Genomic DNA, 288,358 nt, shown 5'->3' on the forward strand with positions numbered 1-288,358 from the left:
CGGGATGAGCAGCTGAGCAATAAATCAGGGCAACAATAAGCACACTCTGCACACAATGACCCACCAGGCGTTGCTTCTTTAAAGCGAATATATTTGTGAGCAATTCTGTGCACTTAAGGCATGTTAAATAGGAGTCTATGAAGGAATCCAGAAGAAAAAATTAAAACAAAGAAAGAAAAAAGAAAGTTCCCTACTTACGACCATTCGACCTACGTAAAGCGGTTGAGACGAACATTTTTTCGGGATGTAAGAAAATATCCGGACATTGCTGTTAGTTAGATTTTGTATTGTGTGCACGTTTTTCCGAGTAGAGGACAGTACTGTAGTGCTTCTTCCCGCCGCGTGTCGCTGTGAGAAGTCAACCGGCATCCACCTGAAGGAGAAATACGGCTTTTACGTCCTGGTTTGTGTGTGATCATATTTTGTACTGTATCACCAGCGCGCTAAGAACTTTGACTCTTTTACTGTTTCATATCTCGGGCATTCGTCCGATATGGTTGGTGTAAAGTGTGAAGAACAGGCGAGCCGTTTCTTATGAAACGAAAGTGGAATAAAAGAAGCTTGATGCGGTTGAGAGAATGGTCGGAACGCTTTTTTTCGGCCACTTTTTACCACGGAGGAGGATCTCTTGAAGCCCATCTTCCAAAAGTAAGTTAAACTTTATTTATCTTTATAGAGCATATTATTTTGTTAAATGTTTATTTCTTAGTTTAAAACAATACAGGTTACTTATACAAGCCTTAAACATACTTATACAAACCTTAAACATACAAAACATAGCACTGAAGCAACTTACGAACAAATTCAACTTATGAACGATTGTCCGTAACTCATTCGTTAGTAAGGCAGCCTTTGTACATACATTCAGAAAAAGCACAAAAATGGCCCACTTTTCCAGGCAAACATTTACCTTTTTTTCTATCGATCTTTTATGTTTTAAAATGGTAATTTGATGTTTAACTTGTAATCATCGTCCTTTTTAGAAAAAACAAAAATGTTTGAACCTCAATTCATATTTTTGGATTCCAAAAAAAACCCGGTACCGTATTTTCCGCACTATAGGGCGCACTGAGTTATAGGGCGCACCCCCAAAAAATAGTTTTTAGTCCTATATCTTCCATACATAAGGCGCAGCGGATTATAAGGTTCTACAATGGGAACATCGACAAAACAGTCAGATAGTTCAGTCTAACTTATTACCCCCTTAATATTCCGAAAGCTTGAAAAGAAGCAAATACGTGTCGTAGACACGTGCGGATGCGGTGTCCGTACGATGTCACTCAAATGCATCGTTCCAAATATTATTCGGAAGGTTAAAGTCTTGGGATTCAAGAAATGCCAACCATTCCTTAGTTTCTATTTTCTTTTTCGCTCGCAACTTTACTGTGCATATGACAATAAACACTTGGAATTGAGTTTAATTTAAAAAAAGACCCATCACAGAAACATTGATATCACTCTGAAACAAGATACTGGGAAAATATATAGCCGGAGTAGCTCACCGAAGTCGTTGTGTTCAATAATAATGTGCAACCATGGTCCTCTTATATCCGTGAGTGTAGTAAATCCAGGAGAGTAAAATATTTACAAATACAGTACAGAATAGTAAAATACTGTTTACTCTATGCCGTAGTTCTACCCAACATGCTATTCACATTCATCTTTTTCGGCCAATTGCGGGCTTTGTTTTGTCCCTTTAGCCTATGCAAGCCTGTATATGATAAAAAGGATCCGCCCCCTTTACCTCTGAAAAACTTTAGCCAATAGTGATCAATTCCACTGATGATTGACACATCTTTTTCGGCCAATTGCAGGGTTTGTTTTTCCCCTTTGGCCTATGCGAGCCTGTAAATGATAAAAAGGATCCGCCCCCTTTACCTCCGAATAACTTATAGTGATCGATTCAAATGATGATTGACACATTGGTTAGCCAATCAAACGCCGGTATATAAATCCCAGCATACACCGCGGACTACTTCGCGTTCGGGGGGAAATCTATTCGGCGGCTGCTTGCATTAGTTGCAAGACTTTGCGACTTAATATTGATCCATATATAAGGCGCACTGTATTATAAGGCGCATGGTCAGCTTTTGAAAAAAATTAAGACTTTTAGGTGCGCCTTATAGTGCGAAATATACGGTACTTCCTTTAGGCGTAGGCTTATTTTTTTGTCCTTTTTCTGTTTTCTTTTTTCAGCCTTTATCTGTGATTGTTTAAATTGTGATTTCATGTTCAAACTTGTGATCTTTGATCGTTCTTTTATAGAAAAAAGTCTCTAACACTTCATCTGAATTTTTGCAGTTAATGAAACATATGTTCTTTATGTGTAGGCTAGTATTTTTTGAATTGTTTTTTTCGGATTTTTTTAACGTTATTATGTAATTGTTTGAATTGGAATGTATTGTTTTAAAAAATTCAATTAAAAAATGTTGTTTTTTTTTCAGTAGAAATTTTCTAATCCTTTGTTCGATTATTGGTGTTTTAAGAAAATAGTACGTTCTTCAAGTGCTTGCATTGTTTTCTTTTATTTTGTTTTCCAGGTTTTTTTCTGTTGACATCATAATTTTGTCTTTTGATCATCGATTGTTCTATTTTAGCTTAAACTTTTGATCCTACACCGATTTTTGTGTTTTTTAGGGAAACAAATCATATGTCCTTTAGGTGAAGGTATTTAAAAGTAAAAATGTTTTGTTTTTCGTTTTCTCTCTTTGTCAGGACCAGAACGGAAACAGGACCCAATTGCGTAACGTTAATCACAAGTTTTATTAAAAGAAAGAGGAAGGGCTGGCCCACGATCTGGTGTTCGCTGGCCGCGGGAAGCAAGTCGCTCTCGCACTCGGATTGTGATCTGAACACGGAAGTGGATCTTCCGTAGTGAGCGATGGCGATGTCAGGGACGGAAAAACTGGTCGATAGCCAGGACTGGGAGAGCAAAGCGTGGTCAGGGTCATAAACGAGTCGTAAGCCAGGACAGGAAAGTAGACGTAGTCGGGATCAAATATGGGTCATAAGCCGGGACGGGAGAGCAGACGTGGTCGGGGACAAACGGGTGCAAAAACGGGACAGGTGGGAGCCACGGTCGAAAAAGGCTTCCCTTGTATAAACAGAGGTTCGCAGACGGACTGGCCACAGGGGATTGACAGGACTGGGATTAAATGGGGACAAGGAGCCAATCATAATCCGCAGCGGTTGGCGCCAAATGAGCGGGCACAGGCAATTCACATCGGTAATCATGACATGCTTGCGGTTATCTTTTTTGAATAAAATTTCAAAAATTAAAAAGGGCAATCATAAATCGTTTTTTTAGCAAAAAAGTCTGATTTTTGGAGCTTTTGAAAAAATGGTACAATCCTCAAGTATAAGCTAGCGTTGCGTTATTTTTTACAAGACAAACGATGGATTTAAAAAGAATCTCATCTCATCTCATTAGCCGTACCGCTTATCCTCAGTAGGGTCGCGGGGGGCTGGAGCCCATCCCAGCAATCATCGGGCAGTGGGCAGGGGACACCCTGAACTGGTTGCCAGCCAATCGCAGGGCACACAGGGACAGACAACTCATTCGCTCATTCACACCTAGGGACAATTTGGACCGGCCAATTCACCTGAAATGCATGTCTTTGGAATGTGGGAGGAAACCGGAGTGCCCGGAGGAAACCCACGCAAGCACGGGGAGAACATACAAACTCCGCACAGAAAGTCTGGAGCTGGATTTGAACCCACGACAGAATGTTTTTTTTAAAATTCATCTTCAATTCTTGAATCTTAATTTTAGGTTCAACCAAAAGGTTTGAATCCTACATCCGTTTTTTGGGTGTTTAAAAAAATTGTACTTTCTTCAAGTGTTGGGTGTTATAATTCTATCATTGGTTGGTTGGTCGGCTGATCCCTTAACCAATAGGGCCGTGGGGGCACCATTTTCTGTGGTGTGTCTGGGGCAAGTACAGCCTGGTAGCACCCATCCCTCTCCAGGCCAACATATGTTTTGACCCGGTCTAGAGATTGATGTATTTTTCGGTTGTTTTCAAGATAAAATGAGCACAGCGGAGATAAAAGATTCTATCATATGAAGTTTTATTTCTGCAAAAAATATGTTAAATGCCCGTCGTTGTTAATTTTGTCTGCATTTACTGCCGTTTTCCTAAGCATAACGGCCCTCGAAACTCTTTTAAAACAGCGTAAAAGAATGTCTCGGCGTGACGCGTGCTTACAAAAGCTGCAGATGGAAAACATTGACAGCCATTGTTGTAGTCCTCAGAAGGGGGTTGAAGCTTCTATCCTTCTATCTGAAGACTTTGGCACACTTTTCAAAGGGATGGGGGTCTTAACTTATGCATGGTCGTCCCAGTGGCTTTTTGCAGGCCCATCCCCCATCCCCTTGTAGACACCCACCCAGCTTCTTTTCTTTGAAGGGTCAGCGTGTGAGTTCTCTGGAACTTCCTGCGTATTAAAAAAAAAAAAACTCTCCACTCACCACTTCTTTCCATCATTACTCCCGACTGAACGATGATGACTGTCGGACACAATTGCACTTGAACAATAAATGATTTAATTATGCTGCTATTGAAGTCTTTATGGTACTATGGCTGCACTTTTACTTATAATGTGTAAATTGGGTTATCTATGGGTTAGGGTTTTTAGCTATATTTATTCTGAATATGTATGGATCTTTGCATTTTCTTTTTACTGAGACTGGATGAATCGATGGACGGCACGGTGGAGCAGTGGTTAGCACGTGTGCGGCACAGTTCTTAGGTCATGAGATCAAACCTTCCTGTGTGGAGTTTGCATGTTCTCCCTGTGCTTGCGTGGGTTTCAACAAACCAGCTGGATTTCTTCCGGTAAAAAAGATACAAAAACTGCTTGAATCACCATAAAGTACATGCAACACAGGAGGTAAATGAGATGAAACAGGAAGTACTCGGTTTAAACCTTAATAAAATTGGTAGTTGCCCTTCTGAATAGCAAACATTTTTAAGGATGTGAAAATATTTTCTTTTTCTAAAGAAAAGTGTTGAGACGACTCTACTTTCCTTTGGCACGAGAGGCATTCAAGGATACGTACAACGATACACACAGATGATTTTATATCTTACACATTTATGTATATATATATATATATATATATATATATATATATATATATATATATATATATATATATATATATATATATATATATATATATATATATATATATATATATATACACACTCATGTATACTATTTAAGATTATCACAATGGAAATCTTTTGTCTAAATGTCAATAATTGTTGTTTTTGTTTTGATTAGGAATTTATTTTGCCTGTTTTACTTAGTTGACATTTGATCTGAATAATTTTACTTTTTTGCCACAACTGTTTGGCTGTTCTTTATTTATTTTTATCCTGAAAGACATTGTGGGAACAAATCATCTCAGACCTCCACTGCTAACTACTGATAATTGTTATTTGATTTTTATTTTTTTTTACTTTTCTTGTTTATAAATCAAGTGTAATTGTTACAATTTTTGAAAAATAAAAGTGAATGTTGGATGTCAAGACACATGGTTTTCAAAAAGCATCAATTTGATGGGAATAATTTCTATTATGATTATCGTTTGATAATCAAATTTTGATTGTACGTAAAAGCCATAGCTACAAGCAAATACGTTTGATGGAGTGGAAAAGTTTTCAGATAGCATTGTTTTAGGGAAATTCCCTGTTATTTAGGCCAGCGAAAAAATACTCAAAACTTTCCACATGACACTCTTTTTTAAGAGAGGAGTTATCCCTCTTAAAAAAGACATTGTCCTTAAAACACCCAAGATTATATATGTCAGGAACGCTAATGAGACACTTGTAACTGTCAATCATCTGGATGTGCTTGGCTGCCCTCCCACGGGTGAGGGTCGGGTTTTTCCTTGTTTGGCTTCATAATTAAGGCCCTTAAGCTCATCAAATGTGAGAAAAGGCCCCCACTAGCCATTAGGAGCAGCACAATTAGCATAACTTTACGTACACAAGTTTCGGGAGTGGGACACCTGTGTTGACTTTGGCGGAACTCCTTTGCCTGATTTGGGGAGCCAAATGGGAAGAAAAGCAAAGGTGCCAATAAGGGGGATTGTAAATAGGAAAGAAGGGGCGGCTATGTTTGCGTGTGGAGAAAAAGCAGCGTTGGAACTAATGCGTTTGTAGAAACAGGGAAAAAAACGGAGGCGCCAGAATGTTTTCTTCTGCTGCAGACCGTCAAGAGTGTAAATGGGTTGAGTCACACGCTATTGCAACACGGCTTATGTCACGCTGACGAAAGTCCAAGCTTACCAGCACAACTCGATGAAATCGATGACTGAAGAACTTCTGTGCAAAAAAAAAACCCCCAAAACTACTTTTTAGGTGGATTGTCGATGTGCAGCAGTGGAAATGTGCTTTTGATTGCATTATTGAACCGTAAAAATGTATCTAAAAAAAATCTATATATATGTAATATATGTAATAATAAATCACTAATAGTTATAATTGTAATAATAATATTCTATTATATATTATAATTACTATGATTGACAAAAACATGACTTGACTATTATAATATTTTTTCAATTAATATATAAATAACAACTTATACAGTACAAGAAAATAAAAATATATATTTATAATTATTATATAATAAATTATTTAATAAGAACAATCTAAAAAACGATGGAAATGTGCTTCTGATAGTAATATTATCAGTAAGAGTGCAGTTTATAAAAACATAAAACTAATAAATATATAAATATCTATCTTAAAATAGGAATTAATTTTCAGTAAATGATTAATAATATTTGTAGACTTAATGAGTACTAATAATGTACTATTGATAGCAATAAAATCGATAACAATGTATTTCAAAAAATATAATAACATTCAAACACAATATATTTAAAATGTATTATGAATAATGTTTTTAAAATGAGTCATACTCATAATGTGATTTTGATAGCAATGGTAGCTTTAAAATGTACTCAGTAAAAATGAAAAATAAGTACAGTATGAACAAACATTAAGAATAAAAATGCATTCAATCATCAATGAATTAATACTAATAATGTGCTTTTGATAGCAATAATAGCTTTACAATGTAGAAAAAAACAACAAAAATATTAACATTTACATAAAAAAAAGAATATATTTAAATATTAGGTATTACTAATCATCAGTAATTATAGCCCTTATTATAGCCATAAGGGCTATAAAACTTATTTAAAAAAGGAAAAAACTATTATAAAAAATATAATATAAAAATAAATAAGAATGTATTTAGTAAATAATTAATATTTTTGAGTATTAAATAACATATTATACTTATATTCAAAATACAATACAACTTAGAAAACATATACAGCATATCTCTGTATTTTTTACTTAAAAATTATGAATAAATAATATAATAAAATAGAAATAAAATGTTAAAAACAACTATAATTTGAAATACGTCAAAATATATATTAATACATTTGTGTTAGCAGCACGGCGGCGCAGTGGTTAGCGCTTGTGCGGCACAGTTCATCAGACATGGGACCAAGTCACACATGTGCAAGTCTCAAGTAAGTCTCAAGTCTTCACCTTCAAGTCCCAAGTAAGTCCCAAGTATTTTTTTCTTGGGCAAGTCATGTCACAAGTCAAGTCCCGAGTCTTAGATTGCCAAGTCCAAGTCAAGTCACAAGTCATAAAAACAGCGACTCGAGTCGACTCGAGTCCAAGTCACTAAGTCTCAAGTCCCCATGTCTGCAGTTCATGTCATGGGAACCTGTCGTGGGTTCAAATCCAGCTCCAGACTTTCTGTGCGGAGTTTGTATGTTCTCCCCGTGCTTGCGTGGGTTTCCTCCGGGCACTCCGGTTTCCTCCCACACTCCAAAGACATGCATTTCAGGTGAATTGGCCGGTCCAAATTGTCCCTAGGTGTGAATGAGCGAATGAGTTGTCTGTCCCTGTGTGCCCTGCGATTGGCTGGCAACCAGTTCAGGGTGTCCCCTGCCCACTGCCCGATGATTGCTGGGATGGGCTCCAGCCCCCCGCGACCCTACTGAGGATAAGCGGTATGGCTAATGAGATGAGATGAGATTTGTGTTATAGATATAATGAAACAAACATTTAAAAATGTAGTTTTTCAAAAGTGGAGGCTAGTATTTTTTATTAAAAAAATAAAAGATAAAAGTTACAAGAGCACAATAGTGGTAAATGCACAAAAAATGTTTTTTATGGGAAAAAAATGCCATAGTATACCAAAGTTTAGTTAATACAGAGTATTTGGCTTCATTCTAGAGAATTTTTTTTTAGTCAAATTGAGTTGTATTTGTTACCACAATAAAAGGTAGATTTGCGTCACAAAAGATGACAATATTGAGAAAATAAACTCCTCAAAAACAGCTCCACAAATTGGGTTATTTTTTTCAACCCATATATGTCTGACGTCATCACGACAATCCCCCCCCCACCAAAAAAATATCACTTTTGTGAAAAAATAGCACTCCCCCGTTACTCGCGATTTATTACTAATGATGTCCACCACCGCTGCGTGTAATCCAGTCAAACAGGGCGCGGAAGAGGCGGAGGCAGGAAGCAGCGTGGGCCGCCTCCTCTGCTCTGTGTCACGGCTTGCGTCACAAACACACGCCGGGAGGGACTTTTCCACTGACGAGACTGAGAAACACAGAGGGAGGGAGAGAGAGAGAGAGAGAGCGTGAAAAAAGCTCAAGCTCTTCGCCGCTTCGCTCCAGACAAGAGGACGAGCTCAAGCCGCACGGACATAAAAACAGCTTGGTGTGGAAAAAGATCCACGCTCCGCTTTTGTGATTTCCTCACACGGATTAATCCGCCGTCATTAATCGGCGCTCATGCCTATCGGACACTCGGACACTTGCTGGTGAGTCCTTTATAGTACTGTACTGTAACCTGCCTGGATGTGTCACGCGTGGATTTATTTCTTAGGTTTAGTCTCAATCCAAATCTACTAAAACACGCGAGTTTTTTTTTCTTTAAGAGTCACAGGTGAACTCTGTCAATCAATCAGGGATCAGGTCTATTGACAGGAGTTGTGCGTGATTCGTGCCCACGCGCAAGATACTGCCGCTGTCACCTGCACACGACCCACGGACGCTTCCATTTAAAAATTAAAAAACATTAACATAAAATTTTAAATCAATCATCTCTATTTTGTAACTCGTTTGTTTAACATGAATTCCACGCGTGTTTTTTTTTAAATTGTGAATTCAGTTTTAGTTCATTGTGTGCGCGCGCCGGTGAACACTTATTTTGAAAAGCAGCTCTAGTGCGACCTCATCCGGTTGTTTTTTGGATGTCAGGGCCGCGCACGCGCGCGCACGGGAGGAGAATGATCCTTTGTTTACTGACACTGCTTCCAGTCCTTGTGCTTTTTACTGGGGAACACGTGCGCACGCGCACAAACACGCGCTACATTTTCTTACGTTCAGATGTGTTGCATTGTTGGTGTTCAGACTGTGGTGTGCAACTTGTTACGGGGTTCAAGGGTGTTGCGAAGTGGTCAGAATTTTGACAATTATTTAAGGTGTTTCATAATTTAAGGGACAGTGTGTAATATTAATTGCCTCCAAGTGGTATGAAAAACTATCATCCAGTGAACAAAAAAATTGGAGTATTAGGCAAAAATACACAAACTCTTATACCAATGTTAATTTAAAGGTTGAGAAATTTGTATTCCTTTTACACAGTGGAATCTCCACTTAGATTGGTGCCATGTTTGTCTGGCATCCTGCAGCCACACAGTGCCATGACTCACTGACAACACAGTGCCATCTAGAGGTCAAATTTAACACATTTATGCTTTAAAGAATCTTGAATTGAATAGTCTTTATTGTCATAGATGTCATTGTTGTGAAACATTGTATGCATATGGGTTCAGTAGTCTTTCTTTTTTTTAATGCTAACTGATTGACATGAGTGAATCTATTCAAATAATCTTCGATATTTTGAATGGGTTTTAGAGCTGCTTTTTAATTGGCTGAAGAATTATTGTTAAAAAACATGTGTTAATTTATTTTAAAAATGTTAGATTTTGTTTTTGTATGGGTTGTTACTCTTAAATTGCTTTCTAAACAATAATAATAATAATAATAATAAAAGACCATCATGAATTATAATGAATTTAATAATCACTTTTTTTATATATATATATATATATATATATATATGAGAGAGAGATTAAAAACTGACATGATTTAATGTATTTAAAGAAATCAAATTATTTGGAATAAATATTATTTTTTTAAAAAACGTCACGACTTAATATAAATCAGTTTCGTCTCGTCAAGTCATGTTTATTTGTATAGCCCTTTATCACGAGAAATCTCAAAGAGCTGCACACATCAAAGAAACTACAGACAATTATAACACTATCCCCTGATCTAAAACCTACATGAGAGCAAGGAAAAACTCAAAACCTCAACATGAGGCAAATGAAGATAACCTTGAGCTGCAGCTGTGTTAGAAATATGTTTTGTTGTTATCTTTTAATTGGTTGCAAAATATTTATGAAAATAAATTAAAACAAGTTTTAAATTATTTAAATCTTTTTTAGGTTATTTTATTCACTAATATATTGCGGAGAAAATAACTGAAATGAGTGAATTTAAATAATTTGGTGTTTGGGGGGGGGGGTGGGGGTCCTGAGTCAGTTTTATCTATTTGCATAATTATTAAAAAAAAACAAGAGTGTTATTTTATTTAAGTAATTATTTTTTCGATATATATTTTCATGGTTCTTTATATTCCTAAATTGGTTGCAAAACCGACATGAGTGTTATTTATCAAAATGAATTTACCTAACTGTATTAAAGAACAAATTTTAATTTATGGAATAAAATTCCCCTGTAAAATGTTTTTTAAATATTTTGTAATTGCAATTAGACTGGAATATAGTTGGTTTGCATTCTCATAATTCACCACTAGATGGTACTACTTTGTACACACTGCCCCTTTTTAATGTGATTAAGAAACTGTCAGTCTAAGGTAATTTGGGTACAGGGATTAAATCATTATTTCAAGGGGAATTTAGTTTGTTGTATTCTCATATCACCTCTAAATGGCTCAAAATTGTACACACTGCCCCTTTATGGTGATTGAGAAACTGTCGATTAGGCTCATTTGTGTGGGCCGATTAAACTACTTACAAAAGGTGAATTTAGGTTGTTGCATTCTCCTAATTCACCACTAGATTGCATTCAATTTTACATAGTGCATCATTGAGGTGATCGGGAAACTGTCGATTTAGGGTAATTTGGATAGGCTGATTTTATTATTCACTCAAGGGAATCGCATCGGATCATCCCAGGTTCGATTACGGAGAAATGTAATGTACTACTCTTCGATTTTTGCTTAACACTGGAATACTGTCTGGATTTCCGGACAAAAGATCAATTCTTCCCGGTGGTGCAAACTCGCCGATTTGGGTGAGCGCGATTTTGTGTGAAGTGTTTGCAGAAGCAGAGTCGGGTTCAAGCGAGGTTGCCTGGCTTCATTTTGCTCACGCAGGATGCCCCCCTTCTCTCTTTTGTGCAGTGGCGACATGGGGGGGGGTGACTGGAAAACTGCAGCCCCCCTCTAAACAAATTGATTCACCCCATCAGGCCCAGTTAAGACTCTCATGTACTTCAACACATTTTATAAAATATTAATAATTAAACAATATATAATAATTCCCATCTTTCCCTCTGCTTATTCTCATGAGAGATTAAAAATACTGTACGGCATTTCTTTAGTCTTAAATTTGGTTTAGTTTTTAAATTTAATATAAAGATAAATATTTTTAAATTAGGTTGGATTAGAGTAATAAAAACAGTTTGAATTAGTAGTTTTGTCATGTTTAAAGATTAGTTTAAAAATATAATATTGCTTTAATTATGTAAAAACAATTCTGAAATAAATGTTAACCCAGCAGAGACATTTTCTTCAGTTAAACGAAAAAAAAACTCATTTTAAATAAAGTATTAATTTTTGAAATTTCACTTTAGTTTTATTCTCTTTATTATTGTGGATTCCTGAAAAAAATATAAGTATATGATGGTTGGTTGGTTACGTCTCTTAACCACTCCTGTCGTGGGGGCACCATTTCCTGTAGTGTGTCTCGGGCAAGTATAGCCTGGTGGCGCCCATCCCTCTCCAAGCCAACATATGTTTCCACCTGAACTGGGGACCTTTCTCATGTTAGGCGAATGTGCTACAGATGAAACATTAATTTAAAAAAGCTATTTTTATACTTTTTAAATCTTTGTAATGATTTTAATTTAAAAATGATTTTACAATTAAATAAATAAACATACATAATGAATAATTACATTCATCAACTCATTTTGCAGCCGGTTGTCCTCACGAGGATCACAGGGATGATTCAAAAATATTAACTAAAATGAGTGGGTCTTCCGTAGTGGGCGATGGAGGTGTCAGGGAAGGAAAAACAGGTCGATAGCGGGACAGGAGAGCAAAAACGTGGTCGGGGTCAGAAACGGGTCGTAAGCCAGGACGGGAGAGCAGACATGGTTGGGATCAAAACGGATCGTAGCCGGAGACACAAGGGGAGATCAGAACGGACAGGTGGGAAAACGGGAGCAAAAACAGGACAGGCGGGAGTCAGGGTCAAAAAGGCTTGCCTTGTATCAACAGAGATTCGCAGACGGACTGACAAAAGGAGAGTGACAGGACTAGGCTTAAAAAAGGACAGGGAGGCAATCAGATAGCCTGCATAAATTAAATATATTAAAACATGTACTGTATATAACTAAAAATACAAAATGTACATAACAAAATGTACTTAGGAATTATATATATATATATATATATATATATATATAAAATTAGGAAATGTGTAAAAATATATATTACATAAATATTATCATTCAGGCTGACTTTATCTGATTTGTGCTTGTGCCAGTCTTATTTATAAGTTATAAGATTGCACGTGCAATTCAAGATTATTGTATATCTAAAATCAATATGCAGCATTAAGCATTATCAAAGATTAAGTTAAAACCTATGTAGTGGCCGACAAAAAAATAACAACTAAAACTCAACATTAAAACTACATCTGGTTTCTTTGCAGCTTAAAAGCCGCATGTGAGTTGCACGTGTGCCTAATTCCCTCATCAGGTGTGTCTTGCATGCGCCCCTGCCCATTGCCGTGCAAGCTTCCTAGAACAAGAAGAAGAAAAAGAATTAGAAAGCCACATCTGTGTTCGATTGAGCTCCTTTACAGCGAAAACTGCCAGAGATGGAATTCCTGCGGTTTCTGAGACATGACATTATTTATTTGCTTTGCGCTGTTCTCCCTCCCTCCCTTTTCTTAGTACCTCTCCTTTTTGGAAAGCTGTACCATGGGTCAGGTCAGGAGAACAGAATGTTTCTGGCGGAGGAAAAGCAAAATAGAAAAAATAGAAAAATGCCAAGACAAGAGAGGCATTTATGCTTTTTGGGGTTCTGCTTCGTGGTGTACAGTGATACCTCGATACTTGACAATAATCAGTGATCCTACACTTACACTTTACAAAATATATAAAATATTACTAAACCATGTACCTAAAGAACCACAAATACCGTAAATGTTGATAAAGCATTGACCTAAAGTACGATTTTTAATTGTGTACATGATCAAGATTGAACATAATAAAGATCAAAGTCTTAAACCATTTACAGTAACTTTTGAACAGTGGTTCGATTGCAGACACTGGTACACTTTTCTCGTATTTTCCAAAAAATAAGTAGTTCTTCGACTGGATCATTTCTTTGTTTTCCTCTTTTTCCATCACTTTCTTGGAATATAATATTGTCTGCAATAAAGGCAATAAAACACACTAATTCACAATAAATTATAAACCATGTTGTCTGATTATATCTCTTGAAATGATGCTTACCCACCAGGCTAGAGTATGGCTGCCCAACTCATTCAGTTGTGTTCAACTGGTGTGTTTAAGTTTCGAATTTTCCTTTGCATATCAAGGCAAAAATGCCTCTATTTTTTTCTTCCGAATACTGATTTGTTCGAATACAGTTGTTCGAGTGCAGAGGTGTCACTGTAATATCATTGGTATGAATGTCATAATGAATCGAAATAAAAATGACATCATGGTGCCATCAATACCTTACACCTTGCGTTCCCTCATCTCCAAGAATTCCGCTTTCCGTCTTTTCCTGGTGATAAAGCAAAAAGATTGGTGCCCCATGCGACTCCCGACCTGCCTTGACATGTTAATACACACTTTTCCACGGCTTCATCATTATCACATTTTATGAGCACTCACTCACTTAGACAGTAAGACTGACAGAGGCCGTGCCGGGTTGTCAGTCTGCCATGTAAATGCTCTCTGCTGGCTAAGATTAGCACCCGCCTTCCTGCCCCCGTCCCCCTCCCACTGAACACTTTAGCGTTATCAGGCAGCACAAAGGGAGCAAGGTCGACCGTCTCGTTGGCATGACGGATCGATCAAGTTCGACTCTGTTCTCTTGAAGTGTTTCCGTCGGCATCCGAAAATCTTGCTAATAGTGATTAATTTGAAGTGGGGGATTTGACAAATTATAGATTGGTTAAGGGTATGTTGGTGGATTGTGCATCCGAAAATTCAACGATTCATTATGGTTCAGTGCCATGTATAGTGGAACTTTGGTGCTCAAATGACTCCGTATCAAATAAATCGACACAAAAAACGATCATTTTTTATTTGGTCTTTGAATGAAAAGTCCGACCAACTTGCCTTCTAATACCTGGCTGGCTAGTCTAATTATCGAGATTTGGTCGCTACCAAAATGCAGAGTAAGTAATACCACGCTATCACACCAAAAATAAGGCAGGGTTGACACAATTGGATCTGCGTTGTACCTTTTTTTTGTGACAAATTTTCCTGCACCAGGTGATGTTCGTCATTTTTACCGTCAAGTAACTGCCAAAAACTGCAGTAATGTAAAGGTGCCAGTACCAAAATATGTGTTAACATCGCTAATGCCACACTAACACGCTGACAATCGGGCTGACAGTGATTAGATCTGCACTGTATATTTTTAGTAACAAGTGTTCCAGTGCTGGGTGATTAACGTCATTTTCCCACAAAGTGACAGCCGAAAACCCTAAGACCCTGATGTTGTTCCGTTACGTAAAAGTTTGTGTATCAAAAGGCAAAGTAAGTGTGGCTTACGCCACACTATCTCACCGATAATAACCGCACCGCTGACAAGATTAGATCTGTATTGGAAAGATTTTGTGATAAATCTTCCCCATCCAGGTTGTTATTTTCCTATGAAGTGACAGCCAAAAAGCCCAAAACCCTGATGTTCAGTTACGTCAAAGTTTATGTATAAAAGGTGAGGTAATTGTCACTAACTCCATAGTAGCGCATCGGTATTGAGCAGGGCTGACACGATGAGATTTGTGTTGTACATTTTTTTGATAAATCTTCCCTGCCAAGAAATTTGTCATTTTTCCGCAACGTGAAAGCCAAAAAATCTAAACTTTTACGTTGTTATGTAAAGGTGTCTCTTCCAAAAGGCGGCTTAAGGGTCGCTCATACCACAATAGTGCGCTGATAATCGGGCAAGGCTGAAACGATTGGATCTGCGATGTGACAAATCTTCCCATGCCTTGTAATTTGTCATTTTCCCGTCAAGTGACATTTCAAAAACCTAAAACTCCTACAATGTTCCGTTATGTCAAAGTTTATGACTCAAAAGACTAAGTGTTTCTAAAGCCACACCAGTGCACCGATAATGGGCAGGGCTGAGACAATTGGATCTGTGCTGTACTTTTTAGTGATGATTCTTCCCTGCCAGGTGGTTCACTTCGTTTTTCCACAAAATGCCAGCTGAACAACCCAAAACTCTTCCATTGTTCTATTGCGTAAAGGTGTCTCTTCCAAAAAGGCGGCGTAAGCGTCTCTAATACCACGCTAGAATGCCGATAATCAGGCAGGGCTGATGAGATTGGATCTGCATTGTACCTTTTAGTGACAAATCTTCTCGCGCAGAGTGATTTATCTTCCTCGGGTGTGTCTGTGGCTTTTTATCCCGCCGCTGATGGAATGACAGCAATGCATAATTTAGCGTCGGGCGCCGCCTATCCGGGCATTTCATCTGGATTTTTAGTCAATCTGATTGTTATTATTATTGTGATAATGACAAGAAGTAATTTCCAACCTTGTTGCTTGTCTTTTTGCACAAGGATTAACCCCTCGTTATTGTTTCTGCCCATTGAACAGGATTAGCAAATTAATGTGTCAGGTAGGCTACAGTCAAGAGACAATGACCCACTTCTGACACCGCCGCCACTCCTCTTTCTCCTCCTTTTCTTCCTCATCCTCCTCTTTCTCCTCCCGTCTCCCTTCTGGCTCGCTGCAGCTTTTAATTAAAAAGACTTTGCTTAGCCGGCACAATGTGTTCCCCGGAGGACGCCTTGCAGTTTTGGTTTTGTTTTTGCGATTTTATTTTGTTTCTACCCATTCCGCACCAGGTTGCATCATGTGGTTTTTAAATGGAGGTAGTCACCCACCCTTTTTTTTTGTTTGTCGCAAAGTGATTCATTTATCAAATGAAGGGCGTTAAAACCTGACCTTGACTCTCTTCTTCATTCTTGTCGAAGGGTTGATTGTCCTTTTTGTTCTTGCATAATTTGTGGCTTGTCAGCTGAACAGTGTCCAATTGTTTGGAAATAAGACTCTTTAAAGGAAAATTGTTTTCTTGACAAATATAATTTAGCCAATTTTAAGTGTTATTTTACTTTATTTTACAAAATTTTAAAAAGCACATTTTACAGTCCACATAAACATACAGTAAAATAAGATTATTATTTTTTTCAATGTTGTCATTTATAAGATGTTTTAATTTCATATTTTTCACTCAATTATTTTCATTCTTGCTATTTTTCCGTCATGTTACAGAACAATTTTTTTCTTGACCAGAAAAAAATATATAAATATACATTTCTTTTTGCATTTTTTCCACTAGCCTGAACATAAAAAAACATTTTAAATTATGACAGCAAAAAGTCCACTAAAAAAGGAAAAAAATAAATTTGTGCAATAGTATTTATTTTTAGAAATAGTTTGAAAAAAGAACGTATTTGAATGCAATACGATTATATAATTTTCTCATTTTACTATATATATATATATATATATATATATATATATATATATATATATATAAAATTAATTTAAAAAAATTCTACCATTTTTACTACATTAAAATACATTGAAAAATAACAATAATATAATATGTTAACAAGAGTATTATTAAGTATTTGGTAACTAACTAAAAAAGTAAAATTTAAAAAAATATTTATTTGATAGATAGTAGTATAATTATGTTTATTTATATATTTTTCCTTTTTTTTTTTTTTTTTTTTTTTTTTTGCAGTGTGCAATTATACATAGCACCATGTTCAATAAAATGTTTTAATTAAAAATATATATATCTTCAAAAAAATACACTTGTTTGAAAAAATATTTTTCAGATATTTCATTCACAATATTTTTGTAATGAGCATACACAGAAAAACAAAATGTCACAAATGTTTAAATGTTTTGAATACAATAAAATAAGATGTATTACTCAAACTTACAAACTTGCATACTTGGGGGCGGCAATAGCTCCAGGAGGTAGAGTGGTTGTCTTGGGACCAGAGGTTGCAGGTTGGATTCCCGGCTCCTCCGACTTAAATGTCAAAGTGTCCTTGCACAAGAAACTGAGCCCCTATTGCCTCCGATATGCAGGTAGTAGCCTTGCATGGCTGGCTCTGCCATTGGTGTGTGGGTGTGTGCGTGAATGGGCAAAGTGTAATGTAAAGCGCTTTAGAGGTCCTCAGTGACTGGTAAAGTGCTACATAAATGCAGTCCATTTACCATACTTGTCTACTACAAAAACAAGACAATTTAATCAGGAAAGAGCATTTTCTTTTACTATTTTTATTCTTAATTTTCTGACTGGAATTTTTGAGCATCTCATCGGCAGGCGTGAACGTGAATACGACTGCTTGTTTAACCTTAAAGAAAACGACACTCTCCCCCCCTAACAGAGCGGAATGCTGACACTTGCATAACACGCCCTGATAAGACGCAGGCGGCATGCAGGTCACACTCTTCTTGGAACTCACGAAGAGAGAATCTGCTTTAGCCATTCTTCCCCCTCGCTCGCTCCAAGGTCGCCGGGAATGCGTCGGCGCCCCAGCAGGCCTCGCTCGACATTCTCTTTGTCTTAATTGTTCAGGAACCGGCATTTAGCTCGCCATTCGAAGGCTAACCCAGTAATTATCCCCCAGAAATCACTTAGCTTTTAAACAATAAGCAAAATGGAAGGTAAGCGTTGCCCATGCCACCTCCTGACCTTCTAAAAATCCTTCAAAATCAATGTCCAGACATCTAATGATTCTGCCCCCTCCCCATAGAAGAATCAAGTAGCTTGAATATTGTACATAATTTGAGTTTATACTAGCAGAGGTTTGGCCGTAGGTGTGGTCCCTGTGGGTGTAGGTGTCTTTCCTAGAATGGTGTCTTTGCAAAACCAAAGCATAAAGCACATTGGAGAAATTATATCAAAAGTGAGTGGAAGTACATTTTCTTTGTTTCTTTTCTGATTTTTATTTGTATTTTGTTTGCATTGTAGAGCTGCAAGCTCAATCCAAAATGTCGCGATCCATATGAAAAAATATTGGGTAAAATATTGTTTATTTATTTATTTTGAAATTATTTTATTTTTCTAAAAAGTCAACCTTTTCTTTGTATTATTCTATATTAGTGTTTTGTTTTACTTTTATTTTATTTTTTGTATTTTTTTGTACTTATTGATTTTATTTTTGATTTTTTTAATTTAAAGTTATTTACTTATTTTTCATTTCATTTTTCAGTTGATGGCAGACATCTTCCTATTTAAAATATATACTTTTTCTTTTATTAGTTATGCATTTTGGAGTCACAAGTCTTGTTAAATAATTTAGAAAAATAAAACAGTCATATCAAATAATAGTACAGAATAAAACTACTGGTATATTTTCAGATGTATTTTCCTCATTTGTGGTGTATTGCCTTGTAGCAAGACAAGAAAGACATTTTAAAAGATATTGAAAAAATAAAAGTTTTTGTGGTGTGGTGCTGCAAATGCACTGCAAATATTTCAGTTAAAAAAATAAGAAAAAAAATGAAAAAGGGCATTTTGGTCGAATTAGGCGTGATTCTCAGTTATCATAGTTTCATTTAATCAGCTCAAATCTAACGTGAATACTTACACGTTTTGTGAGAATAAACGACATCCCCTCGCCTCTCAGAGGATTGATTGTTTTTATGGCTGAGGCAGCAAGTCCTCTCTCTCTGAGGCGACATCTTCTGTGTCTTTGCCTGCCTGAGGGGGAAAAGGTTTCGTTGATTGGGCTGGGTAGCGATCGGGGTAACGTTCCGCCTAATCGATGACTTTGGATTGGATTGCCAAGGAAAAGGGTGAAGGGGTTCGCTCACTGTTGACTTATGCAAATTACGGCTGATTGATTACTTCCTGTCGCTGGCTAGCTAGCTGCAGGCGGCAACTTGAGCATTCATGTGGGAAAAGCATGAGGGAAGCCTGCTAGGAATGACTTAACTCTGGATTTATCTTTTAATGTCAATAGTTGGTGACATCAAATCCAAATTTTGCTTGTCCTGCCTGTAGCATCAACCTGGGCATTGGTTTTGATTGTTTTCTCTAACCAAAAACATGTAATTTAAGCACCAAAGACTTGCATTGTCTTCTTGTTAGCCACAAGCTAGCTTTGTTCCTTTTTTGGAATGCTAGCATTGTCGTGTAGCATCGCCATCTTCTTGTTAGCTACAAGATAGCATTGCTTCCTTTTACTAGAATACTAGCGTCGTCCTCCAGCATAGTCTTCTTGTTAGTTGCTTGCTTGTATAGTTTATTTTGCCAGAATGCTAGCATTTTCATATTTCGTTACATGAAATCATAAAATCTAAACATGAATGATATCACTAATTAGCATTGTAGTGTACACCTGGACATCTGTTTTTCTCGTATAGATTATATGTACTTCGAGAACCGAAAACAACCAAAGTTTTTTTTGTCAGCTGCTAGCTAGCATTGATTCTTTTGCTTGAATGCTAGCATTAGTGGCTTGATTCTTCATCTTTTTACTGACCGCTAGATAGCGTTGTTTCATATATCCAGAATTCCAGCATTGTCGTTGATAATTAGCATGTTCATTTGATGCACAGAAGTGTTTCTCAAATGGCATACTTGAGATTTTTTAACAGATTTGACAGTCACTAAAATAATATAAAAGTACCTAATGAACTTATTATTTCAATAAATGATACATAAAATACGTCTTTGATTCACAAGGATACATAAAGAAAAAACTTGTGTTGGAAAAAAATAAATAATTTGGAACTATTTACCATCTGGGTTCATTTGTAAATTTAATAGTTTTGATATCAATCAACCCCCTAAAAACTAATTTTATTTAAAAAAAAAAATCATAGGTCTACAAATGTGTATTTCTTTTGCATAGCGGAATTCATACTTAGCAGTTGCTACCATGTTTTTTCTGGCATTTTGGTTTTCATACTAGACAATTCAGTATCATTTAGTAGTCAACTATTACACAGTCTACCTTTAAGGGTACTTGTCTGAAAAACATTTTGCAAAAGGGTACATCACCATAAAGGTTGAAATATTGCTTTAGAGAAGCTAACAAATGAAGTAATTATTTGGCTATCGTTTTATAGTATTTTACCACAAAAGGTAATTTGCTGTTTTTGAAATTGTATCTTACTGACCCCATTTTTCTGTTATTCCCCTTGCAGATCGTCCACGCTAGCGCCATGAGCGGGCTCCTGAAGAGAAAGTTTGAGGATGTGGGCGAGGACCCGTGCTACTCGTCGCCCTCACCCTCCTCGCTCTCGTCGGCCTGCTCCGCCTGGGACTCTGAGGGCGAGAGCATCTATTCGGACACCCTGGATTCTAACCCTAGCAACCCCGGCTCTCCGGCCACGCATTTCAACAGTGAGTCAAGGCGCGGACGGGAAACATTTTGCCTTGTAAAAAAGAAAAGCAGCTGAAATGGAGAGCGGGGTGAAGGAATGTTTTCCGCTGGCAGGCCATGAAACGAGTAAACGGTGCTTTGATTTGAAAGCCAAAGGGCTGAATCCCTTCACTCGCTGACGCCTCACTTTGGTGTGACGGTTTGGGGGCTTGAGGGGGGGCCTTTTGAGGACAGCTTTCTGTCTGGGTGAGGCCCATTTGGTCCTGGGTCGCTCGAAGCTGCTGAGAAAAAAAAAAGTCATTTTATTGCTCGTTTGAGACCGAGGTTGATTTAGTTTGAAAATCTGCTGAAGCAGCCAGGTATTAGGTTGTTTAATGGTACAATTAACATGGAAGTAATGTTAAAAAGTTGAAGAAAAAAGATGCAAATCTGCAAAATAATTATTCTAGTATATGAACCAAGCAATCTGTATAGTAGAATAAGTGAATTATTTTTATTTTATTTTAAAAGTCTAAAATTAAGAAGGAAAAAAAACACCAAATATGTACAAAAACTGAAATAAATTGGAAAAACGATTCCCATTTTATTATACAACGTATCAAATACAAACAATCTAGTAAAATAAAGGGATCATGTTTCTATTTTCTTCGAATAATATTGGCCCTTCAGCCTTTGTGAGGACAACAGTTTCAAAATGAAATAATTAATAATACGTGTCATATTTTATCATACTTTCATGTTAAGGAAATGGCCGCAAGAGTGGCAAGCACACTGCAAAAAATTGAACTAAAGCAATTTTCTATAATAAAGTACAAAACGAATAATAAATGCCTTATTATATAGTCTCAAAATACAACAAAATATATCAAACATAATTAAAATAGATAATTGATACACATATATTTACTTATAAAATCTATTTTATCATATTCTTAAAATTATGTACTGTAGTTTAAATTATTTTAAGTATAGGGCAAGATAAATCTTTTTTTTTTTTGTAATTGTCCTCAGATTTATTTAAGTAATACCTCAATTAGAAAAAGGTTTATTTTTATATAAATAGTTACCCTTATGCATTTGCACTTAAAAATGCCAAAATGATGAAGTTTCTGTTTAAAAGATATAGTAAAATGAGAAAAAAAATTCTCTTAACGGACTTCACTTAAATGTTTCTTATTTTGCTACTGCCCCCCCTCAGATTTTTGGGACCCAAATGCTTTTATTTATTTGCTTTATTACTTATATTTTAGGTTTACCAGTGCACAATTTTATAGAAGAAACATAATTCAATAAGCACTTCCCTAAACTAAAATAAAACTTGCCTTTGTTTTTGTTCTGACCTTCCTAATTTGGAAAAGTTGAGGAGAAGCAGAGTTCTAGGAATTTGGTAACAGCTGCTAAAAAAGCTCAGTACTTATTCTCCTCAAAAATTAATGGAGAGCACATGGGAAGTGTAGTTATGTATTTCCATAGTCAGGGAAGAGGGGAGCTTGGGAGAGAGGGTGTTCATTTCCTAGGAAGCTTCTCATTGTTGTATCAGCTCTGTTGAAATCTACTGAAGGAGAGATGCTGACATCTAGTGGCACACATAGGTAGTGCTCGCACAAAAACGAAAAAATGAATTTGTATACGGTTGTTTTTCCCCCTACATGTTTCTCTGTGCCTATTAAATCCATTGCAAGAATAATAATTACATAAATACATTATCTACATATACAACCACTTAAAAGTTTGGGGTCACCTTGGCAATTTTGTGTTTTCCATTAAAAGTCACTTTTTTAATCAAATGGGCTGCAAAGTGTATCGAAAGAATAACTGTGATTTTAAGAAGGTTAGAAATAATTATTTTTGTTTGAAAAAAAATATAGTTTTACCCATCAAACTTTCAAGCTTTCGTCAAATAATAACATTTTGCAAGTGACCCCAAACGTTTGAATGGTAGTGTAGATAAAATAAGGAATTGTTAAATAATTAAGATATATATAGAAATTAGTATAAAATAAATAAAAGTGTAATAAATATAATTACGTCAAATAAAATGATTTACATAAATTAGATTTAAAAAGGGTTTTGAATGAATAATTTTACATTAATAAACAAAATTTAATTCGATTGAATTAAAACACAAAAAATGAATAAAATTAGATACATGAATTGAAATTAAATTATATAAATTGACATTAAATCAGATTGGATACATGCAATTACATAAAGTAATCTAATTGAACAAAAATAAAATAAATGAATGAAATAAACTAAGTAATTCATTAAATTACTTATTCCCTGTACTTTTTCTAAACACATTTTTCCTCAGTTCTTGTTCAAAATTGAGAGTGAAAAATTAGTAAGATAAGAAATATTAAAATGAGCAAAAATATTTGTCAACAAAAAAGATTTTTAATTTTTCAATTCATTTTTGGCCGTTTAATTCTCATGTCTTCCTAGGTTTGTCTGTGTGCTGTGGTCCAACAAATAAACCGTTTTCTTTTTCTTTATTGCAGCCACATCCATCCTCAAGAAATCCAAGCGAGCGCGACGAAGCAACGTCACCTTTGACCAAGTGACGGTTTTCTTCTTCCCACGGTGCCAAGGCTTCACCAGCGTGCCCAGCCGAGGAGGATGCACCCTGGGCATGACGCCCCGGCACAGCGCACGCCGCACGTACACCCTCAACGAATTTGCTGCTGAGCAGAGGCTTTTGCGGCGCGAAAAATTGCTAAACCGACTCCGGGAAGAGAAGCTGGAAGCTCTGAAATTAAAGGTAAGTCAGAAAACTGGTGTTTCAGTCTGAGGGGGTTTGGCTTAAAAGAAATCACAAATTCCTAAACATGCAAAATGTAAGGAAATGATGCATGGTTTTTGCATGCGATCTCAACATATTTCATTATTTTCCGAGATGACGCATGTTGAAAGCAGCATGTCCTGTTTTTCTGGTCCTTTGCTTGACGTAATTGGAGGGACACCAGCACCATAGCAAGCCAGTTGCCATATTGGTTTGCAGGTTAATTAGTTGAAAAGGTTACTAGTCTTCATACCTCCTAAAAACGAGCTTCTTGTTTGCTGTGCATTTTTGTCCACGCATGTGAATGCCATGTCTTAGGAGGTTAATTGAAGCTTCGGTAGTTTTGGGGGGAGGATGCCTGTGTGTTGTCGCAAAGCGGATGCAGTAATGTTGCAATGAAGGTCGAGCAGCCAAAATGGGTTTAACTGTCAAAAATAACATACAGAGAAGTGCCAACGAGGGGATAACTGGGACCTGTCAATGAAAGGCTGCTGCAACTTCGGTGGAAACGCAAGAGGCTTGCCGGCCCAAAAACATGCAGTTAGCAGCCAGGCTAACTAAGAACCAACAGCAAAAAACGCCTACGGCGCCAAATGTGAAACCAGCCATGAATAAAAAAGGGACATTAACGACAGGCTAGCCGACCAAAAACCTACAGTGGGCAGCTACTGAGCACCAACCTGGGAGCAAACAAAATGGGAAATCCCTCAGCAGCCCCGATGCTGACGAGGAGCTAGCCTGACAAAATGTTACCGACCGTGACACGTACGACAAAAAACTATAAGTTTCAACTGCATACCTAAAAGGGAGGTAGGGCAAACAAGGAACGCACACTGTATCAGCTGCAGGTAAACTTATCTCACGCAGCTTTAGGAGGTAGAAGCATGCAACTCTGATAAAAGTCACGAGGCCCCCAGTGACAGGGTAAGCAATGTTCTAATTCCTCCAAACAGATATGAGCTGTATGCAATCGCTGTTCACCTCTGTTTTGATACTGGCCTCTCTAGTTTTGATAACAGGATTCACCATTTCAAAAACTCTGTATTCCTTCAATAACGTCACAGCCCCAGAAGAAACAAGGCAGATGCGTCAACTTTAAGACTAAATTTCTTGAGTCCCCCGGCGCAGAGAATATTTTGCAACATATTTGCATATTTGTGGGCAGAATTACTACACGTTCCGTTCTTATCGAAATAATTCTGTTTGGGAATATATTTAACCATTGACCGACCCTCTTCTCTGCAGTTGACCAAGAACGGGACCCAGGACAGCGAAGAAGCAGAGCGTCTAACGGTGGATGACATCCCGGTACGGGATGTGGACGTAAGCGGCGCCAACCTGGAGGAAGGTTCTTTCCTCCAACCGTACCCGTCTAAGAGGCGCTACGCGCTGCTCCGAGCTGCTGGCGTCAAAAAGGTGGACAAGGAGGAGAAGAGGCAATTGCACGAGCTGAGGATCTCCAGGGAGCGTTGCGGCTGTGACTGTCAAGGATTCTGCGAACCTGAAACGTGCGGCTGTAGCTTGGCCGGTATTAAATGTCAGGTAAGGAGAAATATTACCAGTTTTAAATAATCGAATTCTGTTTGATGAGAGATGAGAGATGAGATGAGACATTTAGAAAATATTTTGAAAACATAATATGTAGTAGATGACTGTACATCTCTTGAACCCAATTCACAACAAGAAAAATTGAGAAACAAATACAGATAAATGAAAATAAAATGAGAACATAATGTGTCTAGTATTTTTTATTCAATTTTAATTAGACGATAATTTTGAATTTCTGCAACTAAAGTGAAAAAGAGAACTATGATAAATTTAATAGTAACATTTTAAAATAAAATGTTTAAAACAAATTTTCCCTTTTGACATGAACTTAAAACAGCCTTGATAAAAAATATAGATTAAAAATATTATAAAGTATAGTATTCTTAAATATTTTCTAAATTTTCATTAATAAATTAACATTTTTAAGTGGTCTTAAAATATTCGGTGTGTGTGTGTGTGTATATTGTTACAATTTCCGCAAAATACATAAATCTGAAAAATACTTAAAATGAGCATCCTTATCTTATTTTACATATAGACCATTATTTTTCTTCTTATTTTTTTTATTTTCTCAAAGGATTGATTTCTTTAAAGCTAGTAAACAAAACAAACATTAGAAATTTACCAAAATAATTTAAAAGAAAATAAAATTAAAACCGAAAGATAATACTTACATTAATAAGGACAGTTACAGTATCTACAAACAGACCAACAAAAATGTGTATTAAAAATATATTTTTTTCCTCTTACTTTGTTTCTATTCTAACTGGATGGTTTAATTATATATATGTATATACAATCTGAATATATTTTGAAATTTTAACAATAAAAAAACGTTTGTGACTTCATAATTTTTGCTGCAGGTTTTTGTTAGTGTAGCATGAAAATTGTGGAAGCCCAAAAAGCCTTTTTCGAGTACAGTCCAAATGACAAACCAAACCCCCAAAAAGATGAAAAATATTTTTTATCCGTGCGCATCTAAGGAATGCGCGTACTTGCATGAGAATCATAAACAAGCGCACTATGGCTGCAATCATGACTTAAGGCAAGGAGATGGCGGCGGAGAATAACATTGATCCAAATTCCGCACGGATCCTTTAAGCTAGATAGAATACAGTTCACTAATTGTGTCTTTCACCGGCAGATGGACCATTCTTCGTTTCCGTGTGGCTGCACAAAGGACGGCTGCGGAAACACGGAAGGCCGCATCGAGTTCAACTCCACGCGTGTGCAGACACATTACATCCACACTATCATGAAGCTGGAGCTGGAAAAGCGATTAGAGGAACAGTCAGAGGCCCCGCCTCCTCGACCCTCGTCTTTTACTTCGGACTTAGCATCCACCGGGGACAGCAGCTGCAGCAGCGACATGACTGACTCGTCAGACCGCAGCGACGATTCCGTAGATGAGAAAGGCCTGAACCGGATCCTCAGCTTAAACGAATCTGGGATGGGCGACGCCCACCAAGAAGAAGAAGCGTGTCCTCGGCGGACAACCGAAACATTCGGCAGCTTCAGCATGGCGGATTTTACCGAGGACAATGCGGCAACGCCGGAAAACCGAACCGTTTCGGAACTTTTCGACGAAAACGCCAACCAAGTCAACGGACTCATCCCCGTCCCACTCACGCCCTCGCCCACTGTGGACCGATCGGCCAGCTACAACATGGACCTCAGCCTCTCCTCCGAATCGGATCTGGAGTTTTTTGACGGTTTCCCCTGCTTGGGCCCTAGTTCGCTCTACAACTCGCTCAAAGAGTACGAGCACATGGACAATTTTTTCCACTTTCAGCTGCCGAGCTACCCGAGCGTTCCGGCGTCCGCAGACACGGGAACGTGCCTCCTGGAGTCCCTCATAGGACTCTCTGAGTCGGTCCCAGAACCGCCCGCAGCCTTTACGGACAATCAGATGTTGGAGGAAGCCATCAAGCTCTCCGTGATGGAATCTGTGAAGGTTTGACTGTAGACGGACAAGGGAGAAGTCTGGTGTGTTGGGTTTTCTGGTTTACAGATTGTAAAAAAAAAAAAAAAAAGAAATAAGTCCTGAAACAGGACAAAAGGACGTGTCCCTTGAGAAGTTTGGAGAATGTCCATTAAAGTTCACTTATGAAGGTTTTAGCGCATTTCAGCGGAAAAGCCAAAACTAGGACTTTGGGAAGGGTGCTCGGTGGTATACTGCAAAACAAAACAAAAAAATCTAACCCCATTGACTGAAAATGTGTTTTTTCTTGTTTTAAGATATATGTAGTTTAAAACAAAAAAAAAATCTTGAAATAATAAACAATCATAACTGTCATCCAGCAGAGTATTGTTTTAAGATATTTTTTCTTTTGATGGTTGGTTGGTTGATCCCTTAAATAGTAGGGTCGTAGGGGCACCATTTCCTTTGGGGTGTCTTGCGCAAGTACAGCCTGCTGGCGCCTTATTACTAGAAGTTTTTTTTTTTTTAAATCTTGTCTTGAGAAGTTGTTTTGCTTATTTAAAACTTTTTTTTTTTCTAACCATGGGAGACAATATTTCTTCAGATGAGCAAAATATTTGCTGGATAAGCTAACTATTGGAATTTAATTATGAATTTTCTTATTTAACTCAAGGAACTATAAAAACTATAATGAAATAAGATTTTTTTTAATGTGCTTACTGTTCTATTCCATTTTGTTTTTTTGCTAAAAAAAAAACCCACTCCTAATAGGAGTTACATCTAAAAGACATGTTTTTCTGTTTTTATTATTTCAAGGATTTTTTTAAAACTTTGGTAGAAAATATTTCTTCAAATTAGCCAAATATATACTGAATAAGATCATTTTTTCGAATTGTGAATGTTCTTGTTTCATTCAAGAAACAAATCAAAATATCTTAAGAAAATACATCAAATAAGCAAGATTTTTCACCAATGGGGTCCATTTTTTAATTTGTTTTTGCACTTTACACTTAAGAATTTGCAGCATCATGAGGAAAGGCCGCCGAGAATATCCCCCTCAACTAAACCCCTAAAACGGGGACTAGCCGTAACACAGCTGAATGTGCACCTCAGGGATTTTCCTTCTCGTTTTTCTGAAGCCGCTCGACTCCTGGGGGCGGAGTCTCATTTTTAAAGGGGGAGGGACTGGCAGACTCCCTAGAGTCTCGCATGGTACTAAGAATGGACAAATCCCGTTCCATCAGCACTTTATCCGTACTCAAAGGCATCATCTTTTGGGGTTGAACGATAAATTATGGAGTTCCTCGGCTGATTATTGCAACGCTCTACTTTTTTTTTTTTTTCTGCCAAACTCTTAAGTTATTTCCTTCAAGGATTTTTATTTATTCTCCACTCGAGAAGCACTGTGCTTTCATTTATCTCACAACCGTCAAGTGCAATCGTCGTCATTCCTATTTTTTTCCCTATTTTTTATTTTATTTTTTGATAACCTTATCGGAAAAAGGCCATCAGAAAAGTATTTATGTATTTGCTGACTAACTTATTATCTCATCAGTTATTTAATTCATTTGGCAATAAAATGGAGCCTGGCAAGAAAACTGTGGAATCTCCCTTTTGGAAAAGAAAACACCCACAATCACTCCATTTTGGCGTTTATAATATTTCTGCAGATGCAATTTAATAATAGAAAATTACTAATATTTTCAAACTAATTTATGTAGTTTGACAAAGAATTCTAACAAAACTGAAAAATTTACTATTTTATGAGTACATTTTCAATCAGAGGGACAACAATGTTAAGTATATATAAAGTATATTATTGCCGCATAAAAACTGCATATATTATGCAATTTTTATCGCCCAATATGAACAAGTTGCCTCATTTTGAAGGAGGAAAAATATGCAAATAATTCCCATTTACGGCATAAATTTTTTGGAGGAAGAAAGTGCGCTACATTTTTGGTTGTGGCCATATTTTCAGCTGTAATGGAGGATTTATGAGCGAGTCGCTGTACATATCACACGTGTATTATTTTAGTTTTTTCAATGCTTCGCCAATTCTAACGCATGCAGGTCCCTGCTTTGTTAATTATTTATGATTGTGTACTTTTCAAAGTGCAGCAAAATTGGACTTTTATTTAATTTTTACATTTTCTTTTTGGTGTCAATTTCTAACAATCTATCCGATGATGCCATGTGCAGCTCTTGTAAAAGAAAAGAAAAAACAACGAAGAAATGGCAATAGTGTTTATCATGTAATAATTATCAGAACTGCTTGTTTCTTATTCCTCTCCACTTCTATAAATGTGTCTTATTCTTTTTTGTTAAATGAACTATTGGGGCCTCTGTTTTTCATGTACATATTTGTGCTTTGGCGCTCCCGCAAACGCTGCTTTATTTTGTACACGCTCACTTCAACCTGCTGTTTGATGGACTTTTCATCATCAAGTCATTTTGACAGCCTGTCCCTACTATAATAAAAAGTTTCCTAAATGGATGACTCCTGTTTTGTGTTGGATTGTTTGTGGAAATGTATCTTGATTAAATGGTAAAAATGATTTTTTTCCCCCCATTTATAACGGACAATAATAAAGTTAAGGACCCATAATACTAATAATGATTATGATAAGAATAATATCAATGAGGGAAGGTAAGTGCCATATTTTTCAGACTCTTGGCTATAAACAGACAGCCATCTCTGTACTAACATCATATGTCTCACCTATGCATTAAATATCCCCTTCTGTCCCCCAAAAACGTTTTTAAAAATCAATACCCATAAAAACGACACTTCATACAATTGAATGAAATGCATATCAATAAAAAAATCCTCTTACTTGGAATTCCAAATTACTGATCTTAGCCACAAGAGGGCAACTGATAATGTTAGGGCCCACTATTTCCAGTACAGATAACTTGGGAAGGCGTAAATAAAACTTTGATAAAAAGCAAAAATACTTGAACTATCATATAAACATACTTGTACAAAAATATTTACTGTACAAATACTCGTAGGCTGATTCTCATCTCATCTCATTAGGTGCACCGCTTATCCTCAGTAGGGTCGCGGGGATGCTGGAGCCCATCCCAGCAATCATCGGGCAGGGGACACCCTGAACTGGTTGCCAGCCAATCCTAGGGCACACAGGGACAGACAACTTGCTCGCTCATTCACACCTAGGGACAATTTGGACCGGCCAATCCACCTGAAATGCATTGTTTCCATTTATTTGACCTAACATGAGCCTCACCTAGACTGAGCTGACATCAAAATAAAAAATAAAATGCGAAAGGCCTGGTAAAACAATTTGCATAAAAATTGTGCCGTTTGATCACTGAGTCTCCGTCACTAGTATTCTTGTGCTTTTTAAACACTTATTTCTGGTTGTATTACACAATACAGCAACATCTAGTGGTCAAATAATTCACAATGTCCCTTTAAAAGGGGTTGTTACTGGCTAAGATACAAATATATAATATTAGTAATCACTCCATTCAAAATTGTATTGGTACAATTACATTTGTTACACAAAAAGTTAGATTTTGCGCTTTACATATTTTTATTTACTTGTCCTGTCATTCTTATTTTTTTAAGTCTTTAGTAAATGTTTATCCATGAGTGCCTCGTTTTATCTATTTTATATCAATACGTTGCTATCAATGACAAGAGAGTAATAATTCTAAAATGGTTTAGGAAGTTGGGTAAAATTCCTGGGCTGCACGGCTGTTGGGTGATTAGTGTGCAGCCCCACGGTGCAGAGACTCCGTTTTCAAGTCTGGCTACCACAGTATCCCCGTTTGGAGTTTGCATGTTCTCACCCATGTCCGCATGGGTTTCTTCCCCCATTCCCAAAACATGCATTTTAGGTTAATTTTCCCTTGGTGTGAATTAAAATAGAATTTAATCATCGTTTGTTTAAAACAACCAATAGGAGGACGCAATAACGATCCACAGATGACCTGGTGGTGATCAACATCTCTTTGCGCTCTTCTGACTTTTGTCAGTGTCGGATTTCAATGATGAATTTCTTTTCATTGAAACGAGTTGTTAAAATACTAGCTGTTGCTGTTCGTTGCAGTTTGTTTTGGGTGGACAATTTCACTTGTGAGCCTGGCTGGCTGTTTGACGGACTGGATACACCAGCTTATCACAGTGACGCACACACATTCACACCCAACACACACGCAAACACAGCCCTCTGCGGCCTGCCCCCGTGATAACATTTTCTGTGTGTTGTCTGCTGCAAAACACGATGTACGATGAAAACCCGCAAAGTATCGAAACAGCGAAAAGTAAACCGCGATACAGCAAGGGATTACTGTATCAGAGAATTCCCTTCAGGTTCCCGCAGATTTCAGAGCGTTCTTCATTCGGGCTCTGGTGCTGGGGATTGCTCTGCACTACCTATATTGCATGTTGATGATGTCTGTGTATTATCTGTTGATGCCCTTGGGACATCCATTGCAGCCTGGTCATTATGGAAGGGGGATTTCCTCAGGTGTGGAGGGGATGGTGTCATAGTAGTCTTTTGTCTGTACAGCCCTTTGAGACTGTGTGATAAAGGGCTATACAAATAAACATGACTTGACTTTTACTTCCCGTTAAAAGACTTTAAGTGGCTAAAAAACTCTGGGTCATAATTGGTCATTAGCATTGCCGTCATCATCAGGCGTCACAGACTCTCGCAAAGGTCATACTTTAAGATTGATAAACATGTGGACATTTCCTCTTTACACTTATTTCACGAACAAAATTACTTGCTCAGACGAATAAGTTGCCCCATGAAAAATAATATTGTCAGGTTGGCATTTATTTAAAAAGATGTTGACCTTATACTTACAGCATCAACATCGACTAACCGCTATGATTGCATTGCAGTGGTGAATATTGATTTTTTTTTTGTCAAACCCGTGATATTTACACTTCAATGTCATATTTTTCCCCATGTTTGAAGTGTTTCCTTTGAGAATAGAGAAACGTTTGAAGACAGGCTGTGGCTCTCGATGACCAAACATCCTTTACCCTATGTTGAGGACAGGTGCTTTGGTAGCAGGACTTGCGAGGCTTAAGCTAATTCTGATCGTGTGAACTATACAACACTGTCTGAGAAAATAAGAATATTGTATCCGTAATTCAATTTTATTTTTAAAGGTGTCATGATTACTCATTACACTCACCTGTGCCCGCTCGTTTGGCGCCAGCTCCTGCTGGTCACCTGATTGGTTCCCCATCCTACTTAAGCTCAGTCCTTTCACTCTCCTGTTATCAGTCCACAAGCGAACCTCTGTTTTCACAAGGCAAGCATTTTTGACTCTGACTCCCGTCGGTCCTGTTTTGTCGACCGTTTTCCACTCGTCCGTTCCTGATTTCCCTGTTTGTCTCCGGCTACGACCCGTTTTTTGACCCCGACCTCGTCTTGATCTCCCGTCCCGGCTAACGACCTGTTTTTTGACCTCGACCAAGTTCTGATCTCCCGTCCCTTCTAATGACCTGTTTTTTCCGTCTACTACGCTACGATCTTCCGCTCCGGAAGATCCAATTCCTCATTTGCAAAACATTCCGATCCTGTGAGCGGCTTGCTTCCCGCGCCCAGTGAGCACCAGATCGCTGGCGCTGCCTTTCCTCTAAATCTCAATAAACTTGTGAGTAACGTTACGCATCTGGGTCCTACTTCTGTTCTGGTCGTGACAAAAGGAATACATTCCGGAGTCATAACAAATCTGAAATATTTCAAGTCTTGTACTGTTTTAATACTGTATTGCTAAAACCCTAATATCCCATCTCAAAATATTAGAATATCATGAAAAAGTATACTAGTAGGCAGTATTCCATTATCAGCAATGTTGAAATAATCAAGGCTTGCAATATTTCAGTTACAGAAAATAAAGAAGTCTTTCAAAAGATTCTAATTTTCTGATAAGGTCCTGTGAGGCAAGTGGTTTTAATCTGATGATATTTGTGTAAAAAAGAAGGAAAAAGGTTAAACATTCATTTACATAACGAATATAAAACTAATATACATTCTCCATAAGAAAAACAAAAAATATTTATTTATTTCACACAAAATAAACAGTTGTTATATATATTTGCAAGTAATAACAATAAAAAAAATCTATACTGTACATTTTTTCAGGATTATAAGGCGCATCTCAAAAACAAAAATTTGCCCAAAATTGTGGCTTGTCATCGATTGCTTCTATGTACGGTAACCATTTTAGAATGAATAATTTCCATATACTGTATTTATATTGTATTAAATACGTTTTTTTAATGATACCGTATTTTCACGCCAATAAGGTGTTAAAAGGCGCACTCTCGATAATTGGTTCTGTTTCTGTATTCATCAACTTGCACCATGGTGCGAGTTCCGCGCGACCACCTTACAACCGCACAGACAAACATACAAGTGTGCTTACTAAAAAAAGGAGCAGCGGGAGAGTTTGGTTGTGTTTTTTTTAAGTGTTGATAACAAAGTAAAACACACAAATAAAAACTTGCCGGAGTTCGTTTTTCAGCATCCTCCAACTTGCCAACCTTCAGTTCATTAATCTTCAATTCTTTTGTGACTGTTCGGTTTCCATGTTCTTCCGCGTAGCGTAGAAATTAACACACCACAGCGACAAAAACATAAAAAGCATTCAATGGAAGGAAAGTGAGCTTTTGGATTGAAATCATATTTGGGGGGACAACTCTCTTCAGCCTCCGGTAGCACAATGACTTTCAAATTGCTAGATACGCTACTACGTTAGCATCCATGAGCACTTCCACTAACAATGCATTGCCTGCGACGTCAGGCAAGTGGGATATGATGGCAGTCAAACAAGAGACGCTTGAAAGTCACAGGAGACGCATAGAAGTCGAATTTAGTTGGAAATGTGAAAAATCTCTCAAAACCATGGGATTTCACCCAAAAACATTGTAATTCTTGACCCAGCCAAGGGTCGAACCTGTGACCTCCTTTTCTTGAAAGTGGGCACCCAACAATAAGTGCATCAAGCTAGTCTCCGGCCACCGCTCCACATGAGAGACAGGGTGTATTGCCCAATAGGGCGCGGCCTTCAATTTGAACAAAATCTGAGACATATGTGCGACTTATGGGCGTGAAAATATGGTATTTTTTTCAATGCAAACCTTAAAACCTTATCTGTGAAAAAAATATCTGTTCAATGACTATTTTGATGATGGACTTTAATCAGGTGCACCTTATAGTCTGTAAAATACGGTAATTAAATTTAATAAGTCAACTCACCATCCCCAAGATTCTTTATCCATCCTCCAACGGTCTATTGAAATGGGTTCAGAAGCACACGAACAGGTCCAGGATGGAAATCCGAATGAGGAAATGCCACTGGGGCGCCAACAAAGGTATGGAATCACATTTTCTAGTTTTGATGCTCAGTCACAAATATTTTGTATCCTGGACTAGAGATTCTATTTTAAGACACTAGATGTCAGCAAAACGTATTACTCCCTTTCAATACATCTTGCAAGCCATACTAGATTTTCGATGGATGGACACCAGGGGTCAGCATCGTGGTACCGAGCAGCCCCCAAAGACCACCCGAGTAGCCGGTTCTGAAAATAGCTCACCAGTGATGGGTCATTGTGACTTCTTGGGAAATTTGATTTTGAACTATCATGAGAAATCATTGACCTGATCAGTGTTTTGGTATACATCATCAATTTTTACAATTCTTATAAATTTGACTATTTTCATTCGTCAAGTCAAGTCATGTTTATTTGTATAGCCCTTAATCACAAAGAATCTCAAAGGGCGACACTGACCACAGATTAGTGCAAACCACACCTTGAGAAGGGAATGCACATAAGGTAATCCCCCTTCCAGGATGACCAGGCTGCAATGGATGTTGCAATAACAAATAATACACAGATATTGTCAACATAAAATATAGGTTGTTCATATGCAGTAGAATGGAAGTGTGTTTTAAGCCTCGATTTAACAGTTCCACTGAGGTTGCAGATCAAATCTCAAGTAGAAGAGCATTCCACAAGACTGGGGCCCGAATGGAGAACGATTCGTGCAATTTGATGGCAATTTCCTTTATTCTATGTCCTGCCTCATTCTTGTTTTCTTGTAGTCAAGCAGTTTTTAATAAAATACACACATTTTAGGTGTTTTTAGTACACCAAAGTTTGGATTATTAATGACAGTCAAAAATTTAGTGTTTTTGATCTGCACGGATCTCTCTCTATTATTTTTATAACTTCTCGATTTGTTATTTCGATCCATAAATGGTTTAATAATCCAAGTAAAATTATAAATCTGTCCTGGCTAAACCAGGAGTCTCCAAAATGCTGCTGTGGGCACTAGGTAGACCCTTAAAAACACCTGAGTACCCCGCAAACCGATTCTGAAAGTAGCTCATGGATCCTTGGGAAATGTTATTTCTAACTGGCATGATAAATGATACTTGACATAATCAGTGTCTTGAAATATACATAATCAGTGTCTTGAAATATACAATTTAATTATCCAAAATATATTCTAAATGTAGTAATAATTTATATATGTAAATCTATTAATGCCCTATAGCCTTCAGGGCAGCCATTTTAGTGGTTGACCAGGCCTATTTTAACCCTAATTTTATTAATTACAACATAGTAATAATATAATAATAACATAGTAATAACTATTTTAGAAATACGTTGACCTGTAACAAAAAGTATCTCTGTGCTTCAAAAAGGTTGGTGACTCAAGTCTGATTAGTTTATGACAAAAAATAAAAAATCCACAGTAAATTATTGTATTAAACTTGCATTGGTATGTGATTTCCTCCGCCCATCCCCGAGATGTCAACAAAATCTTCTGAAGAGAAGCAGCAAAGGGTTAAATTCAGCATCAGGGAGCGAGTATGTCTCAGTTTTTTAGCTGACAACTCCTCCTTGGAAAGGTTTGTGGAGGTTTTGGATGCACGTGGGAATGAAACATGAGACGGATTAGTTGTAATCCACGAAGGGAGCAGGAGCTTCTCATTGTTCGCTTTAAGTGTAGCCGTGTAGTTGCCTGCTATGTTAACAAATTATGCAAATTACCTCCATTATCTTTATTTGGGGTATTGTTATAAGTTCGTGTACCAACTGTTAGCATGTCTTGCATCTTAGTATGTTTAACATTTAGCAGTTTATTATCTCGTTTGCCCTCTTGTTGCCCTTTTAGCTTTGTTAGCCCGAGGCTAGTGAAGAAACCCGACTGCACAGCTTTGCCGTTATTGCTGCTCCCTCTCTCTCTTTCTTTTTCTCTTTCTTTCTCTCTCTCTCCTTCTCTCTCCCTCTCTCTCTCTCTTTCTCTCTCTTTCTTTTATTATGATGTCGCAAGTGTTTCTAAGGAAGCGATGACGCATCTACACTCGCTTGTCATCTCGGCTTTATTTCAGGTTCGCTGGCACCAGCATCGTGTTCAGCGCCACTGCCTCCCGCCCGTCACTGCGGCGTGACAAATTGTGGATTAGATAAAGGTTGGAAAAATAACAGGGCATGTGAAAAGACTCATCGTTTTTGCAAGTATGGCAAAACGTACAACGCATATGCACCCACGGACCATGGATTGGACACCAGGATTTCGTTACAAAATGTTAAGGTAGATTTTTTTTCAACAGAAAAAAAAGAAAATGCTGCAAGGCATATCAGTCATAAGGAAAACAAACCACTGCCAAGGAAGGCGAGCCCATATGTGCTTTCCAAGGCAATAATTGCATTTTATTTCAAGGCCTAAATTCATTAAGAGGGCGAATTTTCTAGCCTTTTTGGAGTTCGTGGCACCAAAGGAAATCCTAACGCTCATGAATGGGAGAGGGGGGTGGTGGAATCTAGCCAGTGCCAAGAAGTATATTGTGAGTAGTGTTGTCTTGTATTAGGTGTGCCTAATGAATTGGCTTGTGGTGAATGCCAAGGGATTTCGTCCCAGCCCGCCTTTCACAACTGAAGGCCACTGTCAAGACTGTCAGTGCGTACGCCTCAGCGGACCCCTTGCAAAACTAAATCCCAACCATCCTTTAAGCAATTTTTCCTGCTGAGCATGTGCCGTATTTGCCCTCTACTGGTCCTGGCCCAGTTTTTCCTTCGTTGGGCTGCAGGGGGGCTGCCTCTCAGATTTAGCATCGATTCTCTTTTGAGTTTTTTCCACCCTGCAGGAAGAGAGCATGCCTGACACAGTCATATATATTGTGCAAGGGATGCATACATCACATATAGTAAATCATGCATCTTCATTATACAATGACATTTGTGGGTGTGCGGAGCGCAATCATGGCTTGGCCTTAGCTGCAAGATGCTATCAGTTGTCTGCCAGAATGGTATCAGCAAGCGGCGCCATGAGTTCTTACAACACAACAAAATACCTACAATTTATTCACAATACCTTTCCTCTTTCCTTTTTTATGAAAGTGCACACAAGAGCAGGGCAACCCAGGGCCCCGTCATCCTCAAAAAGTGACTAGACTCCCCAGCAGAGTCATAAAGATTTGAACCCCCAAAGTCTGTTTGTTTGTTATCAGAAGATTAATCATTTTCATATGTGTTTCATGTTTCATTCCAGAGATTTATTTCATTGCGCGTCTGAATGAAATTTAGCCTATCCTTAATCTTTTATTGGAGAACTATATTTGAAAAAGCATCAACAAGGACTCCAACCAGTCATAAGACACACCTCTGGTGATGGATGACACCAGAATCATTTAAAAGAAGCAAAAACGCCTCACCCCAATTTTTTCACGCTCCTCTTTAATTTGGAGGTCCGCTCGAAATGGGGGCCTTTCGTCCTTTGCCTGGGTTAATGGGGACCAAGAAGGCTGGGATCTCCTTGGCAAAAAACAGCGAAACCCAGCCAAGTCTTCCCGTTTCCCTCTCCATCGGCTGGAAAAGTATGATGCATTCTACGAAATTAACAGAGGGTCTTTTCAGCAGAGAGAGGGTGGCCTATTTGTCAAATTTAAGCAATTATTGGCAATATCAGATAATAATGCTCATTTAAATATAAATTTATTTATGTAACATATGTATTTATATATACTGTACATACATAATATATTGAAACTGATATCTAGTATTTTTTTTATAATTAAGCAATTATCAGCAATATCAAATGATAATGCGCATCTAAATATACATTTATTTATATAACATATGTAATTATATATACTGTACATACATCTCATCTCATCTCATATCATTAGCCGTACCGCTTATCCTCAGTAGGGTCGCGGGGGGGCTGGAGCCCATCCCAGCCATCTTCGGGCAGTGGGCAGGGGACACCCTGAACTGGTTGCCAGCCAATTGCAGGGCACACGGGGACAGACAACTCATTCGCTCATTCACACCTAGGGACAATTTGGACCGGCCAATTCACCTGAAATGCATGTTTTTGGAATGTGGGAGGAAACCGGAGTGCCCGGAGGAAACCCACGCAAGCACGGGGAGAACATACAAACTCCGCACAGAAAGTCTGGAGCTGGATTTGAACCCACGACAGGTTCCCATGACATGAACTGTGCCGCACAAGCGCTAACCACTGCTCCGCCGTGCTGCCCCTGTACATACATAATATATTAAATAATATCCAATATTATTTCAATAGAAATTTGAAAGAAAATGTTCACCATTGGAATAGGAACATTTTTTGATCGTGAATCTTTTTCACTACGTTTTTCTAACTGAACTTCTTTTACTGTGCAGTTTGTTGTAATATTTCTTGGCTTTTTTAAAAGCATGATTGCTTTTGCAAATTTCTGTCTACCAGTAGCGACTGACCTTGACTGGATGTTTGTTTAGAGCATTTGTTTGGACTACGAGACCAGCTGAACAAGTTTTTGCTACCCAGAATCAAATCTCTATTTCATTTTGGTAGATATGATGTGTGTGTGAATCAGAAAATGTAAAACCAAATGATGGTCCGTCAATAAATGACACAAAGGAAACTAATAATATGCTTCAGCTTGGATATTATTTACATACCCCAACTCACGTCATATTGTTATTTTTGTCATCCCCTTGTGCAGCAGTTTGGCTTGACAACATGAGTCATCCCAGAAACTCCTGTATCGATGGAGTAAAAATGCTTGTGTGTTATCAGGTTGGACCAGACAGCAAACCGTGATCCCCAACCCCCTTCACTCAGGAGACCGCATGCGCCACTTATGCACCATCACAACAGCAGCCATCCTTTGGTTTTAATGCAAAACATTAAGTGGTTATTAGCGTGCCCCCTAGCAGATGCGGCGCTGTGACGTTAGGCCGTAATGACTGTGATTGCATGGAGGACAATCCTCCGGGGAGAAAAAGAGACTTTGTTTACCAGGCGAGAGATGCAAACAAAAAGGGCAGGTTTGTATGTGTGTAATATGTCTGAGAACATGTGTGCAAGACTTTCCGATGCAGTCTAATGACCAGTGTTGAGCTGAGCCTATTTTAGACCCACTGAAAAAACACCTAGTAATAACATGATGATAACTGAGTAACAACACAGTACTGTATTTTCTGGACTATAGGCTCTCCTAAAGCCCCCAAACTGGCCAAAAATGTGAAGGTGCGCCTTATTATCCCCTGCGGGTTTAAAATAGACACTTTTAAAAAATACTTGATCAAAGGACTAATAGAAGGTCGTCGTTGCTGCTTTTCGGGTCTTAAAAAACTTTAATGTTGTATGATTGGGTGCCAGAATGGGAGGGTACAGGCTAACAGTTAGCCGAAACTAAGAAAATAACCAGATATTTTGCCGATATAATAAGTAATATCGACTCAATAGCAACAATTAGAAATATTACATTTCTCTTACCTGATATGAAGTGTGTGTGTGCTGAAAACTGGAGCTTTTTTGATGAGTCCCTTGGTCGAATCTTTTTTTTTTTCTGTACCACATTTAATCACATCTCTCTTCTTTTTCTTTGATGAGGAGTGTCCGCTGGGATCCTGTAAAACTTCAATTTATGATCATTGAGGTTTTTTTCTCAGATTCTGGCACCCAAACACACACCATGGCAACATATAAACACCCAAATAGCAGCAACAAAAGATTTTGTTTCCGCAGTTTTTTGACCAGCGCAAGTCTTTTTTCCTTCGGCTGTGAGTCACGCATGACATAAAAAATGACAACCAACGTCAAAGCCATCCATTTTTTTGATACAAGGCTAAACATTTATCGCGTACGCTCGTCGACATATCGTCTTGTTCTAGTGTTTTGCCTTCAGGCTAAGCCTTGTCCACCTGATACGTCACAATGCTAACAAATGAAAGGGTCTACACGTTGGATGTTATTAGAAATGTATAGTTACAATTTTAAGGATACTGCATATATTTACTCGAGGAGAGACGCAAACAAAAGGGCAGGTTTGTATGTGGGTGTAATGTGTATGTGAACATATGTACAAGAGTTTCCGATGGAGTTTAATGAGTAGTGATGCTCCACTGAAGCAATTATAGCCCTACTTAGAAAGCAACAGAGTAATAACATGATAATAACTTAACAACATAGTTCTGTATTCTGCAGAATATAAGGCCCAAATTGGCCCGAAATTTGCAAGGGCGTCTTACTATCCGGCGCCCCTGAAAATAGGGTGGATAAAATATTAATTGCAATTATACAGCATACAGTAACTGTCAGAACCCGAACAGACGGTAGACCCAAACATGTAACGTTTTCAAACCAAGCTTTTTTTTATGGAAGCGCAGCACTCATGCGCGGAAACACAAACACCAGCGATTCGGCGATCGCTGGGCAGAAGAAGCGGGGCAGAGAAGTCAGGCGCAGTAAAACAGCAGGATACCGGATAGGACGGGTCAGACGGGATCGATACCGGATACAGGATACAGGATAACGGGTCTTGGATCAGGGATCGATACAGGATTCAGGATACGGGACAGACGGGATCGATAACGAGCAGGATACCGGACAGGACGGGACGGACGGAATCAATACCAGATACAAGATACAGGATACAGGATGACGGAGCTTGGATCAGGGATCGATACATGATGCAGGATATGGGACAGACGAGATCGATACTGGATAGAGGATACAAGATGTTTCGGGAGCAGAACGGGAGCCAGAGTCAAAACGCTTGCCTTGCAAGTGCCGAGGTTCGTTGACGGACTGACCAGGAGTGAATGAGAGCACTGAGTTTAAATAGGAGGGGAACCAATCAGGCAACGAGCAGCAGCTGGCGCCAGGCGAGGGCAATCATGACAGTAACTGTTTTGCCTTTGAGAAACATGGAGTGATTTGGAAGTTTCCTCATGTACAAACACGCTTGTTAGATTTCAACCAATGATAAAATAAGGGTTTTAAAATAACACTGTTCTGCCTGTGTGAAACATATAGAATGGTCTTGGAGCACCCTCTTTTTGTCAACATATTTAAAAAAATGCACTACTTAAATGGCAGCACAGACTTTTCGAATGTTCATTGCGAATCCCTCTTGTTCTTGCATGGCAAAAAAATGTGGAGCATGATAACCATTTATTTATAAATTCATTTTCTTGGTGAAACCGGATGTTATAATGTTAATTTATGTTCAATGAAAGAAATTATATAATTTACTATTTTATTTTTATTTTTTATCAACCTTAGCTCCTACCTTAATCATTAACAAATAGGAAGCTCTCAACTTCAAAAAGGTTAGTGACCTCAAGTTATAGGGATTGCATGTGAATTAATCGATGCTAATGTCACCCATCGCCATGGCAACCACCAATCCACCCTCATGCAAGCAATTACACGGCCCTGGAAAAAAAATCGCTAAATTAAAGGCCGAGAATGTCAAGTAAGATGTTGTTTCGAACTGCCCAACGATGTGATTAGCGATAGCTTCTTTATTTTCTGAAGTGGGCGTGTCGTTTTGTAGCTTTACCGGAGGGCTAGCGAGCTGCCAGATGCTCCCACGGCCTTGTCACGACTCTTCATGCAACATGCAACTTGACTTAGACATGCAAGGACACGCAACCTTTTGATAGTGGCTGTTTCCTCTGATGTGAAAATAAACCTTGATATTGTAATATTGCACTTTTTCGTTTGATATGACATTTTGGGTCATATGCATCACATAATTTAGCTCTGAGTTGAGAAACCTTTTTGAATATGAGAGCTACTTTTTTGTTACTGATTACAGCAAAAGGATAGAATAGAAAATAATAGAATAAAATAGAATGGAATAATAGAAAATAATAGAATAGAATTTATTGTCAATGCATTATTTAAAAGTGACAACCTGATGGTGCAAGAACATTTACAAAATGAAATACCACAGTTTAAAATAATTGGTTTAGTGTAGTTGTACAAAATAAGTATTTTTTTAAAGATTTGAATCCCTTGTTATTATTGCACATTTCCGTCTAAGTATGGTCACCAGTGTTTCATTTTACAGTGTTGAGGGTGATTAACATGTAAGATTTGGATCAAATATGTCTGAAATAACTCATTTTGTTACTATTATCTTATTACTATGTTGTAACAATGTTATAACCTGATTGTAACTATTGTCATTAGGGTTCAAATATGGCCAGTCAACCTCTAAAACATTTGCACGAGGGCACTGAGTGATTTCTATACATAAATTACAGGATAAATGAAAAAAAGAAAAATATTATTATTTGTTGTTGCACAATTCTTCTCTCGTGTGTTTGTTAGGTTCTGGACGAAGGGAAAAGATTTAATAAATAAATGCTGAGAAAGGATTAGTAGTTCCTTCATGGGTTTATTTACAGAATGTTCCGGGTAAAAACAAATCACAGTCAATGGCTGTAGACAGTTAAATATAACTTATTATGGTATTACTATGTTGTTTCTATGTTATTTCCAGGTTGTATTTTTAAGAAGTGAGGTTCAGTCAACCACAGAGTAATTTACTTACAAGAATTAACGGCTAATTTTTTAGAAAATCTGGGGAAAACTGATAATTGAAAATCACCTTTTTTCCACATATTTGTTTGATTCTGGGCAGCAAAAGAGGTAGGTTATCGAAAGAAAGTTTGAAAAAGGATCAACAGTTCCTTGAAAGTTTTATTTACAGAATATTCTGGGCACAAATGAGTCAAAGACAATGGCTGTAGACAGTTCACAAGTGCCATCATTCTTATACTAAAAGGGTGTCCATAAGCTGATTATAAATCTATTATGCATTGGTTAGCAAGTTAAACATTAAATATTAAAGGGATCCCACAGTTGATTAGAGCAATGTCCTACTGAAGATGGCTTCATTTCTCTTGCTCAAACCAATCAATCTTTGCCCGGGGGGGATCCATTATATTTTGTTAAAAAGGATGAGAGTTAACATTCAGGAACGTGCATGTTTACACACGCCATTACACATAGATTGATAACACATTTACGGTTAAAAATAATAAAAAGAGGTATTGCAAAAGCAAAAGAGAGAGAGAGAGGGGGAGAGAGAGAGAGAGAGAGAGGAAGAGAGAGAGAGAGAGAGAGATTTGGACTACGTACTTGTAAAGAAGACCCAAATTTGGCACCCTGACTACCATTACAAATCCCACATTTGAAATACTACAAAACAATAACAATAAATTGATCGAGACAAATCAAGCCAAGGAACATCCATTCACTTCCAAGTCATGGCTGCTGTGAATTTACCGCTACATGGATGACAACAGTCTTCTGGCTATATGTCTTTCTTGCATGCACAATTATTGATTATTGAGGCTTAAGTGCCCTCGGTTATCGATGAAACCCTCGTTTTTCTTTTGCTGTGATGTCAAAAGGTGGCGGCAAATATCGATCCATCCCTTACGTCTGCAAAAATTTATGCCAGTTATCTGGCTGGGTAAATGCGAGTTATTCTTTATTATACATTGCAGTTCTTGCATGCTAAGCTAATACCTGCTCCTCTAAAAAAAAAGTCACAATAATCCCCCAAAAAATGTTGGGTTTGTAAGGAGAAAGTTGGGTCATTATTTAAATGACACCAATGACTAAAAAAAACATGTTTTTTTTCACAGAAAAAAAATATTTTTTCTTTCTCCAAATATTTAGGATTAACTAAAAAAAAGGAAATAATCTTATGTGAGATAGTTTAGCTGTCACGATTGCCCATTGCCCTCACCTGGGCCCGCTCGTTTGGCGCCAGCTGCTGCTCGTTGCCTGATAGGCCCCCCTCCTATTTAAACTCAGTGCTCTCATTCACTCGTTGTCAGTCTGTCAATGAACCTCTGCTCTTGCAAGACATGCATTTTGACTCTCTCCGGTATCCTGCTCGTGTATCTATCCTGTCTGTCCCGTCCTCTCTGGTATCTTGCTGGTGTATCCAGTATCCGGTATCGATCCCGTCTGTTCCGTCCTGTCCGGTATCTTGCTCTTGTATCCGGTATCGATCCCGTCTGTCCTGTCCTGTCCTGCATCCTGCTCGTGTATCCGGTATTGATCCCGTCTGTCCTATCCGGTTTCGATCTCGTCTGCCCCTGGCTTCATGTTTTCCCGTGCCTGAATTCTGTCTCACTTCTTCTGCCCAGCGATCGCCAAATCGCTGGCGTTTGTGTTCCCGCACATGACTGCCCCGTTTCCGTGAAATACATCTTGGTGTGAAAACCTTACGCGTTTGGGTCCACCGTCTGTTCGGGGTCATTAGCGTTTTATTATGTGTTTTTATTTTCTCCAAAAAAAGAATTGCAAAATAAAACATTAAATGGGAAAAATAAATTTGCTAATTAATAGAATAATTATTATTAGACATATAAGATATATTTAAAGCTTTTTTAACTTTAATACCTTAATTGATTACTTAGTTTAAAGTATTATTTTATAGAAAAAAATCATTCTCAATATAAATTGCAACATTGGAAAATATGTGAACTTGGGAAAATTATTCGTCAATTCTTATTATTACTATTCATTTTTCTCATAATAGAAACATAACTGTTCTATTGATATTTCATTTAATATTTTAAGCAATTAATTTTATGGATTTATTGTATAATACTCGGAATAATATAAAATAATAAAAATATCCAGAAATATAATTTGCTCCACATACATTAATAATTAATTATTTATTAACAATAAATAATTATTATTATTTTTAAATAAAATAATAATTGACAATAAAGGCATATTCTATTCTATTCTATTCTATTTTATTATATTCTATTCTATTATTCACTCTCACCTAATCGTCTATTGGTTTACGGAGGATGGTATCGACACCAGATGCTTACAGCACTAGTCCATAAAATTGGGATGATTTTAACAAAATAAGTATAAATCACAACATAATCACAATAAATTCCTCAATTTTGTCATTTAACGATTTTAAAACTGCCACCATAGGTTATCTTATACTGTTTTTTAGTTAGTACAGATTCCTTAAAATAAGGCTGTCTGATACAAATACATAGTGTCGTACACCATATACATTTATAAAAAAATTACCACACTTTGTTATTATCAATACTATGTTAAAATTACAATCTTCTGTTTTTAAATGTAATTCTAGGATGATTTAGTAATTCCTTAGCTCGGTAAGTAACAGGTTCTTATCTTCCTTCGCTTTATCCAACATGGAGGTCGGAGCTTTTATATTGCCTGGTGATTGGATCATAAAATGAGTGTAATGACATCAGGACAGCAAACGCACAAACGTTTATGACTGTTTTACGACACGTAAAAGATGGACTACGCAGTTTGTTATTGCGTGAGGTTTCAGTTTACGGAAAAAATCGGATGTTCATGCATCCAAATGATAGACTGTGTCAATATATATGGATCAGATTATGAGAAAAAAAACGGAGAACATAGACAACAATTACTGCTCCGGAGAGGACTGTGACATGATGAAATCTTTATTCACAGCCTGGGATTCAGTACATTAAATCTGCCGCAGTGAGTCAGCTACACATCATTTGCTTTGGAAGAAACAAAGCTGGATTTTGCACTAAATTATGGAAAATGAGGCCCAAATACAAAGTATTAGCTGTAAAATAAAAATGTTGCCCTATTTAAGACACACATTCTTTATCCTCGGTAAAAATGACTCAAACTATATTTTGGAATAATCGCTTCTTTTATACATATTGTTTTTTCTTATGTCATTATAATACGTCAGGCCAAGTCAACTCATGTTTATTTGTATAGCCCTTAATCACAAAGAGTCTCAAAGGGCTGCACAGACCACAGATTATTGCAAACTACAGACTATTATTACACCATCCCCTGATCTAAAACCTACATGAGGGCAAGTAAAACCTCAAAGAGGTTGCAGATCGAATCACAGTGGGAAGAGCATTCCACAGCACTGGGGCCCGAATGGAGAACGCTCTCGAACCTGCGGTTTTCTTCTTGGCTCTTGGGATCACTAGTAGACCAGCATTTTCAGAGCGAAGGCCCGAGACGATCGGAGACAAATTCACGACAGGGTTTTTACTCATGCCGCACCGCGGGTGCCATTCGGTCGCTCCCGCGAGCGAGCCCCTAACCCGCGGCGCGGGTACTTTCGGGCGCGATACGCACGACACCGCGACAAGCCGGGCCGCGATGGCTCTACATGGCGCTACACGGCCCTCGATGGCTCCGGCCGACGGACAGATGGCCGCGGGGGAAAGGGGTAGCTGGGGGGACCTGTGGGGTAAGGGGGGGGGGCAGTGAAGCGGAAGCTGCACCGAAACCGCGCACCGGGAAACGAGAATGGCGCGCCGTGCTAGGGTCGTCGGCCGCAAAAAGTGAAAATCTTCAAAGTAGCGACGCCCCTTCAAAAAAAAAGAATTTTTTTTTTTTTTTTTAACCATTACAGACCGCGAAGCTCTGAAGCCACGAACGTCGGACCGCGAAGTGGCGAGGTCCCATTGTATAATCTCCTCATCCGACTAAAACAACATAGGGCGAATTTTAGCAATGTTGCGAAAATGGATAAAAGCCGTTCTAGTAATAGTCTTAATGTGTGTTTGAAAGGACAGATTGGGGTCAAATATGACACCTGAAATTTTGACAGAGTCACTCTGGGTGATATTACATTCATCAATGTTCAGAGCAGTTTTTGAGAACAAGTCACAGTATTTAGATGGACCAATCATAAACATTTCGGCCTTTTCAGACTTAAGGCGCAAGAATTTGAGTGACATCCATTCTTTTATTTTAGTGAGGCAGACCTCCAAATTGAACACTTGTGATAAGAAAAAATATCATACGTATTCGAAATTAATTCCATAAGTTTTTATTCTGCTTGTTTACAATCCTTTGTAAAGCAAAGAAGATTTCTTAAGATGCAAGGGTTGGATTATTTTGACTATCATTACGTGCTGTTGCTCTTCATTCGGTCTATTATTGGGCACCTGAGCATTTCCACATTGTTTGCATTATTGTCACTATTTCCAAACCATGTTGCTGTTCTTTAATTTCAACACTCTTTGGGGTTAATCTCCTTTTATAACCTAGGAGATCTTAGTTTAAAAACGAGTGCTTAAGCGATGACCTTTAGAACGGGCTAAATATTGTACATCTCTGGAATTTTGTACGGTCCTTTCTTGTTCTCCCTGTAAGTTAAAAATGTATAGACGTATTGTCTCCTTATTTTGAACTTGCAAAAAGAAAAGGGGAGTACCGTATAAACCTTAATGTTGCATGGATTTCCAGAATGTCTTAAAGGTCTCCTTGGTTACATGGAGTAGACCTACACTAAATGGTGGGGGTGGAACATTACCATGGTTGGCTTCTCTGCAAAATCATGGTTGGAGACTAATACAATTATAGAAACAATGATTACAAAGAGAACAACCTTGGCATTATAAGTACTTTCTGGGAATACAAACTACAGAATATCTTCATCACAAGCATGGAATGCTCACAGCATTGCATTTCTCCATTGCAACCATTCAATGATCGACAACAAGTGTAACACTGATTTTGACAAATGTATGATTTAGTATTCTGATTGGCAGTGCAGTTTCTCCACTTCCTATCTAGCTGTGCGTCAACAACGTTGTGGTTTAAAATGTATATGAAACAGATTGGCTTATTCGTGTACGTACAAATTCTCATTCAATTTCAAGTTTCTCTGGAACCCATAATGTTGACAAAACATTCCGCACCGACAAAGGTATTTAAATATGTCATTATTTTGCCTAGCACAGGTATTTTTGGAACATAGCAGCCAAGGTAAATGAGGAATCACTGTACCCTTTTCATCATCTTATATGACAAAAATACATCAAAATTTGGTCACTCTTCATTTTCCTCTCACTTTTTTTAATCACAGCACCCAAAATGTCCCTGTTGCGGGACACAAAAACAAAATGTAAAAAAGAACCCATGTGATCTGATTACTGAAAGGCACGAGGCTGCTACGTATATTCCAGATGTCGCGTTTTAGGTGAGTGCGCCGTGTTCGTGCACCATGTTCCAGGCCGCCTCTGTTGACAGCTGCTTGCCTTGTATGTAGCAAGGCCCTGGAGATGACCAATATGAGGCTAAAATAAACATTAGTGGTGCTCAGGTTGTAACAAAAATGGAAGCTGTGCCAGAAACAAGCACTTTGCTTCAATACTTCATCAGTGACTCAGTGCAATCCCCCACAATAAGGCTTGTTGAGTTGAATTGTATTCATTGTTTTCAGGAAGAAAAGAGGGAACAGTAGCATTCAGAAAAATAAAGCATTCTACCTCCTCATGGGGACAGCAGTTATGTTCTTGCAAAATTTAAAAGACCATGAAATTAAAAAAACTTAATTTTCCAGCCCCAGATATGTTTGCTTGTTTTGCATATTATTTTTTCGAATCTTAGTATATAGAGAAATCCGTTGATTATCGTGTTTAATGGGGTCCAGAACTCATTGTCTAAAAGTTGAAAATCTGTGAAGTTGTGACTTCATAAAAGCGCCTAAGGGTCAAACGTCCTGAGAGTATATGAAGACAACAAATTAACAATTTTAGATCCACAAATAAAAACTCCAAACACAGAATTGCAGTCGACTGAATGGTCTTTATTGTCATTATACAAATGTACAGTGAAATTGGGGGCCCGATAACAATCCACGGATCACCCACTGGTGATCACCATTCATTAGCGCTCTTCTGACTTTCCTCAGTGTTTGATTTAATTGATGATTTTTTTTATGTAAAGAGCTGCTAAACTACCATCTGTTGCCATGCTTTGCAGTCTTTTTTGGTGGACAAACAGAGTTATTAGCCCATCCACCCTGGATGTTTGACTGACAGCATACACCTGCCTATCACAGTCACTCACACAGACAGTAACATCCACCCAACACACAAAATCCTCTCTAACCTGCCCGCTGTTATAGCATTTGCTCTTATGCTGTCTTCTGCAGAACACAATGCATGACAAGTTGATATTAATGACAATAAAGACAATTCATTTAGAAATCGGTGAAGCAGTGAACCAGTGATAACTGAAGCACAAAGTAGTGTAGAATAAAACAAAACTCTTAATATAATCATTAAGTAATATTTACCTATTCATTTTAAATATCTCTTTCACTTTTTATGACATGTTTTATTAATGATTTTAAATAAATACATTTTGTTACTAAAAGATTTGTTTACAATGTTAAAATATTTAAATATATTGACTTTTTTTAAAGTTGTAGAGAATAAATGGAACTTTCCACTCATTTCGTCCCTTTGATCGGTGCATACTGCACGTCAATTATTCATTTTTGCTGGGATAAAAGCTACTAAGTTGGATATTGCATTTTTTAATGTATATAAAGGATTTTAAGAGCAAATGTAATTTTAATTTATGCGGCAGGATACTGAAAAATGGTTGATGAACTGCAAATGGCCCCCAACCCCAGTTCGGACAACCCTGCTAAAAATAACATTTGGGTGATTTATTTTGCATAGCACGAGAGATAAGCAGAGTACCAGACCTCAAAGTATCGTTTAAATTCACTTTACATCATTTCCAGGGTGAAAAAATACTTTTGAAAACAGTTGGACCATCGTACAGATTGCATTTAATTCGTTCGGAAATAGGAAAAATAAAAGGCTGCCATTTACCAATAATAAGTTATTTTCAAGCTGTGTTGTTTTAATGATCTGATAACACTTGAGTAAGAGAGGCTCTGATAAAAAACATTAGAAAAAATGGATTACAGATTTGATAACACTGACTAATCTGCTTTATTGTCTCTACATTGGCATCCCAATATCATCTCAAGACTTCATTTTTCAAGCAGTTTTTTGGCAGGGCGCTTCTAGGGCAGGATATAAATATCAGCATGAAAAAAAAATCTTCACAGAGGGATTGCTGGAATCCTCCTCACTTCATACATAATTAAAAGGGCTCCATTTAGATTGTGCTGACTTCTTCTTGCATGTTTGATTCATAGCAAGAAGATCATCTAGTATAGTGGTCGGCAACCACCAGGCCATGGACCCGTACCGGGCCCTGGGTCGTTGGCACAGAAAGAAAAAAAAAGTTGACATATTTTTTCTATTCCATACTAATTCATGTATACATGCATGATTTTTACCCTCAAAAAAATTCAAAGATTGGCTGCGCGATATACAGGCGGTTTTACAGTAGTACAAAAATACAGCTGAACAAGTTTGCTCAGCATTAAATGCGACGGGAAACAAACCCAGAACACAGTGGTGAGAGCGGGGGGGATGGATTTTGTAAGGTTTATTGTTCTATATTCTTTATCAATTATCCATTATCCGTTATCAGTCAAATCATAATACGCTACAAAGCCAAGGGACAGAGACACTTGCTCTCAGCCAAGTGGCTGAGTCAAGTTCCTAGCCACAGAACCAAGCAGCAATCAGTGCGAATGCACCGTTCCCGGAGGTACTGCAATACCGGGCCGATGCGTGGAGTGGACAGAGCAAGCTCTTATTCTGTCTCCCGATTGCAAAAATCGATTGGAACTAAATGTCCTTCATTGAAGCACACAGTCCAAAAATCAGCGCTGAATCCTAGGAGCAGACGACTAAGATAGTAGTTGACATAGAAAAAAAGCATTTGGTTTTATCTCATAATCACACTATGTTAGTCACGGTGCCACGTTGTACAACATTACAATGGAGCAGTATGGGGAAAAGTTCAGCCAAAGCAACGTTGTACAATGTGGTACCATCAGTAAAAAAGAATACATAAATGAATGAAGTTTAATTGGGCACAGAGCAAAGAAATGCATCAACTACTCATGAACAAAAGGGGACAACCAAATATTTGTGCAAAACCAAACAAACATAGATGAACAATGCAAAATTTTGTACATAAGCATTTGCCCAAATAGGGTAGAGAGGCTTTTAAGTACCCACTTTTTTTCCTTGCAGGTAAGACATATTCAAATTCAAAACAAGAAAACAGAACCTAATAGAGGAAAATTACAAAACAAGGGGATGATATTTCAAACTTATTATAGTGTCACTAGTAACTTGTATAGCACGTGATACCCAAAGTAAATCTTTTGAAAAAAAAAAACCTTTGTAAAATGCTTGATACTCGTTTAGCATTTGATACCCACTTTAGTATATTTATCCAAAATACGTATGGTATATAATTTTTTAATTGATAAAAATAAGGAACATTTTTTTTATTTTATTTTATTTTTTCAAATTGGAATTTTGATCACCAGGGATACAAACAGATAATTATTTCAGCTACAATAATAATACAGCATCCAAGAAGAGAATATAATATAGAAGAAACAAACAGACAAATAAACAAATCCAATACAAAGACAGCAACAACAACAAATAAAATAAAAAAGGAACTAGGAAGACAATCTGAAAAATTGTCATGATTACTGATGCGGGGCACCTGTGGCTGCCCCGTTGGTGCCAACAGCCACGGACCCTGATTGGCCGTTGGACTCTTTTTAAACTCCCGTCCTCCTGAAAGAAATCGTCAGATCGTCTGCAAACCTAAGCTCCCAGCTAGGCAAGCTTTTGTGACTCTCCGACTCTATCCTGCCCTGTTTTCTGTCTGATTCCCGTTGCCGACCTATTTTCTGGACCCGTTTATGCTTTTGCTCCTCCGCCCCGGCCATCAACCTGTTTTTCTCGCTGTCAACGACTATCTTCGCTCAACATGGAAGTGCCACTTCCGCGTTCCAGCTATCTGCTACCCGTGACCAACGTTCCTGATCTGTGACAAAAAACACTGGTACCTCATCAAATAAACCCATAGCAGTGGGTGTCTCCCTGCTCATGAGACACCTGAAGGCATTATTGTAAGAAAAAGATTATATTTAGATAAATAAAGAATCTTGTGCAGCACAATATATTGTGCATGGGGGAGTGAAATTAAGAGTCCAATGAGAGAGTTGGAACAGTCATCAGGTAATTACACCAGGCAGGGTAATCAAACTGGGATATCTGGGACTATAATTTTTCTAACAGAGTTAAAGAAACTAGACCATCTTGTGTAGAATATAATCACAGAGTCCTCAAGTGAGTATCTATTTACTTCAAAATGTAAGCATTGTAGGGTAGACGATGGACTAATTAAGTTACAAAGGCAATGATGTCTTGTAAGGTTGTGGGGTAGTGTTAAAGTAATTAAAGAAGTTCCAAATAACGTTATCATACAGTCTGGTTTGACAGGTGCATCATATATATTTATAATCGTTTGAAAAATCTCCATCCAGAAATTATACAAAGACAGACAGGACCAGAACATGTGTGTGTGCTTGGCTGGGGATTGATTGCACCATGCACAGTTTGAGTTAACATCCTCAAAATGTTTGACATTCTTTGTTAAGTCCAATGAGCCATGTGAACAATTGTAGTTTGGATAAGCCCATGCCGTGCACATATCGAGGAGGTATGTACTCTCTTAAGCACAGCCTCCCAGAGTAGGTCAAGTCAAGTCATATTTATTTGTATTGCACTTAATCACAAGGAGTCTCAAAGGGCTGCACAGACCACAGGCTATTGCAAACCACAGACTATTATTACTCCATCCCCTGATCTAATTCCCAACATGAGGGCAAGGAAAAACTCAAAAAGCTCATCTTGAGGAATATGAAGAAACCTTTGAGAAGGGACTGTACATGAGGTAATCCCTCTTCCAGGATAGGTCTAGAACTTCTACCATAGTGTTTTGATTTTTGTCAGAGAGCTATTAGGTAGTAAGGGACATTTTTAAGGTCCTCATCTAAAATCAAATGTCTTTCCCTATGTTATCCAGATCCCTAGTGGTCTTGTGATTTCACAGTAGATTTAGGTGTATTATCATTATTATTATGATGATTATTATCATTGTTGTAGTTATTATCAACAATATTATTGATTGGCCCGGCCGCGAGAATATTGTCAGACATTAAACCAGTCCTTGGTACACAAATGGTTGCAGACCACCCATTTACTATATCTGCCGTTTGCCGTAAACGTCCTTTTAAGAGTTATTGTTGGCAAAAAAAACTGAAAACTCGTGCCAACACTACCTCATACGAATATAATGGTACTCATGTCTATGTTCTTGCACATGTCGACTGCACTACGTTTACTGCTCACCTTGCACAATTTCCGACCATTTCCTTTTTCTGCATTATGATGTCTATGTTTGCACCAATGCATATGCTGACTATTTTTTTTGCACTATGATGACTTTGCACCAAATGCAATATTGCACAACCCTTACGATACCAACGGTATCACGACAACACTGTATGTCCCACATGCCGACATTTCTTGTGTAAATACCATGTAAATTATAGTTATAGCCTTATCCCCCTTGTTTTATAACCTTATCTTCTCTGTTCCTTTATCTTCTTGGCTCATACCTCACTGTGAATGTGTAAAACTGGAGTGTCATGCCCAATTTCGTTGTCACAATATGTTAACCCATTTTGTAACAATGACAATAAAGGTATATTCTATTCTATTCTATATTTTGTCAGCTGCCGCTAGATAAACTGTTAATTTCTGACAGATGTTTCCAAATGCCAAAATTGTCCTGGTATCGTCCTTTTATCTTTTTATTGCATCACAAACGGTGCTTATCAGTTGGCCGTAGGTCAAACTAATTAGCTGCGCTTGGATTTTTGATAATGGCTTTTTGATACGTCTTTTACTACTAAGTCATGAAAATCAAATATGAAGTCCTTGTGATTTTGATCCGCACAGTCAAGAACAGCAATGATATTTTAATACAATAAAGCTCCCGGTCGCATGGTCTCGGGGCGTGGGCCGCCTTATCTAATTTGCGTCTTCTCAACTCCGCCCCTGCTTACAAATTTACGATCGGCTTTTCATCGCGGGAGCAGCTGCTGCACGTCAAGCCTGTCAATAACTGTTGATAAATATCTCCCCCCTGTTTTCATGAGGATGAATCATCGACATTGTCAAATGCATTACCTTTATGTCGTTATAATTAAAGCAGCCCCTTGTGGTGGCTTGACCGCCGAAGCCAAATTTGATCCCATTAGATTACTGCTAATTTTAATTGTGTCTAATAAAAGGAGTTAAGAGAGGATTATCTCAATCATTGTGATACGTGTTGTCAGGCTCAGGATGACGTCCAGGGCTTCCATTTAGTCAGAAAAGCAAAGGCCATTTATGTAGACACAAAAATAAGATTTTAGAAAAGGACTTATTTACAGAAAATAAGTCGATATCGGTCATCAAAACCCCTCCAACACAGGCTCGACAACACATTTCTACTTTACGATTTTCTAAATACTGCTTCATTTATGAGATGAAAATGAAGCAGAGACGTAAGCATAAAGACTCATGATATGATGGAGCATGAACACTTACCAAACAAAACATCAAAGAGAGACAATGCTAAATGTGAAGGGATATAAAGTAGAATGTGTTTTCTTCCTCCGCGTGTTTGTTGCTGTCTGCTATGACAATACAAAGACACCATCAACATGAAATACAGGTAAAAAGAGATTGTTCAGATAATGTTCCGGAAAAATTTGCCTCAAATCCCAAATTTTAATGCTGTTCTTGAACCATTTGGATAATATGGATAGTTTTGGTCTCTTTTGAAACGTAAGAATCAGAAGTTTTGTCCTAAATTGAAAAAAATTACTGCAAATGCTACAAAGATTGAGTAATCTGAGTTAGAACACACAGAAATAGAAGGTCTCTATTCACGCCTGATTTGTATTTATTTTTTTGCAATTAAATACCTGCATGGGTATCTTAGCTGGAAAACAGGTGAGGCAATAGCTTGAAACCTTACCTATTACCCTTTCAACACATTACACATTTTTGTAAGGGTAGGTTGAGGCGTTTACAAAAGTGGCCATTTGGAGACGACCAGTTTTTTTACCTCTGGCCAATTCTTTAGACAGTTTGAAAGAGTTGTAAATGGTTGATTTCTCTTTCCAGAAGTCAATCAATGATTGAGCATACTTGCGCGCAAAATAAATCACTAATGGCGTAATCCACACTTATTTCAAGGTCTAATTTGAATATTATAGTCAAATCTTCAATTCATTCAGGATTCCATTGGCTAACCAGTGTGTCGATCATCATTTTAATCGGTTGGTACTGGCTTAAGTTTTATGAAGGCAAAGGAGGCGGGTCCTTGTTTTTAGCAATACAGGCCCGTAAAGGCTAATGTGGGCTGTGGACCGTAAAACAAAGCCTGCAATTGGCCGAAAAAGATGTGAAGATCAAAAGTTTGGATTCTGAGAAATTGTCATAGAAAATTATCTGACCAGTCTGTTTGTTTGTAAATGGATTGTATGGGGCATTGCTTTTGTAATCACTAGTAGACCGGAGCCCTGCAACTGGCTGGCAACCATTTCAGGGTGTCCCCTCCCCACTGCCAAAAGATACCTGGGATAGGCTCCAGCATCGCCGCAACCCTACTGAGGATAAGCGGTGCAGATAATGGATGGATGGATGGATGGATAGCGGAACCATGCTTCGAGCAAAAGCTTGGAGCAGTACACATACGGTGTATAGGAGGCCTCTCCCATACCATTAAAAGAAATACTCTGTAATCTAATAACAACGTCAAGTCCAGGTCATCAACAAGCTCCAAAAATCAAATCGGGGATAGTGAGGAAAAGGAAGGAGCACTTCCCGCCATTCAGGGCCGCCCCCATGCCCCACTCCATCCCTCATCTTCATCCTCCAGCAGGCAGACCCTCACTTTCATCCGTCTCATCTTCTTCATCCTTGGAGAGCGCCTCGTTTCGGAGGAAGAGGAGCGTCGAGAGCAACCCCCCTCCCCATCACGCCCCCCACCCCCCTCCTCCTCTCCAATCGCCTCAGATGCGCGTTGCACTCCACAGGGCTCGGAGATGGAGACATGGCCAAGGAGAGAAATTACGCCAAATTCTCTTTTATGACACAGAGGGCCGTCTAAAATATAAGGTAAGCTTTTTTCTTCCTTCCTCACCAGTCATCACGCGCGTAAAACGAGTCATTAATTGACTCCTTTCTCTGTTATTGAAAATAAAAGAGGCTTACATCTCTTTATTGTACGCTTTAATTAACACATTTTGTTGCAACCACACTAATCGTTGTCATAAAAAAGCAATTGTACTATAAACGAGGGAGTTATTAGGTCGCGACTGCCCCCTAGTGATGATAACGTTCCAAAAAGGACGGATAAAGATTAGTGATGTGTAATTGAGAAAAAAAGGTGGATGTCGACTCATTAGCTTTTCCTTCCTTTTTTTGCACAATCTATCAAGTCTTGCCATGCAGTAAGTGGTCCAGAATAGTATATGTGCGCTCTTCTTTTGTTATATAATGTCAACCCCCATCACACCGAATCAGCCTCACACTACACGCTTACGTGAGGCTGCATGCATACTGTATACAACACACAATAATATAACTGGTTGTAAAAAATGTAAATAAAAACACTTGTATAAAATTATCAATTATTGAGATATTTTTTTATTTTTTTTAACACGGTAGTGACCTAGCAACGTTTGCTCAACATTTAATGATTAGTAATAGAATGGAAGATAGCTAAAGGGGGGATTAAGCTTGGCGGAATTCAAAGGAACAGCGTGTATTATTTGAACACTAAATTTTCATAAATTAGTGATTAAAAAGTACAATGAATAATACAAACTATAGACTCAAAGTGACCAAACCACACAATGTTTCTCCTCTTTTTTTGGCTCAGCCTCTCACATGGTTTTTAGGGGTACTTGCAGCACAAGATGTCAGATATTTAGGTCAGTTCCCCTGACGTGAGGCTCCTGCTATGTCAAATAAATACTAATGTCTTGACCTATGAGTATTTGTAAATACATGTTAATATAACAATTTGGGTATTTTTGTTTATTATTTCATTTTGGACTGTGCACTTTAGCTCAGGAGGTAGAGCGCTCGTCTTGGGATCAAGGGATCCCAGTTCGAATCCCGGCTCCTCCGTGTTACATGTCGAAGTATCCTTGGGTAAGACACTGAACCCCTACTACCCCCAATAAGCAGGTTAGCGCCTTACATGGCTGCAAGGCCGCTATTGGGAAATGTGGAGCACATTGTAAAGAGCTTTGGAAAGTCATTCACTTGAAAAGCGCTATATAAAATGCAGATCATTTCATTTCATTTCATTTTCATTTTATTTCTCATTAAGTTACGTTTTGTTTCACCACTGGAAGGTGCTAAATAAACACATTGTCCCTTTTAGGTTCATTTGATTGGCCACAGAACAGTAAGGGCGTATAATATACCAAACAACCCAAAATAATGGGTCATTGCATTAAAAAGAAATGTGCTAATATTGTGTCATTGGTAATTTGTCATCCCAATTTGGACTATAATCTTTTTTTTTTTTCCTGGCAACTTTTCTTTTTCACTGTGTGTTAGTTCTTTTTTATCTGTTCTTTTTTAGTAAATGTGGAATGGGCCTAGCAAAGTTTGCTCAACATTTGATGACTATTAATGAAAAGGAAGATAGCCTGGAATGAAATTAAGCTTTGTGGAATTTAAAGGGACAGTGTGCATGATTTAGCACCTCCTATTGCTAAAAACAAACAAATCATATTTTAAAAAATAATATTGATATGAAAAATAAACAAAAATACATAAACTCCTATGCAAACGTTTGCATTTGCATTCATTTAACATGATATGAGCCTTACCTCGAGGTCTGTCAGCAACATGGCCATTTAAGGTACCCAAAAACAAAAACCTTGCGAAAGGCTGGGCAATAAACAAAAGAAAAAATGTGTGATTTAGTCATTTTTCATAGTTGTTATTCTTCTTTGTGCTTTTAAGCGCACATTTCTACTTGCACTAAACAATACAACGACATCTAGTGGTCAAATAATACACACTGTCCCTTGGAGCACCAGATTCACAGCAACAAAATGAAAGTCGGACAAATATCAGTTGATGTTAAATGAACGTCCTGATTGACCCAATTTGGGGTCTTTTTTGCAACAAAATCCTGGACAATTTCACTTTAAATTGGTAGTGTTCTCTTTTCTTGTATAACGTGGGCGGAGCTTAGAAAAGTGTGCTCAAATTTGATGATAAGTAGTCAAAAGAAAGCTAGCCGGAAATAAAATCAAGCATGACAGAATTTGAGCTCTCCCTTGATTTGCATGGGTGGGCCACAGAAAGATGACAGCGGGGCGGATCACGTTCAGTTTGACACATTCTGTTTTGCATAAATTTTTTAAGTATGTCAGTGGCTGTGCTATTTTTCTGTGCGTGGGTGAGCCATAAAAGAAGAAATATGCAAATGATGTACAGCTCTTGCTCGCTTGTTCTAATCAAGCAAAATCTTAATGGCAGAGAAGGTGATAAACACAATTAAACCTGATGCTTTAAATAGAGTAATGTCTTTACACTCTTGCCTTAAAAAGAACGCACTTAGGGTCAAAATTCCCTCAGATTCTTTTTTTTTTAAATAAAACCCTAAACTAGGGTTTTGTAAGTATCAATACCAGGTATCGATACCTGTGCAGAGACCAGCCTGTTTTTAATGTATAGGTACTCGTACCGGAAGCCACACTGTATTGTCTACCTTCCAGCACCCATTCAACAATTTTAAATTAGAGGAATAATAAATTGGCAGTAATTCAATACACTACCAAGTGTTGGGGATGGGGGAGTTATGTGGGGGCACATGGGGGTATGTTGGACAGTCATCATTTAAAAACGTAAGTTTTTTTTGCAGGGAAATGTATATAATAGTGGTATCAGTACCTGGTAGTTTCAATGACTTCCCAAAATGTGAGTATCAACAATCAATTTTGGGTCAAGATTGGACCTTACACCTCATGGTATTTTCATTATGCTTTCGCTTTTGTGAGATCAGTTTGCTCATTTTAGGCACTAGAATAATAGTATTTTTGTACAGCCATTGTAGACTCTTGTGATTTAGGGATATGCAAATACAGTGAAAAAAAATAAGTATTTCAACACCCTGCTATTTTGCTATTTCTTCCACTTATAAATCAGGGAGGGGGCTGACATTTTCATTGTAGGTGCTTGTCCACTGTGAGAGAGATAAACTAAAAAAAAAAATCAGAAATTACTATAAAAAAAAAAATTTAATGTATTTGTGTGATACAGCTGCAAATACGTTTTTGAACACCTGTGTATTGTCTAGAATTCTGACCCTGAAAGACCTGTTAGTCCGCCCATCAGAAGTCCACCTGCACTCCATGAATCTTCCTAAATCCGATGCACCTGTTTGAGGTTGTTAGCTGCATAAAGACACTTGTCCACCCCATGCAATCAGTAAGACTTTAACTTGTAACACAGTGAAGACCAAAGAGCTGTCCAAAGACAGCAGAGACAAGATACTACACCTCCAAAAGGCTGTAAAGGGCTACAGGGCAATTGCCAAGCAACTTGGCGAAAAAAAGTCAACTGTTGGAGTAATCATTAGAAAATGGAAGAAGCTAAACATGACGGTCAATCTCAATCGGAGTGGAGCCCCATGGAAGATATCACCTTGTGGGGTCTCAATGATTCGAAGAAATGTAAGGTATCCGTCCAGAACTGCACGACAGGAGTTGGTCAATGACCTGAAAAGAGCTGGAACCACCGTTTACAAGGTTACTGTAGGTAATACACTGAGACGTCATGATTTGAAATCATGCATGGGGCGAAAGGTTCCCCTGTTTGAACCAGCACATGTCAAGGCCTGTCTTAAGTTTGCATTCGACAATTTGGATAAAACAGAGGAGTCATGGGAGAATTTTTTGTGGTCAGATGAGACCAAATTAGAACTTTTTGATCATTAAGTGTGCTTGGAGGAAGAAGAATGAAGAGTACAATCCGAAAGACACCATCCCTACAGTGAAGAATGGGGGTGGTAGCATCATGCTTTGGGGGTGTTTTTCTGCACATGGGACAGGACAAGGGCAGCACGGCGGCGCAGCGGTTAGCGCGTGTGCAAAACAGTTCTGAGGTCATGAGATCAAACCTCCTGTGTGGAGTTTGCATGTTCTCCCCGTGCTTGCGTGGGTTTCCTCCGAGCACTCCGGTTTCCTCCCACATTCCAAAAACATGCATGTCAGGTTAATTGGCCGGTCCGAATTGTCCCTAGGTGTAAATGAGCGAGTGAGTTGTCTGTCTCTGTGTGCCCTGCGACTCGCTGGCAACCAGTTCAGGGTGTCCCCTGCCCACTGCCAGAAGATAGCTGGGATGGGCTCTAGCACCCCCGCGACCCTACTGAGGATAAGCGGTGCAGATAATGGATGGATGGATGGATGGAAGGGACAGGAAGAGTGCACTGCATTAAAGAGAGGATGACTGGGGCCGTGTATTGTGAGATTTTCGACAACAACCTTCTTCCCTTAGAGCATTGAAGATGGGTTGTGGCTGGGTTTTCTAACACGACAACGACCCGAAGCACACAGCCAGTAAAACAAAGAAGTGGCTGTGTAAGAAGCATATCAAGGTTCTAGCATCGCCCAGCCAGTCTCCAGACCTGAACCCAATCAAATCTTTGGAGAGAGCTCAAACTCCGTGTTTCACAGCGACAGCCCAGAAACCTGACTGATCTACAGAAGATCTGTGTGAAGTAGTGGGCCAAGATTCCTCCTGCAGTGTGTGCAAACCTGGTGAAAGACTACAGGAAACGTTTGACCTCTGTAAGAGCAAACAAAGGTTACTGTACCAAATATTAACAAATATTTTCTCAGGTGTTCAAATACCTATTTGCAGCTATATCACACATGTAAATCTTTAAATCATGCATTGTAATTTCTGGATTTTCTTTTAAAATATATCTCTCTCACAGTGGACATGCACCTACAAAGAAAATTTCAGACCCCTCCAAGATTTGAAATAACAAAATAACAGGGTGTTGAAATACTTATTTTCTTCACGGTATACAGTATATAATTGAATTGAATTGTCTTTATTGTCAATGATGTAACTTGACTTGGAAAATAAATCCCAAAAATAAACATTTTGTTGTGTTTTGTACCCGAGCTGTACACACAAGTTAAATGACAAGATTTTATTTGGGGATAAAATCAATCAACAAAAAAGTGCTATGCACATGGGAGGAGAGAAAACGAGACACAAAAGTAGACAGTCCGGAAAACCATAACAAAGTCCAATGTTGATCAACCACAGAAGTCAAGGGGTTGAGAAGCATATCATTACATGCAGGAAAATATAAATGGCATGCAACGTTCCAACGCTTTCTGCTGTTGCCTCATATCATATTAAACTACCCAAAATAATAGATCATTATGTTTGAAAAAAATAGAAAAAGAAATTCCCCAGATTCCGGGTCAGTTGTAAATTTTTGTCTTAATTTGGGCAAGAAGTTTTTTTGTTTCATCCTATTAAACCTTTTTTTGTTAATTAAAAATACATTTAACTTTAAATAATTAGGATTGTATTATTTAGAAAATAAAGATATTTATCCTAAGAAGTATTTTTTTTAAACTTGGTTAAAAATAGTTCTTAAAATGAGCAAAATTATCTGCTATATAAAAATATGTTTTGAAAAGATTTTTAGTGTTTTCTTCTCATATAGTTCAAGAAGAGATAAAATATCTTAAAACTATCAAAAATAACTAATGTAAAATAGGTGTATTTGTACTGTATATGTTTGCGTTTTGCATAATTTAGTAAACGAGTGAAGAGACTGCGACTCTACTTGGCCACGTTGGAGAGCATCAGAGTATGTTTACTGTAGTTTGTTCAAAACCTGACCTAAGTAAACGGTTTTGAAGTTACAAATATGTCCAAAATAACATGAGAAATGCCAGGTCACCCAACTGACCAGCTACCTGTCTACCATACCACCCTGCATTTCCGACTCTCCTTATCACTGGTTCCTTCTTCTCGTCCCAAGCAAACCCTCTCAGCCCTTTAAGTTAATCTACGGACAAGGACGTCACCCGCTTTAAAAACCAGTTGAATAAAAGCAAAACCGTTGTTTTTTACGAACCTACATTCACAAATAAAAAACATGTCCAAAGCAAGGAAAGCAGTCTTCATGGACTCGATAAAATCAGCTATAAAAGAGGGTATTAAAAAGAGCTAAGAACGTTTTAATAAGATGGACTGTCTGTAAGAATTGATGTCCATGGCTGTCAATGGCACTGAACACGTTAATAATTTTATACTGCATCTCTCCAGGCTTAATTTTGTGTCCTCGAAGACAAAAAAACATGGCGTCCCCGTCGCTACCCCACAGCTCCAAAAAACGGGTGAAGATCCACCCCAATGCGGTGACGGTGAAGTACGCCACCCACTTTCCCCAGCCTGGCGACGAAGGCTACGACGATGCTCCTTCCTTCGAGGACTTCGGCGCCTTTGCCGAAGCCGAAACAGGGAAAAGACTGGTGACGGAGAGCAAAGGGGGAAGGACTTTATTCGGCACCTTGGAGACCCCAGCCAAACCTGCTAGCGCTGTCCCCCGGGACAAGGGCGTGGGTGGGCAGCTGGCCAGCTTCGGCGAGGCTAACGTTCTGGCCTCCAGGATGACCTGGACAGCGCTTTTTGGGGCGGCAGTGGCCCACGGCTGCGTGGCCCTCATTACCCGTCTGGCGGCCGACCGTTCCAAGGTACCTTCGCTGGAGTTGCTCTTCATCCGCTCGGTGATACAAGTGCTCTCTGTCTTGGTGGTCTTCTACCGGCGCGAGGCGCCCTTTGGACCCAAAGGCTACCGCCTGCGTCTCTTCTTCTACGGCGCCTGCAATGTCATCTCAATCACCTGCGCCTACACCTCCTTTGCCATCGTGCCACCCAGTAATGGTACGATTATGTGGCGCGCTTCCACTACCGTCTTCAGCGCTGTGCTGGCCTTCTTGTTGCTCGACGAGCGTCTGGCGTACGCAGATGTGGTGACAGTAGTGGGCAGTGTCTTCGGCCTGTGCCTGGTGATGGTGCCCAACGTGGCAGATGAGGAGAAATCCCGGCTGGGCTTCTGGAAGGAGGCATTCGGATACACCATGACGGTGATGGCCGGTTTGACAGCTGCCCTCTCCATGATTGTCTACCGGGCCATCAAGGAACGGGTGAGCATGTGGACAGCGCTTTTCACCTTCGGCTGGACGGGCACGGTGTGGGGGGCGTCCACTATGTTCATCATGCAGGAGCCCATCATCCCCCTGGACGGTGAGACATGGGGGTACCTTATGGGGATCTGCATTTGCTCTACTGTGGCATTCCTGGGGGTCTACTATGCCCTCAACAAGTTCCACCCAGCCTTAGTTAGCACCGTTCAGCACCTGGAGATCGTGGTGGCCATGTTCCTGCAGCTCATTGTGCTGAAAATGATTCCTTCAGCCTATGACGTGATGGGGGGGTTGGTCATCATGGTCAGTGTCTTTGCCCTCACCGGTCTCAAGATGTATCGGGTGAGCAGAGCGGTCCGGCAGGATTACCAGGAAATCCTCGACTCGCCCATCAAATGAGCAATTTGGAGACTTCTTAGTCTTTCTTGTTTACAGCGGGGGTTCTCAAACTGGGGGCTCTAGAACCCCTGAGACATATGGTAGGTGTTCATCATTTGACCAGTCCCTAGAAGTTGAAAATCAAATATTTGTTCTATTCGGTATGTGCTATCAATGCCCAAAATCAAAGAGCCTTTCTACTTTATTTTTCATTGCGCCTTTCTGCTTTTATCAGAGCTGGGGTGGAATACATTAGGTCCGGGGAAAACGGTCTGGCAGGAGTGCTGAAGGGGGATGTCATGCTCATCCCCACAGTTTTTTTTTTCTTCAAGAGTCAAGAGATGGTGACTGAGATTAACACATTTTCAAATTTCATACAGATATTTTAAGAAAAATACACAATTTAAAAAAAAACACTCAAAATTAGTGTAAGATGAGTACCAATACCAGGTGTTTGTATTAGCGCCTAGCGCCCTATGTATAAGTCCTCACAATAGTAGCCAATACCAGTTTTGGGCACCTTCTATAGCATATTCACCAAAACTACTCTTTTATGTGTCTGACTATTGCTTTTCCCCCCTTAAAAACGCCTGATTGGGTGGTTAGATCTCTTAACCACTTGGATCATAGGGGCACCATTTCCTGTGGTAAGTCTTGGGCAAGTACAGCCTGGTGGTACTCATATATCTCCAGCCCATATTATATGTTTCCACCCGGTCTCAAACTAGGGACCTTTCGCGCGGTGGGTGCGCGATAGGTTGTCATGTATGGTACCAGCCATTTAAAAGCTAGAAATTAGAGCAGGGGTGGGCACATTTTTTCAAACACGGTCTGCATCAGGGTAAAACAATTGGCAGAATGAGGAAAAATATGATTTACTGATTTGTTTTTTGTATCTGCTTTATATCATATGATTATGCTAACATAATGCAACATGCTAAATAAAGCGACCAAGTATTTATATTACCGAACCTAAAAAAGTCTGTTTGTTTTTTAAAAGTGCGACCTCTTGTTTACGTTGGCGTTTAATTGGTGCCTGTTAGCTTGCAACGATGGATAAATAATTGGATTCAATGTAGTAATAATAAAAAATGATCACAGAATACAATGCGAATATCTAGTAATGTGAACAAAACTACTTAATTTGGCTTTTGTTTCTTAAAAGGTTTCTCCAAGGACCTTATGGGTTCCCCAGACCCTTGAAGTTTGAGAACCCCTTATTTTCCAGTGTTTGGTCGGTTGTGCAATTCAAAGAATGTCCGTGCCGTCATGGGATGATTTTTTTCTATCGTCGTGTCAGTCGTCGGAAGAGTGCCAGTCGTGTAACTGATGTCTTAATATTCGTATGTGAAATAAAAACAATGATGTGATCTTTTTCGAACTGTTGAAATTGTGTGTCCCCAGGCCATTATTAAATTGGCCAGGCCTCTGATGATAATAACATGTGGCCATCTGTAATTATCCAGGCTGGTGACTCATGTAGCCTGCTGAGTCAAATCGTCTGTGTGCTGTTTCCCAGAGGGACTGTGACGTCATCAACTCGAATACGCAGGTTCTTGGCTTACGTTTACACGTGAGGATAAACAAATTTATTGTGCTAAAAAAGGCCAAAGAAAAAGCTTACAGCGCGTATTACTAATCGAGATGACGTCACCACCATCGTAAAGCGGAGGTTCACTTGTGTTGTACTTCCCAATACATCCGCTAGAGAACGCCAAACATTTGCTTTTAATTAAACATCCAGTTTGAGCGGAGGTACAGATCATGTTGACAAATTATTACAAAAGCACTGAATAATGTGTATTATGTAAACATCACAGCGTTGCATCTGGTTGTCAACCGTCACAATATTTGTTTTTATTTTGACTGCTGCTGCATAAACAGATGTTGAATGTTGAGCATTTTCACACCACACATACAAAAAAGCAGCATTTACGGTCTGTTTGGAAAAGAAAAATAAATCTGTTTTAATTTTTTTACAGTCCTGATTAGAGGAACAACTTTATTTTACAACTAAAATTCTATCATGTTGCATGTTTGCTTCTCCAGTCAATGTTGATCACTTCATATTTTAAAGGTGAATAAACATGAGAAAAAATGAATTTATTACCCATTTGAATTGTTTTTGTATATCATTTGCAGATTATCTTTTATTTCTTTATCAAAAAAAATATGTTTGGTACCAAACTCAGGTATAAAGTAAGAAACCAACTAAAGGTCCAAACAAGAAAGGAGAAAAAAAATCGGCATATCAACATACCAACAACCTATAGTATAGGTCCTATACTATAAGGAGCAGTCAGGCGGCAGTAGCTCAGAAGGTAGAGTGCTCGTGCGAGAAGTCTCAGGTTCGATTCCCGGCTCCTCCGAGTTAAATGTCGAAGTTTGGCAAAACACTGAACTGATAAGCAGGCGGCCGTCTCGCATGGCTTTCGCCACTACCGGTGTGTGACTGTGTGAGTGAATGGATAAGTGTGAAACACACTGTAAAGCGCTTTGGGAGGTCTTCAGTGCCTTAAAAAGCGCTATATACATGCACTCCATCAACCATTTAATACGATGGCTAGGGCAGATAAAAGTCAGGCATAGTGAGATTTAACGTAGGTGTAGAGTTATGCCACACCCAACCTCTGAGGCAGACCTGGGCACCCCGGTCTTTGAGGGCCACGTGTCCTGCATGATTTGGAGGTTTCTCTTCTCCAACTGATACAAAACATCAGCTTGTTAGCAATCTGGCAGGAACTCGGAATCACCGGACAGGAGCAGAGAAACCTCTAAAATCAGGCAGAACATTCATCCCTCGAGGCCTGGAATGCCCAAGCCTGCTCTGAGGGATGTGGCTTGCCAGATCCTGACAGAAACATTTTTATTAAACTTTTATGTTAACCATAAGATATGAAAATATAAGCATTGTTAATTCAAATTGGGTTTTTTTTTCTTCTTAAAATGGAGTATATTTTACATGGCTGTAACAATCAAATCTTTTCGTTAAAAAAGGGACTGCTTGGCTTAAAACAAACATTTGAGCGTCGCGATAAATGAGTATATTGCATAAAAATATTAATTATGTTCGTTTTGTCATCGCGTTTTACATTTGAACGTAATCAAGTCATTACATGACATTTTTTTGTCATTTTTAATACCATACACTTAAGATGCATAAAAAGGAGGCTCCACTTGTCTGATGAACAGGGAATAAACTGAAACCCGCAAGCAGGCAGAAATTGCCAAACCCACACTGCATGATAATCTGTTTTAGATTAATTTAAAAAAAAGAACTATACTTCAAGGAAGCCTAAAATACACGGGGATTCTATGTACATGTAGGAAAAGAATACAGTAGACCACTGGGATACGGCAACCTCCTCTTTTAGACCACTCTTTACGGCATTTCGCTCACTGTACAACTTTGCACTGTTTGTGTGTATGTACAGTTACATCTCTGAGATGCCTGTTATCAATTAAGCTCATATAAATTGATAGTCTGCTATTGGTTTGAGTCACAGCAAATGCAAATATGTTTTTGGCTGGACTACCTCCTCCAATTCCTTTCTCATAATGTAGGACAGAATCCTGTGTGCTTTGTTAAGACCTAGTGAATTAGTTCATTTCTGTATTGTATTTATTAGACTTGCATTGATGCTGAAGAGGGAAGCAACAGCTTGATAACCATGGGGCTGAATTTTGTGATTATCAAGAAATACAAAGATGGCTAACCAATCAGTACCCTTGGTAAGGTAAATGGTTATAGCCAATTGTTGATCGGTACAAATAAACGATTTAATAATGAGGTGACTGAAGCAAGGTAATCTTCCAAAGGCATGACAATCCTTGAAAGTCGAAGTTTCAAAATCCATTTCCTTTTTAGTCTGCCGTCACTGTCTTCTTCCCTCTCTGCATTCGCCGGCAAACTCATCCCAGCCCATACCAGCTATCTTCGGGCAGTGGCCAGAAGACACCCTAAACTAGTTCTCAGCCAATCCCAGGGCACACAGAGACATACAACCCATTTGCTCATTTACACCTAGGGACAATTTAAACCGGTCAATTAACCTGACATGCATGTTTTTGGAATGTGGGAGGAAACCGGAGTGCCCGGAGGAAACCCACACAAGAACAGGGAGAACATGCAAACTCTACACAGAAACTGGTAGCTTGATTTGAACCCATGACCTTAGATCTGAACCATGTTCAGTTAAAAGTCTGTTACCCACAGTAACTATAAAGAAATACCCAGTAAAAAATCCTCTTAATTCACTTGTATATGGTTGTCAGCGCTAGGAGCGAGGTTGGTAGAGGGGAGGGAAACTGGAGCCACGGTGCTCAGCCCCCCTAAAGCTCTGAACTTAATTCGCCCCAGTCCCACTGTATTCGAAAATCGAATGAGTTAGTTAGTTTAGTGGGTAAACGACAGCAAGACAAACACATACACAAAAATTAATAAAAGAAAAAACGAAAAAAGTAGCAAATACACACAAAAAATGACCATGGCCAACCCAAATGCCAAGTTAAGCACTTCTGCAAACAAGTTGGTCATGCTTTCGTCCCTCCAGATGAAACGGGACACAAGACGGCCATGTCACTCGGGTCAGGGTGACACAACACACTCTTCTGTTCAACAGCCTTTGGTGGTTTACCCCTGCCGTATCATACAGGTGCCCTGCCCATCCCTGAGAACACCCCAATCATCCCGCTATCTTTTCACAACACCTCTCCACTCATTCCTATCACCAACAAGAGCTCTAGCTTCCACTACATTTAGTCCTCTTTCATGAAGTCCACGCATAACACCATCCATCTACGTCAATCGCGGCCTTCCTCTTGCTCTCCTTCCATTTACTTCTGCTCTGTAGACCCTCCTCAACATTCGCTCGTCATCCATCCTCTCCACCAACCTTAACCAAGTGCTCTCACATCCACACGCTTGCTCAGTTCCGCTACAACTCCAGTTCTGTCTCTCACAATTTAATTTCTCAATCCATCCAATCTTGTTACTCCTAACATACCCCTCAAACACTTCATTTGAAAAACATTTAACTTCCTTCTTATCTGCTCCGCTTATTCTCAGTAGAGTTGTGAGGTGATGGGGCCCATCCCAACTATCTTCGTCAGTGGGCAGAGGTCACCCTTAACTGGTTGCCAGCCTTTCACTCGCTGACATAGATGTTCTTTTGGAATATGGAAGAAACCGGAGTGCCTAGAGGAAACCCACACAAGCACGGGGAGAACATGCAAACTTCACACAGGAAGGCTGGTTTCTGGATTTGAACCCATGACCTTAGGACTGTGCCGCAGATGCGCAAACCGCTCAGCCCAACCCCTTCCAGTGCTCCCAAAGTATGTCCAAAATCCATGACGTTAGCGGACAACATCAGCAGATTTCTTTCATTTGATTTGCAACCCTATCATCCAATCACAAAAGCATTTGACACCACAACCAACCAATAGCGGCAAGGGTGGGCGGAACTTATCGCTTGAACAGTTTGCGGTGAAGATAGCTTTTTAGCTTAGCATAACGCAGCCATGCTATCCTCAACGCCGGCTAACGTAGCCCCTTCGCCGCGGAGGATTTTTTAAACTTAGCCTCTTTACGGCAACGACATTCGGCCGTTTTGGGAATCACCGAGGCGAATAAAAAAGTCGGCCGTCGGCGAGAAAGAGGTGAGGCGCGGCTGTTATCGAGTAAAGCCCCCAGGCTAGCTTTTTTTTCACTCCGCCTTACATCACCGAGGTATGGCTAACGTGGCTAACAGGAGGCTGCTTACTTCTGACTCCCATAAGCGTGTTCTACTTTCCATTTTTCTATTTTAATTTAGAATTTAAGCTGTCATGTTATTGTCCTACAATTTATGAACGGTGTATTATTTATTTGCTTAGCTGGAAAAAATTGGCTTAGAATCTCCGAATGCCAAATAATTTTCCAATGTGATACGCCCTGGTTGTATTTTATTTTAATAGCCTTTTAAACCCAATTATAGTCGGGAAAAATATTCCAGGCGTAAATTCAATAAGGATTTTTATGATTGGAGTTGAAATATCAACATTAAAGATGTATTTAAGTGTGCATAATTTAGATGTATAATGGAGAGGTTTGATATCACATTTTCTTCATACCTATACAAACGATTTGTAGGCATCTTTACTGATATTTCATACCAATACCAATATCTTCCATCTTAAAAATGACTGCCATTTAAAAAAAATGCATTAATTTAATTGCAATTTATCCTTCTCATCACCAAATATTCGGGATTAAAATAGTTAAAGTAGCACGATGTAATATTTTTAATACTAAACGTATACTCTGACGAGAGTGTTTTATGTTTCTTTCAAAAATTGCAAATTGGATGGGTAAAACCTAACATTCACCCATTGTTAATCTTTATTATTAAAATTAAAAAAAAATGATAAAACAGAATGGTTTGCAGGAAGCATATATGTTTTAATATTACATTTGTACTCAAACAAGACACTGACCTGGTGTTTTAGGGCCCACCTAAGCGGTCTTCGGGCAGTAGGCAGGGGCCAACCAGTCACAGACAATTCACTCGCTCATTCACACCTAGGGACAATTTGGACCGGCCAGTTAAACTGTCATGCATGTTTCCGGAATGTGGGAGGAAACCGGATTGCCCGGAGGAAACCCGCGCAAGCATGGGGAGAACATGCAAACTCCGCACAGGAAGCCTGGCACCTGGATTTGATCCCATGACTTCAGAACTGTTCTGCGGACACAATAACCACTGAGCTGTTACGCTGCCCCGTTTTATATTTATTTTTTAAATTATTGATGGGATTTCTAAAACCCAACCTTTCAACATTACAAATCAAGAGAATAAAATATGTTAATATATTTTGTAACTGCATATAACTTTATTATATTTTAATGATAAATGTCACACATTTATTTTTCCATACATCGCAAAAAGGGTAAGATTTTTAATTTTGTAATTTTTGGGGGGTGTAAAATATGTGTGTATTTTTTAAAAATGCAGATATTGAGAAAATTGCATTGAATATTTCCAGGAAAAACGAGGTCAAACTAGAAAATTGTAAATTAAGGAAATGCTATGGATACTTTGACACAACCAACAACACTAGCCATGAATACCACAAAAAGTGTTTTTTTATTTTATTTTATTTTTTATTTTTTACTGAGCTACATTGTGCCCTTAAATTCAGGATGTAATGTGTAGTTATAAGCTATCCTGTGTTTTTAAACCATTTTTAACAAATGCTCTATCATTTTTATGGCCCAATCCCTGGTTTATTTCCATTATGCAGCAGTTTTTTTCTCTGATTTAGTATTAGTATTATTATTATTTGTATTTTCTAGTATTATTTAAATTATTTGAATAATTTAATTAATTTAAATTATTTGAATGATTTAAATTATTGTTACCATTTGGATGAGTGAGCCATAAGTCTGATTTTCTCAATTTAAGGGTGGCACTTGCCTTCTACAAATGTATTCTTGTGTGCACTTCTTGCACTGTTGACGTAGTTCTCAGTAGTATTTATGACACAGCTGTAATTACCACATTATCTCATAATGATAAGGCATCCACCATCTGTTTGTGGTTCCGTTAAAACAATACACGTGTACACCCAAACACACAGACTGATATGGGCTTGGCGATCATATCCGTCAGATGATCACTTATGGCCATTTTGACGCCTTTACCACACTTCGGGCTTTAGAAGACCTTAACACAGAACAGTGTGGGTGTGTCTTCGCAATCGTATTTTACGTAATTATTGTCTGGCTGACTGACATGCCGCTTGACAGTCTCTCATTACGCTTTTGAGGGGGTAGCAAGGGACATTTGGTCGTCTTTACACGTTTTTAGTAGGAGGTTAGGAAGACCTCACACATAGATGTTGGAGACCAGTTTTATTTGAAACAACAAGACGCAGTTTGCAATTCTTATCCACAATGAAAAAAACAATTGGAATGTTTTGGATTTATTTAATGAGGATTGTAATATAAAGAACCGCCCAGCTCTAATTCTTTTTTTTTCTCAGGCCATTGGCTCCTGACATAACTCACTTACTCATAACTTGGAGGATTTATAACTGCATGAAGGCTTTATTCAGGTCTATGTGCTGTTGACCTTACCCCTGCGAGACATTTTTAAACCTTAAACCATATTGACACAGAGACCCTTGTTGACTCTGCGACACTTTACATAGGATATTGAGAATGTTATTTTCTTATTTTTTTACTTGTTGTATTAGCTTGTCATCATGAAGTGCAATCTCTTTTTAAAGTACCCATGTCCTCAGGAGTGTTGAGCAACTCACATGTCCCAACTGTGCTCATTTGTGACAACCTCATAAAGAAAAAAACTGCTAATGTCGCTCAAAATTTCCATGCTCAAATAACAAGCTAGAGACGTGCTTCTCTACCAAGCGGCTTAGGAAAGTTTCCTTTTCAGACGGGTGTTTTTTTTTATCTTCTTTTTTCAAATCCCAACGCAAACCATTTCCTCATTTTCACCAGATATTTTCCACAGAACTTTCATGCATAAGCCTCCCGCAATAGATGAAGAACTTTATGGCAATGAACACAATTGAATTTCCCTTGTGAGGGGTTGAAATACACATTAGAATTTGATTCGTGCGATTGCGTTTGTGTTAGATAATGCAACGGTGCATTAGAACGATGCAGTGACAATATCTGTAGTTTTGAAATTCTTATCATTGCACATTTCAGTCATGTGCACAGCATTTTTGATCTGTATATTGTACTTCTTGTCACTGTAGAATTGAAAACTTTTGTCGATGATTACAAGTCAATCTACATTTTTTACAATTTTTGACCTGGCACTCCAGAACAAACGTGTGATAAATATTTCCATCCATCTATATACCAAAACCATATCCCACCAATGGGAGGTGGGGGTATGGTTTAGGTCCATATAAATATATATTTATCTATATCATAATAAACATGTAATAACGACTAATAGTAAAAAATGGGATCAAAAATAATATTAAGATACATTAGTGAATTCATATTTACTGTTTTGTGTTTTTATATTGTGTTTGTAGATCAGAAAATAATGTTTGCTCTGCTGTGGCAGCTGTATCTTCCAGACTTGGCAGAGAGCAGCAGATGATTAACTGGGCTGTGTTCATGACTCATTGTAATATTCTCCTGCCTGCTGCCGTGCACCCAGCGTTCCATGTTGTATGCCAGTATGCCATTAGATTTCTGTATAGTGATTGCAACCCACGTGGTGAAGAAATGAGGATATGTGCACTCACATGTGGTCAATATGTGTTTTATGATGACACTGCATGTGAAAGATGTCTCGATTGACCAATAGGGATAGAAATGGAGAACTGAGCTGATATGAGGGCTGTTTGCCAACACACAACCTGGAATGTCTGCTGCTCTCGAGATACTCTTACTCAAGTTCAAACGTGTCTCTGTCAGACTTCCATTTCCCAAGTGGCTTATTTAGTTCTTGTGACAGCACCTAAGGGCTCATATTTATCATGCTGTCGGAAGCTGGTAGGTTTATTTCAACAATCCCCTGTCTGCTATTATCAATTTGGAGTTTTACATGTGATAGACTGTTTAAAGGTAACAATAGGACTTTTTAGAAGCCCAATTTTGCAGTTTTGCAAAATCGGCTCTCATGCTTGCAGTATTCAACAAGGATTTTCTCCAGTCTAACTCCACATGAGCAAATTATTATTTAATTTGTTTTTTCCATGTCAATTCAGTCGTCATGGTTGTCGATGGAGTCTTTTTATTTAATTTTTCCCTTTATTTATTTATTCTTTGTTTTATGAAGATCATCGCAAGACCAGTTTTGTGTTTGGGGCTCGGGGGCTGGCTTAGGTTGGGGAGAATTACAGGTCTATCGCTATTGAGCAGCAGGCGTTAACCCACTTGAGTTATTGGTGTGAGTTAAAAAAAGACTATTATCTGCGGAGTTTATTCACGCGTGTATGTGTATAATATATATATATATATATATATATATATATATATATATATTTCATTTTCCTTAAATTGTTTTTATTTTGTTTTTTTACTTTTTTATTATTATTATCATTGACGTCATCATCCATCCATCCCTATTCTGCGCTGCTTATCCTTACTCGGGTCAGGTGGGTGCTGGAGCCCATCCCAGTTATCTTTGAGCAGTGGCCAGGGGACACCCTCAACTGATTGCCAGCCAATCGCAGGGCACATAGACATACAACTCACTCGCTCTTTCACAGGTAGGGACAATTTGGAGCGGCCAATCAACGTGACAAATATGTCTAGAATGTGGGAGAAAACCAGAGAACCCACTAGAAACCCACAAAGGCACGGGGAGAACATGTAAACTATGTATGGGGAGGTAGTGTTAGATTGAATTTAAGCCTGGAGCTCCGCACCTCTAGGCTGTGCGCTAGACACCCAGCCGCCGTGCCTCCCACCATTTTTATCATAACCATCACTATTTGTTTTAAAATCTCCCACTCTGAAATCTGGAATTCTTTTTTTGCACCATCATTCGGGAACCACTGGTTTAGTGAGTATAGCATCATAATGTTTGCCTACAATTAAAATTAAAGCTACTTGTCTCTTGTAAGTTAGCATTAAAGAAGTTGTGTGGAATTTTGGAATTTACTTGTGGCCACCATCTCCGGGCTTTTGGCATCATTGCAGCCTCTGTATGCTTGTCCATGATGCGCATGCAAGTAAGTACATATCTAGACGTGCATGAATAAACATTTTTGTTTTTTTAAATCATTTTGTGGTTTAGGTCTGTTTTTGGACTGTGCTTGATACGGGCCTTTTCTTTCTTTCATCATTTTTATGTTTCACTAACAAAAAGTGCAGTGGCGAGCATAAGGTCACTCTCCACCCCCAACCCTTACTTTCCTATCACGGACCAAACGGCTTTGCTAAGAGTAAGGTGAAAGCATTTAGGTGCTGTGGCAAAAAGTTGTAAGTGCATGAATGCAAAACTAATCAGATCTCATGTGGTTTGGACAAGCCTGCATTCTGTCACAACGCATCTCTTTCCCATCATCTGCTGTCCACACTTCCTGTCTCACAGCTGGCCTGCTGAGTCTCTCATGACCCCTTTGCTGCAGTTTTTGTTTTGGGAGAATCCTCGACGGCCTCCATGTGACGCCGTCCAGTGGGCTTTCGTAGCCTTGTCAGAAAAAAACTCAAGCGCGCCTTCGTGAGGCCACCCGAAGGAGACTCAAAATTCTAGGATTTGCTGTAAGTGTTGCTTGTGGCAAGCATACAGAGAACATTCCAGAAGGCGAGAGAGTCCTGTGATTTTTAGCAGGCTGTCACAGGGATTAGGTTACTGTCTGCCCCCCTGTGAGCTCATGCTGTTGCTGTGTCAGTGCCCCAGCAATCTAGCCTTGCGGCATTAAGATTACCACGATCACACACCCCTCTCTACAACGCCCGAACAAAGACTGATCTATATTTGCTCCATTAGGCTTAAGGCCTACTTGTGACATCATTTTAACTAAGCCTGTTTTAGGAATTTTTTAGGGCCCTTTAATGAAATCCAACTTAGTTATAGCTTCTCTTCAGATTGACTATCCTGTATCTTAATGCTGTGCATGACTGCAAAGTAGACATGAAGCTCTTCACTAGCTTGCCTATCGTTTCATCCTGCAGACAACCAAATTGCTGCCGGATGTGGTCGCATTAGTTTTTTCAGAATGACACATTGTTACTACCACAAAGCACCTCCATAAAATGAAAACGTTGTGTCATTTACATGCATGTGAATATTCTGGTTATGTAAAGCCATATAGAAGTGCAAATATATTGGATTTTGTTCTTAATACGACTGTGGGTTGTCCAATTTGAATTTGTTGGTTAGTCCTTTTATTTCCTTAACTCATGCATCTATATCATCTGAAACTTACAGCTTCTTCAATCAACATTGTACACCTGGGTTGCAAGTACAACTTCATTTTTTTTAATATTTCAACAAGGACCCTCTTGAATCTGGATTACTCAACCCTGAGTATATATTTTTTTCATTATGTCGCTAAGAACTGTGGACGTTTAGTCAGATTAATGAATGGCCTTTATTGTCATGATACAAGTACATCGAAATTGGAGGGCTTTCTATATCAATTTGGAGTTTTAAAATTGAAAGACACTAACTCTAAGCTTCTGACAGGGTATGGGAAGTGATGCTTTAGTAGATATTGTTAGAAGAAACAAGTTAAAAATGACTCTTGCTTAAACATGGAAAACCCTCCATTTACCATCACACATGATCACCTCTCTACCATCCGATGTGGTCTGGCCGCCCATGTTGACCTTGACCACAAAACAGGCCAGACCGCCCTTTTTTGTTTTACATTCTTTGTGTTATTTTCAGAATCCCTGCCTCCAACATACCTTTATAATTACGATTTATTTTCCCCTTTTACAAAAGTCCAATGTCAGTTGACTTGGACCACTGACCTAAGTCCACTGATTACTGCTCTTTTTAACTAGAAATTCCTGTTTTCTTCTGATTACCGTTTTTTTAAACTACATCCTATTCCTTGCACTACTTTCTGTTCAGAAAAGTGCCTAAAAGATGGTGGTATTGCACTCTCAGTTGACCTAATTTAAAACTTATTACTTAGAGATTTAAAAATATTAAAGGTTCAAAGAAAAATTTGCCATTAAAAAGTATTTTCTTAGGGGAGAGAGAATACCTAAAACCTGTGGGTAGGTGGTAAGATTTCTTGTCTACAGTCTGTGTGTTTTTTGTGTCTGTGGCAAATGGACTGAGGGTGTGAGCAGCTTGACCCATCTGACCTGGTGTTTTAGGGCCCTGGCTTGGGATGCAGCCTTGGCTTGCTGTGCAACCGAGCGATTAGCTTGCAGCATCTGTCACCGTTTTTCTTTTTTTTTTTTTTGATCCTCCCATATGCAAGTCACTGCAAAGTTAATGTATAGTTAGTGTTCAGCAGTTCTATACGCCATTAACCTCAATACCTAAAGAAATGAAAATGAGGCGCTGAAACCAGAAATTTGGGTCTTAAATAATCACTTCTGACTGTTACAAATGGAACACCAATATGTGATTGAATAATAGTATGAAGGTGACAAATTGTAAGAGATTAAGCAGCACACTTGATCCAACCCTCAAACAGAACATCATAAAGTTATTTTCAAAGGCTCAACTTCAACCTTGTAATTCTTTATACAACCACGAGTGGTTAATCGCACCCCAAAACTGGATTAGCTCCCTATGGTCCTAGTGGTCGCCAGCATCATGTTATGGATCGGTTACTACACCAGCTGCAGTTGAAACTTAGACGAAACACTAGCGCCTCAAATGAGAACCAGCAAAAAAGCTCCCGATCAATGAGGTCAGTGTCTGGTCCCTTAAGTCCATCAGTAGGTTAGAGGTAACCATTGCATGACACTGAAGAAGTCAAGTAGATGCCTTGCTTTTGTTGGTGGCTACCGAACTCTTGACATTAGCGTGAGGAGTAGTACTGGTGGCGGAATTTGTCATAAGACCAGTGATTGAATGTTGCTCTTTGTTTTTAGAGTCTTGCAGTGATACACTCGTAGCATGACTGTTTGGCGTTGCTGTACTTGTGATAAGCAAATATCCCTGTGCAATGAAACAAACTGTGACTCACATAAATAAAGAAAACGACTCATGTTTGATTTAAAGGGTAATCTTTTTGTATTTATTTCTGTAGTAAGGAATTGTGAAAATAATAAGACATTCGTTCCGGTTTGGGAAATGTCAAAATATCAGAGTTGTAATTGAAGTATTTTGGCATTATCTTATGTTGGCAGTTAACAATAGTCATTGAGTGTTGCCCAGAGAGATGATGTCAGTAAAGAACAAAAATATAATGAGTAGCTGGCTTTGCTTCTTATCTTTTGGATTTTGCTGTATATGGATTACTCTTGCAGTGTTTCCCTGAGCTAAACAAAATTGGCATCAAATAAAATTGCAATTTTAATCAGTAACTCTGGACAGTAATTATTTTGATTGAATTTAAACAATAAACCCTACGGAGCATACAATAATTAAAAAGAAAATTGATTTAAAGAAAAATATTCCATCCATGATATTCAGACAAGAATAATTGATTTTAAATATGTTTTCAGAAAAAAACATTTGTACTTCTTGTTATTATGTAGCTACACACAGCTTTTGACTAACTAGTTTAAATGCCACAGTTTGCCTGTCAGTATTGGCTGATGATCAGCACCCGTTTTAAATGATTCAGAATAAAAAGTAGACTCCTGCACTCGATTTCACAATTCAGTAAATTTTGAAATTGTGCGTATAGTACTTTAAAATGACTATCCAAATAATTAAATGTATTTTTAGGCCTATAGAATGGAAATGTTACCCCATTAGAATGACAAAACTAGACGAGAATGCCGTAGAATTGCATGATGTCAAATTTTTATGTTTTTTTTTTAGTCTGTGACGATTGAGAGTGCTTGTATTTGACAGCTTTAATGCAGTACAGGTAGAGCTGCTTTATCTTCATCTGCTACTATTTCCGTCATTCCTAAATGTAGTTCCATTACATTGAAGTAATGAATTTATTAGTAGCCAAATATTATTTCTTCCACACCCGTCTATAAAACAGAATACTATATTTTCTGACTAAATCCTCGTTGACCTTTAAAAACAATGTGTTACGTAGGAGATTTCATGATTTACTTCAATCTTCTGCTTTAAGTTGACATTTGACCAATACTTCTCATCTGTTTCTGTCTCTAGTCCACGTTGTGCAAGATGACGGAAGAGGTGATTGTCATCGCCAAGTTTGATTACATGGCCCAGCAGGACCAGGAGCTGGACATTAAGAAAAACGAGCGTCTGTGGCTTCTCGACGATTCCAAGTCCTGGTGGAGAGTTCGCAACGCCACCAACAAAACGGGCTTCGTGCCGTCCAACTACGTGGAGAGGAAAAACAGTGCCAGGAAAGCTTCCATTGTCAAGAACCTCAAGGATACGCTTGGTAAGGATCTAGTGTAGTAAGTTAATTGTACACACATGCTGTCTAAAGGCCCGGTCACACAGCCTTTCACGGGCGTATCAAGGCTGAATCACGGCCAGAAATTTCTGCCCGTGAAGCAGACGAGGTGGAAAATGTGCAAAATTTGCTAAACCCGCTGTTTACCCGTGGTATGCCCGCGAAACAGACACCGGCGACTGTTCCGCGTCCTTATCGCGGGTAACCGCGGCTGCATCGCGTTTGACCGTGCTTACACGCGGTACACACGCTAATGCACGTGATAACACCGCGAAACAGGCGCAGAACAAACGTGCTATGACCGTGCTCCACCCGCGATTATCCGCTAAAATGTTGCGTCCTCCCCGCGTGTAACCACGTTTTGGCCGCGGCCGTAGCACGCCCTAGCACGTTCGTACCGCGTCTTTACCTCGTGTGTACCACGTGTGCCGCCCGCGGTTACCCGTGGTCTAAAGTTTTGAGCAGCGCAAAATTTTTTTACCCGGCCAACCGCGTGTGAATTTCTTACCGCGTGTAAAGCACTGCTGTATCTCGTCTGTATCGCGATCTCAAAGCGTCCAACAGCGTCTGCTTCACGGGCAGAAATTTCTGGCCGTGATTCAGCCTCGATACGCCAGTGAAAGGCTGTGTGACCGGGCCTTTTAACTAAAAAAAAAACACTGTTCTACATGCTTTCCCACAAACTTTCTCAAAGCTGTGTTCTGTAGTCTTCATTTGTGGTTGCAATGCAGCAAGGTATACATTACAAAGCAGGCTGAATGATAAAGCGTAGTACTGAAAAACAAAGCTACACATCAGGTGTTTACATTCTGTGGTCTGTGAAGCCCTTTGAGACTCCTTGTGATTAAGGGCTATGCAAATAAACATGACTTGACTAAGGTCTCCTTTTTGCTTCATAACGTCAGCAAAGGAGACATTTTCCTAAATAAGTTGGCCTTGAAAACTTTTTTTATTTTGAGAAATCCGATGTTTTTGCAAGATTGTTCTTATTTCAACTAGATGTTGCGTGTATGTGAATCTCCTGTGTGAATGTCACACATGTCCCGCATGCGCAGGAGAAACCATGTTACGTTACACGTTGCGCTCAGTGTTAGCGGATGTACTGCGTCTCGACAGTTCACACAGCAGTAGCATTCCAAAAGATCTGATATGTATCGGATTTAGGACACCATATTAAGGTGGACTGGGTCTGGTGTGATAAAATCAGATATGTGCTGTTCAGACAGAATTCACAGATCAGAGATGGGTCGTGTTTTTGGAAAATAATTCGATTTTCCTGCAATGTGAACCGAGCCAAATAGTTTGGGACTCTGAACGTTTGTCCAGCATCGTAGTTCCTGTGAGCAACAGGTAGCCCCAGAAGAAAAGCTGAGTAGCTTGCAGACCGTTTCTGAAAATGGCTACCCCAGTGATGGATTGTTGCGATTATCTTGGAAATATTATTTCTAACTTTAGAAATTTAAGGAACATGATTAGAAATATGATTTTAAGCTTTAGAAACAATTAAGATCAGTGTCTTTCGATTCTTTCAAAATTATTTTTTTTAGATTGGCCTGTAATTAATATATGTAAATCAATCTTTCCCTTTAAACAATGTGTTTTAGGGTAAAATCGGCTGAGTTGACCACTATCTTTTAATAATTACAACCTGGTAATAACATAGTAACAACATAGTAATAACATGATGACATGTTATTTTAGAAAGTTATCAAACTGGTAGTCCTATGTACTAATTTGTAACAAATAAGTAACTCCACTTCAGGTTTGTGAATCATTGATTAGGACAAAGCCCCTTTTTACAACTTTTCAACTGTTTTGTAGGTCACTGTTTTGTATACATCACAAATAAAAACTCAGTGTATTGTTTGCTGTATTATTTAGTTTGCAAAGCGTCTTTTGTTATGTTTTTTCTTTTTCACATCACTTGCTTTGCCAGGTCAAAAACAGTCATGTGTAAAAACTCTCAGTTGCCTTCATGAGGTGTGAAAGCAGAAGGCAGCTCATTACCAGGTCTACTATTGCAGCAATGATACCCTGCAAGCATTCTGTGGTCTCATTGGTATCTCTTGCTACACTGCATTCGAATGTTCTTATCTTTAGTCTCTGGGAACTTTGTCTTCCCAAGATAAAAAAAAACGATAGTAAAGCGATTTGAGATTGCGCATTTTGTGCTGCCCTTTTACAACGACCTTTTAATTTACAAATATGTAATTGTTTTGTTGCCACATTTCAACGCTTGGCTGTAATGCAGCTTATAACATTAGTCTCTATGACTCCACACCTGCCATGGCGTCTGTCTGCAAGCAAGGCACAGGTGAACAGCTGCACAGGCGATACACCAAACACACTCATAGACACAGTCAGGTCTCCGGTTTACATCCAATAAACGTGCACTAATGTGAAACGTGATCTGGAAAGCGTGGTGTGGCTTGTCAAATTAAAATTACAGTCATAAGGAGCTTAAATATGACACCCTGATCTACGAGTGCATAGGGATTTGGGGAGATTGTTGCTTTTTGTGGGTAAGTGGGGGAGGGGGTGTTTTTCATTTGAAGAAAAAAAGACTGTCTGGGCGTTAAGTGTTGTCATCCTCGTGAAAGAATCTGTCAGGGTATGATCTACTTTGCGTAGGAGAATATGTACATCAAATTGAATTTACAACTACACCCATGCAATAGCTGAGCAGTCAATGAATCACCAAGTTGCGAGCACCAACCCCCAGAAGAAAACATTTGAAATTTTGCCCCCAAAAATCCCTCTCCAAAAATAGCTTTTTGCCTTTAAGTCTTTGCATCTCATTTCCTTATTGACTTGAGCAAGTTCACAATAGACCCCCCCCCCCTTCCTTTATGAGGGGCCACTTGCTTTTATTGGCTCCTCTTGGTCACATGGCCCCGGAGAGTGGGCGCCCCTCCCTTCCCTCCCTACAAGCTTTAGCTCTCTGGGTGTTCACATGGAATAACTCTACAGCTGCAGTGGGAAGCTAGAGCAGCTAGGAGACGAACACAGAGAGCGGCAAGCCAAAAATGGACATGGCTAACCTATTCAAACACTTTTTTCGTAAGTTCTACACTTTATTTCTCTTACTTGGCAGTTTTAGTCTTGTTTTTATGTTCCTAATGGTATTTTTAGTTATTTGTTTTGTCTTTTCTTTGTGGGTAGAATGAAGATTTTTACTCAACCGGTTGCAAAACCGTTAAAGCTTTGTTAAGCAAATCTCATAAAATAGAGTTTTGTGATTGTGCTTTTTGTCCTGGCAGGAAAGCAGATTTTACATACTCATGTATGCACCCACACACACAAACACACACGCGCACACACAAACTGGGTGGATATTCTCTTGAAAAGCCTGCTGCCCAAGTCGAAGCCTGTAATTGCCACAGCTATCCTTCTGTCTCTCTCGCTTTTAACTACATAGCACGCCGCCATCCTTCCCCCTTTCAACCCCCTCCCTTCATTTCCTCTCCTTTTTGCAACTCGACATATGCCATTGTTGTTGAAGACCTCCACGCCACTTTTGTCTGGGGATATCTCAAGACACTACTTTTGCTTTTATGTTTAACTTAAAGGCGTTTTATTAAAGGCCCTCACAAAACGCACACACTCCCCACCGGTCATGAGCTATCGCTGCTCGTGTAGAACAGTGTAGTCATTGTGCCGGGTAGCATCAATCGAAATACACAAACTTCCCTATTCCCATGTCCTGTACCTCACAAATTTATCAGAGGAATGTTATTGGTCGAGGCTTGATGATCTTTTATAGCCTGTCATACACCCTTTTCTGTAATCTATAGTTTCTATTTGGTCAAGTTTTAGCTCCTGTCTGCTTTTCACTTTGGCGCTTTATTTGTAGAAACTATATTACATTAAGATATTTTTTGTTGATGTTGTTTTTTTCCGAAGGGCTACTAAGGGAAGTTTCTCTGTCCCCTCCCTATGCTTTCCCGTTTCTCGGCCTCCTGCAACTGAGCGGAAGCTCTAAATTTGAGCCACATTTTTTAGCTCCGCTTTATTGGACAAGAGCTGAAAAAGGAAGTGAGAAGTCAGAAGGAAGTTGAGTCATAGTGCAAGGATTCAGGTTTTCAGGCTTTTCTACTCAGGTCTACCGTTTTATTCATCATGTTTTTTTTTTTATTATCACTTTTCAAAAAAGATTTCTGGAGGAAGACAAGGAATTTAATCATTGACAACAGTGCATTTGCAACAACACACCGCCTCATGTGACACACTTTTGATGTGGCTCACGTACGCCTTAAGCAGCTGTGTGCAGTTGCTTGTCACCTTTGGTTGATGTATAAAGACCTGATAATTATCACATTTTCTTAAGGATCTGTCAAACCCTAACACGTGTAGAAGTTCTACTTCTCCAACATCCTGGATATTGCTAAATCCTGAGGGTGCCTTATATATGCAGTGGTTTTTGTGATGTTGGGCATTTTTTGACAGTTTTTTTTTAAAAATAACATCGGCACAGTGGTTTGTTAAATATGTGGTTATTGTTAGAATGTCTCCAAAACATAGGCAAAGTTTGCAGTAAGATTTTGATGTAATACAATTTTCAAAATGTACGTTTTTAAGAAAGGGCACCACTTTGAGGTATTTGAACAAAATGTTTAAAATATCATTTATTCAAATGGCAAATAGATTTTTTCCTATTCGGCCCTATGGCTACATCCACATGATTCTGACCTAATATCATTCCTCGTTATGGTTTAATTCTCTTGACAATCTGGTAGTAAGCTATTTTTTTGTATTTTTGTTTTATCAAAGAAGTAACCCTTCAGCTAGAATGCAGCAAATTACAATATATTCAAAATAATATTTCTATGCCATTAGTGTGTACAAACGATTAAAAAAAGCTTCCCAGTAGTATTTAACATTTTTGTATGCCTTGGCGAACGTCAGACCAGCTGTATAAGGAAGAGCATTAGTGTAATATTGGGTTTTGTGAGACCTGTCTGCTGAGCCCTAACTGCTACATGTGCCTCAAAAAAAGGTGCCTCTGATTTCTCCTTCTATCCTGATAGCGGTCCGCATTGATGTGTTCTAGCGGCAAGACATTTTATAAGTTTACTAGGGGTGGGACTAGGGCTGCAACTATTTTTTTTGATAACCTGAATTTCTTTTTTTTTCTCACGATTGATCAATAGGTCGGATTTAAAAAAAACAACAACATTATTTTCCTCTTCTTCAAATATTGACATTTTGTGGACAAATAAGGGAACGGTGCACACAAAAGATTATTCTACAATATTAAACAACAATAAAAGAAATCAGTGTTGAATAACAAACAAAATACATACAAATGTTTGCTACATGCCTGCAAATAAATCCTTTTTACAAAGTGAAAAAGGCACATTTGTTGTTCATGGGACATAGGCTTTTGGAACAAGAAATAAATACAAATCTTAAAACCCAGTAATTTGATTTTTAGCATTAACAAGCAAAGACTAACCACTATCACCCTTGCTCACTAACTCACTCACTCTTCCTTCTTTGAGAACTTGGCATTGCAATGCATGTCAAAGGGGATCATGTTGAGGATGCTCCCTGTGATGACAGAATGCTTGCCACACTTGAAAATGCAAATGACAAACAAATGCAAACAAATAATGCAGCGGCTTACCGTTCATCCTTGTTGGTGAGTCCATGATTTTGTTTTGATTGCTGTCTCACCATAGTCCTGCTCCCGTGCCATATCACTTTTGCAAAGCTTTCAAGTGACGCACTTTTGTTTTGTGAAGTGTGGAATGTTCCCGCACTTTTCCAGACTTCGTACTGTGTTCTTTGTGTCCGTCATGTTTAATGAGTTACATTTATATGGTACCCTTTGAATAAAGTGCCTCAGTTCGCACTCCACCTCGCTCTGTTATGCCGGCCAACTCGTGCTGTGTGTGACGTCACTGATTCCGCAACGTGCTGAGTGACGCATTAATGGCGCGACACAACAAATTGATGAACTAATTCGTTGCCAGCGCTTTTATTCATTGATTTGAATCGATTTTATTGATTCGTTGTTGCAGCTCCAGGTAGGACAAAGATGGTTTCATGTATATATCGTGATTTTATTTCGGGTGATTTTTAAAATCGCTGTATCTCCCAGGAATCTATTTTAATTTATACAGTTCCCGAGGAAGACGAAGGTAGACATGACCAAAACTGTCTGCAAACTTTGTTGCAGATCCTACTGCAGTAACGCAACAAACATGATTGATGTGCATTGTTTGAGTATCATTCATGTTTTATTGTTCCATAAGTGTATAATTAAAGTTGCTTTTTTTATTCGTAATATTTTTTTATGTATATACTTTATTAGTTTTATTACACTGGCAACTGTGTGGACAGCAAGGTGAGAATTTCATTGTTCAGGGAATCGTGGTGATTTATTGTGTATATGACAATAAACACTTTGAATTTTAATTTTGTTTTTTAGGAAAGGAAATTAAAATGCAATGATCAATACGATGCAATAATTGTCGAATCACAATTATTGAGAATCTCGACAAATCAAATCGGCTACTAAGTATCATGATACAAACGAAATGTGACAAAGCATATCATCCGACCTTTAATGTATAATGATCAGTAATCTGTGTTTGTGGCTGTCCTGACACACTGCATTATTTTTAAAAAGGCCTACTTCAGTCAAGTCACATTTATTTGTATAGCCTAGCCCTTAATCACAAAAATGTCTCAAAAGAGTGCACAGGATTAAAATCACACCATCGCCTGATCTTTAACCAACATGCGGGCAAGGAAAAACTCAAAACCTTAGCGTGAGGGGAAAAAAGAAACCTTGAGAAGGGGCCTCACAAGTGTTTATCCCCTTTCCAGGATGACCGGGGTGGAATACATTTAAATACTTCAGGACTATATTGTAAACCCATGTTGCACACTTATTTCAAGCAGCGGCAGGGAAACCTTTTGATTCTAAGAGCCATCAAAGCAAATTATTTGAAAACATTTTTTTGAAGAGACCCACTCCATATATTTTAGGACAAATTTCAGCAAAACACTCAAACGAGCTCTTTGGTAACGGCTCACAAGCAAACGCCACCATTAGCGAGCAACCAGAGACTAACGTTATGTTTCCACACTTGAAAACGCAAATTATGTTTTACTGGGTGATGTTTGATTATTTGATAAAAATTATGAAATAATAATTCCAGAGCCTTTGTCCCATATGAACATATACATGCCTCTTAAAATTTCTCACTCCCACAGATACCTATGAGTGTTGAGGTATTTTTTGTCCTAAATAATAGTTTCAAAGCCAGGTGAGAGCGAAGTGTTATTGTAAAAATAATACAAAATGTTGCAAATGAGAAGGATACCGACCCATTTACCTTTGGTGCAGACTGTGCTGGGTAAGGGGAGGGAGTGTGTGCGTGCGCCCTGAGTGCATAACACCCCGTATTTAGTGAACCGGCAAAGTATGTTCTAAAATCGGCTTAGTGTGCATAAAAATTGGAGCGATACAGAGACAAAATTGCATGAGCTGAATTTGATATCCGAGCCAGATGTACTCATCAAAAGAGACATATCTGGCTCGTGAGCCATAAGTTCCCGAGCCCTAATTTAGAGACTGCCTCGTGACTGAATTGTAACTACCGTAATTTCTGCACTATAAAGCGCACCTAAAAATCTTAATTTTTTTCAAAGGCTGACCATGCGCCTTATAATACAGTGCGTCTTATTTATGGATCAACATTAAATCACAAGGTCTCGCAACTTACGCAACAGCCGCCGACTCGATTTTCCCCCGAACGTGGAGTAGTCCGCGGTGTATGCTGGGATTTATATACCAGCGTTTCATTGGCTAACCAATGTGTCAATCATCATTTGAATCCATCACTATTAGCTAAAGTTATTTGGAGCCTCGGATAGGCTAGAGGGCCGAAACAAACCTTGCAATTGGCCGAAAAAGATGTGTCAATCATCCGTTAAATCGATCACTATTGGCTGAAGTTATTCGGAGCCTCGGATTGGCTGGAGCGCCAAAACAAACCCTGCAATAGGCCGAGTTTAGCAATGGCGTAGCAAGCTTAGCAAGCTTGCTAAAGTACACCATAAAGAAACATGTTTTATTAGTCTGTATTTGCAAATAATTTACTCTCCTGGATTTACTTCACTCACGGTTGTAAGATGACCATGATTGCGTATCATTATTGAACGTGAGAACTTAGGTGAGCTATGCGGCTTTATATTTTCCTGGTATCTTGTTTTAGAACGATCTTGATGTTGCTGTGATGAGTTGAGTGAATTAAACTCAATTCCAAGTGTTTATTGTCATATGCACAGTAAAGTTGCGAGCGAAAAAGAAAATAGAAACTAAGAAATGTTTGGCATTTCTTGAATCCCAAGACTTTAACCTTCCAAATGATATTTGAAATGATGCATTTGAGTGACATCGTACGGACACCGCATCCGCACGTGTCTACGACACGTATTTGCTTCTTTGCACGCTTTGGGAATGTTAAGGGGGTAATCAGTTGGACTGAATCATCTGACTGTTTTGTTGACGTTCCCATTGTAGCGCCTTATAATCCGGTGCGCCTTATCTATGGAAGATATAGGACCGAAAACTATTTTTTGGGGGTGCGCCCTATAACCCGGTGCGCCCTATAGTGCGGAAAATACGGTAATTATTGGAGTAACAAATCTGCTATCACATCATGATGAGGACAGTGTGAGTAATGTTTGTTACACAATCATGCAGTCGCCTTCAGCTCATGAACTATACTTAAAGTTCTCTGAGCAGTTTTAAGCCAAGACCAAGCGATTGTATCTGAAGCTGGGGGATGTCCCGGCTTTGTCAGACAATCTGACGCGGGGTGTTGTCGTCCGCAGAGGAAAAGCCCTGGAACAAGGGGAAGCCGAGGGTCAAGAGGGCCACAGTCACACAATGGACAAGAGGCGAGCAAAGGCAGACCCAGTCCAAAAACAAAACCAGTTCCTGTTGCCCAAACAAATACTCCCTCGCCAATGCGGCACGTTTCCCTCCTCGTGCCACGCGCACCCCATTTGTGAACAATTTTTTTTTTATAGCTATCAACAGGCGTCTGTTGCGCTTGACTTCTTTTCCGGCATCACTCGCTCTCAGGAAATGCACAGGAAAAAGAATACGACATAGACGAGCCGCTCTCCAGAAGTAAAGGAATTGAACCAAGTGCTTTAATTTCATCAGCCCTGAAGTGCTGAAAATGTTTTTATTTATAGAGCTCTAACCCCAAAAGCTTGTTTGGAGCTAACCCATGTGGCCCCAGCTGTGGACACATGGCCCCAAGCAACTCACACCTGATGAAATATCCCTTAAAGAAAACTCTGGTTGTACATGTGTCATCACTTTAACAGAAATCTTTTCAACCAGTGTTAAATTTGTTCAATGACATTGAGTTGGCGACGCGAAAAGAATATAAATTATTGTTATTGTAACAAGTGAAATGCAAAACTAAATTAAAAAGTGGCCTCCTGATGGTGCAAGAACATTAACAAGATAAAATACCACAATTTAAGATGATAAGTGAAGGGCAATAATATAAAATGAAACTGAAAATAAAGAACTGAATAATCCCCTGTCATTATTGGTAATTCCCGTCTAAGCATTTTGCAGCATTGAGGATGATTATTGCCTCAGCTGGTTTTCAATCGGGATGTATCCTGCGGTTAAAGAATAAAAAAATCAATGACCGGTAGTCCCTAGTTGATGACCCAGTTTGGCCTAAGCGTTCATGGCACACAACATCCGAAGGGCACCAAAGGAAGCGTGTCAGGCAGAAATGCCCGGCAGGAATACCACCAATCCTGTATTTCCAATTGATTGACTATATTTGTAAAAGGCTTACCCTTGTCAAATATTTGCGCATTGTTCCCGTGATCAGCAGCATAATTGTAATATTCTTCTATATCATTAGATGGAAGCTGATAGCTTCTCTTAAAATTATCTGCTTTAGAGGTTGTACGGTTAAATAATTACGCTAAAACTCCTCATCTAAACCCAAATCAGAAAAAAACAAGTCGGGTAATTTGGCTCATTTTAAGTATACCTAGGGGGGACAAAATACTGTAGTTGTACAAAAAAATTATGATTCGATTTTTTTTTTTTAAGTCCATACTGTACTGAACTCTCTGCCACTAATAAAGATTACTATTCAAGTTTTGTTGACATTGGCATTTACATTTTTTTAGCATGAGCTATGACTCTTCACTATCCCTGAATTAATTAAATATCAGCTATTCTTTTTTGAACATTTGAACAGGGTGTATTTTGATTTTTTTCATTATTTAACATTGTTATCGTCTCGACTGAATGACCAAATTAAGGTTTTATTTTTTACGGCCTCCAATATATCCTGATTTGACAATTAAAGAGTTAAACATACTAGCTGATTGTTTTTCAGTCTCCATTTAAACTCATAGTCTTGACATAAAAGCAATTTTGCCTCTGCACGCCCGTTAAATTTGATCATGATTTCATCTACAGCTCAGCAAATAAACGCCTTCTCCATCTAGCATTGTCCTGGAAACGCCACCCTACCATGCCGCTATAATTTCAAACAGCTGACTTTTGATTATGCAAGTCCAGCAAAAGAGTTTTTTCCAACAATACATCATCGGCCGCTGATAGCGTTGAGAGCAATGTCGTTCCCAGCCCGGTGTCACATTGCATTGCTCGTTTGCACCAATTTTTATTGGTCGGAGTCCTGGAAGTGCTTTGCGGTCTCTCGGAAAGAGAGCATGACCTGCATCATCTTTCACACTGCCAAATGCAAATTCTTGACCAGTAAGACAGACATCGAAAACGGGCCAAAGCTGTATTTGCATCACGAGAAAGAAGTCCAGAAGATCTAGTAATCCCCATCTTTTTGGATTACAGTACTGCAGACCCTCCGAATTTGAATGCAATCCCTTTCCAGGGGCCTATTCAAGATATTCCATGTATGTGTATTTCAAAATAAAATGTGGATTAAAGTTTTCTTTGATTTAACGTTAAGGAGCAGAAACAATGCAACAACTTTAATCATGAAGACTGGTCCTGGCCTGTTTGGATCTGCTTTTCAAATTTGAAATGTTCTGTTTTTCTCCTGAAACTAGTTGCTGTGTGGTCAGGTTAATGACTGATTAGTGCACCTTGATGATCAACACATTTTCCCCTCATCTACTTTTAAAGAACAATCACCCCCCAGATGCACAATATTTAATAACACCATTTCATGAACTAAATAGGGTGATTTTTGTTTTTCCCCTCATGGTTCTAATCCCTAAGAATGTACTACGTCTGTGTTAGTCCTACTTACCCACTGTTATTTTGGCATCACCCTCTAATTCTTATGGCGGCCTGGGGAGAGATTTTCTTATTTGATTTACCGGAACGGCTACTGTTCGTTGAATGTTTTTATTTACTTGTCCGTCATACATGATTTAGGGATATTTACTAAGAATGTCAAATAAAATGTATATTGCAGGTTTTCTTATTGAGGATATGCTGTCTCTACTAGTCTAAAAATGTCCTATTAAATATACTGTAGCTGTGTTTGTGGAAAATGAGTTGCAGGTAACAAAAAAATACTTTTGTGGAGCTTTTTGAATTTGTTGCTACTCTTTGAAATAAGTTAGTCACCCTTATATCGTCAATCTGAGCCATAATTGTTTTAGTGGTCATTTTTCAGTTTAGTACTGTACAATTCGAACATCATATTTAATGTATACCTGTGTATAGCGTTCACCCCTAGTTTTTTTAATCAAAATTGCATATAAAATCTTGTTTGACTTTTTCCCAGCCCAAACTAAGCATTGTTGGTGACAAACAATGAATCTGCCAACCATGATTAAAATCTTTTACTGACAACATAAACTTTAAACACAATACTAATATAAAACGTGTATTAAGTGACCTTCAAAGGTGAACAAAAAAGTCGTTTCTCTTGTTGTGCTTTTTTGTGTTTATTTCTTTCACGTCAACTTTTTCTCTGATCTTTTAACATTTCTCTGGTACCGTGAATAAAAATAGTGCGATATAAAATCGAATGCCTATTAGTATGTCATCTATATCAATGGTGGTTTAGTGGCTAAGATTTGGTGCTCTCACCACTGTGACCCCGGTTCGATTGACATTGCAGACAACATTTTGTGATTGTGGTCGGATATAGGCTGTAAAACAAACTTTTAAAGTTTTTTTCTTTTAGTTAAAGAAAAGAAATTGCATGTTGTACACGAAGCAGTAGAGTAATCAAATGACTGTTCATTATTGCATACTTTTGGTTATTCTCAATCATGCTAGTTAGTTTTTAAACTCAGATTCTTTAGCAACTGCCTACTGCTGCTACGTTAATCTCATTGGGTCAGCAAATTATTTGAATCACTAATCGGTCCCTTAATTTTGCTTCCAAGGCCACAGTTGATTACTCTGTACAGTTGTACTTTTTTGTATGAGCATAATTCGTTAGTATTGTGCTTCAATTGCTTATGTATCAAACAAATTTTACAATAAGTTCATAACATCCCAAAACATCAAAGTGAACCCAAAATAGCAACAAAACACATCTTCCCGACCAATAAAAACACATTCAAATGATCTTGAAAAAATAATTCAGCAGTATGATGAATAAGATAATTATAAGATGCAAGTTCATAATGAGCACTTACCATGAGATTGCATACCCGTCAACTTGTTGTTTTTAGTATGTTATAGGTTCTTTGATCATATGATCGTACTCACGTTTTAATAATTTTATTATTGAGTGGTCTTCATCGGTCTCTAGTGGTGGTAGCTTTTTAGACTGCTTGTGAACTGGATTTTTGTTTGTATATTGAGCAAGATTACTGTTGCAACTAAAACTTATACCAAGGTCATTAGGTAACACTGTCCCTAACACACAATTATTTATTTGAAAAATTTAATTGCAAGTACGGCCTTACCCAAAAAAGCAACTTGAGCCAATTGATTTGGAAAAAAAAACGTTTTCCCAATTTAAAACTGTATCTAAATTAAAAGTATACTTTAACAAATGTAACGTTTTATCATTGTCTGTCCTCAGGGATCGGGAAGGTGAAAAGCAGGAAGGGGGGGATGCGGGACACGGCCTCCAACGCCGACGCCGACATGTATGCCGACAACGGCGAGAGGCTCTACGACCTAAACCTGCCCGCCCTGGTCAAGTTCAGCTACGCGGCTGAGCGCGAGGACGAGCTCTCCCTGGTAAAAGGCACCCGAGTGGTGGTGATGGAAAAGTGCAGCGACGGCTGGTGGCGCGGCAGCTACAATGGACGCTCTGGCTGGTTCCCGTCCAACTATGTGACTGAAGACATGGACGGTACTGCGGGGGTGGGCGGGTCTGGTGGGCTTGGGGACCCGTCGGGATCGCTGACTGAGAAGTTGGCGGCCGTAGTGAACAGTACGGCCAACGGGAACCGGGTGCTGCACACGGTTCAGGCGCTTTATCCGTTCAGCTCAGACAATGACGAGGAGCTGAACTTTGAGAAGGGGGAAGTGATGGAGGTGGTGGAGAAGCCAGAAAACGACCCGGAGTGGTGGAAATGTCGCAAGGCCGACGGCCAGCTAGGCCTGGTGCCCAAGAACTATGTGACTGTGCTGGACTCGGCCTCCTACAGAAGCACCGCTGGACCTGCTGGGCCACCCACCCCCGATTGTGACTACATTTCACCGTCTGGTAGCGGACGCTTCGCTGGTAAGGAGTGGTACTACGGGAAAGTGACGCGCCACCAGGCAGAGGTGGCACTCAACCAGCGTGGCACAGAGGGAGACTTCCTCATTCGAGACAGTGAATCATCGGTGAGTTTGTATTTTCAACTGAATTCAAGTTTCTACTTGAAGCTATTCCTTGCATACAGTATTTACATTTCACTTCACAATTTTTTGTATTTTGTTGTTGATTATTTTTACCAAAGCCTAACCCATTTAAGATTTTTGAGGAAGATTGCAAGACAGGTTTTGGCCAGAGGAAAAAAAAATTTGAATAATCTTTTTTGATATCAACATGGTGTAATATATGCAACAATTTTGGACATGGCATGCTAGGGTAAACTTGTAACAAAGACTTTTAAATAGAAACATTATATAAAAGGCCATCAGATTTAATAGGCAAAAATATTTACTACTTGGGGCTTAGAGACTGGCCCAAGTTATAAAAGTGTAGTAAAAAATAGTGCATCGTAACAACTGTCCAATGAAAAGTAATGCAATAACATTAGCAGCAAAAAAAAAATCCCAAATAAGTCGCAAGACAATAATTTTTACAATTTTGCGCGCTTGTTTAGGGTGGTGATGCTTAATATGGTTGATCAGTGCATTTTTTTAAGTATCTTAAAATCAAAACTGATAGTTAAGTTCTTAGTTTTCAAGGTTGATTGTATTGATTATATCAGACATGAAAATCTCTCACCTCTAGGAGAAATTCACCGTTTTAAAGTCAAAATGTGAATTGTGTAGATCAGAAGAGAACATGTTTTGAGGTGGGGAGAGGGGTATCATCAGATTTCCCAGAGTGTCAGGTTTTTGACACGCTGTCTTTAAATTAAAATTTGTGCAGTCCGTGCGGGGAAGAACACTGTATTTATACACACTATTTTTGTTCGTAGTACCAGTGACGAATGTTAGCGAATGAAGGAAACAGAAAGTTGTCCTGAAAGATATAAACACGGCAAGGGAAACATTTCTTAGGTGCATCTGATGATGAATCAGACTTTGAAGGACATTAGATAATTATATCGTAAATTTGATCTTGGTATTGTGCTCATAGTTGTCAATAAATTATTTGAATCATGGTCGCATGTATTCAACAACTTTAGTTCCTTTCAATACCTATTTCGTGCTGAGAAAGTCACCCGAAATGTTGTACTGATTTTGATCAAAAGTTAAGTCCTGACCCATTTTTACGCCTGTTAGGTTTATATTTACTTGATAAAAAGTGTCAGCTAATTAACCAGTTAGGCCCTAAATTTTAGTATAAAGCAGGACAAATACCCTATGTATGTGGTACCTGTGGGCACACTTGGCTAGCAAGTCCTAAATAGTTGTACACTGATAGGTTATTGTTAATTTCTATAAAATTGAAAATTCAAGCAATTTTATAAGAAAAAATGGATCGTAGTTGTTAGGGTTGGATGATTTGGAAAAAAAACAACCTGATTTTTCAAACCTTAATGAAACTTTCAATGCGATTTTTGGTTTTAAAAGAAAAGTGCATTTAGTGCGATAAAAATCCAGGAAGCACCCGCTAGTGATCAGCTTTTCCTTGTGCTTTTCTGACTTTCCTTGGAGTCCGATTTAATGAATTTATTTTCAATATAACAAGCCACTAAAGCTATGAGCTGTGGCGTTTGACTTGGTGGCCATTCGTGCACGTGCTGCATGACTTGACTGGAAGCTTAGACCAGCCTATCAATAATAATAATAATAATAATAATTTCCTTTGTATTGTCATTCTTTGTAACAATGTACATAGAACGAAATGTCGATACACCTGACCCGTTGTAGCGAGCCGATGCAGCCGCAGCCAACAGAGGGCGCCGCCATTTTACCAATTAGGTATGACTCGGCCGAGGCGCGAACCAGCGACCTCCCAGTCTCAAAGCGGGCACACTACCATGTCGTGTACACACGTCTTACAAAATTTGCCTCACTTTTATTGGGAGGTTCCATTAAAACCTGCTTCTTATCAGCCGGCGCTGTTGAAATGTGACAATTCTTGTGGGCCAAACACTTCATCAATCAAATAATAAACTGGAATTATGAATCCTTGAAAAAAAGTCGAGTCATATTTATTTGTATCGTCGAAGTGTCCTTGGACAAGACACTGAATCCCTAATGCCCCAATAAGTAGGTTGGCGCCTTGCATGACTGCACGGCCGCTATTGGTGTGTGAGTGTGTGTGTGTGAATGGGTAAGCACATTGTAAAGCGCTTTGGGAAGTCTTCATTGACTTGAAAAGCGCTATATAAATGCAGACCATTTACTTAATCACAAGGAGTCACATAGGGCTACAAACCACAGCCTATTATTACACTATCCCCTAATCTAAAACCTACCAGAGAGCAAGGAAAAACTCGAAAACCTCAACATGAGTAAAATGAAGAAACCTTGAGAAGGGACCACACATGAGGTAATTGCCCTTCCAGGATGACCAGGCTGCAATGGATGTTGCAATAACAAATAGTACACAGATATTGTCAACATAAAATGTAGGTCATTCAAGCTCTAGAATAGAAGTGTGTTTTAAGCCTAGATTTAAACAGTTGAGGTTGCAGATCAACTCTCACAGGGCAGAGCATTCCACAACATCGGGGCCCGAATAGAGATTGATCTCGAACGTGCGGTTCTCTTTCTGGCCCTTAAGATCACTTGTAGACCAGCATTCTCAGAGCAAAAACTCCGGACCGGAACATAGGGGGAAATTAAATCTGAAAAATATGAGGGGGCAAGTCCATGCACGATTTTGTATCATACCAACAGAACCTTAAAATCACATCTTAAGATAACAGGGAGCCAATCCAGGTTAGCTAAATTACATGAATTATAATCTCCGCATCTGACTAGGACAGCATAGGGTGAATTTTAGCAATGTTGCAAAGATGGAAAAAAGCTGTTGTAGTAATATTCTTAACATGTGTTTGGAGGGATAGATTCTGCAGTGGTTGACTGTTACACTGTCGCACTACGTCACATCGTGATATCGATTCGTTTTTGGTTAATTGTGGATCCTTAGTAGTTGTAGTATTGTTTATTTTTTACTAAAATGTTTGAGATGACCAATGTTTTTAAATACGTTATCCATTTTTGATAACAATTTTAGAATGGGCATAAAACTTAAATGTCGTTGCACGGTGCCTTTTTTAATGACGACGCTCGTAACAAGATAACACGTGTATTGAACTGGTAGCCCTTCACACTGATCAGTAACAAATAAGCAGTTGTCTGGTTTAAGAAGGTTTCAATACCATATTGGTACTTTTTTAATAGAAAACTTGTTCCTCCTATGTCACCAGAGCTGAAAGAAAAGGAAAAGGGAGCACTTTACTTGGAAATTATTAGATGCTTTCCTACATACTTCATAAACACTCCTCATTACTGGATCTTGACATTGTGCTACAAGAAGAATACCCCCCTGATTTTTTTATTTTAAGGATGCAAATGAATTGCTGACTCTGGACCCGTGCTGTGTCATGTGTTTGTGGTAGTTCCTTGGTCACTCTAATGTCAAGGACACTGCACTCCTCATCACTGCGGTGCACTGCATAAACAACATTGCTGAGATTGCTTGGGATTTTGTCCTTTCCATTTAAATATTTTTTGGCTGAGGGGAATGCTATGCTTAAAGTGCATATGTGTGAAATATTAAAATGTAAATACTGCTGCTGCACTAGGAAAGTAATATGCCGTTTACATACACTACTGACCAATTGTTTGTTTTTGTATTCCAGCCGAATGACTTCTCCATCTCGCTGAAGGCACAGAGCAAAAACAAGCATTTCAAGGTGCAGCTGAAGGAGAGCCTGTATTGCATTGGACAACGCAAGTTTAACTCCATGGAGGAGCTTGTGGAACACTACAAAAAAGCGCCTATTTTTACCAGCGAGCAGGGCGATAAACTCTACCTGGTAAAAGCTCTCTCTGCCTCCTGATCCCCCAAAACAAAATGTCACGCTTGTAAATGATATGCACAGACTATACAAAGCGGAACATACACGAACATCGAGCCTGAAGACTTATGCCTGGTTGAGCATTCCAAGATGGGAGGATTGGAAAAAGACACAAAAGGAGAAGGAATTTTGGGAGTGTTGGGAGAGTACAAAAAAGAACAAAAAAAGTCCAAGGACTCTTGAGAGTGGACGATGGACCTCTTGACCACTTATTTATGATGTGATCCAGATGTGTTCACTGGCAGTCGTATATTTCCGCCTCCATAGCTTAGTTGCATTTAGTTTGTCAAAGAAATATATAATCCTTTAACACTAATGTGACTTTTTTTTTTTTCTTCCACAAAAACCAAGCCCTTCTTGTATGAAGCTTCCAACCCGCCAACAGCTCTCAACCTTTGTTGCGACCAAAATATATTTATTTTTTGACTTTAGGGGACATACCCACCTCTTTTTTTACCAATTTTTTTGTGTGAACCTTTATTGAAAAATCCTGAAATGCTTAGGCCACATCTGCCCAGAATCTGATCAACCTTACATTAATTTATTTCATATTTTAACAAACGCGTGGTTTTGTTTTGTTTACTTCTATCTTTGTATCTTTTCTTTATCTTTGACTTTTTATGTTGCTACTAGCGTTTCAAAACTTAAAGCATTAACTTTTAAAACTTTAAAGATGGTTTAATTTTGTGGTTTAAAGGGGAAGCCTGACTACTGCTTTAAGTCTTAAGTTAAAGCTGTCTAAACTCATGGGTCAAAGCTGTTTTGACTCTTTAAATCCACCTTTAACTCTTGAATTAAAACATCTTGAATTAAAGCTGCTTTAACTCTTTGGTCTTAGAGCTTCAACTATAAATGAACGCATCCTGGGTTAAGGCAGTGTTTACTCATTGGTCAAAGCTTCTTTTTTCTGAATAATTAAAGCATTTGGGTTGAATCATTTTTAACTCGTAGGCTAAAGCTGTTTTAACTCTAGCCAATGTTAATAATTAAAGCATCTTGAGTTAACATGGCTTTATTTCTTTGGTCAAAGCAGCTTTAACTCCTGGGTCAAATCTTCTTTCAACTTGAGAATTTTTGTGTAAAAGATGATCCCAGCTCAAAAATGTAAGCATCTCAAGTTAAAAGAAGTTTTAACAGTTGAATATAAGATGCTTTAACTCAAGAATAAAAATATTTTGAGTTGAAGCAGCTTTTACTCTTTAGTCGAAGATTCTTTTAACTGAAGTTAAAGTTGCTTTAACCCTCTGGTAAAAGCTATTTTCAGCTCGAGAAATTAACTGTTTTGAGTCAAAGCCGCTAGAAAACATTAAATTCAGAGTTAAAGCTTTAACTTTTGATAGCACTGAGCCTTAGAGGTAATTGTTATTCACCCCGTTCACTTAGAAGCTTCAAAGTATAAAATAGCATCTCATGTACAAGATGGGATTCATTGTGTGCATTAAGGAGGTCATTTGAATAGGAGGAAATCACGGGACACTTTCTCCGGAGGAAGTGGGCATGATGGGAAGGTCTAGGGAGGGGGTTTTAAAACTCCCCATCTCATTAGTGAGCCTAGTCCAAAAGATGATGTCACTGCTCTAAATTAGCTGAAGTTGGCAAACGTGCTAGTCGAATGTTAGATGTGGGAGATTCCATCTGGCAGAGTGATAGTGGGAGTGTGCTGTTATTTGCTGGCTTGCCTGATAGAAAGCATCTTGCCGGTAATCCAGATCGAGCATCCGCGATTCCTTGAATGATGACTCGTCCATCTGGAGGAAGAGGGCGGGGAAAGCGGAAAAAGGATCACAGAAGGACGAGATCCAAGTCCAGTGTACGAGAAAGCATCTGGAATCGCGCTTGGGCGGGGACGAAAGCGGAGCAGTCGGTCTCCAGGTGTGCGTTGACTTGAGCGATGACTCTAAACTAGAGAGTCCATTCCTAAGTTTAGATTTATGATGAGAAGCTCCCATTCCCTAGTGATGCCCTGAAGGTCTTTGTCCAGTCAACGTCTTTTTTTCTCTTTGCAAAAAGTATTATTGGTGCTCAATTTACCGTCTGAAACTTTGTCTTGTGAGACTGTGCTTCTTTCGTCTGCTTTGTGTCTAGCAATCGAGGTTGGGGGAGATTTTTTTTTTCCTAAATTATTTTTGTAATGTGCCTTCACAGATTTCTGTCAACCAAAGTTTAATTTCCTTTTTTGGGCAGTTCAGTATTTTCAGTCGTAATGCAATGTGCCATTTGTTTTCAAAGCAGGGAATATGATCTTTGATTGTATCATCTTTTAATTGATTTACCACTCTCTAAAAATAATTGGGTATAAAAATAACCCAAGTTTGGGTCAAAAATGGGAAAACCCAATACTTGAGTTTATTTGAAGAAGCAATCCCCACAAAAAAAATGGTGTAATGTTTTTGCTTTTTTTGTAGAATAGTGTTCTGAAAAATAAGTGTTTTTGTTTTAGATAACGTCCCGAACCCCAACCCTGCCCTCCAATTTGGTTTATTTTATACCAGTCCGGGTAACTTCTTTTTAGAAAACCCCAAACAATTGTGCTCCTTTGTTTCACCCAGAAACCGTATCAAATTGAGCTAAGTAATGGATTATTCCCATTTTTTACCTAACTGTTGGGAGGACTTTATTTTAGTTATTACATTTCCACCCCTGCGTTAAAACAATGCATGTTATTTTAATCAGTTTTTAGGAAGTTCACCACCAATTTATTTTTCTTTGCACCCCCTCTTTATGTGTTGTTTGCAAGTGTCCTTACATAGCAACCTTAAGTGAATGCCTACAAGTACAGTTTGGAGAAATATTACAGAGAAATGTACAAATGTGGCGTCATCATGGCACCTCTTTTTTTTTCCTTTTTCTTTTTTTAACCGTGTATGTGCAAGTAAATGTTGGTATTCAAATACAAGAATCACAGAATCTTCCTGCTTCTGCGATTTGAGCAATGGAATCTACATGAGCAGCTTTACAGGAGGAAACCTAGCAAGAAATTTAAAGAGACTTGAGACAAATGCTCTTAAGTGACCTATGGTGAAGTTGGTGCTTTGTGCTGCTTACGTTTTGTTTCCTCATCCCTGTGGATGTGGAACAGTCAAAAGGCAGTGCTGTGAAATATATTGTCATTCTCAATGCTGTTTTTATCGGAGCGGAGGTCATCTTCAGGTGTTCTAACTTAGAAGAGATTATTAGTGTTGCAAAGACGTAATAAACATCAAACAAATCTTGGTGTCTTGTTTAATTTTCTAAAATGGGATGATTTCTTTTTATTTGGTATTTGCCATTACCGAATGTACCGACAGCTCAACATAAAGTCAGTTGAAATGAGATTTAACAACCAGTGTGTTTGTACTTCTACATTTTTTCTATTAAATTGGTTAATATTGTTATGCCTTTGTTTGTAAACATACCATAACTTAAAACAATTCTTTACCAAAGATTCCATTGCAATGGTGCGTTAATATTATAAGAGAGTTCTTACAGGTGCTTGAATTTTAACGTTGGGTTTTCAAGGTTTGAAACATGCTTGAATTTTGGCTGACAGGCTTCTAAATGCTCAATTGTTGCAATAACAAGTCTGCCTAAAAATGACGCTGACACTGCTCTCTTATGGTACTGCTTTGCCATTGCAGTTTTTCTTCCCTCATAATTATTGGAAGCTGGCCTTTGTAAGGCATTGACCTATGAACCCAGCTATAGGCCTTCCTGTGCGTTTGCATATTCTCCCTATGCATGCGTGGATTTTCCCCAGGCGTTCCAGTTTTCTCCCACATTCCTAAAACATGCATGACAGGTTAATTGGCCTCCAAATTGTCCCTAGTTGTGAATGAGTGAGTTGTCTGTCTCTGTGTGCTATGAGACCGGCTGCTAACCAGTTAGGGGTGTCCCCTGCCCACTGCTCGAGGACAGCTACTGAAGATAAGCAGTGCGGATAATGGATGGATGTCCTTTGAAGCGTCATCACCACCTACAGTCGCACCCAATAGGACCGGTGCATGAAACACACTATGAAATGTGTATTGGTGCAAAGATTGCGTTTCAAGTGTGGACATTAGCTGGTAAATTGTTATGGGAAGAACTTCCTGCAACTGAAAATGTAAACTACATATTACTGTCATTTTTACCCAACACCTATATGGGGAGAGCTTACGCTAAAAATTATTTACACACCTATTGTTCAGATCTACAAATATATTCACGATTTAAAAATCACATGTCTTAATAAAAGCACATGCAAGATTAAAAGTCGCATACCTAAATTGCAAATATAAAAGTGGCTCTGCAAAATACATGCTTCACGCCAGATTTCTTTGGGTGGTACTTGAGAGATTGGAACATTGGTTTTGAAAGTCTTTCAGAAGTGCTTGAATTTGGCTATTAAAAGGGTGTACAAACTCTGTAATAAACAAACAACAAAACAATCCAAATTGCAATGAAATATATATTAAAAAAAATACATGCCAGGTGGGGAAATGATAAATTACATGAAAATACAAAATTGTTTACAAATGATTTTTAATCCATAAACTTCAGATGGTCCAAAACCCCTCTCCCCATCACCCCTGTCCTTCAGCAACTCCATTGTCTCCCAATCTACCATAGAATCAATTACAAAATTCTACTCTACACCTACATGGCCATTCATAACCTTGCCCTTCCCTACTTCTCCGACCTTCATCACACTGCCACGGCATCCCGCACCCTCAGATAATCTTCCTCCAACTCCCTATACCCGCTGCCCGCCTCAGCTCCATGTTACATGTCGAAATGTCCTTGGGTAAGACACTGTACCCCTAATACCCCCAATAAGCAGGTTAGCGCCTTACATGGCTGCAAGTCCGCTATAGGGAAATGTGGAGCACATTGTAAAGCGCTTTGGGAAGTCATTGACTTGAAAAGCGCTATATAAATGCAGATCATTTCATTTCATTTTTTCATTTCATTTCAGCCGTTCTGGCCCCCAGCTCGGGAACTCATTGCCACCTGACCTCCGAAATTCTGCAATCCTGTCCACCCTCAAATCCGGACTCAAAACTCACCTCAGACTTGCTTTTTCTTGACCATCTGCCTCACATACCACCCCATTTTAACGATACTGTGTTTTATTTGCTATTTATTACTTGCTTGTTTTACTCTTGCTTTATTGTTGTGTCGTACTATATGTACAGCGACATTGGGTGTCCTGAAAGGTGTTTCGAAGTACAATGTATTACAAATATTATTTTTAATGGTTTTCTGTTGGGTAAAAACTTTATGGACAAAATTTACTTAACATTAAAAGGCAATTTGTTTTTTGTTTTTTCTACCAGTGAGATTGCACTTGTGAATGTCAATTTTGCCTATAATGATAAACTTTTTTTATTGCTTTGATTAATATGCCTCATATAAACCAATCAGAATATCCTTGCAAAACAGTTTGTAACAAATGTCAATGTTATCAGCTATACACTATAATTACAGATTTCATACAGGAAATGTTTGCCCAAAGTGCAGTGCCGCAAATACGTTACAATTTCAGGTACCGCAGGGCAATCAGGAAACATAATTGACAACTTCCGGGTCAATCCCTGTTTTGCAAGCTGATTGGTCGAGTTGTTCACGTTTTGGCCCAGCGCGACATTTAAAACAAAATGGCGACATCAAGACGAGTGTCAGATTGACGTAAGAAAATTACACGAAATACCACCTATTTATAAAATGTTAGTGATTAAAACGACTTGTTGATATTTGAATCCTACCACTATACATACAAGAAAAAATATATACAGCCACATTTGTTCATTTTTTTTCTTAAATTGCCAAAACGCCAGTATTTGGATTCCTTAAGGTCAACTATGCAGTCATTGACCAGTTAATTTGAGCATTTAACCAATTTAAAATAAATAATTTGTGCTTTTCTTGGCTAATCAAGGAAAATTAGCCTAAAGTCTGGTGGTTAGGTTCCCCTAGCTGGCTTTGTATAAAAACATATGAAAGGGGGACCTCTAGCGGACGTTGGGTGTCTTACATTTACTCTTCCAATTTTGACGTGCTTCTAATTTATTCCACTTTTACGGTTTTGGTACTGTTTGACAGCCCCAATGACCACACAAAAACATGCAAGCAGCAAAGTCAAACTAGTTTTCTTAAACAGATTTAATCAGAACGCTAAATGGTATGGTTTAATCAACAAAGTATGACGCCCCAGATGTAAATCATTAGCAAACAAACTTTCCCGATAAAACAAGATAGTGGCTACACTAAAAATAATAATAGGAATTATATTTTATATAGGGGGCAATGAGTCACAAACATTCAGAAAATCCAGGAATAAACATTTTAAAATAAAAAGAGGCAGAGACGAGGATATAAAATATAGAAATTATCATATCCTGTATAGAGGGAGGAATTGGTCACCATAATACTTTAGTAAAATCCAGGACTTAACTTTTCTAGATATAATAGGCTAAAGGGCAGGCTCAAAATCACAAGCAGAGGAACAAGTCACCAAAATATTTCTGAAAAGCTAGGCCCAAATTGTTTTTGATAAACTAGGTTGAGGTAAGCCCCAAAATGATGGACAGTAACGACTATCTTTTAGAGGGGGGGTTGAGTAATCAAAATATTCAGAAAATCCCGTCGGTGTTGGTTATTATAGAGTAATGACGGGGCTTAGGTTAGTTGCACTTTATTTAGATGATGAGATGAAAATTCGTGTTTTTTTCCCCCTACTGTTTAATAGGGCTGCACGATTAACCAAAATCAAATTGATATCGCAATGTTACCTAGTGCGATAGTGCATTTTTAACTAATGTGCCGTAACACACTAGTGTGCCGTGAGAGATCGTCAGAGGTGCCGTGAGAAATGATCTAATGTCTCTTTTTAAAATTTTATAAAACATTTATGAATCATTTTCTGCAAATATTATGTCATTGTCAAGTGTCTGTGCTGTAAAAACTGGGGGTATTATAAATTATATTGTAATTAAACATACTGTTCATTGTTATTTTACAACATTTTTGGTAAGTGGTGTGCCGCAAATCTTTTTAATGTAAAAAACATGCCCTGCCTCAAAAAAGGTTGAAAAACACTGTTAGTGTAACCGCAAACCACTGCAGGATTCAGGCGAGGCAAACTTTGCAAGACGTGCGTGCGTGACTTTGATAGGCTGGTGTGACATGCCAGTCAATCGTGCAGCGCGTGCACAAATGGCCACCAAGTGAAACGCCACAGCTCGTAGCTTTATTGGTTCGGTACAGCATACCTGTCTACCTGTACGTTTTTGCCGTACAAAGTACTTTTATTATGCATTTTAAGACGTGTACGACGTACAAGAAAAACTGTACGGAAAAACGCAAATTTGTCAATGATGGGTACCACCCGGTATACACAGACTATGACAAAACGCCAAATCAATCAAGTCAAACGAGTTTGCCGCGGTAGCCTCTATCTCGGTATAGTTTTTTCCGTTGCAAATGTAGCGAGCGGTTTGATGCTACTGTGCGCATGCGTCTGCCGCCTGGGAATTTCCCATCATGCATCATTCCGAAAAAAATTAAAAAATAAATAAGGTGTATGATTATTTTGTAAGGGAAAATATGACAGTTTGTAAGGGCATGCAGCCATGAAGGTTGACAGGTATGGTACAGTAAAAATAATTCATCAATTAAATCGGACTCCGAGGAAAGTCTGGAAAGCGCAAAGAAAAGCTAATTACCAGCGGATGTTCCCTGGATTTTTATCGCGTCTGAGAATTGACTGACGTGGTGTTGGAAGGGAAAGCTAGCAGCTATGCTACACCTCTTAAGCCACCATTGCCGAACGTGTTAAGTCACAAACGTCAGATCCTAAACCAATAAAGCGGACGTTTTGGAGATAATACTCGTGGAAAACCGCTACATTTGTGACACTTGTATTTTTAATCATCACAATGAAATTGCAGATGTCGCGGGGACCTGACTCTGGTGTGTAGCTTGCCAGCCTCTTAATCGTTCTCTTACACTGAAATGAAAAGCTCTCCAATTTTGCTGTCTTTTTGTATAATGTCAATAAAGATCATTAATTCAACTGCAGTCTCTCTGTCTCTAAGTACATCATCTCAAGTTATGTTAGCATGGCACTGTTTATGTACATCCTGAAAATATAAACCTAGCACAGAAAATTTACTCCTCCTTTCAAATCAAAAATCACAAGGAAATTTCAATTTCGGTTTTAAAAATCGCAATTACGTTTTTTTCCAAAATGGTGCAGCCATACTGTTCAAAATCCCAACTTCTGATTGAGTTTACATTTTTCACATTTGGGGCTCTGACAAACAAGACAAGGTGCAATAATTTACGTTTTTTTTTTTTTTTAAATCGATTGAAGTTTAAGGCTGTATCAGTGCTGAAGAACAGTCAAAATCTTGTCTGTCAGAAGTACAGCAAGTCCGACAGCGCAGCCGGAAGATGGGTCATAAACCACAATCGGAACCACCAATGCGGCTCCATGCTGTTGTATCTTGTGTAAGGATGCTTGGACAAAACTGCATCCTCAACGTCCCCAAGGATGGGAATCAAGTCCCTTTGTCCTCCGCTGCACTGCGAGCGCGTTAGCGCCATGATCTGATCGAAGCGGGTTTTCCCATAATCCTCCCTGATGTCCTGTGAGGCCTCGAACCACAGTTTACTCCCGGCGCCGGCCAAGATGTCTCGGCTCGGGGCGAAGTTCCCAGACTCTATTAGAGACACCTTGACGCCCCAGGACTTCATCTCGTAGCGGAGGCAGTCTGAGAAAGCTTCCACGCCGTGCTTGGAAACGGAAACTGGCGATTGGGCGATATTGCACATTCGACCGTACAAGCCAGACATGTTTACCACACGACCTGGAAGAGAAATAAAACATTTTGGGTCACTAAGAGCCAAAGAAGTTTTTTTTCCAAGACATTTATATTTTTCCCGAAAGGAAGAAGAAGCTAGTAGAGGGTTTTTTTTTTTTGTGATCTTACTTTTTTTTCTTTTTCCATTGAGCTGATTGTGCAGGAACATTTTGTATTTGTTTGACCCACAAGGGAGTCTGTTGCTTGCATCTTCTCGTTATGTTCAGTTAGAAATACTTTGTATTTAAAAATATCCTGCAATGTCTTTTTCATGTTTTGTTCAGTGTACGCTAGTTTGTGTCCCAATATATCATTTTTCCCCCCTTAATCTTATAATTAAGTCACAGGTAGTGTTCTTGGATTATATTCCAGGGTCTCATCTTCATGGCACTCTCATTGTTCTGTCCACTAGCAGGAAAGTCTTTTTTAGGTCACCTTTCATGTTTTGTTCTGTTAGAGCTGGTTGGTGTTGGAAAATTATGCAGCAGGGATTTTACTTTGTCTTATTTTACATTGAATGATTTTACATAGCACTTTCAGTTGCATTTCCGTGTCTAAAAGTGCTATACCAATTTGATTACTTAATATTTTAAGCTGTTGTTCATATATTGTGTTATATCTTTTTTAAATGTAATTATGTAAAATCATTTTAAGCCCAAGCCAGTGGTCTGCAACCTTTTTCATTATTAAATGTTCTTTGTTTACTGTAGTCTTTTGTTTAATAACTTAGAGAATGTCAGAGTTCAGCAGTCTTAAGAGACTTACTCGGGCAAAGAATGTGGCCTGCTTCACCCCCATTGTGATCCGTACCTTTAGCTTGCCTTATGAGCGGCAGGAGCGTTTTAGTAACCCGGATGGTTCCCCACAGGTTGACCTCAGAAACTTCCTTGTAAACGTCCATGGAAGTGAACTCCACTCCTCCGAACGTGGACACTCCGGCGGCATTGACCAACGCCCACAGTCCTGGACCAAAACACGAAAAAATGTAATGCAATCTGATAACTATTACGATTCTGGTTGATTTACCTTGCTGCAAGTCCTCCAGATTTTCCTGGACCAATCTGGCAGCGCCTTTCACCTGCACATCGCTGCAGACATCCAACTGGACCACCTTCATGCGTTCAGAGCGGAGCTCTTCTAGAAGTTTGGCGTTGTGGCCACCTTTATCCTGAAAGGACACTATCCTGCATTTTGTAGCCAAAGCACAGTGTTTCCCATAAATAGGGAGATTCTGGCAGGTCGGCTGGGTTAAATTGGTCCCACGAGAGTCTTATAAACTTGTATTAATAAAAAATACATTTTTTAATGTATAAAAATACAAATTTAATCAATATAACATTTACATTTCTCATTATATTAATTACGGAAAACAATATGGTGTATGTTTGTGCTATGTTTCTCAGTCAGTCAGAAGGAATCTTGGTCAGTCAGCCCCTCCATCGGTTGCTGTGGTGTTTGTCCCGCCCCATCTACTCTGTGATTAGACGGTTGGGTAAAAATCTGACATGGACCAGTATCGCGTTTTCCCCAGGTGGAAATTTTTTCAACACGTGCAGTGGGTTCCACGCAGAAAACCAGCTCAGCGTGTTGTCGCACTGCCAGTGTTTTCAACAGAGTGTAAAAATGCAGCCCTGCCATTGGAAGTTACTAGGAAAAAATCACTCAGAGCAGTCACAAAATCAGACTTACTGATATTTGATACTGTAATTACCAAATCACCAATATTACATTTAATTAAATTTAAAACTCCTATCGGTGATTTGGTCGTTTATTCGCCAATGTGATACCTTAAAATAGTACAGCATCTGTATCTGAACAACACTAGTTATTTCCTGTGTATTTAGATTTTGAGCAGATTTTTTTTGCATTGACCCCTTAACGTTCTTGTAAAATATGCCTAAAATTCCAATCTAAGACGCACCCAAAGTAAATTGAATGCTGTTCCTGAACCATTTGGAAAATATGGATGCTTTTGGTCTCTTTTGAAAGGTAAGACTGAAGTTTTGTCCCAAATTGAAATAATCGATGCAAGTGCTACTTACATTAAGTAATCTGAGTTAGACCACACAGAAATAGTTTTTTTTTCTCGCCCCTTTTTGTTGTTTTTTTGCAATTAAATGCCCTAAGAAGAGTGTAGCATGGGCATCTTAGCTGGAAAACAGGTGAGACAATAGCTTGAAGCCTTACCTGGTACCTTGTCAAATTTGATCACAATCTGAAAAACTAAACATTGTATTTTACTCATTTTTCCAAAGGGTAGGTCTAGGCATTTCTAAAAGTGGTTATTAGGAGACAACCAGTTTAGAAGAATAAAATCTTTGCAGATGTGTAGTTTACTTTACATTTTTTAGATATTGTGAAAGTTTTAAACATTTGAATTCTCTTTCCTGAAGTAAATTAATAATTAAGCACACTGAATTAGTGGCCTTGAGCAAACGTATTCCAGGGTCTAGTTTGCATACAATAAGGACATGTTCATATTGATTTATTTAGGATTTCATTGGCTTACCAATGTGTCAATCATCTTTTAAATAGGTCACTATATTCAGAGGTAAAGAAGGTGGGATTTTTGGCAATGCAGGTCCCATATAGGCTAACGTGTGAACTGTAAAAGCCTGCAATTTGCCGAAGATAAAAGTCGCAAGTTGGGTTTCCAACAGCCTAGAGAAAATCGTTTTATTAGTCTGTTTATTTTTAAATGGGAATTATGCCCCTAAACAGAAGGTTAGAAACAAGAATTTTAGTTGATAAATAGATGCTTTTTAGCAGTTTTTTTATATATCTGTCAGAATTCATATAGAAAACATGCAAAAATTATTCACACAAAAAGAAGGAAGCTAAAACTTGAGGGGGATGTAGTTACTTTAAAATCCAACCGGCGAGAACTACCAGGAAAAGTATGTGTGTGTCTGTATGTAGAGTTATCCTGTAATTTGTTCCAAAGTTTGAGCTTAGACAATGGCCACATATTCACGTGTTCAAATCCAGATACAAAAAGAAACAATATTGGCAATGTACAAAGAGGAAGAAAATGACGTCTGAATGATTTAGCAAAAGGTAGATTTACGAAAATCAACATTGTTATTGTTACTATTATTATTATATTATTATTATTATTGTAACTGTCATTATTGGTGACTGAATGATATCGAGTGATTTTCTAGCATTATAGAGATGATATATAGGCAACACTAAATTAATCTGGTAGTATAAAAACAGTGATGGAAGAAGTGATGAGGATGATAATGAAGAGACTGTGTGTCCACAGGGCCAATGTAAATATGTATATTCAAGATTTGTTTGTTGTAGGAAAATACACATAAGAGCTAACTGTGAGACCTAATTATTAATGAAGTCAAAGGGGTAGGATTTAATAAGCAAATGCTTCTTCCTACTACCGTTTGAACATGTACGGTAACATTGTTTGTGTTTTCTTTTTTTTCCCCCTGATTTTTAAAATTTGAAAAATGCATTTTCCCTAATCTTCAGTTGGGCGCTACTCACCTTAAACTGGCATCCTGCAAATACAGTGAAGCCCAGCTTGTGCAAATGCTTAGCAAGAGCCACACCAAAGTTGCTGTCACAACCTGTAATAAACACTGCTTTGCCTGACACCTGCAAACACACATACAAAAAATAATTTTTGGTGCCGCTTCTCAAATTGTATTCCCAGGGATCACGAGGAACACTAGGGGGCTGTGGGCCATCATTTGAATGCAGTGGCACCTCTGCTTTTAAACCACCTCTGACCCACTCGCTCCTTGAGCAACTTTTTCGAAAAAAAGGGCTTCGCTTTCAATCCAATCAAAGCTGGTTTAAAAAGTCTAAGCAGAGAACTATTACCCGGAACAAAAGAATTGTTGTTCCACTTTGTTGGTGTACGGAAAAATTAAGAGGACTCATACACAAGACGATAGTGAGGAATGAGAGAGTTGTTAATAAAACGCTTAAAGTAATCAAAAGATTTCTTGTGATCATTCTGGAGTATGTCAGGGATCAGAATAAAACAAATATGTGACTGTAGGGTTTGTTCTTCAACAAATGTTTCATTGCGATGGAAGAAAATACCAGTAAATGTGTTACATGACGAAGGAGGAAACAGGTGACATCACAAATCACTCCAACTATATATAAATTGTGCAAAAAAAGTGTTGAAATTACGGTAGTAAATTTTTAAATTAAATATCAGTGCCATTTATGTCTACATGTTTAGGACCAAATTTACTAGTAATATAATATTGAAATATGTCACGGGCTATATTGTCATGAACCAGAACAGGATCGGGACCCAAATGCGTGACGTTTCTCACACAAGCCTTTTATTTTATGGGAAATGGGGAGTCATGCGAGTCTGGTGTGGAATGATAGGAAGCCAGAGGCCGACGAGATCGATACCAATTGCCCGAGCAGGTATCGGACGGATGGGGTTGATACCGGACAGGACGGGACAGACAGGTTTGATATCAAAACAGGATATCGAAAATTAAAAGGACAAACTAGACGGGAACGAAACTGGAAATAAATATTAAACAGGACAAAATAAACGGGAACAATCCCGGACAGGAAATATCAACAGGAAACAGGTCAGAGTCAAAACCCACGTCTTGTGGGGAAAAGGTTCGTTGACGGACTGACGAAAGAAGAGCGAGAGCACTGAGATTAAATAGACGGAAAGCCAATCTGTCAACGAGCCGCAGCTGGCGCCACGCGGGTGGGCCGATTGGGCGACATGGCAACCGTGACGTATAGCTATGGTTACATAATTTTTTTTCATTTACAACTTGAATATTTCAGTCATTAATAACTTTATTTATTCATAGTTGTATAAGTTCATTTATTCAGTCTTGATTATATAACATTCTCGTTATTTTGATGACTTTTAGTTTGTAGGCTAAGGTTACTTTAAACATTATTGTATCAGACTTTATAGAACTGGTTTAGAAAAAGGGTCCTTGTGCACTGAAACATTTCCATTATTGCTAAACCTTCTATTTATTTTCCTCTGAATTGGTCTTACAAATGTGATTTGTCAGCAGTCATTCATTTGGACCCAGAAAATTTTGTGAATACCATTTGAGTAAATGCTCATCATCCCAGCCATAATTTTGATGGAATAACTTTTCCATACGTGGAATCAAACGAACATGCAGATGAAAAATATCATTTGTAACAGATATACGTTTCATTGAGAGAAAAAAGCAGACTTTTCATATGTACCAGAACAGATGAGCAAGTGTACAATTATTTATTATGGGGAAAAAATATTCAGACAACGACCAGCAACCTGTGAGAGTTTAAGTTCAAAAGCCGTGGGACCACTGTATAAAATTATTTAGTATTTGCCATGCTTTCTGACAAAAATCTATGTTCTACTTTAAAAAAATTGTTAAAAAACGGACCTCAAGCAACATGATATTACTCGTGATGCGTTCGCGGACCGACTACTTTACCTTCACCGTTCCTCGGGGGATGCGAGGTGTCGCGAAGAACATGACGAAGAGCAAATAGAAGCCCACCACGAACTCACTTGCGCTCGCCTCGGAAGCTCCAAGAAGACCCGTGGCGGCGTTTAGCAGGGCCGGCAAGCCGAAGCCCAACGAAACGGTCACAAACGCTGAGAAACACACGAGAAGGCAAACTCGGAGCGCGGGCAGGGGCGCCATCTTAAACCGAATGTTGTATTACCGTTCGGTGACAGGATTTTTGGAACCACAACAGGCCATAAAATAAAATCTTGTTTTTAGTATAAATATTAAATGGAATTTTATTGTAATAAGCCGTAGCTTTTAATGTGATTATTCAGACAATGAGATAAATTGAAATTCGAGAAAATAGTAGCGACGAAACCGGAACTACGCAAGAGGTTACGTCCGTTGGTGTTGCGTTACTAGTACTCTTTGAGATATATATTATTTTACATTTAAAAATAAATATAAAAATACTTCATATCAAGGACAGACCATAAAAGTACACATTTATCTTACCTCAAACACAATCTGGGGTTCAAAATAACTCAGTTTGATAAATACCGACATACCTGTCAACCTGTGCCAAATGCCCCCCTTATTAAGCGATATTAAACCTTACAAAAACAACGCAGCACCCGTGTACTCACAGCAATACGACTATTTAGAATAAAAACAAATACAAGCTTATTTTATTTATCAAATAAACCACACAAAAGATTCTTTTAGCAGCTTTTTAATTCATTTGCAGTGGATTTAGTGGCACTTATTATAGAATAAACTTTGCTAGTAGTGTAGCCTACCAGTGGTTAGCATATTTGTTGGCCTGGGGAAGATGGGCGCCACAAGGCTGTACTTGCCCAAGGCACACCACAGAGAATGGTTCTTGTACGATCCTCAAGGTTAAGGGATCCAATAAACCAACCGTGAAAATATTAGCAATCTACGATGACGTTGACTTCTACCTTTGACTAAAACACCGGGATTAGAGCCGAAATAGGCAAGACGCGATTGGTTTTACAAGAACAAAAAAATGGAGTTTAAGAAATAAAAAGACAATTTGACACGACTAAAATATGTGTAGAATACAGATACAACGTATACTTCGACAGGTGTGTATTGCTTCAAAAAAATATTATGAACACCAAATACAAAATATGAAAATAACACTTGTTTTACCTCAAAAACAATGCAGGGTTACAAATACCCCACAGGAGACAATTAGTAGGACATACAAACACTAGAGGGCAGCACGGCTGCGCAGTGTTTAGCGCGTGTGCAGGCACAGTTCTAAGGTCTTGGGAACCTCCTGTGTGGGTTCAAATCCAGCTACCGGACTTCCTGTGGGGAGTTTGTATGTTCTCCCTGTGCTTGCGTGGGTTTCCTCCGGGCACTCCGGTTTCCTCCCACATTCCAAAAACATGCATTTCAGGTAGATTGGCCGGTCCAAATTGTCCCTAGGTGTGAATGAGCGAGCGAGTTGTCTGTCCCTGTGTGCCCTGCGATTGGCTGGTAACAAGTTCAGGGTGTCCCCTGCCCACTGCCCGAAGATTGCTCCACCACCCTCGCGACCCTACTGAGGATAAGCGGTGCAGCTAATGAGATGAGACAAACACTGGGCTACCGTTTTAGGCGTCAGACTACCTCTTTCTCTATAGTTTAAATTTAAACAACAACAAATCTTGACTCGACGCTAGTATTTTAGTCTACGGCTGCTTTATTTTGAAGCAAGATTAAGTCTTTGTGCGTGAATAAGCCGCGCCAAAGATCGTTTTGATTTGCGTTTTGGTAAAAGTGTGCTTCTTCCGGTTTCAAACACGGACATTTCAGGGTCTCCCCCCCCATCAATATTCTGCATATGGACTGTGTTTCATGCGTAAAAACAGAGGGTGTGATATTTTTTTAATGTCAAAAGGTCGACATAAACGGTGCAGTATATGCTGCTGACACATGAATTCAAAAGTCATCATCACTCCACTCCGGCAGGTGACGCCCTTTGCCTCTCTTGGAAATGCCCTGAGCTCTTGCCCCAGGACCCCCCATATAGCTATGCGACCCAAGATACTCATCCTCCTCTTCTTCATCTCTTTCGCTGTCTTCTGACTGAAAGTAGAATTACACGCACGTTGTTAACCTCTGCAAGCATACACCATTTATTTTCAAATAAACATGAAACTGATGTTAAACCCATATGTGGTGTTAGGATCTACAGGGACATGTTTTAAGGCTATAAAATTTCACAAATGTGTCTCAGGGTCAATCAAATTAGATTACAATGGGAATATATGGTTATGACTGCATGTTTGTTAGGGGGTTACGTTAAGTATATTAAGCAATACTTCTTTCTTATGGGGGGTGAGGACTGAGTTAGACCCTAGAAAGATGACCCGTTAACAATGGCTAGTGGTGCCAAATTCTAACACAACACAAGGGTTAAATGTATTTAGTTGTACCTCCTCACTGTCACCACCGAGCATGTTCCCCATTCCTGTTCCTGAAGAAAACAAAACTGCAGTTTTATTCTATGACAAAAGTAAAACCACCTGGAGCGGTTTATTACCTCCCACAATGTCTTTCAAAGGGAGTCCCGGATTAAAAGTCCCACAGTCCTCGGTGTCTCCGTCCGGGTCTTTGTCCTCCTCATCGTCATCTTGAAATACATTTAGGAACCTCTTAGGTTACCATGACAACTAAGTAAACCTAAGCCTGTTTTGTTTCAGTTTATTCTCACTTGAGCTATCAGAGTCTCCAGATTTGTTCCTCTGTTTTGCTTTTTCTTCCTACAGGCAAAGGAAAACACAATATGCAGTAAATGTTATATATTTTTTGGTTTCATATATTTGCAAAAATCTCCCCAACATTTTTGAGGTGATGAGTTTAGTTAAGGAAAAAAAAGAATTGAAAACATTTATGAATAATACTTTAAAGATCTGGCATACAATTTCTCAGAGGGCATCAATTGGGGGGAATGGCTGGAGAGCATCCACCTGTATGCACAATACTGTATTTCCAAACACAAACCTCAAGCTCTTTTTTAATATGTTGTTCTCGCTTGATCTCAAGGTAGTAAAAGTTGATAAAGTTTTCCACTTGCACGTTGTATTGCTCCTTCAACTTCTTCTCAATTTTCTCGTACTCATCCATAAATAACGGCCTGGGTGGAATGGAAAAAAAAATTGTAAATGGTACGCCCCTGAGATATGACATTAAGGTGGGGATAGCAAAATGAGTAGAGAAAATGCAGTAGAGAGGGAAAAAACATCTTATTCCACACCATAAAGTCCAAATGTCATAAAACAGAGTCGCTGATTCCCGGGGTTCTACTGTTTTTTACCTGACATTTTGCAGCGTCTGTAGCCTCCTCTGATTCATCTCCAACTGCCATTGTTTCTTTTCTTTCTTCACTTTCAAACTGGCCAAATCAGAAGTAACGTTCTTCATCATGGATTTGGTCTTTTCTGCGCTTTCCTTCAAAAAAAGTTAGTGATATTTATGATATAGAGCAGGGTTCTTTAACTTTTTTGAAGCTGAGAGCAATTTTACTTTTACTGATCAGTGCAAAAGGCTACCAGTGTAATATGTATTTGTAAAATAACAAGTTATTATTATGTTATTACTAAATTACTATCTTGTTGCCAGGTTGTAATGATTAAAAATAGGCTCAGTCAACTATTAAAACATCTGTCTTGTACAAGGGCCCTGAGTTTTTTTAAATATATAAAAGAAGGATTATATAAAAAGTAATTTTGGAAGATCATACCAATAGTTTCTGAGGCCAGTTAGAAATAAAATTCCCTAGAAAAACACAATCACCTATCACTGGTGAGCTATTTTTAGAACCTGTCTGCGTCATTTCAGCTGTTCTGCATATTATACATTCCGTAATCCCCCTTTAATTGTCGTTAATGGGACTCCCCAATATTTGAAAATCCTCAAAGAAGTCTGCCCCCATTTTTAACATAAGCTTTGCCGGCTCATGCTAACAGGAATGGTCGACTGGGGATAGTGTAGCACAGCCACACGGGTGTTGTTCATTTTAGGGAGAAAGAAGGGGAAAAAGATTCACCATGCATGAAACATATTTGCTCTCTCGGTCTCCGCTCTCAGTAATAGTCATCTGGGGATAATGGATCTCAGCCCAAACGGAGTTCATTTCAGGCTGGCAGCAACGGAATGTTAGGCAGTTTAAACTGAAAAAGCCAGAACCTATTTCTCAGCAAACTTTGACCAGGGATGGTAAATCACGGCTGCAGGAGTGCTATTCATTTTAGGTGGAAAGAACATAAAAAATGAGCTGCATGAACCCATCTTTCTCTTGCTTTATGCTCAAAGCAATACTTAACTGATGATAATGGATGTCTATCATAACAGAGCAGCTAATTTTAGGTGGTTATCAGCGGTCTGAATGCATTCCACCACCCCTTTCTCTCAGCAATAGCCGAGCAGGCATAATGTATCGCAGCCGAATGGCTGCTGTTCATATTTATAAAATTAGAGCCGCCACGGATTAAAAAAAATTCCCTTTCATTCACGCTCTTAGCAATAGTCATCTACACATAATCTCAACTAGAACAGTATAGTAAATTATAGGCTGACCAGAATATAATTTTTCCCCTACCTCTACCAGCCTCAGCTCTAAGCAATAGTCAACCAATGTTAATGTATTGCGGCTGAATGGGTGCTGTTCCGTAGGACAGAAAGAACAAAAAAATAGAGAGGCCATGCATGAAACAAATTTGCTCCCTCTGCACCCGCTTTCAGCAATAGCTGATTCGGGATAATGGATCGCGCCAAGAAATAGTTCAGTTCATTTAAAGACAAGGCAAAAAGACACGTTTTTGAGGCTTGAACTGCAAAAAAGTCGATCTGCTGGCCCCTTCTCTCAGCAATTGCGCTTGCCGACAAGGTGAGCCACCTCATCCAACAACTGCACAATATTGGTTTGACTACTCATTGCTAATGGTGTTGAATAGTATAGCTTTTGTTGTTGTTGTCTACTGTTTACCGGCCTCGTCCACTGTTTAGTACAGTTTTATACTGTCCGTCATGGCGTTGTCACGTGGTTAGGTCACGTGTCTGCAAAGGGTCAATAGTCTCCTAGAGATATCGGATCGCACCTAAATAAGTGCAGTTAATTTTAGGCAGGCCACATTGACATGCTTCAGTGACTTGACCATAAAAAACATGTTTTGTCAGCCTCTGCTCTCAACAATAGTCAACCATGGATAATGGCTCGTGGTCAAAAAAAGTGCAGTTCCCTTTTGGGTGGACAGAACAGCTGACAAAACCCACCAGGCATGACAAAAACGCACTATATCGACTAGCCCCGCTCACAATAATCAGGGATAATAGATTGCAGGATATTTTCAAACTCGCAATGTACTGAGGCTCCAAAGTATGAAACACAATATAGCGAGGAATCACAGAATTATAGTAGATTTATACTCAGTGCCGGTCTTGTTAAATTGATACATTTGACGTCTATAACAGTCATTGTCATTAAATGGATACAAACCAAGGCTTCCTTGATGGCTTTTTTTAAAGCTTTTTCTGTCGCTGCGATCTCCACAGGCCTGGAAATTGCCGCCGTTCTGAGTTTCTTAGGGAAAAGTCAAATCAAATTTTACAGATAAACTCCAAATTGTATTGGTTAATATTTTTTTTCACCCTTAGCTCCTCCTCCTTTCCTAATAAATCATACAGAGAGGCTCCCTTGGACGTGGCCTCTGACGCCAACTGCCGGGCTTCTTTCAGATCGGAAAGCTGTGAGAAAAAAAATGAACGGCCGTTAGGGACGTTTTAAAAATTCACAGCAAAAGATGAAATGTTCTCACTGGAACGCTTAAATCCAACATTTTGTTTTCACAATCGGTGCTGTCCTCCAGAGCCATCAACTTGATCTTCATTGCATTGTACAGCACCGACGTGATCTTCAGCATTTCTCTCACAGCGTAACCATCTGCCTGGTAGAGCCGCTTGGTGTTCAGTTTAATCTGAGCCTTCAGTGCCTGTGAAGAGGCCAAGAGATGCTTATTGTTTTGGAAGAAAACCGTTTTTTTAAAAAGTTGTTACCATGAACTCAGCTATGGTCTTGATGAGATACACTCGGTCACACTCTGTGTTTGTGTCCATGGAAATTTCAGCCTGGGGGTCGTAACTAAATTGGAAAAAAAAACAAATTAGAGTTTTAAAGTAGGGATTGGAATTGCAGGTAGGGATTCAAACTAGGGTTTTGAACTGCAGGTAGGGATTCGAACTGGGTTTTTAAACTAAGATATGGGTTCACATTAAAGTTTTAAAGTAGAGTTTTCGTCTAAATACTATCCTATTAAACTGTAGCTCGGGTTTCTACCACTTTACAGTTTCAAACAAGGGTTTCAAACTGGGATTTAAATGACAACTAGGGTTTTAAACCAAGCTAAGGGCTAAATGTTGTAAAGTAGGGGTTTGGTTTAAATACTATGGTACCAAAAAGTAGTTATGGTTTTAAACTAGGGTTCAAAGTGCAGCTAGGGTTTCCAACCAGGGTTTGTAAACGGCAGCTAGGGTTTCAAGTTAAGGTTTTTAATTAAGCTATGGGCTCACATAAAGGTTTTTAAGTAGGGATTTAGTCTAAAACTAGGGTTTTAAACTGAAAGTAAGGTTTAAACTAGCCGAAGGGTTCAAATTAGTGTTTGGAAATAGGATTATGGTCTCACAAAAGAGTTTTGGTTTGCATTTAGGGATTACACCTAATTTGAAACTGCAGCTTGGGTTTTAAATTCTGTTTCTAAACTGCATCTATTGTTTCAAACTGGGTTTTTAAAGGCAAGCTAGGGTTTCAAACTAGGATTTTAAACCAAACTCAACATTCAAATTTGAGTTTTATGTTGGTCTCACACCAGGGTTCTAAACTGCAGCTAGGATGTCGAAGTAGGGTGTAAAACTAAAGCTAGGGTTTCAAATTACCGATTTAAACCGCTAGGGTTCCGAACTAGGGTTATAAACTGCCATGAGGGTTTCAAACTAGGGTTTTAAACTGAACTAGGGTTTCAAAGAAACGTTTGATACGACAGTTAGTGTTACAAACTAGGGTTTAAAACTAAGTTCAGAGTTCAAATTAAGGTTTTGATGTACAGATTTGGTTGAAAGCTAGTGTATTTATCAGCAGGTAGGTTTCAAACTTGGGAATTAAACTGCAAGTATGGTTTTTATCAAAAATTTTAGGGTTCAAATTAGGATTTTAAAGTCAGGGTTTTTGTCTAAAGATAGTTAAACTACAGATAGTTTCAAAATAAGGTCTTAAACCAAGCATAGAACTCAAATAAATTTTAAAGTATAGGGTTTGGTAAAGCTAGGGTTTCAAACGAGCCGTGAGGTTTCAAAATATGCTTTTACACGAAGACTAGGGTTTAAATTAGGGGTTTATAGTAGAATTTGGTTTCAAATTAAGATTTTAAAATGTAGCTAAGCTTTCAAACTAGGGTAGTAAACTACAGTAAGGGTCTCAAACGAGGCTTTAAACGAGGTTTAGAGTCTAAGAGTATTTTTTTTTAAACTAAGTCTAGTCTTCAAATTAGCGTTTTAAAGTAGGCAAGTGGTCTCAAACTAAAATTTAAATTTGAAAAAGGTTGTAACTCGGCTTTGAAACGAGATAAAGTAACGTAGCACATTGAAAATATTCAAATCTAATTTAGATAATAAGTAAAATATGAACCATAAGAATTTGAATAAGCAACTTTATCTAAAATTGAGTCTCCCCCTATATTTAAAATAATATTTTGCAAATACAGTGCAGATTTTTCTCTAATAAAATCAGAGTATGAGATGGATTACACAGTTGAAAAAAAACGATTAAGAATAAATAACAGGAATGTTTTCTAACCTACCATTTAGCAAGCCATATTAAGATCTCTGCAACAAGCTTGAAGTTAGGCGATCTGAAGTTTTCCATCGAAATCAAACGAGGAAAGCCCAACGATCTCATCATTTCTGTGAAATCTGTCGAGAAAATAATTTCAGTGGGGATAACAAAAACACTTTATATTGTTTGCTGAATATTTTGATCAGTACTTTGCAAGTCTCTGAAAGACATCGTGAGGGACAGCAAATACAATCTTGTGCAAATTTAGAGAACAGCTCAGTATGCTAAATGACAACAAAAGACGTGTTTTGCTTTGTCTTTATGATCGTTTTATTTTTTTGTTTTTCACTTTCTCGCATATGAACATATGTTTATTATGTTGCGTGCCGATTGTGATGATTTAAATACGTTTTGGTTTCGTCCCAACAGATTCGTCGCGTCATGCAAAGCGAAATTAACTTCAAGATTAAAATGTTGCTATTTTTTTTTCGAAAATAGATTTCTATTGTTAGAAAAATGCACTTATTTCTTCGGTTGAAAGTCCCAATCCTGCCGTTATACAGTAAACGCAACTCTGTAACGACAAATCCCAAACCTTTGTTTACGTTGTGATTGGTACCGACAGATTCGTCACGCCCACGATGCGTAGCGCGTTCCTGTGTATTATATTTTGATCTCCTTTTAATTTTACAATAACAATTTTTCTTATTAAATAATATTTTCTCGAAGTATTATAGTATAAAAAACATTGCACTTTTTTAGAGCAACGTGTTATTTACATTTCATTGAAGGTTCAAATACTAAACAAAATTAAACATCACTTTTCTTCTAATATTGTGAGGTAAAATAAAATGCTTGATAATATTTTTGAATAGTAAAATATTGATTTATCCTAAATACGGTTAACATCTAAAAGTAAAAATGCACACATAATAATCAAATGATAAATAAATAAATAAATAATAAGTGTTTATTGAAGGTATGGTTGAATACATTAATCAAAACATGACACAAAAAAACTAATGCTGAGAGTGAGCATGGCCAAATATGGTCACCTTACGCCCCCTCCCCTAAGAAAATTTGACAAATCTATTTCTGCCAACCTTTGCTTAAAGGTCCACAACATTTTCTACATGCAAATTATGGCACGGGGGCTATTTGTGGCCTGCTGATCATTTTGTATTCTGTAATTTCTGTGTGGATACATATGTTGGTCTGGAGAGGGATGGGTGCCGCCAGACTGTAGTTGCCCAAGACACCACAAGAAATGGTGCCCTTATTATCCTAGGGGTTAAGTGATCAAGTCAAGTCGAGTCATTTGTATTTGTATAGCCCTTAATCACAAAGAGTCTCAAAGGGCTGCACAGTTTATTGCAACCAACTAACCTCTGGTTTATTTTTTTTCTTTTCAATAATGTTGCAACAAACATATAAGAAAAAAAGAAAAAAAAATATTTGAAAAAAGAGCGATGTCAGTAGCCTTTAGCATGCACAAAAAAATATTTTTCTTAACTAGTTTTTTTACACTATATTCTTTTTCGTAACACTCAGAAAATGCAAATTAAGTATTTGAAATTGTATTTTCATTTAATGTATAATTTTTTTAATTATCTTTCTACAAAGTAATGTTGCAAATTTTGTGCTTTTGGTGAGCTTGGTAACTTACTTTAAAAAGCCTAATGGTTCCTATTTAACACCGATCTGTCCTTTCAAACACAAGTTAAGAATATTACTAGAACAGGTTTTTTCCATCTTCGCAACATTGCTAAAATTCGCCCTATGGTGTCTCAGTCGGATCCGGAGATTATAATTCATGCGTTTGTTACCTCCGGTCTCGATTACTGTAATGCACTTCTCTCCGGTCTCCCGAAGTCCAAAATCAAGAGCCTTCATCTGGTACAAAATGCTGCAGCGATGCTTTTAACTAAGACAAAAAAGTTTGATCACATTACCCTGATTTTAGCTAACCTGCATTGGCTCCCTGCTTAAGATGTGATTTTAAGGTTCTGTCGGTATTATACAAAATCGTGCATGGACTTGCCCTTTCATATCTTTCAGATTTAGTTTACCCCTATGTTCCGGTCTGGAGCCTTCGCTCTGAAAATGCTGGTCTACTAGTGATCCCAAGAGCCAAGAAGAGATCCACAGGTTCGAGAGCGTTCTCCGTTCCAGCCCCGGTTGCAGTAGAATGCTCTTCGCCCTGAGATTCGATTTACAACCTAATTGATAATGTTTAAATCCAATCTTAAAACACACTTCTAATCTATAGCATATGGATAACCTATATTTTATATTGATAATATGTGTATTATTTGCCCTCATGTATGTTTTAGATCAGGGGAATGGCGTAACAATAGTCTGTGGTTTGCAATAATCTATTGTCTGTGCAACCCTTTGAGACTTTGTGATTAAGGGCTATACAAATAAACATGACTTGACTTATTTTCCTCGTTTGTGGTCCTCATTGGAAAATTGTGTACAAGTATGAATTTTGTAAAAGCAAATATTACAATAACATGCAGGTGTAATGAACATTTCTAAGTAGGTTACATTTCCATATACCATTGCGGTAAGCGTTATATGAATAAACACGCCTGAGTAAATGTATATTTATTTCACACATTCCGGTTGAAAAAACTCTTTAAATGTACAGCAAAAACATGCCGATGCTTTTGAGGCTTCCAGACGCGCTGTAAACATTTCGTAGAACTTAAGAAAATGTACAAAATACAACTTTTTAAACAAAAGGCACAAATGTAACTATATAGATACATCCTATAAAAGGTTTCCATTAATTTTTAGTGCGTCCAAATAGTAGTATAATCCGTCTAAATAAACATAATTTCATAATAGGTGTCGATAATAAAATCATTTTGAAGTAAATATTGCCGTAATTTCCACTATTAGGCGCACTGGATCACAAGGGGAATTTTGGATTTTAGGTGCGCCTTGTAGTTGATAAAATATGGTAAATACAGACAAAGTGGAAAAGAGAAGAGTTGATGCCATTTGATGAGATTATGTAGACTTCTTTTCCGTTTTCCAATTAATTTTTAAATTAAAAAGTAAAATTTCTTTAGTTCGCAGGCTACAAGGGTACATTTCGAATTCCTGCACATTTTGGATTTTAGTTGCACTTTGTAGCCTGGAAAATACGCTATAATATGGTGGTATTTCAGGAAAAACTATTGCAGTATATAAAATGGATTTTAAGAAAGTTCTTTTTAAATATTATTTTTTTCCTTAAGAACAGATATTCATGATCATCTCAGGACAATTATAAAAAAACCATGTTCATATGTTGGAGATGAATATTGTTTTAAGGAATTAGTTTTCTTATTTTAGAAGAAAGTATGTAGCATATAAAAATGATCAGATTTAAATATTTTAATTGGATGTATTTTACTACATTAGCCTCAATTTCATAACCAGAGTTTTTGCAGGGAATATATTTTTGGTGGTACACACTACCATTGAAAAGTTTCCATTAAATATCACATCCATCCATCAATCCATTTTATGCGCCACTTATCCACACTAGGCTCGCTGGGTGAAAAATCACACTTCATTTTTTAATTAATCAAATTAGTTAAGGAAAAATGAAATAACTTATAAATGAGACATTTTGAAGTTTAGAAATAATGATTTTTATATGAAAATTAAATCTTATCCTGAAACTCTTTCATCAAAAAACCCCAACCTTTTAAACAGTAGTGTTAATTTTTATATGTCCAAGAAGAAAACCCCAAAAAACAACAACAACCCCTGGTTAGGTAATTCTAAATTAAAAAAAAAACTTTAAAAGGGGCGCATAAAAGGTTTAAGAACCACTGCATTAACCCATGGCAGAATTTTACCTCAGGCCTATCCATTTTTTCTCACAGCAATTTTTAAATTTTTTTAGTGATCTCCCCCATTTTCTTCGGTGGTTGGCTGGTAATTACAGTCTAAATCATTTACATATATTGTAATCAGGGTTGGGTAGGGTTACTTTAAGTGGATTACTCCAATACCAAATATGCTAATAAAAAACAAAAGAAACTAAATATGAATAAAATTATTATATTTTTTGCAGGCTTGAGGAGTAACAGAATACATGGAACGGCAAAAATCATGTTGGCAAGATGTTTGGAATTATTTTCATTTTGTTTCTGTCGCATTTTATGTTAGTTTTGCCGGAGATCAAAGAGATCAAAGCCAGGAGAGAAAGCTTACCACGTGTTGTGAGTCATAATTTTATTCATATTTAGTTTCTTTTGTCTTTTATTAGCATATTTGGTATTGGAGTTATCCAAAAGTAATTGAAAGTTATTCAGTTAAAGTAACCCTATCCAACCCTGATTGTAATTATATATAAATATATGCCGCGACCCTAGTAAGTCTAAGCGTCATAAATAGATGGATGGGTTTTTTTGGTTTTATATAAAATCCACTGGTTGGAAAATCCTTTTTTCGAAAATGTTTTTTGGAGGGGTACATAAAAACCACTGCATTAACATATGGAAGCATTTAGCTAGCAAAACAAGTTATGGCAAACCATAAATAATTTAGCTCCGCTTAAATTGCAGAGTGGTGGAGTACAGCTGGTAGACAATAATGCAAGTGCATTTTGATTTTTGGTGCTTTGTTGCAATCCCACAAAACTTATTTGAGGAAAGTATCGAGCTTTTTCTTGATATTGTCAAAGGAGTCCGTTCCCATGTAGTCTGCCTGGCCTTGCTCCCATTTCTGTTTACGCTCCTCGGAGGATTGCTCCTGAAAATGTGGCGTTGGCGAAAGGTGCACCCCAGCTGCCGCCGATGCCAAACTCTCCATGGCCTGTGGGAAAAAAAACCCAATTAATGTAAACATACAACGATAATAGAAATAGTCGACCTTGAATTCCATTGTTTGCAAGTTTTCAAAGCAGATCTTGCTCATCATGGCAGTACCTCAGTGATACAAACATTAAAAAGGGACAGTGTATCATATTTAGTGCCCCCTAGTGGTACAATAAAACAACAAAAAATATCGATTTTAATAATAATAATAATAATTTCCTTTGTATTGTCATTCTTTGTAACAATGTACACAGAACGAAATGTCGATACATCTGACCCGTTGTAGCGAGTCGATGCAGCCGCAGCCAGAGGGCGCCGCCATTATACCAATTAGGCATAAATACAGGACCTATCGTAACAATGTCAATTTTATAAAGTCATAGGTAGAGAAAAGTGTATTTCTTTTAGATAGTAGCATCAACAGGAGGTAGAGCGCTCATCTTGGGATCAAGAGGTCACAGGTTTGATTCCCGGCTCCTCTGTGTTATATGTCGAAGCGTCCTTGGGAAAGACACTGAATTCCTAATGCCCCCAATAGCAGGTAGTTGCCTCGCATGGCTGATGCTACTATCGCTTAGATAGTGTGTAAAAGGGAAGATTGTAAAGCACATTGTAAAGCGCTTTCGGAGCTCCTCATTTACTTGAAAAGCGCTATATAAATGCAGACCATTTACATTAACATCCCTAATTAAGTCGTAGCCCTGTATGTCTCCAGTCTTGTTGCTTTCTGCGGCACTGATTTTCGTTCACATTGAATAACAGTGCTATCTAGGGGCCAAAAGTACACAGTCAGACAGTTCAACGAAACAGAGTCTGACTCTTCTTAGCAAGATTCAAGCAACATTCAGGTAAGCCTGTGTTATGAGACGATAACGATAATTGTAGTCATATAATAATAGAAACGTTCGATAAAAGTAAATACAGTGGAACCTCGGTTCTCGACCATAATCCGTTCCAGAACCCTGTTCGAAAACTGATTTGTTCGATCACCGAAATCATTTTTCCCATTAAAAATAATGTAAATCGTTTTAATCCGTTCCAACACCCTGAATGTTTACCCTGAATGTTTAACGTAAACATAAGGCTAACCCAGGCTAATCGTACGTTCGCGTTATCGTAATCTTCCGTACGAAACATTACGCTAACATGAACGTGTAAAAATAAAAAAATCAGGTCGTTTACAAGTCATTTAGCACCCGGGTCTCCACAACAAGTGGTGAGCGGTTCATTGGAAAGGGGGCTGCGTTCCAACACCCTGAATGTTGGGCTCCGTTCCAACACCCTGAATGTTTACCTTGAATGTTTAACGTAAACTTAAAGCTAACCCAGGCTAATCGTACGTTCGCGTTATCGTAATCTTTCGTACGGAAGATTATGATAACATGAACGTGTAAAAATGAAAAAAGGAAAAAGAAAAGAATTATGAATAAGATTTCTTACCTTTGTGGTGGTCAACAGAAGGTGCTCACACACCTTCATATTTTGCTATTATTTCTTTCTTAAATGCAGTAGTTGTACGCACTACTTTTCTTTTTTCACCTGTAGCAACTTTGCTGCTTGCACTGACTTTCTTCGGAGGCATAATTAGGGGCTAAAACACTTCGTACACCTATATCAAAAGCGAAAGCAAAACAAAGCAAGTCCGCGCACTATAACAGTTGGTCACGAAAAGAGCGATCTACACCCGTACGCCGCTCAGCATCGCATCCTAGCGTACGCACTCACGCATTACCGGCGTTCGAACTCCGATTTTTTTGACCGAACAGCGAAGCAAGAATTTCTCGACATTTTTGGTCGGACTCCAATTTGTTCAAACTGAGAGGCGTTCGAAAACAGAGGTTCCACTGTAATTTAAACTGTAACTACCACCCAACCACCAGAGAAAACGAGGGCCCTAATGCAATGAAAATGTGAGTTACATACTAACATTCAGTAGATAAAGAAGGTGACGAGGACCAGCCAATCATTTGGCAGAAATACAGTGAAACACAGTGAAAGCGGAAGGACTACAACCCCGTCAAAACGAGCGAGCAAGAGACTAAGGACACCCAGTAGACCCACTCAAAGCCGGCTGAAAGACAGGAGATGCTCCTCATCTTCACTTGTTTGGAGGTGTATTGGCTACTTAGAGTCTGATGAAAACACAGAGCGGTGATATGCACGCCGAACTTTGCCAACCAAGCCGGCAACACAGCAATCCTATTCCACCATTCAAAACACTATCGCTCGCTAGAATATGCTGAAGGAAAAACAAATCAGCCCCAAAAGAATGTTAGCAGACATTGAACAAGCACCAGGCCCCATGAAAAAAACCTTTGCACGAGTTAGCCAAGCTACCTCTGTATCTGTGCAACCAGCTTCCCCTTTAAAAGGGTATTCGTTTAATGTTCATCATACTTGTGAAATGCTGTGTAATAGTTTGTCACCATGCGTCTATGTTATGAAATTGAAGATTGGTTAAAGCAGTATTGGCTTTTGTTAACTTTCATTGAAGGGCAAAGATGAAACTTACAATGTGCAGGGGAAAAATACGTGATAATTATTGATATTGAAGAAATGTTTTATCTTGATAACAGTTTATGTCATATCGCCCAGGCATTTAGTCAAGCCCCTATAGTTTTGAGGACATGCAATTTACATTTTACACAATTTCTATTTTTGACACACACACACACACACACACACACACACACACACACACACACACACACACACACACACACACACACACACACACACACACACACACACACACACACACACACACACACACACACACACACACACACACACACACACACACACACACACACAGATCTTGAGCGTAATACAAGACTGTGCCTGACAAATGGATTTAAATTATCGCATGCAATCCGAAGAATGAACTTTAGTTGTTAAACTGCTGGATTGAAACCTATTGAGTATCATTAAGTTATTTTGATACAGACTTTGCAGTTGACCACTGAATGTACAGTATTTATTTGCATATAATGCACTTTTTTTGAACTACAAAATAATTTGAGGTTTGTTTGCACGTGTATCTTATAGTCCAGAAAATACAGTCATTGTTTTAATAGTCAGTCTAGTAGACAACTGAAATCGGGATAGGTGGCCGCCCTAGTGTAAACAAAATTGTAGACCTGCACCAGACAGCAAAGACTGAATCTGCTATAGGTAAAACGCTAGGTGTAAGGAAATCAACTGTGGGAGTATTTTTTAGAAAATGGAAGACACACAAAATAACTGAATCCCCCTCGATCTTGGGATCTACGAGAGATCTCAACCCAAGGAGTCGAAATGATAACGGTAAGCAAAAATCCCAGAACCACACTGGAGGACCTAGGAGTGAATTACTAATAGAGAGCAGGGACCACAGTACCAAAGCTGCAATTAGTAACACAATGTGCCGCCAGGGACTCAAATCCGGCATTACCAGATGTGTCCCTCTGCTGAAACCAGTAAACGTCCAGGCCTGTCTGAGGTTTGCAAGAGAGCATTTGGATTATCTGGAAGAGGACTGGGAGAATGTGTTATGGTCAGAAGAAACCAAAATCGAACTTTTTGGTAAAAAAAAAGTCTCTTTCCACCAGCTAGGGCATTGGAGATAAGACATGGCTGGGTCTTTCAGTATCACAACGATCCCAAAACACACAGCCACAAAGGAGTGGCTTCACATTTCAAGGTCCTAGAGTGGCCTAACCATTCTCCAGGTCTCAACCCCATAGAAAATGTGTGGAAAGAAGTGAATATCTGTGTTTCCCAACAACAGCCCCAAAACATCAATGCTCTAGACTCTATGTAGATTCCCTCTAGAGTCTAGAGGATATCTACATAGAGGATTGGGCCAAAATACCAGCGACAGTGTGTGAAAAGCTTGTGAAGAGTTACAGAAACACATTTGGCCTCAGTTATTGCCAACAAAGTGTACATAACATTTACTTAAAAATCAGACAATGCGATTTTATATATTTTTTCTACATTCTGTCTCTCATGGTTGACAATTACAGACTTCTCTAATATTTTCAAGAGGTTGACAAAATACTTATTTAACCCACTGTATATATTCATAAGGACTGGATTTACCTCCTCGACGCCTTCCGTAATGAAGGGCTGGTCTCCGTATTGCTCCTGCAGCATGGGCATGATGCTGCTGGTATACAAGGCCCACCAGTCCAGGAGGAAGGAAGAGTGGGCACCGCCCGATAAGGCGGAACCTTGGTTCCAAGGTTTGCTTTGACCCAGGAAATGGACTACCTTGGCGTTGGCGCCGTACCTGAAATCACACCACAGGAGTTTCGGGTTAGTGTCAACATGAGAAAGATATATATGGTGGACTCAATGTCAAAATTATTTACCGAGTGCTACAAACAGAAAAATCGAAGGATGTAGAGGTCACTTGGATAATTTTGTATAAGGAACATCATTTATTATTATCATCATCATAATTAAATATATATATATTATATATTTGTTCAATTATTTTGAGAAATAGAATAGTTTTTATTAATATAACAATGTAGTAAACATTTACAATGAGATGAGACACAGCACTCCAGGATAAACATATAAAAAAAGACTTAAAACAAAAAGACAAAAAATGAATGTTAGTATAAATTAACAAATATTTACAAGAGACTTGCCTAAGTCTTCAGTGCATCAGAACAATAGTGCAATAAAGATTGGCGCAATAACATTAGCATTGACTGATTTCCAAAATAAGTGATTGGATGGGGCAAACAATGTCATTATTCCACGACACTACCTTTCAAGATGGCCACCTCCAGAGAGGGATAAAAAGGTGGATTTTGCTTCTTAACAAATGTTTTACAGACACAATATTATTCAAATTACTCTGCTTAGACTTGGAGGGGCTCTTTTAGATTTAGATAGATTTCATGTATTCACTTCCACCGACAGTACTGGGGGAAAAGAACATACATTACAATACACACAAAAAACAGCAGACTGACAAACATACATGCCAGTGGTACAATGAGGACAGACTGATTAAATGGGTCAGCGAAGCTCCTTTAGAAAGGTAATGGCAGAGGGGATTAACGTTTTCACAAGGCAGGCCCTACAAAATTTTATTTTTCCGTATCTGCACCCTTACGGTGGTGGTATAAAGTATTGGCGTAGTGGGTGAGTAATATCCTGGACTATTGTCCGGTCGGATGATGGACCTGTTATTGAAGTCTGAAACATTGTTTGAAATGTATATTTTGACAGAATTTAGCCTGGTTAGAAAATCCTCTGACATATGCGGACAGCTAATACCCACATCGGTCATTCCCTTCAGACTGCTGCCAGGAAAAACAAAAACGAGTGATTGTCAGTTCCTTAAGAGGGGGTTGGTGGGGGTTTCTGGCGTCACAAGGACAGATGAGTGGCCGCACAATGACCTGGCCGAGTGGTAAACATTAAAAGGTCTTTAAATAAACAGCTCTATTTGCGGATTTGCTATCAGCTGTTGAGGTGGAACCCTATCTGGCGCTGCAGGAGGCCCACGACTCAACTTTTCTTGGACTTCTTGTCAGCAGGAGATTACGGAAGCTCGTGACTGACTCGTGCTTCATCACAATTTGCGAGTATTCTTGGACGTACTATGATTTTTAATTTAAATTGAAAGCCCCATCCCCTTTAACACAAACACCTACTGTTTGAAGGCCGGTAGGTATGTATACATGGCGATACTGCTGAGGTTGTAGATGAAGGGGAGATGTTTGGAAATGTCTGCAGTGGCCCAGTCGCTGAAAAAGCTGTTAAGAATTCCTTGGTCTCCTCCTGAAAAACAAAAAATAGTTTCAACTCCAACAACAGATTGAATTGGGTAAATCAGTCAAACCAGTTAACTCATTCACTACCAATGAAGACTAAAGACATCAAAATCATTTGTGAATTTAGTGACATTGATTGATTTAGACTTTAATCTTCACTTAAGAAGACCGGCTAAGTAGGGACTGTACATGAAGTTAACGCGTTAAGCTCGGTTTAGTTTCTTTGAAGGTTCACCAAATGTACTTGACTTCAACTCATTCTATACTATTGACAACTCAAGACGTCAAAAATCAGTTTTGAATTTCATGCCAATGACAGCCCTAAATATCAATCCTTAATTTTCCATTTAAATAGCTTGGGGGCGGCAGTAGCTCAGGAGGTAGAGCGCTCGTCTTGGGATCCCGGGATCCCAGTTCGAATCCCGGCTTGTCCGTGTTACATGTCGAAGTGTCCTTGGGTAAGACACTGAACCCCTAATACCCCCAATAAGCAGGTTACATGGCTGCAAAACAAGGCCGCTATTGGGAAATGTGAAGCACACTGTAAAGCACTTTGGGAAGTCATTGACTTGAAAAGCGCTATATAAATGCAGATCATTTCATTTCATTCATTAAGCCTTTAGAGGCACCATGTTTAATACATTTTTTACCTCAATAATTAAAGGAAAAAAAATGTAATGAACATATTGGATAGACAGCTGGATAGATAGTTCGATAGGGCAACAGGTAGCTTGCTAGCTAGATGTAGATAGAGAAGGGGCAAGAGATACATAGATGTTTGCTCATCATGATAACTAGTTTTCCAAAATAGCAACTAAGAATTTCATTCATTTGAATTCCAACAATCGCCAGTCCGTTTTTTTTCTCGTCTATCGGTGGCCAGTATGTCTCTCATGACACTCTACGCTCTTCCTCCTCAGCGTGGCAAATATCAAAGATCAATGTGTGGCTATAAATAAAAAGTCTTGCTTGCTTTCGGCTCGTTGTCATTTGATTTAAAGCGAGGTTTTGACAATGACGGATTGCCCGGCTTTCTGTGACAGCTTTATAGCAGACACTCGAATCACCAATGATGGCACAGTGATAGCTGGATACGTGACTATATTCCATTTGGGATCAGTGTTTGAACAGTGAATTGTTTGAGTACTGAAACTTGACCACTTGTTTGGCTGTCATTTGAGTTCCAATTTTTCATTCAAACACAGAAGCAAAAAAAACAACCAAAAAGACACGAATTTGGTAGAACACGAAATTATTTGACTACCGAAACATTTTTTCTCATATGAAGAACTGTAACCCCTCGTTTAGAACGGCTCCCAACCACAACAATAATCCACTTGGGATAATGGAACATGTCTGCATGGCCAGAGAGAATGGAAAAAAGCCACTACGCATGACATAAATTTACTCTGTTGGTCACCCACGTTCAGCAATAGTCGTCTGGGGATAATGGGTGGTGGTACAGTGGGTGACTTATTCCAGGCAGTCAGAACGGGGGAAAAAAGCAGCCACGCATGACACAAAATTTCGCTCTCTGCCCCGCTCACAGCTATAGTTGACTGGGAATAATGGAGCGTTGCTGAACAGGTGCTGCTCATTTTAGGTAAAAAGAAGGGAAAAAAAGTAGCCATGAATGACATGAATGTTTTCTCTCGGCACCTGCTCTCGGCAATAGTTGACTAGTGATATTGGATTGCGGCTGCATAATGTTGTTCATTTTAGGAGCAAAAAACGGAAAAAAGAGCTGCTACGCATGACATTCATTCGAAGAGTCTGTGAGAGATGTCTTGGCCCGCTCTCAGCGTTATTGGACTGGGATGTATGGATTGTGGCCGCACGGGTCATTTTCATTGAGGCGCACAAAACAGGAAAAAAAAGAGCCTTGCATGACAGTAATTTGCTCTTTCAGCCCCCGCTCTCTGCAATAGTCGACTGGGGACAATGGAACGTGGCTGCACGGGTGATGCTCATTTTAGGTGGAAAGAATGGTAAATAAATAAAAGATTGCAGCTAAAACAGTGCAGGTAATTTTAGGTGGGCCATAATGACATGCACCCAAAAAATAATGCGGTCTGCTGGTCCCTATCCTCAGCAATAGTCGACCGGGGATAACGGATTGCTGCAACCGCCGTGCATTTGATTTTAGGTGGGCTAAAACTACATGCCTCACAAGAAAAGGGCCTTGTGCCGCTCTCTGCTCAAATAAATTTGGTATAAGGGATAATGGATCACGGCTGCACTGGTGAAAGAATGACGATTATTGCAGTTCATTTTAGGTGAATGGCAAAAAAAAAAATACTGTCAGGCCTGCCTAAAAGTCTCCGTGGCTGGTCCTCGCTCGCAGCAATATGTCAGGGATAAGGGTTTGCGGCCACATCAGTTTAGGAGATATTTCCGAAATACAGTAATGGCAAAAAGGAGCTGCCAGATAATAGAGCCCTAAGCCGGTCCCTGCCTGCTCGAAGCAATATGTGATCGGGGCTGCACGAGTTTGAGAGATATTTCCATCCAGGAGAGCGATTAAACGCTCAACTTTTGTCGTTTCCACCCAGGCCTGGGGACAACGTTGAAAAAAAAACAATGGTAGTGGCGCACCCTGGATTTATCAAGAGTTTTTCCCATTCTTCACGGTTTAATAGACATTTCATGAGTCATTTTCCTTCATAAAAACAAAGAAAAACATTTACACTCAAAGCATCTGTTAAATGCTAATGGATTGGGGGGGGCGTCACACACTTTTAAAGATTATAACGTCTGGTTCTGTTAATTGCCCTTTACTCCATTATGGCGGCGATATACAAGATCCCGCCGTGAAATATTCTGCAAATAATGCTCGCAAGTCATCAAGCGAGGAAGGTAGTTAGCTCCGGCATCTTTAATCGACTTCAGAAAAGTTTCAAGCGCATCGTTTCATCCCTCATTTGCTTTATGGCCATGACACCTAATGCACTTTACGGCGTTGCTTTTTTTTCCCAGGGAGAAAATAAAAAACATTATCCCTCAAGTGATGCGAATAATTCAGGTGATGCCACTTTGCTGATATTCGAGTCAAGTTGAAGTTCATTAACATTCCTTCGTGAGTAAATGATGTCCCAGGGCGGAGTGTTGACTCCTTTCACAGCGGACTCAGTTTTAATGCAACCTGGGAGACTGTTTAAGATGCATGTGGTGCCCATTTTTAATTGGAATATGCCTGAATATTCTGCACAGCCTTAGTTGAAGTCCCTAATCACTGTCGAGACTGTTTTTCAAACGTTAAAATCTATTCGACTAAAGCGATTTGTGAAAGGAAATTCTGCAAAATTGATGAAAATTGCAAAATCATCTACTGAGCAAATGGTGCAGATAAATATTATTGGTATTGCAAATTTTCAGTGTTTCAGTGTTAGTTTTCTTTATTTTTATGGAAGAATATAACATTTACTTGAAAAATATAAAATCACTCATATCTAAGACTTTTTAAAGAGGCTATGTTTTATGAATATTTGTTTAATAGATTTTACAATTTTGTTGAATATTTGTTTCATTTTTTTAATGAATTTTCTTTGTTTTGTTTCTTTTATTTCTAGTTTTCTGTATATTTTTTCCTTATTCTATAAATAATTTCTTTAGTTGTCTCCTCTTTTTATTGAATATTGTTTTTCAGACTAACTTCTATGGATATCTTTCCTTTTTTTCAATGTTTTATTGTGTAATATTTTTGGTCTGTTTTTCCTGATTATTTTTTTCCGTTTTTCGGAATATTTTTCCAGTTTCTCAAAATTATTTCATGCGTTTTTCATAAAGAAATATTTTTCTATTCTTCTAAATAATTTCCTGCTTTTCCTCCCAAATTATTTCCATTTAAAAAAAATGTTTTCTGTTTTTCAGAGTAATTCTGTTTGATTTTTTTCTTAATATATCATGAAGTTATATCAAATACTTAAGACACTTTGTGATTTTTCCAAATTCTATTCTCCGTTTGTGGAATACTTAGTTTTTTAATGATAATATTTATTTTGTATTTGAAAACAATTTGTTTTTGTTTTTCAGGAACATATTTTTCAATTTGTCATAATATTCTTGTTCCTGTTTTTCAGAATAAATTATCTTCAGTTTTTTGTAATATTTTTTTCACAATAATTTATCATATACAACATATCATATAAATCAGAAACAGAAAAACATTCTAAAAAACTATAAACCGAATACTCATTTAAGTATTTCAAAAATACTTCCAATAACTATTTTTTGTGTACCTCGACATTTATTCAATGGAAACCATGTGTGCTTTGGTTTGAGTAACACTCATCTCAAATATTCTTGATAAGCATTCCGGACAAGTGATGAGCGTTTTGCCACTTTAATGAAATCCATCAACAGGAAGGCATGTGACGCTACGATGCGCCCGGATCTGAGGCTATCTTCGTGAGTTGCTTTTTTAAATATAATTTATATAATCTCATGAAAAGCTTAAGTGTCATCCTAACTGAAAGGTCAGAGCAGCTTCCAGCCATAGCTCGGCCTTCACACAAAAACAATCCTGTTGGACCACAGCTGGAACTTTTTGGTGCACTGACGCTGTGCTCGAAGTATACCCTATAAACTCACCACCGTGTCATTTATGGTGGGCCTGTGTTTGATTGAAATTGAGTGTCCCCGTAGCAAATAACACTGATGTCTTTTAGTGGTGAAATACAAAATATAACATGCGCTTCTGAACTTCTGACTGTCTGAAACTCATGACAAAAAGTTACCGGACACCAAGGCAGACAACTCTGAAAAGTTGCCTGCCCAGCCATAAAGTTGCCTGCCCCATTTTTCACAAATTGAAACACAATAACCTCATCTCATCTGATCATGAGAGATGAGATGAGATGAAACACAATAAGACGACTAAAGGCAAAAAAAAAAACCCATCAGAAAATATAACAGAACAACACTTTAAAATTAAGTTTATTATAAATCTACTTATAACATTCATTGCATATACATGACATCGCTGTTCTCCATCTGCCATCAATATCTGTTGTAAAAAGCCATGCCGCAATTGCGAAATCAGATGGAATAAGAGCTTGCTCTGTCCACTCCACGCATCAGCCCGGTATAGCAGTACCTCCGGGAACGGTGTATTCGCAATGAGCGCAGCAAGGCTTTGGGGCTAGGACCTTATCTTGGCCTCTTGGCTGAGAGTAAGTGTCCCGGCTCCTAGGCTTTGTAGCGTATTATGAACTGACTGATAACGGATAATGGATAATGAATAACGAAGATAGAACAATAACCCTTAAACCCCCCCCCCATCTGCCATCAATATGTACCTGTATTTACTCATCTTCATTCATGCAACGTTTGCGTTGCGTCGTCTGCTACAAGCCACGTGAACTCTTCTTTCCACGATGCTTTTAATGTACGTTTTGTAGCGTCATAAATTTTGTTAGCTTCTTTCGAATCTTTCTTCTGGGGCTGAGGTTTCGGCTTGATTAATAACCACTTCTCCATTTTTCTTGTGTTCTCTCTGCGTCTACTTTAAAAATTTTATGCAAACTCACGACCTTATAATGCTCGGGAATGTCCGTAAACACAAAGTCATTCGAAGCAGGCTTCTGATTGGCTGCCGATTATGCAAATTGCCAAACAAACTTCAGAAATTTTCAAACCAAACAAAGGTTTTGAAATCGGAATAAAGCAAACGTTTGATTTGAAAACAAAAAAAAAACAAAAAAAAAAACCCAGAGATTTTTTTTTCCTTGAAAAAGTTGTCGGCCACCGGGCGGAGACGTTTTGTAAGTTGTACGCCCGAAGTAAAAGATGCACGCCCCGGGCGTCCGGGCAGACGTCATTTCAAACACTGAGTCATACTGTTATTAATATGTTAATAATAGTCAAGTCATGTTTATTTGTATAGCCTGTAATAAAAAAAGTCTCATAGGGCTTCACAGACTACTACAGACTAGACTATTATCACACCATCCCTGATCTAAAACCTATATAAGGGCAAGGAAAAACTCAAAACCTCAGCATTAGGAGATTGACGAATTGGTGTTGTTGTGCTCTGTACAGCCCTTTGAGACTTTTTGTGATAAAGGGCTATACAAATAAATATGACTGTGACTGACTGAAGAAGCCTTGATAAGGGACCGCACAGGAGGTAAACCCCCTTCCACGATGATCAGGCTGCAATGGATGTTGCAATACACAGACATAGTCAACAAGATTTGAGCACTAGGTGATTGTAATTCATAGCTTTATATATAAAAAAAGATGTATTCAGAGTCATTAAGAATTGATCAGGATATCCAGGTTATAAAACAGATACTGTCAATAGCACTACTGTGAATATTTTCCATTGTTTTGATTTTAATATCTCCTAGAATATCACAATAATTTATTACTGGCGAGTTGTTTTCAGAACCAGTTAGGTATTCCTGTGTGAGGATTTTATGTCATTAAAAAAAGCTTTATTAATACGAAAACTGCATTTTAAGCATTAACAAAAAACAGTCACTATACACATTCTCAGCTCAGGGATGCTGCTGGAAATGTGAATTTCCCTTCGGGGATGAACAAAGTATCTAGCTATCTATCTATCAATATCGGGTATTTTTCCGTTTACAGCCCCCCCAAAAATACACAATTTTTTTCAGATTGTATCCGAAATCACTATATTGTGCTTGTATAAAAAGTCCGTTTTAATTTCTGTCCGTGGTAACTTTTGTTGATCATCTCAACCGATATTGACTCAAGGAACCAGAATAGTCCATATTTGATCAAATGTAAAATGGTATTCATAATTGCTGCTGATAGATAGATAGATAGATAGATAGATAGATAGATACTTTGTTCATCCCCGAAGGGAAATTCTCATTTCCAGCAGCATCCCTGAGCTGAGAACAATCGAGAACAATCGAAAATAACACGGGAGCTGCTGGAGTGGCTGCCATTCGTGACGGCGCCGGAAGAAAAGATTCAATTTGAATCATTTACAAACAAACAAACAATTGAATCATGTACAAACAAACAAATTAATTGATTGTGTCAAAATAATGTTGGAGCAGAAGCTTTATGCAGTCATTAGATGGGTCAAGCTAATAATTAAGCTTGTTATTTTTATAGCTTACATCATGACTGTTTTTGTTGTTGTTATTGCTAATATTAGTATCATTATCAGCTATATAACTATTCTTATTGATATTGTAGAACGTTGTTATTGTTATTCTATTGCAGTCACCATTATATTATGCATATTCATCACAATCTAAATCTGTATTTATAAACAAAACAATAAGGTGAATAAATGTGCTAAAGTTTTTGTGAAAACTAAAAAACTAAATACATCGAGATACAATCACATAGAGATAACTTTTAATCAGAAAACAAAATAGACATATGCGCACAACTCATAGTTAGGGCAGACAAGTGGAATTTTGATGCTGGAGGTTTCTGGCTCCAGCTCCCATGTCTTTTCTCGTCTTTTTAATGCACAGATCAGGACACTTAGCAATGGGTGGCCACACACACTACAGTCAGTTTTCACAATAAGCACCAATGAACATTAGTGTTATTATCATAGATACTCTTATTATACAATATACTGAAAATATACGGAGACAGCAATAGTGATGAACAAAATGCTCAGTCCAAAAATGTAAACGTTAGGTATATTGGAGATTACTTTTTTCCCTCTTTCAATAAGTATGAATAATGTGTCTTCAAGTGTCTGCACTGTGACTGACAAATTGGTGGAAATTAACTAGAATATACTCCAATTTCCCTGCGGAACTGAACCAAAAAAATGTACTTAGAAAATGGTTGCATTCTAGCATTTTTATAATATTATTTACAATAAGCATGAATGTTGTACCTGTTTTCAATCCCATGTTGTAACAATGACAATGAAGGCATATTCTATTTTATTCTATTCTATGGGAAAAAAGTATTGTTCCAGATCACAGCAATGCAGTATGCTGTCATCTGATGGTGCTAATCTACTGTATAAAAGACACTGTTTGCGATTGAAGATGACAGCAAAAAGTCCTGAAATATTCTATCTGATTGAACAATATTAGTCGATGAAAAGAGTCCAATGAAGCCATAGCAATAAAGCAATATCACATATATCATATTAGTACTTATTTACATGTCTGTTTGTGGTAACCGTGGTTGATAATTGTTACAAGTATTGACTCTGAAAACCAGAAATGTCCAAAAAATTAAAAATAAACGAGAGAATGTATATTCTTGTTGGTATCATATTGGCAAGAACTTAATTGTAGCCGACTTAGATGTAGGATATTTGTCTAACATCAGCCAAAAACAGAATCCGATTTTTTCTGTGTTAGGGTACAAGAAGTCCATTTTAATTTATTTTTGTGGTAACCTTGGTGCATAATATGAACTGGTATCAACTCATGGAACCAGAAACGTTCCAAAAAAGAAAAATACCTGCTGATATCCAGCTGCATATTGTAGACTATGATATGTTATGATATAAGAGACAGCGAGACAGACAGATAACAACAGAAGAGGTAATGCCCTCCTTCCTGGACATCTACAACTCCTGCCTTACCCGCAAAGCAACCAGGATTGCAGGTGACCCCACCCACCCATCACACAGACAGCTTTTTCATTCAGGCTTTCAAAACTACTCTATTTAGTTTCTGGCTACACTATGCACATTTTTGGGTTCTTATATACAGGGAGTGCAGAATTATTAGGCAAGTTGTATTTTTGAGGATTAATTTTATTATTGAACAACAACCATGTTCTTAATGAACCCAAAAGTCTCATTAATATCAAAGCTGAATATTTTGGAAGTTGGAGTGGGGCTTTTTTAGTTTTAGCTATTTTAGGAGGATATCTGTGTGTGCAGGTGACTATTACTGTGCATAATTATTAGGCAACTTAACAAAAAACAAATGTATACCCATTTCAATTATTTATTTTCATCAGGGAAACCAATATAACAGCTCAACATTCACAAATATACATTTCTGACATTCAAAAACAAAACAAAAACAAATCAGTGACCAATATAGCCACCTTTCTTTGCAAGGACACTCAAAAGCCTGCCATCCATGGATTCTGTCAGTGCTTTGATCTGTTCACGATCAACATTGCGTGCAGCAGCAACCACAGCCTCCCAGACACTGTTCAGAGAGGTGTACTGTTTTCCCTCCTTGTAAATCTCACATTTGATGAGGGACCACAGGTTCTCTATGGGGTTCAGATCAGGTGAACAAGGAGGCCATGTCATTAGTTTTTCTTCTTTTAGACCCTTTCTTGCCAGCCACGCTGTGGAGTACTTGGATGCGTGTGATGGAGCGTTGTCCTGCATGAAAATCATGTTTTTCTTGAAGGATGCGGACTTCTTCCTGTACCACTGCTTGAAGAAGGTGTCTTCCAGAAACTGGCAGTAGGACTGGGAGTTGAGCTTGAGTCCATCCTCAACCCGAAAAGGCCCCACAAGCTCATCTTTGATGATACCAGCCCATACCAGTACCCCACCTCCACCTTGCTGGCGTCTGAGGCGGACTGGAGCTCTCTGCCCTTTACCGATCCAGCCACGGGCCCATCCATCTGGCCCATCAAGACTCACTCTCATTTCATCAGTCCATAAAACCTTAGAAAAATCTGTCTTGAGAGTTTTCTTGGCCCAGTCTTGACGTTTCAGCTTGTGTGTCTTGTTCAGTGGTGGTCGTTTTTCAGCCTTTCTTACCTTGGCCATGTCTCTGAGTATTGCACACCTTGTGCTTTTGGGCACTCCAGTGATGTTGCAGCTCTGAAATATGGCAAAACTGGTGGCAAGTGGCATCTTGGCAGTTGTACGCTTGACTTTTCTCAGTTCACGGGCAGTTATTTTGCGCCTTGGTTTTTCTACACGCTTCTTGCGACCCTGTTGACTATTTTGAATGTAACGCTTGATTGTTCGATGATCACGCTTCAGAAGCTTGGCAATTTTAAGAGTGCTGCATCCCTCTGCAAGATATCTCACTATTTTTGACTTTTCAGAGCCTGTCAAGTCCCTCTTCTGACCCATTTTGCCAAAGGAAAGGAAGTTGCCTAATAATTATGCACACCTGATATAGGGTGTTGATGTCATTAGACCACACCCCTTCTCATTACAGAGATGCACATCACCTGATATGCTTAATTGGTAGTAGGCTTTCGAGCCTATACAGCTTGGAGTAAGACAACATGCATAAAGAGGATGATGTGGTCAAAATACTCATTTGCCTAATAATTCTGCACTCCCTGTATTCCTTTACTTTTAAATGCATGGTTTTTATTTTGCTTTTCTTTTTAACCGCGTCTTATTTATTGCATTCTTACTATGATGGGCAAACTACCTCCTCATGAAAATGCTTCAACTGTACATTTGTAATTGAAGACCCCCCACACTGCCCCTGTAAAGTATTCATGACGGGTACCATAACTGCAACCGCAGGCTTGGAATGACGAGACAACAAAAAATAGGAAGGGTTTTAGCTACTTAAAGTGCTCAAATTTCCAAATATCAACCAAAGTGGAAGGTTCTATTTACCGTCAAAGCTGCCATGGTCTGTGCAGTACTGAAGAAGTTTTTCATGAGTCTCCACGGAGGGACGAAAAACAAACACGCCCGAATTGAAGCAGTCAGGCCAACCGGGATCGGGAGCAGCAGACAGTTCTTCTCGCTCAAAGAGATCGTCAATGTTGGAGAGAACCTGAGATACAAGAGGTAAAAAACTGCTGACTTGACATTTTTCAAAATAAAATCTAGTTTGCGTCTTTGCTTTTGTCTCACCAGAGTGTCGGCGTCCATAAAGACACACTTTTCGTAATGGGTTAGGGTCCAGCAATGAAGTTTGGTCAAGGTCACCCCCAACTCGGGTCTCTTCATCAGCGCTAGGTGGACCGCGTCGCCGCTGTCCAAAACGTCTACAAGTCGGACCTCGTCAAAGATCCTTCTCAGAACCGATCTGACATTATTTTGGGGTAAGACGATACAAGACTTAAGGGGTGTCCCCGTTCAATATTAGTATTGGATACTAGTCCGAAATCAGTTCCATAGTCAGTATCAGATTTCATCATTTTTTTAACGGGACAATACAGGCCTTAACAGGTGTTCCAATTGAATATCGGTTTCGGATACCAGTCCAATATCAACCCGATCTTATATTAGTATTAGATACAGATTTATTAATCAGCCCACAAACTAGTCCTGGATTTTATTCAGTTTTTTGGAATGACACAGAACTTTGGGTGTCCCCATCCCTAGAGTGGTAAACAACACTGGTCTCCATATTAGCCCCAAATCGGTATCAGATTTAATTTGATTTCATAGATTTTGAGGGAACATCATGGGACTTTGGGAATGTCTCAAAATTATATTGGTGTTAAATACCGGTCCAATATCAGCCTTATAATCAGTATCAGATTTCATGTTTTTTTTCGAGGATTATTTCTTCCATTTTCTACTGAACAACACTGGACATCAGGGGGGGTCCTGATCCTATATTGGTATCGGATACATATTTAATATAAGCCCCAAATCCAATATTTCAATGAGATTTTTTTGAACGACACTGTTACAGTCTGGTGTGTTCAATTATCACACACCTATGCCCATTGCAAAACGCCAGTTGGGGCCCTCTGGTGGTGGGAGGTATGCCAGACTGTTACAGACACAGGACTTTTAGTGCCCCCTTCCTATATTGGCGTTGGACCCTGGTCTGATATTAGCCTAAAAAACAGTATCAGATTTAATATGATTTCATCATTTTTGTGTGAACAACTGAGGACCTTAGTGATATCCTGTAATCATATTGATATCAAATGTCTGCCCGATATCAGCCTCGTAATCAGTATTGAAGTTCATGGTCTTCATCCTTTTTTGGAGAACGACAGTACTTGAGTGGCATCCCCATTCTATATTGGTATCAGATACCAGTGCCATTTCAGACTCTTTTGGAGAATGGCACAGGACTTTAGGGGTGTCCATAACCTATGTTGTTATCAGATACCAGTCTGAAAACAGCCCCATATTTAGTATCAGATTTTATGAATAAATGTATTGTCAAATATGTACTTGCGTGTGCCCTATTTAAAAAAACAACAATACTGTATTTAAAAAATAAAATAAATAGAAATCTGGAAACAGCACATATAATAATGGCTGATATCTGATTGAATAATAAAGGTATCATATATTTTCTAGGGTAGGTATCAGGATGAGATCGGAAAATGTAGGAAAATGTGTGAAAATGTTGTATTGTACATCTTTATAGGACTTGAAATTATGAAAGAGGCGGCGCTATCTTACCGGCAAGGTTCCGATACTTGCGGCCCAATGAGGGCGGCCATCTTTCTGGTAGTTTTGTGTCTGCGCAAGGACTGGCCCAGGACCATAGCGCCTTTTGCGTAGCTGTCGTTGGTAGCTAACGTCACAAACGCTTGCTCTGTTGACCCCAAAAAAATGATTTTGAATGCTAGTGCAACCCATCCATTTAATATCCGGACTCTGGACCAGTAAATAAAAAACAAACGGCACCAAAAACATTTATTTAAATTGCTAACACCTTCTCCCTTAGCCTGGATAATTGGCAGCCATTTTGTATTTACCTGACTGACATCAAAATACAACAAAAATATGCGGTCAATTACAGTTGAATAAATGTAACATTGAGGGAAAATGTGTTCTGAGGGTAAGTACAGATACCAGGTATTGAGCCTTTTTTGTAGTAACGGTGTTCACTATGGGTAACGGAAAAATGTAGCGAATCACAAATATAAAATTAGATGAAAGAAATATTATGTATAGGTATTGATGACTACTCGATAATTGAGTCTCGAATTGTTCAGAAAAGGAGGTATCGATAACTGTTTCTGAATCATTCATTCTAGTTTACCCATGGCAACATTTCAAGTGTTAAAGAAATTGTAAATTATAATTGATTAAATAGTCGTGACCATGTAAGAAAAAAAAGTATCTCAATTTTTTTTTTACTTTTTTCGCATTGTAAAAATTCTTTGTATTCAAAAATAAGATAATATTACAACAACAAAAATGGAGTAATGTTTGTATCACATAATAGAAAATGCACTATTGACTCAATGTAAAGTAGTTTTGAAGACATTTTTTGACCATTATTTATGAGCAAAATGACCCGGCGTTGACGTGCTAATAGAAGATTGGATTGGAGTGGTCGGGAGATGCAGTACTCAATTTGGCCGCCAGGCAAGAGGGGGGTGGGGCTGGGGGTTATGGAGACTCCACACAAGCAGAAGACATGAAAGCAGATGCTTATCGATTTCGTTGGCCTAAAGTATCTACAACTCTGAATTCACAAAAATCGATTCAGCTGTTTTAGAGCCCATAAGTCACACATAAGTATTATAAAGTAGTTTAGATATGTAAAATGTAAAATACAAGACTATTATTCTTTTCTCGGGCAAAAAAAAAAAGATTCTTGTGAGATCAAGAACAGTATTTTTTTTTTTTAAACATGTGAAAATTCGTCTTTTGCACCGAGTGATTTATTTTGGAGGATTTATTTTAACATGCAGACCGTCGTTGGCAGAAAGACAGTAATTTTATGTAGTAAAAGTATTGGAGTATGAGATTAGTATCAATATGAAGTTGAAAAAAATGTGGTACAGTATTCAACGTGCGTAGCAGTTTAGCATGACGACTTTAGTTAAACTCTCTCGCTCTCATATATATATATATATATATATATATATATATATATATATATATATATATATATATATATATATATATATATATATATATATATATATATATATATATATATATATATATATATATATATATATATATATATATATATATATGGGTGGGGTTCATAGTTTGAGGTGTCCTTAACAAGTTTCAAATTAGATATATTCTCTATCAAGTATGTTTTAACAATGCCATACTGAGTTCAAAGAGCCATTGTATATATATTTTTTCCCACCGTGCCTCATCTGCTTTTGTCTTACTTTCACCCTCGGCATAACACCGGCTACAGAGCGCAATATTCTGGAGGAAAGGAGGTGGGGGGAGGAGAGGGATTTCAAGCACGAGCTCAGTTTTTATTTAATTCCAGAATGAAAATGGTTTCAAATAATGTCCACAAAACAACCCAAACCCCCCAAAAGATGAAAATGGAAGTTTATTCGTATGCATCTCATTATTTTACATACTTGCACGCGCAGCAACAGGAGCTGCAATGATGATCATCACTCAGTACAATATGAAGTTATGGACTCAACGTTTGAGGAACCATTTTAATCCAAATGTTAAGCAGTCGAATTAAAATGAGATTATTTTAATCAATTATTTAACAGTATTGGCTTTGTTTTTATTTTTACTGGTATCACTGTGATATATTCTGTGTGCAGCAACATTGAGTGTCCTGAAAGGCGCTAATAAATAAAATGTAGTATATTTAATTATTATTAATCATTATTACTGTGTTGTGACGACAAAAAAAATGAGTTTATAAAGTACAACACACTACTGATTGAAAAACGCAACCGTGTCAACTCGGTTTTAATTATCTTTCCACTTTGGAAGTCTCAGTTCTCGTTCTCCTGAGGGTGTATCGCGGTATTTGGAGGAATTTGTCACCTACCTGCCATGATTGGAGGAAGAAATTCCGACAGAAAAAAAATAAATACAATTAAAGAAAGGAAAAAAAGTACACGCTACGTTGTCCTCGTAGCGTTCTTGAATGTGACCACCACGCGCATGCGTAAACTCGCTTTGACTTGGAATGAAAAGGAGCAACTGGTGGAAGAAGTAGCATTTATAGCTGAAGGGCAGTGGTCAGCGTCACGTGACTTTATGGGGTGTGCTGGAGTTTTTTTTCTCCTATCAATGCACATTTATTTACTCAAAGTGTGAGATTTCACACACACAATAAATACGCACAGAGTTTTAAAAAAAAAACTATGACTGGTTTGGATTTTTGTCGCGCATAACGTGTGGGTGGCTTGACAAGTATTATAGGAATGTTGCAAAGTTCCAGCACGTGTGTTTCATTTAATAGTTGATGCTTTGGCGACATCATGTGGACAATAGCAATTTATGCGTTTCCAGACCATTTTAGAGGGGATTTACGCAGGAAAAAAATACATCCCTAAAATCCCTTCAAGTGTCTATTATTTTGCGTTTCCTCGTGATTTTTTTTGTAATACATTAAAAAAAAAAAAAAATTTTCACAATAAACTAAAATTTATGAACCATCGTACACATATACAGTCTTTTTAAATACTCATAGGACGACATAATTTGCATTTATTTGACAAAAAATGAGGTTCGGTCACGTTGGAGACTCCGTAGTTTGTATTCTTTCTTTTACTTTTAGCCCTCGTTTTCAGTTGAACTGTACTGTACAGCGATATCTAGTGGAAAAATAATACACACTGTTTATATGTACTGGACTGTCTCAGAAAATTAGAATATTGTGATAAAGTTCTTTATTTTCTGTAATGCAATTAAAAAAACAAAAATGTCATACATTCTGGATTCATTACACATCAACTGAACTATTTCAAGCCTTTTATTATTTGAATATTGCTGATCTTGGCTTACAGCTGAAAAAAACTCAAAAATCCTATCTCAAAATATTAGAATACTTCCTCAGACCAAGTAAAAAAATAATTTTATAACAGCAAAACTAAATCAAACATTTGAAAATGTCCATTGATGCACTCAGTACTTGGTTGGGAATCCTTTTGCACGGATTACTGCATCAATCCGGCGTGGCATGGAGGCAATCAGCCTGTGGTATTGCTGAGGTGTTATTGATGCCCAGGATGCTTCGATAGCGGCCTTCAGCTCATTTGCATTTGTAGGTCTGGTGTCTTTCATCTTCTTCTTAACTATACCCCACAAATTCTCGATGGGGTTCAGGTCAGGGGAATTAGCAGGCCAATCAAGGACAGTGATGCCATGGTCAGTGCACCAGTTACTGGTGGTTTTGGCACTGTGGGCAGGTGCCAGATCATGCTGGAAAATGAAATACTCATCTCCATAGAGCTTTTCAGCAGATGGAAGCATGTAGTGCTCTAAAATCTCTTGGTACACAGTTGCATTTACTCTGGACTTGATGAAACACAGTGGACCAACACCAGCAGCTGACATGGCTCCCCAAACCATTGCTGACTGTGGGAACTTCACACTGGATTTCAAGCAACTTGGATTTTGCTCCTCTCCAGCCTTTCTCCAGACTCTGGCGCCTTGACTCCCAAATGAAATTCAAAACTTGCTTTCGTCTGAAAAGAGGACTTTGGACCACTCTGCAACTGTGCTTCTTCTCCATAGCCCAAGTCAGACGCTTCTTCCGTTGTCTTGAGTTCAGAAGTGGCTTGACCATGGGAATACGGCTATTGTAGCCCATTTCCCGGACACGTCTGTGAACTGTGGCTTTTGATACCTGGACTCCAGCTTCAGCCCACTGTCTTTGAAGCTCCCCCAAATTCTGGAAGCGGCTCTTCGTCACAATTTTGTTAAGGCTGCGGTCATCTCTCTTGGTTGTGCAGCGTTTCCGGCCACATTTTTCCCTTCCAACAGACTTTTTGTGGATATGCTTTGAAACTGCACTCTGTGAACAGCCTGCTTTTTGAGAATTTTCCTTTTGTGTCTTACCCTCCTGATGGAGGGTATCAATGATGGTCCTATGGACAGCAGTCTTCCCCATACTTGTGATTTAGTTTACTGAACCAAGCTGAGTGTTTTTAAGGCTCAGGAAACCCTCGCAAGGTGTTTCGAGTTAATTAGATGATTCAGGTGATTAGTTGAATAGCCTACTTGTATACTTTTTCATGATATTCTAATATTTTGAGATAGGATTTTTGAGTTTTCTTAAGCTGTAAGCCAAATTCAGCAATATTAAAATAATAAAAGGCTTGAAATAGTTCAGTTGATGTGTAATGAATCCAGAATGTATGACATTTTTGTTTTTTTAATTGCATTACAGAAAATAAAGAACTTTTTCACAATATTCTAATTTTCTGAGACAGTCCAGTATATTGTACTGTACTGTATATTGTAATGTGAGCTGAAATGATTATTTAACAAGAACTGATACATAATTTTGAATATATATTTTGTCATCTACTTAATAGCACGAATAGATAAAAACGTATTCCCTCACTATTCATATTTATTTACAACAAATACATTTGTTGGTCACTATTTTCTTTCCACTTACTGGAAGGAGTTTACTCCAGTGTTTAAATATTTGTTCGGAGATTTAAGATTGATTTTGAAAATTAGTCATTTTATGGTATAGATTTTATTTTGAAGTGTTAACAATTCTGTTATTTTATTTAACTCCATTTCTAAAATGATGTTGTTTTATTTAGGTCAGCATTATTGTATTAAGAAAGTTACTTATCATTCTGTGGACCTGTGAACAAGTTTAAAATTTTATCTAAGTATCTTTATTAGGATTATTCGTATTTTTAAACGCACAATTGCGCCCTCTCGCGTAAATTTACTGCCCTCCTTTGTACAGCATCCTCTTGTTACTGATACTGACTATGGAACTGATTTCGGACTAGTATCCAATACTGTTTTTGGGGGGGTAAATCGACCTTGAGTGTCAAGAAATCAGATTAGGACAAAATATATTATTCTTGAGCATAAATTATAACTGCTATACTATCGAGGGGATTTTTTTTGTACTTTTAAATTTATCGGGACATTGTTTTGACCCGTTATACACTGAAAGTAGGGTGCATCGTTTGATGTGCCCTTAACAAGTTAAAGTTAAATATTTTCTTTATTAATTCGTTGACTTATAGCTTGGTTAGTAAGGAAACAATGTGGAGAGCTTATCAGATGGTGTACCTCAAGAATTTTTCGTCTCTAGTCACCGATTGTAGAAAATTTGAGATAATAGCAAAAAAAATGTAATGAAGCGTCAACTAAATTAACTTTGTTTGTTTCTTCCACTTTTAGCTTTGTTAACTCATTCTACTTAAATGCAAAATGGACGATTGACATCCAAAGTTGTCAATGACAATGAATTCATAACTGATTTTTGACATATTTAGTCGTCATTGCTGGTGAAAAAGTCAAAGAAGAAATACATGTGATAAACTGAATTTATGAACTTATTGGAATGTACCACTCAAGCATGTATATAACCTATTTAAATGGAAAATGAATTGATTAACGTTTAAACCTGTCAATGTCAGCAAATTAAGAACAGATTTTCAAGGTTTTAGTCATTATTCGTATAGAGTGAGTTAAGTATGTGTTAACAATGCCCAACTGAGTTCAAAGAGCCTTTATGCTCTTTATTCCACTGCACTTATCTGCTTCTACTTTACTTTAAGCAAAGCTGTTCGGAGCAAAATACATTAGGTAGGAGGGGGTAAAGGGAGTGCTGTACGTCATGCTCACCCCATTTTATGGTGTTTGTATTTGTTCTTTTAGCATGGAAATGGTGAAAGTAAGAAATGGCCTGCCAAGTACAGTCCAAAAGCTGACCCTAACCCAGAAAAAGAAGCACGTGGACTGAGGCTGCACTGATGACACAAACCAGGAGATGACAGCAGAGAGTAACAATTTCTGTACACCTTACAAATACATTTGATTTGATTCAAAGTTAACGGTTGGAAATTGTAGATTGTGGCTTAAACCAGTTTAAATCTGGAGCCATACAGCCTATAGATTTTCTTTAATATATTCCTGGCAAAATTGTGCATATTCTTTGACATTCACTCCCCCCTAACATGAGACAAATCAGCAGACACATTATACCCGTACGGCACATGTGGATGGATCATTGATTTTATTGTTGGCACTCATCTTGACATGAGGGAAACATGACGGGTGGTGACCGTTGCCATGGATACAGAGGCCGGAGAGGTTGCCAGGGGGGTAAGGTTGTAGAAGTAGTTTGGGGGGGGGCTCTTCCTTTTAATAAAGATTCTTCTGCACATAGGCGGCAATGTATTTGACAGCCAGCATGGTCTCCTCGCACGTGGGCTTGATCTGAGATTCGGGCAGCAGGAAGCCGTATCGGCCCGTGTCGCGCAATTCAAAGGTAAACGAGTATTTCACGCCAAGGTCGTAGGCCCAGTCGTCAGAACCGCCGGCGGCCGGGTCTGCCGGCGAGAATCAGAACCGTAATCAACCCGAGATCGATTTGGGTTTGGACCTCCAGCCTTGGTGGAGGTTTTAAAATGATCAAACTGTCAAGTCTGGGGTTCTACTTACAGATGGTGGCGGCGCCTGGTCCGCTGGTGTAACGGGTTCCGTAAAGACGACGAAGAGCGTCCGAAGCTCCTTGAGCGATCTTCAGCTAAAATTGAGAAAAAAATGGCCCGATTGAAATGGGTTTAGCTGTTTTTACTATACTTTTAGGGATGTTCCACATTTTTTAGAATGACAGCCATATTGATACCATATTGTGATACATTTCATCCAGGATTCCAAAAAATGATGTTATATGGTTCTAGCCTTTGTAAAAAAAAAGGGGGGTATCTTTTCACATTTTTTTCTGGCTGATACACTAAATGATTCTGCATATTGATACTATTAGTCCATTAAACAAAAGAATGACATTCATTATTTGGTTTTAACGCTTTTTGGTCTTAATTGCAAAAACATCATCATAATCATCTCACCATTGCATTTTTTAATGCCAAAAGAAAGGTTGTCATTGGCATCAATACTTGTATCCCTTATGTTTCATATTTTTGTTGATAAAAATTAAAACTATTTTACCAGTCCGTTGCAATTTTCAGCTACACATGACATTAATTGTCTGTTTTTAGCTGTTGTCACTATTTTTCAGGTTATTTTACATTTATTTAAGACCAATACCCAATTGAGACCACATATCGAGACCATTTGTGCATTATGCAAAAAAAGACATTAACTCTCTCATTTTAGATAATGTTAATCTTCTTTTGCGATGTTCTACGTTTTTCAGAACAATACCTTAATTAATACCACATATTGATACCATTAGTCTGCAATGCAAGAAAACACATTGATTATCTGGTTTGAGCCATTAACACTATTTTATAGGGATGATCTACATTTTTTTTTCAGACAAAATAGAGACCACACATTGATAATGTTAAATAAATTACCTTAATTATGCGTTTTTAGCCATTGTCAATGTATTTAGGGATATCCATGTTTTTTCGGACCAATACCAACATTGATACCACATATTGATACCATTAGTCCTTAATGCAAAAAGACACACAATATCTGGTTTTAGCTGTTTACAGTAATTTTTTAGGGATATTTCACAATTTTCAGACTGACACCCAAATTGAGAACGCAGATTGATACCATTAATCCATAATGGGAAATTAATTGCTATAATTGTGTGGTTCCCAAGAGGAGAACCACAGGTTTGAGAGCATTCTCCATTCGGGCTCCGGTGTTGTGGAATTCTCTGTCCCCTGAAAATCGTTCTGCAACCTTAGTGGAACTGTTTAAATCTAAGCTTAAAACACACTTCTATTCTATAGCTTGAGATGACCTATATTTCCTCATGATGATATCAGTGTATTAATTGTTATTACAACATCCATTGCAGCCTGGTCATGTGCGGTCCCTTCTCAACGTTTCTTCAGTTTTTGAGTTTTTGAGGTTTTAGATCAGAGGATGGTGTAACGATAGTCTGTGGTTTGGAATAATCTGTGCTCTGTGCAGTCCTTTGAGACTCCTTGTGATTACTGGCTATACAAATAAGCATGACTTGACTTGACTTTTAGCAATTGATGTTCCACATTTTTCAGACCAATTGTAGATACCCCATATTGATACCATCAATGCATAATATAAAGATACATTAACAATCTTGTTTCAGACATTATTTATGGTTTTAAGGATGTCCACATTTTTTTTTCAGACTGATACCGAAACGAATACCAGATAGTGATACCATTAGTCCATAATTTAAAAAACGGCATAATATTTTTCTTAATATTGCATTTTCTTAATCGTAAAAGGTTTGGTATTAGCGCCCATGCCGAGTATTGCTACCCCTTCCATAAGTTTAAAAAAAAAAGAAAAATTGTAACTCTCTTACTACTTCACCATTGGCGGGTAGAAAAAATTTGAAAAAAAAATGCTCTGCATGATTTTAGTATTTTCATAAACAGGTAAGAATTGACTTCATTGAGTTCGGACCTCAAGCTAGGGTTAGGAGGGTAAGGAAGTTAGGGGGAAAGGGATGGGGTTAGAGTTGGAGGTAAACGGCTAAGTTTGAGGGTTGAGTTAGGGTTAAGAGTAAACAGGTCAGTGTAGGGGTAAATGGCTAAGGTTGGGGGTAGAGTTAGTGGTAAAGGGCTAGGGTTCGAGTTAGGAGTAGGTCTAGGGGTAAATCACTCAGGTTAGTTAGGGGTATGGTTAGGGGTTTGGGGAAGATAGCTATTGTTTAGAATTTAGGGGAGGTTGGGTCTCAGAATGATTATATCCAAAATCACACGAGTCCTTATCAAGATCCAAACATTATTATTCGATATACTTGTTATAATAATAAAAATGTATATCACAATAATGGTGCTAGGATGTTTTCCTTTATTCGGTGGGTCTTAAACATTGGTCACCAGAATAAAATCAAACTGCACTAATTAACCAGCCCCTGTAGCATGCTAGAGCTGTAAAATTATTTTTAACACATGCTTTTAAAAATCTTGGCAATATTGCGCTAGTTTGTATCAGCCTATGACAATAGTTTGCCATTATCGTCACAGCTCCAGCATCTGCTCAAGAACTAGTGTATCAAAACAATTCAAAACAAATCGCATGCTCTTTAATCTAAGAGGAACTGCTTTTGAGCTCAAATTCATAAATTGACACGAAACACCGAACACAATCCAGATGATTTTTTTGTTGTTGCGGAGATTACGCTTGTGCCCGACAGGAAATGAAAATGCGTGCTGGGGAAATGATGTTCCTCACCCGTTTCCTTTCAAGTGTCATAAGCAACATGGGGGTGAGCACGCGAGATGAGGTGTGAGTGTTAACTAGCGCAGTCTAAGCCACACCCCTGCCAAAAGTAGGGCAAATAGATTTTGTTGTTTTTCAAAGCTGATAAAGACGTGAAGATGAAGGCGCACTGACCAGTTCGCTGTGGTGCGCCGCCAACTCGTAAGTATACGAGTACGGGAAGAGCAACAGCTGTGAGTACGAGTGCACGGTGATGTAGGCCTTGATGGTAGACTTGTTCCTGCGGATGAAGTCGGCCACGTTCCGGACCTCGATCTCCGACTCGGGGCTGTAGCCGCAGAAGGTGTCACTGCACGGGTTGCTGGAAGCGCCGATAGCTGAAACCAAAACCGAAGTCTTCGGACTCGTACTGTATAACGATGTAGCACTTAAAGACTGAAAACACTCCACTTACTGCACCAGCCGGCGTTCCAGTTCCTGTTAGGATCGGCTCCGACGCAGCTGGTTCCAGACTTCCTGGAGCGAGTTTTCCTCCACATCCTATTCTAAAAGAAGAAGACAGTACAAACACGTGTTTGTAAACCCCGCCTCTTAACGGCTGCGGGATTACTTACCCTCTTGTGGGTGTAGTCGTAACCGTCTATGTTGAAGACCGGAAGGACGTAGACGTCCATCTGGTTGAGCAGGCTGGTCATCTGGGTGTCTTTGCCGTAAGTGGTCAGAGCCTGAAGATTTTGGAGAACATACAATTTTTTGGTTAAACAGTGAGTGCCAATGACGGCCATAAACGTCAAACATCTATATAATACAACACCATTAACGGTTAAATACGTCAAACCTTTTCTAGTAGGGCTTAGCAAAGAATACATTTAATTTAAGAGTTGGGGTTAGGATTGGAGAAGGTTGTGGTAAAGGTTGAAAGGGTCAGGAATCAAGGTTAGAGGGTTAGCGTAGGTTTAGGATTTAGTGTGAGGGTTTGAGGGGTTAGAGTTTGAGGTTAGTGTTAAGGTTAAGGTTAAGAGGGATGGTCTAGGTCTAGTCTAATGTTTGAGTTAGAGTCAGGGTCAGGGGGGTTAGGTTTAAGAGGGGTTAGGTTAAGAGGGTTAGGGATATGGATTAGAGTTAAAGGAATAGGGTGGGGCTTAAGAGGGTAAGGTTTAGGATAGTAGTTAGGGTGAGAGTTAAGAGGGTAATGGTTAAATGTCCAGAGTAGGGTTAGTGTTTAGGATTAGGTTTTAGGAGTTTGGTATAGGTATTATGGTTAAAGTTTTAGAGTAGGGGTTAAGAGGATAAGGTTTGTGAAAGAGGTTAGTGTAAGGAGGGTTTTAGAGATCTACGGCAGGGTTAGGGTTTAGGATTAGATTTTAGGGTATTGTGTTGGGGTCAGGTGGGATAGGGATAGGGTTTAAAGGCTAGAGGTAAGGATATGTTAGGGAATTGTTTAGCATTTAGAAAGTTAGGGTTAGGGGGTTGGGATTAGGAGTATGGTTAAGTTTTAGAGGTTAACAGGGTGTGTACACCTTTTTCATAGCTAAATTTAAAAAAAAACTGAAATTGTTTTGTCGTTTACACCTTTTTTTATAGATCTGTGAATATTTAAATTTATATTTTATGTTTCTTTTTCCGGGACCCCTGCAAAACATGTAATTACTAATTGCAAAATATTTTGGTACGTAATACATTATTGAACAAACAAACAAAAAAAATCTTAGGAGCCATTTGAGCCAAGACAAAAAGGTTGGTTTTCTAATCAGAGTTGTCCTCTCGGGTGCGACCAGTAGGGGACAGTGACGCTTCATATAACAAAACCCATAATGACAAGTCACCAGAGCAAGTGTGTCGGCCTCATTTTCTTGCGCTTCTTAAGAAAAAAACTTTGTTTGTTGCATGGTCTATAGAGTCAGACTCCCAAAAACATGGCATAGCAAACATTTCAAGCATTTTCCTCCCCTTAAACATAACATTACAATTCAAGCATTTTCACAGATTTCAAGCACCCATACGGACCCTGGATTAGGGTATGGGTTTGGACTCATGCTTAATGCTTACCTGTCCACATTTTTATCACCACATTAAGTGAGATAATCAAAATTTTAATTTTACATATAGCGTTGATTTGCTGCTAGTGTCGTCTTAGGTGCTACCATGTGTTTTGCAGCTAGTACTATCTGATATAGCAGCAAATGCTTAAGTTGCAGCCTTTTCCTGTTAATACTACCTTCACAGAGGTAAATGCTGTTAGCCCTATTAAAATTAATGAGTATCAATTAGCATTTTTTCAAGTAAAACCTGTTCAGGAATAAGATTGTTGGATTAAAGCGCCCATTTTTCTACGGCCTAATATGAAAGGAGAATTAAAAAAAAAAAGGAAACTATAATTACATCGCTGGGCTCATACCTCTCTGACAAACCATTGGCAGAAAGCGGGCGAGATCCACTCTCTGGCGTGAATGCCGCAGTCCATGAAGATGGCAGGCTTGGTGGAACCAGATTTCTTTCCCAGCTGCCATTTAAAAAAACGGCCGATTAAATCATTCTCAAAAGAAAGTTTCAAACAATTCAGTCAATACCTTCAGAAGAGTCATGGCACGTCCCTCGTACGTTCTCCCAATAACCTGCCTGCTGATAAGACCCGAGTTTGAAGAGGAAATGGATGCAATCCAGGCCTCAACCTAAAACCGGAGTAGTTCCATAAAAACAGTAAATGCACCTTTCATTTTAGTCATATTTTAAGGCAAGTATCAGACTTTTTCTTACCTTGTCCCAGCTATTGTACTTAGTGTAGCTGTGGGTTCTGGGTGAAATTTTGTTATCGGCCTGATCCTCAACAGCACCTTGGAGGTCCTCGATCAGGACTCTTAGCGAAAGGTTCAACAAAACGATCAAATACAGTAAAGCCCGGGATATAGGTTTCACACTTTATCACGTTTTTGCTCTGTAGTATAGAATCTGACATTCCTGGGCCGCATTTTATGGCGTTCCCCACTCTAAAATCAACACATTATTTTGGGTGGCCAAATAATTATCAAAATTTACTTTTGCGTTTCAGAATTACATCTCAGAGAGGTCTGTCTTCTTTCGGTCCGCATCATGTCGTCATGAAAATGCCGATTTGCGATTGAAAAAAAATACTTCCCACAATGCCTTTGTGTGTCTTTATTCAGTTCGGAATCTCGTGTGCTTCGTAAAGACACCAGTCTGTATATCTTGTATTGTGTTCTCTAAGGAAAACAAAATTTGCAGTGATGCTAAAGGGTGATGCAAAATAAGACGATAACCAAAGGAAACAAGGTTTGTTTAAGAAATATGAAGGAAAACGAATTGCTACCATTGCTTGATTGCATGGCCGTAACCAATTGATGATCGTAACTAATACTGAAAATAAGGAAGCGATTTGAACAAGGAAATATTGCTGGGGCATGACAATTCTCAAAAATAGAAGTTTTAAAATCAGTTTTCATTTTAATCTGCAATTTCCTTCCCCTTCTGTATCCAACCACTAACTCCCCTTTACCAGCTTGTCTCACAGCAAAGGTAACACTTTCCTTTTTCCTTTAAATGTACTTTTTTAATGGAATCATATATACATATATTACACATAGTAGCCCGGGTCGAATCATTTGTTGGCCTGGAGAAGGCTGGGTGCCACCAGGCTGTACTTACCCAGGGAAAAACACGGGAATGAATGCCCCACCGACCCAAGTGGTTAAGGGATCCATCGAAACACCCGACCCACTTACTATAAACTATTTTCTTATTTTAGTGTTTTTATCTGGTGTTTACGAGCGCATTACCATAGGTTTCTATCTCAATTTGACCATGCAATCCCCATTGCAGAACAGATTAGCGCCATATCTAATTTCCATTAGAGAGAGACTCGACCTGGAAGTTTTATAACTTACTCGTGTTCCATGTTACTCTTCAGCAGCATGGTCTGCACCATGTCCTGGTACAAGGCGGGTACATGGATGTCCACGTCAATGTCGATGGTCACTAGTTCCAAGCTCTCGGGACTCCAGAAGTCGAGCTGTTGTAAGGAACGTATGTTGAGATACTTCTACAGATCATACAAAAGTATGTTCTTATACCTCAATGCTTTGGGCCAGTTCTTTAATGAGGGTCACATGTTCATCCAAAACTGGTTTCAGGCGCAGGACTTGCTCGCTTTAGATGGAAAATGTTAGTTATGTCTATCCATTCATATATCCAAAACGTTCGAATCAAAACTCATTTTTTTCAAATATTTGGTTGATTTCTCTATGACATTTTCATTTTTTTTGAAATGCTATATCATATTGAATATCACAGTTGTATCCATCCACAATACTTTTGGAATGCAACATGGGAAGCGAGCATGATACTCAATTGAATTTGGTGGGTTACATGGATGAAATCATCCTGTATTTCATGTTGGAATGTAATGCAGAAAACATTGTTTATTTGAGTTGTGATATCACTCCTACTTCATAAATGGCATCTTTACAGGATAACTTTAATCCCTCGTTTACCACGATAAATGGGGACCAGAACCCCCTGCAATAAGTAAAAATCCCCTCAACCCATTTTTAATATGCATTTAGCCAGCCCCTATTTGCAGCAGTAGTCTCTGCTCTCAGCAATAACCGACCAGGGATAATGTATTGCAACCAAAACAGTGCAGTTCACGTTTAAAGGTGCCACAATGGCACGTTTTAATGGCCCGACCGGAAAAAAGAAAGCGCTCTGCAATAATCAACAGGGACAATGGATCCCAGGTACAACTGTGAATTTGATTTTAGGCAGGCAGAAACCGGGTACTCCAAGCCACAATAAAATTGCTTTGTGCCAATCTCCACCCATACCAATATGGGATTGCGGCCGCACCGATGCAGTTCATTTTAGGTGAAAATACAGTGATGGCCAAAAAAGAGCCACCAGACCACCGCACATTGTGCTCTGTTGGTCCCCACTCACAGCAATATGCAATCAGGAATAAAGGATCGCACTAGAACAGTTTAGTATTTGGTGGACAAAACGGCAAAAAAGAACGCCAAGCCCAACATAAATTCAATCTGACAGTCCTAGCTGGCAGCAATATGCGATCGTAAATAATGGACCGTGGAGTATTTTTTTCTACCTGCGATGCACCGCATCCAACTACTGCCAGCATGTAAATGTAGTCAATAATAAATTTTGTCACAATTTGGGTTTTAAAAAAGAGAACAACTTTCTATTAAGGAAAATCGCACGACTATGAGTTGACGGGAGGCTAATTAACTGGATCAGACAAAGATAACATGATGGATCTCAGGCAGTTGTCACAGTATGAAGCTAAAAACGATCATTTGCTCAGCGTGAAAAGAAAAAATTCAGTGGGAAAGTTACCCGTCGAAGCGAGCGACGTCGGCCGAGGCGACGGCGACCAATCCCAAAAGTAGGAGGAACCTCATGTTGGCAAGTGGAGATGATACGGATTCTGGAAAGCTCTTTTATAAACACCTCCCCAATGTTTTAACTAGCGCGCTAAGTCAATCATTATCGATCTCTCCGAGGTTAAACTTGCAAGGCGATCGTTTTCTAGGGATGACGACATATTCCACGATCAAGTACAGAACAATCGCTTCCGCTTAAAAGTATTTTATTCATATTCTCACATATTTACAACTGTACATGTAAAAAATAAACATTTTATCAACATATTTAAATACCACAAAGACAACAACCCAATTTCAAGATATATTTTTTTGTACATTAGGTAACCACAGACTATCAATTACATTAAACATTGGACTGTACAACCACAATTCAGCATGTAAAATACATTTAAGCCACGTTTTAGCTTGTTTATACCAGCACATGAAATATTCTGTCACTGGGATTCACGAGGACATTGCATGCTAATGTGATGGATTTTACCGTTCAGGATTCTCTTTTTTGATGAAGTCCAACTAAACTACTGAACCTTTGGGCTTAAATTAGATGGGGTTAGTGGTTAGCACTTCACAGATGTGGTCACAAGTATTGGCTGCTGATACTATTAGAATTCATGCCTATTGTTTACCTATATATATTTTAATCAACCTTAATGACAAAGAACATCGAAATTTTAGTTTAATGTATAGCATCTATTTGGCTGAAAGTATCGCTTTAGCAGCTATTGTGACATGATTTAGCAGCTAATGCTGTAGTTGCAGATTCCTCCTGCTAATGCTAGCTTCATAGAAGCATTGGCTGGTGGCCCCATTAGATTTGGATGGATTTGATCCTTCTTAGTTTTCGTACTTAAGAACTCAATTATGAAATATTTTGATCTGAGTTGGACATTAGTCAAGTTTTATTGATCAAGATGTTTTATACTGCTCAAATTAAGAATCTACTTCACCGTTTCCTGTCAGAGCTTTGGGTCTATTTGTTATTCGCAGTTGTTCTTCTCTATATTCTCACTTGTGATAATCCTTTGTAATGATTAAAGAACAAAAATTAGGAACTGCTCCACACGTTCGGTGCCGTTGATGGCTTTTAACGTCTAACCTTAATTTTTCATTCAAGTAGGTTAGTAATGAAGAAGCTGATACCCCTGATAACAGTCAATTATAATCTTTCCCATGTATTTTTGCTGATTTTGTTCGTGAAAAAAGGAAATATGCTTGAACTGAGTTGTTGCTGTTTTTATATAATCCTAATAGAGCATGCTTAATTGCGATTACTCATGAACTGATTGATAATTAAAAGAATCCCCAAGCATTTTTATAAAAAAATATACTTTTGGATTACAAACTCTAAAGTTTTAGATATTTTTTTTCCTCTGACAAAAACCCGATTACACTCAAAAGTAACATAAATAAATTCACAATTATTCGATGATTTGTTTTGCAAATCAATTATACTACTCAGTCCACATCCGTGGGCGATCGTTTTTAGGGAAAGTGACACGTAATTGGCAAAACCATCTGTCCACTTTTTTTCACACATTTGGAATGGATCATGGTCCTGAAATTCATCCAGCTCAAAATATTCGAGGTGTTCCCAGGCCAGCCTAGAGACATAAACTCTCTAGTGTGTCCTGGGTTTGTCCCTGGACATCTCAGCCAGAGGGAAACCCCCACAGGGAAAGGGCCAAGAGGTAGCTGGACCAGATGCCTGAGCCACTTTAACGGACTCTTCTCAAAGCGGAGGGACAGTAGCTCTAATTTACATCGCTTTTCCCAGCCAAACCAGTAACTTAATTATGACTAGCGTTTATTTTTTATTTTTTACAATGCGAGTTTGAAACAATGTTTGATTAATCAATCAAAAACCCCGGCTAATATGAACACTACAGAATAACCTTAAAAGACATCCAGTAAACAGGCCTTGATTGAAAATACTCAAAATGCGTATGCCCTGTTTTGGCAAAAAAACACATTGACCTTGTATGGAGTGACACATGTAAATATTCCTTGTGACTGACAGACATGCTACGGGACATGAAGACAGTCAGTGCTTGGAGTGTTGGGGCTGTACAACCATGGAATGTCTTCTTTTTGGACCGCTGATCCGTTACTTCCCATCAGATGAAGACTTGTTCTTGAAGGCCGTCAGACTCAGGGCTTCGGAGGCCCTAAAGGACAAAGCGCTCATCTTGGAACTAATGCTCGGGTGTGCCCCCGGTGGCCCAGCGGGCGAACAGCGCAAGAGCCGCTTGCAATTCCTGCGGAAATTGCGTCCTACAAAGCTGTAGACGATAGGGTTGACACAGCTGTTGAGGTAGGCAAGGCAGATTGTAAAGGGCATGGCGGTGTCGATGATCTCCACCATGGTGCAGTTTTCCACATGCATGAGTTGGGTGAGGACCTGCAGGAAATGGAAGACCTGATGGGGCATCCAGCAGAGGAAAAAAGCCAGAACGGCTGCCGCCAGCATGCGTAGGACTTCGTCGTCGCGGGATCTGGAGCTTTTCTGGATATGTCTCGCCCCCACCAAGGCTCGGCCAATCAGGCAGTAGCATGTGATAATGATAACAAAGGGTACTATGAAACCCATCAGGCTCTTCATGAGGCTAATCGCGAGGAGCAGACCCTTCAGCCTCTCGCGGTTTTCGGTGGTGGGGTGCAGGACACCACACCAGGTGTTGTTGGAGTTAGCGATGCTGAGCACGTCCCTCGTTAGTATGGTGGGCACGCTCAGGACTAAGGCAACCAACCACACCACCACGCAAGTAATGCGGGCGTATGCCGCTGTGCGGAAGCGACGGGAGCGCACCGGGTGCACGATAGCCAGGTAGCGGTCGATGCTAAGCGCCGTCAAAAAGAAGGTGCTGGTGTATAGGTTGAGCATGGCCAGTCCAGCACTAGTTTTACAGAGGAATCCGCCGAAGGGCCAGTGGTAGCCCATGGCAGTAAAGGCTGCCCACATGGGCAAGGTGATGAGGAAGGTCAAGTCTGAGACGGCCAGGTTGAGGACAAAGATGTTAGCAACTGTCTTCAATTTCATGTAGCAGTAAATGATGGCCACCACCATGCTGTTGCCAACAATGCCGATCACAAAATTGCAGCTGTAGACAATGGGCACCAGGGTGTAGATGATGTCATGGTTTCCCGACATACCGCACGTCAGGTTTATCACCTTCGTAGTCCCGCTTGTGACATTCTGCATTTTTGCTCAGACTCCAGAACTGTTTTATGGAATCTGGTTGAGATGGCAATGTCAGTCCTAAGGTAGAAACACAAAACATAACAAATATATTTATATTAGAAGACAGCAAAGAATTTTTTGAGTGACTCAAGTTTATATGAATTTCCCTGCGGGGATGAATAAAGTATCTATCTATCTATCTATCTATCTATCTATCTATCTATCTATCTATCTATCTATCTATCTATCTATCTATCTATCTATCTATCTATCTATCTATCTATCTATCTATCTATCTATCTATCTATCTATCTATCTATCTATCTATCTATCTATCTATCTATCTATCTATCTATCTATCTATCTATCGGACTTTATTGAAAAATATTTTTAACAACGCAACAAAACCCATGTATATTGTATGTTCTTTGTACAGTATGCCCCCGGGATACGGCGACCTCGCCCAAAGACGTTTTCTGTCTCTCTCCACAGCAGTTTCCCCACTATATGACATCAACAACAAATTATTTTTCAAGTTCCAAAAACTTGCCTTGCGGTGTACGTGCAAGTCTGTAAGAAGCTTATCTTTGATTGGTCACTTTCCTTTAAAATGCTACTCTGCTATTGGTTTGTGTCCCTGCATCATGAAAATGCTGATATGCTATTGTCTGAACTACATCCCACAATGCCTCTCTTATCAGTTTAGAATCTCGAATGCTCCGTAAAGTCTTTGCAAGCTGGGGAAACAATACTGTATTTCTGTACTGTGTTTATTCACTATGGTTCCCAAGAGTTTGAGTGGTGCTAAACGGGGAAGTAAAAAGATGATAATCATGGAAACGAAGCTTGGGATAATCAAGAAAAAAACAAAGAAGGTACACGTATTGCGACCCTCACTAAAGAGAATAGCGAACAATAGATGATGGGAACAGTTATCAAGAAAGGAGGGTTAAAGCAACAGTCTTTTAATGGCTTACAGTTCTTGCAAGTTAACATTTTAAAATCAGTTTTAAATTTTATTTGATGTCACCTTTCAACCTCTGCATCCACTCACAAACTCCACTTGACCAGCTCACGTCACATCACACAAAAGGTAGATAAGTTTGAACTGTTCTTATGTTACCATGTCATTTAATCATATGCACATGTCCTACACATAAGTAATGTTGTATCCTTGGGGCCAACTGTACTTTACTGAATATTGATAGGATAATAACAACTAATACAATACAATAAAAATGAGCAAATGAGCTATCAAAATAAATTCTAATTCTGTTGTTGTTGTAATCAAACACATAGTAAATCTAAACTGCTGCTAATCTGTACATCTGTTGGTTTTGTTTGACTTTTTGCACTACTGGCAGTTCTTTATAGCTAGCCACTCCTTGCACATCTGTTTCTCTGCACTATTGTACTTACAGCGTTATTGTTACAGTGTTATTGTTACTGTTTACCTGACTTGTTTACCTGACTGCCCATTTTGCACATCTGGTTAGCTGCTTCTCTTGCACTATTTGCGCTACTGTAAAATACTATACATAGCCATAATTATTTAGTATATTATTAGTACTCAATACTCCAACTCAATACAACATTTTATTTATATCTGTACATTCAAGGAAACTGTGTGGGTCAGATGTATCGACATTTCGTTCTGTATACACGTGTACTAGAATGACAATAAAGTAGATCTGAATCTGAATCTGAATCTGATCTGATGACGGTCATGTTGTATATTGTGTCTACTTTATTCGTCATTATAGTATTTGTCTATCAGAAGTATCGGATTAGCTATTGTTTTTATAAAAAAATATACTCCGACTCCTAAACTATTTTGAGTGTGACTACTAGCGCTACCAGCATGGCCCATTAACGCTAAATCCACACAAAAGTGTTCACCCCGACACAAAAGCTCATTACAGACCCCCCATTAAAACCATCCTTACACTTAATGCTACCTCGCTAAAGGAGAAGGTCGTGAAAAAAACAGATGTCGGATGCCCCTTTATTTGCAAAAACTCTCCTCGGGAACATCGTTTTTTAGATGCTCAACGTTCCGGTTTTACTTTTATTGGCTCTTTGCTAATGAATGGCGACATTTTGTCCATCTGCGTGGACCCCCAGCCCCCAGAAAAACGATGGTATTAATAAGCAAAGAACACATTTTCTGACAGAGCGTAAAGTTGGCGAAACTTAAATCATTATAAGAAAAAAAGCAAACATTTCAAATACAAATGGGATTTTAGCGAATACAATAACATGCAATTGAAAGCGTATGGGGCAGGCGTCTCCAACGTGGTGCCGTGGGTCCCAGGTAGCGATCTAAGAACTCTGAAAATAGCTCACCAGTGATGGTTCAGTGTCATTTTCCTAAGAAATATGGTATATAACTGACAATATCTAAATGATCTTTGACTGGTTGACTATGCTATTTCAATTTTCCTAAAAAATCCTAACCTTGTTATGATATAATAATAACAAGACAAGTTGCTATTTTAGTTAGGTGTATCAAACTGGCAACCCTTTGCACCGATAATGTGAGAAAAAGTAGCTCAGCTTCAAAAAGGTAGGTGACCCCTGTTATAGAGGCTGTCAAAATCCATCAGCAAAACTGGACGATCCATAGTTAGCATTTCACTGTGGTAGTTTAAGATAGTGTTTTTCAACCTGAAAAACAGTGCGCCAATTATTTACGATCTAGTATCGGTATTGTCACACACCACTGCCCGTCAATTACGAAGTCCAACTCATTTCTGAAGAGCAGGATGACGCTTTACACCCAAAACAAAACTGTCCAGATTATGAACGTGGTGTATCTGAGTCAGACCAGGAGACTTCTCCTGCTTATGCTTGTCCTGCTACAGAGAACCATGGAAACCAGAACTATCTGTATCATGTGGGGGAGCATACTCCTGCCAGAGAAAGAAAATTGGCCTGGAAAAGTGGTGCCTCTACGACCCTTGCGGTTAAGAAATCGGTGAACTGTGAAATGGGAATTAGTCCAATTTTAATTTGGAATTTATTCAATTTTTATTTGTACATTATTTTTGTTATTTTACTATAAAAAATATTGTAAAACAGTATCCCATCTACCAAAAGTATGACTTTTCATGGACAACACACTGTTGTCTGGGTGACTCCAAACTTTTGAACTGTAGTGCATGTATTTTTTCTCATTATATTAAAAAAAGCCATCTAATACATTAAGAAAATGAAGCTAAAATTTTCAACAAAACTCTCTTGTAGTTTAACCCAGTGTTTCTTAACCATTAGAATAATTGTGCAACTTTAATTAGGAAAATAATTCAATTTTAGTCATCCATCATTTCCTAAATTTTACTAGAACCAAGAAGTTTTAATCATTCATCATGTAAAAATGAGTACTATAGGCAATAAATACAATAAAATTAATGATTCTTTATTATTAAATAAAAAAAAATTGCAATTTTCTAATACTACTGTGTATCAGTTTAAATACATAAAATACAATAGAAAAGCATTTCCCACAGTTCTTCTGTTACCGAATGTATACTTGGTGAGCATTTGGCACTTTCTTTTCTTTTTTTTTAAGTGTCCACCCAAGCTCACCTGAACGCACCATTAAAATGCGGACGGTATAAGAAATTACATTTCCTAAAAATCTCCACAGAACTTTGTGTCCCAGCGTGAGAACTTCTAATCAGGAGGCACCTAAGCAAACAAGACAGCGGGGATTCCGCTCTATGGAAACTTTTTTTGGGGGCAATGAGAAAATACAACCTGCATGCCATGGAAAATTAACCTAAGGCTTGAATTTGCTTCAATCTGTGTGGGATAGAAAAAAAGGATATGATGTTCTATATTTTATTTAATACAGTTTAATGTGCCTTTACTAGGTAGATCATCCCCCCTAAAAATAAGGAGTATTTTTGAGTGAGAATGAGTCAATCTAATTCATTTTGAGTCAAAAACCATTGAAATGAAATGAAATGATCTGCATTTATATAGCGCTTTTCAAGTCTCAAGCTCAATCAGGTTGGATGGGAGACAATTGTGCACAGCCATTTTCAAATTTCTCCAGAGATGTTCGATCGGATTCAAGTCTGGGCTCTGGCTGGGCCACTCCAGGACATTCAGGGAGTGGTTCTGAAGCCAATCTTTTGAGATCTTGGCTGTGTGCTTTGGGTCGTTGTCCTGCTGAAAAATGAACCTTCGCCCCAGCCTGAGGTCAAGAGCGCTCTGGAGCAGGTTTTCATCCAGGATATCTCTATATATTGCTGCGTTCATTTTTCCTTCTATCCTGACTAGTCTGCCAGTTCCTGCTGCTGAAAAACATCCCCATAGCATGATGCTGCCACCACCATGCTTCACTGTAGGGATGGTATTGGCCTGGTGCTGAGCGGTGCCTGGTTTCCTCCAAACATGGCGCCTGGCATTCACACCAAAGAGTTCAATCTTTATCTCATCAAACCAGTGAATTTTGTTTCTCATGGTCTGCGAGTCATTCAGGTGCCTTTTGGCAAATTCCAGATCGGTTTCCATGTTTCTTTTACTATAAAGTGGCTTTCGTCTGGCCACTCTACCATACAGGCCTGATTGCTGCAGAGATGGTTGTCCTTCTGGAAGGCTCTCCTCTCTCCACAGAGGAACGCTGGAGCTCTGACAGAGTGACCGTCGGGTTCTTGGTCACCTCCCTGACTAAGGCCCTTCTTCCCCAATCGCTTAGTCCTGGTGGTTCCAAATGTCTTCCATTTACGAATAATGGAGGCCACTGTGCTCATTGGGACCTTCATAGCAACAGACATTTTTCTGTATCCTTCCCCAGATTTGTGCCTCAAGACAATTTTGTCTCGCAGGTCTACAGACAGTTCTTTTGACTTCATGCTTGGTGTTTGTGCTCTGACATGCACACTCAACTGTGGGACCTTATATAGACAGGTGTGTTCCTTTCCAAATCATGTCCAATCAACTGAATTTACTGCAGGTGGACTCCAATTAAGCTGTAGAAAGATCTCAAGGATGATCAGTGGAAAAAAGATGCACGTGAGCTCAATTTTGAGCTTCATGGCAAAGGCTGTGAATACATATGTAAATGTGATTTCTTAGTTTTCTATTTTTAATAAATTCAAAAAAAGTAAAAAAAAAAAATCACATTGTCATAATGGAGTATTTTGTGTAGAATTTTGAGATAAGAGATTAAATTAATACAATTTGGAATGAGGCTGTAACATAACAAAATGTGGAAAAAGTGAAGCGCTGTGAATACTTTCCGGATGCACTATATATATATATATATATATATATATATATATATATATATATATATATATATTTATTTTTATTTATTTATTGTCTTATTTTTTTTTTTTTAAACAAATAGGCCTTTTCTAATGTATCCGTATAATGCAGCGGTCAGCGGAAACATATGTTGGCCTGGAAAGGAATGGGCGCCACCAGCCTGTACTTGCCCAAGCAACACCAATAACCCTTGTGGTGAAGGGATCCAACCAACCATTCCTTATCTGAATTTTGTCCAACACCTCAGCTAAAAATGTAAAAAAACGGACATTGACAAAAAAATCCCATTGTATTTTACATTTCAATTGAAATATGACTAACAAAAAGTGAAAATTAGATAAACAGTGCTTTACATTTTTGTGTGATATGAACTCAATTTTTATGGTATAAGTGCTCAAGTATTTCGAACTATGCGACAAATCTTGCCACTAGATAGCAGCATTGCTTCATGTTAGCATTCTGGAGTTGAAGCGTCTGAAATATTGGCACGAAATACGTTATATATTTCACAGTCACAACCAAATATGGCTCTGTGTTTTATCCCTCACAAATAAATAAAATAAAAATTGTATTGTACAACATTCCGTAATTCAATTCAATTTCTTTAAACATATTCATAATTGTAGAGGCAAAATACTTTCTGTTAAATATAATTTAAGTCCACATTTATTTTCTTAAATATGAAACATTTTAACTCATTCATTATTGTATGTCAGGTATTTTATAAATTAAGTTAAACTTATTTTTTGGTATTTTTTTGTTTTTCATATGAAAGAAAATACAAATACACATATTTATCGTTCATGAATCTTTTCAGATAACAATTTGTTGTCATTGTCAAAGAACAACGAAACCTTGTTTGGAGCATCCATTCATCCATTCACAAGTAAAGGAAATTACAAAGATCCATATATATTCAGAATAAATAAAGATAAAAACTTAATACCCATAGATAACCCATAATACACATTAAAAGTAAAAGTGAAAACACGGTACCATAAAAACTCAATAGCAGCATAATAAATGTGTTTGTTTAAATGATATTGGTATTAAAAAAAGTCTATATATGCCGTTTCACAGTATGAATAAATGTTAATTACATAACGATTCAATATGATATGTTAGAAATATGTAAACTGCAGAAAATGTCACGGTTGCCATAGCGCCCAATTGGTCTTGCCCGTGTGGCGCCAGCTGCGGCTCGTTGACAGATTGGCTTTCCGTCTATTTAAGCTCAGTGCTCTCGTTCTTCTTTTGTCAGTCTGTCAACAAACCTCTGCACCGCAAGACGTGGGTTTTGACTTGGTCCTGTTTCCTGTTGGTATTCCCTGTCTGGTATTGTTCCCGTTTATTTTTGTCCTGTTTAATATCGGTTTCCAGTTTTGTTCCCGTCTAATTTTTGTTCTGTTTATTATTCTCTCCAGTTTTCGTTCCCGTCTAGTTGGTCCTGTTTATTTTCGATATACTGTTTCATTATCAATCCTGTCTGTCCCGTCCTGTCCGGTATCGACCCCATCTGTCCGATATCTACTTGGGTAATTGGTATCGATCTCGTCGGCCTCTGGCTTCCTATCATTTTACACCAGACTGCTGCCTAACATGCATGACTCCCCATTTCCCGTAAAATGAAAGGCTTGTGTGAGAAACTTCACGTGTTTGGTCTTTATCCAGTTCTGGTTCATGACAGAAAAATTGTCTAAAAAAAACAACTCTCTGCCACCACTGTATCACACAATTCCCAGGAACAATTTTATCTTGAAAGCGTTCGATCAACATTGGTGAGGAAAAAACAAGCATATCGTCTGCAGCTATGAGGATTGTTACTTGTGGCGGACGACTTGGCACTGCCAAGGGTAACACAATGATTTGCTATCTTACTTTCCTGCACAGGCAGGCTGAGGAATTGCGCGTCATTGATTTGTTATTTACCAAAAGACTCTTTTTCCAGGAACTACGTGTATATGATCTTTGATCATTTCTCATATTATCAATACTCCCTTTTTGTGTGTGTATTTAAGCTCTTCAGTTTTAACCTTCAAATAAATTTGTCGGTTTCTACGTGTTTTTAACTCTTAGCTGACTCAAGTAGTCAGGAAACCAGAAGAGGTAAAATGCAGATGTTTTTATTTTTATTTTTTTTATTTGAACGTGTTTTGATAAACACTTAGTCTTTTATTAGCATTACTATTTTGACATTGATATTTTATATATCTTTTAAATATTTGTTATCAGTTTTTTTGTCAGTTCTGAAGCTGCATTTTATTTTAGATATTTTTTCATTCAGTAGACCCTGGGTTAAGGCAGCCCCTGCTTATGATATTGTCACGTTAGAATGTGGGACATAATGTTTTTTAAAGCTCTGCATTAAGGCATTTCCCCCACCATATGGCATCAAGAGAAACCTATTTTGTGCGCACAAAATTTAAAAATATTGAATACTTAATTCATTGTCTCATATGTTTCTAAAGTGCCTGATTGCTATTGGTCGATGTCATATAAGATGCTGGTAAGCTAGGTTTTTTGCGTCACGGCATCATGAAAATGCACATGCGCTATTGTTTGAACCACCTCCCACAAGTCAGTTGAGGATCTCGTCTTTTTTTTAAAGACCTAAAAAGTTAATAAGATAGAATATATTTTTGTACTGTTTTAATTTACTATGGTTTCAAAAATATTCATATCCACCATCTCCTTCCCATTTGGATCCACCAGCTACTCCACTGGACCAGCTCAAGTCAAACCAAAAGGCTAATAAAATGTAATTATTCTTAGATTTTACATTTTTCTTATCCTATTTAATCACATAAAAGTATATTAAACGTAAGTACTACTTAGTACAAATAAAAATGACTTGACTTGACTTGACTATTGTTTTGTTACTTATGTTTGATAATTTTTATGTTTTTATCTGGGCTACGGAGGTTTCGCAAGTTTCTATGCCTCGCCGTAAGGCAATTTCATTTTACTATTATGTCGACTTTATAGTTTTCAGGTATATTGTTTCTCTGATGAGTATATTTTGAAATGATAATCATATATTAAATCCCAAAAGTTTAAGCTTTCTAATGATATGTGCCATGACGTATTTCGTGACTGGTGACATTGAACTGACACGTATTTGATTAGCAAAAGTCCGGTGGCAACGTTAAGGGGTTAAGCGGTTAAGGTAGCGTATATTTTTATGACTGTCTTTCTTTGAAAATATCTCATGTTTCTCATGTTTCAATGTGCGGCTTATGTATGTACAAATATTTGTTTTTCCTTTAAAAATGTACTGGGTGCGCCTTATACTGTAGTCCAAATTTTTTGTTCTGCCCTACAATGCTAATGTGACATTCCACATGGCTTCATGGTTCGTGTTTATAATTGAAAACCAATATCCATGCCCAGATTGTAACACCTAAAGTCCTTTTATGGTAGAATTGCGTGTGTCATCTGGCAGGTGTTGTTAATAAAACCTCCTTTGACTTTTGAGGCATTTCCGAGCGAGTCTCGCCTTTCAGGGAAGATTTACGATAAGCGCCTAAGTCAATAATCGAGAAAATTGCCGCCGTGTGCCGCCTTGTTTTATGATCAAATGAGAAATTGGAGTGTTTTTCCACGAAGGGCAAACAAGGAGGTGTGATGGACGGGAGCTAGGCCAGTTTCTTTTTAACAGCGGAGATTTCGGCGCATTTCGGAACAGACACCATAATGATGGCAAAACAGGAAAGAAAACAACATTTTGAAGCTGCATCCTTGTTCAAGGAACGAGAAGAAAAGGTCAAGCCAGGCTTATGGTGAACAATTGGGACAGAAACGGCAGGATGTTGGAGGGGGGATAGTGGGGGGGTTGCTTACTCTGCTTACAAGAACGGCCGTTGACACACATTCTGCAAAAAAAAATACATACAGTGGGATATAACAAGTCTAGATACAGTACCCCTAAAAATTGATGGATGCAAGAGCCATTCCTATTTGTACATATTTTTTTATTGTAGATTAAAAATCATAACAAAATTAATACATTTTGCTCTCTTCGCATCTATTTGTTTCAAATTAAAAATGGAATCTTCAAAATTAGAACTTAGTTAATAATCATTTGGCACAGTAAACAATGATCTAGTTTCTACTAAAGACATTCTTTTGTAGAAGTATGTATTTTTGTATACTGTGGGCCGCCCAAAATGTTGGGTGGGGGGCAAATGGCCCCCAGGCTTTAGTTTGGACACACTCATCAAAATGTATAGTAACAAGTAATAAATAAAAAAGCACACCGTTTAACATGTAGAAATTTGTTCAGAATTAACAAGCTGACCAAATTCAAAATTATATCTATTAAATACAAGGTAAATATAAAGGATAAATAGCTAATGTTAATGAATACAAATAATAATACATTAATAATTAATAATTAAAAAAAATAAAATAAATGCTTATAGGTAAATGAATGACAGAAAAAAAATCAATTGAAAAAAGATAAAATATTAATGAATAATAAATAATTTAAATATACATAAAACCAATAATTGAACAATAATAATAATAATAATAATGATAATAAAATAATACATAAAGGAAGAGGAGTACAAACTAAAATAAATGAATAATAATATAAGAATAATTGAATAAAATTGTTCGTAAAAAATAAATCATATATTGAATTAATAATGTAAATTAAAAACTAGTAAAAATAAACAATAAAAAAAAATAAAAACAATAAAGATAAAATAACAAAATAAATATATAAAAAATATATGTAAAAAAAGATAAAAATCATTTAACTTCTTTTCATAGGGAATTCCTTCTGACATTGTGGATGCCAGAAAAAGCCAATTAAAACATTTAAAGTATATGATACATGAAAACAGGTATTGTGCAATCTCCATCTATTTTGCCGTGTATTCTTATATCAGCTATACTGGAAAATGACTTCTAGCCAGGAAGTTTATGTCAAAATCAAATCACAGCCCGTGTTGGAGCGAGTAAATACAAAACACGCTTCTCATCAACACAGCTATTCGAGGCCGCCCCTCTAGCACCGCCCGCTGCCCTTCGTGCATGCGCAAGGCTGGCCACATGCACAAGCGAGTGTAATGTGGGCTTGATGGAGTTAATGATTGATAACGTACTGTCATCAAAGAGGCTTCCTCTGGATGGACATGACGCATGATGTCAGAGCTGCACTATAGATCAATCATAAGAGTAGATATGGAATTTTGATCTACATGTTGTAAAATATGTACAGGGCAGGCTCAGAAAATGAATGTAGTGATAACGTTTTTATTATTTTCTGCAATGCAGTTAAACAAATATGTCATGCATTCTGGATGCATTACAAATAAACTACAATATGACAAGACTTTATTATTTGAACATTGCTGATGAGCTCTAAACTTAAAAAATCTCACCTTAAAATATAAGAATACAATGCACACATTTAATCTATTTCTTATTATTTTTTTAATGTATAAACAGTATAACGCGGCGCCCTGCGACTGGCTGGCAACTAGTTCAGGGTGTCCCCTGCCCACTGCCCGAAGATGGCTGGGAGAGGCTCCAGCAGCCCTGAGACCCTACTGAGGATGAGCGGTGAATATTATGAATGGATTGACGTTACATCACGGTTCAAAGATTCCTTAAACCACCTTTGGTGTGTCTTGGGACAAGTACAGCCTTGTGGTGCCCAATCCCTTCGGCGTTTTTGGGTAGGGGTTTGCTCCTCACAGTTCCTATGGTTACCAATAGTAGGAGAAACCTCCTGATCTGACTCAAATACAGCACCTTCGTCATCTGTGTGCTGTTTTTTTTCGGTTTTCAAGCTTCCTCCTCCTTCCTCTTTAGAGATGAGCTGGAAATCATAAATCAGTGGGGGAAAACTCTATGCTATATATATATATATATATATATATATATATATATATATATATATATATATATATATATATATATATATATATATATATATATATATATATATATATATATATATTTAAATTTAATTCTAATTGTTTTTGGGATATTTTGGGGGTGTCAATTTTTTTTTTAAATACAATCAATGTAGTGTAGACAATTTTTTCATTTTTAAATACCATTTGTTATTGTTCAGTGAATCATTTGAAGTTGCTTTTTATCTGATACAAATTTTAGATAGCTTTGGAGTTATCATGTTTTCATTCAGTTATACACTTAGTAATTCTATATTTTTCTTTATTTTTAAAAAAATCTAATTGATGTAATATTTTTAATACTTCCTCTTGGTGGCAAATTCCACAGATTCACTTCATAAAACGTTTCCATTCCAGGTTGTAACAATATAAATCGGGTTGCCAAGTCTGCGTAACCCCCAGAAGGAAATGCGAGCGGGGGGCACGTGGGACACGCCTCCACAATGACATTGGAGGCCCTCCCACGGCATTCTCCATTGAGGTATGTGTGCATGTGTTGTTATCTAAATAATGGGCAGCTTTTGGAACGTTTGGCACGATTGCTAATAAGCTCATGATTTACTGTTATCCAAACCGACGATTCGCTGTTTATACAACGATAAACGATGCTCAGTTGCCATCAATATGATTCTTAGGAGCATTAATAAACCATCATAACAGTACTCACAAAAAACAGTTATTCCAAAAATGTATAGTAGTCTGGGCCCAAAGAAAACTCAAAGTTAAGTGAACAGGATCTAACCAAAAGATTCTACCATGCACATTTTTGGGACTTCAAGAGAAAAAGCGCGGTGAATGAAAACTTGCAAATTGAAGCCACAAGATCCGGTCTAGGACGCAGACGTAGCAACCGCTAAATGCTCCTAACACACGTGAAACACACATGAAAAACTCACTGGAGGCCGTAAAAAACTTGGCATAACTTACATCATAATTGTAATGGGGGAAATGCCTGACATAGCTGTCTAGGGCTGTTAGTAATATTTGCTGTGTTAATATATTCATTTGTTGATACTAAAGGGATTCCTATATTTTTTCTAACATTGCCATTTTCCAAAATTAAATTGAAAGGATGTACGATAACTGTTTTTTTCTTTTCGATACAACAGCCGATAAAATACTGCTTGAGACTCATAACTTTTTGAAAAACTGCATGGCTAATTTAAAAAAATCTAAATACATTTTTGTTTACAATTACAATTACTCCATGCAGCTTGAATAAATGAATGGATGAATGAATTAATGAAATCTTTATTTCGAACATTATAAAAAAGAAACAGGACAAAAACAATGACTCAACAACAAAAATAATGTTAACATAACATGTTCGAAAAGGGGTAGTAAGAAGCAGACGCTTATTTTCCCTACCAGTTCATCTTCCCTATTAAATACATTTTACGGATAGCTCCTCTTGTGTCCAATACAACAAAGTCTCGCGGATATACATTACATTACATAGTTCAGATATCACTAATTATTATAATAACAATAGTCACATATTTTATACACTAATCATTGTAGTATCCATCTATTAACGTTATAATGCTACTAGTCACTAAATATCATTGTGACACCAATGATAATAACAACAATAGCAATTATAACAGTTATGATATAATAATAGTAACAATAACAAACTGGTTAATTATAGTTGTAAACGCTGTATTTCCAATCTCTAGTATCACTCATAAGCCATTTTCTTCATCTCTATTCTGCCAGTAATGTTTTTTTTGTTTTTATATTTGAACACGTGAATAGTTGGACATTGTTTGATCTTGTCTTGTAAATTGTTCCAAAGTTTGACTCCACACACAGACACACACATACTTTTCCTGGTGGTTCTCACCTTTGGGATTTTGAATTTACTACAGCCTTCTCTAATCTCATCTCATCTCATCTCATCTCATCTCATCTCATCAGCTGCACCGCCCATCCTCAGTAGGGTCGCGGGGGTGTTGGAGCCCATCCCAACAATCATCGGGCAGTGGGCAGGGGACACCCTGAACTGGTTGCCAGCCAATTGCAGGGCACCTTCTCTAATCATGTCTCCAAAAAGTAGTATTGGACAGACTAAGGCTTGACTTTTCAATCAACTGATCAATACTTTACCATATTATAATGATAATATTTTTTTATGAGAACTGACATATAGATATATTGCAGAAAGTGCATGTAATTATGTGAAAATACATTACTTCTAAGCATTATACAAGTGCTTCACAACTTAATGTCACGCAGGCCTTGGCTAAGAAAAAATATATCACTTATTCTTGTCAATTGGCGTTAACTTAGCTGTGCAATTAAGTACTAATAATAAATAAAGATAAATATACAAATGCTACATCGGGCAAATGTAACATTATGTCAATTAGGTAACTTAAAATTAGTTTTACCTGGTTATATCAGTATCAGAAATTATTTTCCCCCCATTTTATTAACACTCCACTTATTGAAACATGAATATTTTGTTTGTTTGTTTGTATATGATTCAATTGTTTGTTTGTTTGTACATGATTCAAATTGAATCTTTTCTTCCGGCGCCGTCACGAATGGCAGCCACTCCAGCAGCTCCCGTGTTATTTTCGATTGTTGGAAATGTGAATTTCCCTTCGGGGATGAACAAAGTATCTATCTATCTATCTATCTATCTATCTATTATGGCTAAAGGGTGTCTCTTATATCAACTGTCAATCTTAACCAACTGGATGACAATCCTAATTGAATTGGCGTTCATGCACACGCATGCAGTAGTGCGATAAAAAAGCAAAATACATTCTAAAAACAAAAATCAATGGCCAGAAGTACAATCACAACAGCCTTAGCTATGCGACTGTCTATAGTTCTCCGGTGCCTTGCACACTTAATGAAGAGGCAGAGAGAGGACACAAGGTTTCCTAACATTTCTGTTAAAAATAAAACAGATTTTTTATCAAATAAAATATATATTATCATGGAGGGCAGCACGGTGGCACAGTGGTTAGTGCGTTTGCGGCACAGTTCTAAGGTCTTGGGAACCTCCTGTGTGGGTTCAAATCCAGCTACCGGACTTCCTGTGTGAAGTTTGTATGTTCTCCCCGTGTTTGCGTGGGTTTCCTCCGGGCACTCCGGTTTCCTCCCTCATTCCAAAGACATGCATTTCAGGTGGATTGGCCGGTCCAAATTGTCCCTAGGTGTGAATGAGCAAGCTAGTTGTCTGTCTCTGTGTGCCCTGCGATTGGCTGGCAACCAGTTCAGGGTGTCCCCTGCCCACTGCCCGATGATTGCTGGGATGGGCTCCAGCACTCCCGCGACCCTACTGAGGATAAGCGATGCAGCTAATGAGATGAGATGAGATATTATCATGGAGAACATAAATGCGCGTAAAATCACAACAACCTATTTACATCCAGAGCCATGCAACTGATTTTGGACAAGCCCTCCTATGCCTAGCGCACATTACAAAGAGGCAGAGAGGAAACAATACCAAGTTGTGTTATTACTTCTATAAAAATTCTAAATATATCCTAATAAAGTACATAAATGTCCATACTATCACAATTTCTGCACATTTTGAGCCATGTGACTGATTATGGCTGAGCTCTCTGATGCCTCACACAAATTATGAAGTAGAGAGAAGACACAACCAAGTTTTGTTACTACTTCTACAATAAAAAAATAAAAAATACAAATATATTATAATGACGATAATGGATAAACGTGCAGTCCTAACAGCCTACAAACATCCAAGCCATGTGGCTAAATATAGCTGAGCTCTCTGATGCCTTCCCATACATTATGTAGAAATAGAGAGGGGACACAACCAAGTTGTGGTGCTATTTCCACAACAAAAAAATAGTAAATCAAAATATATTATCCTGAAAAGCATAACATTAGTCCAGAAGTACAATCACAACAGCATGAGCCATGTGACTGTCTATAGCCAAGCACTACAGTGCCTCACACACTTTATGTATAGGTTGAGAGGAGACATGACCAGTGTGCTACTACTTCTATTAAAAAAAAAAAAAAAAATCCCAAAGTATATTATAATAAATTACATAAATGTGCATAAATCACAAAAACCTGTTCAAAGACTGAGCCATGCGACTGATAGTGGTAGAGCTCTCAGATGCCCCGTCCACTTAATGAAGAGGCATAGAGAGGAGACACAACCAAGTTGTGCTACTACTTGTATAGATAATAAAAATATATTTTAGTTAAAAACATGATTGCACGTACAATTACAACAACCTGTACACATTCTGAACCATGTGACTGATCATGGCTGAGCTCTTTGATGCCTCTCACATATTGAGAAGCAGTAGAGGAGACATGACCAAATCGTGCTACTACTTCTATAGAGAATTGAAATGTATCATTGTGAACAACACAAATACATGGAATACTCCTGACAATAAATATCTGTTGATTGAAAAAAAAACAACAACTATATGGTATTTAATTCAATAAAGTTTTACATTGACTGTTGAATTAATCTTTGGACCTCTATTACTATCAACAAATCTCAGACCTCAGTGTTTGAGGGTCCTTATTAGACCATCCTGCATGCAGATTTGTTCCCAACATGTTTGGCTTTAAGCTGTTTCGTCGCTTTTAGAAAACATATTATTGACACTCGTTGACATTTAAAACTTTGGTTCCCCGTTAAGTTTGCACTCCCTCACTAGGAAATTATTTATGGAAAGTGAAGATTCTCACATTCTAACCTGCCCTTGTTTCTTTCCACATGAACTACTTGGCCAAACAGGGACAACAGGTGGAAAATAACCCCTTCCTCCCTCCTCCTCAATTAGAAAAGTGTTAAAAGTGAATCAAAAAGACTTTACCTGAAGCAATGCTTGAGAGTGCAGGAGCCCACCAATGCAGGACCACAGCCGCTGGTCGACTTAACTGGTGCAGCCAGACGAGCAGGAATACCATCCGACGCACGCCGACTAGGACTTGTCCCCCTCCTTCTATTTCTCTCTCACTAAAACACACACACAAAGTGATGAATGAGTTACACTGGAGAGGCAACGCACTCACATTGTCCTGGCCCGACTCTTCACCGCACACAAATAAACACCATCTTTCACAACAGCCCGCCCTCTTTGCTTCCCTCGCTCCGGGTCTGCTTTTAATCACTCACTTTCATGCTTCTAAATAATGCTTTCAAGCAGTTGAGTTTCACGAGAAAAAAAAAAAAACGCACATAAAATCTGTATATCACTTGAAAAATGTAAGTAACCCTGTTGAAAGTTATTGCCAAAATTTTAGATCAATAAAAGAGAAAACACATCATAATTTAAAACATTGAAATAAAAACAAAAACATCAATACCAAATGTAAATGAACATAAAAAAAAGAAAAATCCAAAAATACCCTAATCCCGTGTTAATTTCCAGATACCCCATGAGACAAGCGTAAAATCCGCAAAGTTAACCATCCCACTTGCAGCAATAATTGACCAGGGACAATGGAAAGGAAAAGAGCCACCACGCATGACAAAAATTTGCTCTTTCAGAATTTTCAGGTAGTACACTGCATTATTAGAGTACCGAAACATTTTTTCCCATAGAAAGTACTGTAATCCTTCAATTTTTGCTGTTAAGGGGGACTGGACCCTGCTCACAGCAATAGTCAACTGGGGATAATGGATCTAGGCTGCATGGGTGCAGTTCATTTTAGGCAAATATAATGGAAAAAAAGACGCCACGCGGCCACAAATTTGCTCTTTTGGAATTCTTACGTAGGACAGGGAATTTTTCGAGTACCAAATTATTTTTTACCCCAATACGAAGTACCATAGTCCCTCGTTTATTGCAGTTATTGGTGACCGGCACCCGCGCACAGCCATAGTTGACTGAGAATAATGGCTCAGGACCTCGCGGATGAAGTTGATTTTAGGTAGAAAGAAAATAAAAACATAGCCGCCACACAGACACAAATTTGCCGAGTACGCGCAGTGTGTTGATAAAAGCAAAGATTTTGGTATAGACTGTTAATGCTTCAAAGCTTTATCCTCTCTAAAAAAGATGGTGAAGTGCATTGGGATAGAGACAAATGACGTTTCGTGCGCCACACCGATCGCCGTGACGACATGAATCGTGAAAGTTCGAGCAAATTTCATGCATTGTTCATGCGTAAGTTCAGTGTTTTTGCAATAAAGCTTACAAGCAAAGTGCCCTTGTGTTTGTAGAAAGCATTGTTGAAATAGTGGAGGTATCAAAAATACAAATAGAAAAAGCACCAAAGTGAAAGTTCTGTTTGAAAGGCACCCTTTTACAAAGAAACGTTTTTCTCCGAAGTTTTCTTTGAAACGAGTATTTTCAAGAACTCAGCAATGTTCAACTGTTGTTAACTACGCAGTGGTAAAAGCTCGAAGCATAGCTACAGGGAAACATTTTCTGTAGGCTGACAAAAATCAATCAAATTCTTAAAATTAGGTCGCACTGGCACTTCTCATTTGAGACAAACGTCTGGCAATTTAAGAATTGAAAAACGTTTAGAGAGTACAGGACAATGCTTCACGCTGTAAACATGTAAATAGGGTTTATTCATTGGTTTTAATGCATAACATAGTAAATAAATAAATGTTTGTACTTTGCTGGTTATAACTATTAGGGGTCTCAATTTTAGAACAAAAGCACAGAAAAAAATGAGGAATTACTGTATTTTGAAATTTACATTTTATCCTGCGTAGAAAGTCATCAGACCCTCGTCACAAATATGTTGCCATTTTGTAAAAATAGCAGCTTGTAAGCACGTTTTCTTCACAGCACCAAGATTGGACGTTCAGCCGTGACCTCAGCGGGTGTACTTCCTCTCCATGTACGCATTTTCTCCAGATGCTGAGGCTACCCCCACTCAATTTCCAAGACCCATTCAAGACTCAAAGTTTCCATGTGTATGAATGGGTCTGCAATCGACTAGCTATCGCTCAGGTCTGACTTATTCTTACTCTTGAAAAAAATACCAGTTCAATGGAAAATTTTGAGTGTTCCAGTTGTTGTATCCTTGGGTTTTATTCTGGACCAGTCCGATTTACATCAGAAATAGTCATGTCCCGATTTCGATATTCGCAATTTGTATCGGTTGATTGACTTTTTTAATTAGTATTGGAAAGAATTGGAGTATTAATTCCATACAGCTTTGTCTGCATTTTGTTTGTTTCGATTATTGCACTGATATGTCTTGTATGAGATTACTTGTGGAAAAAAAAGACAAAAAAGAAAAGAGAGATCATATTGGATTGATATAAAATGTATCCAATTGGTATCAGGTAATACGTGCCTTAAAAAAATCGTATTAAATCGGTAGCACCAACAACTTGATTGATAAAAGAAAACAAAACAAAATATCGTATTTATTGATATTTAATATACATTATACTGCTATTTTGCTGATTCTTCCACTTAGAAATAATGGAGGGGTCTGACATTTTCATGTAAGGGGCCGGTCACACAGACATTTGCGGCTGAATCACGGCCAAAATTTTGCGATTTTTTTTCGCCCGTGGTTGCCCGCGATGGAAAATGCGCAAAATTGGCCACCCCGCTGTTGATCGGTGTATGGCCGCAAAAAAGACGCCGGCGACTGTTCCGCTTCCTCATCGCGTCATTTCTGCGTCATTTTCTCGTGTGGACCACAGGTATAAAAGCTCCCGAGCCGGTGTTGTGCCCAAATCCGACTCCTACGCAACACAACCCACCGCCCCACCCCCTCGCGTGAACGCACATTCTGCTGTGATCGCTTTTGTTGTCATCCGCGTTAACAAACGCATTTTGTAGAATACGATCGCACTTTATTGTTTAAATAAACGCGTTATATAGACTAGGATCTCCCAATTGTTATAATTAGCTCACTTTATTGTTTTAATAAGCGTTTTATATAGAATACGATCGCTTTTGTTGTCATCCGCGTTAACAAACGCATTTTGTAGAATACGATCGCACTTTATTGTTTAAATAAACGCGTTATATAGACTAGGATCTCCCAATTGTTATAATTAGCTCACTTTATTGTTTTAATAAGCGTTTTATATAGAATACGATCGCTTTTGTTGGAAGCGCCGCAAAATGCGCGTTCACGCGAGGGGGTGGGGGGTTGTTTGTGTTGCGTTCGATTACGTTCACAACAAAAACAAAGACGGAATGGTTTAAGTTGTATTAAATTCCCAATAAATGCAAGACGAAGTGGTTTTGGTTATATGTTCGCCATTACATTCCCTAAAAGTGAAATAAAACGAGGTAAAAGTGGTTGTAGTAGCGAGGGGATGCAAATCTCGGCAGGGATGCACCGGGCTGTAGAAAGACACAGTCCCGTGAAGATCAAGATTTCAAGCTATGGAATCATTTTTATTTTATTATCTTGAAAAGAAATGTCAAGAAATAAAAATGGATTAAGACGAGGTCACTACGCTGACGGGGATCCATGTTCACCCCCTTGACGTCTCCAGCACAACTGACGTGTGCTTGTGCTCGGCAAATCGCGCTGTATATACGCAGAGAAAGGCGAAAGACTGTCACACGCGTAACACGCTAATTTCACGTAATAACACCACGATACAGGCGCAGAACATGCTATTACCATGCTCCACCCACTATTACCCGCTGAAATTTCCCGTCCTACCCATGTGTAACCGCGCCCTAGCCGCGACCATAGCACGTCATTTCCGCGTCATTACCTCGTGTTGACCACGTGTGCGGCACGCGGTTTAACACGTGCTCAAACTTTTGAGCAGCTCAAAAGTTTTGAGTGCGGCCAACCACGTGTGAATTTCCGACCGTGAGTAAAGCACTGCTGTATCTCGTCTATATAGCGGTCTCAAAACGTCCCACTGCGCCCAACAGCATCTGCTTCACGGTCAGAAAATTCTGGCCGTGGTTCAGCCTTGATACGCTCGTGAAAGGCTGTATACACGCACTCTGAAGAATTGAGCAGCGCAAAATTATTTCGCGCTGCCACCCGCGCGCGAATTTCCGACCTCGTGTTAAGCACTGCTGTATCTCGTCTGAATGGCGATCTCAATGCGTCCAATGGCGTCTGGCCGCGATTCAGCCGCAAATGTCTGTGTGACCGGCCCCTTAGGTGCATGTCCACTGTGAGAAATAAACTAAAAAGAAAAATCCAGAAATCACGATGCGGGATTTTTTTTAACAATTTATTTGTCTGATACAGATGTAAATAACACCTGTGTATCATTCAGAATTCTGACCCTGAAAGACCTGTTAGCCCGCCCATTAGAAGTCCATGTATCATCCCAAATCCGATGCACCTGTTTGAGCTGCATAAAGACACCTGTCCACCCCATTCAATCAGTAAGACTTTAGATTGTAACATGGCGAAGACCAAAGAGCTGTCCAAAGACACCAGAGACAAACTTGTGCACCTCCAGAAGCTGCTACGGAGCAATTGCCAAGCAGCTTGGTGAGGAAAGATCCACTGTTGGAGCAATCATTAGAAAATGGAAGAAGCTAAACATGACAGTCAATCTCAATCAGAGTGGAGCCCCAAACAAGATATCACCTCGTGGGTTCTCAATAATTGTAAGAAAGATGAGGAATCAGCCCAGAATTACACAACAGGAGTTGGTCAATGAGCTGACAAGAGCTGGGGCCACCGTTTCCAAGGTTACTGTGGGTAATACACTAAGAAGTCATGGTTTGAAATCATTTATGGGACGAAAGCTTCCCCTGCTTAAAAAAGCACATATCAAGGCCCGTCTTAAGTTTGCATATGACCATTTGGTGGATACAGAGGAGTCATGGGAGAATTTTTTTCTGCACATGGGACAGGACGAGTGCACTGCTTTAAAGAGAGGATGACTGGGGCCGTGTATTGTGAGATTTTAGGAAACAACCTCCTTTCCTCAGTCAGAGCATTGGAGATGGGTCGTGGCTGGGTCTTCCAACACGACAACGACCCGAAGCACACACCCAAGAAAACCAAGGAGTGGCTCTTTAAGAAGCATATCAAGGTTCTAGCATGGCCCAGCCAGCCTTCAGAACTGAACCCAATCGAAAATCTTTGGAAGGAGCTCAAACTCTGTGTTTCTCAGCGACAGCCCAGAAACCTGACTGATCTAGAGAAGATCTGCAGTATGCGCAAACCTAGTGAAAAACTACCGGAAACGTTTGACCTCTGTAATAGCAAATAACGGCTACTGTACCAAATATAAACATTTATTTTCTCAAGTCTTCCAATACATTTTGCAGCTATATCACTCATTTAATCGTTAAAAAAAATATGCATTGCAATTTCTAGATTTTTCTTTTTAGTTTATCTCTCACAGTGGACATGCAACTAAATGAAAATTTCAGACCCCTACATGATTTCTAAGAGGGAGAAATGGAAAAATAGCATTTTCTTCACTGTATATATACATATAATAAAAATTGGATTGGTATCAAGGAAACCATGCCTTAAAAAAATCAGATTGAAACACTAACCCCAAAATCTTCATTGGCATATTTCTAATTATTAGAATTAAAAAAAAGAGCTGGTATTCGATTGGTATTGAAATGTATCAGGTCGGTATTGGGGGAACCATGGCAAAAAAAAATCTGTAGGTGAAAATTCTTTATTGTTAAAGATGTTTTACTGCAAAAGGCTTTAGAAACAACAAAAAAAGAAAAGGAAAATAAAGTTCTCATTGCATTGATATCGAAATATATCGGACTGTTATCAGTAAAACCATACGTTAACAAAAACAGATTATGTCAGTAGGCCCAAAATCTTCATTTGGATCTTTTAAATTTCTACGAACGGTTTTAGAATTATTAAAAAAACATTTGAGGAAAGATGAAGGTTTTGCTAATGCATTTTGACTAAATTTGTACAAATGTTGCTAAGGTTAGTTTAGTCTTTTCCTCAAATCTGGTTTTGGCTGTTGGTGTACGGTGGGAATATGGCTAATGTCCTGATGCACCGAAGTGGAATCCTTCACAAAAATTGTTACAATATGTGTATTTTTTCCGAAACCATTTTTTACTTAAAACACATTATCTTGTAAGCTAGATTGTAGCACTTCAATGAAAAAAAGGAATAAGTCCTGCTAGGTTTTCTTTTTTTCTCTTGGTCCTGAGCTCTCTTAGTCGTAGTGTACTGTACTAGTTTCTGGCATTACAGTATTAAGCCAAGGACACAGGCTAAATAATGATCCCTTTCTAGTGCTTCAAGTATTTCAAGCACTTCTGTGTCCCTCTTTCATTCGTTGTCCCTCGACCCCGCCACTCCACATGAAAGACACAAGCATTCTGATTGTGACGGGCTCTGTCATCACTTTGTATTAATAGTCAATTTAAGCTTGCCCTCTGCCTGGCTATTATAAATTCGGTTTGTTAACCAAAATTCTGCTGTCATTCTTTCGTCACTCGGATTTGTCAACGGGATGGAAAACCAACGTTTTTCCCCTCCCCCATCCATCAGTGCCGAACGGCATTCTTTAACAAAGTTCTAGCGAGTATAGAGAATTGGTCACATCGTCCGGCATAAACGGTACGTGATGGATGAGGCGTCTGTCGGCAGGCAAACGAGGAAAGAAAGGAAAAACAAACACTTTCAGTGGGGGAGTGGGGTCGAATCCCGGTCCGGCCGGGTTGCTTTGGGGGCACTCAGGTGTGACTGCTTCTCACAAAAGCCGACAGGTGACAGCGGACAGGGTTGTTTGTGAATCCGTGCACCAGAGAGCTCTTCAGTCTTTACACTCGCCATTAGTCAGTTGGGGCCTGAAACGCGGCAACCGAGACATTTACACCTCCGAGGTGAAGAATCCCCGTCATCAGCCAGCGCTGGGCTATCAAACAATGCGGATCTGGCCCGCGAGGACGCTCAGGATGTCCTATATGTGCATCTCCGAGAGGGGGCTCTTGGCAAAACAAATATAGAGAGGCAGGATGTTGTCTCAATAGCGTACAACGCTGATTTACACCAGTAGAAAACAGATGGCCACATTTTGAGAGTGGAGACAAGATATTGTTTTGATTTGATACTCTCTGGGAAGTCCATAGATGGATGTAACGTGTTTGGTTGGGGTTAGCGAGGTGAAACGTTGTATGTTGAAATTAGCATTATTCTTTAAACTCAAGACACCTGCAACCTAATCTCAATGGTATTGTAAGGAAAATGGTTTAATTTGGCAGCAAAGTAATATTTTCAGGAAAGTAAGCTATAGCACAGGGATAGTCAAGCTTTCCGGAGTTGCTAGCCGCATTGGATTGAAAATATTTCGCCAATGGGACTCCAGGCCATTCCAATTTTTCTCAGTTGCATTTCTGAATAAATATGTGTGCATAAATCTGTTTGTAGATATCATATTTATTTTGAAATTTGTGTTTAAAGAGATAACTTTCATCAAATTGATTTGGAAATGCCTGGGACTGGCTGGCAACTGGTTCACGGTGGCCTACTGCCCGAGGATAGCTGGGATTGGCTCCAGCACCCATGTGAACCTACTGAGAAAAAGCGGTGCGGATAATGAATGGATGGATGGATAGATGGATTGATAGATGGATGGTTTGGAAACACTCACAATCAAAGCCTGTTTTAAGCACTAAATTTGATATTAATGTTTTTAGTAATATGAAGCATTACTGTGGTATTTTTGTAGTATTTCTTTAGTAGAGTTTTGTCAGATTACTGTAGTTGTATTTTGTAGTATTTTTATAGTATTCCTGCAGTATTTTTGTAATATTTCTGTGCTAATATTTTGGTCATGGCCGTAACTGTCAGTGGACCCAAATGCGTAAAGCTTCACACAATACTTTATTGGGGAATCGAGGAAGTCAGATGAGGGAAAAAAAACAACAGCGATCCGGTGCTCGCTGGGCAGGAGGACCAGGAAGCCGTCGCAAACGAAGCGTGGTAGGAGATCGGAACAAGTCTGGCAGCCGGGACAGGAGAATGAAGCGTGGTCGGAGATCAGAAGCAAGACAGGCAGCCGGGACGGGAGAATGAAGAGTGGTTGAAGCAAGTCAGGCAGTCGGGACGGGAGAACGGAGCGTGGTCGGAGATCAGAAGCAAGCCGGGCAGCCAGGACGGGAGAACGGGGCCTGGCCGGATATTGGAAGCAAGTCCGGCAGCCGGGACAGGAGAATGAAGCGTGGTCGGAGATCAGAAGCAAGTCAGGCAGCCGGGACGGGAGAATGAAGCGTGGTCGGAGATTGAAAGTAAGTCGGGCAGTCAGAACGGGAGAACGGAGCGTGGTCGGAGATCAGAAGCAAGTCGGGCAGCCAGGACGGGAGAACGGGGCCTGGTCGGAGATTGGAAGCAAGTCTGGCAGCTGGGATGGGAGAACGGAGACTGGTTGGAAATCGGAAGCAAGTCGGGCAGCCGGGACTGGAGCCAAAACGTGGTCAGAGAATGGGACAAGTCAGGTAACCGGAGACGATTGGGAAGCCAGGGACAGACGAGCAGGAAACAGGAACAGGTCGGAACAGAACAGGAGCCAGAGTAAAAAATACTTGCCTTGCATGTGTGGAGCTTAGCTAACGGACTGACTAGGAGTGAACGAGATTGACGTGTTTGAATAAGAGGAAAACTAATTAGGGAATGAGTGGCAGCTGGGGCAGAACAAGTGAGCGCAGGTAAGGGCAATTGGCATATCATGACAATTTTTATTGTATTACTGTAGTGGTATTTTTGTAGTATTAGCGTAATTGTTTATTTGTGGATTTCTATAGTTGTGTTTTGAAGTACTTCTGTGTCTATTTATAGAGTTCCTTTATTTTTGTAATATTGCTATGGTAATATTCCGTAGTGTTTCTACAGTAGTATTTTTGTAGTATTTCTGTGGCTAATATTTTACATATATTTTTGTATATACATTTAAAAAATATATTCGACCTTTTTAACAATGCACATAAATTATACATATTCAAACTACGACAGTAAGACGTTAACATTTGGCATAACCAAAAGATGACAATTTTCCATGTAGAAGAAGCTAGTTTTTGTCATAGAAGTGCTATTTTTTGTTACAGAAGCTTATCAAATTTGCCATTTCGCATTTTTTGCAGGTAAATTGTCAAAAACTTGACAATTCAATGTAGAAGTATGTGCTAATATGTGGTATTATGAAGGCAACGTTCTTTTTGAGGAAAAATAAATTGATAATTTCAGCAGAGAGTTTGCAAAAAAAGCTCAATATTATCTTCCTTTTTTAATAGTATTTAGTGTTTTACTTTAAAAATTATCTTTTTTTCCAGTTTGCACAAATCTAAAAGTCGTTCTTGTGCAATGATTGATCAGTTGAAAAATCGCTAACCGCTATTGCGAAACATTCGATGAAATACTAATCGAAACCTATTCGCGGTGGCTAGAGATTTTTAATCAATAAATAGGGGTTCGCGATATACACGAGTGCGTATTATAAATATGATCAAAACAATTGCATATTTCACAATATAGTAAATTCCCAAGAACTTCGATCATCTTGTCAGAAATGCAGACTGCATATCACAAAAAAAACACACTGCAAAACGTAAAAACTTCCCTGTCTAACTTTCGAAGCTCTGTTTGAAAAATTGTTTATGTGTCTTTAGTGTTTCGAGCCCAGACCTGGAGCGCGGCTCGCCTGGAGGTGCAATGCTTCGGCCATGTTCTTGTTAATCGAATCCTCATAATGCAATAAACGACATTGACGTGTTTGTCCAATAAGCCAATGTGGGTGCTGGGGTTTACGGACCCCTTTCTAGAAATGCCAAACAGTTTCTCTTGGCCACCTGCTAAAGGAAAGATGATATAACGCAACGTGTCACTGCCGCAAATGGCTCATCTCCAGTAATTGTGCTTAAATTATATAAAAAAAAAATAACAAACATTAAATCCTATTGGTAGGTAACTGAGAGTTAGCCAAAAACGTTATGTTTTATTTTCACACGTGTTTCTCGTTTGTTGCTGTTGCACAATGAAAGTTTTGCATTACAGCATCGCTGAACTCTGATATGCAAGTTTTGGCTTTGACTTATGTTTTATTAATGAGCTCCACTAAATAATATGTGCGCCTCTACAAAAAAAACCTCTTCTATTATGTGTCATACATTAAAAAGAGTGGGATACTGTTGTGGAATATGTTGGAAATGACTTTCTGGTCAGGTTATGATTTATGAGAGAGGACTGTTGGGGAAAAAAATGTATTGCCGCAATACTCTGGTTTTGTGATCTTCATTTTGGTTGGCTGACATGTTCATTTCTTAGTATTAAATGATAGTTACCTTTGCAGCATTAATAATGACATGGAAATTATTTTTTATAAGGAGAGCAAAAACTTTCTTTTTCCCGAACAGATACCGTGTCACGGTTGCCCATTACCCCAATTGGCCCCGCCCGTTTGGCTCCAGCTGCGGCTAGTTGACTGATTGGCTTCCCTCCTATTTAAGCTCATGGCTCTCACTCTCACCCTTGTCAGTCCGTCAACGAACCTCTATACCCGCGCAAGACGTGTGTTGTGACTCTGTCCGGTGTCCTGCTAGTGTATCCTGTCCGGTTTCGATCCCATCTATCACGTCCTGTTTGATATGTGACTCCAGTCCCCAGTGTCTGGTATCGAGCCTGTCTGTCTTGTCCAGTCTGATATCTGACTCCAGTCCCCAGTGTCTGGTATCGATCCCATCTATCTCGTCCTGTTTGTTATCTGACTCCAGTGTCTGGTATCTATACTGTCTGTCTCGTCCTGTCTGATATCTTGCTACTGTCCCCGGTATCCGGTATTGATTCCGCCTGTCTCATCCTGTCCGATATGTTGCGCCAGTCTCCAGTATCCGGTATTGATCCCTTCTGTCTCGTCCTGTCTAATATCTGACACCAGTCTCTGGTATCCGGTATCGATCCCGTCAGCCTCGTCCTGTCTGATATCTGACTACAGTCTCCAGTATTTGTTATCGATTCTGTCTGTCCCGTCCTGTCCGGTATAGATCCGTCTGTCTGGTATCTGCTCGTGTATCTGGTATCGATCTCGTCGGCCTCTGGCTTCCTGTTTTTCCACGCCCGACTTCTGTCTTACTTCTTCCGCCCAGCAATCGCCGAATCACTGGCATTGTGTTCACGCGCATTACTGCCCCATTCCCGTAAAAAAAACTTTTGTGAAAACGTTACTCATCTGGGTCCTCCTCATGTTCTGGTTCTGACAGCTTTCCATGGTTATCATGTTTTTGCATCTCCTTTCCGCATCACTGTAAGTCTTGGGACCCACAGCTAAACAAATTTAAGTTTATAAAAAAGATCCAGGGAGATAGTTCACCCAGTAGCATATCGGCATCTTCATGATACTGTAATGCAAACCAATAGCAGACCAGAATTTTATATGACATGAACTAGCATAGCAGAGAAGCATCCTAGCGACTTAGAAAGGCACACAAATTGCAAATTAATATGCATGAACACTGCAAAGTTTTAATTGGGCATGCAAAATAAATTGTTGATATCATATGGTGGGGAAAATGCCATAAAGAGGGGCAGAAAAAACATTTGTATTCCACATATTAATGTGATAATATCATAGGCTAGGTATGCTGTAACCCGAAGGGCTACTGTAATTCACCCCCGCACTCTTCTTTTCCAGATAATGTGAAAATAAGTGGTTCTTTGAGAAGTCAGCTTGGTAACAGTATGCCCAGTGTTTTTTACATTAAGTTGTCCAACTTTGTTCTCTAAAATGAGCTGATAGATACACCCCCACCCTCTCAAACATTTTTTTTTCTCATGTATAGTTTTACAAAGTTGTTGCAGCTTGGAAACACCACAAGTTGAAAGTATGCTTGAGAAAATACCCTGTCATTATAATTGGGATACCTGCCCAGCTGAATTTTTAAAAACACTGGTATTATGGATACTGCTTCAAAACACTTAAAAAAAATGTTATTTTTGCAGAACATTCCGTTTTACCAGCGCCACATGTTACGCGTCTCCCGCTTTGTTTGGAGTTAAGTTTAGGTTAACCGATCCCGACTGTTTACGACCAACCTCCCTTACAAGGTGAGAAACAATGGCAGTTTTGTCTCCTCGTGGCCGCAACATATGCTTGCCGTTGGAATAATGTTTTCATGTGCATGTTATCGCCTTTTTCCAACCTCGTAAAAGTCCCAGTCTTGTAACCACTTCGTCCATTTACCTGTTACATAACTTTTTTTGCAAAGGGATATTATTTGCACAAAATACTCGATTTCCAGATCCTTCTAATGATAGCCTCACTCGACTTACCTCAATGTAACTCAATAGCTTAAATGGCCTGATCACATCAAAACATTGTTTCATTGCTGATCACGTTTCAATTCAAACAACCACCTCATTAATCTATAGAGCACTTTAAAACAACCATAATTGCTTACTGAGTGCTTTATGTGGAGTAAAAGTAAATTACTCTCAGAATAAATTACATTATTCATCAGTAGTTGGGTAAGAAGTTAAGTGAATATTTAAAATAAATATCAAATTGGAACGTTTTATTGGAGTTGACTAAAATTAGAAGAGTTGGGACACTTTAATCAGGGGTAACCGGCCAATTTAAAGCTGAAAGGGGCTTTTTTATTATTGAATCGTGCCACAGTTCAAATGAATTTAGGAAATACCAAATGTTATTATCTTTTTACTAATATTATGATGTTATTACTGTGTTATAACAAGGTTGTAACTAGGTTGTTGTTAGGGGCGTGGTAAAAACAAGTTCTGACAGCAATTTGAATTAACGTGTTAAGAAATTTAGTGGTACAAGAGAAACCACTACTTTTTAGGACCACCCACTGTTGCACGGGGTGAGGGTTAATAAAGTACTCCCAGCTGACAATGTGTATAAGAAGTGTTAGATTTGAGTGAAACATGTGGTCAATGGATGTTTATTTTGTAATTTTAACAACAGACCTACATGCTTTACAGACAATTGTGTTATCAAGTGCTATTGATTATCAACAATTAACATTTGTGTGTATATGATTTGTATTAACGTACAGTGCATCCGGAAAGTATTCACAGCGCTTTACTTTTTCCACATTTTGTTATGTTACAGCCTCATTCCAAATTGTATTAATTTAATCTCTTATCTCAAAATTCTACACAAAATACTCCATTATGACAATGTGAAAAAGTTTTTTTTTTTTTTTTTTTAAACTTTTTTGAATTTATTAAAAATAGAAAACTAAGAAATCACATTTACATAACTATTCACAGCCTTTGCTTAATACTTTGTTGATCCACCTTTGGCAGCAAATACAGCCTCAAGTCTTTTTGAATATGATCCCACAAGTTTAGCACACCTATCTTTAGGCAGTTTTGCCCATTCTTCTTTGCAATAAGTCTCAAGCTCAATCAGGTTGGATGGGAGACGTTTGTGCACAGCCATTTTCAGATCTCTCCAGAGATGTTCGATCGGATTCAAGTCTGGACTCTGGCTGGGCCACTCCAGGAAATTCACGGAGTGGTTCTGAAGCCAATCTTTGGAGATCTTGGCTGTGTGCTTTGGGTCGTTGTCCTGCTGAAAAATGAACCTTCGCCCCAGCCTGAGGTCAAGAGCGCTCTGGAGCAGGTTTTCATCCAGGATGTATCTATATATTGCTGCATTCATTTTTCCTTCTATCCTGACTAGTCTGCCAGTTCCTGCTGCTGAAAAACATCCCCACAGCATGATGCTGCCACCACCATGCTTCACTGTAGGGATGGTATTGGCCTGGTGATGAGCGGTGCCTGGTTTCCTCCAAACATGGCGCCTGGCATTCACACCAAAGAGTTCAATCTTTGTCTCATCAGACCAGAGAATTTTGTTTCTCATGGTCTGAGAGTCATTCAGGTGCTTTTTGGCAAATTCTAGACGGGCTTCCATGCTCCTTTTACTAAGGAGTGGCTTTCGTCTGGCCATTCTACCATGCAGGCCTAATTGGTGGATTGCTGCAGAGATGGTTGTCCTTCTGGAAGGCTCTCCTCTCTCCACAGAGGAACGCTGGAGCTCTGACAGAGTGACCATCGGGTTTTTGGTCACCTCCCTGACTAAGGCCCTTCTTCCCCAATCGCTCAGTTTAGAAGGCCGGCCAGCTCTAGGAAGAGTCCTGGTGGTTCCAAATGTGTTCCATTTACGAATAATGGAGGCCACTGTGCTCATTGGGACCTTCAAAGCAACATAAGTTTTTCTGTGTCCTTCCCCAGATTTGTGCCTCAAGACAATCCTGTCTCGCAGGTCTACAGACAGTTCTTTTGACTTCATGCTTGGTGTTTGTGCTCTGGCATGCACACTCAACTGTGGGACCTTATATAGACAGGTGTGTGCCTTTCCAAATCATGTCCAATCAACTGAATTTATTGCAGGTGGACTCCAATTAAGCTGTAGAAAGATCTCAGGGATGATCAGTGGAAAAACGATGGACCTGAGCTCAATTATGAGCTTCATGGCAAAGGCTGTGAATACTTATGTAAATGTGATTTCTTAGTTTTCTATTTTTAATAAATTAAAAAAAAGTTAAAAAAAAACTTTTTCACATTGTCATAATAGAGTATTTTGTGTAGAATTTTGAGATAAGAGATTAAATTAATACAATTTGGAATGAGGCTGTAACATAACAAAATGTGGAAAAAGTGAAGCACTGTGAATACTTTCCGGCTGCACTGTATTCTTAGAAATACTTGTTAATAGGTTTTGATTACCAAAGGCTATTCATTTCATACACGGTTGAGAATATTTCTTCCTATTTCTCCTTTTTTTGTGGCTAGGATGTTCTTTAATACACATTGAAAATACCATGAAAAATGCTGCATGACTGGTGTCACAAATCAGTGTTTATCTTTAGCGTTTCCACTGTAACTTTCCACTTTGCCATGAGTGCAGCAATACAATTGCCATTTACAAAAATGGACATTCAGTAATTGTTTCAGTACAAACATTCCGTCCTGTTTAAACAATACTCATATTTTGTCCGTTGGCAGTGCATGTCCCAAGGACAAGGTTGAACCGCAATCTATCGGGAATAGCGAAGGCTTGGACAATATTTGTTGCTAATAGCTAAAACTCAACATGTTCTCCCTTGACGGAATGACTGTAGTTCCGTTGCCTTTGTAGCTTGAAGAGATTACAATCTTGTACAGCAAAAAGCACAATGGTACATAAGAATGTGGAATACCTATACAACTGTACAAACTCAACAAATATTTTTAAGACATGCCTTTAATCCCAACACTTCTATCTATCTATATACCCTGGTCATATCCCTCGAAAGTGGGTGACCGACAGCAAGACAAACACATACACAAAAACAAAGAACAGAAAAGAGGAAAAAAAAGCAAAAAACACACAAAAAATTTGGCTGTCTTCAATCTACTCTTGAATTCCCATACCTTGCCAGCAGTGTTTTCCAGATTTAGTTTTTTTGTAATTTGTTTTCATCCCGCCTCATATGCGGAATGCATTTTGTTGATTATTTCATGCCCCAAATAAATTATTATTATTCTGTATGTCGCGCTCTGGTACGCCTCTGCAATATTTCTGCAATCATTCTGCGTTAAATTCATGATTTTTTTTTAAATATTCTAAATGTTATATGTTATATTTTGAACACAACATCACAGTAAAGTTTGTCAGCACTTGGTTAATAATTCTTCTCTGACAGGTTATGGAAATGTCTCATATGTCTAGAATATAATTTGCAGCTGCACACTTGTCAGCATTTCATATATGTGAAAGACAACAAATGTTTTACACAAACAGGAAGCAGCACTAAGATGGTTCTTGGGGGCTATGAGGGGGACTGTTTCGGTGGTGGGAAGAGCCGTTATGGGCCTCCAAAGAGTCACATTGTTTAGGTCAGGCCTCCCCAAGGTTGAATTTTTAAAGCAGTACAAAAGGAAGGATGGGAACGTCTGGCAGTTCCTACGCACGTACAGGAACTCATTGAATCTTGAAGGAAAATTTATACAAGAAAAAATCGGCAAACGTCTCCTGATGCATTCGGAAAGGAAATCCCTTGTTGTGTGACGAGTTTTCATGAAATACATTTTTCAAGCACACACAAGGCTAAACAAACACATTGTGACCTAATCTAATCTAATAGTACTTGAGCTGAATTATTTTAACCGTAGATTTCTCAGTAGGTGTCAGTTAATGTAGAATCACATGCTCACGTACAGAATGTCCACTTGTTTTTATTATGTTTTATTTGACAGAAAATTGAGATTTAGCTTTCTCTGAACAATATACCTGATTTAGAAATGTAATTTTATATGTAATTACACATCTGATGGTTTACTGGTTACCTGAGTCAGCTGGGAACTGAAATCACACAGGAATGAAGATTTATATTGCTGAGAATAAACACGCACACGCACACACACACACTTTAAAAAGAGAACTAATAATATTAAAACAAATGATAATAATTAAAAAATGTGTCCATAAAAAACAATAACTTTCCTCTGGTAGTACAATTGGGATTTATATTTTTGTATTCCACATTAGTGACCACCTTGTCTATTAAAAATAGTACAATCGGCATAGTAGCAATGAATAACAATAAAATAATAAATACATATTTTATATACCTTAATTCATAATATTTTGAGATGTAAAGGACTTTTAAAAGTCATTTTGTGGAAAACAGGAGGGAATTTCATGTATGGTATCAGTAAGTGATATAGAGATTGACCGATATGGATTTTTAAGGGCCGATACCGACACCGATTATCAGTATTAAGAGAAGGCCGATAACCGATGTTAGTTGGCTGTAAAGCTTACAAAATTGGTGTAAAACATTTTTAACAAAGAAAAAGAAACAAGATTATTTTTAATTAACTTAAATCAAACTTTAATAGCTCTCTGAATCCTTTTACAGTAAATTAGAATTTTAACAAAACTAACATTGTCACGACCATGACGGAATTAGGACCCAGATGCGTAACGTTAACCACAAGTTTATTCAGATAAAGAGGAAATGTGCTCACTGGACGCGGAAAGCAAGCCGCTCACAGAAACGGAACGTGTTCCGAATACAGAGCGGAAGATCTGGGTGTGGAAGATGAAAAAAAAACAGGTTGATAGCCGGGACAGGAGAACAAGCATAGTCGGGATAAAAAAAACGAGTCGTAAGCCGGAACGGGAGAGCAAAATGTGGTCGGGGTCAAAAAACAGGTCAGGAACGGACCGGTGGAAAACGGGTGCAAAAAGTATAAACAGAGGTTCTCTGACGGACTGACAACAGGCGAGTGAAAGGACTGAGTTTAGGTAGGACGGGAAACCAATCGGGAAGCCCGCAGTGGCTGGGCCAAACGAGCGGGCACAGGTGAAACTAATCAGTCATCATGACAAAGATGACTAATCTTTCATTTAAACCAAAAACTAACCGTGCGGGTATTAAAATTAGGCTCAGCAGCAACTCATATTAAGGTCAATTAAACTTAAATAGCTCTGAAACTGGAATGGAAGAGTGAGGGTACTCTTGTTTTAGAGCCAGATTGAGGAACTAATGTTATGGTAACAGCTAATCACTCAGACTTCCATCTTACCGTGCTTTTTCTGCGCCTGATTGACAAACAAATGTTATGATATATATATATCTAATATATCAGTCTCCACCTCAACAGTCCTCTCTGCAAAAAGTAAACTACACTTTTTATGCTATCTCTTCATCGCATACATGCTTTTATATCACTGACAAAGGCGTTTCAGGGCAAGTTAGCTGAGCTAACGCTCTAATTGCTTTAGTGGCCCAGCCTCCGGTCGCTCATCCAATCAGAAAGCGTGGGGTGGTCTAGCAGGGAAGGGAGGAAAGTGGGGGTAAGAGGGTTTGCTCAGATAATTCGTTTATGTACAACAACTTCTTTTTAAAGTAACAGAAATAGTTACTTTCCCTGGTAACTAATTAGCTTTTACTGTAGAGTATTTCAATTACTAACTCAGTTACTTTTTGGAAGTGAGTAACTATAACTAATTACTTTTTAAAGTAACATGCCCAACACGTGGTATGGGTATTGATATTCACTCAAAATTTGAATATCTGTATAAACCTGAAGAAACAAAAAGTTTTAAGGAACTACAGTGATACCATAATCCATTTGGGATAAGTTTCAACATTAAATTGTTCGAGTAGTGATACATTTTTTCACATGGAAGTAATGGTTTTTACTTTTATACATTCCTACACACTCCAAAATAACAAAAATATTGCTTGAACAACCTTAGATAGCCAACATATTACTAAAACATGTACATAAACGACAATGGTTATATACATGTGTTGATAATAAAAATCACACAAAATAAAGACACAAATATGAAACCATTTTAAATCATTTACTGTACCTATGAGCAGTGGATCGAAAACCATTCTCATATTTCACAATTTCTTCAACTTTCTGATAGTTCTAGCAGTTTTCCTCTTTTACTCCCTTCTTTGATACTTTATCATGGGCAAAAAAATAAAATAAAACACACAATTATTGCTCAGCGTGTGGTCGGACGTTCGAGCAATCGTTCTGGAAATGATGCTAACCGACCAGGCTAGAGTAGCCAAGACAGTCGTTTATCTCACTTGGCCACGTGTTCGGCTGTATTTAGGTGTGTTCAGGTATGCACAAGGTTGTTCATCTGATTTTTTGTTCGAATAACGGAGCAAAACATTTTTTAGGGGATCAAATTTCAATTCATTCGAATACAGGTACCGAGATATCAATGTCAATATCAATCTTTCTAAACAAATATGCTCAAGTCAATGCTAGCATAGCATTTCTCCTCAGGGGGTCATCACACCACAACCATTTTGTTTTACAATAATATTGCTGTGTCACAGCGTACCAGCGCTACGTGTGAAAATGTGTACACCGATTTCTTGGAGCCACTTCCTTTTAGGCCTCCGCAGGGGGAGACTCAGCTAAGTCAATAGCACCACATAAACAAGCCTGTCCTCAGGGGAAGAAGGCGACTAGCGCCATGGCGGCGATGTTATGTCATACGGTTATCATCGTCAATTCATTTAGCTATTTTTTCCTTCACTCTTTGACTAGCCAATCACCAGACTAATGATCTACATTGGCCACATTTTTCTTATATTTTCTATATAAAAACAAATCCATCCATCCATCAATTATCTCCACCGCTTATCTTCAGTAGGGTCGCGGCGGTCCTGGAGCCCATCCCAGCCATCTTCGGGCAGTGGGAAGGGGACACCCCGACCAGTTTGCCAGCCAGTCGCATGGCACACAGGGACAGACAACTCACTCGCTGGGCAATTTTTACCTGACAATGTATGTTCTTGGAATGTGGGAGGAAACCGGAGTGCCCGGAGGAAACCCACATAGGCACGGGGAGAACAAATCAAGGTGGAGTATTTATTTGAGTTTTTGATGAGAGAGATTTTTCATTTTAGACTTTTTTCCCCCTACAATTTATGCTTTTATTCTGTCGATTGTCTTGATGAGAATTTGTCATCCTTTTTGAGGCAAGGCACACTTTTTTTTTAATTAAAAAAATCTTGAGAAACACCACCGGTTAAAAATGTTTAAAAAGTATTTTCTGGCACAATTTTTACGCTATTTTATTTTTATAAAGCGTTTAGTATCATGTTATCAACCCAAATTGAAGTTTTTCTCATCTTGTTTTATTTTCATCAACAACCTTATATTTTTAACATGTGTTTGACATTTATCTAATTTCTTATCTGATCTTTCTAGAAAATAAGAAAGTCTGCTAGTTCAATTCCTTCTGCCTGTTTGAGAAAAAAAGCATGATTATATTATATTGTACATTACATTCAACATGTTTGACCAAAGCTAATTATGATGACTCTGAAAACCAATCCCATTACCTCCCCTTTCCCTTTGACACTTTGTCTTGTTTAACTTCCTCCTTCCCGAAAATTGTATTGGATATAGAAAATATACTACGTAACCTAAGTGTTTTTATCTAGTCGTATTTCTTTACTAAAGGTAAATAATTAAAATCAGTTACATTGTGTTATGATTTTTATAGTATTCACATTTTCTTGAACAGCTTCAACAACAAAATAAGTTATTGAAAGTACTGTATTGCCTCATAAGCAAAAAAATAGTATATAAAAAAACAGTTATCTGCGGCCACCTACTGATATGGATGAATGCCGCAGTTACCTTTTTGCAAAGACAAAAATGGGCAATTTCCTGCGGCACACGATCGAGGTATTGCACCACACCGGTTGAAAAAAACTGGTGTTGACAATTTTTAAGGTGTGTCATAAAAAAATTCCCGGAGACAAAGATCTATTTTAAGCATAAACCACAAGTTTCCCTCCCAAAGTAATCCCTGTGGAGTCTGGCACACTTCGCCAACCTTCTCCGTCGCGCCTTAATGCACTCCTGCACGGATTTTTCCGGGTTCTTCTGCTTTTCTGTCGTCACCTCCATCCGTCTTGATGTCATCCCCATATGACTCCGAAACGCTTTTGAACTTGGGAATCACACATAGCCAGATCGGATTGTCAACGCAGGAGCTAAAACCACAAAGCATAAAAAAAGAAACTAAAATGTAATCAGAATTTAAACACTCTTTTTTTTTTAATATGACGATTTAAATTATTTTTAAATGAATTTTTTTAAAACCATTTTTATTGATTAACAGGTACACCCTTGCTGAAAAAAATCAGTAAACAATTCAATACACACTTAAGGGGATTCCCAAATTCTAAAAAGTACAAAATGTGAGAAAATAGTACAAGTTTTTTGCATAATGTCTATATAAATGTCATTGGCATATTCCAATTATTTTCCAAGGTAAAGCATTTCAAGGACAGTCCGTCTCGTCTTTAACTTCCTGAGCTCTGATGCCATGTGAAGCACACCAGTACCCTAGCAACCCAGTCATCCTATTGGTTTAGATGTTAACCAGTCGGATAGGTTTTGAGTGTTTTAAGCAAGGTTTTGGTAGTTTTTGTGGAGAATGGCTAGGCGTTGTGTCGCAGGTGGGTGCAGCAATGAAACGATAAATGTCGAGCAGCCAAAATGGGGCGAACTGGCCAAAATAACACACAGAGAGCTAACATGGGCTTAACCAGCCGGGACAGGGCAGGCTAACCGGCTGCTAAAAATGGATAACTGGGGCCGGACGCTGGAAAAATGGGAGGCTGGTCCACCAAAAGCATTCTGTAAGCAGCAAAGATAGCAGGGAGCGAACAACAAAAAATACCACCTGGCCAAAACAAACCCAGCCATAAATATACCAAATGATAATGACCTGAGGGTGAAACAAAACCAATCAGCTGTCAAAAAACAGGAGGCTGGCTGACCAAAAACATCCATTAAGCAGCCAGGATAATTGCGAGCCAACAACAACAAAAAACTACCACGGCAAAAAACACAAACCAAGATTTCATTAATTTCAACTCCACATCTTTTGTCTCTCTTTCACAATTTCGCAAATTTTCACGTTAACGTATTTAATGTAACAAATTAATCAAGTTTATTTGACTGATAGTCTAACCTTAATGCAAAGTTCTCATGCGACGTCACTTTGTTATTCCAGTAAATCACACTCGAAAGGATATTTATTTTTTCATGGGATTGTCACTCATCTAGAGACATAAATAGAAAAACTTTTCATTTTTACTGCGATTCATTTGATTTTACATTTCACATGGAACTTTAAACAAAAATCTTGACTTGTCCAGCATATTCCTTATTGTCCAATTAGAAATGAAAAAGACAGAAAAAGGCTGGCAAACTTCAATTTAGCAAAATACTGCAATAATAATACTAGCACACTATTGTCTCACTATACTCAATCATCTGTGAGATGAAATCTCCCTACAGGTCGGCAGACCTAAATACAGGAGCCCCTCAATCTCTCCCCGTTGTGGTTTTTCGAACTGGCTTGTCACGTGTCCGCAAGGTGTGGTTTTCCATGTTGCCGTTCACTGCCAAGTAAGGAAAAGGATCATGTGGGCCCCAAAGGATAATGTTTCTTTTTTTGCGGGCATTTTTGGAGCCGCTGTAAAGTCAAAATCGGTGGTTGATATGTAAGCTATCTTTTATTTATTTTTTATTTAACCCCTAGACATGTGTGTGGTGTGTACTGTAAACTCTGCTTCATTGCTGGAAAGGAGTGTAAACAGTCAGGAAAGAGCAAATGGGTCCAAACTCATATCTAAGTTCTTTTTCGTCATCAGGCCTTGACATGGTTGGAACATTTTCTGGGACGTGGAGTTGACATGACCCGATGCTGGTAATAGGTCGAGAGATTATTTCAGGCTCTCCCACTGAACTTTGACTTAACTCGGGTTATTTTACCTATGTCTGTACTGTACTTGTTTGCAATTGCAGCCTGTTAAATTGCCTCCCAAATGGCAATGTGTTTTGTTAACCCCTTAACGTTCCTGTAAAATTGACCTACAATCCGAATGCAAGATGAACCCAAAGTAAATTGAATTCTATTCTTAAACTATTTGAAGGATTTGGACAGTTTTCATCTCTTTTGAAAGGTAAGACTTTGAAATTTTGTCCCAGGCTGAAATAATCACTGCAGTTTGCTACTAATATTGAGTTTTCTGACTTAGGACCAACAGAAATGTAAGGTTTTTATTCTTGCCTAAAAGTATTTTTACAACTAAATGCCTGCAGATGAGTGTACCACCTTAACTGCAAAACAGGTGAGACTATAGCTTGAAGCCCTACCTGGTACCTTGACAAATTTGATCACAATCTGAAAAACTAAACCTTTTATTTCACATATTTTTTCAAGGGTAAGTTTAGGCGTTTCCTAAAGTGGCCATTTGGGATGACCAGTTTTCAATCCTAAAACATTTGCAAATGTGTATTTTACTTCGACCAATTTTTTTAGAAATTGTAAAAGAGTTGTAAACGTTAGAATTCTCTTTCAATTATCTATCACTATTGTGCTCACTTGCATGTAAAAATGGAATAGATCACTAGTGGAGTTACGCTCACTTATTTCACGGTCTACTTTGAATACAATAGGGAAATCTTCATATTGATCCATTGAGAATTTCATTCGCTAACCATTTGAATCGGTCACTATTGGCTAAAGTTATCCGGTAAAGGAGACGTTGTCTTTTTGTTAGCAATACATGCCCGTATAGGCAAATGCGGGCTTTGGACCAAAGCCTGCAATTGGTCAACAAAGATGTCAATCAGTAGTTCAGGTGCTAATGGGCAATAATAAGTCATTTTACTAGTCTGTTTATTTGAAAATGGGAATTACCAGGCTTAACAGACAGCTAGCAACAAGCCACGTCCATCAATGCAGACATGCTTTTCAGCAGAATTTTTTAATCCGTCGGCATGGAGTGAATATTTTACACGGTTAGATTCACTTGACACTGGCGGATGTAAGGAGGCCATCATCAAATTTTATGCCTGAAAGATGATGTATTTGGTGAGTTAACCCTTTTATCATTGATTGTGATGTTTCTGCGATGAGTAAATTTTTAATTGGTCAGCATATCTTGAATTCCAAGAGTATGTGGCGCGGTGTATTTCAGTGACTGGTGATATCGTAGTCACATATTTGCTTCTCAACAGTCCGAGGGACGTTAAGGGGTTTTCAGAATGACTTATAAGCCCTCTGCAAAATGGACAAAATACCTGAGCAAAGGTAGCCATCAAAAATCACATCAATTCATATAAAACAAGTCAGTGAGTTTTGTGTAAAACATCTCATCAAATTGGATTGATTTGTAATCCAGTTATCCAGGTCCATTTCTGGTTATTTTTAATCCGGTGCTATTAAATGTAATGGCCAAATTTTCTGATCTAAGTGTGGCTTTCAGAAAATATTTCAATTCATGGAGGTAGTTACACCTTCCCTCATAAATAATAATCAGACGATTCTTGTCTAATAAAAGTGAAGCACGTCAAAGTTAAATGTGATATCACACATTTTATCCCCTAGTCGGAAAAACAACTCAGTTTTATTCCACTTCAGAGAAAACTGCAAGACTTGACGCCATCCATTTTTTTTCATTTTTCATACTTATTACTAAGTCGAAGGCAAGGCTCCAAAATTGGTCATAAGTTGCGCTGTCTTTTCCCAGTGGTAATCACAAGAGGCACTGGGAGGCCCCCTCGGTGCTCGTTGTGTTTGTTTCTGGGGTCAGCTCACCCCCGCTGCGGAGAGAAGGAAACGAAGCCAGAGGAAATAACGCAACAGCGGGGTATCTCATGCCAATCAACGCAAAGCAAAGTGAGAAACATTAGCTTGCCGATGGATGCGCTCCAATTGCTCTTCGTTGAGATTTTACCCTAAGGAGAGATTGTGTGATGATGTCGACTTCTACCGTATAACATTTGCCGTAACGTAAAGGCTCTATACCGTAAACCTTCGTTTATCAGAGTTAATGGGGACCATAAACACCCGTGATATGCGAAAATATGCGAAGTAACCCCCCATTGCCAGGACACTGCTTGCAGCAACAGTTGACCTGGAATAATGGATTGCAGTTGCAAACCATTAATTGTATCTTAAGCGGTCCAGAACAGCACACAAAGATGCTCGCAGGAATACAGGATTTGGGATAATGGAATGCACTCAGACAAATGCAATTCATTTTAGTAGGATAGAACAGAAAATAAGGGCCACCGCACATGACACAAATTTGGATCCCATGTAATACCAAACAGTTCATTTTGGAATGGCAAGTCTCTCGACCAAAAGTGCATTTGCTAGTCCCGGCTTTCAGAAAAATGGGTTAGGGGTTAATGGGTTTGTGGCCAGATGACAAAAGTGCCTTCTGCCTGCACCCACTCACAGCAATTGTCAAATAGGGATAGTTGACTGGGGATAAAGGATCATGGCCGCAACACTGCATTTAATTTTTAAACAGCATGCCTACAAACAAAAGTGCCTTCTGCCAGTCCCCACTTGCAGCAATAGTCAGTCAGGGATAATGGAATGCCGCCGCATTATTGCAGTTCGGTTTAGGCAGAGATAACAGCAAAAACGGAGCTGCCAAGCCCAATAACAGTGCACTTTGCTGGTCCCCGCTCTCAGCAATAAGAGATCGCGGATAATGGATTGCTGTTGCCCAAGTGCAGTTAATTTTTATGATGGACAGAATAGAAAAAATGAGCCTCCATGCCCAATAAAAGTGTGCTCTGCTGATCCCGGTCAAAGCAATATGCAAATTGGAATAATGCATCTTGACCGCATGAGTACAATTCACGATTTGATGAACAGAACGGCCAAAGAGAGCCACCAGGCCCAGAAAAAATGTGGTGTGCAGGCCCCTACACAGAGCGATGCGATCTGGAATAATAGATTGGGGAATATTTTTCAAACCGCGACGAACTGAGGCCACAAAGCGCGAAGTAGCGATGGATTAATCCATTTGGTTACGACGTTTATCTGGCGCACAGAGCTCTGTGATCTCAAAAACCTTTCGCAAACATTTTCTCCACACTTTTGCTGTCTCGCCATTGGACTAATTCCACTCTCTAATTAATCAACCGTGGTTAGGAGTGAGTCGGAGGTGGGAGGAACTGGACAAGTGCTCAGGATTTGCTTGTGTTGGCGAGCGTCCATCTGTCGGCATCTCGTACGCAACGCGGCCTTGACTCGTGCCCGGCGTCATGTGTGCCGGCGCCGTGTAAACAAAAACCCCGGCAAGGAATTCCTTTCGATATAAATAAGACTTCCTGGATTAGTCGATTAATTGTTGACCTCGATAACAAGGTCCTAGTGACTCTGAGCTTTCAAGGGTGTGCTAGTTCCTGTTAACAGATCTGTGGTGATAAACAGGTGCTACTTATTTATGATGTGGTTACCTTCTTTGGTTACTTATGATGGCGGATTAAAAATGAAACTCATTTTGAAACTTACACTCGCGAGGATTGTCGAGCTCTTAGATTTTCTTGCTTTAATCGCCCACCTTTTTTTTTTTTAATAACAGTTCCAGTGTTACTGCCATGCAACATAGCGAGTGTAGGGATTTGTGTGCCTTCTTCGTATTTCTTGATCATCGATTATTTTTCATGGTTACCATGTTTTTACTTCTCCCTTTGGCATCACTGCAAATCTAGGGACTCATAGGAATTAAATGTGAAAATATATATAACTTGAGGTCTCAAAAACCTTTCGCAAGGTTGAAGGGACGGAAAGGTAAGGTTAGTTAAGCAAATAGCATATTGATATTTTCATTATGCTGTGTCGCAAACCAATAGCAGACCAGGATTTTATACTATTTTAACCAATAGGAGACAGGCACAAACACACAAAGTTATTAGTTTTCGGGCACGAGAAATAATTTCTTAATTAATGTCCTACAAGCGGCAAAATACCGTAAGAAGGGCCCAAAAAGTGTCCTAAAACAGGGCAGCTGTATCTCGGGGGCCTACCTTCAAAGATGATATTGACTGATAAAAATTGAAACTATATCGTCAAATTAGGTCATAAATCAAGCTGAATTTAAAAACACGTTAATTGATTGATAAAAATCATGCAGTTACATATACGAGTTCAATGTACGCCAGTTGTAATCTTCCATGTCACACACATTGTAAACAAAGTAACCCTGCATTGCATCAACAGATGACAAAAATATCCATGTTGGTGTCTACTGAGTTTTGGTTCCCCTATGGAATTTTACTGTAGCTTTATCATTGTCAAATTGTTTCTCCAGAGCCTCCAGAGAGTACTGGGAGTCCATTTTCTTTCCTTTTTTAACAATGGTTGGTTTATTATTCTGTAACTTTGTAAATTAATAATAAACTCCTACCCTTGTCAGAACAAATTTTTTAAGCGGACTAATCTAATCCTAGGCGTGCAGCTACTTAATGCGATACCCAAATTCTAAAACGTACAAAATGGGAGAAAATAGTACACGTTTTTTGCATAATATCTATATATAATTAATTCCAATTATTTTCCGAGATTATGCTTTTGAAGACAGTCTGTCTAGTCTTTTACTTCTTGAGCTCTGACATCATGTGAAGAGCACTAGCACTCTAGCTAGCCAGTCACTATATTGGTTTACGTGCTAATTAGTGGAAGAGGCTGCGGGTTTTTAAAGCAAAGTTTCAGTACTTTTTGTGAAAAATACCTAGGCGTTGTGTCGGAGGTGAGTGCAGCAATGGTACAACAAATGGCAAGAACTGGGGGAACTGGCAGAAATAAAATGGTGAATTAAAATACTTTCAGAAGTAATATAATTTGTGTTGTACCTGTTGGGAAGTATTGTCATCAAAAATGTAGTCGCTGACACCAAGTTAAACCACGAAGGAAGTCTTTATTAGCAAGTGGTAGACACTGTGAACAGAAAATGGACTTTACAAAATTGTGGCGCCATTGCTAATGCTATTAAAAAGTGTTCAAAGCCTTGAAGAAGAAATTTCGCAACAAAAAAAATCTGAAATATATTCACATGAAGACATGATGAGTATAATAAACCAATCTTACAGCGTTTCTGCCGGATACATCAAAGCAGATAGCATTTGATTCTTCCGTATTGCATGGTGTAGAGGGGCATGGACAAACAAATGAAATCGGGAGTACGTTGGATAAACCAGATGTTTAAAAAATCTAATAATTATTCTTAACAGTGTACACAACTCCTAAGAATATAAAAATAAACAAAGGCCTTTGTGAGATTGGTCCTTGATATTGTTGTGGCCAAAGATGCAGTAGTCCTCCAGACAGGGCAGAGAGCAGCCGATGATTTTCAGGGCTGTGTTGTTTACTATATCTTTTACAATTTTTTTTCAAGTGGTCATGCCTACACATTTTTTTTTCTGTATTCGTATCTTTATTGTCTGTAGGAGGGCAGCAGGATAAAGAAGTGGTGGTGGGATGAGATTGTTACCTGATAGAGGTAAGATCTTAAACCCAAGCCTGACCCAAAATTCGGGTCGGGTCTAAAAGGTCAATCATTATGTTCGGGTACTGGCTAGGCCGGGCTTCTCTGTAACTTAAAAAAAACATATCCATTCATCATTTTTCTTTGTTTCATTTTCTTTGAGAAGGATTGGCGTGATCAACTCCATTCCCCTCTTTCGCCAACGGTCTCGTGTCCGCAGCTCATGCAGAGAAAAACGAAACAAATAATGATGAAAGGTGGATTATTAAAAATAAATAAAATTTAATGAGAAGCCCTCCTGCTCCCAAGTCCTAACAAATAAAACATGAATATTCGGGTTTGCTTTGTGGTCGGTACCTTGAGTCAAGTTATCTGTCGGGCTTGGGCTGGTTCGGGCTTTAACACTCACGGGCTCGGGTTGGGGCGGGTTGGATATTTTAGGCCCGCCCTTATCTCTAGTCCCTAAAAATGTTGTCAGCTCTGATGTGATTGTCCTCCAGACTGGGTAAAGAGCAGCCCATGATTTTCAAGGCTGTGTTGATGACTCTCAACAGGTTTCGGCAGCTTCTGTCCCGTTTTTTTTTTTTTACTGAGAGTCCTCTGAAAAGAAGTGTGACATGAGCCTAGTCATATCCAAACACATTTCTTTGCTAGATCAGTCAATAATTCACCGTGTCTAATCTTGCTTTGATGGCCTGCACGCAGATATTGGACCCGGAGCTAAATCAGGTTAACCTTACGCCGAATGTGATCGGAGAGGGGGGGCGCTGTTCCATTTCCCCGGCTACATTAGCCACTTGTAACAGAATTACAGAGCTCATCTCATTTTTTCATCGCATTAAAAGGGCCACCGAGAGTCGGACACGAGACGGCGGCTCGCATTAATCCCCGGGTGTACCTGCGTTGCTATCATTACACGAGCGCACATTTTGCACTTGTACAAAGTCCGTCACTAATCCTTCTGCAGAGCAGACGCTCCTCATTAGCCTTTTGCCTCGGTCCGCCATCTTAATTGCGTTTGAACGAGAAGAGCGGCTCTGACGATGACCATTACAATGACTCAGGGCCATTAAAAGGCTTTAACAAGGCAAAAGAGAGACGGCTGTTATTGCTAACCTGGAATCGTTTGTGTGGCCTCTGTGTAACACAGACTCACAAATTATATACCATATTTTCCGGACTATAAGACACACTAAAAAAAAAAAAAAATGGCCAGAAATTTGAACATGCACCTTATACTCTGGAGTGCATTGGAAATGTGTTATCTTATTTGTGAAATAATCGATCATTTTATCACAATGTCTATCACATAACAATTTGCCGCCATTCTTTCTCTTCTTTCTTTCCTTTTTACGTTCTTTTTCTCCATTTTCCTTTCATTGATTTATTTTCCCCTAATTTACTTTTATTCCTGTTTCCCTTTTTTTGCCTTTTTTCTTATTTTTTCTTCCCTATTTTTAAGTTTTGAAACAATATTTTTCTCTTCTTTTTGTCTTTCTTTGAGAAAGGCTGCATTAAAGATGTGAAGAAAAGGGTGCTTTTGCTCACTTTCAGTCTCTGTAATTTTTGGTCTTCCTTTGATTGCATGATACAAAACAGCGACATCGAGTAGACAAATATAAAACACCGTCCCTTTAAGAACAGCAGAATGTTTCTATCAACGCTGTTTTTGTGAAAAAAAATATTTTTGTCACGACCAGCACACAGGGTAGACCCAATTGCGTAACGTTTTCTCACAATTTTATTGAAAGAAAGAGGAAGGGCAGCGCCCGCGATCCGATGCTCACTGTAAGTAAATCGCTCTTGTACTCGGATTGTGATGCGAACAAAGAAGTGCATCTTCCGTAGAGAGCGATGGCGGTGTCACGGACAGAAAAACTGGTCGGTAGCTGGGACTGGGAGAGCAAGGCGTGGTCAGGGTTGGAAACGAGTCGTAAGCCAGAACTGGAGAGTAGACAAAAAAAGTCATAAGCCGGGACGGGAGAGCAGACGTGGTCATGATCAGAAAGGGTCGTACACGGAGACAGACGGGAGCAAAAACGGGACAGGTGGGAGTCAGGGTAGAAAAAATGCTTGTCTAGTATACACTGAGGTTCGCAGACGGACTGACAACAGGGGACAGACAGGACTGGGTTCAAATAGTGACAGGGATCTAATCAGAACCAGCTGCGGTTGGCACCAAATTACCGGGCACAGGTGATTCAAATCTGTAATCATGACATTTTTGCCCGATTTCACTTGGACTCCAGCTTTACCGGCCCCTAGTGTTTGAGACCCCTGCTGTTGGAGATATATTAGATGAATTAGAAAACAGAAAATAATTAAAAAATGGTCTTGAATTGTATTTTATTTGATCATTTTTTAAACTATTTATATTATGAAATATGTCTCACCTCAAACCAAGCATCGTAAGAGACAAACGTTTTGAATATGTGTGGCCATCTGTTTATATTTTATCTCTCGAGACAACCAAATCACTACCCGCAATGCCTTCCCCTTCATTCAGTTGAAAATCTTAAGCGCTTCGAAAATAATGTGCGAGTCAGCAATATAATACTGTATTTCAGTGGTCTTTTTTAATGTCTGAAAGTATTCTCGCAGCTCGGCCCATTAATAACATCAATAATTTGTTACTGTGACTAAAACTACTGTGATGATGAGATAAAACCGGATGCAATTTCATTTGTCGTCAGTGTCCCTAGTGGTTTAGTGCAGGTGTCAGAAACAAGCTGCCCTAGACCAGCATTAGGGTATTTGGTGATCTCTAGTGGCTTCCTGTATTTTGTGTTTTTTTCTTTTTTTTATACAATGTTAAATATTGGAAAATAATGTGGTGTTGTGACACATTCCTAACGTTTTCCAGTGTATATAGATTAGGGGTCTCCAACCCATTTCTAGCTGAGAGCTACCATTTCTTTTACTTATTAGCGCAAAGGGCACCTAGTTTAAAATACATTTCTAAAAAAAAAAAAAAAAACCACCTTATTATGGTATTACATTGTTGTTACTATGTTATTACTAGGTTAATTATTTGAAGTAGGTTTAAATAGACTCAGTCAACCATTAAAAAACATTTTACTAGATAATCACAATGACCCTGCACTGGTTAGCTATTTGCAGAACAGGTCTGTGGCACCTCAGCTGTCTTTAGGGGGCAACCTGGTCCCCCTAGGCACCCAGTTGGAGATTCCTGATATATTTCTTACACAAAACTTTCAATTCTTTACGGCTCCAAACATACATCCGTCCATTATCCGCACCGCTTATTCTCAATAGGGTCGCGGGGGAGCTGGAGCCCATCCCAGCTGTCTTCGGGCAGTGGGCATGGGACACCCTGAACTGGTTGCCAGCTAGTCGCAGGGCACACAGACTCAAACAACTCACTCATTAACACCTAGAGACAATAACCTGACATACATGTTTTTGGAATGTGGGAGGACACCGGACTGCACGGAAGGAAAATGCAATGTGCACACTCCTCGAGGCTCCTGGACTTGAACCCTGAACCTCTGCACCGTGGGGCTGCGCGCTAACCACCCAGGTGCCGTGCCACGGGCTCCAAACATGTTTTTTTTATTTTTTGCTCCACTGAGGCCTTTTCAAAATTTTGGGTTTCACCTGGACTAGTAGATTGGATCTGGTGCACTCCCTCCCGCAATCCGGGTTCAATTCCCATTGCATCCAATGTCAAAAAAATGAGATCAGGTATATATTCCATTTCCGACTAATCAATCAATGCACAAATACGGTACTTTTTCTATTTTTTTCTGCAGCCCTTACCCTTACTATGCTTTTATTTCCACACACCTTATAGTCTGGTGTGCCTTATATATATATGAAACAAATATCTCCCCAAACAATTTTTTGGGTTGTGCGCTTTATAATCTGGTGCACCTCATAGTACAGAAAATACGGTATGTCTCTTTTCAATATTTATCCAGAGGATGTTTATATTCTCAACTCGTAGTCATTCATTGGAGACTTTAGGGATTTTTTCTGCCCAGTTCGGTGAAGTGTTAATTATTTGCAAACGTGAAGATGTCCCAAAATGCCTCCCAAGAACTCAGTTACAGAAGGACATTTGTTGTTTGCTGATTATTTCTCATACATATGTTTCATAGTTCGTTTTGCATAACCAATCCCAAGAGTGAATTAAACCCTGATTTTATCGCCCTAAGGGATATTTTGATCTTTACAAAAAAACATAATTTACAAGTGATGTCTTCTATTAAAACACGTACGAGAGTAGAATTCACAAGAGTCTGGGAAATTTGTATCTGTGGATAGTGGGGGGATGGCGTGTTGGCAAGAGGGCTGTTTCCCATGCGTGTTTCCCATGTTGGTTGTGCAATTAGCTTGAGGGATGTACTTCACAAGAGCAGCAGGGTGCAAAAAAGAAATAAATAAATGAAATAAATCCGGATGTTCACGGTTTAATTGATAGCAGGAGTAAGTAAAACAGGAACGAACTGTTCTTCCAATATTTAGTTTATAATTCAAAATATTTTGAGTAAGATACTTTAGTTTTTGTGTAAATGATTTATGAATTTATTGAAATGTGTTATACGCCAAGCGTCGTCATAATCATCGCTTCCTGATTAATCCTTTACTTTAGGTTCCTTTCTTCACATAGTGAACCTGTGCCTTTCCATAATTGTTTTTCTTTCTAGCTTTTTAATCTTTTTTACTTTATTTTAACCATTGTTTGTTTTTTGGGAGTTTACCTTGTTAGGGTTAGGGGAAAAGCAGGGGATTTTACTTTTTTATTGTTCTTATTTTCGAATGTTCTCACAAAGGACTTGAGTTGAATTATATCTGAAAAGTGCATAGAATTCTGGATTTCCTGAACATTGTAAACTGAAGAAAAATAAATTGCTCATTTTAATTTTATTTGTTCTTATTTTACTATTTACAAAAGTTTTTTTCCGAAACGAAAAAAATGCAAACAAAAATACTTAATATTCTCAACTTGTTTTTCCAATTAAAATACCTGAAATTTTAACCACAGTTTGTCACGGGCGGGGCCTATTGGGCACCAGCTCTGGCTCGTTGACTGACTGGCTTCCCTCCTATTTAAGGTCAGTGCTATCACTGACCCTTTGTCACTCCGTCAATGAACCTCTGCACCCGCAAGACGTGGGTTTTGACTCTGTCCGGTTTCGTTCCTTTCTATTTTGTCCTGTTTAATATCGTCTACAGTTTCGTTCCCGGCTATTTTGTTCTGTTTGTTATCGATCTCCAGTGTCTGGTAGCGTTCCCGTCTAGTTTGTCCTGTTTAATATCGATCTCCAGTTTTGTTCCCGGCTATTTTGTTCTGTTTGATATTGATGTCAGGTGTTTGGTATCGTTTCCATCCATCTCGTCCCGCTTGTTATCTGACTCCAGTCTCCAGTGCCTGATATCAATCCTGTCTGTCCCGTCCTGTCCGGTATCGACCCCATCAGTCCGATATCTGCTCGTGCAATTAGTATCGATCTCGTTAGCCTCTGGCTTCCTGTCATTCCACGCCAGACTGCTACCTCACTTCTTAAGCCCAACGATCGCCGAATCACTGGCATTTTGGGTTAACGTGCATGACTTCCCCTTTTCCCGTAAAATAAAGATTGTGTGGGAAACGTCACGCATGTGGGTCCTCCTACTGTTCTGGTTCTTGACACAGTTAAATTATATTTATTATCAAAATACATCACATTTTCAAACACAATATTTCAACTCTTAAATCATAAAATGATATAATGAATATTAACAAAAACATTTATAATAAAATATATATATACTGTATATAGCTTTTTCTGATGATGTCATTAATTACTATGTAAAAATGTCTATTCAGGCACACATGTTGATATACAGGAAAATAAGAAAAAAATCTTTATTATGAGCACTGCAAATTTCCTTTATTTCGAGATCGGGTGAAAACATTTTTTGGCCTTGAGAGGGATGGGTTTCACCAGGCTGTTCTTGCCCATGACACACCATAGAAAACAGTGCCTGTACGACCCTAGTGGTTAAGGCATCCACCCACCAACCTTCAATAAAAAATGTAAAAAATAATACAAAATAATTATTGTTGATTGTGTATGTGCAAAGGAAACAAGTGATACATTTGATGTATCATAGTTTAAAAATACTGTATACTTGTTTTGTTTTTCTACAAAAATTGTCATATAGAATTCCATCTTATACATATACATATGTTTGCCTTTTTTAATGAAGGCATTATATAGTATTGAACGTAAATTTTGTTTGAATAAAAATAAAATAACAGATTGTAAAAAATCCATCAAATGAGCAAAAATGCTCAAAATTTTTTTGCTGTTTCAATATTGTTTTTCTTGCAGTGATGTGAAGAATGAATACAAAAAGATAATGAAAAAAATTATTCCTAAAATAAAAGAAAGAGAACTTTTTGGGGGCTGAAAAACCAATGCAGTAGCTCATTTATTTTGTTTATTTGTACTTTCCCTTTTTGTTGCATCTTGCAACATGGTCTGCTCCAGCCAGGCGGACGTCACATTTAGTGACCTTCTAACAGTGAACTCCATCGAGTAAAAAAAAAAAAATCCATGGAGTCTTGGCCATGTCTTCTCTCTGCCACCTGGTGGAAAGCTTCATGCGCAGCTGAGTTATTTTTGTCCTCCGGTATGTGACACAGCTTTTTCACAACCCGCACAATTCCATTTGGAATAGTTCCTTCAATAATCACTACTTTGCACGAGAAAAGAATAGCAGTTGTTCTTTTTGCCCATTATGTTAAAAGATAATCAAAATCAGTCATTATTGTGTGAAGTTTTTTTCACAGGATCCTTTCTGCAATATATGTCTTGTTAGATTATTATAAATCATTAATATTATTATTATTGTTGTTGTTTAATAGATAAAACACCTTAAGGTGCAATCTGGACACATTGTCAGTGACCCTCCCAGGGTCTTTGGGTGTTTCGGGTCTTAATCAGACAGCTTCACCCAGGCAATCCAGCTGAAAGTGATCAATCCCTTGACTTGTGTCCAGGTAGCGCACTACGCCACACTTCCCCCCTCCTCAACCAGAGTCAGTGTAAAGTATTTTCGGATGCTGCCATGATGTTGTGGATGGATCTTCGCCCATGCATTCCACAAATACCAATGAGCCTGAAGACACAGTGTATGGACCTGCCTGCAAAGCCCCTACAGCCCACCTCAATAGGCTTACAGCGGACCCTCCATCCGTTCCTCCGGCATTCAGCCACGAGATTGCCATAGTTTGGCTTCTACCTCACCTGCGCTTCATCCATCCGGTCCTCCCTGGGGACCGTCGGCTTAAGGAGCATTACCTGTGCCCTGGGTCCAGACATCAGCACCATGTCTGGTCTGAGTGCTGGGATGTCTGGGAATCGCAATTTCTTCCCTATGTCCACTAAGAGCTGCCTGTCCCTTGCAGTTGTCAACAGGCCCCCATGGGTCGTCTTGGAGTGTTGCGGTTTCTCTCATGCTCCAACAAAGGAAATTTTGCTGATGTTGATGCCGTTGATGTTGATGCCAGTGCAGATTGTGTAGTCTTTTGCTTCCAAGACTTGGTCGTGGCACCACCTATACCTGCCATCTGCCATCTCCCAAGGCTTTTGAGCAACAGCAGATGATGTGTTCCAATGATCCTCTTTTCTGACAAAGCTGACACACAGGTGAATCCATCAGACCTCACGTGAATAGGTTGGCAGGGCTTAGGAGGACATCATATACTGCTTTAACCAGATATTTGAAGTTTTGTGGCTCCAGGTGATCTCCTGGCCAGCAATGTGCTCCCACTTCGTCCAGGTCCCTTGGTGTAGTAGTGCAATTATTTGATTAAAATATGTATTTGTTTATTTATTTATTTTTAATTATTTTGATTATTTTAATTAAAGATGATTTGATGGCAGTGAGTGGCTAGCGCGTCCGCGGCACAGTTCTGAGGTCATGAAATCGGACCTTTCTGTGCGGAGTTTGCATGGTCTCCCCGTCCTGGCAAGTGTCCAAATTGTCCCAAGGTGTGAATGAGCGAGTGAGTTCGCACCTGCGACTGGCTGGCAACCAGTTCAGGGTGTCCCCTGCCCACTGTCCAAAGATGGCCGGAATGGGCTTCAGCACCCCAGGTCCCTACTTAGGGTAAGCGGTGCATATAATAAATGGATGGATGGATTTGACCAAAATCGCATGAATAAACAAACAGACACATGCACAATTGTAATATTTCCTTATTTTTTAGAAAAATATATGAATTACAATGAATAAATACATATTTTCATCATCATCATTGTATATATAACTTGGATTTATTACAAACTTATTTTTTAAAGTTTTTGTTCAAAACTGTAATACATGCACTAGTTTTTAAAATATTTTAATAATCACCTTTTCTTTCTTTTTCTTTTTGGTGTCTTTAAAAAGTGAACTTCGGTCCAAAAGGTTGTGGTTTGGAATGTCATCAGTGACACCTTGTGGTTCAAGAGCCTAACTGCAAACTTCACTTTCCCCATTCTAGCCTTGAATGTCAAATTTGCTTTTTTTTATCTGACAGTTATTTCAGAGAATCTTTTTCAATTCACACCAGGACTTGCACAGTTTCAGACTGAAAGTCTCATGGTGAGCGGTTATTGTCGTCTTCAAAGCCTTCGCCTTTGCTCGCCTCGGGGCTGAGACGCGCAGGGAGCTTGCATCCCTAATGTCACCCAAATAAAATAAAATAAAATAAAACTGGGGCTCGTTTGTTTATCTCTAATCCCTCCTCGATTTTTAATGACCCAATTAGCATAATAAATGAGAAGAACAATTATGATGCATGGAGAACTTGCACCACACACAGTGATGAGTGAAGTGATATTTGTGCTTCTTAGAAAGTCAGAGTTTGTTCGGAATCGCATATTTGAGAAAACGGTGTGATCCCAATGACTCTGCGTGAGAGGTAATAAACCGAATGTATTTATTAGCAATGTATAAAGAGTAATGAGTTCGTTCTCTCTGCAGTTTTATGCCCACAATTAAATGTTGTCTTTATGGGTTCTTCTTATAGAGGCACTCGGGTCATTTGCGTTTTTCCCAGCTTGTGTTGTGACAAAGCTTAATGCCCTTTTGCACCTCAGCCCGATTTCTCGCACCAGTGACACATCTTTATGTGCACGCTAATGATGATTTATGAACTTCCATTTGTGCCAGTCAATTGTGTTCTGTTATCAACAGAAAAGATGGGCTTGTTGTGAGCTTGTGAAAAACTTCATTTTTTGTATACAAGCTAAACAATGTTCTTAATTTATTTGAGGAAAAAAAACAAGCCTTAATGGCTTGGCGTTGCCAGGGCCAATTGAAGATTGTATTCAGCTGCTTAGAGTGGTGGGTGTACAATACCGAATTTGGCCACCAGAGGACGCTAGAGACATGATTAAAGGGGATCACATCAAAGCAGATGTGTATTGATTTGTTGGCATTTATTGGTGGTGATTTAACATGAAACCCGGCTAAAGAATCTTGCGGGGGTCTAAAGTACAACCGTGTAAATTTTCACGAAAACCGATTCTACCATTTTGGAGCCTAAACATCATACATCATTTTCACTTCATTTTCCACGATTGCGGATCCCTTAATGTGGACACGAAATAAGATTTTAGAAAATGATTAATCTGCAGAAAAGGAATCTGTATCGGAAAGTGTACAGAAATAAGAAAAGTATGTTTGCTAGGATCGTCAGAATTCAAAGACATCAAAATTAGTCAAATACAGACTCTGTCACGAAACAGGGCAGGAAACAGAATTGAGAACCCAATAGCGTAAAGTACTCACAGTTTATTAGGGAGAGGAGGAATGCGCGCACACTCGATCCGGGGATCGATGGTCGCGGAAGTGGATTGAAATCCAAACAAAAGAGTGGTCAAAATCAAACAAATCAGGCCAAAAATAAAACAGGATCAAACACAGGCAAATTCACAGACTAAGCATTTCACAGAGTTTAACAGGAGTCTTGCAGAAGTTTTCACAGACACTCAGACAACTAACAGCTCAAAGGACCGCGTTTAAGTACTCCCCAGGAGCAATCAGTCACCTCAGCCGGTGTCCATGGGCGGGGCCAATTGGGCGCCGTGGCAACCGCGACAGAACCCGGCGCCACCCTGCTGGGACCAACTGGGCGCCATGGCAACCGTGTCAGACTCAACTACACATCCATGCTGTATAATGTTAAAACAATAATCAGATTTATAGTGTTTTGTTCAGTTGCAACCGATTGTTATTCCACCACATGCTATGTCATCCTTTCATGTTTTTTTTCATTTAGATTTTTTTCGTTTTGCTACATTTATTCATTTAGAAGCAGTTGGTATTTCAACATATCCTGTGTTTTCATTCTTTCATGTTTTGTTCATTTAGATCTTCTATAATTATGCACTTAGACCCAGATAGCATTCCATCATATCCCGCCAGTGCCCCCTTCTTTTTGTGTTTTGTTTAGTTTAGACCAATAAATATTCCACCATATTCTGTGGATATTTACTTTCAGTTTTTTGAACAACGTACCCCACGTTGAAAGAAATGAGACACAATTAAAAAAAATGAAAAACGTGCGTTTTTCAATATACAAGGTTCAGATATTTGGAATTATTTTACATAATAAAAGCCTCACCTAGATAAAAATGGCATAACTTTTGGCCATTTTTCTTCTAAGGGTACCCAAAAAAAAAACAAAAATATATATGCTAAAGCAAGGGCAAAGATAAAACAAATGAAGACTGTATTCTTTTCTGTGCTTTGTAGCACTCATTTTCGGTTACACTTCACAATACAGTAGTCCCTTCAAATAAATTACAAAATTTAACTTCTCATTTCTTCGCGCAGTCTTTCACAGAGTTTTTAAGGGTACCCTTGGCAGAAAGATGGCAGGCAATCACGTCAGCTCTCAAAATCCTCGGCCTACAAGTATTTTGTGTAAAGGCGCATTTATATGACGATTCAAGTAGTTTTTGTTTTTAATAAATTAAGTTTTTTACCACTAGGAGGCGTTAAATAATACACAACACAATGAAACGGGGTGACCGGTATGCTGGGAGAACAGCAGTAGAAAGGAAAAACATACAGAGTAATAAACACAGCCCAATAGATCATTGGCCGCTTTCTACCCAGTCCAGAGAACATTGCTGGCTTGCAATACCGTAGCAGATCCATCACTGTTATAAGAGACACTTCCCACCCCAGCCACCACCTCTTTGACCTGATGCCCTCTGGTAGGCGATACAGGTTCATCAAAACTAGGATAAACAGACTCAAAGACAGCTTCTTCCCCAGAGCCATCATCACCCTAAATGGGTGCACAAAACCTTCAAATCATATTCTGATACTTATTTTAAAAACATATACATTTTCTTTCATTTATTTTTTTGCTGCTAAATGTTAGTGCATGAAACTGTAAAAATATATGCCTTGTGACTTTTTTCCTTTATTGTCGTTGCTAAATGTTTTTGCACTTTTTTAATCATTGCGCTATTGTTAAGATGCACTATTCTTTTTCATTCACAAAGATTGCAGTACATTGTAAATATTCTCTTCTGCCTTTTACTCTGATAGTCTTTTCTCTTTTTTTCCCTATGAAGTCTTTATGGATGATACGATTGAAAATGGATAGAAACTATTTTGGAAAGGTATTTTCCTTGGAATATTTGAATATAAGTTGAAGCCAAAATAAACTTTTAGTGTCAATCATATTATCTCCATAGCCTAATTCTACATTCACAATTGCAAATTCAATGGTGGGAAAAACCTTCCATTGTCTTCCAATGTGAAGTAAAACAATTTGTTATATCCATTAAGCTTTTCCAAACCAGAAGGTCATTAAAACAGTAATATTTGTGAACAGTTTGGTATTTGTATGCAACTTATGTTCAATTCATTTAAATTCATCCATCCATCCATTATCTGCAACGCTTATCATCAGTAAGGTTGCGGGGGTGCTGGAGTCGATCCCAGCTATTTTCGGGCAGTGGGAAGGGGACACCATAAACTGGTTGCCAACCAATCGCAGGCCACACAGAGACAGACAACTCACTCGTCCGTCCATACCTACTATTGACAATTTGGACCAGCCAGTTAACATGACACGCATGTTTTTTGAATGTGGGAAGAAACTAGGGTGCTCGGAGGAAACCCACGCAAACACGGGGAGAACATACAAACTTTGCACAGGAAGGTCGGTAGCTGGATTTGATCCCATGGCCTCAGAACTGTGCCGCAGACGCGCTAACCACTCAGCCGCCCAATTTAATTCAGTTCCATTCCATTCCATGACGATCAATTCAATTCAATTTAATTTGATTTGAATAATTTAATTCAATTCATTTCAACGTCTCTAAATTATTCAGTACCATAACATATACATATGTTTTCAGAATCATTGATCCTGCGTGCCAAAACGTAAACTATTTTTTTTGGTTTATTAGTAAAAAAAAAAACTATTCCGAAGGTTTTTGCGCTGCTGATAAGTTAGTATCAAGCATCTGGGAATCATTTCAGTGTGATAAATCACCACTAGATGGCAGGAATGGCATGTATCAGATATTTGTCTGCACATTCAGGAGCCCCCACTTCTTCGTGTTGCTTTTATTGCTCTATCCACCCATTGACAGTGTGAGGGCGGCCCCTTAGTAAAACATTGAGCGCTTGAAAGCTGTTTCAAAGTTAATGCTTCGTTCATGCCTAAGTTCAGTGTTATTGCAATCTATTTTTTTTTTTAATGCAATGCAAAAAAAAACCCAAAACGAACCCTAAACTACGTGAAAATAAGTCAATGGCACTCAACGGGTTAATAAATGTCCCCAAATGACGACTTATCCAGACGTAAAATTTTCCTTTGTCAAGGAATTAGAGTACGATTCCCCCTTGCAAACGTGTGACTTTATGGGCAGCCAGCGTCGCCGCCATCTTTCAACCGGAACGCTCCCAACGGCACAAGTTCCTCGCGAATATCACATATCTCATTACGCTCCACTCAGTTTACGTTCGGCGCGTAATTAGTTTAATGAGTGTCGTCCACGGAGAGTACAGTCGGAGAGAAAAAAAAGAGTCTCTGAAGCCTCCCGTATTTGCATGCGAGCAGATTGCACATCACAGCTCAACAGTCGGCGGCTCTCCCACGTCTAATAAAAGATCCAAAAGTCACCGGCGGATGCATAGAGTGGGCGCAGACGCCCAACACAGACGCCCATTTCATATCTTATTATTTTTAATTGTGTTTGGCAAATATCGCCTTTCATTTGTCCAATTTTTTTTGGTGAGGATCTCCGACACAATCTGTCTTGTCTTGTCATGTAAATAAAAGCCTCTTGAAATGAATGAATTCAAAGTGGAAGCGTCCCACTGGCTTCCTGGCAGCCTTGTCAAACAAGAAAGTTCTTTCATGCTTTCCGATTCTTGTCTGTTGTCGGAAAACAAAGGGATATTTAGCGATTGACGTCAAGGTTATCTCCGGCTAAAATATAAATAAAGGACGGGTACATCAAAAGCGCCATGCTCGCCAGTGTTATGTGGGAAGAGACTTTTTGTAATTTGTGATCTTGGACATTACTGCCTGGAGTCTAACATGAAAAGTATGGGAACACTATTCAAACAAAAACAATTTGCACTTTATTTCTTTACTCTAGACCAGTGTTTCTCAGGAGAACTGACTTAAGGACCCACCATTCCACGCTAATGGCAAGCTGCAACCCAAACAACGATTTCCATTTCTTAAATCTATACAATTAAATGATTGTGCAATATAACACAGATATAGTAAAACACATTTACCTTTTTTTCAACGGACAAAATTACTAGCAAAAACAAAACAACTTCAAGTACCATATGTACTCGCATATAAGCCTGCACTGCATATAAGCAACCCCCTAAAATTGTTTTAAAACAGCCTCATAATAAAAGAGATTAAAAATATTAATCAAGCGTGCACCTTAACATTAATAATTATTTAAACAAGTAGGTAATAAATAATAACATACTGATAAACATCTAACAATATAACATTTTAAACTATTTGCTGTACCTTCCAGCAGTGCTCAATGGCAAACACCCGTATATTGCACTGGTTCCCTTCCTCGACTCAATCATTGTTGACACTGTTTCCTCACTTATCACTTAGGAACCATGATTATGGGCAGAAAAATTAAATAAAACCAACGAAATCACAATAAAATGAGATTTGGGCCCTCTCAAACTCGCCGATTGACTGAACGAGGTAGAAGAGATCGGGAAGTGCATTATCTTCATATACTGTTAAAAAAAATCTTCTTCTCTTGCTATCTACACACTAAACTACAAGCACACAAGGGACGGTTGTGTATAGTTTTTTAATGAAGACGTGAATACTTTAGATTTTTCTAATTGTTATATTTTATATTTGTATATTTTGCCAACTAATGTGCTCTAATTTGCTCTATTTTTAGCAACACAATGATAATAATAATTCTCATCATTATTTTGCCATTAAAGGCCGCGACCAACTGAAAACAGGTCAGACGCACCAGTTGAGAAACACTGGTAAAAATGACAAATGAAAAGACATTGGGTTTTATCTCACTATCACAATAGTTTTTGTCATGGTACCAGAGAAAAATGTTTATTTCATTGTGCCCAACCAAATTAACATTTGGGCACGGCACAACAGAAAGTACATGTTCCATTGATTTTTTTTTTTCTGAGAAGAACACACAGTATCATTTGGTTATTATCTTTTTCATACATATTGTTATTATTCATTTACTGACTTTTGTTCTGTGAAGAATCCAGAAAGGTTATCTGATTGTGGCTTTCTGGAAAACAATAGATCTACACATTTAGAGACTTTTGCAATCATCTCACTTTTCTATGAAAGACTGACCCGTGCCTCTCATCAGAGAAGGGAAAAGTCATGTGGCCCTCACAAGAAAACGTTTGGGGACCCCTGACTTAAAATATCTAAAATCATTCAATAACAAAGGATTCAACTACACCCCAGTCCTCTAGGTGGCAGTAATGTAAATGCAACCACAAAACATGGTTTCGAACTAGATACATGACATCTCAATATGTTAACATGCCTTTTGAAAGAAACGATAAAGCGCCCTTTTCACTAAAAATTGCTCAATTTATTCTTGCTTTCCTGCTTCTTTTTTCCACAAAATTTACCCGTCGGAACATCAGCAGTTCTCGCCTGTCAATGCTGTCACAGCTTGACTCCTTTTGCGAGTTGATTAAAATAGGAGAGTCCATAGCTAATTAAGAAAAAAAATTAAATATCAACCCACACACACAACACCCCCCCATTTTTTTTTAAACGTGAGAGTGTTAAGTAAAGGAGTGGGAGATACGATACAAACAGGCTCCTGACAGATCGTTCATTTGCAGAGACTGCGGGGCCCCCCTGTGGACCGGAGTCAAACGTGTGAGGGAGAGTGTTGATTTGCGGTACCGGATGTCACCTCGGTGCACCCGTGTCCGTCCGGGGGAAGAGGGGTGGGAGGCGGATGGGTGGGCGGCGGGCGTGGTTACGAGGGAAATGGGCACGTAAGAAGTTCTTTTTTTATTTCAATCCCATTTACTGCATGACTGGCATGTTTTTTTTACTTGCAGTGTAGATGCAACAACAATAGAAAATAATATGGAATGGAATGGTCTGCTTTTCTATAGCACTTTTCAAGTCAATGAAGACCTCCCAAAGCGCTTTACCCATTCACACACACCCACACCGATAGCAGTGTCAGCCATCCAAGGCAACTACCTGCTCATCGGGGTCATTAGGGATTCAGTGACTTGCCCAAGGACACTTCGACATATTACACTGAGGAATCAAACCTGCGAGCTCTTGATCCCAAGACGAGCGCTTTTACCTCCTGAGTTACTGCCGCCCCAGTAGCATTTGACAATTTACTTGAGACATGGGTATAATCGGCCAGTTTTTGGGGGTGCTCCCCCATGCCCGAATTCAACCCAAGCACCCCCTAAAATTATAGCATTTTAAAAACTCTCTTCTTTAATAATTGACAGGATAAGCTTGACGGTTGGGTGCTTAGTTGAGGTGTCCTTAAAATGTTTAAAATTAAATATTTTCTGTATTAGGTATGCGTTAACAACGCCCAACAGAGTTTAAAGAGCCTTTAAATATATTATCCTCTGCGCCTATCTGCTTAAATCTTACGTTTACTCTCAGTGTTCTGGCCACAGAGGGCATTATGGTGGTGGGAAGGAGGTGGCGGGATGCGATGGGGGAGAGTGATTTACCACGTTTGCTGGTGCTTTTCTTTAATTCCACTATAGAAATGGTTAAAGTAAGAAAATGACTTTTTCCAAATACAGCCCAAACGCAAACCCAAACCCCAAACAGTAAAAAATGGAAGAGATTATTTGGGAACTTCTAAGAATTTAATGTACATACACGTGCAACAAAAGGAGCAGCAATGATGATTTAAGCCAGGAGATGGCATCAGTACAATATTTTGAAGTAATGGACACCACGATTAAAAATGATGAAAAACGCTGGATAAGAAAATAAAACAAGTGAAACAAAACAAAAATATAAACAACACAGCGTCGGAAATACTACACTGCTATGCAATGGTTCAGTCCATTTGAAACCTAGCACCACTCTCTCCGCGCTGCCTGCTCCTCTTTATTTTGGCTAGTGTCACTTGCGGCATAGCGGAGGAGTCTGTAGTGGCTCCAGTGTATTACGGTGAGAGTAGGTTATACCTTGCCCTTGTTTAACAAACTCAATGATTTTTCTTCTGTATGTGCATGTGTGTGTGTGTGTGTGTGTGTGTGTGTGTACTCTGTTAGAAATATATGAGTTAAACCTGAGCATGGCATAGTAATAGCAGTTTTGCTAACTATAAAGTGTAGTGACACCCCTGAACATTAATGGATGATCCTTAATCAAAGTGAAAAAAAAGAAAATACAGACACTGGGTGCTCAGCACACCTAAATCTCTAAGCCTAAAATCGCCCCTCACTTGAAACCAGAGCTTCTTATTTGCTGTGTATTTCATTCCACGCATTTGGACGCAGGGTCGTCAGAATTAATCGGCAGCTATCTTAATAATCGGTTGCTGTGTTTTCCGCACTATGTAGTGCGTCGGATAGTAGCACGTACCCCCCCAAAATTGTCCTTTGTTCACATATAAGGTGCACTGGACTATAAGGCGCATGGAATGAAAATTACAGTAGGAGCTAGGGTTTGTTTAATTAGTAAAAACAGTAATTGCATTTAAATTAAAATAAAGTATTTCAAAGAACATAAACTAAAATTATGACTTCTGGCTCTACCACCAAAATGACTTAACTAATTTATAAATGATTGCTTTGCTATCCTCTCACCGAAGTATCCCGTTTTTCACCAGGTCAACAACTAGTGAACGGCGTGCCGAATTACCAAACTTATTTTCTTGAACTGCTTTTTATTCAGAAATTGGCGTACACCAGGGTTACTCACACCTTTTCGTCATGCGAGTTATTTAAAAAATAATCTACGCACCACAAAAACTGCAAAAATCTACTGTAATTATTTATGAAGGTTTTGAGGATTATTTGTAAAACATTTAACTAAACTGAAAACTAACTCAAATAAGATAAGATTCAAGGGCAGTTCGCATTAAAAAAAGATAATTCATGTAATTGAACGCAGAGAATATTTCCAATGCAACAATGAATCAAATGTGTTTAATCAATATAAAATATAACAATCAAATTGTAAAACGTGCCAACACTGTGACTAAATAAATTTTAACTAACACTGTACTGATAACATTTCAGCACGTAATGGCAGCGTTCACCAACAAATACAAAGCACTGAATGCACTTCCCCGATATCTACTATTACTGTAGATGGCAATCGAATTTATGAGCACCCCTGGCTTAAACCATTACCCTTTCTCTATCGTTTCCTTTTAGCAAAATACAATGAACTTGTTGACCACAAGAGGCTTCTCAAAGACTACTGTATATGTTTCTCAATGGCAGAACAGTTACTGTATGCGGTATCAATTTTTTGCAACTGTGCATTTCTAATTTTATCCACCGTATTTTTTTGGTAAACCGGACTCAAAGGTGCACTTTCTAAATGTCCGACCAATTTGGGGTTTTGAGGTTCGCGTTATAGTTCAAAACATACGGGGATCATGTCGACATCTTTCAGGTTAGACATTCTCGAAGTCATCAAATTTTTACCTTCTTTAACACTAAATGTTATTTACTTTTCTTTATTTCGTTTTTTAAAAATAAAACAAAAAAAAATCTTAAAATTATCAACAGATTATTAAAATAAAGGTTGATTGTAGCCCTATTTGGTTGGCTCAAACTACAAGGCCTTGAATACCTCACTGACACGACTCAAGTGTTGGAGTACATTTATAGGGAGTAAATCACTTAGAGAGGAATCTTATAATTTCCTGTGGCACACCCAAAAATCTTTCTTAGTGCACTGTTCTGTGACACTGTGGTTGGGAATTATGAGTTTGGAGTTGCGGTATTCTTGGATGTCACAGTCATTTTCTCTCCCACTTTACTTCTGTTGCTCTCTCTCCTTCTCCCTCTCCCTCTTACTCTCTTTCTCTCTGTCTCTCTCTCTTTCTCCCTCTCTCTCTCTCTCTCTCTCTCTTTCTCTCTCTCTCTCTCTCTGTCTCCCTCTCTCTCTATCTACTTCCACTCTCCCTCTTTATACCTCTTTCTACATTGCTGTCTCTCTCTCACTCTCTTTCTCTCTCTCTCTGTCTCTCTCATTTTTTCATTATCCCTCTATGTCTGACTTATCTGTCTCACTTGTTACATCCCTCTCTCTTTATGAGCTTCTCTACCTACTTTTCTCTGACTACCTCTCTGTTCTCGCTCTATGTCCCTCTCTACCTCTTTCTCTCTCTTTCTCATTCTGTTTATCTGTCTCTACCTCTGTCAAAGCCTTTCCATACATCCACCTTTCTCTCTTACAACCCCTCTATTATCTTTCTCTACATCCCCATCAACCTTGCCCCACCCCCGCCCCCTCTCTCGCTAATTTTCGCACCATATCCCTCTCTACTCTTTCTCTCTCATCATTACCTCTCTCAACAACATACTTTGCCTCCCTACCTCCCATCTCTCTCTTTCAACCCTTATTCTTTCCATTTCTCTAGACCTGCTTACGGCCATAACGTCCAGAGAACGTCCAATCTCAGGAAGCTAAGCAGGGTCTGGCCTGGTTAGTGCTTGGATGGGAAATCGCCCGGATGTACAAGGTGCTATAAATAGGTCATTTGGCGCACACTCTGCTGTGACAGCACTGAATTCACCCCCTCCCTACCTCTGTCCCTCTCTCTAACTCTGTCAACATTTCTATCTCTACTCTCGAAAATTTCTATCTCATCTCTCCCTTTTCCTCACTCTACCCCTTCATATCTCTCTCACTCTCTACCCTTTACTTTTGTATATCTTTCTTTTGTCTCTCTCTACTTTTCTTTATTACTGTCTCACTCTCTTGCTCTACCCTTCTATCATTATTTTTATACCCTTCTAATCCTCTCTCTATACCCCCTCACTCTCTTTCTAAACCGTTCTCTTTCTTTATCCATTTTTTTTCTCCTGTCTTTCTTCTGCTACCTAATCCCCTATCTCTACCTCTCTCTCTGCTTCGATAAATGGTCCTTTTGAGTCACTGAAGACCTGCCCAAGTGCTTTACAATGAGCTGTACACTTACCCATTCACATACAAGCACACATCGATAGCGGTAAGTCATGCAAGGTGCCTAACCGCTTATCAGGGTTCAGTGTCCTGCGCAAAGACACTTTGACATTTAACTCAGAGCAGCCGGGAATCAAACCTACGACCTCTAGGTTCTAAGACGAGCGCTCTGTGTCTTAAGCTACTGCCGCCTGTTTTTCTTCCTCTCTTTATTTGTCTCTTTCTGTATTTCTTCCTTTTCGCTTTAACTATTTCTCTCTCCCTACCTCTATGAAGCTCAACTCAAAAAAACATTGCTTAGAAGGATTTTTCTTTTCATGTGGACAAATTACTCACCTGGCTTGACCATATTTTAAACACTTTACCCGTTCTTTTTTTAAAACCTACAAATTATACCTAAGGATATGCTGGGCTGCTCAACCGGTAAGCCTCCAATCAAGAAAAAGAAGCAGAAAATCAAGAATGAATTGAGCAATTTTTAGTGAAAAGGGCGCTTTATCGTTTCTTTCAAAAGGCATACTGAGATGTCATGTATCTAGTTCGAAACCATGTTTTGTGATTGCATTTACATTACTGCCACCTAGAGGACTTGGGTGTAGTTGAATCCTTTGTTATTGAATGATTTTAGATATTTTAAGTCAGGGGTCCCCAATCAACAACCAGATCACCATCATCATTATTTTTAAACCCTTGCAGCACTCGTCTTGATTCCTGACAAAAGAAAAAAAAGCATTGTTTACTCCATGTTGTGTTATGTGTCCAGACTTGGACTTTGTTTCAAAAAGTGAAATAAAACATTTACCAAAAATGATAAAAGCAGATACATATTTTCAACTCCTGGAACACCAGACAAAATATTATTCTGATCGTGATATAAAACCGACAAGTTCGCACAACAGAGGTCCTCTAGCACATTTTGTGTGGCCTCCACATTTTTTTATGGTCCTAATTCTTTCACATATAATGCCAGCATAAATATGGCGTTTCACAGTAGGACGCTCCGCGACTGCTCGTAAAAAGTCGCGCTCGACAGTAACAGGTTCAGATGCGCATCGTTTTATGGCCGGCCTATGAATTTTCCCATCAGCGGCCTCGGCGCGAGAACAGGCCGCATACTGGGCTCGACTTTTTAACGGTGTGGATTTGTGAGGGCGATGATTTAAAGCCCTGCCAGACTAACTAGTTTGTGCATGTTAGCGTTGTTGGCTATTTCTACCATTTACTGAGTCATTCTAAAATACTTACTTTACCTTCTGAGCAATATTTTCCTCGTTTTAAATCAAGTCATGAAGTCACAAACAGTTTTGAGTCATGGCGTTAGGCTGAAGAGATCCGCGGTCATTTTACCCGTTTATTATACACTGATGGTTACGCCCACAATGGAGCAGACATCAGCCACAGCCAGACTTGAGGACGGCAATCCAATCCTATATCCTTCATCTCTGTCTCCCAATGACCCAACAAACGATATTGCGGATAGTGGAGAACAGAAAAAAATATCTCAGTTCTTATGACTTATCTATGACTTTTAAACGATTTATAATGCCATCTTTCAGGGTTCTTGGCCGCTATCCCTCTGGGGATAATGCTAATAGTGTTGTCTTTGCTAAGCAGGCTAGCTTGGTGTGATATTTGATCGGGTTTGACTTGCAGCAGATGACCCCATATACATTGGCATGGCTCGCATAGTTAACTGATCTTATCGCGGCACCTGTCGCGCACAAGTTCAGGAAGGTGCCAAGGACACTGACAAATGATGGAGATTATACTTAAATAGTGATTGTTGACACTTGGGGTGTTACCGAGAGAGTTATTACACATCTATCACTACTTTTAAGTAGACCTTTACGTGATGATACCAACCTCAAACCTCGTATATTAAGACAGGGTGAGACAGAAAACAGACTTGAAATAAAATCATGACGCTAAAGTCTTTGGAATTTGTTTAATATCAAGTCATAGTTTATTAAGATGTTTAGATTTCTCAACAGGTTTGAGTGTTTATCACGGCTAATATGGATCAGAAACCGACGCGGTATGCAAAAATCTACAAAGTCTCATATCATTTTTAACATAAACTCTGCTGGCCCCTGCTCTCAGAAATAGTCGACTTAGCATAACGGATCGCAGACGCGAACGTGCAGTTCATTTTAGGTGGAAAGAACAGGAAAAAAGGAGCCGTCAGGCATGACCCAAATTTCCTTTTTCAGCAATACTCAACTGGGGATAATGGATTACAGCCAAAGCACTGCAGTTCATTTCACACATTGTGTATTCACAATGAAACGCGTCAGCGGCCCAAACTAATATGTAGGCCATAATGTTAATGACCAACAGGTAAACACAGGCAGAAAAGAGGCGGGGTTACTCAATGCAAATAAGGAAAACAAAACAAATGCATAATGAAAACCCGCAAAGTAGCAAAACTACGATAAGTAAACCGCAATACTGCAAGCGATTACCGTAATTGATGAATCGATAAAAATAATCAACATCTTCATGCCTCATTAAGATTATCATTGCAACCCTCGCAGATTTATTATTTTAGCATAGTTTCGGGCAAGGCTAAAATGCCCAAAAGGGCAGAGGAGGGGGTGAGCAAGGGGGGAGAAGAGAAGAGAGTTGCCTAAATCATCATAACTCGGCGCGTGATTCCAAAAACCCCGGCGCCGTTTTATCACGCCGAGGGCCAAGTTTAGGAGCCTTAAACAACCCGCCAAGGCTTGATAAATCTGGCAAGCAAAATCTCATTTGCAGAGAGTTAAGCATCTGCAACTGTATTTATCTTCTTCCCCGTCCAAGGGTAATGACTTGGGCAGGATGGATGAGGGCGCAGACGTTGCCTTCAGGTGCAGCCATCGTGAAAAACATAAATAAAGACTGGCCATGACACGGCACAAGAACACATCAAGCCGCTTGGTAAACCTATCAATTGCTTATTAGCATAATTAGGTGGCCTGATCTTTGGCTGTGATCAAGAGGGTGTTTCATCTTTTTTTTAAACTGTTGTTTCCCCGGCAGTTGAACTGGTCGGGCAAATATTCGGCTGGTGTCACCGGGAAAAAGCTTTAGGGCACCCAAAAGTTTGTGGGAAACAAACTGAGGTCCCTTTTGGCAGGCTGATTTGTGTGATGATTGCTAATTATGCAGCCAAACACATCCTGGTGATAATAGGCAAATGCCGGCGCCCCGAGCTTATCAAGTAACGAGCGTGGCGCTCTCTTCGGCACCGTGTGGTGTCGGTTTGTGCTTGCTACATAAAAACCCAAAGGATGTCATTTCAAAGTTTGAATTCAAATTGTACAATGGGATTAAATTCTTTTTATCATATTCTACTGTATAGAATTTTATTGTATTGTATTGTTTTGTATTGTATTGTATTGTATGGTATTCTATTCTATTCTATTCATACATTATCTTTTACATAGTAGTGCTTTAATACCTTTGTAGATTATCTTATACACAAACATATAATTAATTCTATTCCATTCTATTCTATTATATTATATTATTAATGCATTTTGATATTTTATTTATAATATTAAAATACATGATTGATGTAATATGATGTTTTATATGTTTTATATATTATATTCAAATATCATATGTTCTGTTCTGTTCTATTTTATTACATATAATTTTTATAATACATTACTGTATCATTAATATAGTGATATTGTAATATTGTATCAGATAATATTGTATTTCATTTTGTATACTATCAAAATGTACACAATATTCTTCTGTTATATTGTTCTGAGGTCATGGGATCAAATCCAGCTACCAGCCTTCCCGTGTAGAGTTTGAATGTTCTCACAGTGCCTGCATGGGTTTCCCACATTCCAAAAATATGCATCTCAGCTTAATTGGCCTGTCCAAAAAAACGATAAAGATAAATGAATGAATTGAAAAAATCCGAACAATTCTAAGTAAATATAGTTCAATGTGATAGATTTATGATTTTTTGTGAGCTGTCCATGTCCTACAAGTTGCCTCTGGTATAGACAGTTCCTTTTTTGTTGCACCTACTGTTTAGCCACCTTTTCTCCAAGACACCGTCTCCATTATAGATAAGGTGTTTTATGGTATTCTTTCAGAAATGGCTTTCTTCTTCTTTGTCCCTTGTTTATAGAGGCCAGATTTTTGTGTACAACTAACAGTTGTTATATGCACAGATTGTCCCATTTCAGCTTTGTATGCCTGCAGGTCATCCAATGTGACGGGCTTCCTCATGGGCTTCTTGGTTGCATCTCTGAATAGTTTTCTCTTTGTTTAGGCTGTAAGTTTAGAGGGACGGCCAGGTCTTGATAGGTTTGCAGTGGTTTTGTACTCTCTCCATTTTTTCATTATTGCTCAACCAGTGCTCCGAGAGATGTATAAAAGTTGCAAAATCGTCTTGTATAACACTCCTGCTTTAAACGTTTCCACATCTTTGTCCCAGGCCAGCTTGGTGTGTTCTTTGGCCTTTATAATTCCGTCTGTTATCCAGTGTCTCCTATCACAGACCTCTGAACCCTCAAAGAGCTGGTGCCTTTAAACTGAGACTCAATGACAAATTGTTGCACATTGTCATTGTTGGTAGTTTAGGTCGATATTGGAGCATTTGGAAGTCATAGGGAAACTTCTGCAGTCAGTTGTCTGATTTGAGAGAACATGGGGGCAATATTTTTGTAACCCTTACTTTTCAGTTTTTTTTTTAGTTAATACATTATAAAAACGTTGAACGAATTTGGTTCCACTTTAGAATTGTGTCTTAGATGTTGTTGATTCTCAGAAAATATTTTCATATTTTGGGCTTTAAGTTTTAAGCCTGGAATGTGGCAATGTCACAAAAAGGTTTTTACGGGTCCAATACATACATCAGTCATATCAGTTGAAAACAATTCATCAGTACCTTTACCTCCCCCATAGGAAGACGTACTTTTATCCCATATTGCCTTTTATCCACTCAATGTTCATGTTGGACCGTTATGAATCGAGGTCCCCTCTAACTGTACAATAGAGTATTTGAAGAGGAAAACAAAAACACAAAAGCCATTTTTGATAAAACGTGTTTTATGATAATAAAGCGTATGTCCTTGATCATTGTGGCCCCACGGCGATTGTTCTAAAGCCTAACGGTCTCCATCGCTTCCAGACCCCGACTGTTCTTGAGTTTTGCCAATTCAAAATGGCAGCCGGTCGTTTTAGGACCCGCTTGGTCTCGCTCTTTAAACTCCCCACCATATGCCCCCTCAGATTGCGCATGATTGGTAAAAAACGATCAGAAACAGTCGAACCAAAGTGGGCGTGTCCACGACGAAAGAAAAAAAACAACCTTCAAAACATCTTGATTGGCCAGGTTTTTACGCGGGTGTCCAGATCATCCGCCACTGACATCAAAGCTGTCGGGCTCCAGCTGAGATGTTTATCTGCTTCCAAGTCTTCAAGCCTCTCGGCCAAGAGGATCAATAACGGGCCCTCGCCATCTGTGGCCCAACACCCCAACGGTCAGTCCGTTAAAAACAAGAATGAAGAACATCTCCGTAAAAAGAACGTCTCTGAAACTAGCTTTTCCAGATAAATTGCAGTTGATTATAGAGAACTGGCTTTTACGGCTCAGTTCAACTAAAAGAGCCAGCTTTTCAGGCTCCTAATAAAGCTCTTCAGATTGTTTTTGTTGCCAGTGGTATGCAACCCGAAATGTTAAAAAAAAGAAGAAAAAAAAGGAAAAGAAAAAAAATGAAAAAGAGAGAAAAAAAGAAGAAAACACGAAAAAATAAGTAAAAAGCTCAGTAAAAGGTAAAGAAACAACTATCTTTGTCAGCCGAATTAGCAAATAATATTGCTTTAAAGGCAGGTTCTAGTATCACTTGCTAAATAATATAGCAGCTAATGCTTGTGTTCTAGAGTTTTACCAATTATGCTAGCATTCTGCTATGTAGCCCACCTCAAGCATTTGTAGTTTGTGAATCTGGCAATAGCTGTCCGTGATGCCTGCGGCCAAAGCAAAGCTAACCATGAAAATGATGCTATTCACTGTCTTGGCTGGCAACTGTTAGAATTTCAATGAAAATCTACTTAAAATAGGCCACCACAATGAGTACTGTTTCATTCAAGTTAGCACGCGCCGCTCGTAGTGGCTAATTTTGCAAATTAAGTTCTTTTGAGGCTATTCAACATACATTTGCTGCTTTTTCATTGTTAGGGGAATGTATTAGGTCATGAAGAAATTATAATAGAAATATTAAAATGTTATCATAATCAATTAAAATGTTAGTTAGCGAACACAACGGCTCTATGAGCCGTCTCACGGAAGTGGGAGCCGGCTACCCACCAATCAAGAGCCGGTTCACCTCGAGACACTACTTTTGTCTTTTGGTTGGTCAAAAGGCATATTTTCAGGAGTTCTTTACGGTTGACTTCGGATTTATTGAGTATAAAAAAACGTTAAAATTGTTTCGTTTTTTACCTTTATCTTTTTAGATTTGTAAATATTTTAATTAATGTTTCCTTTGTTTTTCAGTACAGTATTAAAATGTAAGTGTTAATTTAGCTTTATTTTTTATGTTTTTATTTCAATCATAACTATATTTGATAATCATTGATATATGGACTTAAAAAAAATAAAATCAAATACAAACAAACTGAAGAGCCATTTGGGAGCCAAAAACGGCGACTCTGAGCCAAGCTGAAAAGTTTGTTCTATAAAAAGAGTCGGAATTCGAGTTAGATTAAATTTCTTAAACTCACTCTATATTGTTTATTGCTAATTGTTATTTTATCATATTGTTTCCTGTTTGTTTTCATTGCACTTCAAGTGCAAGATAAATCTGGTGAGAGGCAATACATTTTACAAGGTTCTATAAAACAACTATGTGTTCTTCTCTTTTCAACTGACTCTGCTAAGATACTACTAAGATAATGCTGCTAAGAAATTTCAAATTCTTTGACATATAACTTATTTAAAAGTAACGGAAATATTTTATTTTGCTGGTAACTAAGTTACTATTAAGTAACTTCCTAACTGATTTACTTTTTGGAAGAAGTGGTGAGTAACTATAACTTATTGCTTTTTCAAAGTAACATGCCCAACACTGTTTATGACCATATTTCTTTGAATGTTTTATATAATGAAAGCATGTAACTTTTAACTGTATTCAAATAGTGGAAACATTGAGAAAAATTTTTATAAGATTAAGCCATAACGGACCCAAAAGAAAGAAAAAACTATGTTTCAAGCTGCAATTTTTTTTAAACCTTACACAAACCATTTCTAGAAAAAAAAGAGGAAAATCCTGTCACTTTCAAAAGGTCTAGGAACAATAAAGCAAAGTTATGACAAAACAGAAAAAAAGTAAAAAAATGAAAAAAGTTAGTGAAATAAAAAAAAAAAAAAAAGAAAAAGGAGGTAAAAAAACAGCAAAATAAGAACCAAAAAAAAAAAATAATAATAAAAGGAAAAGGGAGAGCAAAAAAAAGGAAAGAAAAAGAAAAACAAAAAGGTAGGAAAAAAAGATCAAATACAAAACATATTTTATCTTTTATATACTTAACAGATTTAAGGTCAATGACACAATATCATTTTGGAGAAAAAAAATACATTTACCAATCACGAAAGAAAAAAAAGCGTCCGAAGGGAACATACTCCCTTCGTTCGCCTCCTTGATCCATTTTGTTTACAAAAGACATATCCCTTTTCCAGATGTGCCCGTGAAGTCAAAGGTTATAGATAAAACTACCAGGACGTGTCCGTACCCCCTGCTTCGATTCAGTTGCAGTGTTCACATTCCTCACCGGAGGGGGCCGACGAGCTGAACGCTTCGTCTTACAAACCCCCCTTCGCGCTCGGAGAATTACGACGTGGAGACTTCGACTTCTGTTTACTAAAAAGTAAAAACGTCCCCTGCATAAAATCGACAACCCCTACCAGGGTGCGACCACAAAAATATTTTTTTATCACCGGGCGAAAGTAAATAATCCGAAGCCCCTCCCCCTTTTGAAGAACTTGGGCGATCCTGATACTGCTTCACCCCATAGCAGGCAACCAGCTCCAATAAAGATATCAGAATACTCCGTCCCCCCCAGATATCGGGCTAATTTTACCCCAAAAATGCTAATACGATTATTTGGGGTGTGTCAAAGGCTTAATAAGTGTGAAAATTGGCCTGTCAAATAAAAGCCGAGAGCGCCGTTAAATTACGCGATTACGCCGGCAAATCCTCGACCTTCTTTTATTGTTTCTTTACTTATCGTGATCTGCCGAAATAAAATACAAAATTGAAAACGTATCGGTTAAATTCATTAACATTACGAAAATGTGACAGCGACAACTTTATTTTGCGGAATTATGCTAATAATGAGATTTAGGGGATATAAAAAGATTACATGTGTCCTTGATAGCGGTTTTTTTATTAACCGTTCTCAACTTTGGGCTCGGGGCCTTGCCTCTGTTTTCCATAAAAATAAAAAATAAAAAATAACCAATTATTAACTAATAAATAATTGTTTTATTTTTAAAGCTATAATTTGTTTTACTTTTATTGACACTTTTAATGGGGCATAAAGTATAACGACAATATTAATGATTATTTATATATTATTGCTTATTCTGTATATATTTTCTACTTATTTTAAATAGAGATTTTTGTCTAATATTTTTTACTGTCATGTGTTTTCGAGAAATAATAATTTAAATGTATTCTAGCCTCATTATTGCCACCAGTGCCTTAGTTTTTTATTTTTATTTTTGTTTTATTTATTTGTTTATTTTTAAGCATCGGGCATTTATCATTTATTTATTATTATTCATTTTTGTATATATAATAATATATATTTGTTTATTATCTTGGTAAGTACTTGAGTTATATTTAGATAGAGATTTTCAAATAGATTGAAGTAATGCCACCAGTAGCTAGTTAGACTTGAATTCACTGGCAATGCAGTTTACCAGGCTAAAAAAATGAATTTAATATGAACTAATAAGATGAATTCCTTTGTATCTTAAAAAATAGCAAAAAGGTGGGACTCGTACTGCGTGAATTACGTTTATTTTATATATTTTTTATTTATATTTTGGGCTTGAGTTAGAAAAGTCACACAAATGAAGTTGCTCTGAAGGTTGAAATAAAATATAACATATGTTTATTAAAATAATATTACGTTGGGCTGAAAAAATAAATATAAATAAAAGAACAGTGCAATACTCAAAATAATGAAATAATATTGATAAGAATGATGATAAGAATAATATATGTCAATATAAAATTATTTGATGCTAAAAAAAAACCTATCTTACTAGTTAAATTGTGATAAAATAAAAAAATAATACAATCATAAATCCGATTATCCAAAACAACACAATCACATAAAACAACTTTAACTGCAAATCTAAAACCCACCAATATAAGTAGAGACTAAATTTGTCCCTCAGTAAATAAGCAACATGATTGCTAACAGCAGCCGGTGGATCAATACAAGTTATCTCAGGCCAAACAAGCACAGTTTGACTCAATTTTTCAAAAAATTACTTTTTGAGTCTCACAATCTAATTGTAACAACCTTCAGATCAGGTTTTAGAAAATAAATTGAACTAATTTCCTTCAAAAAAATAAGTATTTTCTTTACCCTGCATGTGTGTGCCACATGCAGTTCTCTCTGCTGCCGCTAGATGGCATGAGAGCATTCAGGAGAGCTTTAGGACCCCACCAGAAGCCCTCACGACCAAGCAAACTTGCACTGAAACCACAAATCAGTCTGGGATAATGATGGCAATTACAGTGCCTAGGAAAATTCAGGAAAGAAGCAACCAAGAGGCCTGTGATCACATTGGATGACCTGCATCCATACGCAGCTGACGTGGGTCAATCTGTGCATAGAACAACTCTTAATTGACTCTGCATAAATCTGCTCTTTACGGAAGAGTGGGAGGAAGGCCTTTTCTTAAAGAATACCATAAAAAGGCACATATATCGTAAAATTCAGGCTATAAACCTCAACTTTTTCAGAATCTTTCAACCTGGCGGCTTATGCAATTATGTGGCTAATTTATGCATTTTTTACTAACGACCATCAGGGGCGCCCTAGCAGTAATGGTAAGAGCGTTGGAATATATGTCGAGGAAGACGCGAGTTTAATATAATTTTGCGATTTGTACGTGAATAAAACTAGCATGAACAGACCCTCGTCATGGAAAAGGTGTCAAGCAAAAAGGAGCCCCAACTATCATTTTAGCTGTCTGATTATTTGTAAATAGAAATAATGTGGCGAAATGAATTAATCACGGGAAGCAATGTCAAACAAAGCAAGAATGTTTAAGGCGGACTTCTATTCATCTGTTGCCATTATCATGTGTGTTTTGGAGTAAATACTTTACATGGTTGGATTCCTTGGATTTTCCTTGATGTAACAAAGCCATTTTTGCTGACATTGAAAGGAGTTGAAGACGGTCAGGGGACGTATTTGAGAGTTACCTCGGCATCATACTTTTTGCGTATCTCGTTTCAGACTGAGAGTGAAGTTTCTCTGATAAGTAGATTTTGAAATCCCAGAAGTTTAAACCTTCAAATTATATGTGGCGTAACATATTTTAGGAACTGGTGACATCATACAGACAAATATTGTTTTAATCAAAAAGTACAACGGCCCACCGGCAGGCCGTCAGAACATTAACGGGTTAAGGTATTGGTATTAATAAAACTCTTTCTATGTGTCTTCACGTTTCAACGCGGCCACGTGCAGCTTATAATCAGGTGTACCTTATACCTTATAGTCTGAATTTTACAGTAGGATTTGCATGAATTCTCATGGGGGACATAGATAACATGTGAACAAGGTCCTCTGGTCAGATAAGACCAAAATCAAACTTTTTGGGCTGAATGCAAAGCGCAACGTTTGGTGTAAGAATAACACTGCACATCACCCTGAAAACACAATCCCTACCGTCCAACATGGTGGTGACAGCATCGTGCTCTGGGGTTGCTTTACTTCAGCAGGGGCTGTGAAGATCATTAGAGTTAATGGGGAGTTCGATGGAGTCAAATAGAGGGTGATTTTGGGAGAAAATCTTTTGGAGCCTGCAAAGACCTAAGAATGGGCTGCAGGTTCAACTTCCAACAGGACAACGACCATAACGGAAACTATGGCCCCTGAGCCATATACGGCTCTTTTTATTATTACATATTGCTCGGAGATAAAACAGGCCGTGTGTAATCTTTATAATATTGCTACATGGGGTTTTTAAGGGTTATTGTTCTATCTTCGTTATTCATTATCCATTATCCGTTATCGGTCAGTTCATAATACGCTACAAAGCCAAGGAGCCTGGACTCTTACTCTCAGCCAATAGGCCAAGCCAAGGTCCTAGCCCTAAAGCCTTGCTGCGATCATTGCGAATGCACCGTTCCCGGAGGTACTGCAATACCGGGCCGATGCGTGGAGTGGACAGAGCAAGCTCTTATTCCATCTCCAGATTGCAAAAATCTGTGCTCACCTTCATGATCATGGCCAGAAATTTCTGGCCGTGAAGCAGATGCTGTTCTTTATGCTGATCCAATTTTCATACATGCAAAACCGAGAAAGTGCTGATTTTCAAGAGTCCGGTCTGGTATTTAAACAATTTAAACTACAGTTTATAGTCAAGGTTCGCACCAGCAGACCCCGTTTTGGCTGTAAATCGCTAAATAATCCTTTACATGGAAGTTCATTAGACAATTTAGGCTCACTGTTAAGACACTTTATAATGAAAACTCCCAGAACAAACTATAACCCAGAACAAGCATTTTACACAGAAGATCTAGCAAAACATCTAAAGCAATTTGATTGGTTGAGAGGTAGGATGGGGCGGAGCTATACACAGGGCAGGACGCGCACACCCTTTTCCCTTTGCCAAGCACTGTCTGCATTAAAGGGCAACGTAAGGAGGCAAAGGTGGCAACATATTTACTTTGGTATCCTTGTTTGCAGTATTTTATGACATTTTTACAGACGAGCTCTAAATGCGCCTTGTTTTTAAACTATTATTTGGGACAAAAAATGAAAGCTTCAACACTCAAGGAGCTGCAGGAGGTAGTAGACCTTTAAAAACATATATATGTATATATATATATATATATATATATTGATATGGGACACGGGCCCCCACACTAATATTATTTCATAGATATTATGAAACCATCAAACGTCACACAGTGAAATAAAATACAGTGAAAAATTAGCTTTTGTCTGGAGATCGGGTTTGGCAATTTTGTTTATTATTCACTTAAAATAAAAAATTAAAATATTTTTGCTTTATTGGATCTTTGGGTAAAAAAGTTCTTCCATAAAGCATTTGTGGAAAGATCTGAAAAAAAAGCTGTGCACAAATGCTCACCCATCAAACCTTAAGGAACTTTAGCTGTTTTGTAAGGGAGATCAGGCACATATTCCTGTTGGATAATTTTGGTTTAATTGTTATGATTGTATTTCACATGATTATTGGAAAATATAGTTTTTTTTCTATCAGTTTGAAGCCTAAAATCTGGCAATATGTCAAAAAACTCTTGGGGGACCAATATTTTGCAAGGCACTGTTTAACACCATTTTTTCACAAAATCATTGAAATTATTTGAAAAATGTACTGAAGAAAAGATCGCACAGCTTTTTTGTATGCACAGCCGTGATTAAGAATAAACTCAAGTACAAGTAGTTGAATGCTAATGTAGTATATTTGGAGTGTATCCGAAGCCTTATTACGCCTCGATAAAAGTGGAAGAAATTGCTGTGACTGAAGTGCGCGGAAACAATGCTAGCAAAAGACCCCTACCGGGAATCCCGCGTTTCTACTGTTAGCGCTCAGTCCTGCGTCCTGACAAAACATGTTTAGGCGTTCATCGTGCAGCACTCAACTCTTGTCAGTGGACGTTTAATGCCGTGCAATGAGGCACGGAAAAAAAAAAGCAGGAAAAAAAAATACAAAACAAAAAATGGCCGCTACAAAAACAGTTTCACTACAAGAACGTTCACTATTAATGGCAGCTAGTTGAACCAGTGTATAAATACATTTTTTCAGGGATATTTAGCAAATACAGTGCCTTTCTATTTTTAGTTTTAAACTATTCCATTGTCCTGTTTGTCCATTCGCAGGTTTCTCAACAGATTTTACGCCAGAATCACTCCAAATTTTGCTCCATCCATTTCCCCATAAACTCTAACGATCTTCCAAGTGTCCTGCTGAAGAAAAGAAAGAGCATGATGCTGCCACCACCATGTTTGACAGTGGAAATTGTGTTTTCAGGCTGATGTGCAGTGTTACTGTTATGCCAAATGTAATGCTTTGCATTTTGATTTAAAATTCAATTTTAGTCTAAATAAAACAGAGCACCTTGTTCCACATGTTACTTGTGTCTCCCATGTTGTTTCTTGCAAACGCCAAACGTGCCATTTTATGGTATTGTTTCGGAAGGGGCTTTCTTCTTTTCACTCTTCCATAAAGTGCAAATTTATTCAGAGTCCAAGAAATAGTTGTTTTATTCACAGATTTTCCCACCTCAACTGTTTATGCTTGCAGGTCATCCAACGTGACCATAGGCCACTTGGTTGCTTCTATGATTAGTTTTCTTTTGCATTGGGCCAAAAGTTAAGAAGGACGGCCAGGTTCTTGTAGGTTTGCGGTGGTTTTATGCTCTTTACATTTTGATATCGTTGCTTGCAGAGTGCTTCAGAAGATGTGTAAATGTGTTCTTGAATTCCATTTCTCTTTTAAACGTTTCCACAATTCTATCCTGGACCTGCTTGGTTTGCTCTTTGTCTTAATGATAATGTCTGTTCTCCACTGATTCTTTTCACAAACCTCTGAGTCTATCACAAAGCAGGTGCATTGAAACTGGGACTTAATGCACTCTGTGTGTCATCGTTCGTCATTAAGGTCGACATTGGAATATTAAGAAGTTATCAGGGAACCTTTAGAGTCAGTTGGCTGAAATGAGAGAACACGGGGCTAATAGTTTGTCAATACCTACTTTTATTTTTTTTTCAATGTAAATATAATATAACATTTATAATTATTTTGTTTCCACTTTACAGTAGTGTTTAACATGTTGCTGATTCTTAGTTTATTATTATTTTTTAGCCATATGTTTGAAGCCAGGCCGGCACGGCGATTGGGTGGTTAGCGTGCAGCCACATGGTGTCGAGGTATAGGGTTCAAGTCCAGCTCCCGCAATTTCCCTGTGTGGAGTTTGCATGTTCTCTCCGTGCCTGTGTGGGTTTCCTCCCACTTTCCAAAAACATGCATGTCAGGTTAATTGTGTTTCAAACATGTTGGATACAACGGTAATCAAATCAGGATCAGGGCGGTGAGAGTAAGACTAACTATGATTTGTTATTTGTGCTACATCACTCACCTCTTGTAATGGAAATTTGCGCTAAATCCAGGTCGGAAGATAGTTGATAAGAAACACTTAACAAATAGTAGATTCAAACCTGTATTAAACAATAGCAACAACAACAAACAACAACATTAAACATGTCATTTATTATTTTTATTATATTGCTCACCTCTAGCAATAATATCAAACAGTTGTGAAACTTCATCAGGTGCTCTATTATTTTGCAGTATTTACTAAAGTGATTCTAGCGACTAAACTGAAGCTAGCCACCAAAGCAATGCTATCTGCTAATTCAGCTAGCTGCTGTGTTAAAGTTTCGCTGGAAACTTGCAATATTAATATTTATAGTAAATTCATTTTATGAAAAAAAAATATTAATGTTTTAATGAATCTCTAAAAAAATAGTTGAAAAATTGCTCGTCATAAAAAAGGTTGTTTTTGAAGATTGTGTTTTTTTTGTGTTGTCGACTAAATAAAATAAAATAAAATAATGAAAGACAATAACTTCTTAGTTTTTAAGTTCTCGATCTCGGTTAAATGCTACACGATTTAAACACGTCACAATTATATTTTGGTATTAATTCATCCTGCGCCCCTTCTTCGGTTTAAAATTCAAACGTTGCTAGCGGGTCCTAAAATATTAAAAGCCTAATATGTCATATGTCGCCAATGTCATTTGTCAAAATTCCCGTCCAATTACTTTTTATTAAGTTCCGTTTTTATTATTCCCTCTCCATTAGCAGCTGCCCTGTCGTTTTCGCCACACAACCCCACCCGCCCCCTGTGTAAGCCCCCGCCAACTTAAATGACCCAAGGCATTTTTCTGTATGGCAGCTGAGCTGATTAAGAAATTACCTTTTGAGCTCTAATGTATTACAATTTTTTGTTTCAATTGTTTTATTTCAAGTTTGGAAGTCACATTTTTTTCGAAAAGCCATTCAAGCTTACAATGTATGATGGATCCTATTAGTCATTCTGCCCGGCCTCTTCTTTTATGCTTACATTCGATAACACAAAGAACACCCCCTGCAGGTTAAAGTTTAAATGTGGATTAGCAGATAAAGCTACTCTGATTAGGATAGCGTGGATTGAAAAAAATGGATTTTTTTCTCCCGCGCCTAAACATCGTCACTTGTTCCTTTTTTTATATATATACCTTTGTTTTGCGGCAAAATCTTTGAACTATTATGCAAATTCCGTCATAGCCTTGCACAATACAGTACAGAAAAGAAAATGGACTCATTAACGACAGATGGCTAGAGTGCCACGAAGCCATTTATTATCGACGGGAAGATTTTCTCATGCAACGTCACACCACTTTGTGCCGCTGTGCTTCTTGACTACTTTGGCGTGTTGTGTACATTTATTAGAAAAACCAAAATACAGATTAAGGGGTGGAAATAAATGGTCGTTACACATTTGGGAAAACATTAATGTGTTGGGCTTAAACAAATGAGAATGTATCTTTTTTTTCCCCTGCCAGATTTCTCCAATTTTTTGTGTCATGTGATACTCCTGAATAAAACACAAAATATTACAGATTATGGGGTGGGATTAAATGATCATTACAAATTTGGAAACATATGACAGTAATGTGTTCATTTCTAGTCGTAAACCAACAAGAAGAATGTTTTTTTTTTTTTTTTGGTCCCACCAGATTTATTCCATTCTTAATTGTGTTTTGGAATAATGCCCATCCCAAGCATCTCCGGTCAGTGGGCAGGGGACACCCTGAACTAGATGGCCGGCCAATTATTATTTTATTTATTTCTGCAAAATCTCTCCAATGTTAATAGTGTTGTGTGAAAATAAACCTGCAACAAATTATAGATTAAGGATTGGTATTAAACAATCAATACAAATTTAGGATGCCATTAATATGATCTGCATTACTTGGCTCTTACCAACAATAAAAACATTTTTCCCGCCAGATTGTCTAATTTTATCTATGTCAAAAATTAAGAAATTTCAGATTAAATCATCATTAAAAATTTGATCAAGACGCAAAAAAGGTTTCTTTTTTGTTTCTCTCTGCTGTATTTGTTTTATTGTGATTGTGTTTTGGGATGATGGAGAAAAATACAGATTAAGGAGTGGGATTAAATAATTGTTACAAATTTGGGATTACATTAATATTGTTTGTATTACTTGCCTTTAAACAACTTTTATTTTTTTCTGTCCAATTTTCTCTAATCTTATTTGCGTCATGGGTTACTGCTGGTTAAAAAACAGGGATGGATTACTTTAAATTGATTATAAAATTGAGTAGTGGATAATTCTTATGAATTTGGGAAAAGACATTAACGTGCTGTGAATTAGTTGGTTTTAACCAACAACAAAAACAATTTTTTTCTTGCTGTATTTGTCTAAACTTAATTGTGTTGTGGGATAAAGAAAAAAACAAATTAAGAAGTTAAATTAAATGATTGTTAACAATTTGGGAATATCTTTATGTGTTGTCCATTACTTTGCTTTAACTATTTTCCCCACCAGATTTCTCCATTCATAATTGTGTCATTAATGCTGCTGTTTAAAAAAAGGGTGGATTAGATTAAATTGTTTGTAAAATTAAGGGGTGGATTTAATGCTAATTACACGTTTTGAAATATATTAATGTGTTGCATATTATCTGCCTTTTACCACTGGGAAAAAAATATTTATTCCCCCACCAGATTTTTCCATTCGTAATTATCGTGGGATAATGCTGCAAAAAACAAACAAAAAACCCAAAAAACAAAAAACAAAAAAAAGAATCACCGATTAAAGATAGGATTACATGATTATTCAAAATCCAGGAAGACGTTTATGTGTTGTACTTGGTTGTAACTCATGAAAAAACTGTTTTTCTCTAGCTACATTCTTCTAATCTTAACTGTGTTGTAAAATACTGGAAACATTAAGAAATTACAGATTGAAGGGTGGAGTTAAATGTATGTTACACATTTGGGAAGATTTGTTCCTGCGCCTTATAGTCTGGTGCGCCTTATATATGAAACAAATGGCTTACAGAGGATGCTCTTTATAATCAGGTGCGCCTTATACTCAGTAAAGTATGGTACATTTTGAAGAAAATTGAAGAAACGTAACATCAGTCTACTAGATAAATGTACTGTGTTGTTGCACTCAGCACACATTTCTTTGGACCTTTAACACCTCAATAGTGCAACCTATAGGCAATTATGGGCGCTCAGTAAATATAATAACGTGCAATGAGATAAAATCCGACAGGAACTGAGGGAGGCGAAGGCCAGTTGCACTGCCGACTGATGAAATTTCACACAATCCCGATAACGTTTGACAGCCTATCATAAAGCAAGGATTAGCCGGCGGTTTTTGGAAGTCCAAACCAGACGCATAAAGTGAACAGTGGGGATTTGCACGTCCAATTAAAAGACTTAGTTCGCCTTTTCCCCCCTCTTTGCTCCTCTCTTATGCTTGAGGAGGATAAGTATTATCACTAAGGCCATGTTAACCCCTGGGTTGCAGAAATATATGAAGATGAAGCTTTGAGTACATTTATCATGTAAACACGCAATGGAGAATGGGGGCATGATAACTATCCTGGGCCTTTCCATATTATTGTCTGTTGCACTGAAGGGAAATTAAGAACTGAACATTCAAGCATACAAATATATATTGGAAATCAAAATATAACTTGTAAATGAAGTGCAAGCATTGCTGACTTTTTCTAAAGAAGTAGGAAGAACTCCAAGAACTTGTCTAATCCTACCTTTAACATTTAGCACTCATATGGACCTCTGATGTTGTGTGTGTTTCGTTTTTTGTCTGTTTGTTTAGAATACTGATAAAACATGAGCATCCAAACAACCTGCATAATCACACTCTCAGATAAGCACATTTTCTAGAAGCCGTACAAGCTTTTTTTTGTATTAATTTTATTTGTCCATGCATTGACTCTAACTGTCTTTTTATGTTACACAGGTTTTGAGGCATCCATTGAATTTAATAATGTACATGCTATGTACTTCTGTTCATTGTTAAAAATCTGTGGTTTGCTGATGCTATGGATTCAGGAAAAAGTATTTCTCCCTTCGTTTTCGTTGAAGGTTATGTCAAGTGGTATGAACAGAGAGAAAAAAAAACCCAATGCTAATATGCACATTTCCTGCTGAAACCCTAAATACATTTTACAATTTTCATAATGGACATATTTTGAATGAAATTTGAATTTTTTAAGACTCGCTAAACAAACTAATCAAAAAAACTTATATAAACTTCACGGCACAGTTCTGAGGTCATGGGTTCAAATCCAGCTACCAGCCTTCCTGTGTGGAGTTTGCATGTTCTCCCCGTGCCAGTTCAGAGTGTCCCCTGCCCACTGTCTGAAGATAGCTGGGATGGGCTCCAGCACCCCCTTGTGAGGATGAGGATGAAACCAATCAAACAAACTTATATAAACTTCACGGCACAGTTCTGAGGTCATGGGTTCAAATCCAGCTACCAGCCTTCCTGTGTGGAGTTTGCATGTTCTCCCTGTGCCAGTTCAGAGTGTCCCCTGCCCACTGTCTGAAGATAGCTGGGATGGGCTCCAGCACCCCCTTGTGAGGATGAGGATGAAACCAATCAAACAAACTTATATAAACTTCACGGCAGAGTTCTGAGGTCATGGGTTCAAATCCAGCTACCAGCCTTCCTGTGTGGAGTTTGCATGTCCTGCCCGTGCCAGTTCAGAGTGTCCCCTGCCCATTGTCTGAAGATAGTTGGGATGGGCTCCAGCACACCCTTGTGAGGATGAACGGTACAGAAAATGGATGGATCTATATATATATATATATATATATATATATATATATATATATATATATATATATATATATGTTTTTTTTTTAACTTGTTTTGAGTGTTAAGCTGCAAGCAGAGGCACTTCATAAAAAGAGAAAGACAAAATAAAACCCTCTTGCAACCAACAAATCAAAGGCCACGGCATTCAGGGCAGGGTCTTTGTCGCCTCCTCGTCGTCTTTTGTGCACATGTCCTCTATTGTGACAGGACACAGAGACTTCAGAAGACCTCGGACTCTTATTGAATTATTCCTGGCTGAGATGAAGAGCGGGGCCTGAATGGCATCATTAAAGTTCACCAGTTGTAGGGATTCGAGCATGCCGGCTGCAAGCGAGACTAAAAGCTGCACAAACCGTGAAAAGATACAACATCAATCCTCACAAAAATCACAACAAGGGAGGGTGTGTCGGTGAACGATTCTATTGTATTGTCTAAAGCATCAATCATGCTCAATAGTTAACAAAAACAATGCTTTTTTTGTCTGTTTGCGTTCCATTGCTGGCAAACAACAACGTCGTTGTCATTTACTCAAAAGCAGGGGTGGGCAACTATTTAAAGTCAGGGCCCAATCCTTGAACATGTCCACATGTTTTTCTTTTATGAATAGATATACATACAGAGATTTAAATGTTATCTATCTTTATATTTGTTATTTTTTAATTGATTAGATTAATTAAATTGGATTTGAAGAGCTCACAATAAAGTACTTAATTACTTACTTCTATTTAGTTTCGTAATATTACTGTCGGATTACTTTCTGTAGTATTTTTGTAGAATTTCTGTAGCATTTCTGTAGTATGTCTGCGATATTTCTGCATTATGTTGTAGTATTACTTTATTAGTGTTTTTTTGTTGTGATCCTGTAATTTAGTAATATAGTATTACTGTAGTGGTATTTTTTTGTAGAATTTGTCTTGAAGTAATTCCATAGTATTATTTTTGAAGTATTTCTGTAGTATTTTTGTAGTATTTCCATAGTAGATTTTTTTATAGTATATCTGCAGTGTTTTTGTAGTATAACTGGAGTGGTGTTTTTGCAGTGTTTCTGCTGAATATTTCTGTTGTATTTGTGTAGTACTTCTGTCATAATGTTTTTGTAGAAGTTTTTTTGTACTATACTGTAGGGCAGCACGGAAGCACAGTGGTTAGCGCGTGTGCGGCACAGTTCTGAGGACATAAGATCGAACCTTCCTGCGGGGAGTTTGCTGGTTCTCCCCGTGCTTGCCTGGGTTTCCTCCGGGCACTCCCATTTCCTCCCACATCCGAAAAACATGCATGTCAGATTAATTGGCCGGTCTGAATTGTCCCTTGGTATGAATGGAAACCAGTTCAGGGTGTCCCCTGCCCACTGCCCAACGACAGCTGAGGTGAGCTCCAGCACCCCGCGATCCTACTGAGGATAAGTGGTGCAGCTCATGGATGGATGGATGGATTATTATTGTAATTGGTATTTTTGTAGTATTTCTGTCATAATATTTATGAAGTAGTGCTTTTGTATTATAGTTTAACTGTAATGGTATTCTTGTAGTATTTCTTTCAAAGCGTTTCTAAAGTATTCCCATCGTAGTATTTTTGTAGTATATCTTTACTATATTTGTAATATTACGTAATTGTATTTTTTAAGTATTTCTATTGTATTATTTCTGTATTATCCATTCATGTATTTTCTACACCGCTTATCCTCATTAAGGTCGCAGGGGTGCTGGAGCCCATCCCAGCCATCTTCAGGCAGTGGGCAGTGGACACGCTGAACCGGTTGCCAGCCAGTCGCAGAGCACGCGGAGTCTCCCAGTGCTTGCGTGGGTTTCCCCTAGGCCCTCTGGTTTCCCCCATATTCCAAAAACATGCATGTCAGGTTAATTGGCCGGTTCAAAATGTCCCTAAGTGTGAATGAGCAATAGAGTTGTATGTCTCTGTGTGCCCTGCGACTGGCTAGCAACCAGTTCAGGGTGTCTCCTGCCCACTGCTGGAAGATAGCTGGGATGGGCTCCAGCACCCCTGCGACCCTACTGAGGATAAGCGGGGCAGGTAATGTATGAATTAATTAATGAATTTATGTTGACGAGATGAAAAAGCCTGAGGGGCCGCATGAGTCCCACTGGTTGTAGTGTGCCTACCCTTACTCAAAAGAGCGGCAGCGAATCAGAGCGAAACCGTTGCCCTGTTGCTAGGTAGCCCACTTCTCTCGACATGATGGTTAGTTTTTCTTTCAGGGGCCCGACAAGAGACCAGTGAAAAGGCGTAAAAGAAAAAGTTGCAAGCAGGAAGGGGATAATTGGGTAAAGGGGCCTCCGATTGTGTGGAAACTGGCTGACCTGGAGAAGCGAGCGAATTTTAACTTTTGTACACAAACTTGACCCTCAGGAGCAGGCCGGGGGCCTTTTTTTCACTCAACGCTGAGTGTCAACACAAGCTAGCGAGCTTTGACACTTAACAAGCCAGTCCTTTATGTTTTTCACTGTGTTTTAATTCCCTGATCTCCTAATAACAGTGTTTTTTTCCTGTAAATTGATATATTAACATGTGCCTACAGGCCATCTGCTATGTTAATACGCAGTAAAATGCAGAAAAATTGTCCTCCTGCAAGTGTAACGGCATATTTATACTGCAAGTTAGAATTTGAATATTCAAATACTGACAACTTCTCATTTGAGATGTCCTTTGAGGTGGTGTCCATAGCTTCAAAATATTCAACTTATTGATGCCACCTTTAGGCTGAAATGATCATTGCAGCCTTTGTCAAGCTGCTTGTCAGGCATTTGGACACACATGTCTCTCGAACTCTTCTTTTTTCATATTTTTTGTGTTGGCATTTGGACTGTTTTTGAAACAGCCCTTTTCTTACTTTCACCATTTTCTTCCTAGAATAAATAAAAAAAGCTTGTGCACGCAAAAATATCACCTGATCATCTTACCTTGTTTTCTCCTTTTGTATTAGATTATTGACTATATTCATTACTTTCTTATATTACTTATTTTTATTTGTATTCCATCCCAATATATATATATATATATATATATATATATATATATATATATATATATATATATATATATATATATATATATACTTTTCATATTTTACAAATTTTTCCAGCAAATTAAAAAAATGTATATATTTGTATAACTTTTCTCAATCATTTTAAAAAAATGTTTAAGATCTTTTATATTACATTATCTTTTTATTGAATAATTAACGTGATTTTTAAAAAATATTTTAATCGTATATATTTTTTATTATTCAACAATACTTTTCCAGCAAAATGATAAACACACACACACACACACACACACACACACACACGCACGCACGCACACACACACACACACACACACACACACACTTTGATGAATTAGATGACATGATAAAAAATTAATGACAAATATGTTTTTGGCTAGCTTGGATTACTTGGCTGAACAATTAGTAAGAAAAGGAAAGAAAAATGTAGCTAACTATTTTTTTCACTTCATAATCGGGTCAAGTCACAATTTTCCGTGGGGGCCCACACTCTTCTCCCCCACCCAATTCCAAATGCCACCAATTAATGCAGGATTAGCATTCATGCCTATTTACAGTTGCTTTTGTGTTCATTTCTGAACTCCTTACTCCTTCCGCCGAAAGCAAAAGGGGCCAAACTGTCAGGGGCGAGGACCCTCGGGGGGGTTTGTTTGGCCACGAGAGGTGCAGCGAAGTCCATTGTGACCACCTCTCATTATGGCCTCTCAATCAACACAGGAAGTCCTTGTAAAGCCCATCTGCCAGGGCTAATCTAAAGACAGCCCCGTGCTAGCGTCAGGGACCGCTTACCCGTGCAGCATTATCCGAGGCTTCGGCATGCCGATCGGCACATGAAAGTAGATAATGTGCAGAAATGACAGGCTTAGTGAGAATTGGGCAGGAAGTCCAAGACCAGGTTGAGCTACAAGCCACGATTTAATAGAGAGAAGCTATTCTCACTATTCTGAAACCTGGGATCTTAGCGCTAGTGCTAGCATCTAAGGCAGGGATGTTAAACCCATTTGAGATCCAGACTTCCTATTCAGAGGCGGGTATGAGTAAAATAATGTACTCTCCAAAATGTTACTTTTGTTTTCCAGTATTATCATTCAGCCCACATTAATAACTTAACCTATCTATTAAAATCCCTGATGACAAAGGATCGTTTCTTAACACTACACATTTACTCTCAGACAATGGGGAAAAAAGGGTTTTCATCTTTGGCATTGGTTGGTTTAACTGGTTTATTTCAACACTTGAGTTATTGCAGTTTTACACCTGAACCAACTCGCCATGCTCTACAAACTCAACACTGCAGCCGAAGAGAGCATTTGGTTTGCATTTATATAAAGAATCATAAGTGTTTTCTTTTTTGACATAGCAATTTATAAGGGGGGCAGGCTAAATCATCCAACGGGCCAGATTAGAGAAAAGCTATTTTTACAATTTTTAAACCTGGATTGTTAGCCCTGGTGCTAACATATGAGGTATAAGTGGAAAAAGAGGTGGATAGTAAGGAGTTAAATTTACGCCGCTACATTTACTTGAGTAGGCTTTGGGACATTTTGTACTTCTGTTATTTTTAGATCACTATACTTTTTACTTTTACTTAGATAAGTGACGACACGGTACCCTTACCCTGCTTCATTATGCTACATTGAAGCCGTTACTAAGTAAGATAAATCCCCTCCACATAGGTACACACATTAGTGTTGCATTTGTTATAAGGCTTATACAGGTATAATGCTTTTAATTTGTTTGCGTCTCATGAAAGAAATTGTGCTTTATTTTTGGTCAAATAATGCTCTTTTCATATTTTGGGGCACTTTTGGGGAACTTCTAGTTGAGTAATACTAGTCTGAAGTAAAAGTAATTTTACTTGAGTAACATTTTTGCTACTCTACCCACTTCTGGCTGTATAGAAACGTGCTGATTCAGCCCATCAAAAAAATAGTGGCAGAAATCACACGCTTAGTGAGAATTGGGCAAGAAGTCCAAGACCAGTTTGAGCTCCAAGCTATGGTTTAATAGAGGGAAGCTATTCTCACTATTTTAAAACTGGGGTGTTCGCACTGGTACTAGCATCTAAGACATTTGCGGCATGGAAATGTGCAGATCAGCCCAATAAGTAAATAAAGGGTAGAAATGACAGGCTTAGTGAGAATCTGGCAGAAAGTCTAAGACCAGGTTTAAGTGCTGGCTCCGATTTAATAGAGAAAAAAATTATTCTTGCTATAATTGAACTGGAGACTTGGCGATGGTGTTAGCATCTGAAGTGTTAGCATCTGGGGAAACTGAAAACAGTTAAGTTATAGCTTCGCCTTTATTATCGAAATTCTTCCCTAGATCAGGGGTGGGCAGCCGCAGTATTTGGAGTGGCTGGACGATCCTAGAGACCGATCCAGTTCTTTCATTTATAAAACAATATACATGCAGACATCCCCATGTTATATTTCTTCATATTTGTTTTTGAATTGATATGTTTCATCAAATTGGTTTTGCAATAATCACAATTAAAGCACAGTAATATATGAGGTATGAGGTATTTACGCAGTCAGATTTCTGTGGTATTTCTGGAGTATTTTTGTAGTCGTACGGCAGTTTTATAGTCATTATGTAGTATTTCTGCTGTAGTATTTTTGCAGTTGTTCCACAGTGGTATTTTGTGGGATTTCTGTAGTGTTTCTGCAGTATTTCCGAAATACTGTCGTATTTATGTAATATTTCTGTCGTAATCTTTCTGTAGTAGTATTTTTGTATTATAGTATCAGTGGTTAGCCCTGATGCGGTACAGTTCTGAGACCATGAGAGCGAATCTTCCTGTGTGGAGTTTGCATGTTCTCCCCGTGCTTGCGTGGGTTTCCTCCCACATCCCAAAAACATGCAAGTCAGGTTAATTGGCCAGTCTGAATTGTCCCTAGGTGTGAATGAGCGAGTGAGTTGTCTGTCCCTGTGTGCCCTGTGACTGGCTGGCAACCAGTTTAGGATGTCCCCTGCCCACTGCCCGAAGATAGCTGGGATGGGCTCCAGCACCCCCGCGACCAAACTGAGGATGAGCAGATAATGGATGGATGGAAGGATTGATTTTATTACTCTAGTGGTGTTTTTGTAGTATTTCTATGGTATTTTTACTTTTCATAATGAAAGAAAAATAACGTATTAGGTACCTTATTTTTAACCACTTTTTGTCGTATTTTTTTTAATAGTATTTTCATTGTAATCACGGAGCTGTATTTTTTTTAGTATTTTTGTCATCATATATCTGTAGTACTATGTTTGTATTACAGTATTACTGTAGTGGTGTTTTTGTAATATTTGTATAACATTCATTTAGTATTTTATTACTATTTCTGTAGTATTTCTGTAGTATTTTTCTTGTTTTTTAGTATTGCCTTAGTATATCACTGTAGTTGGATTTTCGTGTTTGTGTTTCTGTTGACATATTCATGCGTTTCTTATTATGAACATTAGTAATGTCCATATTACTATTTTTGTAGTATTTCTGTTGTATGTACACTATGTAGGATTGTTCTTGTATTTCTTTATTATTTTTGTAAAATCACTGCAGCTCTATTTTTGTATTATTCCCACTGTAATATTACTATAGTAGATTTTTTGTAGTGTTTCTATAATATTCTTTTTTTCAGAATGAAACTAAAATAGAATTGTTTTTAAGCACTAGGTTTCATATTTAGTTTTGTATTAATTTTGTCATATATGTTTTTTTTTGTAGACACATAAAGGGACACTGAGGACAAAGTGGGCACCATTAGTAGTAATTTATTTACTATTATATCTCTTGTCATTTATTTACTATTATATTTTTTGTCATCGTATTTTGACCATTTTCATTGAAAAAATCTGTTTTGATAGATTTCCCTTTAAATTGTTTTTCTGATCAATTAGCTTATAACTGTTGAATGTTTTTGAGGCTTCTATTATTCAAATGCTCTCTGATGTCGCTTTGTGAAAAAAGCACTTTGTCAAGCCTACCTGCGTTAGTCAGTACTAGTTGGATTGGTAAAAAGCGAAGAAGTAAAAGGGGTGTAAATCACTGACCCAGGTACTAGTTAACTGACCTGCTGCTGCACTCTGACATGGATGTCATTTTAGCACAAAAGTTGATCTATGCAGGTTAGGGATGAACTGTTAACCAAATTAACTCAATTAATCATTTAAAAACCTTACTCCACTGTTTAGTATAAGTACATAAGTATATTGGCAATAAACATTGTGTAATACTGATTAGAGATGGACTAATAATCACATGAGCTTGATTAATATATTTATTTGTGTATATGATGAGATAAAATCCAATGTGTTCTCATATTTCATTTATATCATTGGTGGTCTAGTATTCGGGATCATTTAGGATTTCATACAATTTGGGGCTTTCAGTGTCACGACCCAGGTTTGATTACCCATTGTAACCAGTGTTTTGTTAATTTTTTCAAGTGAGAGATCATTGCACACCACATCCAATGTTTGAGTTTTTTCATGTAAAAAATGTGTATAAAACACAAATGAATACGGTAATTTTATCAAAATGCGGTACAACCTTCCTCTGTTTTGTGTTATGTTTAAAACATTTGTCAATTAAGCAGAAATGCAAGTTAGGATTGTACTATCAACCAAATTAACTTGATTAATCCCCAAAAAACCCTTCCTCCACTTTGTGTTTGAACTCCAGCTCAGGATTTTAACAGGATTTGTCAGTGGCCCAATGGCTGGAGATTACGCCGAGCAGTCGCACTTCTGCTTAACTACTGTAAAAATTGCTTATACGCCTGTAAAGAAATCGGAATGCCGTCGGGAAGCGGATGATCGGGGTGCGTTTGCGGTCGGAGCGCTTTACCCAACCCAGACGGGAAGAAACAAGTTAGCGCCGCTTGAAAGGAGCTAGTGCTCCTCCCCGGATTGTTTTTTTTTTTTTCTTATTGATCTCACAGTTACCTTGAAAAAACTGTCTTCCTCTGAGATATAATGAAGAATTTAAGATGTTTTTATTGACGAGGTTTCTGTAAAAAGATACCATTCACGGAAAGTGACAAGGGGGCCTCGGGGGGAAACACTTAAGGCTCCTTAAAGAAGTGTTTAATGGTATCGATTTTCATTGTTCGGCGATCCGTGTGAAGCCTTTGACTGTTTTATTGAACGTTAGTCAGACACATGCTCTTAAAGAGTGCCACTCCGGGACAGGAGAGATTTTTCACTTCTTACGTTTAATCCACCAGGCGTTGAATTTGACGGAAGCTGAGCTTGGATTTTTTGCTTTCTTTAAAGAATGCTTTTCCAGTGTTTTTTTTTTCTCCGCTGAGACGTTCAAGTTTGTGTTTTTAAGACTTTGAAGCATGCCTCTAAACTTGTCATAGACATTTGAGTGAATTTGGAAGGGGTTGATTTTTATTATCGACCGATTAATCATTATGGATTTGTGTCACAGAAGTAGTACTTTTTTTTCCAGTTATTCAGTTACTTGTCATTATTTCTATCTATCATTTATATATTTCATATTTGATTTGTGTATACAGATATATATTCATTTATGTATCATTATTCTTAGTATTGAATTTAATTTTTTATATTTTTCATGTTTTGTTTTTTATTTCATCTCTAAATAACTAATAACTTCTATTTTTTTATTGTATTCGTACATAATAATGCACATTTTCATTCATCATTTTTTTTAAATTTTTATTTAACATTTTTTGGGTTTTATTTTTCCTTTAAATATTAAATATTATTTTTTCTAAATTTATAGTTATTTATATGTATTAATAATTTTATTTTTATTTTATTTATGTATTTATTTATTTATTTTATACTTATTCAAAATACTCCTTTTTTATTTGTCGTGATTTCTAATTGTACTAATAGTTTTCTAATTTTAATTGATATTTTTATTTTCTTTTTAAATACAAATATTTGTTTCTTTCTTTATCTATTATTATTTTAGTTTTAAAATAAACTGAAAAAAACATCAGAAAATCACTTTAAAGTTTTTGATAGAATTGACTTATCTAGCTATTTGTATTGGATTTTTTGGGGGGTTTAAATAAAATAAAACATTATTTGTTTATTGTTTCGTGCATGTCGTAAACATTCCATTGATGCAAAAAAGTTAAAAAAATGACAAGAGGGAGCTACATTAGTTTCATACAAAAATGACCGAATAATTTCCTTTATGTGCATTTGCTTTTTGATCTTTTCTTCCACTGGTCATGCAAGCACTATAACCATTTTATTTTTTCTGCAGCCCCCAAGAGAATCTAAAAATGTTTTACCATAATCATGTATACTTGTCCAAATGTTGATCCCCTGCCCCGATCAGTAGTAATACGTTGTTATGTTAGTGATACACTTTGAAAAAGTAGATTGATCTGAGCGCAAAATGAATATTTATTGACACAGAAAAGTATGCTTTGTGTTGTCTCCTGGCCTCCTGGGGGGAAAGTGTGAAATCCAATGGAGGCGTTCTCAGGAGGGGGCCGCTTTGATCAGTCTGTTTCCAAACAAGATGGCGTTTCCCAAGTGGACGCCTGCAACATGTGCTATCTTTTGCATCTTCTGCGTTCGTTCTTTTTTTTCTCGCTTTTTGGATTGAAAACAGCTGAAGCGTCTCCCTTCGGCTGCCCCAGGCTAGCTTCTCAAAGTGACGTGGATGTACGGCCCCACAATTGAATTCCCTCCCCCTACAGTACGCCAGAACCCACTGAAAATATACGCCCCAAATAACATGATTGGTGTGAAAATGAGCTAACATATATGTTGCCGTGTTACCGGCAATTTACACAGGATACCAAGAATGAGAAATAAATAGCAAACTCTAAAAAGAGCCTTGGCAGTAGCAGAATTAGAATTGTCTTTATTTTCATTGATAATTATGTAATGATTACAACGAGATTAGACGTGGCAGTCCGGGATAAACGTGTCAATACAAACTAAAAAGAAAAAGATAAGATATAAAAGAATATTAGAATAGGCAGTTGATAAAGTGGCGCTTGTGGACTGGCCCAAATTGTAAGTGCATCAAAACAGTGCAATGACACTGGCAGCAACATTTAGCGAAATATACTGTGGGAGAAAATAAATCAAATACTAATATACATTTCTAAATACACAGGTAAGATATTTTTCACAGTCTTGAGTTTGGGTTTAGGGCAAGGATACTCATTAGGTAGATAGCGATCTACAGGTGGATTGCAGAGATACTGGTAGATCGCTGGAAAGTGTATTCAGTATATTGAATTTGTTGGGACATGTTGCCATCTGGTGGTAAAATGCAGAATGTGAGCAAGAACGAAAAAAAACCAACATAAACAAAAATGAGTGGAGCCACAAATATTCAAAGCCTTATTAAAAACTATTTTCAGATTACAAAAGGTGATTCGTACATAAATTTGTCATTGGTTATTTAATATATATTCTAAAGAAAACTATCACATACAACAAAACTCACAAATATATTTATCCCCCCAAATTTTTCCATTTTCAAAAAATTCTAAAACATCTCGAGGGAGCCACTAGGGCTGCGCTACAGAGCCACATGTAGCCTCAGGTTGCAGACCCTGGGGTAGGTTCAAGGTTAGAGTTAGTGTAGGGTTGGAATTTAGGGTAGGGGTAAGAGATAAAATTCAGGTTAAATGTATGGTAGTGTTAGGGTATGTTTTGGTAAGGTCAGGGGTCAAATTAAGGTTAGGCTTATGGTTAGAGTTAGGGTAAGGGTAGAGGTTGGGGTAGAGTTAGATTTAGGTTAGAGTTAGGGGTTTAGGGTTTGAGGTTAAGGTTAAAGTAAGGGTAGGTACAGGGTTATAGTGACTGTTTTCTTAGGGTTAGAATTGAGGGTAAGGGTTAGGAGTTGACGTTAGGATAGGTTTAGGGTCAGGGCAAGGATCATATGATGCCACAATTCATTATATTGACTAATTCACTACTCTCTATTCACATCATTGTCACTATTGGCCAATCATGTTGCCGTTCTTATATTTCCACACCCTTTAGGTCGATTTGCTTTTGTAAACTAGAAGATTTAATGAATAAGAAATTCTTGGGGAGCGCCTTTAAAACAGGTTGGAATCTCTTGTCTGAGATTTAGCTTCTGTCCCTGTTCCCCTTGCAAGTTCAAAATCCATTGATGTATTTTCTCCTTATTTTGAGTATCTAATGAACATTAAACTTACCATTAAGTGAATTTGAAAAATCAAAAATCAAAAAACAAAAAATCAACGAAGACGAAGCAAGTCATAAATCCAATCCTTGAATGATATTCTTGAAGATAGCCACACTTCCATGGAGGACAACCAAGGTGGGTCCCTGGGGGGCTGTTTTGGTGCGCCCGTTTGTCCGTGACGCCGGGGGCTGCACCTACTTAAGCACTTCCTTCACATTGGATGCACTCTGACAAACAACCTGGGCTCCTCACCGCACACGCCTGAACATTAACGCCGACACTGTCGGCTTGACTGATGGGTCTATTAGACGTCACCCAGGCCTGGACCGGGCCTTTTTTTCTGACCGGGAAGACTAAACACAGGTTCTAAACATGCTAGCAAGCACATTGAGACAGAGAAAAATAGAATCCTGGGGAGGGGAGGAGTTTGCCCCTTGCATGAGTGCACCTACAAGAACCTTGGAACGGAAGCGGCGAGAGGTTTAGCCATGCTTTACCTTTTTGTACTGGTCTGGAACAATAGCTTGGACAAATACAAGAGGCGTCTGATCCGCGCCCCTGCGATTTCTCAGACCACCGTGAAACTGGAAAGGCCCCGGATCCCGATAATCAGCTCGGGAGGGGGTCGTAAAATACAATTCGGATTGGCGCTGAAGCAGCCACTGGAGCAGGAAATGACAGTGGATGTTTTAATCTTCAAACGTTGAGCAGCTCTTTTCTCCCCCTCGGGATGGATGGAGGGATCTGTTCGGATGGAGGCAGCCTTCACGTTTTTTTTTCCTTCATTTCGGAAAATGGGTTTGGGGCGGTTCTTTATAAACGTGCAAGATGGTTGTCAGTACACCACCGTGAGACTCGTTAGTCTCATTTCTTACTGTTAAGCTCGTATAAGGGCAAGCTTGTTGTGATCTTGACAACTTCTCTCCTGGGTGACACTATAACCCTCCACCCCAAAAAAATACCCTTCCCTAGAACCACGGCTGTGTGCTTTGTCCTAACACTAAATAAAGGTCAATTTTAGTCTAATTCTTCTTATTCTATTATAATTGTTATCTTCTATCCATCCATTATCTCCACCGCTTCTTCAGTAGGGTCGCAGGGGTTCTGGAGCCCATCCCAGCTGTCTTCAGGCAGTGGGTTGGTGGTCACCTTGAACTGGTTGCCAGCCAGTCGCAGGGCACACAAGAAACATACAACTCACTCGCTCATTCACACCTAGGGATAATTCGGACCGGCCAATTAACCTGACATGCATGTTTTTGGAATGTGGGGGGACACCTACGGGGAGAACATGCAAACTCCGTACAGGAAGGCTGGTAACTGGATTTTATTTAGAGAAAATAAAAAATCTTAAAACAAAAATTATCATTATGTCTATAATTTAGTAGACATAATATGGATGTATTAAAATAAATAAACATATCAATTATCAATACTCATGGTGTGCAATTTCCCAAGATTATTGGTCTTGTTACCAGAGAAAATAAGATGAAATAATAGATACAAAAAAATAATAGGAAATACAATTAAATAATTAAAATAAATGAAAAACATTTGAAAAAAAATCCCAAATAATCTTATTTCTGAAAAAATAAATAAAATAATAGTCCCAGTTAGAATAAATACTTAAATTGTTCCATGAAAAAGATTAAGTAAAACTTATTTTATCTTGTTTTAGTTGAAATAAGGTAATATATCTCAAAACTAGAAAGTAAAAAATATTTTAAAACAAGAAAATTTAATTTTCATTCGTACTTTTATTTTCTCGTGAACAATAAAATTAATTATTTAAATATGCAATCTAAAAGCTTCTAGATGGTTTTGCTTATTATTATTGTTATTTTTTCAATATCCGTATAATTGTTTTACTAAAATTAGCAAAATAATTAACCTTGTGCTTCATAAATATTTTGGCGACTATACTGTATACATTTTTTTTTCTTATTCCATCCGGGAAAAAAGATGAACTATTAACTATATTAAAATTAAACAAATTATCTATTTATAATGACAAAAAAAATATATCCAAATGTTGTAGGATGTTAGTTTTGTTAGTGAACAAAACTCAAAATAAAATGTCATCCGATAAGGAGGAAAAAATGCTCATTTAAAAAAAAAAATTGTTTTGTTGTCTTGTTTTTGGGGTAAAATAGTAACGTGTATATGTTTAAAAGTGAAAATTTTATTTTCTAGAATTAGGTCAATTGCTTTGCTAGTTTTAATCATTAATTATAATTTTTAATGGCACTTGGTAGATAAGGTAATTTGGCTTATTTTAACAATGTTCTTTCTTAACTTTTTTTTTTTATTTTTTATTTTTTTACCTAATGCTTAGCCTTACTTCCTGCTTATGGGGCAAGAATGTATTTTTTGCAGTGTGTAAATTGCAGTAATAATGACATGTCTAATAGTTCCAAACTTCCCTCAAATGGCCCTTGTGATCCTAAAACATATAAAGTAAGTTTAAAAGCACAAGATTTAATCAAAACTGCAAGTTCGGTGCAGAATAAAGGAAAATTGAGTATCGCCGGATCGGATTCGTCTTTTGTAGGCGTCCCAATTTATCAACGTCAATAGGTACGACAGAAGGGCATGCATATTAATTGAAAATAATCAGATGAAGCTACTTGCGTTTGACATTTTCAAACGGGCACTTTGTCTTCTTGTCCGCCGTAATGCAAGACTGAACAAATCCCAGGTTGACGCCTAATTGCGTGTTATCACCTCTAGATTGCCACAAAGTTATATAAAACGCTATTGTGATTACACCGTCTGCTATTGCTAGCTAGCTATGGCGGCTGGGACACAAAATGAAGATGACGGAATCATTTAAAATCACATGCATCTCCGTTACATTCGGTTTTGTGCATAAGTACAATACATAACAAATACATTTAAAAGAAAATGTTCTTTTACTCGATTAAAAAAGCCTAAAATACCTTAAAATAAGAAATAGATATGCATATAAAAGTATATTGAGATAAGTGAATATACATTTGATGCAAGTGTGTGGTTATTTGTCCAATAAATCTGATCAGCTAATGGGTTAATGCGTATCTTTATGTATGATTTTTTTTGTTCCCTTCTTTTTTGTTTTCATATTTGTCCTGTGTTTTTTTCTGTATCGATATCATGCAACCTCTATTTAGCAAAAGACTTGATCTGTAATCATAAAATACCCAACTAGGAATGTGAAAATGGCCCTCACGATGTCACCGCTGCCCAGTCGGTTGTACTGTGGGCCAGCTGGCTGCCCCCTCCCTCCCGTTTCAGCCCCCTCCAAAGCCCCGGAGGAAACACGACTTTGGAGGCTCCATCATATGTTTCCAGTGTTTCTACAGCGGCTGATGAATGTAATGTAAAAAATAAATAGAGGGGTGGTGTGCAGGGTTGCGGGAGTGGACTGTGATTGCTGGTAATAACTGACTAATAGAATAAAGCAATAACTGGAGGCCCTGGGGCTGAGAGCGTCGCCACGGCACCGATTTATCACTGCATGGGAACTCGGGTCCTTGCAAATATATTTTATAACTCATAAACAACCCAGTAAAAAAGAGCGGCTCTGGATGACAGATTTAGTCGTGGAATAATTGTGTTACTTCATGTTTTCATTCAAAAATTGAATGTTTGTGTTTTTTTCTAATTCTCATTTTAAAACATTTGTGTTTAAGCTGATGCTTATGTTTATCATTTTTACTCTTATTTCATTTTACCCCGTCTTGTGTTCATTCATTTAAAATCTTTTTGGAAGATTATTATACATGTTGACAATACATTAATATAGTCAGTCAAGCTCTGACACCTTCAAAAGAAAATCATGTATAAACTTTTTCCTCTTAGGTCCACATTTTTGTTGGTATACACAGTTATTAGTCGATCCTTTGAGTCACTGAAAATTGTCCTCGGGCTGCAAATGGCCCCATACCATAGTTTGGAAACCATGGTTTAGCATTTATAAACCTCTGGTGTGGTTTGAAGGATTTGTTTATGAAGAGCTTTTCTTTTTAGTACATTGAATGCAAAACGGGAAATAAAATCAATAATAATAACATAACGATAAAAATTGCATTCCAAATGAAATTTGTTTTGTTTTATAATAAATGTACTGAAAACATAAATTTAGGGTACATGTGCAAATAGTTTTTTTCTATGTTTAAAAGAGAATCATACACCTACTACCTACCTACCTACCTACCTCCATACCTACCTACTCCCCCCACTTACCCACCGATTACCTACCTACCTGAATGTCTTTTCTCTATCTATCTATCTATTTATCTATCTATCTATCTATCTATCTATCTATCTATCTATCTATCTATCTATCTATCTATCTATCTATCTATCTATCTATCTATCTATCTATCTATCTATCTATCTATCTATCTATCTATCTATCTATCTATCTATCTATCTATCTATCTATCTATCTATCTATCTATCTATCTATCTATCTATCTATCTATCTATCTATCTATCTATCTATCTATCTATCTATCTATCTATCTATCTATCTATCTATCTATCTATCTATCTATCTATCTGTCTGTCTGTCTGTCTGTCTGTCTGTCTCTATCGTGTTATCTCTCTATCTCTCTGTCTCTCTATGTCTCTCTATCTCTCTATGTTTTTCTATCCTTCTCTTTCTATCTCTTTCTAATTCTCTCTGTCCATCTCTATCTTGTTATATCCCTCTATCCCTCTATATCCTCCCCTCTCTCTGTCTTTCTATTTTCTTTTTGTTTGGTACTTCTCTCCAAGTGATAAAATAAACCAACGTTCCTCCATCGTCTTATTTCTTTTGCATACGATGTCTTGGAGAGGCCTACGACGAGAATATTAATTAGTCCCATCTATGACAGCGGAATAATAACAATGTCAGCTTCCTGAATGGAATCCCTGACCTGTAAAAAGTCCATTCAAAATCTCCAGCCTGCCATAGTTCATTCTTTAGCCACAGGCTGCAGACTGCAAACCCCCTTTAAACACCCCGATTGTCCCACGGTATACAAATATGTCAAAACTGAACTTCAGATCCCATTCTTGTTCTTTTTTTTTTGACTATTAATCCTTTCACTCGGGTTGATATTCTGAAAGGACGCCAATCAAGGCGTATCCCTTCTGCTGAAAAGTTGTCTTTTAATTACATGACATGGATCAAAAACATCAAAGCTGAGCTGACAATAGCTCAGTGTTAAGTCACAATAAGCTTTTTTGGAGCTTGATGAAAAATATGAAGCCTTTTTGTATGCGGAATTATCATATTCATCTCCTTGGATGGTGAGAATTTTTAAATGGGTAACACTTGCTTTGTGGTAAGTTCACAAAAGGTCGAGCTTTGTGAAACAATACACATTTTTCTTTTTTTTTTTTTTTGTTAGAATTGAGTACTTACGACCAGCCAGGAAAATTTCGACAATGTTCTCCAAAGATTTGCCCAATGTCAATATTATGCACTTTTGGCGGAGCCAAAATTTATGATTTAATGTTTTTTTAGCCAATAAAAACTTGAAGAAATATTACTGCAATTTGATATAATAGATGATCTTTAGTATATCAGTGTTATGCAAAGAAGGATTTTACCTTTCCTTCACTGATATAAACAATTTATAACATCTCTGGATAACAATTTGGATGATTTTAATTCCTGATTGTTTTATTGTATTAAGATATTCCTTCCCCAGGGTCACAGCCATCCTGAAGAACTACACAAGACTGTGGAAAAAGATATATTTTGCCTCTGTACAAAAGAGTATTTATATATTTTTTCCTCGGCTTTTACTTTGTAAATATGTTGTTGCTGATTGTCATTGCACTGTTTTTTAATTACACTGATATTATTTGATGCACTTTTGAAATGTAAACCCAGTATTTGCTTATTCATCCTGATATTTTTTTTAATATATATTTTTTTTCTTTTAAGTATTTTATTTCATGTTAATGCTACAGTGCAACTTCTAAAACTTGTAAGCATTGTATACTGTATATCAGTGACCATTAATGCATTTTAATTCTATTCTATTCTATTCTATTCTATTTTATTATATTTTGTTATATTTTATTGAAGAAAGAAGAAGAAGAAAAAAAACTATTAAAATGAAAATGAAATAGAATTTTAAAAAAATAAAATAAAATCTTATGTACCATAAGGAAGATAATTTTTCTCATTTCAAAAAATGAAAAGGCACGTTTCATTAACTTAATTATATATTCTATGATATTATATATTATATAAAAACATATTAGATTTTAAACATTATATATACAAAATAAGATTCATATATCAATGTGGAAAAATATATATTAATGTTACTCGAAAAAATTTACATTTTGATAATTTTAAGATGGATTTTGTGTTTTTGTCAAATAAAAAAGGAAAAATGTAGATAAAATATCTTAAAAAGAGAACATTCAAACAATGGGGTAAGTATTTATTCTTTAGTGCAGCAGAAAATTGTATTAAGTATCCACTTTTTAACAAGATATGGCTTTTTTATAAAAATCAATATTGAAAAAATAATTAATATTTCTTATATAGCTGATATTGAGTGTTACGGTAGATTGCTGTGCCAACTGGCTGACAAAATTGCAGTATGTGTTACCAGGCTGCTAACTGCTGCAGTGCAAGTCAAGACATAATAAATGGATACATTTTAAAAAATGAGCATCCACTGGAAAAAATGAGCTAGGTTGTACATAGGTCGAGCAGGTTGGAAGTCAGATGTTTCGTCCATAAAATTAAAACAAATATACAAAAAATGAGCATCACTTTTGCTGTGCCATCCTCTTCGGTATCATCCAAGTGCTCTCTGGCAAACATCAGAGGGACTTGGACGTTAACTGATTTATATACGGTCATTGGTAAATCAGTTGAGTAAATCAACTGATCTTCTTCACTCCAGTTCCCTCAAGACATTACAAATCAATCCGCAATCAATTGCACACGCTCCCTAACGACCTGACCAATCGATCATCAAGTGCATCCTTATTACTAGCTGTTAAATACATGGTCTGCCACCTTTTCTGTACATTGTACAGGTTTAATGTCCGACTATAGTCTCGCAGCAAGGGACAATAATAACATAAGTAATAATAATAATGATGATAATAATAATAATTGTAATAATTATAATAATCAAAAAAATAAAAATAAAAAATTACTACTACTAAAAATAATAAGCCTATATCCACTGTGCAATCAATAGACCACTTGACATGTAGATGACATAAGAAAAGGCATTTGATTTCAAATCCTATCATCACAATATTTTTACTCATGGTACCTGAGAAAAATGTTCGAAAGATGTAAATAAATGCAAATAAGCATGATAAAGTGATAACATACTCGTTGATATTTCTGATGATGAATTGGACTTTGAAGGACATTAAATAAATACATTGTATTTTAGTTTTGGTGTTGTGTTTACAGTTTGTCAATAAATTATTGCATTTATGGCCCTCTATAGTCTAGTGGTCAAGGCTTGGCGCTTTCATTACTGCAAACCGTGTTCAATTCCTGTAGTGAGAACGTGGTCCATGTAATTTTTTAACAGATTGCTCGATTACGTTAATACCATTAAACCTCATATTTCATTATTGATGAATGAATTAATGATAAATGAACGGTCTTTACTGTCATTATACAATAGTACTGTACAATGAAATTAAAGGTCTCCTTCTTTCAGTGCAAAAAGAGATGTAGAGAGCGGCCGGCTAACTGCACGCTAGCATTGGGAATCCTCTAATTGAGCCAGATCTCCGGGATGATTAGAATACAACAGTTATGAATGTAACGGTTTTCCATATGTTGTAGCTCTAGGTCAGGGGTTCTCGTTACGTTGATCGCGATCTACTGGTGAATACCAGAAGTAGTAATGGTACACCACCGGAAAGTGCATTCAGTGCTTTGAATTTGTTGGACACACATTGCTATCCATCAGTCAAATGTAGCACTTGAGCAGTACAGTGCTAGTTATTATTTCTTTGCATCATCATTCATATTAAAAATAAGACTGTCTTGACATTTTTAGTTTGACCAAACACATGTAATACATTTACGATTGCGTTATTGCAATACATATTGCATTCTAAGGATTGCAAGAATTCAATTACATGATTTAGCAATTTTCCAATCCAGACTGCCCTTGAATTTGTATCGGTCTTAGTTAGTACTGTATATGGTTTATTAAAGAATCAAAATAGAATGTAAATAAATGGAAATGTTCTGCACTTATATAGCGCTTTTCAAGTCAATGAAGACCTCTCAAAGCGTTTTACAATGTACTTAACACTTTCCCTTTTTACACACACTAACTAACTGATAGCAGCGTTAGCCATGCAATGCAACTCCCTGCTCATCGGAGGCATTAGGGATTCAGTGGCTTGCTCAAGGACACTTCGACATATAACCCGGAGGAGCCGGCAATCGAACCTGCGACGTCTTGATCCCAAGACGAGCCCTTTACCTTTTCATTTTTTAGATAGCCTCAATACTGAAAAAATGTGGGCTGCTATGTTCTATGTTAAACGGTGTATAACATGCACCCAAACTTTGAGTTATTTTCAGTGTAACAAAACAAGGTCACATTTTTTCTAAAATAGGGCAACTTTTATTTATTTCTGTGCTGCTCAGTACCAAACGACCCATGGCCCAGTGGTTGCTGACCACTGCTCTGGAAAGCTTGCTAGCTGACAAATCTGTCACAAGAAGTCGGATTGCACCAAAAAAGTGTCAGCATTTAGCATAAATCAACCTAACACCTTCATTATTAAAAAAAAATAAAAAAATCAGCTCCTCATTTCAGGAGCGCTTAGCATTGTGTTGGGGGTCCCTGGACCTGGCAGGCATGTGGCTAGTGGCAGCAAACCGCGGCGATCGCGTTAAATCAGAAATCGCGCCAAGCCGAGCCCCGTCTTGTCACGCCAGACCAGCAAAATCCAACAGTGAGCCGCTGTGGCAGCCCCCCATAACCCCCTGCTGATCCCTGAGCGCCTTCAATAAGTCAGACAAGGAGAGCCAAGACGACGAAAGACAGGACGGATTTGTCTTGCCACTTCTTTTATTGCGCAGTCCCAAAGTGGCGCCCTCACCGTTGTTGTTTTGACACTATCAATCAGGTCCTCAGTGTGCTCATTGGATGCGCCTTTGCCTGACCTTACTCTTCTTGTGATACAAAACGATAAGACAGTGTTGCAGATGTAGTGAGCTACGTAATTAGCTAGCCAAAACCTTATTACAGGCATGAAAATATCTCATCTTTCGATGCAATTAATCGTTTTGAAGTAATAGAAACATTTTTTTTAGAGGGAAGGGGGGCTCATATGATTTTGCTGGGAATGAATTGGGTGTTTGAGCTTGTCCATTTGAATTAAAAAAAAAAGCTTATAAATGCTAAACCAGTTGGTGTGAGCGAAAGAGGTTGCCTGTATTTTTTTGTTTTATTTCATTTATCCTTCATAAAGAACCAACTTTTTTCTCTTTGATGAGGGAAAATATGAATGGGAATTGCACCTATACTTTCTGTATCACCCCTCTCAAAGACTTCATCGATACCATGTTTGCAAGTATTTGAATCACTTCTTAGAATCTCAAAAACAGCTGTAATATACTGTGAGAGTAATAAGTATTTTATCCCTTGCTGATTGTTTTGGTTTGCCCACTAATAAAGCCATGTTGATTCATGTATTGTGCAGTTCTGAGGGACAACCTTCTCCCTTCTACCATGGAGCTGAATGTGGGCTGTGGTTGGATCTTCAAACATGCCACTGACCCCAAGCATGCAGCAAAGACAACTGAGCAGTTGCTCAAGAAGAAGTACATCCAGGTTTTGCAGTAGCCCAGCCAGTATCCAGACCTCAATCTAATTGGAAATCTATGGAGAAAGTTGAATTTCTTAGTTGGAAAGTGACACCTCCCCAACTTTGATGAGTTAGAGAGGATCTGCAAAGAAAAATTCCCCCTGGCATGTCTGTAACCTTAGTGTAACCTCCACAAATGTCTGACCACTGTGCTTACAAACAAAGGCTTAGTCACCAAGTTTCAAGTGCTTCTGGTTACCAGGATAAAATACTTATTTCACTCTATTATGAACCAATCCTCAGTAGGGTCGCGGGGGTGCTGGAGCCCATCCCAGCCATCTTCGGGCAGTGGGCAGGGGACGCCCTGAACTGGTTGCCAGGCAGTCGCAGGGTACACAGAGCTGGCAACTCACTCGCTCGAATATGGGAGGAAAAGAGAACTGCCCAGAGGAAACCCACGCAGACACGGGAGAACATGCAAACTCCACATGGGGAAGCAGCCATAGCTGGATTTGAACCCTCAACCTCCGCACCGTGTGCGCTATTCACCCAGATGCCGTGCCGCCGCCGAAAATAAATAAAACAATTTTTACTAAAATTAGATTTGGGCAGAACGGCAGCTGAGCGGTTAGCGCGTCCGAGGTCATGGGTTTCAAATGGGGCTTCTAGCCTTCCTGTGCTGCATGTCCTCTCCGTGCCTCTGTTGGTTTCCTCAGGGCACTATAGTTTCCTCCTCCATTCCAAAAACATGCATGACAGGTTAATTGGCTGGTCCAAATGATGTACATTTTTTTTTTTCAATAAGCGCATTTGCTGAAGAAAAGAATGTGTTTTAAAGTTGTTAAAATCACATTCATTGATGAAAACATGCACAGAATTCTAGACATTTCATTTCAATTGTCTTTATTGTAATTGATAGCAATGTTGTGAAACATTGTATGCAACAAGATTAGACATGGAAACACACGTCATAAATATGTTTAAGGTCGATGCGGTATTTGAAAACTTAAGGCTGCGATCATGTCTTCAAGCCAGGATATGCCAATCAAGTAACACAATATCTGCGAGTATTTTTTAGATGTGCATGAATAAACTTTTGTTTTTTTTATCCTTTTGGGGGTTTGTTCTGCCCAGAACAGGCCTGATAAAAGTAAGATAAAAGCATGTATGCGGAATGAGAGATAAAAAAATAAGGGCTCTTTGAACTCAGTTGGGCGTTAACACATACTTTATCGAAAATTTATTTTAATTTTTACTTTGTAAGGACGCGACAAATGACGGTCATTGTAAATAGGCAAAAATATTAAGTATTAAACAAAAGCACTGCTTAAAGTTAGGCTCAAGTTATAACAAAAATAATGGTGCAATGAAAAATAGTGCATCGTAACAGTAGCACAATGAAAATGAGTGCAATAACATTTAGCAGCAACAAAAAACATTCCCAAATAAGTCATACGACATGTTCTCACAGTTTTGCACGCTTGTTTAGGGTCGTGATGGCCCTTGATGTCCTCTTGAAGCAAACACAAGTTGATTTCCTGCACTAATGAAAGACAAGTGTCCGTCGAGCGGGGTCCTCCCCTGCTGTCCGACATTAAAACGGGCTGCCCCGGGCAGTCTGTCTGTGCTCATCGTTGACAGGGTCGAAGGGGTCGAGGGCCCCGACCGGCGGCCGACCACCTGCTTTGCTTGTTCACGCTGTCGCCGGGTGCCCTTTTTTTTAGGATCTCGCTGCCTCTTTAAGAGTTTAGCTATGCCTTTGATGTACCCTTTGATTTTTCAGGAATACACGGTGGATCAATAAGGGGAACTTCAAAGCGGCGGCCTTCGTCACCTGCTGCTAGGCTCCCGACGTCCAATCAGGACTGAACAAACAAAACTCCACCGTGAATTGTTGGCACCTGGATCACACCACCATTGATCGTTTTTTTCAAAGTGCTGTGCAAGGTTTTTTTAAAATTAAACTTGTGTTAAGTTTACACTTTAGTAGACTGTCAAAATGAGGAGAGAAGACATCAATGGATTTTGAACTTGAAAGGAGACCGGGGAGAGAAGCCTTCAGATGAGGGAATTCCATTTCCCTTTTTGAGACCGTCCCCTGAGCCCCCTCTTTTTATAAGTGATTCAAGGTTACAAAAAAAACAAAGGGTGTGAAAATCAAACAACAGCAACATCGTTGGCCAATGGCAACTGTTACCTTATTTTTTTGCCCTTACAGCAACTCATTTTCCTTATTAAATAAGTTACTGTGTTAAAAATGTAATACAAAGCTAAAATGGATGTAATTAAAATGTGTTCTAAATATGTATTTTGTGTTTATGTGATCTTTAAACATAAGGGGAAATAATACTACATCTGGGTTTGCCGTGTCATTTCCTGTTCTGCGATTGAGTTGTCAGTAGTCTCACACAATAGCGGAGAGGTCGGGTGCGTGATCTTTCTCCATCTATGTTGAAGAAATAACAAGGCAACCGAGCTTTTTAAGGTTTTTATATGATATATAAATCATAATATCTTGCAATAATTCAGACATATGTAAAGTGTGTTAATTATTTACACATGGTCTCAATGAATTGTCATGTACTATTCAAGTTTTTACCATTCGAGAAGGACTTAAAGCTTCAATTACACATCCCCTGCTGTCACGCTCCTTCTTTGGTGTTTTAGCTTAGTGTTATATTAATGACACTACAATAATTAAAGTTTGTCACTAAATACTGTATGTTTTTACTATTGGATGACATTTCCAGGTATATCAGTTTTATTATTTAACCATCACATCATTACTTTGATAATCACATGATTCATTTAGTTGTTATAAATGCCCTTTATGTATATTTGCTGTACTTGTTGTTTCAATGTATCTTTTTATTCAGTACTTTCCTAGTAATCGTTTAACATTTCTAAATGGTGCTTTGTTGAGTCTGCCCTTAAATCTGCTAATCTTACCATGACATCTTCAAAATTCACCTGAGTGCAGGTTTATTGTGGAAGATGTTCTTCTCTTACCTTTGCCTGGAAAATCCCATTTCAGTTAACTTAAGTTTCATTTGTGTCAATCCATGCTCCTTTACTTTAAAAACAATGATCAGCCATTTCTTGATGTTTGCTTGTTCAGGGAGGACATATTCCTGATGCCCCAAGCTCAAAACATCCCGTTTATTTCTTATTTTGTTTCTTTATATGAAATTCATCGACAGAACTGCTATCTTCAGCTAGCGGTTTCTTTGTCCAAAATCTCAGTCTGAATCTCGAAAAGAGAGCACGTGGTGGGACACCAGTTTCGGGCACGTTACTTAAAAAACAGTAATTAGTTATAGTTACTCACTACTTTTTCCAAAAAGTTATTAAGTGAGTTACTCTATAGTAAAAGTAATTAGTTACCAGGTAAAGTAAATATTTATGTTACTTTTTTAAAAAGGTTTTTTTTGTCAAAGAATTCGAAATTTTCTGAGCAGCATTCGAGTCAGTTGAATAGAGAAGAACAGACAGGTAATTGTGTTAAAGGACGTCGTAATATTTATTGCACCTCATCAGCAAAATATATATCTTACACTATAAGTGCAACAAAAATAAACAGCAAACATTATAGTAAAATAACATTCGGCAGTAAACAATATAAAGGGGGTTCAATAAATTACATCTTAATCTCACAACCTTAGACCACTGATCAGGTAGATACATCCTACTGTACATCAAGTGATTTGTTCACAACAAAAGACAAATGTGAAGGAGTATAAGTTGAATTAGACTCTACAGAATAAATCACAATCTCTTGTCAGACAACTGTTCAAGTAGACATGTGCTACTACTCACTTTTCACACAACAAATGTAAACAGTTCAGTTACCAGCTCAGTAGCCTAGATGGTAGGGCGCCCGCTTTGAGACTGGGAGGTCGCTGGTTCGCGCCTCGGCCGAGTCATACCTAAGACTTATAACATTGGTAAAATGGCGGCGCCCTCTGTTGGCTGCGGCTGCATCGGCTCGCTACAACGGGTCAGGTGTATCGACATATCGTTTTGTGTACATTGTTACAAAGAATGACAATACAAAGGAAATTATTATTAATTATAATATTAAGTGCGTTTAACACTGCAGTGTAAATTACATAAATCAAACTCTCACAACCTGAGACAACTGGTCAAGTAGAAATTGCTTCACAACAAGTCAACCGTGAAACAACATAAAGTGACTATCCAATCCTTCTCTCTACCTCTTCCACTCCCTCCCCTCTCTCTATCCCTTTATCCCCCAGTTTTAAAAACGAAGGAACTCTTAAGAAAGATTCCTACACTAGTTTACCCGAATAAGATGCAAATTTAAAAGCGCTCTTACTCGCAATATTACAGTAGGACGTTCTCCATTGTGAGACGTCTTCACACACGCTTTGGTTTGTGTTATTTGGTGTTGGGTTGGATAAGATCTGTGCTCAAGTTCTCGTGTGGTTGGAGAAAACATTTGCCAAAAGACTGACTGAGAATGTCCTGCTTATCTATGCTGATTTCTACTAGACAAACTAACGACGGTCAATAACGGTAAAGGCATTAATAACAGCGTTATTACTAGCTGATAAATATTATTATTATAATTAACACCGCAAGACTTTCAACGCCAACACGACAGTGATCTAGCAGCCAAACCAACGGACAACAATGCGCAATAATTGTCAAAATAATGAACTGGCATCCTATGAAACCTCTTTTGCAGTTGGTCAATATTTAAAACATAATAATAAAGCGTCCATTTTAACAGGGCTCAAGAAAGCGGCCATGTCACTCGGGTTAGGGTGACACAACACATCTCGGGGGACGAAAGCATGACCAACTTGAGTGCTGAGGTGATTAACTTGTTTGGGTGTGTAGGCATTTGGGTTGGCCATGGTCCAAAAAATTTGGTGTTTGTTTTTTGCTACGTTTTCCCTTTTTTAATTTTCTTTGTTTTTGTATGTGTTTGTCTTGCTGTCACCCCTCTCGAGGGATATGACCAGGGTAGATAGATAGATAGATAGATAGATAGATAGATAGATAGATAGATAGATAGATAGATTGAGAGAGAGAGAGAGAGAGAGAGAGAGAGAGAGAGAGAGAGAGAGAGAGAGAGAGAGAGAGAGAGAGAGAGAGAGAGAGAGAGAGAGAGAGAGAGAGAGAGAGAGAGAGAGATAGATAGATAGATAGATAGATTTTTTTATTTTATTTTAAAGTCATTTCGATTAGCACTTGGTAATCTCAAAGCGCCATAAAAGCTTTAACAACTCACTTAGATGTTACAAATGTGTCACCTGTCTCGCCAACATTTTAAAATAACGACCCACCCCCCATATCAAATCTAATAACATAAGTGTCTTGGAAGTTCAAAGAAGCAGATTGTAAAGCATGTTATGGAAATAAACTCACCGCTGATTATCCTTTAAATCCCCCCCCCCTCCCGAAAAGAAAATGTCTGCCATGATGAAATGACTATCCTTTTATTACATTCTTTTCCCTTAATCCTGCTCAATTTATCAGAGGGGGAGTGCCTCCACACAACAATACCAAAACTCATTTCCATGGGAGCTCACACGGCATGGTGTCCACCAAGGCACAGACAACTGATTTCCTATGCAAAGAGTCCTTTTGTATAGAAGGGGGGAGGGACAATCGGGGGTAGACATTGAAAATGACTTCAGTATTTTGTTTAGGGGCTGGGGCCAGCATGACTCCGGCTTTCAGGTTTTCATTGAGTCCAATGCAGGTGCCTGGATAATTGCAGGTGTTGCACCAGTCCAGATTTAAGCGAGGTATTCACACATGCCGATAATTGGGCTCGATTTAAATGTCGGGTCTACTTTATGATCTAGCCCATGATTAGTTGTTTTGGATTGTCTAAAAAAGCGACCAGCCTTTTTTTCTGTTTTTTAAATTCATTTTATTCATTTATTCTTTAATACATCTTTCCATTTATCATTTTATATGAACTATTTCAATTTTTTTTCTATTAATCTATTTGAATATTTTTTGTTGTTGTATTTTTATTTTTTATTAACTTAAATATTTTCATTTATTTAAATTCACATTCACACATATATAAGTATATATATATATATATATATATATATATATATATATATATATATATATATATATATATATATATATATATATATATATATAATTATTTTCTTTATCTTTTTGTTGGTGATAGAAAGGAGTGGAGAGGTGTTGTGAAAGGATAGTAGGATTGTGGACGCGTTCTTAAGGATGGGCTGGGCACCCGTATAATGCGGCAGGGGTAAACCAGTGAAAGCTGTCGGGCCCTGCTTTTGAACAAAAGAGTGTGTTATGTCACCCTGACCCGAGGTACATGGCCGCTTTCTGGTGTCCCCAAGTGATTTAAGACCTAGTATAAACATAGTTAGGTACGCTGTCTGCCAATGCGGAGGTCTGGCTTATTTTCAAAGCGTGGGATGATGCTTTACACCAAAGAACAACGGCGACCAGATGATGAAGGTCAGGTATCTGAGTCGAATGAGGAAGCTTCTTTTTCTGCTGGTAAACATGAAAACCGGTACCGTTTCACACGGGGGGAAGCAAATTCCTACCCAAAGAAACTGCCTGGAGAGGGGTGGACACCGCCAGGCTGTACTTGTCCAAAATACACAACAGGAAGTGGTGTCCCTATGACTGAGGTGGTTAAGTGATCTGTGAACCGTGAACTCACACAAGCCGTGATCAGTATTTGGGATCGTCTAGAGAAGCAGCTAGCTTTTTTTCTGTGTATTTATATCATAGAGGAAGATTTTCAGTTTTCTCCAGTCTTTAAAATATGTCCCTGGTACCATGATCAAAAATCATAAGAACGAGATCAAATATAATGCCTTTTCTTTTTTTTTTCATTGGAATCACTGGTGGCCTGCTGGTTAGAATTCAGCGCCCCTATTGCCACGACCCGCGTTCAATTCCTGTTGGTTGCATCAAATGTTTTACGATTGTGTTTGGTGCTTTTTTATGACAGATCAATCACTGCGTGAATACGTTAATGCACTACTGTAAACCTCGTGTATATAGCACACAATAAGACATTTAGTTCATTTTTAGGTTAAAAAAAAGTGGCCTGTACACAAATTAATACAACAGATCTCTGTGTGTGACACCTTGAGGTTGGTCCCAATATTTCGATCGAGGCATTCAAGTTGAGTAAATTAGCAATCGAAGATATATTGTTGTATGTGAACGATTCACAGTTTTTGTCCTCTTGAGTACGGTAAAGCTGAGCAAAGGTCCATCCAGGAACCGTAATCACGCTTCACCGCCTTAGAAACCGGCAACTTTTCACCCTCCAAATCCCACAGGAGAGGAAATTACTCATCAAGTGATTATGAAACTGTTGGCGACGTCCAAATCAGGGTGCGAAGAATGGATCCAGGAGAGAGGGAGGGCCGGGGCAATTTGTCCTCAATGGACGGCCGATGAAGAGGAGGCAAGTTAGTCTTCTGTCTGAAGGGTCCCCATTGGAAAGCTAATTCCAGTTAATGGCCATTGGCTGGCTTGGAGGGAAGATGGGGGAGACGGAGGGCAGCGGGGTGGTTTCTCTCCCCCCCTGGCTGCCTGTGACATCCTGGCCGGCAGGTAATCAGACTGACATTAATGCAGCCTCCAAAAGAGACACCTCGTCATTGGGAATTTTCCTCATTGGCACCGAAAATGCCAGACCACGCACCTCTGACTGCGTGGCCCCCACATCTATTAACCTTATTGATTTGGATCCCCGCTGGGCCCCTCCGGAGCTCCCCGCCTCCCTGCTGCTGGACTGAAGTGGATCAATCCTCCGCCAGGGGCCACAACTCAATAACAAGCCGGTGTTCCCTGGCGACTGTTTACCACCTGAAATTAATACGCACGTCCCTTGACAGACGACGTTGGAACTTTTAGCTGAAGTTCGAGATCACTGGGAGATCAAGGTTGAGATGGTATCTCTAGATCTTCTAAACCATGAGTCACAAACTCAATTTACTGAATGGCCACTACAGCTACACTCTGGGTGAAGTTGAGCCGCATCAGTCTTTCCACAAGAAAATATTGGATAAAAGAGCTCTTCTTAATATATTTTTTTACTCTCACGAAATAAGATTTAATAATAAAAAATAATATCAATAATTAAAAGAAAATTAATAAATTGATGTCTAATAAACATTATTGTGCACGTCACTTTAAAAAGGAAACAATTATAGTTCCTCACTACTTCTTTAAAAAGTAAAGAGTTACCAGGGAAAGTACCTATTTTCTTTACTTTAAAAACAGTTGCTGTATGTCACATAATTTGAATTAAAAATTAGAATCTTGTAATATTTATTGCACCTCACCAGCAATAGATTTATTCTGAAGTGCAACAGTGAACAATATGATTAAATAACAATCAGCAGTAAACTACATAAAGAGTTTAATAAAATAAATGGAAAAAATGATTTAAAAAAAAAATATTAAAAAATAAAAGCGCCAAAAGAAGAAAAATGATGAACCTTAAATTTTTTTATATGCACACATATTACAAATTTACACTGAAAAACACAGGAACTACAATCAAAATACATATAATTCTACAAAACACAGATAAAATACCAGACAATTCTCATCTTTTTAATGCTCAACAAACGTAAAGTCGTCAACTGGATATTGACCAATCGAAGAGAAAAAAGGTGTCCCGAAGGGAACTAGCTGTTGATTGGTGGGAACCGGCTCCCTTCATTCATCTAAGGGCCAGTTCCTAGAGACGTTTCGTTTGCAGACGGCACAAGTGGGTTGACGTTGCATTCACAATTTCCCTTTTCTTTGGGCACGTTAGTAAAACTGTTTTAAGAAGTCTTAGCTAACTATATGATAGACTCTGTTTTGAATGGTGGTATGATCCATCCGCGACGTAACAATTCAGAAGAGAGCGGTAAACCGCATAGCTAAAAACGGTATCAGATGTGGCAATGGAGCAAGCCGCCATTGGCGCTCTGCAATCAAAGTAATGCACACTTTTGACCGTCAGTCATGGTAACGGCGTTGTAGATTACCACATTATGAAAAAAATAACACTGTTCTGTTAGGGCATTATTTATAACGGTGTTATATCCATTACTGGTCACAAATCAAACAACGATAGTCGAACAGATAATAAAGACTTAGAGGATTAAATCTATTTTATTGCATTCAATGGGAAGAAACCCCCCCTCCCGTTATATGTGGGGAATTTATTAAGTTACCCCCATTTTTAACATGCGTTCTGTCATCCCTCGCTCGCAATAGTCAACTGGGATAATGGATCGCAGCTGGAGGAGTTCTTCTCATTTTAGGTGAAAAGAACAGAAAGCAGTCGGCCAGGAATTGCGGCTGAAACAGTGCTGTTCATCTTAAGATGGCCACATTGGCACGCTACCCTGGCACGAGATGATCGATAAATGTGCTCTGCCTGCCCTCTGCTCTTAGCAATGTTGGACCAGTAATAATGGATTTTGTCCACAACTATGCATTTCATTTTAAGTGGGCAAGAACGGACTGCCTTCAAAAGTGCCTTTGGCCAGTCCCTGCTTCCAGCGCACTTCATTTTAGGTGGAAATAACTGCAACAAAAAGAGCCGCCAGGCCCGACAAAACTGCACTCCGCTGCCCCCTGCTCACAGCAATATGCGATGAGGGATGATGAGTCACAGCCGCAAGAGTGCAGTTCACTTTTAAGTAGACAGAATGGAGAAAAAAAGCCGCACACAGGCCTCCGCTCGCAACAGTTTGCCCTTTAGGATAATATTATGCAGCCGCACAAGTGCAGGTCACATTTTGTTGGTCAAAATTGCATGAGCGTTGCCAGGCCTGACAAAACGGTGTTATGCCTGTCCCCGCTCGCAGCAATATGTGATTGGGGATAACTGATCACAGCCACATAAGCGCAGGTTATTTTTTGGGTGGGCAGAATAGCGGAAAAACAGGCTCTGCCAGCTCTTCTTGCAGCAATGTGCAATTGGTGGATAACCCACCGCCAGTTATTTGGAAGGTGCATCCACTGCTCTTTAAGCTTCAGTTCAACAGCGGTTATGATCTCTTAGTCCTTGTTCTAAGAGACCTGTGGTATCTATCAGAGGGTAGCAGGTCAAAGAGGCAGTGGCCTTGGTGAGAGCTGTCCAAAATAATATCATTGCTCTGCTTAGGTATTGCAAGGTGGCAATGTTCTCCAGACTCGGCAGATGATTTTCTGGGATGTGTTGATCACTCTCTCTAAGGTTGCTCTGTCTGTGACTTATATGCACTGCAATGGGTCAAACCAGGAAGAAGCTAGCGAGTTTGATCACAGAGCAGCCATGAATCAACCTCAAAGATGTATTTCTTAGTTTGTGAAATATGAGTCCTATCTATCATAGTTAGCCCAGATGTAGCATCCACTACAACCCTGTGCTAGCATTAAGCTTTCTTATCACCACCGGCGGCCCCAAACTATCATCTCACAGGCCACAAATGGCCCACGGGCTACAAGTTTCAGGCTCATGTCTAAACTATTCCATACCAGACTTCCTTGAATCATAATATTTTCTTTTGAAACTCCTGATTTTGTCTAAACTGCTATCGCTCTATTGATTTATTATTCATCTAGTGCCGTTCACTCCAGCTAACAAAGTGCCACCCGGAGTCACTTTTCATCACCCTGCACTTAAGGCAATCACCGCCACACTTAATCAATGCAAAATTCGCTTCAAATAATTTTATTGCGTTAATTTAAGTGGCAATTTCAGCCTGTTTGCATCTGTGTAGCCAAAGGACTTTATTTCATTGAATGTGATTTACTTTCGTGCATTTCATTGTTTGTAATAGCTATTGACCGTACCGCATTTGATTAATACATCTATCCGACAATGTTTTGGGTCATTGCAGCTTTAAAAAATGGCAATGTCAAAATTAAGGTTGTAATTGAGGTGGGAAAGAAATGTCTCGGGCTATTGTGTGACCTCAACACTGACTTTTCTAACGCTAAGGGCGGTAATACCCGTCTGCGGGAACGACCCATTCCAGTGTTGTTATTGACCAAATTATGACTCGACCCGCCAATTTAGGGCTTTATAAAACCACATTTCAAAATCACCTGACATTTGAGTTTTTTGAAATACGATGCGGGTAATACTGTTGTCATTTTTTCAATTCTTATTTTGTTTTTTTTTATTTTTATACAGACATTTCCGAGCTAGCGGTAAAGAATTTTTCACGGGCGAGTGTTGAAAATTTATAAGTCTGGAAGGGGGAGGTAAAAAAAATGTCTCAATTCTGTTTTGAGTGATTCCCATAAAAGCCAAACGTGTGCTTTGTGATGAGCCAAGCTTTTCTTTTGAAGTGAGCTCCAAACAGGGAAAGGGGGGTGAAATGCATCTGTGAAAACAAGCCACTGTGTCTTTAAACTCTGAGCGCATTCTTCACTTAGCAGCTGTAACAACCCGAACCATGGCTGTCGATTGTAGCGCAGTGGGACCATCACGATTCGGGTCCGTCGTCAGAATATTCCTGTTGAAATTATCCGATGACGTTTCAATTTTAGAAGGCTGAGGATTTATGCATTTGTGGGTGCAGTAAATAGTTTCTGGGAATGTCCCGTTATATGTTCTTTCTAACCTTTAGTTCTCTTATTTTTCTTATTACAGGCAAACTTGAATGTGCTCTAACTCACTGGTTCTTAACTGGTATAACTTCAGGACCCACCTTTCCACCCTAATGACAAAGAGGCGACACAAACAAAAAAAAAAAAAATCCACTTCTCAATTATATCCAATGAAAGGATCGTGCAGTTTAGAGCACAGTTAGTAGAATTGATTCACCTTTTTTGAAAAACAAAAAACAAACAAAAAAAACAGAACAAAACAAAACAGAATGATCAGCCAAATCAAAACGACTAGAAGTAACATATATACTCGCATATAAGCCTACATTGCATATAAGCTACCACCTAAAATTGTTATAAAATAGCCACACGGTTAAATAATTTCAAAATATTAATAAAGCATGTACCTAAACATTGATACTCATTTAATTATACACTGGTATAAAGCTAAAAATGTTCGTATTTCGCCATTGTTTCCGTCTTCGACTGACTCATCATTGTAATCATTGTTTTCTAGTTCACCTTCCCCTTATAACTATCTTTCTTGGGACTTTTTTATTATGTCATGAAAATGAAATAAAAATAACTATATCACAATCAAATGAGATGTGGTCCCTCTCCAACACACTGATTTTCTGAACAAGTAGAAGAGATCGTCACACACTGTTAAAGAGTGGAATAAACCCTCCATTTTTTTTCCTTTATCTCAGCTCAAAATAGGTCCGTGACACACTTTTGTAGAACACAGTTTTAACCTACCTGTATAGCATTAGATTCGCACTGAACAAATTCAAACTTGTACAATTGAACTATAACTATTACATACTGTATGTCCTGTTTATTTTCAATTAAACATATTTTGCTTCAAACTGTACTGGGTATTCCTTGGGCAATGTAACAAAAATTTGAATCGAAATGAAAACATTTATTATCGGTCAGTATTGATAGTTATTGCAGTAAATATCACGTAACTTTTTTCCTTTTACATTTTAAGTCTGATTCTAATTTTTGTCCCTAAGGGGCCGGTCACACAGACATTTGCGGCTGAATCACGGCTAAAATTTTGCGTTTTTTTTTTAGCCCGTGGTTGCCCGCGATGGAAAATGCGCAAAATTGGCCAACCCGCTGTTCATCGGTGGTATGCCCGCAAAACACGCCGGCGACTGTTCCGCTTCCTCATCGCGTCATTTCTGCGCCATTTTCTCGTGTGGACCACGGGTATAAAAGCTCCCGAGCCGGTGTTGTGCCCAAATCCGACTCCTACGCAACACATCCACCCCCTTGACGTCTCGAGCACAACTAACGTGTGCTCGGCATTCGCGCTGTTTATACGCGGAGAAAGGCGTTTGACCGTCACACGCGTAACACGCTAATTTCACGTAATAACACCGCGATACAGGCGCAGAACATGCTATTACCATGCTCCACCCACGATTACCAGCTGAAATTTCCCGTCCTACCCATGTGTAACCACGCCCTGGCCGCGGTCAGAGCACGTCGTTCCGCGTCATTTCCGCGTCATTACCTCGTGTTGACCACGTGTGCGGCACGCGGTTTAACACGTGCTCAAACTTTTGAGCAGCTGAAAAGTTTTGAGCGCGGCCAACCACGTGAAAATTTCCGACCGTGAGTAAAGCACTGCTCTATCTCGTCTATATGGCGGTCTCTAAACGTTCAACAGCGCCCAACAGCATCTGCTTCACGGCCAGAAATTTCTGGCCGTGGTTCAGCCTCGATACGCTCGTGAAAGGTTGTGTACCCGCACTCTGAAGAATTGAGCAGCGCAAAACTCTTTCGCGCTGCCACCCGCGCGCGAATTTCCGACCTCGTGTTAAGCACCGCTGTATCTCGTCTGAATGGCGATCTCAATGCGTCCAATAGCGTCCGCCTCAAAGGCAGAAATTTCTGGCCGTGATTCAGCCGCAAATGTCTGTGTGACCGGCCCCTAAGTAAAAGATGACAAAATCAGATGCTGATTCAACCAATCTTTAATGTCAGAACAGAGATGCATGATGACAAACTATTGCACAGCGTTTTCACAAATATGAAGAACGTTAAACAAGTGGTTGCATGTAGCGCCATGCTAGCTGGTTCGCTCATGGATAATTTTTTTCTCATGGGGCCTGTTGTAGGTCCACATGCACTCGTTTGGGGTTGATTTGTTCTTCCTTTAGCATATTCTAGCAGCCGATAGTGTTTTAAATGGTGGGATAAGTTTGTCATGTTGCCCTTCTTGAAAGGTAAAGTTTATTGTGCATATTGTCGCTCAGTTTTTTTTTCCAAATCAGACAGTAAAAAGCCAAAATAACTCTAAATAAGTGAAGATGGGGGGCCTCTCCGACTATGACTCTTTCAGCAAGTTTTGAGTAGGACTGCTGGGTGTCCTTTGTTTTATTAGCTCTCATTTGGACTGGGTTGAAGTCCTTTTGTTACCTTACTGTGTGAGAGGCCCTCCCGTTATTCCTGAAAAATGAGTGGCTGGTCCTCATCCCGTTTTCATTGCATTAGCGTCCACATTTTTTCTGGTGGTCAGATGGAGATGACAGTTTAGAATATCTACCTTTATCCAATTTTTTTATCATTTTTCGTTACAAAAATTGTATGATGATGAATATCGTTTGAGTTGTATCTCATCTCATCTCATCAGCCGTACCGCTTATCCTCATTAGGGTCGCGGGGGGGCTGGAGCCCATCCCAGCCATCTCCGGGCAGTGGGCAGGGGACACCCTGAACTGGTTGCTATCGCCCAGGCCTAAGTGGGCATACATTCAACTTCCACTATAGCCCCTTTTCAGCCACATGGTTCTGGCTTCCTCGCCGTGCCTCTGGTATTAAGTACTTTTCCTAGTCTCCTTTTCCATTACAGTCGTACCTATGGTACTATGACTTCACATCATCACCATCCATAGGCGACATGCTCTCTCTTGTGGTTAAATCCCCAACCAACACGACATCAAATTGGCTTATTTTCCATCCAAACTTGTGACCATAAACATTTTTACGTGGCATTTATTCAATGTACACAATTAAAAATGATCAAAAAACGTTGCAAGGGTAAATGTCTTTTCTTGATTGTGAGAATACTGGAATGATGACTTTCTCATCCATCCATTATCTGCACCACTTATCCTCAGTAGGGTCACGGGGGTGCTGGAGCCCATCCCAGCTATCATAGGGTAGTGGGCAGGGTAAACCCTAAACTGGTTGCCAGCCAGTCGCAGGGCACACAGGGACAAACAACTCACTCGCTCATTCATACCCTGAACCTCTGCACTGTGGGCTGCGTGCTAACCACCCAGCCACCGTGCTGCATAACAGATTTTTAAAAAGTACATTTAAAAAAAACTTGGTTTAGTTATACCAATTGCGGTATTGCAGTGTTTTTAAACCAGTGTGCTGTACTGTAGAAAATGTCCCGACTGTATTTTTGTCAAACAGCATGCCATTGATTTTTTTTCTTCAAATGACCAGCCAAATAAGTGGTAGCAGATTACTATCTCTAATATTATTTATAAAATTCTCAAGATGTAGTACAATAATAAGGATTTATATTGTGTGATTAAGTTTTTTTAAGATTCCAATGAATAATAAAGTTAATGAAATTAAAATTAACATTTTGCACATAGGGCAGCACGGCAGCGCAGTGGTTAGCACATGTGTGGCACAGTTCTGAGGTCATGGGATCAAACCTTCCTCAGCGGAGTTTGTATGTTTTCCCCGTGCTTATGTGGGTTTACTCCAGGCACTCCGGTTTCCTCCCACATTTCAAAAGCATGCATCATATTAATTGTCCGGTCCAAATTGTCCCAAGTGAGTTGTTCGTCTCTATGTGCCCTGCAATTGGTTGGCAACCAGTTCATGGTGTCCCCTCCCCACTGCCCGAAGATATGGGATGGGCTCCAGCACCCTCGTGAGCCTACTCAGGATAAGCGGTGCAGATAATGGATGGACGGATGGATTTTGCACATAATTTTACTGATTTTAAAATTTTCCATTTATTGAAAAATAAAAATGTTGCAAAAGAAAATTCCACGGGCAGATAATTTTTGCTCACTTTGTATTATTTGGATTTTTTCCTTTAGAAAGATGAGATAAAATGTCAACTGTAAGAAATAAATATTCCAATGCAAACATGATGATTAGGTTAAAGTCATACTTTTGCCGATGTAGTAGTTCTTAATTTACTGGAAAAGTTAGAATATAGTCAAAAATAATGTTTATACACTTGGCAGATAATTTTTATCTAATTTTAAATGTGTTGTTGTTAATTTTCTAGAAAAACAAGGTAAAAATGTTGTGAAACATGAGAAATGGGTTAAAAATGTAGTTAAATCTAAAACAATAACATAAGTCCACGCACTTGCAGAATTGCAAAGTCAACTTTGAAACAAATAGGCACCTGCACTTGCTAATACCTATTAACACACTTCTAGTATTTTATGACCATGTTCGAAAGAAATATGAAAGCACCTGCTCGGTGCTGGCCACACTCACCTGGTTAAGTTCTCACTTTCTATGGACAAGGTCACAGATTTGACCCCCAGCTCCCTCAACTAAAAAATATAATATTTTAGTTTACTCATTTTCAGCATTGCATTACCATGATTGGAACTAAAAAACCCAGCTCAATGCAGTCCACATCCTCAGAAGCTCACCTGCTTAAGAACTCATCTACTATGCACAGTTGACTTGTTTACCTTACCAAGTCAACTGAAATGTATTTAAGATGTCTTGCTTTTGATTACCTGACAAGGTTTGAAACATATAAGCTTAAGCTCGATGCAATCCAGTTTCTCAGTAGCTCACTTGATCAAGCACTCACTACCCACACTCAGGGTCATGGTTTTGATCTTCAGCCCAGTCAATTGAAATGTATTTTAAATCACATTTTTTTTACTTGTCGACCATGTTTAAAAGAAAAGAAAAATCAAACGCTCATTGTAGACGTAAGATTGGGCCTAAAATTTTTTTTAAAAATCCAGGCTGGCACGGGTATCAAAGCTTGGCCCAGCCCAAGCCCGACAAAATAATTTGATTTGAGGAATGGAGCCTACAGAAAACCCAAATTCTCATATTTAAGAAGAAGAAGAGAAATCCAGCCCGTCCCAACCCGATCTGATTTGTGTCTAGCCTGCGCTAGGTTTCTGGCTTAAGTCATTACCTCTAGGTTCTGGCCTTCCACACACAGGGTTACCAGTTCAACTCCGTTTTACCATTTTCATCATTTTAACTTTATTTTTATTTAATGCGCCCAAGTGCAGAATGCACAGCACCCCCTCCCGTGATAGAAACATCAGTGTCAAAACGCCGTCGCTCGTCCGCGACTCATAATCAGCCAGTGAAACCCAGCAGGGGGCGATAAAAAAAATAGTACACCCAGGGCAAATCTGTAAACACCAATTTAATCTGCATGGAGAAAGTTACTGTCATCAACGTTGACAGCAAAAGCCTCTGGGCCAAGAGTCACTCCTTTGGGTTTTTTTCTCCCGCCGCCAATCTTTCTGTCAAAAGGCGACATTAAGCCATTATGGATTCCATTGAAAGTTCTTTTCTGTCTGCCACTCATCAGCGGATTTTCTATCAGTAGCCTGAACATAAAAAAAGAAAAAAAAAACACTTGACCTTTTCCACATCGTGATGTATGAGCATGTGATTTATCTTTCGCCTTTCAATTCGGATTTGACCGTAATTAGCGATGTGAAACCTTTAAATGTATTTGTTTTTTTTGTAATTAATTTAGGGCGATACTCAATCTTGAGAGGATTTGCCCCGCCCCGAAAATCTTTGTGATGGTTGGCAGATCGGCGTTGTTTTCTTGGCAGGCCAAGGAAAATTCAAACAAGGTTCGACAATAATGTCAATTACTTGCGGTCCCACCCCTGTTTTTCAGACCCTAACATTTTGATTTCATGGGTGACACTTAGGGACTCCCCCTGGGCTCCCTAATGCGCGCTTGGGGACCGATGTAGGAGTCATAGCCAAGGCTCTTTAGCAGGCACAGAGATGCCGTCGTTCAGCTATGAGCGCAAAATATGCTGGGTCTATGGTTTAAATGGTGAAGATATTGATACAACATAGAGTTTATTGTAGTTGAATTGAAACATTTAAATTAATTGTATGACTTCAATAGCCCAAAATAGCTTAATGACGACTATTTTTGTCAATTTAAGCGAACAACTGACTATTGCTTAGCGTACTCCATCTCTGTTCAACGGTACTAAGAGAGAGTGATTCAAGACAAAGAATACTGTTTTGTAAAAACAGACTGTCTAGGGCCCGTTCAAGTCTCTGGTCTTGGCTTGGGGTGATGGTGTGGGGATCCTTTAACTTCTACGGCTATAGGGGCATCATTTCCTGTTGTGTGTCTCGGGCAAGTAAAGCCATGTGGCGCCCATCCCTCTCCAGGCCAACAAATGTTTCCACCCAATCTTGATCCGGGGACTTTTCATATATTGGGTGAATGTGTTAACCACTAAACTACTAGACTTTCCGCATTTTTTTTACAAAAAGCATTGTTTTTATTACTAAATTTGATTTGCCCACTCAAGTAGTTAATGCAAAATAATTTAGCAACTATAGCTAGTGTAACAAAGCTTTAGTAATCATGCTTGCATTGTGGACATAGCTTCTAATACAAGCGTATTTAAGTTAAGGAGTTTCTTTAAGTCGCCAGCATTAATCCCTAGTCTAGATTTAGCTCCTATTTTAACTAACATAACTAACAGAGTTACTATCGCAAACAGCCTTGCTTTAGTGGAGAGCTGAATCTAATCCACTAGCATCACTTGGATAATAAATGCTATATAATTTAGCAGCTATTACTTGAGGTACAGACCTTTCAGGTTTTTCGTTTGAATGACAAAGCAAAATTTGTATCAATTTTGCTACTTTCATTTTATTTGGAAATTTCTCTGTTAGAAATGATAAATTACAGATGTAGGTTAATGTTTTCACAATGCTATGTGTAACATGCTTAAGTAATGCCATATCTTTGTTAAAACAATTAGTATTTTTACAACCGCTTACCACATCTATTATCTCTGATACCATTACTCCACAAAAAAACATGGTCTTTGAATTTATTTTTATCAGTGATTCGAATTGATTTCTACTACATTTAGGGATATTTGCAGCTAGATCTGTTTCGACATTTACAAAAAACTATTAAAATTCTCTACAATTTGTTTTAAATGATAATTGTCAGTGTTCTTGACAATGAAATAGTTTGGATATGCATTAACGGTACTCACCTTACCTTTTATTATAGTATTTAATATTCCCCATATACAATTATCAGCACATAAAACACTTATTGCGTATTTATAATCAATACGTTATTCAAGAGGCAGCACAGCAAATGGGTGGTTACCGCGCAACCCCAAGGTGCAGAAGTTGAGGGTTCAGATCCTGCTATCGCAGCCCATGTGGAGTTTGCATGTTTTCCCCGTGCTTGCATGGATTTCCTCCGGGCACTCTGGCTTCTTCCCACATTCCCAAAAACATGCATCTCAGGTTAATTGGCCAGTCCAAATTGTCCGTTGGTGTGAATGAGTGAGTTGTCTGTCTCGGTGTGCCCTGCAACTGGCTTGCAACCAGTTCAGGGTGTCCCCTATCCACTTCCCAAAGATAGCAGGGATGGGCTCCGGCACCCCTGCGGCCCGACTGAGGATACGCAGTGCAGATAATGGATGGATGTTATTCATGGAAAAAAATGAATGTATAAGTTATATAAATTGACTCTCTATTTTAAAATATTTTATAGAAACTGAGAAAAACAACTTTAGAAAAACAATACCGGCAGCTAAAAGACAATTGTGTATACCCAGTATTGTTTTGTGATTTTAGTATTAAATGATGGGTGAAAATAGAATATATATATATATATATATATATATATATATATATATATATATATATATATATATATATATATATATATATATATATATATATATATACATATACCGTATTTTCCGCACTATAGGGCGCACCGGGTTATAGGGCGCACCCCCAAAAACTAGTTTTTGGTCCTATATCTTCCATAGATAAGGCGCACCGGATTATAAGGCGCTACAATGGGAACGTCGACAAAACAGTCAGATAGTTCAGTCAAACTTATTAACCCCTTAACATTCCCAAAGCTTGCAAAGAAGCAAATACGTGTCGTAGACACGTGCGGATGCGGTGTCCGTACGATGTCACTTAAATGCGTCATTTCAAATATCATTCGGAAGGTTGAAGTCTTGGGATTCAAGAAATGCCAAACATTTCTATGTTTCTATTTTCTTTTTCGCTCACAACTTTACTGTGCATATGACAATAAACACTTGGAATTGACTTTAATTCACTCAACTCATCACAGCAACATCAAGATCGTTCTAAAACAAGATACCGGGAAAATATAAAGCCGCATAGCTCACCTAAGTTCTCACGTTCAATAATGAAACGCAATCATGGTCTTCTTACAACCGTGAGTGAAGTAAATCCAGGAGAGTAGAATATTTACAAATACAGACTAATGAAACATGTTTCTTTATGGCATACTTTAGCAAGCTTGCTAAGCTTGCTACGCCATTGCTAAACTCGGCCGATTGCAGGGTTTGTTTTGGCCATCTAGCCAATCCGAGGCTCCGAATAACTTCAGCCAAAAGCGATCGATTTAACGGATGATTGACACATCTTTTTCGGCCAATTGCAGGGTTTGTTTCGGCGCTCTAGCCAATCCGAGGCTCCGAATAACTTCAGCCAATAGTGATCGATTCAAATGATGATTGACACATTGGTTAGCCAATGAAACGCCGGTATATAAATCCCAGCATACACCGCGGACTACTCCACGTTCGGGGTAAAATCGAGTCGGCGGCTGTTGAATAAGTTGCGAGACCTTGCGAATTCAATATTGAGCCATATATAAGGCGCACTGTGTTATAAGGCGCATGGTCAGCTTTTGAAAAAAATTAAGACTTTTAGGTGCGCCTTATAGTGCGGAAAATACGGTATATATATATATATATATATATATATATATATATATATATATATATATATATATATATATATATATATATATATATATATATATATATATATATATATATATATATATATATATATATATACACACACAGGTATTTATACGTAAAGATGGTGATCTGAATCAACATCACAGTACATTATCAGTATCTATAGTCAAAAACAGTTATCCCCAATTTATACAAATAAACAATTTAAAGGGTACATAAATTGAGAAAAAAATTTCTGGACCTGCTCGGTCGGGGTAGGAAGTGCAATGCAGAAACACACATGGTGGGTTTCGCTGGCTGACTATGGTTTTAATTTCAAGCTTTGTTCAGTTCATTGGGAACCAGGCATCAAGGCAGCAGTATCTTGATCACCAGATACAGCAGTCGTGGTCAAGAAAGGAGGCAAGGGTTCAGTTCATTGGAAATAAGCAAAGCTATAGCAAGAAGGCTTGGAATGTGGTAAGGCAACAAAATAGCACCAAGCCCAAAAAACAGGAGTGCTTAAATAGTGAGCAGGAAAGGCGATTAGGAAGCAATCAGGGCAAGTTTAACCAAGAAGGAAGTGACCAAAAAAGGCAAGGTAAAACATAAGTGGGAGGGAGAGAAAATAAAACCCGACCGCTGGACTGTGACAGGATGAGTACTCAACATTGTTGCAACTGTTTGTCAATTTCCCTTCCTTTTATTATTCAAAATGTATCAAAGCCATATTCTTCAGCGACCTCTAAAATCCGACCACAACACGTTATTTGACCTCTGCACGTACTGCAGCCTGCATATAAACTTGCATTTAAAAATAAGTGATTTAATCAAGTCCACACGACAGATATTTCCCATCTAATCAAATCGCCACCCTGCCGGGTTCGCTAAATTCATTTTTTAGATAGTTGAGGTTGAGGAACATCTCCAGGAGAGCTACGTTTGCATGTCGCTTCCACCCAAAACCCCTGCCGCTTGAACCGATTTACTTCATATCTTGCAAGCCAAGGCTGGGGATTCCAACACGGGGGTGGTTTTGTCTAGTGCTGGGCTAAAATAATTAAATGACACCTTCAATTGTCTCGTCACCCCTTTAACCGAGACATTCGCAGCCGCTAATTGAATGAGCCGGAGGGAGGGAAAGCCCAGACAATTCCAGTCACTCGTAAATCTTCCATAAACGTTATTTGTTGGAGGAAAATTGGGAATCCCATGCTGTTAAATTCTTTAGTCCTGCTGTTGTGGATTAAAAGGACGGTCAGTTGGACACTCTTGTCCTACTGCGTAATGGTCAGTGGCCTGGCTGCTGACCCCTGCTGCTTTGAGTAAATTAACACAGTGACAGGACAGTTTTGATTGTTTTGAATCACTATTCAAATATGTGGGTTTAAATCAACCGTGTCTATGAAAATTTATAACATTTCTAATCAGATGACACACTAAGACGACATGAATGCATAGTGTGTTCATGATCAGAACGTCTGTTTTAGACTGACTGGAAATCTATATTTATTTTATTTTAAAACTTTTATTTTTTATTTTTTTTAAATAATTGTTTTATTTTTTTTCTTTTAATGTATGTAATTTTATTTTCATGTATTATTTAAATATATTTTTTTATATATTCCTTTTTAAATGTATGTATTTCTAAATGTTTTTTAACATAAATATTTCGATTTATTTTGCAATTTATCGTCACGACTAGAACGGAAGTAGGACCCAGATGCGTAACGTTAATCACAGGTTTATTGAGGTATAGAGAAAAGGCAGTGCCCGCGATCCGGTGCTCGCTGGACGCAGGAAGCAAGCCACTCACAGAATCGCAACGAGCAGGAGATCGTAGTGTAGTAGACGGAAAAACGGGTCGATAGCCGGGACGGGAGAGAAGAATGTGGTCGGGGTCAAAATACGGGTCGTGGGCGGAGACAAACGGGGAAATCAGGAATGGATGGGTGGGAAATGGGTGAAAAATGAGCCAGAGGGGAGTCAGGGTCAAAAATGGTCGCCTTGTGGAAACAGAGGTTCGCTGACTGACTGACAACAGGCGAGTGAGGACGGAGTTGAAGTAGGACAGGGAACCAATCAGGAAGCCAGCAGCGGCTGGCGCCAAATGCCACAGGTGAATGTAATCAGTCATCATTATTTATTTTATGAATTAAAAATAATGTGTCACTTTTCATGGAAAACACAATTTCTGAGTGACCTCAAACTTTTGGGAAGTAGTGCATTTTTTGTTGTTGTTTTTTTGGGTGGTGTTTATTATTCCTATTATAATGACATAACAAATAACGATAACAAAATATAGAATACAAAATTATACAGTAATACCTTCTTTATCGCAGGGGTTATTTTGACTATTATTGAGCACTTGCAAAATCATGTTGCTGATCTATGATTTTCACTGTGTGTAGTACTTATTACTATGTGTTGTAATATTAAAAGGTTTTACTACATCTATCGTCATGGTTGCATGATTTCTTCATTTATACACTTTTTATTATTTCAGTCATTTATAACTCATTCACTTATTTAGTCTTAATGAGTGCACTTCATGATTATTATTGTATTTAAGCATATTTATCTACGTCTTGATGTAATTTAATAAAACGTATATTTCTTCAGCTGTTTTTCAGTCTCTACATTGTTTCAAGTGGTGTTTTGAGTTTGCAGTTTAAAAAAAAAAGCCAGAACCGGTCTACACAAAAGGCTGGTCCGAAGTAGGGATTTTTCCACTACCTCTTAAGATTCATTTTTGTCATAGCTGTCCTCCAGGTATAAAATTAAGTCAACTTATTGATTGCACACTTGTAAATCAAAGAGCTTTGTTCCTTACCTCATTTGTGCACAGCATGTTTTGAATAAAAACATCTACAGAACTGCACAACTCCAGCACATGTTTTACCTGTCGCACATCCCGGTTTTTAAACAAAGACATGAAGGAAGCAAAATCGTTCCTCTTACGTAAGTATAATTGTAATGTTTCTACCTGGGGTACCAGGGGTTTGGGAGACATTAGCTTCTGACCATAGGTTTCTATTCTCCACGTTATGACAATTTGACATCACAATTCCTACCTCAGAACAGTTAGATGATCCTGGGGTCTTCTGGAGTCGTATCACCACCCACCTCCAAATACGGTTCTATGGTCTCTCAAAATTTCCATAGAAAACAAATGAGGACAAAACCTAATTAGATGGTTTCTCTTTCTTGGTGATAGCTTAATTACTGGAGAAGCTGCTTAAGTTTATTTTGCTCTTTAATTGAAGCAGATCACCAATCCAGCATGGATCAGTCCTGACATGTTCCAAGCAAATCTAAATCTTAATTAAATTTTGCGCAAAGTGTCGGACAAGAGGGGCTTTAATCCATTTCGAGGAGGACCGGCAAAGGGCTATTAGAGGGTGTTAATTTGTTAATCAGGGCTCGGTGTGGCTATCCTTTACTGTATCGAAAGGCTATGCTAGATGTGAAGCACTCAGCGGGTGGCATACACAAACAGCCAGGAGTCATTCTTGCGATGATGAAATACTCTCTCGTTTTTTTTCCCCCTATTATGCTGCTCTGTTGATATTTCCGATTCTAATGGGATCATCCCAAACAAGTACCGAGGCAGGTAAGCCTCGGATCGACAAAAGCGCCGCGGGGGTCAAGTTGTACCGCAAAGCCTCGTTAATGAGCCTATAATGGACACGGGAGCTTGTTCTTAGCACCTTGGACTTCAAAAGAGCTTAGCGGATGAGGAGAGCTCGCGAATACAAACCCTGACGTGACAAAGCCTCAAAACCACAACACAAATACGAGCGGCAAAAACGCACAACAAAGCCAATTGCTTTTAAGCCCGCCATCGAGTCCTAATACAGCTGCTGGCGGAGGAGTTTCCATTCACCAAAGTTGAGGACACATCCTTGACGAAATCCTCTTTTCCTACGTAATCCACCTTTGACTGCAAGACTGGAGTGGGTAACATCTGATCTCCCCCTCCCAGAAAACCATTCAGCGTTATAGCCCGGGCTTGATTATGTTCCTGGTGCACCCAGACAAGAACCTTTCACTCCTCACTGCCTTCCTATCACACCTGGGATAATAAAGAGGATTTAAACAGGTCTGAATAGCTTAACCAGGTGTGGAAACAAATAATGGTTTTCAAATTGTAATTAACGTGGCTTGAATAGAGCGTTGCTCTTAGGAAAGGTCTCCTCCGTTGAATGACTTTGGTA

General features: G+C 38.5%; 8 protein-coding genes and 2 pseudogenes across 10 annotated transcripts; 3 read left to right on the forward strand and 7 right to left on the reverse strand.

Annotated features, from left to right (window-relative positions):
- The first annotated feature begins 8,659 nt into the window (after positions 1 to 8,659).
- csrnp1b (cysteine-serine-rich nuclear protein 1b) lies at positions 8,660 to 29,739 on the forward strand. The gene is made up of 5 exons (XM_088322398.1): positions 8,660 to 8,880; positions 20,813 to 21,011; positions 23,493 to 23,752; positions 25,019 to 25,315; positions 26,466 to 29,739. Exons 2-5 carry the CDS (start codon positions 20,831 to 20,833, stop codon positions 27,279 to 27,281), a joined length of 1,554 nt encoding a protein of 517 aa, XP_088178524.1. The 5' UTR covers positions 8,660 to 8,880; positions 20,813 to 20,830; the 3' UTR covers positions 27,282 to 29,739.
- Positions 29,740 to 50,982: 21,243 nt separating this feature from the next.
- Positions 50,983 to 51,188, reverse strand: LOC148348345 (U2 spliceosomal RNA; annotated as a pseudogene).
- Positions 51,189 to 56,391: 5,203 nt separating this feature from the next.
- slc35g2b (solute carrier family 35 member G2b) lies at positions 56,392 to 64,195 on the forward strand. The gene is made up of 2 exons (XM_088322735.1): positions 56,392 to 56,502; positions 62,710 to 64,195. The coding sequence occupies exon 2, from the start codon at positions 62,742 to 62,744 to the stop codon at positions 63,987 to 63,989; it is 1,248 nt and encodes a 415-aa protein (XP_088178861.1). The 5' UTR covers positions 56,392 to 56,502; positions 62,710 to 62,741; the 3' UTR covers positions 63,990 to 64,195.
- Positions 64,196 to 69,483: 5,288 nt separating this feature from the next.
- Positions 69,484 to 96,773, forward strand: nck1b (NCK adaptor protein 1b). Of its 2 annotated transcripts, XM_088322535.1 has the most exons (4): positions 69,484 to 69,629; positions 78,710 to 78,950; positions 92,003 to 92,757; positions 96,405 to 96,773. In XM_088322535.1, the coding sequence occupies exons 2-4, from the start codon at positions 78,725 to 78,727 to the stop codon at positions 96,603 to 96,605; spliced, it is 1,182 nt and encodes a 393-aa protein (XP_088178661.1). In that variant the 5' UTR covers positions 69,484 to 69,629; positions 78,710 to 78,724; the 3' UTR covers positions 96,606 to 96,773. The 2 variants fall into 2 exon arrangements, with proteins under 2 accessions (XP_088178661.1, XP_088178662.1); XM_088322536.1 differs by lacking the exons at positions 69,484 to 69,629; positions 78,710 to 78,950 and adding an exon at positions 81,913 to 82,025.
- Positions 96,774 to 102,725: 5,952 nt separating this feature from the next.
- On the reverse strand, positions 102,726 to 111,313 carry bdh1 (3-hydroxybutyrate dehydrogenase 1). Its single transcript, XM_088322170.1, has 5 exons — positions 110,896 to 111,313; positions 108,950 to 109,060; positions 106,472 to 106,613; positions 106,256 to 106,408; positions 102,726 to 105,451 (listed from the first exon to the last, which is right to left on the reverse strand). Exons 1-5 carry the CDS (start codon positions 111,106 to 111,108, stop codon positions 105,000 to 105,002), a joined length of 1,071 nt encoding a protein of 356 aa, XP_088178296.1. The 5' UTR covers positions 111,109 to 111,313; the 3' UTR covers positions 102,726 to 104,999.
- A 1,296-nt stretch (positions 111,314 to 112,609) lies between these two features.
- LOC148348349 (intraflagellar transport protein 38-like) lies at positions 112,610 to 119,208 on the reverse strand. The gene is made up of 12 exons (XM_088322169.1): positions 118,963 to 119,208; positions 118,779 to 118,890; positions 116,983 to 117,067; positions 116,745 to 116,918; positions 116,578 to 116,673; positions 116,426 to 116,509; positions 114,245 to 114,378; positions 113,932 to 114,064; positions 113,642 to 113,690; positions 113,471 to 113,560; positions 113,364 to 113,404; positions 112,610 to 113,013 (listed from the first exon to the last, which is right to left on the reverse strand). Exons 1-12 carry the CDS (start codon positions 118,982 to 118,984, stop codon positions 112,867 to 112,869), a joined length of 1,167 nt encoding a protein of 388 aa, XP_088178295.1. The 5' UTR covers positions 118,985 to 119,208; the 3' UTR covers positions 112,610 to 112,866.
- Positions 119,209 to 121,373: 2,165 nt separating this feature from the next.
- gyg1b (glycogenin 1b) lies at positions 121,374 to 144,110 on the reverse strand. 2 transcript variants are annotated; one of them, XM_088322168.1, is made up of 7 exons: positions 143,948 to 144,110; positions 141,631 to 141,766; positions 140,113 to 140,272; positions 139,870 to 140,032; positions 129,231 to 129,357; positions 127,657 to 127,846; positions 121,374 to 123,571 (listed from the first exon to the last, which is right to left on the reverse strand). In XM_088322168.1, the coding sequence occupies exons 1-7, from the start codon at positions 143,952 to 143,954 to the stop codon at positions 123,398 to 123,400; spliced, it is 957 nt and encodes a 318-aa protein (XP_088178294.1). In that variant the 5' UTR covers positions 143,955 to 144,110; the 3' UTR covers positions 121,374 to 123,397. The 2 variants fall into 2 exon arrangements, with proteins under 2 accessions (XP_088178294.1, XP_088178293.1); XM_088322167.1 differs by having other exon boundaries at positions 140,113 to 140,287.
- A 3,993-nt stretch (positions 144,111 to 148,103) lies between these two features.
- cpb1 (carboxypeptidase B1 (tissue)) lies at positions 148,104 to 156,721 on the reverse strand. Its single transcript, XM_088322472.1, has 11 exons — positions 156,610 to 156,721; positions 155,334 to 155,409; positions 155,148 to 155,272; positions 154,003 to 154,102; positions 153,816 to 153,917; positions 153,644 to 153,748; positions 151,860 to 151,970; positions 151,700 to 151,790; positions 151,420 to 151,622; positions 148,549 to 148,633; positions 148,104 to 148,436 (listed from the first exon to the last, which is right to left on the reverse strand). The coding sequence occupies exons 1-11, from the start codon at positions 156,672 to 156,674 to the stop codon at positions 148,249 to 148,251; spliced, it is 1,251 nt and encodes a 416-aa protein (XP_088178598.1). The 5' UTR covers positions 156,675 to 156,721; the 3' UTR covers positions 148,104 to 148,248.
- A 124-nt stretch (positions 156,722 to 156,845) lies between these two features.
- agtr1b (angiotensin II receptor, type 1b) lies at positions 156,846 to 196,331 on the reverse strand. The gene is made up of 3 exons (XM_088322235.1): positions 196,291 to 196,331; positions 175,868 to 176,010; positions 156,846 to 159,915 (listed from the first exon to the last, which is right to left on the reverse strand). Exon 3 carries the CDS (start codon positions 159,856 to 159,858, stop codon positions 158,764 to 158,766), a length of 1,095 nt encoding a protein of 364 aa, XP_088178361.1. The 5' UTR covers positions 159,859 to 159,915; positions 175,868 to 176,010; positions 196,291 to 196,331; the 3' UTR covers positions 156,846 to 158,763.
- Positions 196,332 to 234,797: 38,466 nt separating this feature from the next.
- Positions 234,798 to 234,940, reverse strand: LOC148348353 (U2 spliceosomal RNA; annotated as a pseudogene).
- Positions 234,941 to 288,358: the final 53,418 nt, after the last annotated feature.

This window comes from Urocampus carinirostris, chromosome 18 (assembly GCF_059441175.1).
Source record: "Urocampus carinirostris isolate Australia breed hairy pipefish chromosome 18, RoL_Ucar_1.0, whole genome shotgun sequence".
NCBI lineage: Eukaryota > Metazoa > Chordata > Actinopteri > Syngnathiformes > Syngnathidae > Urocampus > Urocampus carinirostris.

Bases quoted from the DNA above. Each gene is read 5' to 3' on its own strand.
- csrnp1b (XM_088322398.1), top strand. From the start codon at position 20,831: ATGAGCGGGCTCCTGAAGAGAAAGTTTGAGGATGTGGGCGAGGACCCG. The intron at 21,012-23,492 runs GTGAGTCAAGGC...TCTTTATTGCAG, and splicing joins TCCGGCCACGCATTTCAACA to CCACATCCATCCTCAAGAAA. The intron at 25,316-26,465 runs GTAAGGAGAAAT...TTTCACCGGCAG, and splicing joins TGGCCGGTATTAAATGTCAG to ATGGACCATTCTTCGTTTCC.
- slc35g2b (XM_088322735.1), top strand. From the start codon at position 62,742: ATGGCGTCCCCGTCGCTACCCCACAGCTCCAAAAAACGGGTGAAGATC.
- nck1b (XM_088322535.1), top strand. From the start codon at position 78,725: ATGACGGAAGAGGTGATTGTCATCGCCAAGTTTGATTACATGGCCCAG. The intron at 78,951-92,002 runs GTAAGGATCTAG...GTCTGTCCTCAG, and splicing joins GAACCTCAAGGATACGCTTG to GGATCGGGAAGGTGAAAAGC. The intron at 92,758-96,404 runs GTGAGTTTGTAT...TTTGTATTCCAG, and splicing joins TTCGAGACAGTGAATCATCG to CCGAATGACTTCTCCATCTC.
- bdh1 (XM_088322170.1), bottom strand. From the start codon at position 111,108: ATGGCGCCCCTGCCCGCGCTCCGAGTTTGCCTTCTCGTGTGTTTCTCA. The intron at 106,409-106,471 runs GTAAATCAACCA...GTTTTGGTCCAG, and splicing joins TCTGGAGGACTTGCAGCAAG to GACTGTGGGCGTTGGTCAAT. The intron at 105,452-106,255 runs GTACGGATCACA...TTTCTCTTCCAG, and splicing joins GCTCATAAGGCAAGCTAAAG to GTCGTGTGGTAAACATGTCT.
- LOC148348349 (XM_088322169.1), bottom strand. From the start codon at position 118,984: ATGTCTTTCAGAGACTTGCAAA. The intron at 118,891-118,962 runs GTACTGATCAAA...TTTTCTCGACAG, and splicing joins GTCTTTCAGAGACTTGCAAA to ATTTCACAGAAATGATGAGA. The intron at 114,065-114,244 runs GTAAAAAACAGT...CATTCCACCCAG, and splicing joins CAGACGCTGCAAAATGTCAG to GCCGTTATTTATGGATGAGT.
- gyg1b (XM_088322167.1), bottom strand. The intron at 129,358-139,869 runs GTAAATAGAACC...TTTGTTTTTCAG, and splicing joins AGACCATGGCAGCTTTGACG to GAGGAGACCAAGGAATTCTT. The intron at 123,572-127,656 runs GTAAATCCAGTC...TTTTTCCCACAG, and splicing joins TTACGGAAGGCGTCGAGGAG to GCCATGGAGAGTTTGGCATC.
- cpb1 (XM_088322472.1), bottom strand. From the start codon at position 156,674: ATGAGGTTCCTCCTACTTTTGGGATTGGTCGCCGTCGCCTCGGCCGAC. The intron at 154,103-155,147 runs GTAAGTTATAAA...CCTTTCGCTAAG, and splicing joins AAGAGTAACATGGAACACGA to AGTCCTGATCGAGGACCTCC. The intron at 153,918-154,002 runs GTAAGAAAAAGT...CTCCGGTTTTAG, and splicing joins AGTACAATAGCTGGGACAAG to GTTGAGGCCTGGATTGCATC.
- agtr1b (XM_088322235.1), bottom strand. From the start codon at position 159,858: ATGCAGAATGTCACAAGCGGGACTACGAAGGTGATAAACCTGACGTGC.